The sequence below is a fragment of the Mixophyes fleayi genome, chromosome 4 (assembly GCF_038048845.1).
Source record: "Mixophyes fleayi isolate aMixFle1 chromosome 4, aMixFle1.hap1, whole genome shotgun sequence".
In the NCBI taxonomy this organism is placed as follows: Eukaryota; Metazoa; Chordata; class Amphibia; order Anura; family Limnodynastidae; genus Mixophyes; species Mixophyes fleayi.
In genome coordinates, this window is record NC_134405.1 from 336,411,929 (window position 1) to 336,700,286 (window position 288,358).

Below are 288,358 nucleotides of genomic sequence, written 5' to 3' on the forward strand. Positions count from 1 at the left end.
AATCGCCCTAACGCTCCCCAGATTCCAGCGACCTTTGTGACCGCAATAAAAACATCTGCCCGCCTCTGGGCTTTGAGCTCTCATTCGTCCTTGGGCAAAGAAAACCTCTGCTGTATTAGCTCCTCAAAGCACTATACTGGCACTGCATGGATCATCCGTGACTGGTGAGCTAACGGGAGAGCGTTCTGCAGAAAGTGACTGAATGTGGGTATCATGCCTGATGCAAATGGCGATATATCCGTTCAGGGAGTCTGGATGGTCCCAGTAGGTGAGCTCATCAATAATGAAGTCCACCAATCCTCCCTGAATGGAAGTGTGCAATAATTCTGCATCCGGTCTCTGCTGAGAGAGTCTGGAATTCAATTAACTACTGGGCGTCTGAGCAACCAAGTTCCTTGTTCTGGGAGGTTTGTAGTAGTTTTATGTAAGGTACTATAGAGCGTAACTGTAGTAGTATTATGTAAGGTACTATAGAGCTTAACTGTAGTAGTATCAGGTAGGCACTATAGAGTGCAGATGTAGTATTATGTAAGGTGATATAGAGCACAAATGAAGTAGTATTATGTAAGGTACTGTAGAGCACAGATGTAGTAGTATTATGTAAGGTACTGTAGAGTGCAGATGTAGTAGTATTATTTAGATACTGTAGAGTGTAGATGTAGTAGTATTATGTAAGGTACTGTAGAGTGAGGATGTAGTAGTATTATGTAAGGTGATATAGAGTGCAGATGTAGTAGTATTATGTAAGGTACTGTAGAGTGGAGATTTAGTAGTATTATGTAAGGTACTGTAGAGTGCAGATGTAGTAGTATTATTTAGATACTGTAGAGTGTAGATGTAGTAGTATTATGTAAGGTACTGTAGAGTGCGGATGTAGTAGTATGATGTAAGGTGATATAGAGTACAGATGTAGTAGTATTATGTAAGGTACTGTAGAGTGGAGATGTAGTAGTATTATGTAAGGTACTGTAGATTGCAGATGTAGTAGTATTATGTAAGGTACTGTAGAGCACAGATGTAGTAGTATTATGTAAGGTACTGTAGAGTGCAGATGTAGTATTATGTAAGGTACTGTAGATTGCAGATGTAGTAGTATTATGTAAGGTACTGTAGAGTGGAGATGTAGTAGTATTATGTAAGGTACTGTAGAGTGCAGATGTAGTAGTATTATGTAAGGTACTGTAGAGCACAGATGTAGTAGTATTATGTAAGGTACTGTAGAGTGCAGATGTAGTAGTATTATTTAGATACTGTAGAGTGTAGATGTAGTAGTATTATGTAAGGTACTGTAGAGTGAGGATGTAGTAGTATTATGTAAGGTGATATAGAGTGCAGATGTAGTAGTATTATGTAAGGTACTGTAGAGTGGAGATTTAGTAGTATTATGTAAGGTACTGTAGAGTGCAGATGTAGTAGTATTATTTAGATACTGTAGAGTGTAGATGTAGTAGTATTATGTAAGGTACTGTAGAGTGCGGATGTAGTAGTATGATGTAAGGTGATATAGAGTACAGATGTAGTAGTATTATGTAAGGTACTGTAGAGTGGAGATGTAGTAGTATTATGTAAGGTACTGTAGAGCACAGATGTAGTAGTATTATGTAAGGTACTGTAGAGTGCAGATGTAGTAGTATTATTTAGATACTGTAGAGTGTAGATGTAGTAGTATTATGTAAGGTACTGTAGAGTGAGGATGTAGTAGTATTATGTAAGGTGATATAGAGTGCAGATGTAGTAGTATTATGTAAGGTACTGTAGAGTGGAGATTTAGTAGTATTATGTAAGGTACTGTAGAGTGCAGATGTAGTAGTATTATTTAGATACTGTAGAGTGTAGATGTAGTAGTATTATGTAAGGTACTGTAGAGTGCGGATGTAGTAGTATGATGTAAGGTGATATAGAGTACAGATGTAGTAGTATTATGTAAGGTACTGTAGAGTGGAGATGTAGTAGTATTATGTAAGGTACTGTAGAGCACAGATGTAGTAGTATTATGTAAGGTACTGTAGAGTGCAGATGTAGTAGTATTATTTAGATACTGTAGAGTGTAGATGTAGTAGTATTATGTAAGGTACTGTAGAGTGAGGATGTAGTAGTATTATGTAAGGTGATATAGAGTGCAGATGTAGTAGTATTATGTAAGGTACTGTAGAGTGGAGATTTAGTAGTATTATGTAAGGTACTGTAGAGTGCAGATGTAGTAGTATTATTTAGATACTGTAGAGTGTAGATGTAGTAGTATTATGTAAGGTACTGTAGAGTGCGGATGTAGTAGTATGATGTAAGGTGATATAGAGTACAGATGTAGTAGTATTATGTAAGGTACTGTAGAGTGCAGATGTAGTAGTATTATTTAGATACTGTAGAGTGTAGATGTAGTAGTATTATGTAAGGTACTGTAGAGTGCGGATGTAGTAGTATTATGTAAGGTGATATAGAGTGCAGATGTAGTAGTATTATGTAAGGTACTGTAGAGTGCAGATGTAGTATTATGTAAGGTACTGTAGATTGCAGATGTAGTAGTATTATGTAAGGTACTGTAGAGTGGAGATGTAGTAGTATTATGTAAGGTACTGTAGAGTGCAGATGTAGTAGTATTATGTAAGGTACTGTAGAGTGCAGATGTTCTAGTATTATGTAAGGTACTGTAGAGTGCAGATGTAGTAGTATTATGTAACATACTGTAGAGTGCAGATGTAGTAGTATTATGTAAGGTACTGTAGAGTGCAGATGTAGTAGTATTATGTAACGTACTGTAGAGTGCAGATGTAGTAGTATTATGTAAGGTACTGTAGAGTGCAGATGTAGTAGTATTATGTAAGGTACTATAGAGTGCAGATGTAGTAGTATTATGTAACGTACTGTAGAGTGCAGATGTAGTAGTATTATGTAAGCTACTGTAGAGTGCAGATGTAGTAGTATTATGTAAGGTACTGTAGAGTGCAGATGTAGTATTATGTAAGGTACTGTAGAGTACAGATGTAGTAGTATTATATAAGGTACTGTAGAGTGCAGATGTAGTAGTATTATGTAAGGTACTGTAGAGTGCAGATGTAGTAGTATTATGTAACGTACTGTAGAGTGCAGATGTCGTAGTATTATGTAAGGTACTGTAGAGTGAAGATGTAGTAGTATTATGTAAGGTACTGTAGAGTGCAGATGTAGTAGTATTATGTAACGTACTGTAGAGTGCAGATGTAGTAGTATTATGTAAGGTACTGTAGAGTGCAGATGTAGTAGTATTATGTAAGGTACTGTAGAGTGCAGATGTAGTAGTATTATGTAAGGTGATATAGAGTGCAGATGTAGTAGTATTATGTAGGGTACTGTAGAGTGGAGATGTAGTAGTATTATGTAAGGTACTGTAGAGTGGAGATGTAATAGTATTATGTAAGGTACTGTAGAGTGCAGATGTAGTAGTATTATGTAACATACTGTAGAGTGCAGATGTAGTAGTATTATGTAAGGTACTGTAGAGTGCAGATGTAGTAGTATTATGTAAGGTGATATAGAGTGCAGATGTAGTAGTATTATGTAGGGTACTGTAGAGTGGAGATGTAGTAGTATTATGTAAGGTACTGTAGAGTGGAGATGTAGTAGTATTATGTAAGGTACTGTAGAGTGCAGATGTAGTAGTATTATGTAACATACTGTAGAGTGCAGATGTAGTAGTATTATGTAAGGTACTGTAGAGTGCAGATGTAGTAGTATTATGTAAGGTACTGTAGAGTGCAGATGTAGTAGTATTATGTAACGTACTGTAGAGTGCAGATGTAGTAGTATTATGTAAGGTACTGTAGAGTGCAGATGTAGTAGTATTATGTAAGGTGATATAGAGTGCAGATGTAGTAGTATTATGTAAGGTACTGTAGAGTGGAGATGTAGTAGTATTATGTAAGGTACTGTAGAGTGTAGATGTAGTAGTATTATGTAAGGTACTGTAGAGTGCAGATGTAGTAGTATTATGCAACGTGATTATAGAGTGAAGATGTAGTAATAGAGGTCATGATAATCCCTATACATGCATGTAACACGCCTTATATGAGACTGATCATACACAATGTGCAGCAGACAGTTGTAGCTCTGCCTGCTCATCGCAACCGGCCCTGTTGGACAGCGATCCAGATTTGGAACGTCTCGCTGACTACTGCACAGACAACTACATCCAGCTCTAAAGAAGGTGCAGGAGGGAAGGGGAGGTAACTGCAGGAAGAGGAATCCATGGTGTGGGAATTATAACCACTCTACCAATATTTGTTTTCTGATCATTGTGTGCATACGTTGTATTATACATCACCGATAAGAAATGTAATAAGTCCTTGTGTCCCATACAGCACAGTGCTGCTCCCTGCCCAACCCTTTGTCACCCATAAGGTTAATTGTAGGTCATATACTCCTAATAAAGGGGGCCATTGTGAGAACATTACCGGGTTATCTGGTGTCCCTGCTTACTTAGTATAGATTACGTGTGTTTGCTTAACCAGCCCCTCCATGATGATGCTTATATATATATATATATATATATATATATATATATATATATTGTATATCATGTTCAATTTTACATTATATAAATATACTGGACCTGATTCATGTTTCGGACACTACCTGCAGACATCTTGCGTTTTAAACAAGAGCAGAGAATTTGAGCGTATTTATGACATTGTGATCCAAGCGGATACCAAGTTGCGTTTCCATCTGACCCTGGGGGGAGGTTCGCTCTGCCTGAGCGTTACCTGACGTACGTAGGCTCAGTATACGCACAAACGTTTGAGCAAAATAAGGTCACATCAACAAATTAAAAAATGTTATATTATAAATTAAATGAACAACTCTTAGCAGTTTAATCATCAATAAAATTATGGATTTTTTTAAAAGTATGTGTATATATTTGTTTATTTAACCATTAAATACATACAGGAAGAAGTTTTTAATGTGTACTGTACATACAATATGTTTTTAAAGTCTATCACATGCAGACACATGTCCTGTGCTAGGATACATGTAGTTTTTAAATCAAAGTCTATACTGTGTCAGTCTCTACAATCAGTCGGCACTTACACCCGACCTGTAGCTGGTAAAAAAGATACAAGAACCAGGTGTACTTACCAGAATCCCAGAACTTGTTATATTAGTCCGCCCCTCCCCTCCCCTGTTCCGCCTGTGAAGTCACAGGTGTATTACATGAATTTTGTGCTTAAACTCAGTAGTGAGAGCTGTTTCCATGTTTTCGGAATTTATAAATAACTGCTCTCTTATAATCTCTGAATTGTCACAACATTTTGCGCTACTGAATTTAAGCACTAAGAAGACCCAGTTTTGGGCTATTGTTTATGTATATGATAATTTATTTAGTATGCCATGGCAGTTTATTGTGTTATGAAGCGCCTTTCTACATTGCAATTTGTGACTAGCGGTTGTAGTATAATGTAAGATGGCATAGAGTGTAGCTGTAGTGGTATCATGGTGGTATAGAGTGTAGCTGTAGTGGTATCATGGAAGGTGGTATAGAGTGTAGCCGTAGTGGTATAATGTAAGATGGCATAGAGTGTAGCTGTAATGGTATCATGGTGGTATAGAGTGTAGCTGTAGTGGTATCATGGAAGGTGGTATAGAGTGTAGCCGTAGTGGTATCATGGAAGGTGGTATAGAGTGTAGCTGTAGTAATATCATGGAAGGTGGTATAGAGTGTAGCTGTAGTAATATCATGGAAGGTGGTATAGAGTGTAGCTGTAGTGGTATCATGGAAGGTGGTATAGAGTGTAGCTGTAGTAATATCATGGAAGGTGGTATAGAGTGTAGCTGTAGTAATATCATAGAAGGTAGTATAGAGTGTCGCTGTAGTAATATCATGGAAGGTGGTATAGAGTGTAGCTGTAGTAATATCATGGAAGGTGGTATAGAGTGTAGCTGTAGTAATATCATGGAAGGTGGTATAGAGTGTAGCTGTAGTAATATCATGGAAGGTAGTATAGAGTGTAGCTGTAGTAATATCATGGAAGTTGGTATAGAATGTAGCTGTAGTAATATCATGGAAGGTGGTACAGAGTGTAGCTGTAGTAATATCATGGAAGGTGGTATAGAGTGTAGCTGTAGTAATATCATGGAAGGTAGTATAGAGTAGCTGTAGTAGTATCATGAACAGTGGTATACAGTGTAGCTGTAGTAATATCGTGGAAGGTAGTATAGAGTAGCTGTAGTAATATCATGGAAGGTGGTATAGAGTAGCTGTAGTAGTATCATGAACAGTGGTATACAGTGTAGCTGTAGTAATATCATGGAAGGTGGTATAGAGTGTAGCTGTAGTAATATCATGGAAGGTGGTATAGAGTGTAGTTGTAGTAATATCGTGGAAGGTAGTATAGAGTAGCTGTAGTAGTATCACGGAAGGTGGTATAGAGTGTAGCTGTAGTAATATCATGGAAGGTAGTATAGAGTAGCTGTAGTAGTATCACGGAAGGTGGTATAGAGTGTAGCTGTAGTAATATCATGGAAGGTGGTATAGAGTGTAGCTTTAGTAATATCGTGGAAGGTAGTATAGAGTAGCTGTAGTAGTATCATGAACAGTGGTATACAGTGTAGCTGTAGTAATATCATGGAAGGTGGTATAGAGTGTAGCTGTAGTAATATCATGGAAGGTGGTATAGAGTGTAGCTGTAGTAATATCATGGAAGGTGGTATAGAGTGTAGCTGTAGTAATATCATGGGAGGTGGTATAGAGTGTAGCTGTAATAATATCATGGAAGGTGGTATAGAATGTAGCTGTAGTAATATCATGGGAGGTGGTATAGAGTGTAGCTGTAGTAATATCATGGGAGGTGGTATAGAATGTAGCTGTAGTAATATCATGGAAGGTGGTATAGAGTGTAGCTGTAGTAATATCATGGGAGGTGGTATAGAGTAGCTGTAGTAATATCATGGGAGGTGGTATAGAATGTAGCTGTAGTAAGATCATGAAAGGTAGTATAGAGTAGCTGTAGTAGTATCACGGAAGGTGGTATAGAGTGTCACTGTAGTAGTATCATGGAAGGTGGTATAGAGTGTAGCTGTAGTAATATCATGGAAGGTGGTATAGAGTGTAGCTTTAGTAATATCGTGGAAGGTAGTATAGAGTAGCTGTAGTAGTATCATGAACAGTGGTATACAGTGTAGCTGTAGTAATATCATGGAAGGTGGTATAGAGTGTAGCTGTAGTAATATCATGGAAGGTGGTATAGAGTGTAGCTGTAGTAATATCATGGAAGGTGGTATAGAGTGTAGCTGTAGTAATATCATGGGAGGTGGTATAGAGTGTAGCTGTAGTAATATCATGGGAGGTTGTATAGAATGTAGCTGTAGTAAGATCATGAAAGGTAGTATAGAGTAGCTGTAGTAGTATCACGGAAGGTGGTATAGAATGTAGCTGTAGTAATATCATGGAAGGTAGTATAGAGTAGCTGTAGTAGTATCACGGGAGGTGGTATAGAGTGTAGCTGTAGTAATATCATGGAAGGTGGTATAGAGTGTAGCTTTAGTAATATCGTGAAAGGTAGTATAGAGTAGCTGTAGTAGTATCATGGAAGGTGGTATAGAGTGTAGCTTTAGTAATATCATGGGAGGTGGTATAGAATATAGCTGTAGTAATATCATGGAAGGTGGTATAGAGTGTAGCTGTAGTAATATCATGGGAGGTGGTATAGAGTGTAGCTGTAGTAATATCATGGGAGGTGGTATAGAATGTAGCTGTAGTAAGATCATGAAAGGTAGTATAGAGTAGCTGTAGTAGTATCACGGAAGGTGGTATAGAGTGTCACTGTAGTAGTATCATGGAAGGTGGTATAGAGTGCAGTTGTAGTAATATCATGGAAGGTGGTATAGAGTGTAGCTGTAATAATATCATGGGAGGTGGTATAGAATGTAGCTGTAGTAATATCATGGAAGGTGGTATAGAATGTAGCTGTAGTAATATCATGGAAGGTGGTATAGAGTGTAGTTGTAGTAATATCGTGGAAGGTAGTATAGAGTAGCTGTAGTAGTATCACGGAAGGTGGTATAGAGTGTAGCTGTAGTAATATCATGGAAGGTGGTATAGAGTAGCTGTAGTAGTATCACGGAAGGTGGTATAGAGTGTAGCTGTAGTAATATCATGGAAGGTGGTATAGAGTGTAGCTGTAGTAATATCATGGAAGGTAGTATAGAGTTTAGCTGTAGTAGTATCATGGAAGGTAGTATAGAGTGTAGCTGTAGTAATATCATGGAAGGTAGTATAGAGTGTAGCTATAGTAATATCATGGAAGGTAGTATAGAATGTAGCTGTAGTAATATCATGGAAGGTAGTATAGAGTGTAGCTGTAGTAATATCATGGAAGGTAGTATAGAGTGTCGCTGTAGTAATATCATGGAAGGTAGTATAGAGTGTCGCTGTAGTAATATCATGGAAGGTAGTATAGAGTGTAGCTGTAGTAATATCATGGAAGGTAGTATAGAGTGTAGCTGTAGTAATATCATGGAAGGTAGTATAGAGTGTAGCTGTAGTATTATCATGGAAGGTGGTATAGAGTGTAGCTGTAGTAATATCATGGGAGGTGGTATAGAATGTAGCTGTAGTAATATCATGGAAGGTGGTATAGAATGTAGCTGTAGTAATATCATGGGAGGTGGTATAGAGTGTATCTTTAGTAATATCATGGGAGGTGGTATAGAATGTAGCTATAGTAATATCATGGAAGGTGGTATAGAGTGTAGCTGTAGTAATATCATGGGAGGTGGTATAGAGTGTAGCTGTAGTAATATCATGGGAGGTGGTATAGAATGTAGCTGTAGTAAGATCATGAAAGGTAGTATAGAGTAGCGGTAGTAGTATCACGGAAGGTGGTATAGAGTGTCACTAGTAGTATCATGGAAGGTGGTATAGAGTGCAGTTGTAGTAATATCATGGAAGGTGGTATAGAGTGTAGCTGTAATAATATCATGGGAGGTGGTATAGAATGTAGCTGTAGTAATATCATGGAAGGTGGTATAGAATGTAGCTGTAGTAATATCATGGAAGGTGGTATAGAGTGTAGTTGTAGTAATATCGTGGAAGGTAGTATAGAGTAGCTGTAGTAGTATCACGGAAGGTGGTATAGAGTGTAGCTGTAGTAATATCATGGAAGGTGGTATAGAGTGTAGCTGTAGTAATATCATGGAAGGTAGTATAGAGTTTAGCTGTAGTAGTATCATGGAAGGTAGTATAGAGTGTAGCTGTAGTAATATCATGGAAGGTAATATAGAGTGTAGCTGTAGTAATATCATGGAAGGTAGTATAGAATGTAGCTGTAGTAATATCATGGAAGGTAGTATAGAGTGTAGCTGTAGTAATATCATGGAAGGTAGTATAGAGTGTCGCTGTAGTAATATCATGGAAGGTAGTATAGAGTGTAGCTGTAGTAATATCATGGAAGGTAGTATAGAGTGTAGCTGTAGTAATATCATGGAAGGTAGTATAGAGTGTAGCTGTAGTAGTATCATGGAAGGTAGTATAGAGTGTAGCTGTAGTATTATCATGGAAGGTGGTATAGAGTGTAGCTGTAGTAATATCATGGGAGGTGGTATAGAATGTAGCTGTAGTAATATCATGGAAGGTGGTATAGAGTGTAGCTGTAGTAAGATCATGGGAGGTGGTATAGAGTGTAGCTGTAGTAATATCATGGGAGGTGGTATAGAATGTAGCTGTAGTAAGATCATGAAAGGTAGTATAGAGTAGCTGTAGTAGTATCACGGAAGGTGGTATAGAGTGTCACTGTAGTAGTATCATGAAAGGTGGTATAGAGTGTAGTTGTAGTAATATCATGGAAGGTGGTATAGAGTGTAGCTGTAATAATATCATGGGAGGTGGTATAGAATGTAGCTGTAGTAATATCATGGAAGGTGGTATAGAGTGTAGTTGTAGTAATATCGTGGAAGGTAGTATAGAGTAGCTGTAGTAGTATCACGGAAGGTGGTATAGAGTGTAGCTGTAGTAATATCATGGAAGGTAGTATAGAGTAGCTGTAGTAGTATCACGGAAGGTGGTATAGAGTGTAGCTGTAGTAATATCATGGAAGGTGGTATAGAGTGTAGCTGTAGTAATATCATGGAAGGTAGTATAGAGTTTAGCTGTAGTAGTATCATGGAAGGTAGTATAGAGTGTAGCTGTAGTAATATCATGGAAGGTAGTATAGAATGTAGCTGTAGTAATATCATGGAAGGTAGTATAGAGTGTAGCTGTAGTAATATCATGGAAGGTAGTATAGAGTGTCGCTGTAGTAATATCATGGAAGGTAGTATAGAGTGTAGCTGTAGTAATATCATGGAAGGTAGTATAGAGTGTAGCTGTAGTAATATCATGGAAGGTAGTATAGAGTGTAGCTGTAGTAGTATCATGGAAGGTAGTATAGAGTGTAGCTGTAGTATTATCATGGAAGGTGGTATAGAGTGTAGCTGTAGTAATATCATGGGAGGTGGTATAGAATGTAGCTGTAGTAATATCATGGAAGGTGGTATAGAGTGTAGCTGTAGTAAGATCATGGGAGGTGGTATAGAGTGTAGCTGTAGTAATATCATGGGAGGTGGTATAGAATGTAGCTGTAGTAGTATCATGAAAGGTGGTATAGAGTGTAGTTGTAGTAATATCATGGAAGGTGGTATAGAGTGTAGCTGTAATAATATCATGGGAGGTGGTATAGAATGTAGCTGTAGTAATATCATGGAAGGTGGTATAGAGTGTAGTTGTAGTAATATCGTGGAAGGTAGTATAGAGTAGCTGTAGTAGTATCACGGAAGGTGGTATAGAGTGTAGCTGTAGTAATATCATGGAAGGTAGTATAGAGTAGCTGTAGTAGTATCACGGAAGGTGGTATAGAGTGTAGCTGTAGTAATATCATGGAAGGTGGTATAGAGTGTAGCTGTAGTAATATCATGGAAGGTAGTATAGAGTTTAGCTGTAGTAGTATCATGGAAGGTAGTATAGAGTGTAGCTGTAGTAGTATCATGGAAGGTAGTATAGAGTGTAGCTGTAGTATTATCATGGAAGGTGGTATAGAGTGTAGCTGTAGTAATATCATGGGAGGTGGTATAGAATGTTGCTGTAGTAATATCATGGAAGGTGGTATAGAGTGTAGCTGTAGTAAGATCATGGGAGGTGGTATAGAGTGTAGCTGTAGTAATATCATGGGAGGTGGTATAGAATGTAGCTGTAGTAAGATCATGAAAGGTAGTATAGAGTAGCTGTAGTAGTATCACGGAAGGTGGTATAGAGTGTCACTGTAGTAGTATCATGAAAGGTGGTATAGAGTGTAGTTGTAGTAATATCATGGAAGGTGGTATAGAGTGTAGCTGTAATAATATCATGGGAGGTGGTATAGAATGTAGCTGTAGTAATATCATGGAAGGTGGTATAGAGTGTATTTGTAGTAATATCGTGGAAGGTAGTATAGAGTAGCTGTAGTAGTATCACGGAAGGTGGTATAGAGTGTAGCTGTAGTAATATCATGGAAGGTAGTATAGAGTAGCTGTAGTAGTATCACGGAAGATGGTATAGAGTGTAGCTGTAGTAATATCATGGAAGGTGGTATAGAGTGTAGCTGTAGTAATATCATGGAAGGTAGTATAGAGTTTAGCTGTAGTAGTATCATGGAAGGTAGTATAGAGTGTAGCTGTAGTAATATCATGGAAGGTAGTATAGAGTGTCGCTGTAGTAATATTATGGAAGGTAGTATAGAATGTAGCTGTAGTAATATCATGGAAGGTAGTATAGAGTGTAGCTGTAGTAATATCATGGAAGGTAGTATAGAGTGTCGCTGTAGTAATATCATGGAAGGTAGTATAGAGTGTAGCTGTAGTAATATCATGGAAGGTAGTATAGAGTGTAGCTGTAGTAATATCATGGAAGGTGGTATAGAGTGTAGCTGTAGTAATATCATGGGAGGTGGTATAGAATGTAGCTGTAGTAATATCATGGGAGGTGGTCTAGAGTGTAGCTGTAGTAATATCATGGGAGGTGGTATAGAATGTAGCTGTAGTAATATCATGGGAGGTGGTATAGAGTGTAGCTGTAGTAATATCATGGGAGGTGGTATAGAATGTAGCTGTAGTAAGATCATGAAAGGTAGTATAGAGTAGCTGTAGTAGTATCACGGAAGGTGGTATAGAGTGTCACTGTAGTAGTATCATGGAAGGTGGTATAAAGTGTAGTTGTAGTAATATCATGGAAGGTGGTATAGAGTGTAGCTTTAATAATATCATGGGAGGTGGTATAGAATGTAGCTGTAGTAATATCATGGAAGGTGGTATAGAATGTAGCTGTAGTAATATCATGGAAGGTGGTATAGAGTGCAGTTGTAGTAATATCATGGAAGGTGGTATAGAGTGTAGCTGTAATAATATCATGGGAGGTGGTATAGAATGTAGCTGTAGTAATATCATGGAAGGTGGTATAGAATGTAGCTATAGTAATATCATGGAAGGTGGTATAGAGTGTAGCTGTAGTAATATCATGGAAGGTAGTATAGAGTAGCTGTAGTAGTATCACGGAAGGTGGTATAGAGTGTAGCTGTAGTAATATCATGGAAGGTGGTATAGAGTGTAGCTGTAGTAATATCATGGAAGGTAGTATAGAGTTTAGCTGTAGTAGTATCATGGAAGGTAGTATAGAGTGTAGCTGTAGTAATATCATGGAAGGTAGTATAGAGTGTCGCTGTAGTAATATTATGGAAGGTAGTATAGAATGTAGCTGTAGTAATATCATGGAAGGTAGTATAGAGTGTAGCTGTAGTAATATCATGGAAGGTAGTACAGAGTGTCGCTGTAGTAATATCATGGAAGGTAGTATAGAGTGTAGCTGTAGTAATATCATGGAAGGTAGTATAGAGTGTAGCTGTAGTAATATCATGGAAGGTAGTATAGAGTGTAGCTGTAGTAGTATCATGGAAGGTAGTATAGAGTGTCGCTGTAGTAATATCATGGAAGGTGGTATAGAGTGTAGCTGTAGTAATATCATGGAAGGTAGTATAGAGTGTAGCTGTAGTAATATCATGGAAGGTGGTATAGAGTGTAGCTGTAGTAATATCATGGGAGGTGGTATAGAATGTAGCTGTAGTAATATCATGGAAGGTGGTATAAAGTGTAGCTGTAGTAAGATCATGGGAGGTGGTATAGAGTGTAGCTGTAGTAATATCATGGGAGGTGGTATAGAATGTAGCTGTAGTAAGATCATGAAAGGTGGTATAGAGTAGCTGTAGTAGTATCACGGAAGGTGGTATAGAGTGTCACTGTAGTAGTATCATGAAAGGTGGTATAGAGTGTAGCTGTAATAATATCATGGGAGGTGGTATAGAATGTAGCTGTAGTAATATCATGGAAGGTGGTATAGAATGTAGCTGTAGTAATATCATGGAAGGTGGTATAGAGTGTAGCTGTAGTAATATCATGGAAGGTAGTATAGAGTAGCTGTAGTAGTATCACGGAAGGTGGTATAGAGTGTAGCTGTAGTAATATCATGGAAGGTGGTATAGAGTGTAGCTGTAGTAATATCATGGAAGGTAGTATAGAGTTTAGCTGTAGTAGTATCATGGAAGGTAGTATAGAGTGTAGCTGTAGTAATATCATGGAAGGTAGTATAGAGTGTCGCTGTAGTAATATTATGGAAGGTAGTATAGAATGTAGCTGTAGTAATATCATGGAAGGTAGTATAGAGTGTAGCTGTAGTAATATCATGGAAGGTAGTATAGAGTGTCGCTGTAGTAATATCATGGAAGGTAGTATAGAGTGTAGCTGTAGTAATATCATGGAAGGTAGTATAGAGTGTAGCTGTAGTAATATCATGGAAGGTAGTATAGAGTGTAGCTGTAGTAGTATCATGGAAGGTAGTATAGAGTGTCGCTGTAGTAATATCATGGAAGGTGGTATAGAGTGTAGCTGTAGTAATATCATGGAAGGTAGTATAGAGTGTAGCTGTAGTAATATCATGGAAGGTGGTATAGAGTGTAGCTGTAGTAATATCATGGAAGGTAGTATAGAGTGTAGTTGTAGTAATATCATGGAAGGTAGTATAGAGTGTAGCTGTAGTAATATCATGGAAGGTAGTATAGAGTGTAGCTGTTGTAGTATCATGGAAGGTGGTATAGAGTGTAGCTGTAGTGGTATCATGGAAGGTGGTATAGAGTGTAGCTGTAGTAATATCATGGAAGGTGGTATAGAGTGTAGCTGTAGTAATATCATGGAGGGTGGTATAGAGTGTAGCTGTAGTAATATCATGGAAGGTAGTATAGAGTGTAGCTGTAGTAATATCATGGAAGGTAGTATAGAGTGTAGCTGTAGTAGTATCATGGAAGGTGGTATAGAGTGTAGCTGTAGTAATATCATGGAAGGTGGTATAGAGTGTAGCTGTAGTAATATCATGGAAGGTAGTATAGAGTAGCTGTAGTAGTATCATGGAAGGTGGTATAGAGTGTAGCTGTAGTAATATCATGGAAGGTGGTATAGAGTGTAGCTGTAGTAATATCATGGAAGGTAGTATAGAGTAGCTGTAGTAGTATCATGGAAGGTGGTATAGAGTGTAGCTGTAGTAATATCATGGGAGGTGGTATAGAGTGTAGCTGTAGTAATATCATGGAAGGTGGTATAGAGTGTAGCTGTAGTAATATCATGGAAGGTAGTATAGAGTAGCTGTAGTAGTATCATGGAAGGTGGTATAGAGTGTAGCTGTAGTAATATCATGGAAGGTGGTATAGAGTGTAGCTGTAGTAATATCATGGAAGGTAGTATAGAGTAGCTGTAGTAGTATCATGGAAGGTGGTATAGAGTGTAGCTGTAGTAATATCATGGGAGGTGGTATAGAGTGTAGCTGTAGTAATATCACGGAAGGTGGTATAGAATGTAGCTGTAGTAGTATCATGGAAGGTAGTATAGAGTAGCTGTAGTAATATCATGGAAGGTAGTATAGAGTGTAGCTGTAGTAATATCATGGAAGGTAGTATAGAGTGTAGCTGTAGTAATATCACGGAAGGTGGTATAGAATGTAGCTGTAGTAGTATCATGGAAGGTAGTATAGAGTAGCTGTAGTAATATCATGGAAGGTAGTATAGAGTGTAGCTGTAGTAATATCATGGAAGGTAGTATAGAGTAGCTGTAGTAATATCATGGAAGGTGGTATAGAGTGTAGCTGTAGTAATATCATGGAAGGTGGTATAGAGTGTAGCTGTAGTAATATCATGGAAGGTGGTATAGAGTGTAGCTGTAGTAGTATCATGGAAGCTGCAGCATTTTTTAGCCTGTTTGATTAAAATAGGCAGATAGGTCTCTCCCAGTAATCTCTCTGACAGCGTTACTTCCATTCTTCCTTTACAGGTTAATCAGACATAATTTATACATTACACTATTTGCCATTTATGTCCAGGTGTTGATTGAGCTCTCTCTTCCCTCTGTGGTTCCATAATTATGGCTGTATAGTACATGTTTTATACTCTGTTCCCATTTCAGTCCATAGTGATGGCAGAAAGAGGCAATTAGTCTGATCCCTACTATTTTGCCTCTATATATCAGAAACAGCAGTAATGAATTTCCATTTTGTGGTTGAGAATTCTAGATCTTCGCATATTATATTTACCAATACCATAATTACAGTTACAAGGTTGATTTGATCCTCGGATGATTTTGCTTGTGTTTTATGTTTAAGTTATTATCCTCTGTTATAATATATTTTAGACCCAGACTGGCCAACTGCCTTTGTTCTTCAGCCAGTGTAAGGGCAGCATCTATGGTGTGCACAGGAGAAAAAGCTTTGTGCTTGACAATTACTTCCATTGTATTATTGTCAATGACCTTTACGTTGGGTGAAACTTGAATCTCTTTCAGTTTTCCATCCAGCTCTTTGAAAAGTTGTTTGACTTTCCGAAGTCTGTTAACGTTGTGCCAGTGTGTGGTGAAAGCCAAATTCATCTTAGTGTATCGGATATTGGAGTCATTCCACACTGGAAACAAACCTTGATTCACTGTCCGTGAGAAAGCAGAACATTCTATCTCTGGTCATTCCAGATCAATTCCATTTAGCATTTGGAACATTGATAACATATATTCAATCACCTTGGAAGGAGTGAGCTCCTTGTGTCCTTGACGAAGTGCAGTACGGACAGGAAGATATACAATTAGCAAAACATTGGAGTTGTTGTTCCTTACTGCCTACCCTCAGCTAACTCTTTTGAGACTTCGAAAAACTGGTGTGATTTTCTTTTGTGTGTCTCTTTACAAATAAGATTAGTTTATAAGAAAGCTAAGCAACTTCTTGGCATTTCTGTATTTAGCCATAAATAGAAACATGAGCTAATATCTGTCAGTATACAGTAAACTGAGAGACATTAGATCAGTCACCACATCAGTCCAAAGGGAGACTTCTAGGGAATCCAGCCTACAGAGAGGTGTGTTCAATAGGTGAAGGAGTCTTACATATGGGTCAGTGAGTTACCTATCATCTGCTGTAGCTGGTAATATTACATCTATCGGACATCTGCAACAACATATAAGGTAAGATACAATTGGAAAATGTCCAGAAAACTTACACTATGTTTTTTTCCTGTCCTTTTAGCCTTCAACGCTGTCACAATTGTGTGGCTTTTGTTGTTCGTATGTTGTGCAAAACTTAATGCTTTTTCTTCTAATCTACTGGCTAAAACACAATCTTTTTACAATTGTTTAAATGCAAGTTTATGAAAGCATAACATTTCACTTGTCGGGGAAAACTAACTGTGCAATTGTAGTTTAATTATTGCCTGCAAAAAATATATATATGTATATATATATATATATATATATATATATATATATATTTATTTGAAAATGTGTGTGTTTGTTGGAACCGTAAAAATAATATTAATTTTCATTACAACTGGTAAACAAACACTGAATTACAGTGTTCCCTTCAAAAGAAAATCCTAGCACGTTACCAATGGTGATCTTATTTATTTTAGTAGTTTACAGCTTAAAGTTGTTGTTTGTTTTTTTTTTACAAGTTTCATGTATAGAAAATGTCTTAGAATTTTCACACCCAGTTCAAAGAATTGATTCCAGCAAACAATAAAAATATCTTAAATAGATAAAAAAAAAAAAAAAACGGAATTTTTTCCAAAGCAACGGCAAATTTATTTACCTTCTGGTCGTATAACTGCCAACAAATGATCAGCTAGGATTTCAAAAAGAAATTAATAATACTTGTATAAATAAAAAACAAACAAACTGACAACCACCCACAATACTTCTGCGGATTTATTGATAAAGGATTCCGGCTGTACAATTCACGAGGCTTAATCGCAATTACTAACAGATTTATCAAAGCACCCAGATAACAATATGTACTAAAGTGCCTCATATAAATGTATTAACAGGTTTTCTGCTTATAAATAGCCCCAGTGCAATATGTACTGAAAAAATGATTAGATAAATAAAAAGATTTTAAGGAAGACCTGGCCACATTCACACATTCACCTGTCAGGAAACCTGTCTCTTGCAGGTGTTGGAGAATTGGTGCTACGAGCTGCAATGATGATGATGGTAGCCGCAGCTAATTGCATCTTTATTTCTCGCCCTGATAAACAACCTTATTCAATAGTGTTGCTGCTCTATTATATGAAATCACAGACTTCTATTTTAATTACTTAATTGTTATTTCCATTTGGACTGCGGCAGGAAAGAAGATTTTTATTTTATTTTTAAAGGGGAAAACAATTGATGTTTATCTTTAATATAATTTGTGTTTGTATTTAATTATATTTTATATGGAAAAATGTGACTATCCATACTCTAAATTGTCCATACACATACTCTCTTGTGTATAGGACACTTCAGTACATTATAATATTGTCTAGCACACAAATACTGGACAGCTCTATTTTTACACCAAAGTTTTAGAGTTGAGAAGGATGAGCTCCTGACCCAACTCTAAATCTGAATGCACATTTAATAATCCCCCCCCCACCCCCCCCCCCCCCACACACACACACACACACACACACACACACACACACATACACACATACACATACACACACATACACACACACTGGGAGCTGTGCATAGTTTTGCCAAGGTACAAAATTGCCCCTTCTAATCGAATTCACCCCTAGCTCCCTTAATACACTGGATGTCTGTCTCCGGTATCTATCAATCATGAGTTTGAAAACTGCAGCTGAACTATTATAACATAAATAATATAAATATGTTGCGGTTAATAAATATAAGATACAGAGTGAATATCCTCAAGAAAGGTATGATTAACAAGTGTAAGGAAAGGTAGCAATGAAACAGAGGTCCACGAAATAAAACCATAAGATTATGACCTCCTCGTCTGGGCCGCACACTATGAGGACACCCTTACTTATTACACAATGTAGACCCATGTGAGGGCGATATGTCCGTTCTGGGATGTGAGGGTGATATGTCCGTTCTGGGATGTGAGGGTGATATGTCCGTTCTGGGATGTGAGGGCGATATGTCCGTTCTGGGATGTGAGGGTGATATGTCCGTTCTGGGATGTGAGGGCGATATGTCCGTTCTGGGATGTGAGGGGGATATGTCCGTTCTGGGATGTGAGGGCGATATGTCTGTTCTGGGATGTGAGGGTGATATGTCTGTTCTGGGATGTGAGGGCGATATGTCCGTTCTGGGATGTGAGGGCGATATGTCCGTTCTGGGATGTGAGGGCGATATGTCCGTTCTGGGATGTGAGGGCGATATGTCCGTTCTGGGATGTGAGGGCGATATGTCCGTTCTGGGATGTGAGGGCGATATGTCCGTTCTGGGATGTGAGGGCGATATGTCCGTTCTGGGATGTGAGGGCGATATGTCCGTTCTGGGATGTGAGGGCGATATGTCCGTTCTGGGATGTGAGGGCGATATGTCCGTTCTGGGATGTGAGGGCGATATGTCCGTTCTGGGATGTGAGGGTGATATGTCCGTTCTGGGATGTGAGGGCGATATGTCCGTTCTGGGATGTGAGGGCGATATGTCTGTTCTGGGATGTGAGGGTGATATGTCCGTTCTGGGATGTGAGGCTGATATGTCCGTTCTGGGATGTGAGGGCGATATGTCCGTTCTGGGATGTGAGGGCGATATGTCCGTTCTGGGATGTGAGGGCGATATGTCCGTTCTGGGATGTGAGGCTGATATGTCCGTTCTGGGATGTGAGGGTGATATGTCCGTTCTGGGATGTGAGGGCGATATGTCCGTTCTGGGATGTGAGGGCGATATGTCCGTTCTGGGATGTGAGGGCGATATGTCCGTTCTGGGATGTGAGGGCGATATGTCCGTTCTGGGATGTGAGGGCGATATGTCCGTTCTGGGATGTGAGGGCGATATGTCCGTTCTGGGATGTGAGGGTGATATGTCTGTTCTGGGATGTGAGGGTGATATGTCCGTTCTGGGATGTGAGGGCGATATGTCCGTTCTGGGATGTGAGGGTGATATGTCTGTTCTGGGATGTGAGGGTGATATGTCTGTTCTGGGATGTGAGGGTGATATGTCCGTTCTGGGATGTGAGGGCGATATGTCTGTTCTGGGATGTGAGGGTGATATGTCCGTTCTGGGATGTGAGGGCGATATGTCTGTTCTGGGATGTGAGGGCGATATGTCTGTTCTGGGATGTGAGGGTGATATGTCTGTTCTGGGATGTGAGGGTGATATGTCCGTTCTGGGATGTGAGGGTGATATGTCTGTTCTGGGATGTGAGGGCGATATGTCCGTTCTGGGATGTGAGGGTGATATGTCTGTTCTGGGATGTGAGGGTGATATGTCCGTTCTGGGATGTGAGGGCGATATGTCCGTTCTGGGATGTGAGGGCGATATGTCCGTTCTGGGATGTGAGGGCGATATGTCCGTTCTGGGATGTGAGGGCGATATGTCCGTTCTGGGATGTGAGGGCGATATGTCCGTTCTGGGATGTGAGGGCGATATGTCCGTTCTGGGATGTGAGGGCGATATGTCCGTTCTGGGATGTGAGGGCGATATGTCCGTTCTGGGATGTGACGGTGATATGTCTGTTCTGGGATGTGAGGGCGATATGTCCGTTCTGGGATGTGAGGGTGATATGTCTGTTCTGGGATGTGAGGGCGATATGTCCGTTCTGGGATGTGAGGGTGATATGTCCGTTCTGGGATGTGAGGGCGATATGTCCGTTCTGGGATGTGAGGGTGATATGTCTGTTCTGGGATGTGAGGGTGATATGTCTGTTCTGGGATGTGAGGGTGATATGTCCGTTCTGGGATGTGAGGGCGATATGTCCGTTCTGGGATGTGAGGGCGATATGTCCGTTCTGGGATGTGAGGGCGATATGTCCGTTCTGGGATGTGAGGGTGATATGTCTGTTCTGGGATGTGAGGGCGATATGTCCGTTCTGGGATGTAAGGGTGATATGTCTGTTCTGGGATGTGAGGGTGATATGTCTGTTCTGGGATGTGAGGGCGATATGTCCGTTCTGGGATGTGAGGGCGATATGTCTGTTCTGGGATGTGAGGGTGATATGTCTGTTCTGGGATGTGAGGGTGATATGTCTGTTCTGGGATGTGAGGGCGATATGTCTGTTCTGGGATGTGAGGGTGATATGTCTGTTCTGGGATGTGAGGGCGATATGTCCGTTCTGGGATGTGAGGGTGATATGTCCGTTCTGGGATGTGAGGGTGATATGTCCGTTCTGGGATGTGAGAGTGATATATCTGTTCTAGGATGTGAGGGTGATATGTCCGTTCTGGGATGTGAGGGTGATATGTCCGTTCTGGGATGTGAGGGCGATATGTCTGTTCTGGGATGTGACAGTGATATGTCCTTTCTGGGATGTGAGGGCGATATGTCCGTTCTGGGATGTGAGGGTGATATGTCTGTTCTGGGTTGTGAGGGCGATATTTCCGTTCTGGGATGTGAGGGTGATATGTCTGTTCTGGGTTGTGAGGGCGATATTTCCGTTCTGGGATGTGAGGGTGATATGTCCTTTCTGGGATGTGAGGGTGATATGTCTGTTCTGGGATGTGAGGGTGATATGTCTGTTCTGGGATGTGAGGGTGATATGTCCGTTCTGGGTTGTGACGGTGATATGTCTGTTCTGGGATGTGAGGGCGATATGTCTGTTCTGGGATGTGAGGGCGATATGTCTGTTCTGGGATGTGAGGGTGATATGTCTGTTCTGGGATGTGAGGGCGATATGTCTGTTCTGGGATGTGAGGGCGATATGTCCGTTCTGGGATGTGAGGGTGATATGTCCGTTCTGGGATGTGAGGGGGATATGTCCGTTCTGGGATGTGAGGGTGATATGTCCGTTCTGGATTGTGAGGGCGATATGTCCGTTCTGGGATGTGAGGGCGATATGTCTGTTCTGGGATGTGAGGGCGATATGTCTGTTCTGGGATGTGAGGGTGATATGTCTGTTCTGGGATGTGAGGGCGATATGTCTGTTCTGGGATGTGAGGGCGATATGTCCGTTCTGGGATGTGAGGGTGATATGTCCGTTCTGGGATGTGAGGGTGATATGTCCGTTCTGGGATGTGAGGGTGATATGTCCGTTCTGGATTGTGAGGGCGATATGTCCGTTCTGGGATGTGAGGGCGATATGTCCGTTCTGGGATGTGAGGGCGATATGTCTGTTCTGGGATGTGAGGGCGATATGTCCGTTCTGGGATGTGAGGGCGATATGTCCGTTCTGGGTTGTGAGGGTGATATGTCCGTTCTGGGATGTGAGGGTGATATGTCCTTTCTGGGATGTGAGGGTGATATGTCCGTTCTGGGATGTGAGGGTGATATGTCCGTTCTGGGATGTGAGGCTGATATGTCCGTTCTGGGATGTGAGGGTGATATGTCTGTTCTGGGATGTGAGGGTGATATGTCTGTTCTGGGATGTGAGGGCGATATGTCCGTTCTGGGATGTGAGGGTGATATGTCCGTTCTGGGATGTGAGGGCGATATGTCTGTTCTGGGATGTGAGGGTGATATGTCCGTTCTGGGATGTGAGGCTGATATGTCCTTTCTGGGATGTGAGAGCGATATGTCCGTTCTGGGATGTGAGGGCGATATGTCCGTTCTGGGATGTGAGGGCGATATGTCCGTTCTGGGATGTGAGGGTGATATGTCCTTTCTGGGATGTGAGGGTGATATGTCCGTTCTGGGATGTGAGGGCGATATGTCTGTTCTGGGATGTGACAGCGATATGTCTGTTCTGGGATGTGAGGGCGATATTTCCGTTCTGGGATGTGAGGCCGATATGTCTGTTCTGGGATGTGAGGGTGATATGTCCGTTCTGGGATGTGAGGGCGATATGTCCGTTCTGGGATGTGAGGGCGATATGTCCGTTCTGGGTTGTGAGGGTGATATGTCCATTCTGTGATATGTCCACCCTAGTTTTATTTCTGTTAATATTTAAAATCTTACAACATATATTTGGGATTTTTTTTAGACATCCCACAATTTTGAAATGCATATCTGGAACACCTACATTTGACCTACATTTTGCTTATTCAATACCATCTCACAGGAGAATGCAGGTCCGGTGGTACAATGTTTGGTTCCGTTCTGCTTCAAAATTTGACACAATAACATTACGCACCGAATTTGTAAATACACATTTCACAGAAATGTGCCTAGATCTGGGCACGACAACAGTCCATTCATTCTGCTGTGTTATGTTTGGCGTAGACCTGGGAACACTCAACACCAAATTCCGCCAGCGAAATGCGTGTAGTTTTATAGCCAAATACAGAACAACATAACTTACAAAAATGTCATCAGTTTCTCAATGCAAACATGTGTCTATACTTAAATACCCGTCTGTGGCATTGGAAATATCGTAGGGCCCGTCTTTGGTCCTACGCATTCAAAATGGAATTTTGGTTACAAAGGTTTTTGAATTGATAATATTGATAGATAAACAGATCCCTCACACATAGTTGCTCATTTATTTTTTTTAATGCAGTAACCACTGGTTTATAGTGTAATGTTTATTTGTTTTCTTTCTGTTTATTCTGGCATGATTCAGCTTTTACCAGTTGGGTGCTGAGCTTTTAACACACTGCTTTTATTACATAAACAAATACAGAATAATCAGTGCAAAAACAAGTTTTCTTCGCTGTGTATTCGTTTCATGCTGTAATCAGAGTTCAACGAACCCGTTACAGGTTCATAAAACATTCTAGAAAGTGATAATGTGATTTACTACGTGAATTTCTATTAAAAATTATTTCCCATCAACGTGAGACTGGAAACATGCTAACAAAATCTAAACCAGTATGACATGTAATTCACCTACAGTAAAGGTGTCTACAGCCTTGTCATCTTATAGGTCATTGCTCTATTTATGTTTTCATTTTACAGGCGTAATTTGCCTTCTGTGGTTGGATAAGCAGGATGGGTAAGAATGCAAGCTTATTGCATAGAACGTTGCAGGTTTATGGATAGTTAGTATAGTTCTTTTCAAGGTTTATGGAGAAATATTCTTCATTCTTCTCAAATCATCTTCAGTTCCAATATACTCTTATCGTACAGTGATCTTTGAATTAGAATACAAGAAATAGCTACAGTAGGTGTGGGGTAAAGCTCTGACATACTTGGTCACAACTGAATTAAGTCTATGATAAAGTTCCCACATACGTGAATTTTATGGTAGGGGTTTATGGTTGGATCAAGGAAAGAAATTAAAGTAATAGAACTTATACTGTCAAGCAAATTTATATTTATTTTATCTATATTAATATCATCAGCGCTATTTGTAAGGCACCAGAAAGCTCGTCAGCGCCATATTATTGATGTCTGAAAAAAGTCCAAATTGATGATTTTTGGCTTGCATTGTTGAGCGACCTTTTTATTCAACGCATGGCTTTATTTTCTTACATTAGGAAGTTTCTTTATACTCGTTTGTAATATTGGAGATCACAGAGAACTAGAAGTCATAATACTGTTTATTGAGGTTCCCTAAATAACAATGGAGATTTGTTTCTTAGTAAATCATAATCATGAACTATGGGCAGCATGGTGGCTAAGTGGTTAGCACTTCTGACTCACAGCGCTGGGGTCATGAGTTCAATTCCTGACCATGGCCTTATCTGTGTGGAGTTTGTATGTTCTCCCCGTGTTTGCGTGGGTTTCCTCTGGGTGCTCCGGTTTCCTCCCACACTCCAAAAACAACATACTGGTAGGTTAATTCGCTGTCATCAAAATTGACCCTAATCTCTCTCTCTTTCTCTCTTTCTCTCTGTTTGTCTGTCTGTGTGTGTGTGTCTGTGTGTATATTGTGGGCAGCACAGTGGCGTAGTGGTTAGCACTTCTGCCTCACAGCGCTGGGGTCATGAGTTCAATTCCCGACCATGGCCTTATCTGTGTGGAGTTTGTATGTTCTCCCTGTGTTTGCGTGGGTTTCCTCCGGGTGCTCCGGTTTCCTCCCACACTCCAAAAAAAACAAACATACTGGTAGGTTAATTGGCTGCTATCAAATTGACCCTAGTCGCTCCCTCTGTTTGTCTGTGTATGAGTGTGTGTCTATATTAGGGAATTTAGACTGTAAGCTCCAATGGGGCAGGGACTGATGTGAATGAGTTCTCTGTACAGCGCTGCGGAATTAGTGGCGCTATATAAATAAATGATGATGATGATGATGATGATATATCAGGGAATTTAGACTGTAAGCTCCAATGGGGCAGGGACTGATGTGAATGAGTTCTCTGTACAGCGCTGCGGAATCAGTGGCGCTATATAAATAAATGATGATGATGATGATATACTAAACAGCTGAGAAGTTTAATTCTTTGCTCTGGGTCTGTTAAACTTTGTTTCCATTACACAATTATTATTTTGATGGGTGATTGTTCGGTCAGTTTGTATCATTTGAAAATATAGAAACTAGGCGTATTTAATTTAATCCATTGCTGGCACTAAACCAAGGACTCCATTTGTCCTGTATATTTAAGTATCCCAGACTGCAAGACGACGTGTTTTTACAAGAGGGTTCGTGTTTAATCACATTGTTTATGGATATTTGAGCGCCAAGATTTTTTTTTTAGTTGTTGTTCTACAAAGAATTTATTTAATAATTATCATCTGCCTGCTGATCGGCAGCTTTATCTAGTTATGTTTCTTCTTAATCGTCACAGCTTGCACTACTTATGTTTTAGTTTGCAATCTTTATAATTAAAGTAAGTAAAAAACAAGCATTGTGCAGAGAGATGCAACCAATCAAATCAATGAATGTGCAAAGATATTGACTGATGATGACAAGACATCCATAACACACTTATTAAGTGCATATTCTGTATGTGTAACCAAAGAGGTCTCTCTTAATGTATTACATTCTGTATAGAAATTAATATATAGGAAAGGGGGGGTTATAGGAAAAATTTCTGATCCTCAAGTGGGGGGAGGGATAGGGGAATAATTTGGGTTGGAGGAAAGGGGAATAGGAAAAGTGGTTTGGAAACAGGCAAACATTACATGAGGCTTGCTGGTACCGCAGTTATTCATCAAACCTGTGATGTTTTCCATAAAAACCATAAACCAGATACAATTTGCTGCCTCTTCCATTGCCGGAGCCTCCGTGTTCATCCAATTCTTAGAAATTTGGTAAGGAGATGAGTTACACATGTAAAATAAATCTGTCCTGAGCTTGGTTATATGATTTCCTTAGCAACAGGACTAAGGGGTCGTATGGTATTTCCACACCTATAACGCGTTTCGCTAGATTTTATGCTGATTGGCGTGGGTAGCTTGGCATGCCCGCCCAATGTGTTTTACTGAGCCTACATGTCTGCAAGTCCTCCTGCAACTGTTTGACGGATAAATGCGGAAAATGCATTGTTCGTTATTGCAACACTCAGGGAGCATGTAACTGTCCTCAGTCTTATGTCTGGCCAATCCTCCAAGTCTACAAAGGTATTTAGGCCTGTTTCCCACTGAGATTCGTAAAAGGTTACAAATCTGGTCATCCCGGGGTAAGTAAAGTGTGATCTAGGTAAGAGGTTGGAGCGCTTGAAGATTTATTCAATAGAGATGTAGTTAGAATGTCGAGATGTCAACATTCACAATGTCTACACCATAAGGTCGACAGTCATAACAATGACACAGTTAAAAGGTAGACATTCAGAATGTCGACATGTTCCTATTTGTAGGCTATCATAGTGCTATCTAATATTTGCCTCCAGGTATTAAATCAAATCTGGTTTCCATTGAAATTCAAAATTAATTTCCAGGAGTTTTCTTTCTTTTCTCGGATAGATAAAGCAACAATGCTTCAGATTTATGGCAAGTCACCGTGTGCCCTGGAAGAGCACTAAATTTGTCAAATTCTGATAACAGGCTAGGGATGGAGGTAATGAGTTTTGGAAGCAAAAGGAGTGTGTCGTTGGCAAGGAATGTAGTTTCTTAATGTTAATTTTTAATCTCGATCCCTGATTTATTTTGGATTATGTCTATTGTTAGCTGCTAATGGTTCAATAGAGCAAAAACTAAGGGGGGGAAGAGGAAGTCCTGTCTTGCCCCATTTCCCAGTTTTAACGATTGAAAAATCAGGCCATTCCTCATTATCAAGGTAGCAGGATTAAATATAATGCCCTGATAGTGTAAAAAAAACTCTCCCTGAAATCCAAGCACCTGTAGGGTCTGAGACATAAAATACTTTGATATCCTATCGAATGCATCTGAGAGGCAGGAAGAGAGAGGACAATTTACGCTTATTTATATAATTGATGTCCAATGCCCAATGAATTTTAAATGAAACCCAACCTAATACTTATAAACCATCCCAGGAATCAATGGGATTTTTTTTGACTGTTTGCGTTTGACATTTTTTTTACTTAGAATATAAATAACCTGGAATTCAGCAATGTTCTTCATGATATTCAGTTATAGATGGCTAAGTGTCTGTTAGGGCTTGGCCGAAATCCTTGGTCTCATGTTTAGGCAGAAGCTGGCTCAGGTACCACTGCAAAACTGAGAGGGCAGATGGCTTCCTCTCTCTGCAGATTTGCTTCTCCTAAGCTGTTATAAGCTTAATAGAGAAAATACTGATAATATAGTAGTGGATGTACATGCAGACTGAGGGTAGGTCGCATCCTCGGACTTGCGATTTGGTTTTGTTTTCTGTGTCCCAAGCTGATGTTATTACTTAGACTCCAGCTTCTCTTAGTGTTAATCTGATTGTGATGAGGATCCAGTGTAAGCTTAGTGATGAGCTTCGAGTGACAATGCAAGCTAGATTTCCTGTACCCCAAGAGCTGATCCGGATCTGATTAATGCTGCCTGGGTTGACCGGGAGACTTGCCGCTGCCTTCTCAGTAGAGTAGGACTACACCTGATGTATTTAGGGCCTAAATTGATACTAGATCTTGGGATCCAATGGAGAGCTCACCCGAGAGACATCTGCTCTGCCTGACAGACAAGTCATGCCCTCCTGCTTGTAGCATAATTGGTTGTCTAATGTCATTTCATTTTATGGCTTTGATAAAAATTATTTTGCGTTGAGCAAAACTGACAAATGTTTGACACGTGTTACGTGTTTTTAGATGAGAATGCATCCCCATCACTTTTCTTTACTTCAGTACCACTGACACTAGCATTGCTTCATGTCTTGCTCAATGTCCTTTGCGATGTGTGGTTATCTGCACACATTTACCCCTTATTGCCTGTACCAGATGTAGGCTCATCGCTTGGTGGTGAAAAGTGGTCACATCGTAGTACTATTGTCTCATCATTCTCATCCAACTGCGAATAGCAACTGGCAGCTAAGTTTAAGGTCAAATGCAACTTGTTTTCACCCCTGCTAGGACCGTGTATATAGCCTTTAATGTCCATTAATATGCTATTAAATAATGAAAGCTTTTATGTTGTGATTTTATTCAAGGGGATGACAGATATTGAATTATCATTTGAACTACCAACATGGGCTAAGTCCATAATCTCATGTGTCAACTACAGATAATCAGACATTACAAATTTGCTTATTAATATAATTTGTTTTCCTTGTTTGTTATGATTTAGGCAAAGGTTGTCCAACTAGTGTTCATGCATGACTTCCACTATGTCTAGTAATGTTCCTAAACCCAAATGTATGATATAATTTCTTTAATTGTCACCAATCAGCAAGCATATACTGTATATGGTACTTTTTACATAAGTTCTTGGTCTGCACTGATTTAGGCAATACTAGATATTGCCTGATTCCCCCTGTAAATACAATCCCTTTTCAGAATTATTTCAGTATTGTATATATGTATTTTAAGATGACTGTCAAGGTTTTTCACATTTACATGATATTGTGTGTAGTTGTGGTATATTCGATTATCCTTCTCTCCTACCTTAGGGCAGTATCTTGTTTTTTTGGGGAGTTTTGCCAAATAATACAAGTAAAGTCAAAATAATTTTTGACCTCTTGTTGCCTATGAGAACGAAAAACAAATTTGCTGGTTTATGATCTCCCCTCATTTTGAAATTTCCACTAGGGTTCAACATATAATTAGACTGAGATTCAGAAATACCATATTGATTGTTCAGAAAGTTATAAAGCATAGAGTTAGCTATGATTGCTTCATATGTTTTCTTTTTCTCTTTCAGGAAACTCTTTGAACTTAAGATATCATGACATCATTCAAGTGTTTGGCCCCTTGGTCAACAATGACTATCAAGTCGAGGTCCATCTCCGTAGCTTCCTTTAGTTCACTTTTTTTATTTTTCACTGTGTATTTAAAAACCTCCTCCCTGTCTGAGGAAGAGGCTCCCTTGCACGTTTTGCCTAGAGAGGTGAGCTGTCCTAACTCCATTCCCACTGTAAGAAATGGCTCTCACACGACCAAACTTGGTGGTGGAATCTTCTTCATGGAGACCTCAGACAGGACTAGTCCAAACTTCCAAGCTATGTGCGCAGTAGAATCGGCAGCTCGGGCCAACCCACAGGCAAAGGTAACCATTATGATGAAAGGACTAATGGCACAAAATCAGTCTCTGCCCAAAAACTTTGGCATTTCCTTCCTCCGTTGCTTCTCGAATGTAGAATTTTTGCCGCTGGACTTCAAGAAACTTTTTACCGATACACCACTTAGTGTTTGGTATTCTGGAGTAGAAAGTAATGGGCAATTTGTAGACTATGCAACACTTTCTGATGCCTGCCGGTTGGCCGTCCTTTGGAAGACAGGTGGCATCTACTTAGACACGGATTTCATCATCCTTAAGAATTTAGAAAATATTTCTAACGCAATGTCCATACAATCCTTCTACACAATCAACGGAGCCTTTCTCACCTTCCACCCACAGCACAAATTCATCGAGCTCTGCATGAAAGACTTTGTTGCCAGGTACAATTACTGGTTTTATGGTCATCAAGGACCTCAGCTGCTGACGCGAGTGTTTAAGAGGTGGTGTTCCATCCGTAGACTGAGGGACAAGACGAGCTGCAGAGGGGTGAATGTGCTTCCTCAGGAATCCTTCTATCCAGTGGAATGGCAGAACTGGAAAAAGTATTTTCAGGTTATTGACCCAACAGAGATGAAGACTCTCCTGAAGAACAGCTATGGGGTGCACCTCTGGAATAAGAAAAGTAAAGGGCACCGGCTAGAGGTGGGGACATTTCTGGAAGAGCTTCAGTCCAAGTTCTGTCCTACAACTAATAGTTTAATGAAGCTGTATCTCTAAATAGAGATAAAAGAAAGAAGATAATGTCCGGATGTCCTCCATCATAAAACTGTGACATATTGACATAAAATACAATCTGGCGATGAGTACGAGTGTGCTGTCACCCGTATTTGGGTAGCTTGAGTAGACCAGTAGACATACTCATGGTCTGTAGATCAAACTAGTTAATTTACGGCAGGGAGATAATAAGCAATAGCGCATTACAGGTTTCCTGGTGCATTTGTTTGGTACTACCATAAAATGTATTTATTATCATATATATGACTTATATTGTTACAGGGATATTTATGACAGGGCGGCACATAGCAGTTGTGTACTACTATTTTTGAATCGTTAGCATTTATTTTCTGCATGCTGCACAATGTCGTCCACTGACTAAGCTGCAATGACATTCTCCATCTCCTCACACATTTCTGCAACCTCATTCTGAACTGTGAATTCCCCATTAAGACTTCCTTCATTTCATCCTCGTTTAACTGCAATTTCATTTAGGAGCATTGTCATTATATAAAGTGTCATCTTGTTGGCTTTTCTAATTTTAAATACATTGGGCTAATTTATGAACTATGGTCTCGATGCATCGAGGGAAATATGGGGGCAAGAGCGAGACACTCAGGGCGAGATTTACTAAGCTGCTGGTTTGAAAAAGTGGGGATGTTGCCTATAGCAACCAATCAGATTCTAGCTTTCATTTATTTAGTACCTTCTACAAAATGAAAGCTAGAATCTGATTGGTTGCTATAGGCAACATCCCCACTTTTTCAAACCCGCAGCTTAGTAAATCTAGCCCAAAGTCTTTCCTCCATGTTTTTGACTTCCGCCATCTAGGGCTTGGTCAGAGGAGTTGTTGTATCAGAGCAGGGACCACACCCATGTATTGTGGCCTCCTCTCATCCCTGAGCCGAAATCCTCTGTGACCTTCGCTCTGCTTTGGGGAAGCACTGCAGTATTACATTTGGTGCCTCTCTGCTCCAATGCCGGAGCACTGGGTACATAGAGCCTATTGTATAGCTGAAAATTTGCACTGAACCACAGCAGCAAATCAGGAATTATCTTTTATCTATGAAAGTTAGAGATTGAAAGCAGTTGTCTGATTGGCTACTATGAATTAGTGCAAATGTTGCACTTGAATGCAATGTAAATAAATGAACCTGATTATTTTTTGTTTTGTAACATAGTAAATTGTTCACTTATACCAGCACTTAGAATTAGCAAGCGTAAACCCGATCAAAAAATCAAGGTCTTTTTCAGGGTGAATATGTTCTGAGACCACAAGCAGGGGCGGGCTGGACCGGGGGGCAGGGGGGCAGCGGGCACCCGGGCCGTTCAGTCTAGCGGCTGTTACGGCCGGCCGCCTCCCCCCGTCCCCCGCCGTGGATGCAGTAATTTTTTTTATGTCACCGGCGGCCGCTTCCGATGCGGCCTCGCCAGCGCACAGGAGGCCGCATCACGTGACACGCGATGCGGCCGCCTGTGTGCCCCCCGGGCTGATACCTCCCAGCCCGCGCCTGACCACAAGGATAGGGCAATGACATCACACAATGCATCTTATTTAACTCTCATAATGTATGTGTATAATGGAATCTTATCTGTGTGATTTGGGCATGTACCCAGCACATCATGTCTCTCCTTTGCAAAAGACGCCAACCTGCAGAGCAGCGACAACAAAAGCAACCAGACTATGCCTTAAAAGGAACAAAACAGCTTTTGGCATTTGTATATTGTCATCCTGTTTTTAAATGACCTCTATCATCTTTAAACTGGACAATTAACAAAGTTATTTAGACATTCAGGGCCTGATTCATTAAGGAACTTAAATTAAGATGTTTCTTATTTCAGTCTCCTGGACAAAACCATGTTACAATGCAAGGGGTGAAAATTAGTTTTCTGTTTTGCACATAAGTTAAATACTGACTGTTTTTTCATGTAGCACACAAATATCAACTATAAATGTCAGTGTACAAATAAGCTATCAAGTATTTGTGTGCTACATGAAAAAACAGTCAGTATTTAACTTATGTGCAAAACAGAAAACTAATTTTCACCCCTTGCATTGTAACATGGTTTTGTCCAGGAGACTGAAATAAGAAGTTTCTTAAGTTAAGATCCTTAATGAATCAGGCCCTCAGTGAATATCTCGGTGGAAGGACTGTGATGACAGGATGATTGATTTGTAAATCATGTTCACAATAACTTTGTTCATATATTTAAGCAAAATTTGGGAGAAAAGTAAAGTAGAAATGTACCAGAAGGGGGAAAGCCGTTCAGGTACAGAATTTTGGGAGTGACACCTTGACTGGAGTTATACCCCCCAGTAGTCCAAATGTTTCCCCAGTCCCCAGACTAATTCACTTATGTATACATTTGGGGAATTGTAGTAAGATATAAAGAATGTTTTTTTTAATGCCTATAATTTGGGCCACTTTACCACTGACAATTCACGCAAACCCAATTTCGAGTTGCAAAGTTCCAGCGATGATACCGTCTTCTGGTTACGACCTTTGCACGGTTTGTACATTCACATTTCACAGGATCTATAGTCACGAATACAGCTATGACAATACCAGTCAATTCATTCTGCTGCGCGGTGTGCTTGGGTTTATCTCACGCACTGGAGCCATCTAGTGGTACTAGATCAGGTACTGCAGTTTGTACATAAATGGAATTATCTCTATAATAACAAAGTTCAAACATCATAGGAGCATTCTGTTTAATTTTGGTGCAACAAAATGACTGTGTTATAAATTCTGATACTGATATCTAAATGTTCAAGGTCTGTACATTTCTCTAAATACGAGGTTTCTACTTTGCTGATATAATAATGATTAAAGTCACAGTATTTTTATAAATTGCATAAGCAATATAACCATATTTTTTTCAAAATCTGTGTCCTATAGAAGCTCCTAGCATTTCTACTACGTCACCAGGCACTGCAACTTAGAGCCTGTTGCTGAATTAAGATTTAAGACCCTTTTTGGTAAAAGACCTGTGATCTATCACTAATTCTAGTGAATTAATTGGCTGCATTTTCAGGAATTTTCTCTCTGCCCACAAAATGGCTCCACTGTGTGTCCAGTGTAATACAGTATCATGTGCTTTATTAATTAAAAATGAATACCACTGCTGTTATTATTAATATTAAGCATTTTTGTGAAATTCCATATGTTTGGGATTTAAACTTTACCTGTCGGCTACATCCAGCCTAGGCAGTCATTTTGTGGCCTGAACTGAATATTCATGAGGACGCAGCCAATCCGATCACTAGGAACCAGCGTCATCATTAAGTCCTAAGGTAGATAATGCTTCGGTCTCAGTGGTGGTTCCTGGTGAATGGGCAAACTTGGCTCCACCCACAAAATGTCTGTCTCCACTGTACGTCGGTGATGGTACCCTCTAATTCCTAGTCCTATGTAAATTATATTCATATGAAACATGTCGCATGATTTGATTTTTCTTTGGCTGTTGATAGAATATATGATACATATAAAAATATGTAAAGTTGAATGATGACACAAAATTTCTGTGCATGTACTAAGATCACACCTCTTCTCCACAGTTACCTGTGCACAATTCCATAAATGCCCAAATGTTTATCACAAACTGTTTCATTGTGACTGCATTTACTGACTGTTCCGATAGGTACACAAGTAAGGCAGGGCTATTAAGTACATATAAAGATGATTTTAATACTGCCGATATCTGAAAAGATGTGTCAGCTCAAAATGTGTCATCATCATCTATTGCGCCACTAATTCCGCAGCGCTGTACAGAGAACTCACATCAGTCGCTGCCCCACATGGTCAGGAATCGAACTCGTGACCCCAGTGCTGTGAGGCAGAAGTGCTAACCACTGAGCCACCGTGCTGCCCAACTGAAAAATGTAACGTTGCATTTCATTCATTGGAAAATACAGGCTTAAATCATATTTATTGTTGTGCAACATTTCTTTAGTGTTGCTGATTATCAAGAACTTATAGACAGAAATAGGGCACAACAATAATGACGTTTAAAATTATATTTTCCATAAACCATATTAAAAAGGTGCTCAAAGTAAAGGGGAAAGAGTTCTGCAAAGTATTATTATAACAGAAGTATTAAATATATGCTGTCGTTAATTAGATGCATACATTTATTTAGAACTGACTAATGCATGTGTTTGATGTGTGTGAACAATGGAACTTATTTTGCTTTTGTGTAACATTGCAGACGAAAGGACAATAAAGCGAACAAATTACGCCGTTGCCTTTTTAATGTATATTTATGGAAGGAATACAATGAGCACATTGGTACTTTTCTAGAATGTACTTGATAAATGACAGCTGGAATCTGATAGGCTGCTCTCTTCCTTTTCAGGATTGATAAATCTACCGCTTAAAGGGAAGTTCAGTCGTCGGCGATCAGGTGCGCGCACGCTGACAGCGGTTACGGTAGGAATATACGCTCACTTTTTTCTCACATTTTTTCTATGGGGTGTGAGGATAAATGAGATTCCAGGCATGACATTGGCAAGAGGTGTCTCCGCGGACGTTTCACACTGTACTATGGATGCAGAGAACCTCTGTGCTTACGCAGCTTTATGTAATCCCTTCATCCAATGGGGGATTATAATGAAGGGCAAATGGGGAACTGCTCGGGGGGCCCCAAGAGCAGCAGAATGGCCCATTCATCCTAGGGATGTGTAGAGCCGGACTTTAGGGAGCGCTAGCCTAAAGACCCCCACAAACTAATGCAAAGGGGGCAGGTAAATTGGCGGACAACTAGCAGAAAGCGTGCAGCTACCTATTGGACTGAGCGGTCCCACACACTGAGGCTGTGGACACAGGACCAAGATGTTGAGGTACTGGGGCTTGAAGTCCATTTTGGCAGCCCAGACCCTATGCTAAGTCCAATGAAGTATATGTATAAGATAAGCCAGCAGCCTCAATACAAAGGTGTACATTGAAATGTTATTATTCACAGGGTCAAAGGTAATACGTGTTTTAAAATGAGGTTTAATAGACAATTAGCATCCCTCGAAGTGATCTCTTCATTTAAGGTTCATCATCACCATTTATTTATATAGCGCCACTAATTCCACAGCGCTGTACAGAGACCTCACTCACATCAGTCCCTGCCCCATTGGAGCTTACAGTCTAAATTCCTTAACACACACACACACAGGCAGACTAGGGTCAATTTTGTTAGCAGCCAATTAACCTACCAGTATGTTTTTGGAGTGTGGGAGGAAACTGGAGCACCTGGAGGAAACCCACGCAAACATGGGAAGAACATACAAACTCCACGCAGATAAGGCCATGGTCGGGAACTGAACTAATGACCCCAGTGCTGTCAGGCATAAGTGCTAACCACTGAGCCACCGTGCTGCCCCAGGTTAGTGATCCAACAGAGATGAAGACTCTCCTGAAGAACAGCTATGGGGTTCACCTCTGGACAGGGGAGGACTGGCAAATCTTAGCCCAGGGGGAAAGACTCGACTCAGCAGCCTATTTTAATGGTAAAAAATGCAGGTGGTCCAGTGACTCAGCCCAATGTAGCCCACTATGGGACCGGCCCCGGGGGCAGATGCCCCCCTGCCACCCATCCCAGCCTGCCCCTGCCTCTGGAGCAAGAAAAGTAAAGGGCAACGGCTAGAGATGCGGACATTTCTGGAAGAGCTTCAGTCACAATTCTGTCCTATAACTAATAATTTAATGAAGATTTATCTCTGAGTAGAGATGAAAAAAAAAGAAAATAATATCTGGATGTCCTTCATCATTAAACATACTAATAAAATACAATCTGCCGACGGTCTTTTCTCCATCTTAGACGGCCACCCCTAGGAACTTGGTGGGAGGAGTTGGCGGGTCAGAGAGAGGACGCTCATGTATAGCAATGATATTAATCGATGTGACCTGTTACATTGCTCCCTCCATGAGCCAAAATCTTCTGCCCTCCGTGTTGCTGCATCATATATATTACTGTATTATTACACATGGTGCTTTCCTGCTCGAAAACCGAGCACTGCGGCTCTGTTCATTAGAACATAGAGCATTTTGTGTGTGTGCCAAATTAGCACTGAATTACAGCAACAAATCAGCAATTATCTTTAGGCTGTGTATGAAAGAGACTTCTGATTAGTTTCTATGCTTTGGTGTAAACTTTGTACATAAATGTGGGTCCATTGAAAAATATGCAAAGTGGAGTGAACCACTGCAATGTCCCGACTACCATCTCTGTAGGCCAATCACCTTCATTACATTAAACACTTTCATTTATTCTCCTAATATACAGCTTGGTTTATGCTTCATTTAATTGTGAGAGTGAGAGGACATCTAGACCTACTTTATTAGTGGCCTGTAACCTGGCAGTTCTGTAAGTGAGCACCTTCATTAAATGGTATGATTCCAGCATCCAGGTTACACTTAATCTGAGCTGCGTTCAGTAAATTACCTTGAGCCCCAGAAAGTGCTATTTTGTAGCATTTTATTTTTGCTCTCAAAACCAGATCTGGTGTTCTGTATCCGTACATCTCCGGGGTGTCTCTATATACTGGTCTATCATCATCATCAATTTATATAGCGCCAGCAAATTCCGTAGCGCTTTACAATTGCGAACAAACAGTAATAAACAATGCTGGGTAATACAGACAGACAGAGAGGTAAGAGAACCCTGCTCGCAAGCTTACAACCTATGGGACAATGGGAACTTGATACACAAGGGCACGTGCTACATTATATTGCACATTGGTCCAGCTACAATGCAAAGGTAAAAGTATTTAGTGGGCTGTATGATCAGTCACACAACAATGTTGGTCAGAGGGTTGTTGTCTTGTGTTAGCTGTGTAGAGTGTGGTAATAGGGTAACCTAGGGAGATTGAGATGGTAGTTGAGGAATATTATAAACTTAATATTCCTGCGGGTATGAAGAGGCTTGGAAGAGTTTGACAGCAGGGAGGGTAAAGAACTGTGGGTGAGCGAGTAGTTAATAAAGTGATGATCCGATAGGAGGAAAGGAGTGATAAGATACCCATCTCTTTTTTAGAGGTGACCTTATCGCCGATAACACTATTCACATTAATGCATCCTTACAACTATCCCAATCTCCACTCTGAGCCACACTCGCTCCTCTTGTTTCAGCTGTGCCCTCTTCCACTTACAATGTCAGCTCTCTAATGAGCAGGGTCCTCCATACCCTTTGTTTTCATGTCTGCATTTATTTTGTCATCTTTGTATGTCCTTGTTTTATGTATGTCCTGTTTTCCCTACTGTACAGCGCTGCGGAGCACTGTGGTGCCTTACAAATCTACGATAATAATAATAATAAGAAGAATAATAAAAGTGTGTTAATGAAATCAGAAACTTAGCATAGTCTAAAGAAAACAAAATCAAGGCAATGGCCGTCCTGATGTGTAGAAGAGTCAGTCCACTGGGACAGGCTGAGGTAGGACGTCAGAGAGAGAAGTTTGGCAGCACAGGTGGAATGTGGATTATCAATGGGGATGTTGAAATCACCCATGATGATGATGATGGTGGGGATGTCAGAGGATAAGAAGTGAGGGTTGAGGTTGTTTGAGAGGAAGAGATCGTGTACAGAGGTAAGTTTGTTACAAACAGGACGTGCATTCCAAAGGGCACATTTAAAGGACTTTGGAAGAGAGGGGAGACAGGTGATGCGTTTGAGGTTTGCTGGATTTCTGTAGTGTTCAGATATATGTGTGTGGGAGAAGTGAGGGGGACCTATATATAGTATATCAACTTGTGGTGTCTCTATATACCGCTCCTATATAGCATATCACCCTGTGGTGTCTCTATATACCGCTCTATATAGCATATCGCCCTGTGGTGTCTCTATATACCTATCTATATACCGCTCTATATAGCATATCACCTTGTGGTGTCTCTATATACCGCTCTATATAGCATATCGCCCTGTGGTGTCTCTATATACCGCTCTATATAGCATATCGCCCTGTGGTGTCTCTATATACCGCTCTATATAGCATATCGCCCTGTGGTGTCTCTATATACCGCTCTATATAGCATATCTCCCTGTGGTGTCTCTATATACCTCTCTATATACCGCTCTATATAGCATATCACCTTGTGGTGTCTCTATATACCGCTCTATATAGCATATCGCCCTGTGGTGTCTCTATATACCGCTCTATATAGTATATCGCCCTGTGGTGTCTCTATATACCGCTCTATATAGCATATCGCCCTGTGGTGTCTCTATATACCGCTCTATATAGCATATCGCCCTGTGGTGTCTCTATATACCGCTCTATATAGCATATCTCCCTGTGGTGTCTCTATATACCGCTCTATATAGCATATCGCCCTGTGGTGTCTCTATATACCGCTCTATATAGCATATCGCCCTGTGGTGTCTCTATATACCGCTCTATATAGCATATCGCCCTGTGGTGTCGCTATATAGCGCTCTATATAGCATATCGCCCTGTGGTGTCTCTATATACCGTTCTATATAGCATATCGCCCTGTGGTGTCTCTATATACCGCTCTATATAGCATATCGCCCTGTGGTGTCTCTATATACCGCTCTATATAGCATATCGCCCTGTGGTGTCTCTATATACCGCTCTATATAGCATATCGCCCTGTGGTGTCGCTATATAGCGCTCTATATAGCATATCGCCCTGTGGTGTCTCTATATACCGCTCTATATAGCATATCGCCCTGTGGTGTCTCTATATACCGCTCTATATAGCATATCGCCCTGTGGTGTCTCTATATACCGCTCTATATAGCATATCGCCCTGTGGTGTCTCTATATACCGCTCTATATAGCATATCGCCCTGTGGTGTCTCTATATACCGCTCTATATAGCATATCGCCCTGTGGTGTCTCTATATACCGCTCTATATAGCATATCGCCCTGTGGTGTCTCTATATACCGCTCTATATAGCATATCACCCAGTGGTGTCTCTATATACCGCTCTATATAGCATATCGCCCTGTGGTGTCTCTATATACCGCTCTATATAGCATATCACCCTGTGGTGTCTCTATATACCGCTCTATATAGCATATCGCCCTGTGGTGTCTCTATATACCGCTCTATATAGCATATCGCCCTGTGGTGTCGCTATATAGCGCTCTATATAGCATATCGCCCTGTGGTGTCTCTATATACCACTCTATATAGCATATCGCCCTGTGGTGTCTCTATATACCGCTCTATATAGCATATCGCCCTGTGGTGTCTCTATATACCGCTCTATATAGCATATCACCCAGTGGTGTCTCTATATACCGCTCTATATAGCATATCGCCCTGTGGTGTCTCTATATACCGCTCTATATAGCATATCACCCTGTGGTGTCTCTATATACCGCTCTATATAGCATATCGCCCTGTGGTGTCTCTATATACCGCTCTATATAGCATATCGCCTTGTGGTGTCTCTATATACCGCTCTATATAGCATATTGCCCTGTGGTGTCTCTATATACCGCTCTATATAGTATATCGCCCTGTGGTGTCTCTATATACCACTCTATATAGCATATCGCCCTGTGGTGTCTCTATATACCGCTCTATATAGCACATGACCCTGTGGTGTCTCTATATACCGCTCTATATAGCATATCGCCCTTTGTTGTCTCTATATACCGCTATATATAGCATATCGCCTTGGGTTGTCTCTATATACCGCTCTATATAGCAAATCGCCCTGTGTTGTCTCTATATACCGCTCTATATAGCACATCGCCCTGTGGTGTCTCTATATACCGCTCTATATAGCATATCGCCCTGTGGTGTCTCTATATACCGCTCTATATAGCATATCGCCCTGTGGTGTCTCTATATACCGCTCTATATAGCATATCGCCCTGTGGTGTCTCTATATACCGCTCTATATAGCATATCACCCTGTGGTTCCACTGCTATATGTGCGTTCCACTGACGGAAAGTCCGGCATTTGAATGCCGAACTTCCTGCTTTCGGTGGAACGCACATGCGTTCCACTGCGGGCAGAAGCGCCAAGCTATTCCATGTATTGAAGATATATTGATGCCGGGAATCGATTGTTGCTTGTAGGGGAACTGGATTAGAGCCGCGATTCGTCTGGGCACAGAGGCAGGTTTCAGGCGGCTGCGCCCCCTTGGGCTTGCGCCCAAAGCGGTCGCACCGCCCGCACTGCCGACGTTACGGCTCTGAGTAAGGGTGTTCTCGTACAGTCATGTCCAAGACAAACTCAGGTGCACACAGAAGAACGCTGGTTTTCTGCTGTATCTCTTGCTCCAACTAGGGGGCTAGTTTAAGTTCCGAATACTAGTGCGGACGGCTGAGTACTCCCAGTTCTGAGCTGGTGTAATATTAAAATTCTTTTGCAGAGTGGGAAAGGCCGCACCTGGCAAGGGACGCACCTCATTACAATCATTTCAAATATCGTTCATGCGCTGCTCTGCAAAATGAGGTGCATCGTTGTACCTACTCTGTGACGCGCCAGGAACCGAACGCCCTGACTCCACCAAACGCCTCCCCGTTGTGTGCAGATGTCATTTCCTCTATAACTGTGACCGTTCTGCCCTGCAAACCTATAACATTAACTGAGACTGCAGCTGCAAAAACCACTGCGGTTCCAGAGCTGCATTTGTGCCACCGAACCTCCAATTTGCCCATCGTAAATCAAGAGGTTTTTTAATGGTGATGGCTGGATTCTAAAATATAGTATATTTATCTAACTCACATTTTCACAAACCATCCGACACCCATTTCACCTGCTACAGAGTAGTCTGCCCCCAACTGCGGTTCCCTGTGTTAAATTAATTCATTGATGTTAAGAAAGACATCTACCATAAACATTTATATATGATTTGTGTACATTATAAAAGACAAATATTTTAATTTTAGGCATTATTAGATTATTAGAGCTACCAAAGTAAATACCATTTTTATTTTATATCTGCACCAAGAAAGTTGGCATTTTGAAAATAATAATATTTGTTCTATTGCCTCCTAAATATTGCTGCCTGCGACAGCTGCCCCAGTTTGCCTCCCCCTATGTACCCCCCAATCTTTAATAAATGTCATTATATCAGGACAGGGACCAAGAATTGGAAAACAAATGGGCAAGAAATTGACCAGCGAGAGGATGGGAGTATTTATAAAAATATTCAGAGGAAATTAACTTTTCAGTATATTTTCTACCCAGAAAATAATGTGGATCTTGGAGGGGAAAACACAGTAAGCTGCGTATTACACCTGTAATAATGCAGTTTAGCAAAACATCAATGTTGTAATGCAGTTACATCACAGATTACAGTATACTTGCCTACTTTCGGCAAGTGTAGTCCGGGAGAGGGGTGTGACTAGAGGGCTAGATGGGACCAAACACGTCATTTTGGCCCCGCCCCTGCGACGGAAATGCCGGGGTTAAAATGACGCGATTCACCACGAATCACGTCATTTAGGCTAGGCAGTTGCGGGATGCGGGAGACTTGCCTGTTCTCCCGGGAGTCCGTGAGACCGACCCAAATTTTGAGAGTCTCCCGGACATTCCGGGAGAGTTGGCAAGTATGGATTAAAGGATAATCAGATTATCAGCAGTTGCTGATAAATGAAACCAATATACATGAAGTCTGTACTGATTGCTGTTCTTCTATGCAGGCGCTCCTAATTAGTTACATTAATTTCATGCCATCTAATAGAAACTCATATTCCACAGTGTACCCATCTCTTACACACACTGGACCTCAGTCACATTGTGTGCCGGAGCACACTAAATACCACTTTGGTTTTGCACTTGTCCGATTAGATGGCCTGTTCAGCGCACTACAAGGTGCAATTTGCATGTCTGTTTTACGGTCTTTGAAGACACCTCCGCAAACTAGAAGGGCGAGCGCCGTGCAAAAGTGTACTGTCACGTCCCTACTCCTAACACTTTACAAATATCCCTTTTATTAAATATAACTTTCGTTATCTCTCTAAAATATTACTCGTTTTAGCCTTAAATAAATCATAAAGTCAGGAGATGTTGGGACTGTCTATTTTACATGTGACACCTTTGTGTGTTTTAAGATTTTCATTTACGTTGTTTAACGGGAACCTCATTATAAGGGCAGGAAACTATGGACTACAGCAGCACAGGCTCACCAAAACTGGACATTTGAAGACTGGAAAAACATTGCCTGATCTGCCGAATGTTGATTTCTGCTCCGACATGTAGATGGTATCCATCCCGCCTGTGTCAGTGGTACCCTGGCTGGATATGATTTATATGTTATGCTAAATGTTTTCTATGTTCTTTTTAATTAATATCATTTTTATTACTACTTTTTTTTTTTTTTTTTAAAAAAGAAATGTTCTGTCTCCTGACATATAGGAGCTTCTTGCAGAAACGGACGACTATTATGTGATTCAGCAATACTTCAGCTGTAAGTATAATCTAAATATATAAAACTAAAGCTCAACTAAACAAACTAAAAATAATGCACATTGTCCCATTCTATCCTAGCCCACAAATATATAGGAATTGATGGCCTAAACCATTGAAATTTGAAATGATACTTTTAGTCCATGATGTATACGCGCTGCAGGAGAATGTGGCTGCGATGTGTTTCGGACTGTGTTTCGGACTCAACACACGTTTCACTATGCAGTATATATTTTATCTACTCATCTGAACATGTTGCCCATCATGACTATGAACAACCTGTACTCTGTTGTCATCTATGTAGGATTAATGGAGAAAGAAACACAGAATGTCAATAATGACAATAGAGTCTCATATGGACGAAAGCACTTAGACGCATATATGTGGCAGTAAGTGAGGTTAACCTTACCTGCAAGTAAAATGCCACATCCCAGGCCGACCAATGAGGAAGGAAGGGGAGTGCCTGGAGATCTGTCTATATAAGTCCTAGCATGTCACATGTCCTTTCTCATTCACTGCTCGAGATCCCACCCACCCATGCCCTTTATAGACCACCCTGCTTCCGTGGCGTATGAGTTTTAACCTGGTTCCTCCCCACGTCACAGAGCAGGCACAGTTAGTATGAAGTCACTGTGAGCAGTGGCTGATCGTTACAGCGTTATCGCTGTTTGACCACAGGTGCTATCCCCATCCAGGAACGTGACGCGGTCCTTTTTGATGAGGATCCCTTGGTCCGCATCTGAGGGCGGCCATTGCGTAGTCGGGAGGGGGCTTAGTCACTCTGACGTCAGAATTAGCGCTGGCCAGGCAGTTAAGGATGTGTCCCGGGTACGTGGAGTCAGCCATCCACGCTTGGTTCCAAATATCAGTTTGATTTAGCTGCCTCACGGTTCACTTTCACCGCCATTTACTTAATAATTAATAAACTGTGACCTTCTTTAGCCACTTTCATAAGTCTCAGTGTCTTTATTATTAGATAAGTTAAGTAAGCTTGTATATGTCATTAGGAGGTTATGGTTAAGAAAGTGAAACACATCCAGGTTATGCAGTTTATCATTTTTATATATTTTTTGCAATATGTTGCTGTTATTTCAGCTATCTGTGCCTTATCCCCTCAGGGACCCCGCACCTGTCTCGGTGCCTCCCGAGCTCTGGGGGCTGTAGGAGCAGAGCCAGGTCCTGAGTCCTCTGCTTCCTTAGGCTCAGGCTCACTGGGGTCACATGTGGGGAACCACGGCGAGCAGCCGATTCAGTATGGCTGCAGGGATTGGCCAACCCCATTTATAGCGTTCAAAATGCTCTCCATCAGGCCCTTCTTCTCCGTGTTAATTGGCACTCCTTCCTGGTGCTTCGTCTACCGAAGGCTGCGATTGATGGTTATTAGGAGCTCTTTGGTGATCTGGTCCCATTTATCTATGGCTTCCAGTGACCGCACAGATGGACAATGTGCAGGACCAGCAGGCGGTGAGGAGGGCGGGGTCTCTCACAGCTCCTCCTCCTGCTCCTCTGACTGGTCACTCACACTGGGTGGTGGCTCCGCATCTAAGAAAAAGTGACTAAAATATCTTAAACCAAATTGATTTGGAGTTATCCATTTAATCCTGGAAAAGAAAACAAGGGTAGAGAGTGAACAATGGTACAGGAATATACACAAGTCTAGTGGTGTTATATTCTATATTGTACACAATAAGGGTAATTACCTGATTCTGTTGGTTGTGGTTTTGCAGGGGGGCCTGCGACACTCTCCACTCGCCCGACCCCCTCATCTTCCTGGACAGCTATGCAGGCTAACGCGGTCAGCTTGAGAGACAGAGGTCCAAAGAGACAATGGGACTACCGTGATGGGGCTGCTACCGGAGTTTGTCTGGTCACCTGGAAATAGATGAAAACCTAATTAATTGACAATGTAATGTATTGTCTTCTAAGACTGAAGTAATGTGGAGATGTTGCAATCAGCGGCTAATTCACATGGTGGTATCGCTGATTGGCCGCATGTCAATACCCCTTCGTAGCATCCTGGCACTTGGTCCCTTTGTGTGGGGGACCCCTCGTCCTGATTTATGGGGGCACGTCCTTGTAAGCCGCCACCATACTTTCATTATTAAATAAACTGGGACCTGTTTTTTTACCAAAATCAAGTTGTCAGTGTGATTATATTATAGATAAGGTTTTAGGTGTTAAGTTAAATCAATGGTATGCAGTTTAATACACAGTACAGAGATACATCCCCCAAACACCTATGAGATACTCTTATCTGCATGTGAATGTGACATTCATGAAAATGTAAACTAGGCGGAGTACAGCATTTCCATCCCATTACTGATGTGTTCTGGTAAATAAATGTCCGTAGTGTATCCGATACTTTAAGAGATGGCTGATAGCGGGTCAGCGCGGTGGGTCAGCGCTGGGCTCATGAGTTCAGTTCTCAACCAAGGCCTTATCTGTGTGAAGTTTGTATGTTCTACCCTCTGGGTGCTCCGGTTTCCAGGTATGACCATCGAGAAGGACTCAGAAGTCCATGTTTAGCACATTTACATTAATGGTGAGAACACGTTTTCATGATTATTATCATTAATAAGCACCTGTATTCCCCAGTAAGCTGCCTCTGCCAGAGGGAATGAAATCCAGCATCAAGCTGCCCCCGGGTCTGCCAGAAGCGAGGTAGAAAAAGCAGCAATGTCTGACATTATATAGAAGGATAACAGAGCAGGATATTAGAAGGATGTAAAAGTAGTAGAAATTAATGAGGGGGGGATGTAGTAAAGTGTTACAAGTTTGGATGTTTCTCTCTCCACCTTACACAGGTGAATCTGTATACCTGAAAACAGTGCTTTTATAGGGGCAGTTCCAAAACCCAGAATAAATGGAGCACTGTAGGAGTGTTCTTATGTGAAGGGGGACAAATGGAAATGTATTACACCCCACATAGTCTGCAGTTTGTAAAAGATGTTTATTGTCAGACATCCCCGCTCCCCAATCATTGATAATCATTCCTTCTGCTTTCCTCATCATAAAACTAACTGCGCCCCCCTATCTACCCAGCCACGACTCTGGTGGTGACTGTCCTACATAACCAGGGACTGCCGGGGCATATGGGTAAGGCCATAGTTGTCCTTCCCCTTTGGGAATGGGCCCATATAGAGTTCTCTAATGTGGTGGATTAAACCCTGTGGGCTCTGGGTGGAGATAACGTAACCCCACTCCATATGTCTCACTCTGAATTTCATATGTACTGTGGGCCCTTCCTGAACCTTAATTGTCATCAGGAAATACAGCAACCTCTTCACCTATGATATATATTCCATATATTCAACAATGAACATTCATCATCATCACCATTTATTTATATAGCGCCACTGATTCCGCAGCAATGTACAGAGAACTCATTCACATCAGTCCCTGCCCCATTGGACCCCAGAACTGTGAGGCAGAAGTGCTAACCACTAAGCCACCGTGCTGGCCACATTAAGAACATATCCCCATGTTTATTGGAACATGGGCTGAGCTCCACACTCCAAGGTCATTCTTACACAACTGAGCTTGGATGGGCAGCTCCTAAACACCCCCCATTATAATCTGCCACAGCAGTGTCCTTATTTTATCAGGTCTGCCTCTTTCAACAGGCCCTGGTGACATCACGCACTGTGACATCACGCACTTGACATCATAGTGAGTGACCACACTTCCCAGGGACAGTGCAGAAAAGCAGCTCAGAGAGAGCGAGGAAGTCAAACACACAGCAGTGTTTTTGATAGGTCTGTCATTTGGACGCTGTTTACAGGAGTTATGAGGTGAGGTCTAATTGTGAAGGTGCATGTGATAAGTATGAGAGAACCTGTTAATGTTTAGAGCACAGCACAGAGTATATCAGGAGATGAGTGATGTGTCAGTGAGGACAGGACAACATGTGACAGGGGCAGTAACATGATGTGTGGATGGGTAATGGAGGCAGCAGGAAGCCACAGACTGAGAGTTATATAGTAGAAGGAGCAGATGCCCCAGCAGCACAGAGTATATCAGGAGATGAGTGATGTGTCAGTGAGGACAGGACAGCATGTGACAGGGGCAGTAACATGATGTGTGGATGGGTAATGGAGGCAGCAGGAAGCCACAGACTGAGAGTTATATAGTAGAAGGAGCAGGTGCCCCAGCAGCATAGATTATTTCATGAGATGATTTTGTGGAAGTTGTGGGAGGCAGTGACCTGTCCTCTCCCCGATAATAATATATAGCCCACTGCCCAGTGTAGATTTTCCTTTCCTGTATGTAATTTTAAATATTTGTTTTATTTTATGTTGCACATTTTAAAATGCATTGAATGTGAATAATTAAATGTAAATATTCCATCATTCGCTCTTTACAGAGATGATTTCTATTACGTGCTGTTTCTGAACCCTTTTACTTATTATGGCAAGGGGGAAACATTTGTATTATCAGCAGACATTAAAGGATAACGCCACAAAAAGCTAATATTATATTATAATAAAATAATAAAAGAAAAAAATGAAACGTACCTGCACTCACCCAATCTGGTGCGTCCTGTGACGCCTATAACGGCTGAAACAGAAAATCCCTTATTATGTTCGGGGTGGGATTTATTTTTTCAAAGTTCTAGTGGTGTTGTCAAGGGCCCTCCCCCCGTAGTTGTCACACTCACAACCGGTAACTGATAGTTATTTGTAGCCACGGATCCCTTTTCCTGTTGCTCACAGATCGGACTATGCCTGGCTGTTTGTCTGGCATTGGTGTACATTAATTAAGCAGGTAAATAAGAATGTATTCTCTACTTGTCTATCCAGGTCGAATAATGATGAGCTTGAGACCCTGTGGAAACAACTGGGGGAGAGCAAGCAAGTGGAGGCAGAAGAACAATGGCTTAAGCAGCAGTTGGTATGACAACTATCTATAACCATTTGTATACATACAAACATACACGTACAGCGGTAATCACAACACGGAGTGATCATGCCAGGCTGAGGGGCGTGTGACGGTCTCTGGGGCCGTGCTAAGCGCTTCTGAAGCATTAGGCTGCCTCCAATTCCCCTCCTCTAACAAACTCCTAAAATTGCTGCGTACCTCCCAACTTGTCTGGGGATAAACGTGCCGACTGGTGGAATGGCGGCACAGTGGCGTCAATTCGTGACTGTCCCGCCTAAATCAGGACATCTGGGAGGTATGATTGGAATGTGGCCATTGTGATACTATGAACCATGTGTGTGACATGTCATTGTGCATGATCCCACGCTATATCTTCATGTGTACGTTCACATCAGTTCCTGCTCCGACATCCGCGTGGCAGTGGGACACTAAAAGGTTAATATCCCTCACCATGCGAATGGCTGGAAACTGACTCACGGTACAGATTCAGTTTCCTACTATTCACATTATAGACGGGATTAATAATGTGATGCCCACTGTCTGTACTGAAAAATAAAAGTACAGAAAGTGTGACATACATTTATCTGTCTCTCTCTCCCTCTCTGTCTCTCTCTCTCTCTCTCACCCTCTGTCACTCTCTCACCCTCTGTCACTCTCTCTCTGTCTCTCTTTCTCTCTTATTTCTCTCTCTCACTCTAAAACTGACCTTATACCTGCATTATCCCCTGAACAGGAAAGAAAATGTGATATACTGGAGGCACGGGAGGAGCTGCTATCAAGCCTGGTCAGTCCATCATTATATCACTTAATATTCCAATGTGATGATAGTCACAGCCGTGGTGCACTCTCTCCTCGCAAGTGTCCCATAAGACCAAAACTGAAGCTTTGTCCACACACTTTATTACTGTAATGTAAGATAAGATCTACAAATGAAAGATTCCCAGAAACTTGGACACAGCGGCGCAGCAACATAACCGTACCCTGCAAATAAGCCCCTTTGTGCGAGGAGAGCGCACTACACAATGTGTTACACAAATATACAATATGGTGTGCGCTACGTATTCATATACTCAGATCTAAATGTAATTCTCTCTCTATTGCAGCTCAGCAGCTACATGAGGGTAAATGATCTCCTGAAGAGTAGGCTCACCAGGCTGCGGCTGCTGGCCACCGAGCAGGAGGTACAGTATAACAGTTACTATAAAGAGGTGGCGCTCAGGTGGTGGCTTTGCTTACAGTACCCGTGGTGCCGTCACTTCAGAGCTGAGGGTACATTTTACACGGCACTCAGTTCATAGGTGCAGAGAGAACATGACACAGCTGTGTGACCAGTAAATAACATGGACTCATGTATGTAGTAACTGATAGCCGGGCGGGATGGAGGAGCAGGTGCTTTGCTGCCGGAAATATTTTATTGTGTTTATTACATGTGTGCCCAGTGTAAAGTGTACAGACATGTAAATGTGTAATGTATTTATGTATAAACAGTAGGAGAAGTGGCGATATGGCGATACCCCCATATACACCCCCACATCCACCTCTGTGTATAACACTTATGGATTCCACTCACCCAGTGGCCCAGTAGGGATCTGGGGGGCCCAGTGCTATGAGAAGGCCACTGTCTGGTCCCAAGGCATGGCCAGAAGCCGTCACAAGGGCTTCAGCAGGGCTCTCGGGAACAGGAACTCAGTAGGACCTGGTGGGGTTATGTCATCTATCCACTGGTACCTGAGGCCCTAACAGTGGCCCCGACAGGTTCTCCTCAACCCACAGGGCACACTACCTCCTGGGAGTCCCAGGATGTGCCGCAGCGGAGGTCAGAGAATTTAGTTGGCAGATGGTGCTAGACATCAGGGACATAATAGTGAGAGATATCCTGCTCCATCTATAAGATCCAGCTGTGTCCTGGGACCAACAACTTACCAGTTATTCCATCTGCCGCCTATCCTGTGTTCAGCTACCTGGAAGTACCGATCCAAAGTAAGCGGTCAGATGGTTTTAGCAACCAGCAAAGAGGTGCTGCAGCAGCTACACCCTACAGAGAAGTGTAAGCGGCTCCTGGTAGGCTGGTGACGGAGCTTGGTGGTGACAGTGATTACTCACCTAAAACTTTGGGATACGTTTAGTTAAGTTGGCCAATGGGGAAACTAGGATTAGTCAGTGACAACAAGTTACTGTAAACCAGCGAAACTCATGAAGCGTAAAGGAGGACGGGGCGTCACAGCACAGACAGGGACTTGTCGCTGCTTGAGTTAAAGTTTTTGTGTAATCAATGGCGAAACGCTTTTCATAGTCTGGTTCTCTTGGATTGGTTGTCCCACAATAGGTCCACGTTCAAGTATCTGATATATCTGATATAGAGATCATACTGGATGTCTGACCTGAGTGATATTTATATGGTTGTAATCCTGGTGGGAAACTGCATAATATGAAAGTGGGGTCTTGTTTAATTTTCTATATCAGTTACTGTTAAATGAACTCTTCAAGACAAATTTCTAGACCAAATCAAAATATTTTATTTTAATTAAGACCAATTTGTTAATTCTTCCATTAAATTATTTTCTCTCGTTCTGCTGTAAAATGTATAGTAACCTGGTAATAACCTGCGGGGACAGACTGTGGCCGGCTTATCCGAGTCCCATGGAACTTGTCCTAAAGATTTGTTGTGTATAATTTATTTCACTCTATGTCTCTTTCCCTAGATTATCAACAGGAACCTGCGGGAGTGGCAGCCGCAGCCAGAAGCACCTTCTCTGTTAGTATCTATATGGTTTATTCCATGTACACATACATTCTATACGGTTCTAAAGAGGAACATTTGTGTATATAATCAGTGCTGTCCATACTGCAATAGAAATTTCAGGAAGTCTTTAAGTCCTGTACTGGTGACTCCAGACAGGCTCTGTCTATACTGTTCTATTAATTGCATTCAGACTCTGTCTGTAATTTTCTAAAAACTCCATAAATATCTATTATATACTGTTAAATTGTTGCTCATCCTACATTAAAAAAATCGTATAAGAGAAACCTCCAGATAGGAACTATGACCATGGACTGTATCAGTAACTCTTGTGAATAGAAGACATAAGTTTAAATAATAATATTTTCTGGTCCTTCAGGATGAAACCTGTGGAGGAGGCTGCGGAAGATCCTGCAGAGATTGTGAAGGCTGAACTGGTGAGTCCATGTCGTCAGCCCCTTCCTCTATGTTATATAAAGTGACATCATATTTACTGTCAGCAGTAAGACATTTGTACCTGCCACCTCTGTCACAGGTCATCTTTTGTTACTACTAAACATCTTCTATCAGAAAGAAAGGTTCCCATCCCAGGACAGGGACAGATAGCTAAGACGCTCAGTGTGCTAATAACATACGTGCTCTGACCCTACCTCACCAGGTCTCCTGCACCACACCAGAGCTCTCACTAGTATAGTGCATTGACGTGGAGCAGGAGGCCAGCAATGGCAGTGATTAGCATGATACCTGGTGGTTACAGTCATTACCATGAGGAAGGACTTCTCTTTCTTTTCCCTACAGGCTGTAAGCTCTCTAAGCTGGGCGTACATTGCAGCAAGACCACCATCAACAAAATTGTGGCCAAGATCCAGGCACTCTAGCCAAGCAGCCAGTTTACCTCTGGCTTACTCTAGGGTCTGTTAGTACAGTTGGGTGATGACCAGAAACACCTAACCATGCAGGATATTAAACTAGTTGATTTCAATTGGATTATTAGCAAATAATGTGCTGTTCATTTTGGGGCAACTTGCTGCAATATGGGACCAAATGGTCAATATCGTAGCATGGCCGGCCAATTCTGACTTCCCTAACTTCAGTGGCTGATCTTGTGTCGTACTCCTCATAATCCCACCACTTCTTTGATTTTCCTTTAGGAGCGGCAACTGCAGATGAAAAGTGCTGTAAAACGTAAAGAGCAGAAAAGGAGCAGCATTGCAGGACTGAGGTAAATTATTCTCCTATTATTATTTCAAAATGATTGCAACTGTTCATCGCTATAACATAGTTTCTCTTTCAGATTGCTATTTAACATCATATGCAATCTCATGCGCTGGTCCTGCAAGCTGCTGCTCCTGTCTGGCATTCTGCTCCTGCTCTTCTATGTGCTCCTGCAGACATACGCGCCCGTTACCACCAACTGCAGGAGCTGCACAAGAGGGATGATGGAGACTATGGAGTTAATCCTGAGGCCCTACCTTGCTATCAAGGTTGAGGGCCCAGTTCCCATATAATAGCTTGTCCCATCAGCAGAAAGGGTGCAGGCTCCTCTACCTGGTTGGTCAACTCCTTGTCCCCCAGTCCATACGGTGTAGATGTCCTGCTGCAAGGAGGCAGTGACCAACAGGAGAGGTTGTCGCTCTCTGTAGAGACCCATTCGTTCCAGCTCCAGCTGGGACGTATGGATCTCTACAGAGAGTGACGACCTCTCCTGTTGGTCACTGCTTCCTTGCAGCAGGACATCTACACCGTATCAGATGACTAAGGTAAGAACTGGACCTGTGAGTCAGACCAACCAGGTAGAAGACCCAGCACCCTATACTTTCTGCACCTCCCTCTAAAACATCTGCACCAGCATAGGAGATCCATACAATCTGCAGGAGCTCGCACAGGAGATCCATACCATCTGCAGGAGCTCGAACAGGAGATCCATACCATCTGCAGGAGCTCGCACAGGAGATCCATAACATCTGCAGGAGCTCGCACAGGAGATCCATACCATCTGCAGGAGCTCGCACAGGAGATCCATAACATCTGCAGGAGCTCGCACAGGAGATCCATACCATCTTCAGGAGCTTGCACAGGAGATCCATACCATCTGCAGGAGCTCGCACAGGAGATCCATACCATCTGCAGGAGCTCGCACAGGAGATCCATACCATCTTCAGGAGCTTGCAATAAAGCCATTGAACTAGAGCCTAGTACTGTTTCTTTCATACTGTCATTTATTGTTACAATGTCTAATTAAATATATAGATATAAATATCTTTAAAGAAGTTCCTCTCCCCAATCATTAACCAGCGCTACAGCTAGAAGCAGGCTGCCACTTGAGCACTGTGCTGGGGAATTGGGACTTTGGACCCTTACCAAAAGGGAAAGGGCCCTGTGCCTCCCCATCCTGTAGAAGCCAAAAGGCCCCAGAGAGGGAAAAAAAGGGAGATCTTCAGTCCCTGCTTTACTGAAGCTAGGGAGGGCCCCTTTATATCACCGACATAAAAGGCTCCCTCCAAAAGGAGGGAGCCTCAGATGACTTGGGGAAAGAGGGTCGCCCATAAGATCCTATACCCAAACCCCTACTAAATGTGGCAAAAACAAAGACACATAATCAAAAGAGTGCTTGGTACCAAGTGTAATAAATAAATAAGTGCCATAAGGCCCCAGCCTTTCGGACGGAAATATAAAAATGATGCTTGCACTCGGCCAACAGGCTAGGGCGAAAAAAATGGTGCTGCCTGAAAATTAAAGGTGCAGAGGGCCTTACTCTGTGCACAGGTGCCTCTTTCTCCACAATGCATTTTTGGGCATGTAGCAACTCGGGCTCCAGGCAGCCGGCCTCTTGGCCAGAGGACCAGGTGACGGCCCATCGCCTACAGGGGGTGTCTTTAAGCCCCACTGCATCCATGGGCATGTACACCTACTCTTAGCCAAAAGGCCAAGAAGCACCTGTGTACCTGCTCGTTAATGCAAATATCTAATCAGCCAATCATGTGGCAGCAACACAATCATAAAAGCATGCAGACAGGCTGAAAAGGTTCAGTTGTTGTTCAGACCAAACACCAAAATGGGGAAGAAAAGTGATCCAAGTGAATTTGACCGTGGAATGATTGTTGATGCCAGACCGGGTGGTTTGATCATCTCAGAAAGTGCTGATCCCCTCTGGAGTTTACAGAGAACGGTGCGCAATGGTTCAAGCTGACAGGGAGGCGTCAGTAACTCAAATAACCAATGTGTTATAGCGGTGGTAGGCAGAGGGGCATGTCTGACTGCACAGCGCGTAGAGCCTGGAAATGCATGGGCTGCAACAGCAGAAAACCGCACTGGGTTCAACTCCTGTCAGCTAAAAACCCTTTGATGAACAAGCCCGGTTATAATTATAATAACAAAATAACACATTGCCTAATGGCTAACAGTACAGAGAGAACAGTTTTATATGTAAATTATATGCACAAAAGGGCAATCATGTGAAATCAAACTTCACCAAGACCTCCTAGTGTATGTTTAGCCAGTGCTTTCATTGTAATGTAGATCGCTGTATAACGATGGACTGTACTTAATAACGTGGTTGACCAGACAAGAGGTGTTTTCTTTCATCCATGCTACTTTCCAAAGGGGAACATCAAGCGTCGACCCTTTTTCATATGTTTCCTATTAAACAATACTGAGTAACTTACAAAACCTGGGAGAACCAACCTTCTCTATTTAAGTAGCTTTTACTGTCACATCATTTATACGTTTCCTGCGGCCAGAAATCGATGCGCTATGAGAGTTGAGGTGGAACAAGAACATTTCAAACACGTTTTATTGCTCTTCATTGGGGAGTTATTACAGATGATCGAAATCCCCCCAAATCATGAAACATTGTTCAAAAGATGCAGAGTGAAAATTGTATATTTATTTTATAATGCTATTTGTAAATTATACTAATCAGGATCCATATATACCATCCATGTGTGTCTGTTATATACAGTGTTATATAAAAGTGTTCATATTATGTAATCAAAATGAATTTATATGGTAATTCTTAACACCGATCTAAATACATTTGACAAATATAAAATACATCTCTAAAGCTTTAGTTTAAATAATTGCAAAAAAATGATTGGTTGCATATATATTCACACCCTTATTTTTATACTTGGTAGAATCTCATTTAGCAGGAATTAAAGCCGTGAGTATATTTGGGCAATCTTCTACCTGCTTTGCACACCAAGAAACTGCAATTTTCGCCAATTCTGCTTTGCCATTTTCGGTTACAAGAGGACCCTTGGTGGGAAATTTTCAAACCATTCCACAGATTCGGAATGTGACTTAGCTTTGACCGGGCTACTCTGGAACAATGATTTGCTCGGTATTTAAGCCACTCCAATGTGGCATTTGCTGTACGCTTCGGCTCACTGACCTGCTGTTGACTGCAGCAGGTTTTCCTGCAAGATTTGGCTACATCTTAGTCCACTCATTTTGCCCTTGATTTTATCAAGTTTTCCAGTCCTTGATGCAGAGGAAAAATCCCATAACATTATACCACCAGCATGATTCAATGTAGGGATCGTTCTTTTGGAATTGTGGTACCCCCAAAGCCCTGTTGAACAGCACAGAGGAGTGCATAAACGCTTTTAAAATGCAGGGCTACAAGGGGTTAATTGTGCTCCTGAAAACTTGTGCCCAGGAGTGATTGACAGGAGGAGGATGAAGGCCCTGATTGGCTGGGGGAGTAACAGGAAGAGGATGTGCAGGAAGGAGGAGAAAGGGAGCGCAGCATGGTAGAAGGAACAAGGTGGAGAACGTGCAGCCGAGCAGAGACAAGAGTGAGCTGCTGCCAGAACTGTGACATTACCATCAAAGCGGACGGAGAACAGCTGGGGACACGCAGCGGGGTGCCAAAGACAGTCTCCACTAACTGCAGAACTGTCTCAAGGTTAAACCCTAGCCTGCAGTGTACTGCACACACCCCAGTGTCAGAGGGAAGAGGGATGAGAGAATCTATCCAAAACTGACATTGCATTCTTGTACAAGGAAGGATTGTGAGAGCTTTTCCCCCAGATCATACCTTTACACAGGCTGCAGGGAACAATAAAGACGGTCGTTTCAGCTATATCCTGTGTGTGTGCTGATATCTGGACACTATATCCTGTTGCTTAGCACATTTGCTGATAGAGATTCATTGACTGTTGAGAGAACAGCGCCATCTTGTGGCTGAAATGAGCAACAGCCCTGCTTTCTACTATAATACTTAACCCTTGATGGAAACCTCTGCAGGACATTGGAACACTACCAAATTTCTGTGCACAGGTCAGCCCAGGACTGAGTGGAAAATATGGTAACGTTACCAGGGATAATATTGGTGCACCAAATGTTGAGATGGATGTTAATGTTATGTGATTTACCTAAGAATTGATTTATTGATATTGATGGTGTGACATTCAGTGTTAGTGGTATCGCTGCAATTCAAGTTAACTCAGCAGTAGATGCTAAAAGTGGGGCGCCTGACCCATAGGGAATAGTACGGTACCCCAAACACCTGAATAAGAAGTAGCCCTCTAGTGGGCGCGGTAGTGACCGTAAGAGTCTTGATGGATTATTATTGATGGTTTTTGCATCATCACCAGTCAGATATTGTTAACGTGAAAGTAGTAACTGTGATTACCAGTGTGCCTTATTAGATAATGTGCATTGAAGATGTTATCGTTATTCTGCCTTATACTCACCAGGTGTATGTCATATATTAAATGCTATTGTGCTCTATGCTGATCAGACGCATTATCTTGTCATTACTATTGAGCTGAAGGGGTCAGTGGCGCGGTGTCTTACCGAAACTATCCTTACAGCATTCTCAATAAACCCAAGTTGTTTGACCAATCCTTGTCCCTTTCATTGAAGTATTTATCTCCTGACTACCGGATATCCGAACAGAAAAGAACCTGACTCGTGTCTGGAGGACAAGGTAAGGGAAGGATTCCCATCAGTACTCAACCACCACAGAATCACGTGCTGCGTTCGATTTCTGCCTAGCATCGAAGCCAAACATTCAATCTTGGTCTCATCAGGACAGATAATCTTTCTCCACTTGGTATAAAGATCTTCCCCATGCTTTCAGACAAATTCTAGGCAAGATTTCATGTAGCCAGGCTACTGTTGTCCTATGGATAGTTTCTATTAACTCTGCATGGAAAGCTAAACTGACAGAGCTGCCAGGCTCCTCTTGGTGGGTACCCTGACAAGTACCCTTCCCCTGTGTTTTCCCCTGTGATCATTTTACGACACCATTTACATTTCAAATCCCCCCTCCAAATGCTGCACTTGTCCCTCCACTTCATGCATACTGCAGATACCCCAGACTGTTGAGACAATTACATTGTTTCAATGTGAGCATATGTCTGCGACTCTCTAAAGTTAGTCTAGTCTGTGGATTATGGCAGATTCCAGGGGACTTGGGTTGTGAAAGTGAAGCTTGGGAAAGAAGACTGTTTTCAGTACAGAGGAATGCAGTTGTCCAGGGTATTCCATCTCCTATGGTCAGTAATGTGGATAAAAATGAAGCATCTAAATTGATAGCTGTGATTCAGGTCCAATCAGGTGCCTCATTCAATGCACACCTTAGGTTTGAGTCATTAAGGAACGTATCTCGCAAATGGGTGCTATCGTCAGCAGAAAATACCCTGCGCTTGCCCAGACCCGGATTAGAACGCAGCCACGTCAAAGTCACCCCTGAGTGCAAAGACACTTACTACAGCCACTGATTTAGGGGAGTGAACAGGGTGGGGAATGGGCGAGCACACGTAGGCAATATACAGTAAGGGTGTTCTCGTACAGTCATGTCCAAGACAAACTCAGGTGCACACAGAAGAACGCTGGTTTACTGATGTATTTCTTGCTCCAACTGGGGGGACTAGTTTAAGTTCCAAATACTAGTGCGGACGGCTGAGTACTCCCAGTTCTGAGCTGGTGTAAAATTAAAATTATTTTACAGAGTGGGAAAGGCCGCACCTGGCAAGGGACGCACCTCATTACAATCATTTCAAATCTCGTTCATGCGCTGCTCTGCAAAATGAGGTCCATCGTTGTACCTACTCTGTGATGCGCCAGGAACCGAACGCCCCGACTCCACCAAACGCCTCCCCGTTGTGTGCAGATGTCATTTCCTCTATAACTGTGACCGTCCTGCAAACCTATAACATTAACTGAGACTGCAGCTGCAAAAACCACTGCGGTTCCAGAGCTGCATTTGTGCCGCCGAAACTTCAATTTGCCCATCGTAAATCAAGAGGTGATGGCTGGAAACTAAAATATAGTATATTTATCTAACTCACATTTTCACAAACCATCCGACACCCATTTCACCTGCTACAGAATAGTCTGCTCCCAACTGCAGTTCCCTGTGTTAAATGAATTCATTAATGTTAAGGAAGATGTCTACCATAAACATTTGTATATGATTTGTGTACATTATAAAAGACAAATATTTTCATTTTAGGCATTATTAGATTATTAGAGCTACCAAAGTAAATACCATTTATATTTTATATCTGCACCAAGAAAGTTGGCATTTTGAAAATAATAATATTTGTTCTATTGCCCCCTAAATATTGCTGCCTGCGACAGCTGCCCCAGTTTACATCCCCCTATGTACCCCCAATCTTTAATAAATGTCATTATATCAGGACAGGGACCAAGAATTGGAAATAAATGGGCAAGAAATTGACCAGCGAGAGGATGGGAGTATTTATAAAAATATTCAGAGGACATTAACTTTTCAGTATATTTTCTACCCAGAAAATAATGTGGATCTTGGAGAGGAAAACACAGTAAGCTGCGTATTACACCTGTAATAATGCAGTTTAGCAAAACATCAATGTTGTAATGCAGTTACATCACAGATTACAGCATACTTGCCTACTTTCAGCAAGTGTAGTCCGGGAGAGGGGTGTGACTAGAGGGCTGGATGGGACCAAACACGTCATTTTGGCCCCCCCTGCGACGGAAATGCCGGGGTTAAAATGACGCGATTCACCACGAATCACGTCATTTAGGCTAGGCAGTTGCGGGATGCGGGAGACTTGCCTGTTCTCCCGGGAGTCTGTGAGACCGACCCAAATTTTGAGAGTCTCCCGGACATTCCGGGAGAGTTGGCAAGTATGGATTAAAGGACAATCAGATTATCAGCAGTTGCTGATAAATGACACCAATATACATGAAGTCTGTACTGATTGCTGTTCTTCTATGCAGGCGCTCCTAATTAGTTACATTCATTTCATGCCATCTAATAGAAACTCATATTCCACAGTGTACCCATCTCTTACACACACTGGACCTCAGTCACATTGTGTGCCGGAGCACACTAAATACCACTTTGGTTTTGCACTTGTCCGATAAGATGGCCTGTTCAGCGCTCTACAAGGTGCAATTTGCATGTCTGTTTTACGGTCTTTGAAGACACCTCCGCAAACTAGAAGGGCGAGCGCCGTGCAAAAGTGTACTGTCACGTCCCTACTCCTAACACTTTACAAATATCCCTTTTATTAAATATAACTTTCGTTATCTCTCTAAAATATTACTTGTTTTAGCCTTAAATAAATCATAAAGTCAGGAGATGTTGGGACTGTCTATTTTACATGTGACACCTTTGTGTGTTTTAAGATTTTCATTTACGTTGTTTAACGGGAACCTCATTATAAGGGCAGGAAACTATGGACTACATCGGCACAGGCTCACCAAAACTGGACATTTGAAGACTGGAAAAACATTGCCTGATCTGCCGAATGTCGATTTCTGCTCCGACATGTAGATGGTAGGGTCAGAAATCCACGTATCCATCCTGCATGTGTCAGTGGTACTCTGGCTTGATATGATTTATATATTATGCTAAATATTTTCTATGTTCTTTTTAATTAATATCATTTTTATTACTACTTTTTTTTTTTAAAAAAAAAGAAATGTTCTGTCTCCTGACATATAGGAGCTTCTTGCAGAAACTGAGGATTACTATGTGAATCAGCAACACTTCAGCTGTAAGTATAATCTAAATATATAAAACTAAAGCTCAACTAAACAAACTAAAAATAATGCACATTGTCCCATTCTATCGTTGCCCACAAATATATAGGAATTGATGGCCGGACCATTGAAATTTGGAATGATACTTTTAGTCCATGATGTATACACGCTGCAGGAGAATGTGGCTGCGATGTGTTTCGGACTCAACACACGTTTCACTATGCAGTATATATTTTATCTATTCATCTGAACATGTTGCCCATCATGACTATGAACAACCTGTACTCTGTTGTCATCTTTGTAGGATTAATGGAGAAAGAAACACAGAATGTCAATAATGACAATAGACTCTCATATGGACGAAAGCACTGAGACGCATATATATGTGGCAGTAAGTGAGGTTAACCTTACCTGCAAGTAAGATGCCACATCCCAGGCCGACCAATGAGGAAGGAAGGGGAGTGCCTGGAGATCTGTGTATATAAGTCCTAGCAAGTCACATGCCCTTTATAGACCTCCCTGCTTCCGTGGCGTATGAGTTTTAACCTGGTTCCTCCCCACGCCACAGAGCAGGCACAGTTGGCAGGAAGTCACTGTGGGCAGTGGCTGATCGTTACAGCGTTATCGCTGTTTGACCACAGGTGCTATCCCCATCCAGGAACGCGACGCGGTCCTTTTTGATGAGGATCCCTTGGCCCGCATCTGAGGGCGGCCCATGCGTAGTCGGGAGGGGGCTTAGTCACTCTGACGTCAGAATTAGCGTTTTCCAGGCAGTTAAGGATGTGTCCCAGGTACGTGGAGTCAGCCATCCACGCTTGGTTCCAAATATCAGTTTGATTTAGCTGCCTCACGGTTCACTTTCACCGCCATTTACTTAATAATTAATAAACTGTGACCTTCTTTAGCCACTTTCATAAGTCTCAGTGTCTTTATTGTTAGATAAGTTAAGTAAGCTTGTATATGTCATTAGGAGGTTATGGTTAAGAGAGTGAAACACATCCAGGTTATGCAGTTTATAATTTTTATATATTTTTTGCAATATGTTGCTGTTATTTCTGCTATCTGTGCCTTATCCCCCCAGGGACTCCGCACCTGTCTCGGTGCCTCCTGAGCTCTGGGGCTGTAGGAGCAGAGCCAGGTCCTGAGTCCTCTGCTTCCTTAGGCTCAGGCTCACTGGGGTCACATGTGGGGAGCCACGGCGAGCAGCCGATTCAGTATGGCTGCAGGGATTGGCCAAACCCATTTATAGCGTTCACAATGCTCTCCATCAGGCCCTTCTTCTCCGTGTTAATTGGCACTCCTTCCTGGTGCTACGTCTACCGAAGGCTGCGATTGATGGTTATTAGGAGCTCTTTGGTGATCTGGTCCCATTTATCTATGGCTTCCAGTGACCGCACCGATGGACAATGTGCAGGACCAGCAGGCGGTGAGGAGGGCGGGGTCTCTGACAGCTCCTCCTCCTGCTCCTCTGACTGGTCACTCACACTGGGTGGTGGCTCCGCATTCAAGAAAAAGTGACTAAAATATCTTAAACCAAATTGATTTGGAGTTATCCATTTAATCCTGGAAAAGAAAACAAGGGTAGAGAGTGAACAATGGTACAGGAATATACACAAGTCTAGTGGTGTTATATTCTATATTGTACACAATAAGGGTAATTACCTGATTCTGTTGGTTGTGGTTTTGCAGGGGGGCCTGCGACACTCTCCACTCGCCCGACCCCCTCATCTTCCTGGACAGCTATGCAGGCTAACGCGGTCAGCTTGAGAGACAGAGGTCCAATGAGACAATGGGACTACCGTGATGGGGCTGCTACCGGAGTTTGTCTGGTCACCTGGAAATAGAAGGAAATGTAATTAATTGACAATGTAATGTATTGTCTTCTAAGACTGAAGTAATGTGGAGATGTTACAATCAGCGGCTAATTCACATGGTGGTATCGCTGATTGGCCGCATGTCAATACCCCTTCGAAACACCCTGGCTCTTGGTCCCTTTGTGTGGGGGACCCCTCGTCCTGCTTTATGGGGGCACGTCCTTGTAAGCCCGGGCTGATTGCTCTCGCCGCCACCATACTTTTATTATTTAAAAAACTGGGACCTGTTTTTTTTATCAAAATCAAGTTGTCAGTGTGATTATTTTATAGATATGGTTTTAGGTGTTAAGTTAACAAGTAAAGAGGTTTGGTGCAATTAAAGAGGTCAATCAATGGTATGCAGTTTAATACACAGTACAGAGATACATCCCCCAAACACCTATCAGATACTCTTATCTGCATGTGAATGTGACATTCATGAAAATGTAAACTAGGAGGAGTACAGCATTTCCATCCCATTACTGATGTGTTCTGGTAAATAAATGTCCGTAGTGTATCCGATACTAAGAGATGGCTGATAGCGGGTCAGCGCGGTGGGTCAGCGCTGGGCTCATGAGTTCAGTTCCCATCCAGGGCCTTATCTGTGTGAAGTTTGTATGTTCTACCCTCTGGGTGCTGCGGTTTCCAGGTATGACCATCGAGAAGGACTCACAAGTTCATGTTTAGCACATTTACATTAATGGTGAGAACACGTTTTCATGATTATTATCATTAATAAGCACCTGTTTCCCCCAGTAAGCTGCCTCTGCTAGAGGGAATGAAATCCAGCATCAAGATGCCCCCCCCTGGGTCTGCCAGAAGCGAGGTAGAAAAAGCAGCAATGTCTGACATTATATAGAAGGATAACAGAGCAGGATATTAGAAGGATGTAAAAGTAGTGGAAATTAATAAGGGGGGGATGTAGTAAAGTGTTACAAGTTTGGATGTTTCTCTCTCCGCCATACACAGGTGAATCTGTATACCTGAAAAAGTGCCTTTATTGGGGCAGTTCCAAAACCTGGAATAAATGGCACACTGTAGGAGTGTTCTTATGTGAAGGGGGACAAATGGAAATGTATTACACCCCACATAGTCTGCAGTTTGTAAAAGATGTTTATTGTCAGACATCCCCGCTCCCCAATCATTGATAATCTTTCCTTCTGCTTTCCTCATGATAAAACTAACTGCGCCCCCCTATCTACCCAGCCACGACTCTGGTGGGGACTGTCCTACATAACCAGGGACTGCCGGGGCATATGGGTAAGGCCATAGTTGTCCTTCCCCTTTGGAAATGGGCCCATATAGAGTTCTCTAATGTGGTGGATTAAACCCTGTGGGCTCTGGGTGGAGATAACGTCACCCCACTCCATGTGTCTCACTCTGAATTCCATAATATGTACTGTGGGCCCTTCCTGAACCTTCATTGTCATCAGGAAATACAGCAACCCCTTCACCTATGATATATATTCCATAGGGGTGTGCATCGGCCACTTTTAGTGTTTTGGGTTTTGGGTTCTGATTAGCTTGAGGTTTTGGGTTCTGATTTGTTTTGCCAAAACACCCCACTCAAGGTTTTGGTTCTGATTTTGGGTTTTGGGTTCTGATTTTTTCACTCCTACGCTATTATTAACCTCAATAACATTCAATAACAATCATTTCCACTGCCCATCTAGTAGTGGCACTGCAGTGGCAGACAGGATGGCAGTTTGAAAAACAAGGCCCCAAAGAGCACATAATGCCAAAAAAAGAGGTGCAAGATGGAATTGTGCTTGGGCCCTCCCACCCACCCTTATGTTGTTGAAATAGGACATGCACACTTTAACAAACCAATAATATCAGACACAGGGCCTACAAAACTACTGTGGCTGAAATGATTGGTTTGTTTGGGCCCCCACACAAAAAAAGCTATTCATCTCTCCCTGTACAAACTAAACTGGTTGATAATTCATTTTTATGAACATCATTTTTTCAACGTTCTGCGGAAGCAACCTCCTTCGCCGCTCACTTACCAGGTTCCCCGCTGCACTAAAAACTCTTTCCGAGTACACACTGGAGGGGGGACAACTCAGGTAAAATAGAGCCAGTTTGTACAGGGGCTTCCAAACTGCCTTTTTTTCCTGCCAGTAAAAGTAAGGATTGTCTGACATGTCTACTTGGATGGTGTCAGCAAAGTAATCCTCCACCATTTTTTCAATGGTGACAGCATCCAATGCAGCGACAGTAGACATGTCAGCAATGGTTGGTAGGTTCTTCAGTCCGGACCAGATGTTGTCTGCATCCCCGCCAGCGGGTCATTTCGGAAATCTCAGCTGTTTCCTTGCAGCCACAGGTGTGGAAGAAAATGAAGGAGGAGCTGTTGGTATATCACGGTCCTCTTCAGAGGACAATCTCCTGACCATTAGGTCTTTGCACCCCTGTAGACTTGTGTCCGCCGGAAACAGAGACACAACATATGCTTTAAACCGAGGATCGAGCACGGTGGCCAGAATGTATTCCTCTGACTTTAAAAGAGTGACCACCCTCGGATCCTGGCAAAGCGTACGAAGGGCTTCATCCACAAGAGCTACATGCTTTGTGGAATTGCAATGGTTTACAAACTCCTCCCTCACTTTCTCCAGCTGCTTCTGCAACAGCCTGATCAGGGGAATGACCTGACTCAAGCTGGCAGTGTCGGAACGGACTTCTCGTGTGGCAAGTTCAAACGGCTGGAGAACCTTGCACAACACGGAAATCAGTCTCCACTGCGCTAGACTCAGGCGCATCCCCACTCCTTTGCCTATGTCGTAGGTGGCTGTGTAGGCCTGAATGGCCTTTTGCTGCTCCTCCATCCTCTGCAGCATATAGAGGGTGGAGTTCCAGCGCGTCACAACCTCTTGTTTGAGGTGATGGCAGGGCAGGTTTAGGCTTTTCTGATGTTGCTCGAGTCTGCGGTAGGCAGTGGCAGAATGCCAAAAGTGTCCAGCAATTTTGCGGGCCACCGCAAGCATATTCTGCACACCCCTGTCACTCTTCAGGTAATGCTGCACAACCAAATTTATTGTGTGGGCAAAACATGGCACGTGCTGGAAATTGCCCATATGTAATGCCCGCACAATGTTACTGGCGTTGTCCGACACCACAAATCCCCATGAGAGTGTAAGTGGGGTAAGCCACTGCGAAATGATTTCTCTGAGTCTCTCTAAGAGGTTGTTAGCGTTGTGCCTCTTACTGAATGCAGTGATACACAACGTTGCCTGCCTTGGAACGAGCAGGCGTTTGGGAGATGCTGCTACTGATGCAGCTGCTGCTGTAGCTGCGGAAGTCGATGAATCTACCCAGTGGGCTGTCACAGTCATATAGTCCTTAGTTTGCCCTGAACCACTTGTCCACATGTCCGTGGTTAAGTGGACAGTGGGTACAACCGCATTTTTCAGAGCACTGAGTACACTTTTTCGTACTTCTCTGTACATCCCGGGTATCGCCTGCCTAGTGAAGTGGAATCTTGACCGGATTTGGTACCGGGGACACAATACCTCCATCAACCATCTAAATCCCACTCCCCTGATGGTGGACACCGGACGCACGTCTAACACCAACATAGCTGTTATTGACGCAGTTATCCGCTTTGCCATAGGATGACTACTGTCGTACTTTGTGCTCATGGAAAACGACTGTTGTACGGTCAATTGTTTGGTGAAAGACGTAGCAGTCTTACGACTTTCCCTCTGGGAAGATGACCGACTACCAGCAGCAACAGCAGCAGCGCCAGTAGTAGGCGTAGCGCTGCAGGATCCTCCGGAAGAATCCCGGATTGAAGAGGACTCAGTCATGCCGGTGACATGGGCTGCAGGACTATCTACAATTGAGATTGTGGAGGAAATTGAGGAGGAGGGTGTTGCTGGTGTGGATACAACAGGACCAAGGGATTTAGGTGTCCCTGAACTGCTAACGGTCCTAGCCACAGTTCCTGAACTAAACACTGAACTATGAAGGTTATTCAGGTGACGTATAAGGGAGGATGTCCCTAGGTGGCCAAGATCCTTACCCCTGCTTATTTGAGATTTAGATAAGGTACATATGGCCATACATTTGTTGTCCAGATTGGGATAGAAATAATTTGTCAGGCGCCGTCCGCACGGCCGCCTGACTGCCTGACCGCGCGTCTGGTTGCTATGCAACCAGACGCATCACTTCCGGATTCCCCCTGCCTGACCCCTTGCTGTATGACGCGCCCCGTTGCTAGGCAACGGGACGCTATGTAGGATTCCCGGCGGCAGGTATGACAGCGCTGCAGCGCTGATGCTGATTGGACCTCCTCACTATTTAAACCTCTTCCTGCCTCTAATCAGTGCCAGAGTATCAGGTCTTCCTGCCTCCAGCGTTTGTTTGTTCCAGTTGCTGCATTTGTCCCTGACATTCCTCGTGCTGCTTGTTACCCTTTTGACCCGGACCGTTTGACCACCCCTATCTGGATTCTGCCTTTGTACTGCACTCCTTGAACGTTACCGACCCGGCTTGCCTCACCATTCTTCTGGATCTCCCTTTGTACCTCATCTACCTGAACGTTGCTGAACCGGCCTGTCTGACACCCCCTTGTATCTCGCTGTGGACTCTAGGAAGGACCGCGACCTGCGTGTCCCTGCAGCGGAGTCCATACTTCCTTGCGGGGGTTCCTGGTGAATACCAGGGGCACGTTAGACTCCGCGCCTTTCTCTGAGTTGCGCCAACAACAGCAGGTACCTTCTACCAGTCATACACCCACTATCAGTCGTGACAGTATACTCTGGCCATGACAACGGAGGGGTCTGGTGAACCGTCTGCTCGTGACCTACTCCTGCATTTGGCTCAACGAGTGGAGCAACAAGAAGCAGCCCAAGCGCATCTTCTACAATGTGTCCAAGGGATTGCTTCCCGCTTCGATACATTTCAGAATGCTGTACCCGCTACACCAGCCATAACCTCTGCGGCATCCACAGCATCCAGTGTGGTTACGGTCTCTACAGCGGCCTCCGGTGTACGCATCCCGACACCCGAAAAGTTTGACGGTGATCCCAAGAAGTGCAGGGGCTTTTTGAACCAATGTGCCATTCAATTTGAGTGCAACCCAGGGGCCTTTTCTTCAGAACGCACCAAAGTAGCCTTTCTCATCTCCCTCCTCAGTGGTCAAGCCCTTGCCTGGGCCTCACCTTTATGGGAACAAGGGGGTCCACTTCTTAACAACTCCAACTCTTTCATTGAAGCTTTCAGGAAAGTCTTCGATGATCCCGGAAGAGTTGCTTCTGCAGCTACCAGCTTGTTAAACCTCCGCCAAGGTGACCTGTCCGTGGGGCAATACGCAGTTCAATTTCGAACCCTGGCTTCCGAGTTAAAATGGAATAACGAAGCACTGGTGGCAACCTTTTGGCAAGGTCTGGTGGATCGGATTAAGGATGAGTTAATTTCCAGAGAACTCCCGGCTGAGTTAGATCCTCTCATCTCCATGTGCATCAAGGTGGATTTGCGCTACCAAGAGCGCACGCAAGAACGCTCTCCCGGCAAACGGTTCATACCACGGCTAGCACCCCAGTTCCAAAATCCCATCCTGCCAGTGGACGAGCCAATGCAAGTAGGACGCTCTAAATTATCCCTTGAAGAGAGGGAGAGACGCTTCAAACAACGCCTGTGTCTGTATTGCGGAGATCCGGGACACCTGCTAAGAGTTTGTCCCAAGAAACCGGGAAACTCTTCCTCCTAAACGGTGGCGGGGAGGCCGTTTTAGGAGAATCCACAGTTGCTCCCTATTCTAAAGAAAATTCCCCAGAATTTCAGATGGCTGTCATCCTGAGCACCCCCAAGGGTACCTTTTCCACCACGGCCTTTGTGGACTCCGGCTCCTCCGGGAACTTCATTTCGGCAGATCTAGCTTCGCAGCTCCAAATACCTCTAAACCCATTGCCCCAACCGTTATCTCTGACGGCAGTCGACGGAAGTCGTGTCACTCACAGCTCCATCTCCTCCGTGACGTCTCCTGTTCGGTTGAGGGTAGGAGTACTTCATAGCGAAATGATCCAACTTTTGGTGTTGCCGAGGTCCATTAATCCCCTCATCTTGGGGCTACCGTGGCTGAGAAAACATTCTCCTCAGATGGATTGGGACCACGCTCAAGTCATGTCGTGGGGTTCAAGATGTCGCTTTGAATGTCTGTCTAGAGTCTTGCCTCCAAAATGTCAAGTAATGGCTCATTCCGAGCTAACCCACCTTCCTGAGGCCTATATAGAATTCCAAGATGTATTCAGTAAAGTGGAAGCGGAGATCTTGCCTCCTCATCGTCCCTGGGATTGTGCTATTGTTTTATCTCCTGACCAACCCATCCCCAAAGGAAGGACCTACCCTCTATCTCGTCCAGAGACGTCAGCCATGTCTCAATATATTTCAGAAAACCTGAGACGGGGATTTATCCGCAAATCCACTTCCCCAGCGGGTGCAGGGTTTTTTTTTGTCAAGAAGAAGGATGGGTCTCTTCGGCCTTGTATTGATTATCGTCCTCTCAACCGCATCACTGTCAAGAATCGATATCCACTACCCCTCATCTCCGACCTCTTTGACAAACTCAGTGGATCTCAAATCTTTTCCAAACTAGATCTCCGTGGGGCCTATAATTTGATTCGCATCAAAGAAGGAGACGAATGGAAAACGGCCTTTAACACCAGAGATGGACATTTCGAGTACCTGGTGATGCCCTTCGGCCTCTGCAACGCCCCAGCCATCTTCCAAACCTTTGTTAACGATATCTTCCATGACCTGTTGTACACTTCTGTGGTAGTGTATTTAGACGATATATTAATATTTTCTAAAGATCTGAAGACTCATCGGGAACAAGTAAAGGAGGTCTTACGTAGACTCCGGAAACATCACCTCTACTGCAAGCTGGAGAAATGTGTGTTTGAGATCAGCCAGGTACCTTTTCTTGGTTTCATCGTGTCGGGTCAAGGTCTTTGTATGGATCCCACCAAGGTGTCAGCTATTCTGGACTGGCCTCAGCCACAAGGCCTTAAAGCTATTCAAAGGTTCATCGGCTTTGCAAACTATTATCGCCAATTTATTCAGGGATTCTCCACCATTATAGCCCCCATTACAGCCTTAACCAGGAAGACTGCCAACCCCAGGGTTTGGCCCTCGGAAGCCATGTCTGCCTTCATAATGTTAAAGAAAGCATTTTCTTCAACCCCAGTTCTGTCCCAGCCAGATCAAGAACGACCTTTCTTCCTAGAGGTAGATGCATCCTCTGTAGGCATTGGGGCGGTGCTTTTTCAAGAGTCTCCGGCTGGCTCACACAACCCGTGTGGGTTTTTATCCAGACGATTTCTTCCTAGTGAATGTAATTATGGAATAGGGGACAAGGAGTTACTGGCCATCAAGGCGGCTCTGGAGGAATGGCGACATCTGTTGGAGGGGGCTATATTTCCTGTTACTGTGTTTACCGACCATCGGAACCTAGTGTTCATTCAAGAGGCTCGTTGCCTTAATCCTCGGCAAGCCCGCTGGGCATCCTTCTTCGCTCGATTTAACATGAAGCTCACATTCTGCCCGGGAGCCAAAAACGGACGTGTCGATGCATTATCCCGCTCATTTGACGATTCCGACCGTTTAAGACCGTTGGTTCCTCAGCATATTATTGATCCTGCTAATATCGTAGCCCTTACTAGGACCAAAACGTCCTCTCCTCCTCTAGGCCGGTCATTCGTGGAACCCCATCTCCGGCTCAAGACCCTGCAGTGGGCTCATTCATCCCGCATTGCCGGCCATGCTGGAATAAAGAAGACAACATCGCTGCTTTGCCGACGCTTCTGGTGGCCTAATGTACGTGCCGATATTGGTAAATTTATTGCTTCCTGCACTACTTGTGCTCAACACAAAACTTGTAGAAGAGTTCCGGCAGGCCTTCTTCGTCCACTCCCTATCCCCGATGCTCCTTGGGAAAGTGTGGCCATGGATTTTATTACGGACCTACCCCTCAGTGCAGGGTTTACCACTATCTGGGTGGTTATTGATCGATTTTCGAAGATGGCACATTTTATTCCTCTAACTGGACTGCCCACGGCCAGTCGTTTGGCAGATATCTTCATCAAAGAGATATTCAGACTACATGGTTGCCCGAAGGAGATCATTTCGGACCGTGGAGTCCAATTCACGTCCCATTTCTGGAGAACCTTTTGTAAGAGATTGAACATAGAATTGAAATTCTCTTCGGGATATCATCCACAAACCAACGGACAGACGGAGCGAATCAATCAAGATCTCGAGACATTCTTCCGCTGTTTTACCTCCGACAACCAGAATAAATGGTCTCAATTCCTTCCGTGGGCGGAGTTCTCCCATAATCAACACATTCATGAGTCTACCGGATTCTCCCCTTTCTTTAATGTATATGGAAGTCATCCTGTGTTTCCGGATCCGTTTCCAGTGTCCTCTTCACCGGTTCCAGCCGTAGATACTCTGTATCGGGAGTTTTCTCTCATTTGGGCTAAGACTAAGATGGCTTTACTCAAGGCTACTCAGCATCACAAAATCTTTGCAGATCGTCATCGGAGGGCCACTCCTCTCTTAAAGGTGGGAGACCAAGTATGGCTATCCACCCGGGACCTAAGACTAAAGGTTCCTTCTATGAAGATGGCTCCTCGATTTATTGGCCCATACACCATCATGCAAGTCATTAATCCTGTATGCTTTAAATTGAAACTTCCTCCTTCTCTGAGATGTCATAATACTTTTCATGTCTCACTACTACGACCACTGGTACTCAATAAATTCTATCGACCTCCCTGTCGTCCCCCACCTATACAAACCTCTTCTGGAACTGAATTCGAAGTCAATCGGATCTTGGCCTCTCGCATTCTTCGTGGCAAACAGCAATTTCTTGTCCATTGGAAAGGATTTGGCCCAGAGGAGAGATCATGGGTGGACAAGCAGGACCTTCACGCTCCTAGAATTCTCAAAAAGTTCCTTCAAACAGGAGGAGGAAGAGGAGGGTATACTGTCAGGCGCCGTCCGCACGGCCGCCTGACTGCCTGACCGCGCGTCTGGTTGCTATGCAACCAGACGCATCACTTCCGGATTCCCCCTGCCTGACCCCTTGCTGTATGACGCGCCCCGTTGCTAGGCAACGGGACGCTATGTAGGATTCCCGGCGGCAGGTATGACAGCGCTGCAGCGCTGATGCTGATTGGACCTCCTCACTATTTAAACCTCTTCCTGCCTCTAATCAGTGCCAGAGTATCAGGTCTTCCTGCCTCCAGCGTTTGTTTGTTCCAGTTGCTGCATTTGTCCCTGACATTCCTCGTGCTGCTTGTTACCCTTTTGACCCGGACCGTTTGACCACCCCTATCTGGATTCTGCCTTTGTACTGCACTCCTTGAACGTTACCGACCCGGCTTGCCTCACCATTCTTCTGGATCTCCCTTTGTACCTCATCTACCTGAACGTTGCTGAACCGGCCTGTCTGACAACCCCTTGTATCTCGCTGTGGACTCTAGGAAGGACCGCGACCTGCGTGTCCCTGCAGCGGAGTCCATACTTCCTTGCGGGGGTTCCTGGTGAATACCAGGGGCACGTTAGACTCCGCGCCTTTCTCTGAGTTGCGCCAACAACAGCAGGTACCTTCTACCAGTCATACACCCACTATCAGTCGTGACATAATTCCAGACTGAAGAGGTGGATTTCTTGGTCTTCTGCCCAGGCATGACGATGGGCTTTTTCTTCCCATGGACAACAACTGTTTCCCCCCCTGGTGCCTCATTCAAGATAACCACATCAGCATCCTCCTCGTCAAGTTCTTCCTCAGCGCCAGCTACATCAATATCCTCCTCCCGGTGTACAACATTGACACCTTCATTATCCAAATCTATAACTGGACTGTGGGTGATCCTTCCAGCATATGCAGAGGGCGTGCTGCAAATGGTGGAAGGAGCCACCTCTTCCCGTACAGTGATGGGAAGGTCAGGCTTCGCAACCACCAACACCCTTGGACTCGCCTTGGGGATTTGTGATGTCATCTGTTTAGAAGGCAGAGTTCTTTGCTGTTTTGTTGTTGTTGCTGACAGCATAACTCTTTTAAATTTTTTTGAGGGGGGGGGGGGAGGAGGAGGAGGGCTTAGATCCTTGGGTGAAGCTGAACCACTAGTCATGAACACGGGCCAGGGCCTAAGCCGTTGCTTGCCACTCCGTGTCGTAAATAGAATATTGGCAAGTTTACGTTTCTCCTCAGATGATTTTAATTTTCTTTTTTTGATAATTTTAGTGAACTTTGGCTTTTTGGATTTTACATGCCCTGTACTAGGAGATTGGGCATCGGCCTTGGCAGACGACGTTGATGGCATTTCATCGTGTATGTCATGACTAGTGGCAGCAGCTTCAGCATTAGGAGGAAGTGGTTCTTGATCTTTCCCTACTTTATCCTCCAAATTTTTGTTCTCCATTATATCCAGCACAAGAGAGCGTACCCCTAAACCACACACACTCTGCAAAGGCTTTAAAAATTATATGTGGCACAGGACAGTACCACTGGACTGGAGTTATACAGCAGTACAAATTCCTTTATACTGCAGGAACAGTGAACGTAGTTTAATATTGCAGTACTAATATTTCTGGACTGCAAGAACAGTGAACGTAGGTAAATATTGCAGTACTAATATTTCTGGACTGCAAGAACAGTGAACGTACTTTAAAATTGCAGTACTAATTTTTCTGGACTGCAGTAACAGTGAACGTAGTTAAATATTGCAGTAGAAATTTTTTTATACTTTTTTTTAAAAAAAATATATAATTTTTTTTTATTATTTTAGTATAATTTTTGTATAATTTTTTTATCATTTTTTTTAAAACAATGGACTCAGCAGGACAGAGCACAGGACACAGCACCACTGGACTCAGCAGGACAGAGCACAGGACAAAGCACCACTGGACGCCGACTGAAGATGGCGGCGGCAAGCGGGAAATTTATGGAATACGAGTATCGCGAGATCCGACGGCGGGATTTGGAGTCAGAGCCTCGTTTTCATTGTTTCTCTCCGCCGGAAATACCCGAACAGTGCTCGGATCGCCCTCGGATCCGCACTGTTCGGATGGGCTCGGATTGCGATAATACGAGCCTGCTCATCCTTAATATTCCATATATTCAACAATGAACATTCATCATCATCATTTATTTATATAGCGCCACTGATTCCGCAGCAATGTACAGAGAACTCATTCACATCAGTCCCTGCCCCATTGGACCCCAGAACTGTGAGGCAGAAGTGCTAACCACTAAGCCACTGTCCTGCCCACTTTAAGAACATATCCCCATGCTCATTGGAACACAGGCTGAGCTCCACACTCCAAGGTCATTCTTACACAACTGAGCTTGGATGGGCAGCTCCTAAACACCCCCCATTATAATCTGCCACAGCAGTGTCCTTATTTTATCAGGTCTGCCTCTTTCAACAGGCCCTGGTGACATCACGCACTTGACATCATAGTGAGTGACCACACTGCCCAGGGACAGTGCAGAGAGGCAGCTCATCTCTATATACCGCTCTATATAGCATATCGCCCTGTGGTGTCTCTATATACCGCTCTATATAGCATATCGCCCTGTGGTGTCTCTACATACCGCTCTATATAGCATATCGCCCTGTGGTGTCTCTATATACCGCTCTATATAGCATATCACCCTGTGGTGTCTCTATATACCGCTCTATATAGCATATCGCCTTGTGGTGTCTCCTAATACCGCTCTATATAGCATATTGCCCTGTGGTGTCTCTATATACCGCTCTATATAGCATATCGCCCTTTGTTGTCTCTATATACCGCTATATATAGTATATCGCCCTTTGTTGTCTCTATATACCGCTATATATAGCATATCGCCTTGTGGTGTCTCTATATACCGCTCTACATAGCATATCGCCCTGTGGTGTCTCTATATACCGCTTAATTACCACCCAGGGGCCACATTAATCTTCACCCACCTGAAATGTACACTATCAACTTTATTTGCCCACATTGTTACATTATATTAATAACAGCAAACTAATCATTGGAATGAAAAACTTGACTTAACACCTTTGTCGTAGTGATGGAAGATAATTTAGCAAAATATTATTTTTTATTTATAAATACCTTGTTTCAGTACAATGTGGGTTCTGTGCATAGTAATAAAATAAATTGGTCTCAGGAATAACCTGTTTTTATATCGGTCTACATTTACGACGGTGATACAGCGACCTCTAGTGGCCAATAGTCTAACACATATTTCTGCTGTATTAAGTTTTCTTTCCTGCCCTGGGGCTAGCTTTCCCACCATAGGCAGGGGAGGGCTGGCAAATTTTAGCCCGGGGGAGCAAGACTCGACTCAGCAGCCTGTTAGGAAGATTTTAAAGGAAAAAACAATATAGTCCATTCCGTTAATATCAAAAGAACATTATCATAAAAAAGTGAATTTGCAGGTAGAGAAACAAGCAAAGGACACATTAAATTCAACATAATAACATCATTTTAATGGGTCACAAGGTCATTCAGAACCCAAGCTAATTCCTGCATTGGAAACCGTTAATAAACATCACTTAGTTACGATTAATTAAAAAGGCACAGGGTGAAAATCTTTGGTCTCCTAAACATGGCTCCGAAAATGCCATAAATAATATATTATCTCTTATGGTGCTTTTTATGCATATTATAAAAGATTATGTATTTCTTCAAGCCACATTTTTGTAAACAGACCTGAGAGAGGGACCGTTATTGAGCCCCATAAAAATAAACTGGCCCATGTTCTCCTCTTGTTTGATAAGCTTGTACCCATTCTGTATAGGAGTGAAATGTTAAAGCTAACCTACATACAGCAGAGGCTGTCATTTTTTAGTCCCGTACCATGGATACCTCCACTGCGTGTAGGCCACAGATGAAGATCGATAGCTGCTACATTGATATCATTCTGCCTCTCCCACAAGTAGGCACTAGGGGGCAGTAGTGGTCACATGTGCTCAGTACAAGTCAGGGTTGTTGCTGCTCAGCAGGATGGGGTAGGCTGTCCCGATGTACCGCCCGTGACGATTCACCAAAATCTGCAGCTCGTATTCCTCCACTCGCACAATTTCCTTGGTGGTTTTCTCCTGGGACTTCAGGAAGACAATGGTGTAGACGGCAAATTCAAACTCCGGGCTCACTCCGATGAAGCTGCTGCCCACCGGTTTGACCATGTCCTTCCAGCTAAACTGCAGATTCAACACCTGGTCATCTTCATCGGGCTGGAAGAGATACGAAAACCCAGGTCAGGGGCAAATGCAGGATTTGTAGAGGGGGGCTTCCACACCACGCCACCAGTGGGCGTGACCAGCATGCATGGGGGCGTAGCTATAATATTAGACAGTGCTTGGCTGCTCTCCAACTCTTCCTATCCCCTTAATATACATGGGCAATGCTCCGTGCACTACTGTTAGGTGCACACAGCTCTCCCTTTTCAAGCAGAGCCGTGTGAAGCGGGGGCAGATCCAACCACCTCAAGTATACAGTGCCCCAGGTCTGGAGGGGGGTTTCCAGGCACTAGGAACCCCCCCCCCAGCCTTGGTTTGCCTATGCAGGCGAGTGTGCAGCTCTGTACTGTAATAGTGATAATAAGTTTAGCAGCAATCCCATGGAAAAAAAGCAGGTATGGAAAAATGCTGGTATTTATCATTTACCCTTTTTTCGTTTCTTCAGACTGCTATTAATTATTTCTGCTTTTTGGACTACCATGGCAACCACAGTCACATGGCACATGATGTAGTGAGCAGAGAGGCTTTGGAACACCCATCTGAGCTCTATCTGCACTGCATCCTCCTTCTCCCCCCCCTCTGAGTCACTAGCATCCAGCGAACACATGGATTCGTAACATCGCCCTTACCCTGCTCTTGGACTGGCGGCCCACAAATCCTTTATAGTCTATGTTGTTCCTCTTCTCTTGCAGGTAGAACTGGACCCAGTTGTGGAGTCCCATGATCTCCTGTCCCTTCTTAGACTCTCCTACAAACACGTGCTCAAAGCCACAGGAATCATTTCTGTAGAACAGTTATAAAAAAAAAATGAAAAATAATTTTTCATACTGGAATTATTAATTATTTTATTTTTTTACACAAAAATACCCCCAAACATTGTGATCACTTTTGCTAAATTTTATTGCATTTCCTTTCTACGCACGCGCACCCAAAATGCGTACGGATGATGGCTGTGACTAGCAATTCAGACAATAAAATAAACAGGGAATTAGGAAGTGTCTATTTGGGACAACCCGGTGTCATTTCAGTCTAATGGTCTAAGAAAATATATGATTAAACGGCAGAAAAACAGGGAGCGTGCAAGCTACAAAACCTTTTTTAAAAAATAAATAAACAAAATTCCTATATGGAGCTTTACTGCAGACAATCCCACAACTACAAGTTAGGATGGTCCATCGACTTCAAAATGGATTTTCATCTTCCATAGGAAGCCCCCCAAAGAGTTTAAGGTGTATATTTACTAAACTGCTGGTTTGAAAAAGTGGAGATGTTGCCCATAGCAACCAGATTCTAACTGTCATTTTGTAGAATGTAGAATGTTCTAAATAAATAACTAGAGTCTGATTGGTTGCTATAGGCAACATCTCTACTTTTTCAAACTCGCAGTTTAGTAAATCTAGCCCTAAGTTTGACAACAACAACAAGAAACTTCCATCAGTCATTCAGAAAACCCACCATCAATTCCCTGGGTCCTTTATTTAGAGGTGACAGGAGTATCCCAAATTATCCGACGCTCCCTACGTAGAGCAGCTATGGCCAATCACAGCCTATTCCTGCAGGGAATCTGACAGTAGGGATGGGGAAAGCGGTTACCTGAACCATGCTCAAAAATGGCATAAAAGCTAAGAGATTCAATGCGTGATCATCTGAATAATACATTTTTACTTCTCGTCCCTTAAATAACCCAATTTTGAGAGTAACAACAAAAAAATTGGTTATTTTTTGCAGGAAGATAGTGGATATTGCCATTAAAATATCGCAATAAATACATGAATCAATCACTTGTCAGTTTGAAGGAGTAACTATGGGACTGTAGAGGTAAATCTGGGTATTATTAGGGGTTAATAAGAAGACAATATAGGGTCTGCTCACCCGGCCCCGGACTGTCTGCTGTACAGCTGGAACCAGATGTTGTAGAGTTGGGTCTTAAAATCCTTTAGGTTTGGCTTAGACCAGTTTTTGTTCACCAAATATTCATGTGCGATCTGAAACACCAAGACGAGACAGCATGGAGCGCGCGTCTCCCCAACCTGCTAGCAGAGAAATGAGACAACATGGAGCCTACAGGACCCCGCTCACCTTCATCACTTTGGTTTCTAGAATTGCGTCGAGGAAACGATTTATTTCTGCCACTTCCTCTGCGGTCACGACTTCGGTCACCCCGGTGGCCATCTCGTAATTGTCGAGGAGGGAAATAAAGGCTGTGTGTGGAGGCAATTTGGAGGTTACAGCAGCAGGCGGAGAGAGGGGAGAGTCCTTCTGCTAAAGTATTTAGCGAAAGGTGATTTCTTCTACTCTTGTCTGTGGAGTTTAGTCTAGAAGCGAGAATGGGATCGGGGGAGGGGGTGTCTACCCAGAACCCTTTGGTACAATAATATACTTAAAATTCCTTAAGTATTTATACTTAAATATCCCAATTCAGCAGAGAGTGAGTGACAAGCTTACAGTTGTGATCTGAAATGCACCATTTTGGCTTAGTGCTAATGATGTGAGCAGCCTAACTGACTGAAATTTCAGCTTTTTGACAAGTATCAGAACCATTTATGACACTGTCCACTGAGATGGGATGTGGTTTCAGACATTTGTATGAAAATTTCCTTTCAAACTTAGCTGCAGCAGCACGTCAGAGTAACCATAATTCAGTTTACCAGACGTTACATATCTGAGATCTCACACACTGGGGATATCAGAGTTTTAACCATTGTTTGTTTAGCTGTTAGGAAAACAAAGCTCAAGAAGTTTGTTTAAACAGGTTGGCAGTCTTCCATCCAGTCATACCTCCCACGGGTCTCTCCACGGCTCAGAAATACAATAACAAAAAAACACTCCCGTTTCCTACATCTCCGGATCAGATCCTATCTGGTCTCACAGGATAATGTGGAACAAAATCTGCATTGCAATTTGAGGCTAGATACAGTCTATACAGCACTGTGCAGGCAGATTACTGAGGAACATCAACAGAGCACTCATCGGACGTCAAAGCTGACTCCAAACTCCATCATCCAAGGTCATAGATCTGGTCACAGAATGCAGTCCGGGACCTGATTATTTTTTGCAGCACCTTCAGCTGTGTGGAAACTGTCCACCAATGATTGCTCAAGGAATATCCCTAAAAATTGAATGCTAATTGGGCAAGCTACAAAGAGCTAGCAGGTGATAACGCCAGTGGTTGGTGCTGGTGATAGGAACCTATTCGATTTATTTGGCAATTTGAAAAAAATAATGAAAGATCTGGGAGAACAGCTTCACAGTGGCATGTGACTGTCATGGCAACCACAGTCACATCGCACATGATGTAGTGAGCAGGCTGGGGAACAACCCTCTAAGCTCTGCCTTCACTGTCAAATCCTTCCCCCGCCTTCACCCCTTAGCCATCATATGACATGCTGCAAGTCTGTGCGTGTTACTGGCAGTCATATTTGTCTACCTGCCAGAGAGATTTTGAAAAGGAGATAATGATTTGTAGGAGGACAGCTAAGAAAAACTATTGCATGCTTCAAAAGCTACTTAACTTGCGATTTAAAGAAAAAGAAACCTTCTTGGCAGGATTGCTGCTTTAAAGTAGGCTAAAGCTTTATGAGCCTTGATCAATACACAGAACATGTCAACGGTATATATTTATATATTAAGAGTTTCCTAACAAGAGTTCTGTAAATTGTTTGGATCTATACAGCGGAGTCACTATTACAGGTAGTGGCGGCACCTTTCATCGTACTATATATTATTTACATGCTCAATCTTAAAGGAAACACAGTGTAATGAGGAGAACTCACCTGCAAAGGTCTTTCTGCTTTTCAGCTTCTCCTCATCGACAAATTGGAACAGGGGAAAACGGGCGCTGTCTCTGGCTTTGTTGGTCTTGGCCGGCACATATCCTGCTTGCCCCTGAGGTGGGAGGACTGATATCAATGAGGAGCAAACAGATCTCACTCCCACCAAGAGACACAACCATTCCTGTATCACCAAGTCTTGTTCACCAATATGTTCGCCCTAATCTAACATTCCACCATGACTTCTTCTGAAAGATTTGCAGACTTTAAACGCCCTCTTGTCATTTTCATTAATTGCATTGCTTCCTTCTGTAATTTTCAGCTATTTAGATCAATTATTTGCACTGACCTTGAATACAACACAAAGCTGTTCTACGTATAGAGTTGTACTCAATGCATAGATCACAAGCGAACTATACTATATCAACTATGCCTGATGATATAAACACATGGCTGAAAAGGAGAAAGCCCCATAGATAATGCAATGTATTTAGCAAAGGCCGCATATGTCAGCCAATAGGTTAAAGCCATGTGGTGTAAACCCCATTTAAGTGTGTTTAATTCCCATGTAAAACTAGGGTTGTCTAGTCTATCAGAGGGGTCATAATTATTTCACTGGCACCTGTCATTCATTCACCACCAAATACCTATAGCAAAAATCATTGCATTCATTGAGAAAAGAGAATGGTATTTATACACAGTAGTCTAAGTATAGTAACAGGATACACCCATAATCAGGGATGCATCTGGGGGGGGGGGGGGGGGGGGGGGGGAGTTTTAGTAGAGCTTCTCCCTCACCTATCACTATTGGGGCACTCTGATTGGTCAACAGTTCCAACCATCTACCAATCCGAGAGGAGGGATCTCCTACTACTCCGATTGGTGAATGGCCAGCGCCCTTCCCCAATCATTGAGCTCTGCGGTCATACCCAATAACTGTACGCCCGCACACTGCACGGCTCTGCCCAATGGCTGTTTTAAACACAATCGGAGCAGGAGGACTGGATCCATCACTTCTCTCCCACAAACATCTCTGCAGTGCGTGGCCCGAAAACATTAAACGTGATCCGACACTTGCTAGTGCCCCCTCTGGATCCGCCCCTGTTTCAAATATATTATTTAACAGAATAAACATGGCTGCCTCCGCCGACTGTACCTGGACTGAGATGCGGTAATCCTTGCCAGGCTTCATGCGATTCTCATCCGCGTCCCAGAGTTGATTGAACAGTTTGGAAAGTTCGTGATTCACATTATCCCTGGGGGGTGGGAGAAAAAAATTAATTGTTGAAAGAGCGTTGATGGAGATCTTATTGTCAGCTCTCTCCGACCTTGGTAAAAACACTGATACATGTAAGGACAAGTTTGAAACGGCGACAGAGTGACCGTTTTTGGCGTAAAGGTGTTTTGTGTTGGACTCATAGTCCACCAGTAAATCCAGTTACAAGGACCCATTGTCACACGTAACGCATTATACGTGGCACAAACATTCCAAACCCTTTTATGATAATCAATAATATGAATAATTTTATTTAATGATTTTGTGACAACCTGCCAACAAACTGCGCAAAGAGTCGACTGCGCTAATTCCCATTCCCGCCTGTAAGACATTAGACTGGAAGGGTCTGACCCTGCATCATCTCCAATTGTTATACAGACTTTTCTTAAGCAAACTCATTGCAATGTGATATTTTGTATCAATACTGTTAAAATAATTAACTGAATTTTTATTTCGGGTGATCGTTGTAATTAGCGCAGTCTATTTTGCTGGGCAGTTTATTGCGACCATTCTAAGAACAGAGTACCAAAAATAGGGATTTTTTTTGATAGTTGTCAAAAGCCCTGATTTTCAAAGGGGTGTCGCCAACCAGGAGAGGGGCGGGCCATTGTCTGGAAATGGGTGTGGCTTGGGTGCCTATTTATCCAACAGAATGTAAGTAGACATGCAGCAGGTCAGTTTCCCTTGTATAAAACATGCCATAGGTCCCACAGTTTCTCCCATTCATATTACTTTAATCTATTGGCTTGTCTGTGTCTTCCTGCGACTTTTATTAACTATACCAGTGGTTCCCAAACTGGGTGCCGTGGCGATCTCCCTGGGGTGCCTTGGCCAGGGCTGGTGTTAAGCAAGGCGGGTGACTACTTGGTAATTATTTTGGCTTAGGGGTGCCTTGAAAAAATTATTGAGACCCTAAGGGCGCCTCGAACTAAGAAAGTTTGGGATCCACTGAACTATACAGCTTTCTCTTTCTGTGTTTTTCATCCATGACCACATATCATTCGGCAGAGTTGTTTCTTTTCCTCTGACACAGATCTGCTCTCTGGGTACAGTTACATCCAATGCTGAGAGTACGAGAACTGGCAACAAGCAATGTATGCAGTTAAAGTGGCAGGAGGGCAGGTGCAAGTAATATATTAAAGTCGTTCAAAGGTGGATAATCCTGAACTTGCTATGACTTTGGTCACAATCTGTGAGGGGCCCGGATATATCTGTGGCTGATATAGGACTACTGTTCCTATATTTCCCAGCGTTGCACAATTGATAACAATAGGGGAACCGGCTATGGGACGCGGGATGAACGAGGCCTCTGAATGAATCTATATAACAGCTGTGCTTACGCTGCAGGATATGTACAGTAAAGCTGCTGGATAAGCCCATTGCTGCTATAAAGTACAGCTCAGACATGGACGTCCTTTGTGTAAAATGGCAGATACTGTAACACACAATTAACCCATCAGATCCCTCTGTGGCTGAAATCTAAGGGATTGGGACTTTATGCTGTTTATTGTCAAGGCCTAAAGCCCCCAAGGTGAGCACTCAGAAGTGTAAGGAAGGCCAAGAGCAAAGGGGGCTAGGAGAGAGAGAGACAGAGGGAGGGCGAGAGATGGGACAAGGGAGCGTCTGGGGGGGGGGGGGATCTGACTGGGGCAAGGGAGCGTCTGGGGGGGGGAATCTGACTGGGGCAAGGGAGCATCTGGGGGGGATCTGACTGGGGCAAGGGAGCGCCTGGGGGGGATCTGACTGGGGCAAGGGATCGTCTAGGGGGGGATCAGACTGGGGCAAGGGATCGTCTAGGGGGGGATCAGACTGGGGCAAGGGAGCATCGGGGGGGGATCTGACTGTGGCAAGGGAGCGTCTGGGGGGGGATCTCACTGGGGCAAGGGAGCGTCTGGGGGGGGGGGATCTGACTGGGGCAAGGGAGCGTCTGGGGGGGGGGATCTGACTGGGGCAAGGGAGCGCCTGGGTGTAGGGAAACTGACTGGGGCAAGGGAGCAGGCAATGGAAAGGCCATGGGGGATCTTGGACAACGGAAAGTCCGGGGTTGGGGATCTGGGGCAACGGAAAGGCCAGGAGAACTCATTGCTATTGGGAAGGAAGAGAGGACTGAGGAGAAGTGACAGATCATTATGCCCTTTGCCCTGAGAACTGATGACAGCAGGAGGTGATAATGGAGGAGGCTGCTCTAACATAACAGAACCGGTCACTTCACACCAAACTGCTGATCCAACCTGTACAATAGGTGAAAGCTCTTTTGTAACAAGCTGCTGGGCTGTCAGTCCTGATTGACCTGTCTGCCAGCGAGGACCAGGGGGGGCAGAGGCGCGAGTACAGGAGACCTCTGCGTCTGATGACACAAACAGATTGATACAATGTCACTTCCACAGCTCTGTCTCACTATCCCCACATCTAACGAGGCTTCCTCCACAGCGTATATCACACAGACAGGGCATTGTCTCTCCAGCACACCATCCCTATGTTCTTATATAGAGCTCCTATTGAATATTAATACAACAAAACATACAGAACCATCCAACACACTAAGTTAGTAAAATAACCAACCACATAAAACCACTGAACGCACCAACAATTAGTGATCTTGTGACAGGAACTGAAGGCTGGTGAGAGGTTACCACAAAGACACAACAAGTAGTCCCAGAACCACACAGTGTGAACAGCAGTGTTAGTGTTTATCATACACACATATCCTGTAACACTAAATACAGTCACTCTGCAGCTTCCAAAATTGTCTGGTTTAATCTGATCATGATCCGAGTTAAACTCCTATAATTACATAGAGCAGTTGAGGATTCTCCATTCCAGAAGATACAAAACTTTACAATTGCCACATATCTAGAAACAGAAGCAGAATGATCCTGCCACAAAGTTACTTATACACAGTTATTTCATTGCAGATGCTTAGGGTGTCAGAGTCTGCAGATAGACAATGATTTATTCGGTCACCTTGTCTATAAAGTGCCATAAAACTGAAAGACAAAAGTTTATTTTAAGACTTTAGCATTTATCCTTCTGGGTGTATTTTATTTTGAATTAAATACTGCATACAATCTCAGCACTTGTTGGCTGGGGGGAAGTTTAGACATCTGTGAGATCAAAGAAAAGAGAATAACAGAAACACTTCATTATTAAGAACAGAACAGTTTATTTATTTATTATTTTTAGAATTCTGTATTTTGGTATCAGGGCGGCTGAACAGGAAACAGACAAAGCGCAGACAACAAACATAACAATTCATAACAAAAACATTTATGGAGATCCAGGGAAAGAATTAATATGACCACACAGCAGAATTTAGGGGTGAAGTGGGAGGTGGGGGAAGGGGGTGACAGTACAGGGCTAGCAAGATGAACAGGGCAGTTTATTGACTGATAGGGTAAAAAAAATATGGCAGTATGCAGTCAACAACTTCTGAATAATTTTCTGACTAATCAGAAACTCCAAGCATAAATGTTTGTAATTGGATAATGCTTAAAGGACAATTCCCCCCACAACTATATGTCAATGTTAAGTAAGGCAAAATAAAAAACAATCTAACTTGCCTGGACCCCAATTAGTCAGAATATTCCAGCACAGGAGAGGTACCTGCTACAGAAATCTACAGCATTGCCCTATAATGATCCTATCCAAATGGATAGAACTGTGATTGGGCATATTTTGGGCACAAATGACAGAGGACTGTAAATCACCCTACAGGTGGGAACAAATTTCGCATTAAGCTGGGCACCCGTACAGCCAAGCAGTAAAAGCGATAAAACCTACTTGAACAAACTGCGATCACTCTGCATTGAATATGTGGCATTTTCGTAATAAAGAAATATATTATTACAATTCAGCTAAAGCACTGTTAGTTTTGGCATAAAGTCAGATGGGCGTATTTATTTTGTGTTCAAGTTTATAGATAGCGATGAAAGTGGCAAAGTTAAAGAATTTATGATATCTGACTTCTACCCTTTGATTTCAAGTCTGCATTTATTTTGTCTACCTTGTATGTCCTTATTTTATATATGCTGTTTTCCCCACTGTCTGTAGCTGTGGAGCACTGTGGCACCTTACAAGTCTATAATAATAATAATAATTAGAGCAAGGTCATTTTCCCAAAGAAACAGAACTTAATAATTTTGCACCTGCCTGCAACATGTACAGACTGCAGCGATCGTAGCTCTCTGTAAATAATAGTCCCTTTGATCCTACTGATACCCTCTGTCTACTGGGGGACGTGTCTATCCTGAGGAGGGATTAGAACATGGGAATACCGCCTCAGGGGAGGGAGAGTCGTCTAACCTGCAGGAAAGTTTCACAAAGTCCATATTAATTGCTGCAGTTTTCAGGACTGTGCCACAAACTGAGGTCACTGTGGTGTTTATAGTAACCTGGTCCTAAACTAGCAGCATTGAGTTCATTAAATTACTTTTCACTGCATTCTCCAGTGGTATAAAGGATTTACATGTCTCACATACCACTTAGTCAAGAAACCCTAACGTCAAAGTAAAAACGTATTGAAATAAAATCCTAGAAAATCTACATAGAATGGGCACCCTTCATTACTTAAGCTAGGTACACACGAAACGGTTTTCGTCCAATAATCAGCTCAATCAGCCGACATACGACGCTCATTCAAAAGCCGGGTCAGTGTGTGACACGATGGTCGAAAGTCTGCCCAAATGGACGATTGTCGCCTCATTTGGTTGGTCGTACCGTTTAATATTTTCGTTCCAATCTCGTTTCCGTTGTGTAGTGTGTATAAACTTCCGACCGATCCACAACAGTGAGTACGAAATTACAGTCATTGGCTTTAAAATGTCGCTAAAGGGATGTCCGCTCTTCCCTTTATCTTCCTAAACAAGGCTAGTGTGTATGCAGTCCATGGACCGAGCAATCGGAACATCGATCGCATGTAAAATCGATCGGCATAAAAAGTTGGTGGAAAATTCTGAAGTCTGTACCCAGCTTTATAAGGGCTCAGTTAAAGTAAAAATTCATCCACCCCTTTATGACGTGACGCCCCATCCCCATATTATTCTATTCAGTATTGATAGAGCTTTTCATTTACCTGTAGCTGCCAGTCCTGAAGGAGTCACATTAGGTCAATTGACTGGACAGTCCTCAATTGACTGGACAGTCCTCAATTGACTGAACAGTCCCTGTGTACCACCTTGTGTACCACCACAGCACAGGGGTCTCTAAAATTTGTTTCGCCTGTTAATCAGACTCAGGATTTCTGGTTTTAGACATTTTTTTTATAGTAACTTTACTATTATCATTTAAATATAACACTTTAATAAAAAAAAAAAAAACTAGTCAAGTTTTAATAAAATTAACAAACAAAATTCAGAATTAGTAGTTTTTTTGGTTTGTTCTTTTTTCTTTAAAGGGGGATTCTGGGAATCCATCCAGCTCAGTGGTATGATGGCCCCTTTCCTGGCTCTGCAGCCCACTCACCCACAGAGCTCTGCAGCAGAATCACACTGCTTGTCCCAAGAGCTTGCAGACTGATGCTATTTCAGCCTGAGGTCCCAGGGTTGCCTAGGTCTGGTATAGGACAGTACAGAATGGTCCTCACCTGGTGCTGGTGGCCATGGTGCTCTCCGGTCCTCATCCAGCTGCGCTCTCCGGTGTCTCTGCAGCCAGAACTGTCCCTTATCCGCTAGAGACTCTCTTTGATATTGACAGTTGTCCCATCCAATCACAGCGCTCACACTCGGCACGCCCAGCAACGGTAGCTACAGGGGTGTGGCCGTGATTGACATCTCTCTGGGCTAATCGCTTGGCTGCTAGCGGAAACATCCAGCGGGGCTTCGTTGCCTGGTAACCGGTGTTATTGACAGCTCTGTAGACGAATGAACGAACGCTGTGTGGGCGTGGCTTCATTCTGACAGGCGGGTCGCCTCTCATATGACTGGCAGCGGGCTGGGCCAGTAATCAAGGCGGTGGGCGTGGCGGCTGGTCAGTGTCTCGCGGGCAGCAGTAGAACGTTCAGTTCACTTGTTACTTTGTATCCTTCCTGATTGTTGGTTCTTGTTACCCGGCCACATGGGGGCGCAGATCAGTACGGTAAGTCGGGTGGTAGTTAGCGCTGTGCATGGGGAGTTATGGAGTGTGTGCTTCTAGGGGATGACACAGCATGAGCTGTCACATTCCTGCCGGACTTCCCCCCAAGCTTTTGGGCCTGGGTGGGTGTGACTGCTCTGGGATATATTGCTCAGGAGCTCCAATATGACATCTTAATATTTGTCCCAAGAGCTTGCAGTCTGTCTGACAATCAGCTAAAGATGATTGACAGCTCTGCTCTCTCTGAGGTTCTGCAGTTTCTTCAGTATACCCCTCAGTACATATCCTGCAGGGCAGAACCTTTCATATACCGGCTAATGTCAGGAATCCTAATAATGTCGTTAACCAGGCCGCAAAAAAACACACATGCTCAAACTTTATCATCTGCACAATAGACTCTCAGTCAGTGCCTGTATTGTAGTAATATTAAAGTCATGCAGTGCCCCATGTGGAAATCCTTAGGGGAGTGTAGAGATGTGATGATGGCCTGTTATGTGTGTATAATAATACTGTCATATCATTGCAAGGTCGGTTGCCTGACTCATGGCCACTGCCTATTTTCCAATGAAATTTTGTTTAGAAGGTCCCATCCCTTACAGACACTGGCTGCAGTAGTGGCCACAAATCTCCAGACAATAGTCCACTGTTACTGATGAGACCAGTTGCATAGATACTCTATTAATAATGACTGTGTGGTAAGGTTGAGATCCCTGTAACTGGTTTCTTTCACAGTGATAAGGACCATGGAGGAAGGTATAGAAATTATATATTATGAGAGGGGAGAATGAACAGCAGGTGGAGACATAGAGTAGATGGGTGACACTACAAGTCTGGTGAAGACCCACCCTGACTGGCATGGGCACTGTGCATGGATAGGTGGCAATGCCCCATGCCTGGGAATGCCCTCTTGCCGGCCTTTTGTGACATCCCCAAGAAACTTAGCCTTACAATGAATGCCCACTTTAGGACATCCCTTCTTTTTTTAATCCCCCCCACCCTCGTTCAGTGCATCTCTGGTGATCCTCCTATAGATAACCCCAGTGTTCGCTTATACTACCTGCTTGGTGCTGCTTCCCCAGTGATGGGGTTAGTTATTCCCCTTTGAAGGTCATGTCCTAGGCATTCAGATTCATAGGGCATGAGGTGTTCGGCTCCTAAATGACTCTCCAGGATCACATCCAATCGGGTGTGGCGTTAAACCTTCACCCTATGTACGTTGGCTCTTCTGCACCAATTAAGGTCACGGCTGGTCTTTGTCTCCCTCTGCGCTGAGCAGTGATTGCAGTGACGTGATAGTAGCAGAGTTCCCCCAATATGAATTTACTAATCTCTCTAGTGTTCTGCAGATCATTGCCCCGATGCTGCTGCTTTGCAGATCATCCCTTCCTTATGGGCAGGAGAGCAGATCTGGAGGGGCTCCTGGAATCTTGCCCCATGTTGCTGTTCTGGGTCGCTGATAGGCTGTGAACATGCTCAGTGATGTCACCAGAGAGCTCTGCTCGCAGCCAATCGGACACTGGTCAGCAGCATGGAGGTGTGATACCAGGGACGTCACTTTCTACTCACTGCTTGTGTATGAGATAAGAGACGGGGGAGGGGAGAGAAGGGGGCCCATGTACCATGCAGAACATGTTTTCTTTTTTTATTCTCTTTTTGCTATTATTTTGTGCCCTGGTCCCATCACTGGTTTTTGCATTTTCTATGTATAAATCACTTATTTACGTGTTGTAGAGATTTAGTCACAGGCCCGGTTAATGCTGCTCTAGAACTACGATGATGGGGGGAGGCTCAGTACAGAAAGTTTGTATCCAGCACTGGAGGTAACTGGGACAACACACGGACCTTCCCGTGGAAATCTCCTGTTACAGATGATGCTGCTGATTGTTTCCACATGGGAAGTTCTCCGACTGAGGAACGTGACGTCTCAGAGAGATTCCGGAGTTTAGTGGTGACTAATATCAGTGGAATCATAGACTCGCATAGCGCCTGTCAGATGGGGCCTTGTTACACTTCTGGGAACAGAAAAACACTGCAAAACCAATCAGATCTCCTAGAAGTTATAGTTCATCTGAGCGTCGTAGTAGATGGGGAGAGAGTACGTTACTGACAAAGCTCCGATGTGGCTGCATTTTTATTTAGAAATGTTTAATGTGTGTTTTGTAGACTAGATACAGAGCTGACATTTGCAAACATCACTTTTTTTCCAGTATACATAAACTGTGTATGGCTGGGGGTACTTGCTGTGCAAATATTTATGTGTTTAACTGGTTGTCCAATTTAGGACAAGTACTGCTATTTGATTATTAAGCCGCTACCCCTCCTCTGTGTTACTGTTTGGCAGGGGTCTCTTCAATGTATCTTCATCATCATCATCATCATCATTTATTTATATAGCGCCAACATATTCCGTAGCGCTTTACAATTGGGGACAAACGTAATAAACTAATAAACAAACTGGGTAAAACAGACAAAGAGGTGAGAAGGCCCTGCTCGCAAGCTTACAATCTATGGGACAATGGGAGATTGACACATGAGGTTAAGTATACATTTTGCATCTTGGCCCAGCCAGACTGCAAAGGTAGGGTGACTCATAAGCTAAATGATCCTGTCACACAACAATGTTGGTCCGGGGGTAGTTGTCTTGTGTGAAATTGTGTAACAGGCTAAAGGTAGTGAGGTTAAGATGGTGGTTGAGGAATATTATAAGCTTGTCTGAATAGGTAGGTTTTCAGAGAACGCTTGAAAGTTTGTAGACCAGAGGAGAGTCTTATTGTGCGAGGGAGAGAGTTCCATAGAGTGGGTGCAGCCCGAAAAAAGTCCTGTAACCGGGAATGGGAGCATGTAATGAGGGTGGATGAGAGACGCAGATCTTTTGCAGAACGGAGTTGCCGAGTTGGGAGATATTTTGAGACAAGAGAGGAGATGTATGTTGGTGCAGCTTTGTTGATGGCCTTGTAGGTTAGTAAAAGTATTTTATATTGGATTCGGTAGAAGACAGGCAGCCAGTGTAGAGACATACAGAGTGATTCAACAGAGGAATAGCTATTTGCAAGGAAAATCAGTCTTGCCGAAGCATGCAAAATAGATTTTAGGGGTTTGAGTCTGTTTTTGGGAAGACCAGTAAGGAGGGAATTGCAATAGTCAATGCGGGAGATGATTAGTGCATGAATTAAGGTTTTAGCAGTGTCTTGTGTGAGATATGTGCGGATTCTGGAAATGTTCTTTAGATGTATGTAACATGATTTAGATATAGAGTCAATGTGGGGAACAAAGGATAGGCGTGAATCAAGGATTACACCTAGGCAGCGAGCTTGTGGGGTGGGATTTATGGTCATGTTATCAACAGAGATAGAAATGTCAGGTATGCTCTTGTTGGCGGGTGGGAATATTATTAACTCTGTTTTAGAAAGATTAAGTTTGAGTTGACGAGAGGACATCCAAGATGAAATGGCAGAAAGACAGTCAGTTACACGGGACAACACAGATGTCGAGATATCAGGAGAGGATAGATAGATTTGGGTATCATCCGCATAGAGATGATACTGAAAGCCAAAGGAACTTATTAGATTTCCAAGAGAAGCGGTATAGATAGAGAACAGCAGAGGACCTAGCACCGAGCCTTGTGGTACTCCAACTGATAGGGGAAGCGGAGCAGAGGTGGCTCCAGAGAAATTAACAGTGAAAGAGCGATTAGAGAGGTAAGATGAGAACCAGGATAGAACTGTGTCTTGAAGACCTAGGGATTGCAGCGTTTGTATGAGAAGAGAGTGGTCAACGGTGTCAAATGCAGCCGAGAGATCAAGGAGAATTAGGAGAGAGTAATGGCGTTCAGTCTTAGCAGTGATCAGATCATTAACAACCTTGGTCAGCGCAGTCTCTGTGGAGTGTTGAGAACGAAAGGCAGACTGAAGAGGATCCAACAGGTTGTTTGCGGAAAGAAAGCGTGTGAGGCGAGTGTAGGCAAGTCTCTCTAGAAGCTTGGAGGGGCAAGGGAGCTGAGAGATGGGACGGTAATTTGAGAGAGAGTTTGGGTCGGAGTTTTGTTTTTTTAGAATAGGAGTAATCACTGCATGCTTGTATAGTGATGGAAAGATGCCAGTAGAGAGTGAGAGATTACAGATTTGAGTTAGAGGTGAAATGAGCACAGAAGACAGGGATCTACCAATTTGCGAGGGAATAGGATCAAGAGGACAGGAGGTAGAGTAGGAAGATAAGAAGAGCGTAGAAATTTCCTCTTCATTTGTGGGGTCAAATGAAGAAAGGGTGTCAGAGGGTAGAGGGAAGGAAATGAGCTGATGGCTTGTTGAGGAAGAGGATACCATTTCTAGTCTGATCTTGTCAATCTTGTCCTTGAAGTAGGAAGCAAGGTCCTGAGCACTGATAGTAGATGGAGGGTTCTTAACTTTTATTTGATTGGAACCTTCTTCCGTTCCACCCTCTCGTACCACAGACATTCACTTCCCTCCCAAACTTGACCAGGAATGTCCTGATCTTGGGGTACGTTCCTACTGCTCCCCTTATGCCTCAGTCTGCCCCAAATTATCCTGTTATCTGAGGTATTTCCCCCTAGAACACTTTGCTATAACTGTTATGCCCAATCCGGGACAATGTTTGCCCCAGTCCAGGACTTTCAGCAGCTGGTCGATATGTCTGATTAAAATATAACAATTGTCCGAAAATCCTGGAAACGTGGCTGATAGAAAGGGGAAGCTGGTAAATAGTGGATTCCTGTTTTTTAAACAGAAATGGTTCATTAGATTCGCCAAGAGTTAGATGAGGAGGAAGTCTGAGGTTCTGTTAGTACAAGTTTGTCGTATTGTCGCCTGCAACAATGTAACCGGGCACAACCCTCTCTGGGGATCCAAGCGTGCCACAAAAAATGTCTTTATTTTGGGTTTTCGTGTTTACCCTTTAAACAGAAACCAGAGGAGGGGTTAGTGTTGGGCCAAGTAAACTAGTGACTAAATAAAAAAGAAATATTGTTTGTGTAAACGTATAGATGTGGGTCTGAGGGCACCAGCTGCCGACAGCTTTCTATTTCTGGTGTTTGTTGCTGGGGGTGAGGAGTGATGGTTTCGGTCTCCTAATTTGCTGCCCTTTATACGCCCACACCCTCCGCCTGTGCCCTGGATTCCTCTCTTGTGGAATTGTGGTTGGGAAACAGATGTATATTTAACCCAGTTTTGTCAGTTTTCCCTGATCCCTGTCTGTAGGATTAGTCCTTTCCATCATGTCCACGCTGCACACGTTAGTGGGCATTATGCTGTAAAACAGGGATTGTGAGCAGACCGTTCCTATGCTAGGCAGACGCCTAGGGGCCCCGCGTTCAGTGGGGAGCAGCACATAGATTATTTATTTTTTTATCTTTGCATTGTATGAATTCGCAATGGGTTCACAATTAAACATTTTCGTGATTTTCCCTGTCGTTTTATAAACCACATAGTCTACAGGCCCACGAAGCTTCTTTAGGTATGATGGCACCAACTCTTCTGCAGAGTTACCACCAACTTTACGACCTGCAGAAACACCTGAGTCTAGTTATGTAGGTGGCGTAAAATAATTACACAAAATGAACCATGTAAAGCACATCTGGGGGTATATTTACTAAACTGCGGGTTTGAAAAAGTGGAGATGTTGCCTATAGCAACCAGATTCTAGCTGTCATTTAGTACATTCCACAAAATAACTAGAATCTGGTTGCTATAGACAACATCTCCATCTTTTTCAAACCTGCAGTTTAGTAAATATACCACCTGGAGTCTGCCAAAAAGCACGAGGGAGAGCACTACCCAGACCTCAATAAATATTGTACCTGCCGTTAAGCACGGTGGTGGCTGTATTCTGCTGGGGTCTGGTCATCTTGTTATAAAAGAAGATTAAATGGTGTCAAATACAAGGAAATATTAAGAGATCAGGGTTCTTCTGCTAAATAACTGAAGTTTGGGGGGACTTCATCTTTCTGCAGACAATGATCCCAAACACGAGGCCAAACTAACGTTGAAGAACAATAATGGCCCAGTTAAAGCCCTGATCTCCATTCAATTGAGAATCTTAGGCCCCCCCCCTTAAAAACCGGGGTTCACGAGCATCACCTAAACAACCTGGGACGAATCTTGCTGGTCCAGCGCACAAAGCTGGAACATACCCAAAGACTTGAAGAAAGTGATGAGGTTCTAGAATTAGTGTGATAATGAAATGCAGCATATTTCTATAACGTAAACCGGCGTCGCATTTAAAAATGTAAAAACAGTTTGAGTCAGTGCTTTGACATAAAACTAGGACAGAGAGCAACATTTCTGTGTAGGATTTGTTCGAGGGTCTGAATATTTATGCAAGTTACTTCAAATTTAAAGTCTCCTTAGTCCTGTACCTTGTGTAACGTCCTGTACTAGTGACTGAGTGTAGGTGGTGGATGCAGCTGCAATGAGGATGAACGATGTGACAGCAGATTCTAATACCATAGAGCAGAGCTCTGCAGCCGGTCTATATGTCAGTCCATCGAGTGCTGACCGTGTGTCTAAATATACTCTTTATGTAGGTGGAAAGTTCCCGTCTATATCAGGAGCCCGGTGCCTGTCTCTGGGTGTGGCGGGATTTATTTATCCTCAGACCCTTGTGCTCTAAGCTGGTTTAATGACATGAATGTCATTCCCAATCTGTCTGTCTGACCTTTTCCAGTGTAATTCTCTTTACAGAGAGACCTAAAGGTTGTATGTTGTAGGTAACGGTGGGCTGTACTTTTTGCTTTTATTTGTTTGCAGAATAGTTCTTTCCTCAATCATTCTGACGTTGCTTACTCCATGTTGCCATATTGCTTTATTACTGTGCTTCATTCCAAGACTAGAGCTCTCCAGAGGGACAGTGATCTTGACCTTTCTAAGCTCTCGGTGCATTGTTGAAATAACTCTCAGCACCTTGATGGTGTATAACCCCTCCCCCCCCCAAATCTTGGATTGGAAATTATATTGTTAGTCAATTGATACTTACAGCGCTTTTGTCAAATTTCACCTCTAGCAGACATTGGTGCCGTGAGATCTGCACTGTGTTTTATGTTGTAGGATATGGCACTTTTTTTTTTTTTTTTTTTTTTTAAATTTTAGGGTATCCCTAATATTCTATGTCTGAGCAAATGCAAACGACACTCTGCTGGAGAGTGTATCTAGAGCTGACATTTCCTGTAGAATCTCTGTTTTGGGTGGTCTGGGCATACGCTTTTTGCGTTCAGGCTCCCGTCACCGTCACAGGTTTGAACGGAGTAGTAGCGCAAAAAGGTATCCACACCATTCCTCTCAGAGATGATGTTGTCGTGTTTTTGACTTGTCCATAAGCGACTCACACAGACCTAGAGACGACTCAAACCCCCTTCTAGGTATAACTGGCTGTAACCATGGCACTGATCATCATCACCATTTATTTATATAGCGCCACTAATTCCGCAGCGCTGTACAGAGAACTCGCTCACATCAGTCCCTGCCCCATTGGAGCTTACAGTCTAAATCCCCTAACACACATTAGGGTCAATAATGATAGCAGCCAATTAACCTACCAGTATGTTTTTGGAGTGTGGGAGGAAACCGGAGCACCCGGAGGAAACCCACGCAAACACGGAGAGAACATACAAACTCCTCACAGATAAGGCCATGGTCAGGAATTGAACGCATGACCCCAGTGCTGTGAGGCAGAAGTGCTAACCACTGAGCCACTGATGTTGGTAGACCTGGGGCACTGACCCTCAGCCACACTCCACGCATTCATGTCTCCACATGCCAGCCATGCCCCTGTGCCCTGCATGTGCCATCACTACGGCCTTGTCATTATTCTTATCCCTTTATATACATAGCACCAACATATTCTGCAGCGCTGTACTGTCAGGGAGAACAGTCAGAACATCTCATCAGTAAAAATACAGGAACTATGAAACAAACGTGAGATGGGCAGCTCACTTGTGTTTGGCATCACTGTGCCCACCACCATGGCATCGCTGTCACTGTGCTTCCACATGTCCTTTAGATTGCCACCACATGCCATCATTCTCTGACACACACGCTCGCACTCACTCACTCCAGTCTGCCCCACATGCTATCACTTGCGCTGTGCCATCATTGACCGCACTCACTGGTACTGTGTCGGCTATGTGTATCCTGCAGAGGGCATCACTAGTGGTGGCATCAGGTGACTAGTAGTCTGCTGCTTCCAGGTACGAGTGAGGCGCAGGGGAGGTTTTGACTGGTGGTCTGCGTACCACCCATACTGCTCTGCTAGTTCCCCCCCCCCAATGATTGGGTGCAGAAGTTGAGCAATATACTATTCGGAGTTCATCCACATTTCCACCAGGGAAAATACAATTCTCAGGGCACGTGTCCTGGGGGCCCAGGTCTAGCCATGCTCTCCTCTGGTCACCAGGGGGCACTCTAGTCACTGGGCATCTTTCTAGGGGGTGGCTGCTTGACAATTGTTGGCTATCAGTGGTGTCTTTTTTTGGGGGGATTCATACTACAGCTCTGGAAAGCAGGAAACACATTTACTGCAGATACAGACAGAAGACTGTCCCAATATTTCAGTCCAGGTTTGTCAGCTGATCACATGGTATTAAGATAATGATCCCTTTATCTCTTTGTGGTGTTTATCACAAGTACACGAGGAAGTGAAGCTAATTGTAACTTCCCCATCACAAGTTTAGTTGCTGTTATATTGTAGGAGCAGCTAGTTTGTGTCTGTCGCCCGGTTATGGGGAACCCTGAGACTAAAGGTAACCCCTCCGTTCTCTTACAGATTGCACGGATTGCGGGGTACCCCTTCCTCATCGTCTTCGCGGTGTTCAGAAGACTCTTCGGGAAGTCTGCTCCTGCGATCACCTTGGAGAGTGCAGATATAAAATATCCCCTGAGGCTCATCGACAAAGAGGTAAGTTCTTCACAAGAGGTTTTCACACAACCGAAAAACAGCTATGAAAAGAATATTCCCTATGTCGGAGACATTTTCCCGCTGCATAGTGCAAAAGATGTTTTTCAGTAGCTCTTTTAATCACTAGAGCGACTGGTGCTGAAGAAATGACGTGGGCTTCTTTAAGGCAGGATTTTGCATGAGTTATTTTACTGCTGGCCCCAAACCTGCTCGTGTGACACCCACTCAGTCAAACTCGCTCACTTCTGTAGGACAGGATCTATTTTTATTTTTAATGAAAACTATAAGAAAAACATTTATCCCCCATTTTCTTTCTATAGACCAGAATATGCAAAAAAAGTATATATAGTTTGTTCTCTGATCCTACTACCCTGAATGCTAAGAAAATATTACATATGGCAGCTATTTTGTGACATCGCTGAGGCGTGGGGCAGACTTTAGCGTGTACCTACCACCAATGTTCACGAGAATGCTGCCCATAGACTAGGATCCTCAAATCTTGGCTACTCCCACAAAATGGCTGCTTGCACTGCACACAGAGAAAGGTATGCTTTAAAGTTTCAAGATTAGATATATTATTGTCAGGGCTGCACATGGTAGCTAGAGTAGAAGTTTACCACAAGAATCTTGGATGCCATGTTGTCCCGGTGTGACCGTAGGAACAGACAATGGTTTTCCAGCTGTTGAGAGATTGTAGGAGGCCAGAGCTACGAGAATATCTGTCAGATTTGGTAGTACGCATTCCTGGCCATATCTGCAGGATCTGGTGTTCAGTGCTCGTGCCGGATCCAGTAGGGCACCATGAGCCCCATAGGCAAACCGGGGGGGGGGGGGGGTTGGGTCCTAGTGCCTGGAAACCCCCCTCCGAGCCTGGGGCACTATATAATTGAGGTGGCTGGACTCTGCCCCCACTTCACACCGCTCTGCTTGAAAAGGGAGAGCTGCGTGCACCTAACAGTAGTGTACGCAGCATTGCCCATGTATATTATGGGGATAGGAAGAGTTGGAGAGCAGCCAAGCACTGTCTAATATTATAGCCACGCCCCCATGCATGTTGGTCACGCGCACTGGCGGCGTGGTGTGGAAACCCCTCCTCTACAAATCCTGCGTTTGCCCCTGAGCCCGGTCGTACAATGAACACACAAAGTCGGATTCAGTAATTGTGTAACCAAATCTATCATCCGTCCTGATCGGATATATCTGGGACCCACACGTGCTGCGATTTGCGAGCAGTTAGGGCTAAGACAGCCTAATTAATCGTCTGCCTTTAGCGGCAATATTAACTCTTTACATCGAAACATTACTTAATGTAACCGTTATGTACAGGCAGCGCTTCTGTTGTCACACGAGATCCGCCGTAAGCCCCGACAATCACCGTCGGCCTCTGATCCATAACTAAAGCTACGTAAACGGCAGTGACCACGATTTTATACCATATAAATCTCTTGCCTCAGGTCATCAGCCGCGACACGCGAAGGTTTCGTTTCGCTCTGCCGTCTCCTGATCACATCCTGGGTCTCCCCATCGGTAAGTGACCGAGCTGCGGACTGCAGTGTGTAACTGTGGGTGTGGTGTGGTGTAAAGTTGTATATTACACATTTGTGATGAATGATGCGCTATAGAGACCTAGGGCTAGATTTACTAAGCTGCGGGTTTGAAAAAGTGGAGATGTTGCCTATAGCAACCAATCAGATTCTAGCTGTCATTTATTTAGTACAGTCCACAAAATAACTAGAATCTGATTGGTTGTTATAGGCAACATCTCCACTTTTTTAAACCTGCAGTTTAGTAAATATACCCCCTAGAATTTCATGGCAGAAGAGAACCTATAGGTCCAATACTCTTATTAATAATAATAATAGATATATAATTATTTATTATTATTAAGTGGTAGCATTAGAACTGTTTGCCTCCATGCATTCTAGAATTCTTTTGCTGTTCAAGTCCCCTCTTATCTTCTGGGAGACCTCAAACCTCCCTCCAAATTCATTGTGTCCCCTTGTTCTAGAAATCCTCTTTGTAGCGATCCAGCCTTCCTGAGATGTATTTCTACCTTTTTGATATATTTGATGGTTTATATCCGATCACTCGTTAATGTCTGCTGGACTCTGCCTGCTGGATGTGGTAATTATACAGTTGTTGTTCGCAGGGCAACACATCTACCTGTCCGCCAGGATAGACGGGAACTTGGTGGTCAGACCCTACACACCGGTCTCCAGCGACGATAATAAAGGCTTTGTGGATTTGGTGGTAAAGGTGAGATCTGGACGTAGTCTGTGGAGGGGAGGGGAGGGGCGCGAGTCCTGTACCCTGGGCCTGGTCTACGGCATCTTACAACATACAGAGGAGGCCGCTGTCAGAATTTATCCTAATTATAACCAGTTTACCCCCCACCCAGCTGCACGGTCATGGTGGCTTCACCATGTGCCAATAGTGACCTGAGCCCTGGACCTGTGCCGGGTAGAATTTCACCACATTGTTACCAAACATTATCCGCTGCTCATCAGTGAGATCTTTCTGTGTTTTTTCTTTTGTTCCAGATCTACTTTAAAAACGTCCATCCCAAATTCCCCGATGGCGGTAAAATGTCTCAGTATTTAGAGGAGCTGAAGATTGGGGAGACCATCGATTTCCGAGGACCAAGTGGGTTACTGACCTACGAAGGCAAAGGTGACATAATCTTTGACTTTACTTTTGGCTTCAGTCACAGTATAAATGGGAGCCTGTAAAAATCAAATTTTATTTTGAGTATAGAAAAAAACAACAACTTGTCATTGAAAGTATTTTAAATTACTGTATTGGCGACACTTATATTTTTTGTAAAAGTAAGATTCACTTTCTGCCAGAGCGATCTCTAAACTGATCCTGCATTTCCTGTGCGCTGAATTGTTTCCGCTTCCAGGAGACAATATCTTCTTTTTCAGTTTTGATTTAAAACTAAAGACACAATGTTGGTACTCTCATTCATTAGAGTTGATACAAATTGCTTCTGCTAAATGGATTGTAATTGGACAATGGCTCTCGCATATATTTTCCAATGAATCATATATATATATAATTATTATTTTTTTTCAGGACTTTTCAAAATTCGTCCAGACAAGAAATCTCCCCCAGTTGATAAGAAGGTGAAAAAGTTGGCAATGATTGCTGGTGGGACAGGTATGGACGAGGGAAATTCACCCCTAATACATTGTCTAATAAACATTTACGTTTCAGTGTGTGTGTGTGTGTGTGTGTGTGTGTGTGTATATGTGTGTGATTCGTTGTTATATCTACTACGATGTCTGGGTTGGGGTGTCTTATGAATACATTGCTAAATCTGTCAGTGACTGCTCTGTGCCTCTCTCGCCTTCCCAGGAATTACCCCAATGCTCCAGCTCATCCGAGCCATCATGAAAGACAAAGACGATAAGACCGTCTGCTATCTGCTGTTTGCTAACCAGGTAGGTGGCTGACCCAACGCGTTCTGCTCTCCTACTGCCCAGATCCTGAGGTTTTACTGCGTTGCTAAAGGAAACGGCAGGACTGTGATTTATACCCATAGTATATGCGTCTTGTTGGTTTATATTGTAAGGACGGTATGTACGATGAGGGTACTCCTAAGGCTGGTCATTTGGTGGTTTGTTATGGACCCTGGCTGTTGCTTTCTGTTGCCTATGGAGCTTTGTTGGTGTCCCTCTGACCAATGATCTGTAAACAAATAAAGTTTTATGCTTTAAATGTCCCTGCAATCTGTGTTTAACGTTTGTTCATCCATACTACTACTACTACTCTGATCATTAATCTGTGAAATTTATCCCTGCAATCTGTGTTTAAAGTATGTTCTAGGAAATTGTTATCTGTTTAAACTTGGGTTGGCCCAGTCTTTTATTGATGCCTAATTTATGATGGCTAGAGGAGGCCAGATACCCAATGAAACAAATGTTTTCTGTTCCTTTGATTAGCTGACCAATTAGCACATCTGTAGAGTATTGCTAAATTAGCCTGACTACATCTTAGCCTCAGTTTATGGGGAGACGTATGTGGGGGGTAGACGTGTGTGATTTCTGCACTAAGTGGGATTTTCTCACAAAGTGGACGAAAATGCACAGTTGGACAAACATTTGACTGGATTTTACTTCCAGCAATAAGCTACATCTGCCACAGGCTATTTCTGCATTACGTGTTTTTCTATATGGAACACTGCAGAGGTAATTCTTTAAAATCCCCTAACTTTTTGGCTTGAACTCCTTTTATCACAATTTGGAACAAATTTCTTTTCTTGGTCTCTTTTCATGGCATGATCTTTAGTACTGTCTCATCTTTCACCCCTCCACCAACACAAACATTTGTTCATATTGCACCTGCATTACTCCACTCACCTCTAGTCACCACCCATGAACTGCTGTCCTATTTATTATCTCTAACAAGTACAACCTCCACCTGTCGCCAGAAAATAAAGTCACACATCTTACAATCCCCTTGCCTATCTTTCTCTCACTCTGCTTCTATTAGCTGGTGATATATCACCTAATCCAGGTCCCCCACACTCCTCACACACACATATAACAGAGCACTACCGTTCTATAGCAAACCTCAAACACATCACCTGTCTCCCCTCTCTTCCGAAGTCCTTTAAATGTGCCCTTTGGAATGCACGCTCTGTTTGTAACAAACTTACCTCCGTTCATGATCTCTTCCTCTCAAAAAATGTCAACCTTCTGGCAATAACAGAAACATGGCTCATGCAATCAGACACTGCCTCACCAGCAGCCCTTTCACATGGTGGCCTCCATCTCACCCACACCTCCAGACCTGAAGGCAGACAAGGAGGTGGGGTTGGACTACTCCTCTCCCCACAGTGCACGTTCACAGTTCTACCAAATGTCCCATCACTCACGTTCACATCTTTTGAAGTACATGCTGTTAGGATTTTTAATCCACTCGCTCTACGTGTTGCTGTCATCTATTTCTCTGCATGGCTCCCTCACTTATCTTCAGACATCCCCACCATCATCATGGGTGATTTCAACATCCCCATTGATAACCCACCTTCCAAAGCTGCTTCCAAACTACTTTCTAACCTCCTCACTTGACCTCTCCCAGTGGATTGAATCATCTACTCATAAGGATGGCCACTGCCTTGATCTTGTTTTCTCTAGACTCTGCTCAGTTTCTAATTTTATTAATACACCCTTCCCCCTCTCGGATCATCACCTTATCAGCTACACTCTCACCCCCACTGCTCTAACCTCTCTACTGTCTAACTCAACCAAGCCTCCTCATACCCGCAGAAATCTGAATTCTATTAATCTTCAACAATTTTCCACCTCTCTCCAACACCTTCTCTCCCCTATCTCTACATTCTCGACCCCTGAGATGGCAGTACCTCATTTTCACCTAACCTTAGCAACGGCCCTTGATCAAGTGGCTCCAGCGACACTACATACTACACCTCGACTTCGATGTCAACCGTGGCACACTAAAGCAACACGAAATCTTCAAAAACTGTCCCGTAAAGCAGAACGTTACTGGCGTAAATCTTGCACCTCTAATGACTTCTTCACATATACTTCTGTCTACCGCTCCTATCGAAATGCTCTGGACACGGCAAAACAAGCATACTTCCAATCTCTAATCTATGCTCAGGCTTCTAACCCCAAACGCCTTTTTTAATACATTTAAATATCTTCTCAATCCTCCCACCCCAAACCCTCCATCTACTATCAGTGCTCAGGATCTTGCTTCCTACTTCAAGGACAAGATTGACAAGATCAGACTAGAAATGGTATCCTCTTCCTTGACAAGCAATCAGCTCAATTCCTTCCCACTACCCTCTGACACCCTCTCTTCATTTGACCCCACAAATGAAGAGGAAATTTCTACGCTCTTCTTATCTTCCTACTCTACCTCCTGTCCTCTTGATCCTATTCCCTCGCAAATTGGTAGATCCCTGTCTTCTGTGCTCATTTCACCTCTAACTCAAATCTGTAATCTCTCGCTCTCTACTGGCATCTTTCCATCACTATACAAGCATGCAGTGATTACTCCTATTCTAAAAAAACAAGATTCCGACCCAAACTCTCTCAAATTACCGTCCCATCTCTCGGCTGCCGTGCCCCTCCAAGCTTCTAGAGAGACTTGCCTATAGTCGCCTCACTCGCTTCCTTTCCGCTAACAACCTGTTGGATCCTCTTCAGTCTGGCTTTCGTTCTCAACACTCCACAGAGACTGCGTTGACCAAGGTTGTCAATGATCTGATCACTGCTAAAACTGAACGCCATTACTCTCTCCTAATTCTCCTGGATCTCTCAGCTGCATTTGACACCGTTGACCATTCTCTTCTCATACAAACACTGCAATCCCTAGGTCTTCAAGACACTGTTCTATCCTGGTTCTCATCCTACCTTTCTAATCGCTCTTTCACTGTTAATTTCTCTGGGGCCACCTCTGCTCCGCTTCCCCTATCAGTTGGAGTTCCACAAGGCTCAGTGCTAGGTCCTCTGCTGTTCTCTATCTACACCACTTCTCTTGGAAAACTTATAAGCTCCTTTGTCTTTCAGTATCGTCTCTATGCGGATGATATACAAATCTATCTATCCTCTCCTGATATCTCGACATCTGTGTTGTCCCTAGTAACTTACTGTCTTTCTGCCATTTCATCTTGGATGTCATCTCACCAACTCAAACTTAATCTTTCTAAAACAGAGTTAATAATATTCCCACCCGCCAACAAGAGCATACCTGACATTTCTATCTCTGTTGATAACATGACCATAAATCCCACCCCACAAGCTCGCTGCCTAGGTGTAATCCTTGACTCACACCTATCCTTTGTTCCCCACATTGACTCTATATCTAAATCCTGCTATATGCATCTAAAGAAGATTTCCAGAATTCGCACATATCTCACATAAGACACTGCAAAAACCTTAATTCATGCACTCATCATCTCCCGCATTGACTATTGCAATTCCCTCCTTACTGGTCTTCCCAAAAACAGACTTAAACCCCTACAATCTATTTTGCACGCTGCGGAAAGACTGATTTTCCTTGCAAATTGTTCTTCCTCTGTTGAATCACTCTGTATGTCTCTACACTGTCTGCCTGTTTTGTACCGAATCCAATATAAAATACTTTTACTAACCTACAAGGCCATCAACAAAGCTGCACCAACATACATCTCCTCTCTTGTCTCAAAATATCTCCCAACTTGGCAACTCCGTTCTGCACAAGATCTGCGTCTCTCATCCACCCTCATTACATCCTCCCATTCCCGGTTACAGGACTTTTTTTCGGGCTGCACCCACTCTATGGAATTCTCTCCCTTGCACAGTAAGACTCCTCTGGTCTACAAACTTTCAAGCGTTCTCTGAAAACCCACCTCTTCAGACAAGCTTATAATATTCCTCTGCCACCCTCTTAACCTCGCTACCTTTAGCCTGTTACACAATTTCACACAGGAGAACTACCCCCTGACCAACATTGTTGTGTGACAGGATCATTTAGCTTATGAGTCACTTTTACCTTTGCAGTCTGGCTGAGCCAAGATGCAAAATGTAGACTTAACCTCATGTGTCAATCTCCCATTGTCCCATAGATTGTAAGCTTGCGAGCAGCCTTCTCACCTCTTTGTCTGTTACCCAGTTTGTTTATTTTATTATGTTTGTCTCTAATTGTAAAGCGCTACGGAATATGTTGGCGCTATATAAATAAATGATGATGATTTTCCATCCACATTACTGCACCCTACTGAATAAAATGTGTGCTATTGGTATGGCCTGCAGAGGGAGCTAAAGGCTCACACATAGAAATGGATGGACATTGAACGTCACCGCGGTTGATCCTACGCAATTCTACAGGGCTGTGCGATAGGGGCGAGTGTCCAGGGCAGAACGGTGAAGGAGGGCGTAGTTTATTAATATTCAAGGTTCACTTGGTTAAAATTGAGGACAAGGAGGGGTGGCAGTTTTCCTTCTCGCCCCAGGTGCTCAAATTTTAAGTTATGGCTCTACTTCTATATTGTATCAATACGCACTAACGAGAGACGTGGCCGGACAGATCTGTGCAGCCAGGTAACTAACGTGTCCACGTTTCTGTCTCTCCCTGTTCCTCACTAGACCGAGGAGGACATCCTGTTACGAAACGAGTTGGAGGAGGTGGAGGTGAACAATTCCAGGTTCAAGCTGTGGTACACGCTGGACCGCGCTCCTGAGCGTAAGACTCTTGTTGTTCCTTCGCTGGGTGATCAACCATAACATAGTGTATGGGGGAGGGGGTAATGATCCCCTGGGTAAATTATAAAGTTCTCTTATATCCATATTAAATTTGTAAATTCTATTTAAACTCTTCTAGACAATGCACTTGGTTCCGATTTTTATACAAGGGATTCTAATCTGTGTATATAATATGGGACGATATTCCGTAATAGAGGAAGAATGGAACATTGTCCTTCTCTCGTACTTTATATACGATGACCTCATACTGCCATTCTATTCCCATCCCGCCCTCTTATGCTAATGAATACAAGATGGGCGTGGCTTAGTAAGCACACTATAAAATGTCCCTTTGATAGAGTACAGGTTTGATACTTTTTAAAGAAGGAAAAAAAAATGTGTTTATATTTTAAATATCGTCTTGATAGAATATGATAAAACATTTGTAAAAACATTTTCCTTTTCCTCCATGTTTATAGAATTCCCCCTGTATATAAATGATTTAATTGTGATGTAGTCATTCAGCGTTCTACAAGAACACCTTTTATATTATAAGGAATGACTGTAAATGATGGATATTTGAAGTCGCCTGACATATCTGTGACGTGTAGAATAGGAATCGCTGACCATATAAAGTCAAGCTGCTGCTATCCTCACTGACAGTATTATCCTGTCTATAATCTGAGCAGTTTATCACCATAAAGCAATTTAAATAAGTTTTGTTCCATCTGCATTAGATATTTTTATGTTCTATTATTAAGGACCTTTTTACATCCATAACTTCCTCTCTCGCTCTTCCTCTCTCGCTCTTCCTCTCTCGCTCTTCCTCTCTCGCTCTTCCTCTCTCGCTCTTCCTCTCTCGCTCTTCCTCTCTCGCTCTTCCTCTCTCGCTCTTCTTCCTCTCTCGCTCTTCCTCTCTCGCTCTTCCTCTCTCGCTCTTCCCGATGTAAGGAGATAGCAGTTTACTGAAGTCGCACTAATAAAAGCTGATCTCTGATTGGTTAGTGGGCTACAGCATGAGACCAGACAGAATTTGTAATAAATAAGCCTGTAAGACTATAATGATACAAGTTATTTACTGGAACCTTTACCTATGGTGACCCATGACCTCTGATCCTTTATGTCCTGGCTGCAGAGTGGGATTACAGCCAAGGCTTCGTCAACGAGGATATGATCAAGTCTTTCATGCCGGCCCCTGGGGATGACGTCCTGACCCTGATGTGCGGCCCGCCGCCTATGATCCAGTACGCCATTAACCCCAGTCTGGACAAGCTGGGATACGCCCAGGACAGGAGATTTGCCTATTAGCCGCCTGGCTGTGTTGGAAGATGATCAGGGCGAAGCCATCGTTTCACTGGGAGCAAAGAGAATGTTTCCTGACTCTCCAGCCGTCGCCCTGTAACCGTATCCGTGTATTGTGCAAGTTGTTAATTTGTCTCTTATAACGTTGTTTTTCTCTTCTGTTTATAAAACACATTTGTGACGGACGCAAGGACAATCTCTGCAAATTACTCTCCTCCAGGTCTTCTTCCTTAAATCCTGGTAATCTCGTGTCCTTAAAGGGGAAGTAGTTCTGTTGTATAAAGGGTGTAATAGAGAAGTGATAACTGACTTTAAGGGCAGGTTGGGGGGTGATTCAGCTATAGGGTGTTGGTCACATTGCACTAATAATTCAAATAAGACACCCTGATAGTTGGGAGTACAGGGGTTGTTCTTTTGGGAGGCAGAGGGAGGTTTGAACAGTACCTTTTTATTAGGGCAATATTAAGTATCTAACTTGTGGCGCCCACATGCTCTGCTGGTGCTTGTAGTTCCACAATAGTCTCGGAGCTAGTAATTGGCCGAGCCTGGTTTAGGATGTCACATCTTGCGTTGAACATCACGAGGGAGCTTTTGTTTATTCACTTCATGCGATCTTAAACACTAGTGATTTGTAAAGAGATAAACTTTTTTTTTTTTTTTTATTCTTTTTGGGTAAAATTAAATTTGGACACTTTTTTTTTTTTTTTTTTTTCCTCCACTTTTTTCCTAACCAACATGAATTTAACATTTCCTGAGAAGCCGGTCCCTGCTCTCGTCACAATATGTTGTGTTGGTTTCTGTTTTAAGTGCTTTGTACCCCCCCAAACTATGCATCCCGAGTAATGTCTCTATTTGCACTATATCTCGTCTGACTCTGCCCTGTAATCTGCCTTTCCTCAAACCTATGTACAATGTATTTTTATTTCTTCATAAATACAGGCACTTTTGAGACATCTGAGTGTTATGTGGTCTTTTGTGAGGGAGGAAGGGTCTGGTGAGGTGACTTCTGTTACGTCAGTCTGGGGAACACGTGAACAATGAGTGGGTATTGCCTTAATTCTTTTTGCTCTATCCAAGGTATCTCCTTGTTATCAACCCCACCTTGTCCAGCAAATACTGTAACCCTTGCAGAGCTGAGGGTCAAACCAGCCTCTATTGTGCCTTTCATATTTTAGGGAGCATATTGGTAATGTCTCATACAGGACACTACCACAACGCTCCACTAGAAGCCGCCATCTCACATGTACAATATAATTTTATATATAATATTTCTGTTAGATCCAATGATTTGATGCTCTACTAAAATGACAACACATTGAGGCCGAAGAAGAAAAGCAGCAGAACACTGATACTTGGGGTCTGGGCTGAAACATAACTACCCCTTATTTAGATCAGTGGTCCATTTAAAGGGGAACTTCATTATCTGACATTAATGGTCTTGTAGATAGATGTGTAGACCCAGCTACATCCAATGCACAGACATGAATCAGTCTGTTGTATGAAAGGGCCGTGAACACATAAATCTATATGGCAAACTCCACTGAAGATACATAATGAAAAGCCGCCACACGTTCTACCTACGACTAGTTTTATGCCAGAACAACCGATGTCAACAATATTTTCGCAGCTCCATCAAACTATTTCTATGGACAAATTTGTTTATTGACCTGAGTGGATAACGTTGCCCAGTACACACTAAACATAGTTTTATGTCAGCTCTGTGTTAAGGCGGGGGGTTGATTTATCAGACCTTTGGAAAAGTGGTGTTGCCCATAGCAACTAGACTCCAGCTATCATTTATCCCGAACATTCTAGAACATGATGGTTACAATCTGATAGGTTGCTATGGGCATCACCTCCACTTTTCCAAAGGTCTGATAAATCTAACCCTGGAGTTGTCTGCTGGTCTGTTTATTTTTTTGGCGTTGAGTGCTCTACTTTTTATTTTTATTCTTTCTTATGCCTGATATCATACCGTACTCCCACCAATGTCGCATCTTTTGGCAGTGAGATTTGCACATTCCCCCGCCAAGCTATTGCATTGTGGGTGGATTATCACACTTCCATTGAATTAATAGTGGGCTCTGGGAGAAGATGATGTAATAAATTGTCATATATACAAGAGACAATAGTGTCTGTGACAGTGTTATTACTCAGTCTGGTCTTCCCTCTGCAGATTTGCACTCCTGCAAAGATTGATACCAGACACAGCAACAATTTGCAGCTTCACAAATTACTTTTGAGATTTTATTTTATTTTTTTGTATCCTGAAATTGCAGGTTTCTCTTTTGTACATGAGGGCCGTTGCTTTAATAATAGTGCAAGTAACATGTGCTGTAACCCAAAGCAACCAAGCTACGCTTTCATTATGCTTACACTGGGTTGCTATTGGTTACAGCACACAATCTTTCCATTGTTATTCAATAAACAGAACAGAGAGAGAAAACTATGAGCACCCAGGTCCGGGGTAAGTCGCCAATTTTATGCATCTTATTCTGTCTCAAAATATAGAGATCGATATAAAACAAATGGAAAAAAAAAAAGCGTTTTCAGAGAATCCCGCTGTTGGGAAACACTTCTGGGAAGAAAAGCTTTATCACATCTGAAATACCCTGACCAATGTAATGCCAGCATCGTATCTCTGATTCTGCTGCAAGATCCAGCACAACACATTCAGTGAGACCGAGTATTGTCCTCCAGTGACTATAGACACAGCTACAATGATGTTCAGGCTGCACATACACTGACTACACATACATGACTAGCACTACAACACGTTAAACTATTTATAGCAAACCGACCAGAACGGCCTCTTGGGCGAGGCAGTCGTGCCCCCACCATGAATTCACAGTGCAGAATAGAAGGAATCCAATGTAAGTAACATTATATTACATGTATATGTGATGTATAAGGAGCATTTACTCAGCAATATATATTATACACATTGCTGAGCATTTACTCAGCAATATATATTATACACATTGCTCTACAATACCTGTACACAAGCTAAACACATTTCTTAATGTAGTCACTAGGTGGCACTGTTCTATTGTGGACATGAGTATTCAACAGTGCAGCTCTAAATTACATATCTTGCAGCACATTTCAATTAGGCCACTCATTAAACATAAATAAATAAGGATTCCCCTCAATTGCTAACGTAACTTGATATAAAATCGTTTTCCTTTTAATTGTTCTGCTGCCTTATGGTGTAAATCACTCACGGATGCTGCTTTGACACATTTTCTGCTGAAGAGCTGGTAGTTCAGGCTCATTAATTTCAATAGAGAGTTAGACAATGGGACACAATTAACCCTTTATGTTGTAGAGTTGTCGTATGTCACTAGCTCTCTGTGAATTCATATGCTCCATTCTCATGAATAACCTGCCCACAAAATTACTCCCGTGTGTGTGTGTGTGTGTGTGTGTGTGTGTGTGTGTGTGTGTGTGTGTAACAGAAAGGTGCACTTAAAACACAGGATATCCCCCCCCCCCCCCCCCCCTTCCATTATAAAAAGTTGATGTAGACTTTCCCGATGTTCCGTTGGCCGTTCCTCTTTGACAGACAGGTGTCCAGCATCTCCTTGGTGGGAAGGAAGTTGTCAGTGTGAAGAATGAACTGCTGCAAAGCAGTTTCTCCAGGCAGAGAATTCCTCTTATTCTCCTTGCTGACGCTGTCCAATAGGATTCCTCGAATGTCTTTCGGTTTACCTGGCAAACCAAACACCATGAATAGTCCAAGGCAGTCTGAGCCCACCAGGCGGCAAAACTCTTCAAGCTTCTCATACAGGCTCTTGTTTTTGTAAAAAACATCGGTCAGTTGTATCTCCTTGTAGGGGCCATTGTTGAACGCGTCGGGGTCGTTTCTTCCTTGGCCGTTGAAGTCCGACATCTGTACGGCCTGCACGGCCATTTGGAGCCTCACAGATTTGTCGGGGCCGAAGAGAGTCCAAATCCAGTCCACGCCAAACAGGACGGCCTGCTGCTTGGTCATCGTACTGGTTTCTATTCTCTCTTCGACGCCCTTTTCAACGCAGAAGTTTATAAAGTTGACCAGGAAAATCTCCGTCAAGGTGTCGGTGCTCGGGCGTAGGCTGCCGTGTGGATCTTCAAAACCAAGATAGTCCTTCAGCTTCTGTGAGGCATGAACCACCCCCTGGCTAAATATCTCGCACACAATATCCGACTTTTCTGTTTGAGTGACAATCACGGGAATTGAAGGGGCTTGACCCATGGCAAAAAAACGGCTCAGATCTGAAGAGTCATTGTCGTAAGGATCACACCGGGATAGGATCCAGATTGGGAGCAATCACCTTACTCCTGCTTCTCATGGAGCAGCTGTGAGATGACCTGGAGCTGTGTAGTGTTACAGTGATGTGTTCATGGTTAGAGCCGTGGGTGGGGCCCGTTATTGTATCTCTGGAACGGCTTAAAACTTGCCGGACAAGTTTTACACAGAGGAGCTAAAATTATCCTCATTCATAGGGGTCAAAGTCTGCATGCCAGAGGTGGGGACCTGGGGCGGCGCTGACGGCACTTAGATCTGACCCCCCTGAGCTTTGCACACAAAAATTAATAATAAACAGTATAAATACAAACATGTCCAAACACAATAGTTGCATTTTCACAGTCTAATAAAAGCACTGCAGCACTTGGCATTTACACAGTGAAAACAATGGCTGTCGCTGTCGTTCTGAACGGAATCCCCAGTTCCATCACAAACGGATTTTTTTTTTTTTAAACCGTTTGATGCAGCTTTGCCTTAGGATACTAGTAGTTGTTTAATTATTGCGTAATGGTGGTTAAAGAGAAACGCGTTACTCGATACAATTGATGTAAGTACAGAGGATTTAAGTGGTAGATTTATCAAACCTTCTAAAAAAAAGTAGAGTGGAGGTGTTGGCCATAGTTTATCTGATCCTAGCGATCATTCTTTAGCCCAACGATGGGCAACCTGATACACGTCAGGGGCCACATGGTCCCTCTAACCTTCAAAAGGGCCACAATTAAGTGTAATTAGACTCTACGGGGCATATTTAAGAAAAAAACTGTATTGCACTATCGTGCACTTACCGTGTAATTTGGTCCAGAAAGTGTCCAACGCAAATTTATTAAAGTCCCATCGCACTGATGACTGATGAAAATGACTGCTTTTCACTTCAGAACGTTTTTGCGAACAGAATGGTGACTGCTCCTGGCCGCAATCTAACAAGTCCCGAAAAAACATTTTTTTCGGGAACTTGTCATGTCATGTCTTGTCATGTTAATGTACCAGCTGAAGCTGGCGTACATCATCGGAATTGAAGAAATCTAATGCTGTCAGCTCTGCTCCGGAGAGCAGAGCTGGACAGCGCATGTGTGGAGGGGTCACATGATCCCTCCCTGTCACTCACAGCTCTCTATCGTTGCAGAGACAGAGAGGGGATCTGTGTGCGCATGTCCAGTTCTTGGAACTGGACATGCGCAATTGAAGAGTGAAGAAAAGACCCGGAGACAGCGCTTCCGAAGAGGGGGGATAAGTATGATTTTTTTTTTTATCACTGAAACAGCAGTTTTTCGGAACTGCTGTTTCTGTGCAGGGCTGTACATAAATGTGAGAAATAGTTCAATCCTTATCATTGCGATAAGGATTGAAAACTACTTTTCACTTTATGTGAATATTGATAAATGTGCCCCTAAGCTTGTTAGACTGGGCTCGTGTTAAAACAATTACATTTAATAAAAAACAATCTCACTGTACACTACTTTTTATACAGGAGCGTTGCTCAAAGTGAGACTTCAGAATTGATGGGGTTATTAGTATATTGTTTACAGTGGAACTAAAGTGCGTTACTGACCTTTTCTGAAATGGTCAGAAAGCCGGTTACTCTGTATTTTAAACATGCAAATATTGTGACCCGTCAATGGACAGCGCTGTATTAATGCACCTTACGTGTGTGATCTGGTACTGGTAGGTTACATTTTATGACGGTCATCCTTTCGCTAGATAACCAAAAGCATCATTTACTGTAAGGTTAAGGGCCAAGATGTGCGTTTCCGCAGAGGCTGCTCAGGTGGGAAATTGTGCTGATAATTGAGTGAATATCAGGATAACGGATTCTGGGACCTGGAAGCTCAAACCGTTCACGCAGGAAGCAGAGTAATTTGCAGGTTTAAGTCTGACCTGCAGTTTATTCTGCATCTTATGTGATCATTTTCATCATCATCATCATCATTTATTTATATAGCGCCAACATATTCCGTAGCGCTTAGTTTGGAAACGTAAACGTACATCTGAATGCGCCCTAACAGTCCATGACTCAGCCTATAAACAGCAGTGGACGTGTTTTTTTTCTTCTATGGGTATGAGGTTCATTAAATCAGATTTCTCAGCAGTAGAACTATTAATATAGGGCAGAAGTCAGGTGACTTGGTAAGTTATTTATATTCATATAGTGCATTTTATTTTTGCTTTTATAGAAACTATTCTGAGTCTATTCAAAAATTAAAAGCGTTTCTAATTTTCTTCATACATTTGCCAGACGGAATTTCTGCAGGTGAAATACAGGCGGCTATTTCCGTTCAGACACATTATATCCAGGGCGAGGAGGGCAGGCAAATTCATTTAAATGAAATATGCAAATAAAACTAAAAACAATAAGAAAACATTGTAAACAGAAGCAGAGGAACGAGACAAACGCTTTCCCCGAGAACGGCCTCAGCCTAAATCTGTGTGATCACCCCCCACGTCCATTCTTCTAAGCTGCCGATGCCCCTGAGCCGTGGGTTGTCCCTGGGGCTCCGCTGGCTCTGTACGGTTACAACAAATCTACTTTGTTCACCACTTTATACGTCGGCAGAGGGTTTATAGGAGCAGGACGACCAATCAGAAGCTGTAATCTCTTTACTTACACAGAACCGGTAGGAGACCAGAGAGCAGCCCCAGGGGTCCTGCTGGGGAATCACCAGGTTAGTAGCATTTATATACTAGGTGGCTTTAAATGATTTTTTTTTAAATTAAATGTAAAGTCCTAGGAGGATTGGGGGGGGGGGGGGGGGGGGGGAAACTTTGGCATAATGCGTGTGAGACCTCAATGACTTCCAACGTGGCACCGTTATATGATACCATCTTTCCAACAAGTCAGTTTGTCAAACTTCTGCCCTCCTAGAGCTGCCCGGGGCAAGGGCTGTTGTTGTGAAGTGGAAACGTCTAAAGGGGGGGGGTGGGGGGGGGGGATTCAATTCCCCCGGAAGTATCGCCGCGCTAAAACTATTATTCCGGTAGTTTTTGCCAGTTTTCAGCTCGGGGAGCTGCGAGCAAAGAGCCGGTGTTAGAACTACCGTAATAACGGTAATGACGCGCATTACCGTAATAACAATAATAATGCACAGGCCGCATTACTTTTAAAAGTAAAAAAAAGTAACGCGGCCAATTGAATACCCCCCCCTAAGAGTAACAGGAACTCATTCGCCAGCTCACAGGTAGAGGCAGCGAGTGTTGAAGCACAAGAGTGTCCGACTTTGGTTCTAATTCCAGACCGTCTCCGGCAACAATGGTTGTGGAGAGTTCAACAAGCACATAGGACCATGTTTGGGTGGTCATTTTATCCCCAAATATAATCTAATGGGCAGCACGGTGACGTAGTGGTTAGCACTTCTGCCTTACAGCAACGGGGGGCATGAGTTAAATTCCCAACCATGGCCTTATCAGTAAGCAGTTTGTATGTTCTCCCCGTATTTGCGTGGGTTTCCTCCGGGTGCTCCGGTTTCCTCCCACACTCCAAAAACATACTGGTAGGTTAACTGGCTGCTAACAAATTGGTGTGTGTGTGTGTGTGTGTGTGTATGTATATTAGGGGATTTAGACTGTAAGCCCCAATGGGGCAGAGACTGATGTAAATGAGTTCTCTGTACAGCGCTGCAGAATTGGTGGCGCTATATAAATAAATGATAATAGAGCCGCTTCCATTCCATAGATCTAATATCAGTGCTGCCCTCTGCTGGAGGGAGCAAGTATGACATCCCAGGATTTTCTCAGCATAGAACATGTGCAACACTTGGGAATACCGATATCTCATCATCATCATCTATCAGTGCAGCTCACGGATCATCACGGGGCATATTATGTAGGTCTGGGCCTACACACGGATTCACAATAAAGGATGTTTAATGGTATGAACGTTACTGCAGGAGATACAAAAAAAAAAAAAAAAATCAGACTACTTACCATGTGCCATTAAAGGTACCATCAACGTTTCAGAATATACATTTATTTAACGGAGGAAATAGATGTGACATTTTTATCCTATAACCCTTATGACTCCTGTAAAATATCTCCCATAATTCATTGCTGCAGGCACCGTTTATATGAAGTCAGCCAATCATACTTAAGAATATCTAAATCATGTTACATACATCTAAAGAACATTTCCAGAATACGCACATATCTCACACAAGACACTGTTGTGACCTTAATTCATGCACTCATCATCTCCCGCATCGACTATTACAATTCCCTCCTTACTGGTCTTCCCAAAGTCAGACTTGAACCCCTACAATATATTTTGCACACAGCGGCTAGAATGATTTTCCTTGCAAACCGTTCTTCCTCTGCTGAGCCACTCTGTCAGTCTCCACATTGGCTGCCTGATTTTCAACGAATCTAATATAAAATTCTTCTAACATACAAGATCATCAACAGAATTGCACCGACATACATCTCCTCACTTGTGCAGAATGGAGGTGTCGAGTTGGTAGATATTTTGAGACAAGATCTACGTCTCTCTTCCACTCTCATCACATCCTCCCATTCCCGGTTACAGGACTTTTTCCGGGCTGCACCCATTTAGTGGAATTCCTTCCCTTGCACAGTAAGACTTTCCTCTAGTCTCCAAACCTTCAAGCGTTCTCTGAAAACGCACCTCTTCAGGCAAGCTTATAATATTCCTCAACCACCATATTTATATCCCTAGATTACCCTATTACCACCCTCTACACAGCCAACACAAGACAACGACCCTCTGACCAACACTGGTACACACACAGCCCACTCAGTACTTTTACCTTTGCATTCTAGCTGGTCCATTGTGCAATATGATGTAGCACATGCCCTTGTGATTCTAACTCCCATTGTCCCATAGATTGTAAGCTTGCGAACAGGGTTCTCTTACCTCTCTATCTGTATGTATTACCCAGTATTGTCTAATTAATGTTTGTTCCCAATTGTAAAGCGCTACGGAATTTGCTGGCGCTATATAAATGTTAATGATGATGATGTCACACAAAAGAAGTGTAACACGCGTATTGGTATCGCCAAAACACACAACCCCAAGAGAAACATTGAACACGACCATCTGAGGTCATCGGTGAAACCGGGACCAGAACATTTTATTTTGGGGGAATTATCAGTTTTTCCTCATTTAGCACAAAAAGATGTCGCTCAGATCAAGAATCTTTTTTTTTTTTTCCTTTCCGGTTCACAGATGAACCCCATTTTGTCATAGAATTAAAGAACAATCATCCTCAATATAGTTTTTAATATGTATAACTAATTAACCACCAAATCTGGTCATTTATATTGTTCTAAAAACTATTTTTAGAGATTAATGTTCGACATACTAGGTTAATTGGCCGCTATCAAATTGACATCTGTCTGTCTATTTAGACTGTAAGCTCCTATCATCACCACCATTTATATAGCGCCACTAATTTCGCAGCGCTGTACAGAGAACTCTCACATCAGTCCCTGCCCCATTGTAGCTTACAATCTAAATTTCCTAACATACACGCACACACAGACACACACAGATAGACAGACACACACAGACAGGTCAATTTTGATAGCAGCCAATTAACCTACCAGTATGTTTCTGGAGTGTGGGAGGAAACCGGAGCACCTGGAGGAAACCCACGCAAACACGGGGAAAACATACAAACTTCACTCAGATGAGGCCATGGTCGGGAATTGAACCCAGTGCTGTAGGGCAGAAGTGCTAACCACTGAGCCACCGTGCTGCTCCTATGGGGCAATGACTGATGTGAGCAAGTTCTCTGTACAGCGCTGCGGAATCAGTGGTGCTATATAAATAACTGATATGAGGATATGAACATAACGACACCGCTACATCCGAACACAGATTAACCAAAAAAATCATCAACATTGTCTCTTTTTATAATGAAAGACAAAGTTACTCCTAATTTCACTTAAGAAACTGCATTAAAATAGCATTTTAATAATGATAGATTTAAATAAAAAAAGTTGTTTACAGTTCAGAATAATGTCTGAATAATGCCATTACAGACAGAAGGCGTGTCGGAAATACAGTAAAACTGATTGATGGCAGCAGGTAAACTGTATCTACAAACCTGATCTCTGAGGATTGTCCAAAGCAATGTTTTAATCACACAATACAAACCCGAGAACACCCGCTAGTTAAACAGAGGCTTTTATTAGATCAAATATATAGACGGACACGTTAACATCTGTTGTATATTTTAGTACACGAGAAAGTCATAGTGTTATATTACGTCCTTTAAAAAAAAAAAAAAAAAAAAAAAAAAGTCATAAAACTTTAAACTGCACAAATCTTTAGGATCCCCAACATTGATCGAAAATACCCAAATATCGCGCTATTTCCTTATACAAAGTATATTTGATGTAACGTGGCACACGTCCTCTTGCCCACAAAGACACGTTGTAACATAAAAATTCCCGTAACACCCGCCAGCCGTACTGAGAGTATGAACAGGTATATAAGTAGTCCCGGCCCTCTCAAACACATCAATATCATAAATAAAAGTACAAAACAAAACAAAACAAAAAAAAAAAAAAGACACAAATATAAGCCAGAGAGTCGTACGGCCGTCCTACAAGAATATAAAGACGTTTGGGTGTTGGGTCTGTTCAATACGTATTTTTTTTTTCCATTTTAAAATCTTCATTTTTTTTATTATTTTTATTTTACTTTAAACAATACTGACAGTAAAAAGAAGCGCCTATAGGCACAGCCTGCACCCCCCCCCCCCCCTCCTCCAGAATCCAGCTGGCTGGTCACCTGGAAAACACTGTACAAAACTAGAGCTGGTTTATCTCAATAAAGATCTTTTCTTATTTTTAAATAGAAAACTTTAGAAAAAAAATAAAATAATAAAGGTATCGGCACAATTAGGGAAAGAACTTACAATGGTAACACGGATCTGAGATGGTAAATCTAACGTCGGTGTAGAGAGTGAACGCAAAACAAGGGTCATGTTTACTAAGCAGCAATTATTACGGAGATTCCATGGAGCAACAATAGCAGACTGTAAGTCAAAGTTGCATGAAGCTTAAAGGGGCAGTGCGCCTTCAGACAACTTTATCCGACAAATTATTTCATTTTGTTTGCCTGTAGATAAAACCGTATCCAACGCCCATGTCGGAGTTATCTGCTGTCATTTCCAAGGCCAATAAAACAAGTCAGCCTGGAGTTATCTGAAGGTGGAGTTCAACTAATTATAAAACTGACCCTCCTTTCGAATGGATGCTATTAATGTGATTTTCTTGACCCAACGACAAAGATTTTAAATATTTTGTGTACAACTTCAAGGGACTAAAAGTAGCAACTTATTTCTTTAGAACAGAAACAGGTTTTGATTTTATTGAGCGTTTTATCAATATATGGTCTTATACAGCCACGTCAGGGGCATTTACAAAAATACACATTAATAAATATATTTAATCACATCTTTTTGGCAATTCACTAAATTGCTATTTATCAGTCTTGCATGTTTTTACACTACATATTGAAAAAAAAAAACAATGTTTAGACGGCAGCTTCCAGGGTAAATCTATATGTAACATTGGGTCTAGTACGGTGAAACGCGTTGTGCGTTTGATGAAACTAACACTTCGCCATAGTTGACTAGATGCAGATTTTTACGCACTTGTTGTGTAACGCACAGTAGTCAGCTCGCAGTTACCAAATCTAAAAGATCTAACTTGTTAATATGGGCTGTAATCAACACGTTTACTCTCTTAACCGACAAAACAGAAGAACCAATAAAATACTTAAAGTGTAGCGGCTTTTCTACACACCCCGGAGGCTGTCATATAACGGTCCTGAAGCAATACTCCCGAGAACACGGTCTATCAATTCTGCAGAAGCCAATGACCTTAGTGAGGCATGATGCACCTCTTACCTCAGTGAGGTCATTGGCCTCTAGTGTATGTTCAGGCGTGAGTATTGGCTCCAGGCCACACAATGGCGCCCTCCGCTGTGAGGAGACAGAGGTTACACTTCAAAACATCCACGCTACGATTTACTGAGGTTAATTTTTATTGCCACAGTTAAAGGCACATTTTCCACCTTCCACCCTCACCCGCAGAACACTGAACATAAAAAGAGTGACACAAAAAATAATAATATATATATATATTTTTAAACGCAGGAAAAAAAAATAATAATTAAAGACGTTGGCTTATTCGTCACACGTGAGAGTCTTCGTCTGTAATACTGGTGCTGGGGGATCTGGCAGAGTAATCTTTGAACATGTCGTCTTCTTTCAGCATGTGCTGTGGGCAGAGGAGGATTGTGGGGGAGACCAGAGTGAATTTAAAGGAAAAACTCATCACGAAGCCAAAAATACAATATAAGATCAGCGGCACCTTAAAAAGCATTTGCACAGTTTGAGTGGATTTAAAGAATTCCTTATAAAGAGATATATCCCATCCCATAAGCTCCGCCCTTCATCCGCTCTCCTAACTCGCTGAGGGTGGGGCTGGTGTCTGGCTCCACCCACTGTGGGTTGTACCAATGGATGAGAGACTTGGGTCATGTGTGTCATTCACAAGCCACACGTGGCAGATGGCCTCACCCAATGTTACAGACACCAACTAATTATTTTTTAAGTCCTGTTTCCCTGTTACTAGACGGATACTTACAGTCAGGTTGTTGATGCCTTCAGAAAACGCCCCAATTTGTCTTACAGTTCCTTCTGAATCTTCCATCTAAAATGGGGGAAGAAAATGTAAAAATAATATGTAAAATATTCAGTGACAAATAGTAACACATTTATAAGCAGTTATCACGTAAAACGGATATAAAATTGTCCATTGTCTTATGGCTGAAATACAGCACTTAGAAATGCTGTCTCATGTGCCTGTCTGAAGGAGATTCTAGATGTCCTCAATGAAGTGAAACAATCAGACGAATTCTCACTTGGGATCAATTATCCCTTAAATGATGAGTAAATCTAAAACATGTCGTCATACACAAAGAAGCTACTAATAACATACACAAATATTTATATTTAAAAGTTTTCACACTTATGGAGACAGGTACGTTTAAATGCTTCATTTCAACCATAAGGAAGCGGAAAAATGTAAAATAATAATAATAATAATAATTTGGAATTGATGCTCTCATTTAATCTCTTTTAGTACTAATGGGGTCAACTTCGATCAACAAGCCTAAAACATTTGGTTCCCCTGCACTTTAGTAGGATGACTCACCTGTTCCAGTCTGTCTAAATCTTCATCATCCAACATCCTGAGGTCCAGGCCGGCTCGGAAGGGTTTAATTATACTGTTGGCAGATTGTCCAAGCTCCATCGGACACACATATTCTTCATTCTCCTCGTGCTTCTTCTTGCGCAACGTTCCAAAGTTGCTGAATGCCAATTTCTTTGGCTTGAAAAAACCCAAAAAAACACCAAAATCAACAAAAAATAGGAAGACAAAAACAAAAATAAAAAAAAAGGGTAACCCACATTCTGGTGACCATTTAGCTTCTTTTACATGTCCACCTGCGATACTTACTAAACCCATGGCTGAAAATCACAGGAGGAAGTTAGAAGAATAAAGCAAAGTCCTGATCTAATCAGGCAGAGTGGTTTGCTGCCGTTGCCCTTGGATACATCACAGAACTGCCCTCTAGATACGACTATCTGATGCAGAGAGCGCAGCAAAGAGTCTCACAGTCCAAAACAGTGCAAATAAATAATTATGCCTGCTGATATACATGCAAGGCTGCAAGGCTCAGAAGCAACTGAAAATTGTAAAGTATTGTCGTCATGTACGAGGCAATAAATTACAGTAATCTGAAGGTGGAAAATCATTTTAAAACCTAAGTAGCAAAAGTGGATTGCAGTACTAACTTAGTGCACCTTGTCCTACTGAAAGGGCTTGAACTTCGCGACTTAGTACAGCTGTGAAAGGTTAATGATGCCGCAGACACACAAAACGACCACACACACACACACGTGTGCGCGCCTAATTGCAGAATCGAGAGCGCCCACTCACCTTAACCTTGGCGGTGGCCGTCAGTAGCACGTACTCCGGAGAGGACAGCGCTTCCTGTTTCTGCAGCTGCGCCTGCTGGCCGACCAGAAGGTTGAAATGAGTCGCCAAGTGTCGCCGTAGGAGGGTCTTGTTCGGGGGAATATTCAGAAGCTGCGCCATCGTCTCCACATTGAACCGAGGCTCAAGGACCTGGAAAAAAAAATGTTAAAGTTAATAAGTTCTAGGTCTTAAATTTGTCTTTACCAACTACTCTCTGTATGCCATCGTGGAAAACAATTCCCCCCAATTAGCGCAGCGTTACAACTTGTACAGTTATTACGGTAATTTTAACCCGGCTTTCTGAAGCTGCGAGCAAAACGCCGGTGTTGAAATTACCGTAATAACGGTAATGAAGCACAGGCCGCGTTACTTTTACTAGTAACGCGCCCAATTGAATCCCCCCTAAGGAGGATTCGGTGTGAAAAATACATTTAGTAGATTGTTTCATATGACCTGTGTTTTTCCTGTACAATTTTCATCCTTGTGATGTCATGCAGGGGCGGAGCCTGTTATTTAAGTACACACACACACGTACACACGTACACACGACAGTTTGCAGAAAACTGAACAAGGTTTTTGTATTACATGTACTAACTAGATAATACATCAAACAATGCTGCCCTACTCCACAAACACTACCAGAGCGTTCAGTCCCATGGCCCCAGGCAGACAATGTTCCAGCAAATACAGAGTTGTTTTGTGTTGGTGACCAGATTACCCCCAGGTTAAAATGTACGTTAGGAGAGTATCATAAAAACATGTTTATGTTCATTCGTCAACACTGACACCGGCCTGAACTGACGATTTCATACATTCCCCCCAACAAGCTTCGTACACAGCGGTCTGCGGGAACTGTTCACTAGTTAGACAGCTGCTGCAGTGCATTATGGGTCTAACAATGAACATGTCACAATAACACACACTTATTTATAAGTTAACCATCGTGCTCTCAAATTTAGGGGAAATAGAATTTTTTTTTATGCATTGCTTAATGAAAGCTAATTAGAAACTATGAACACACCTCACTTTTAATCTACATCAATGAACCAATTAGCACTAGTGAAACACAAAAGCATCTACATCTGGGAATATGGAGGATTTAGATGAAACTGGGAAGAAATTTCCAGGTATGGAGAGAAAACAACCAGGAACAATGTTAAAAAAGTTTGATGTGAATAAACGGAATTGGATTGGCTAGAGAAATTCCACTGGCCAATGGGACATTTGCTAATTAGCGCATTGACTAAATTGTCCGCCACGTGGTCAGGTTGTTCGGAGCGGTACAATTTGGCTACCTGGGCTCGTTGCCATATTGGTCTGAGCTCAAAGGGACAGGATTTGCCTACGTGGGTCTTGTTTCGATACAATAGTATTTTTGTTCCATCAGAAATAAGAATATTTGTAGTTGGTTAACCCCATCTAAAATATGCACCTTAAGCTGGGTACACACTACAGGGTTTACGTCCAATAATCGGCTCAACCAGCCGACATACGACCGCTCGTTCAAAAGTCGGGTCAGTGTGTGCAGTGACACGATGGTCGAAAGTCTGCCCAAATGGAAGATTATCGCCTCATTTGGTTGGTCGTACCGTTAAATATTTTCGTTCCAATCTCGTTTCCGCTGTGTAGTGTGTATAAACTTCCGACCGATCCACAACAGTGAGTACGAAATTACAGTCATTGCTCAGGACAACATGGCTGTAAAAAGTCGCTAAAGGGACGTCCGCTCTTCCCTTTATCGTCTAAAACAAGGCTAGTGTGTATGCAGTCCATGGACCGAGCGATCGGACCATCGATCGCATGTAAAATCGATCGGCATAAAAGGTTGGTGGAAAATTCTGAAGTGTGTACCCAGCTTAAGTGATACTTACCATAAGACCCCCGTGTACACCGCTACCCCTCAAGTTAGGAGCATATTCCGCTAGGTCGACAGAGCGCAGCCATTCCATAACCCGGTGATTGGTCCACTGGGCCACTTCAGAGGGAGTAATGTTACTCTATAGGAAAAACCAAAACGACAATTAATTCTGATCCTACAATACTACATCCGCGCACGGAATTTAGAGTAAAATAAAAATATTTTTAAGCTCTGACTGATCACTAAGCAGAAACATCACTAAGTGTTCAGCTTTATAAACTGTTGAAAGAAACACATGGGACAAATTCACAAAAGTGGAAACAGACAAAAACTCGAGTTAAATAAGGTAACTTTTATCCTCAACACCATTGTCTAAAGTCATTCTAATCACAGATACAGTCAAAATGGTAGAACAAGGGATCATTAACCTGGATTAACTCCAAATTTAACTCCACATTATAAACTCTGGATTATTTAACTCTGTACTCGCACACTGTGAACTACATACGACTAATGTTCGGACCACATAACGTTTGGGGACGGGGTTTACTGAATTTTCTCCTTTTGGGTCTAATTATCCTTTAAATATCTCATATATTAAACCAAGATGTATTATTATTTAAATAGAACGAATAATTGGGAAACCTGGTAACTGGTTAACATAAGGTTAAAATATAACGAATAACTTGTTCATAATGGTATAAAATCACTTTACAGAAAGGACGGAAGAAATCTGTGTGAAACTCCGGGTAATTAAGAGGCACAAATTGTCCTTTGAGAGAACTGCGATCCCTACACTATAGTACATGCCCAACACTCTCTGGTTGATTTATTGGTCGATTCGATGTAATAAACAGTCTCACAATTGTTTGGTTGACGTTTTATCCATCGGTTTCATCGAACATGTACTAATCGCTTTGTCTTTTGTTTTCTCTGCTGATTAACGGCCCAGTTACTGGGTCAGGCTGACCGGCTGAGATCCTGCAGCTGTATACGGGATTCTCTGACAGACTTGGTATAACTACATTCTGTGTCTTCATGAAGATTATCTGCCTTAAAGGAGGATTACACAGGGCTAAAATGTAGCTGCAGTTTACACACCGTGGAGGCAGCCATTTTGAACCAATATGATTCCATGTGAGGCGGCAGCAGACATATTGTGGTTGGAAAAATGGAGCAAATCACTAGGAACTGGTGACATCATACAGCAATTTGTTCATTCTAATGACTCGCTAGACTCTACTCTCGCAAATTTTGTTTCCTCCCACAAAATGGCGGCTCCCGCTATGTACAGGTGACTGGTCCGCTGTAGGAAACAACCCTAGGCTAATATCAAAGTAAGAGGAGAACGAGAGATGAGGTCACCTCCTCGGAGGGTCTCCGGCGTAGACAGTTGGACTCGAAGCTGTTGATCCGCAGGACCTGGATGGCTCGTTTTATACTCAGATTGTGCAGGACGCTGACGACCTTCAGGGACAGCAAATCATCCTGGACAAAAGGGAGAGAGACAAATATAAAGACACCAAATAATAACAGGTCATATTCTCACGAACAATGGTTCCAAAAACCTGAAATACATGGACCAAGTTCTCCGGATCACAGCATTATATATAACAGTCCTTTGCGCGTAGATTTTTCTCCCACCGAGTCTTCCTATAATCTAGTGAACTTCACAGATACTTGTACTCGTTGTGTAATTCATTTACCATCTAGATACTCGCAAAATATTGCTTTGCCTCTGAACATTTAGAAGCCGGAGATCTCCTTTAGGCCGGGCACCGCCCTCGGCCTGTTGTTTGTATTTTGACAAAACGTAAATTCAAAACGCATTTGACAGGACTTTGTGTTACTTACTTAGGAAGGTCCCTCCATTGAGCTCATCACCATTTATTTATATAGCGCCACTAATTCCAAAGCGCTGTACAGAGAACTCATTCACATCAGTCCCTGCCCCATTGGGGCTTACAGTCTAAATGCCCTAACATACACACACACACACAGACAGACAGACAAGACAGACTAGGGTCAATTTGATAGCAGCCAATTAACCTACTAGTATGTTTTTGGAGTGTGGGAGGAAACCGGAGCACCCGGAGGAAACCCACGCAAACACGGGGAGAACAAACAAACTTCACACAGATACGGTCATGGTCAGGAATTGAACTCATGACCCAGTGCTGTAAGGCAGAAGTGCTAACCACTGAGCCACAATACATTTAACACGTGTGACTGGAACAGACAGGATTCAGCAAACTGCAATGCACCGGAATGAGTTGGGAGCTACAGGAAATGGTGTTACATACACGTGTACAGTGCATGAAATTGACACCAGTGGGTAGGAGGCCCAAAGTTGTGGACTCACGCACCAATATAGTAATTTTACATGGCTGCAGGACAGACAGACCTGTAGGTAGATGGTCACACACAAGAAGGGTTAACGTGTAGCAACAAAACAGGGTGCGTTTTTGTGGTCGTAAGGGGAGTAGTGATGGGGAGAGTCTCACAGTATGCCGGCCAGTGGCACCGTCAATAAGGGGAACACGATTTCACAGGTGACCTGTCAGAATAAACACAATATATTTACTGCCAGGATTACTGTATTTGTTAGGATTAACACCTAGACAAACACGCCCAGCAGCGGAGTCTCCCACGGGCAGACAGAGACTGGTTACAAGAGACGTTTAGGAGGATACACAGACCGGTGTTTCTACCAAATGTTAGGAGAGGAGATATAATCAATGACTTCAGGTGTTGGGGAACTACAATCCCCAGCATGCTTTGCCAGGTTTATCTGCAAATAGAGGGGGAGGGAGGTTACAAAGGAACATAGGTGGAAGTTTAAGGGAATAACCTCAAGAAAAGCTTCATAACCAGCCCGGGACACCGGTCACTGTATACCACACTTGTCGTCTTCGGATATTTTGCCTGGTTCAATTTATCTTGGAACACACAACGTCTGCAGCTTCCTAACTTATTGTAACAATAAACCGATTAGCTTCCAACAGTGCGATCAGTGAAAAAAAGCTGCGAGTTCCGCAGCCCCCGGTGTCCAAGTAGCTGTATAAATATGTAATGACAATGACGGGGAAGCTTAGAGGTCATTAAATGAAGACGTCACAATGAGACCACGGATAACCACACACAATGGAGATGAAGCTGCGCAGTCGGGTGACTTACCACCGTCATGTAGTGGAGCATTCGGCCGTCAACCTTCGCTTCGTCAAACTGAGTCTTGTACTGTGGGAGTCCGATGTCATCCAACCATCCTGCAGAAAGAATCAACAAACCTCACGTCAGGAGGCAAAAATACAAAACTACATTCAATGCTGACCGGATCTATAGGAGTCCAAATTATCAGTTATCATTCATGCATCCAAATCGAGCAAATCCAAAATATGGAAGAACGTGGTTTTAGTGTAATGAATACACCATCGTACAACGAAATGATGGGGAAATCACATGACCTAGTTATTTTGTATTTATCGGTCACAAATGCTTAGAGGAGCTTCTGTGCTCTTATAAACTATGATCCCCGGCCTGTTTATGTGAAAATACTTCCTAGGTAACCTCTCGGTTAGGGTCTGTAGTAAAATAAAACTAACACTTGTACTCTGCAGCTGTCTGCAGTGTCAGAATAATTTGTGAAATTAGGTTTTAATGAACTTTTGCATCAACAAAATAACTATTATTGTTCTTACTTATTTTTTTGGCTCTAGTGTTTTTTTTTTTTTATATACATTGCACTATTTTAATTCTAGTATTATTGCGGCAAGTGTTTTGTTTTTTTTGTTTGTTCCGAAATCAACTTTCGAAACCCCCTCTAGGAGTCCTGCGCTTGCCGCTGCGGCTGGCTGACAATTTCTTATCTTCCAATGTTTTTTGGTAATATTCACGTCCATATCTTTTCCTTTCAAACCCTCCTGTACCTTAAACCTCTGTCTAAATGTTAATCTGCTTTAAAGGTTTTATAATTTTATTAGTTGCTAATAACCTTTACAAACCACCATTCGTTACCAGTGTATATCATATTGCTGTGCATGACGCATTTTACCATCGCTTTTAGATTTGAGAGCGGAGCTTCTCTATCAAGCATCATTCCGTAACGGAAGGGACTATGAGACAGCATCTAATAATTGGCGACAATTCGCTCTAATCCCGCCCATTTCAAAACTGGGTACATGGACGCGCAGGAGATGAAGAACGATAATACAATGTTCTCAACCTACTGAAACGTAGAAACAAAAGAATGACTTACGTGTAACCCACTTGTAGTCTAACTTCCCATAATTACTGTCGTCCTCAGACCCCAATGACTGCAGCGCCAGCTGGAGTTTCTTACGGTGTAATGGGTGTTTAATGCCCAGCTCCTGGAAAGATAAATGTGGGTTATACCTGAGAAATGTGATTTTTGCCAAACTGACGCCATCTTGTTGCCTTGGAGCCATTTTGCTCTCTTATAGCTTAAAGCCAGATTAGATACTGCTAGTTTGTAGGAGTAACTCATTATTTTCAAGAACCATGCCTATGACCTTGGTTATAGCAGGTGGAGATAAAACCAACCCCCCCTGGGGAGTATTCCTGTGTGAAAATGAGAGAATGTAACAACATCTGTGTAAAGGGAGCATGAGTGGTTAAAACCTTTTGGGGCGTAGTTTTCTGTAATACGTGCTATATAGATAGGGACTTGTAACTAATAAAGCAGAGCTAATTGTACACGCAAACCATGCAGTGTATTTAATTCTCTCCAGCTGATGAGCTCATAACTGATAAACTGACACTTACAGGTGAACAATCTGAATTAGAATTCGACATACCCTACAACAGACGGCTACTACAGTCATACATGATAAGACATGGGAAGAGTTATAATTATTGGGCCCACATTCTGGTGTAAGCAGCACCATATAATATGTTTATATTTTGGAGAATCTGTGTTTATTATACGGTTTTTATTTTTCACATCCAAAAGTTAGAGGGGAAGTATTGGGCTAGAGTATGACTGTGTAAACCCATTATATACACATACATACACACATATAGAATGCTAGACTAATCCCTATACGGCAATAATAATTTTACGCAGTACTGCACTTAGAATATTAAGGCCCTCTATTTATACTAGGATGAGTGAAAATCACGCTGACCCTGGGATTAAATGTCAAACTGTGTTTCTAAAGAGTCTTTGTTTGGCTCTTAACCATCGAGCCACCTCAGCCGCCTATTCAATGGGAATATATTGTTATATATGGTTATGAAGCTGTGGACGTTCCCACCTTCTCCAGGTCCTGCTGGGACGCGTGCAGTAAGGTCTGCCCCGACACGATCCACTGCTTGCAGCTATTCACGTAACTTCCCAGCCCCTGGTCTCGTAGCCAGTTACACACCTGCTCCTTCGTCCACTTGGCAAACGGGGTGTCCAAATCACTGAAGAATCGGGGGAACGAGAAGCTTCATTAGAGCTCATGTGACACTAACTTTACCAAGCTCAAGAAAAACCTTCTTTCATTATCTTGGGGTCCAAATGCAGCAATAGGTCCTAAAAACTTATTTCCACCTTGTTAAAAGGTGTCCCACAACCATATTCCCAAATGATGAAGCATTATTATAAAGCAACTTGTATTTTAGATTTAGCCAGCCTTTAAAATACCCCAAATAACAAAAGATACAAAACAAAGCTTGATTTATTAATATTCGGTTGATGGGATTTGGATTGCTGTGATTAATGTAGTCTAATAAATCACCAAGGCTGGTTCTGTGCGCGGTATAAAGTGTCAGCGAGCGCGGGACCCATACAGACCTCTGTGCTTGACCAAGATCCCGGGACCAGCCGAGCCTCGGCCCAGCGGTAGATCTGGTCCCTCCCCTCTTAAATTCCTCCTCGGGTAAGTCCTCGTCTTGGTTCAACGTGGTGGACTGACTCCTCTTCAGCCTGAGATTGGCACAAACAACATCGTGTCACCTTCTGATACAAACTATAATGGAGTCATAGCTATATGTTGATGGGTATTGACCGGTCTCATAAGAGACAAAAGTATGATTTACCTTTGGCACCAAAAAATGTTGTGTGCCCACATGGACTGTTAACTGCACCGACAGTGCCCCCAACCTTAACGAACACCCGTCCTAACCGCATTCCTCCTGGTGGGGCGGCTAGTCATGGCGGTTGACGACCTCTATTTGTGCGAGGTAATTGGACAGCCTCTAAGTGGCCGGATTGCATGTATGCCCACTTCTGGTGAAATCTGATTGGATGGGATCATTGCAATGCAATCATATCTACGCAATCTGCCCACTTGTGCTGCCAAATTGCGCACAGATTTGCTGGATTTGCAGTTATCTGATTAGATTTCGGCAGGAGTAAATATTGTATTCAAAAATGAAGTCAGACCAAAAGAATCAGACTATGTGTCCATATATGAATGGTCGGATCTGTAAGTTTTGGTAATACACACATCCGACAAGGGCCCCATTAGATGCAGACGGTAAAAGTACTCAGACAGTAACCATATCTATCCGACTAGTGTTTACGGACAACGTCACAAGATGACGGGAGCACAAGCGTTGTCTCCTCACCTCCCAAATAGTTTCTTAATCCCCCTCGGCTTCTTCTTCGAGTCGGGAGAGGATGGAGAACCGTGAGCACTTCCTGCGCCCGGTGAGCGCGGGGAGGAAACCGCCAGGTCCAGGTGGTCAGCTGACCCTTTCTCTGTATCCGCTGAAAGATTTGGTCAATAAAGTGGTTAAAATGCAATATACCATTTGTCAATCTGATCCGTAAGACTATTAATTCTAAGAGCAAAATGACCTAACATGTTACTCTATGGAAAGTGGATGTTTGTAGAATACTGTGCCCGTAACAGGGCAACAGCACTTCATCTAGAACTGCTCATGTATCTCAGAACTAATTTTAGTGCCCAAATCTCCCCTGAATATTGACATGTAGCCAGTAACAATCATCATACTCCCTGGTTCCAGCAGATCACTGTGCGTTTTATAGGATAGTGAAATACAGATAGCAAACGTCACATTAACACAGCCACATATAGACAATGTGCCACTAAACACAGAGAATTGGAAGATTAAAACGTCATAGGTTTTATATATAGAAATACTTGGTGAAATGCACAACACATAGCAGCATCTAAATTGTTCTGCTGATAACACAGTAGTAGGACATTGCTATCTGTAATACCAATGGACCACGACACAGGACTACAAATGTCAGCGCGCCACCAATCCGCCACCCCAAGTGCGTGCTAGCGCGCCCCCCAATCCGCCACCCCAAGTGCGTGCTAGCGCGCCCCCCAATCCGTCACCCCAAGTGCGCGATAGCCCTCCCACATTCCTAGACCCCAAATTCGTGCCAACGCTCCCCCATTCTGGGATCACCAGCACAGTATCAGAATTATTCATAATCCTTTAAAATACTTGATTATCTTATAGATGTGGACATTAAAAGTTAAATGATTTGTATAACTGGCATTAAAAAGCAAGTTTTTTCTCTCTTCAATAAGTGTAATACATTTATAGAACTGCAGCAAATTCCATAGTGCTTTACAATTGGGATATATCGCCTACCCTTAACATCACTACAACAATACTTTAAAACAAAACAAAAAAATCCTCATTTTTCAAATTACAGCAAATTCTCATGGTTAACACAAGATGGCGCTAGATTAGCTGTACAGCTAGATGATTAGAAGCACTGGGAATTACTACTTAGCATCGTATTAGCTGAAGACTACAAAACACACATTAGTAGTGGAGGAACACAGATGAGGTTATTAGAACGTATAATTATGAGTTGATTTCCAAGTTGTTTAGCTAGGCGGCAAAACTGGACTGTTAACAGGACGATGGGAGCACAGCACGGTAGCGATTTGATTGGACATGCAGGTTTACCGTTACCTAACGTGGGGGCGCTCGCACTTCGGCTGCGATCTTCAGATTTCCATAAAATGCACAAAATCAAAATGCAGCCCAGAGAGAGAAAAGAAATTCAATATACTTGAAAAGAACAGCAGGGGGAGCTAGAGACAAAGATAAAGGAGAACCCCAACACAAAAAGTCGGAGGACACACAGCAAAGATTGTGAAAAACTTAATCTTTCATGGGTGCAAAAGGCATCACTTGGTCTATGTAATGTGTATTTTCTAAGACAGAAGCATAGGACACTGCAATCTGTATAGAGCAGCAGTAGGGATCGGGCATTTACGGACGTCCTCTAATCAATTTATTATTTCTTAGTTCAGAGTAAGACCGTGATCACCAACGCCTGCACTCCAGATTATATATTACACGTCTTATAAAATAATTCAACATTTTCTGCTGAATGATCTGATTTCATTGATGGGGTCTAAGGATGATAATTACACGATTGACTACTGGTAATTTAAGGACCGCTCTAAGATTATTTTGTATAGTAGAGAAATTTTTTCCTATGCAGTTCAGAGTTTTTGTCTTTAAGACTATTAAAAAAAAAGCGTATCGGCCATTGTGTCCAAAATGTCTGGTATTAGAGGACCCTATCGAATCATTCAGCTACCCGTGTGCGTATATCGAGAAGCATTTTTAGGATGGAGCATGAGAACTTTAATGTGTATATTTGTGAATGGTATAAGATGCTCTTTCATTTAGGATTACCCTGAATGTTTATCTTACTGGCCTTTTAAAACTTGACAGCTGTTTCTGTAGAATAATTCAGTGCCCCTCTATAATTACATGAATCACGCTCTGAATACACAAACATCCAGTCACATGATGGTCCATTTTTAGAGATCTGTAAAATGAAATTTAACTGAAGATCCCTTATAATTAAATTGTTCCCAGCTGCGTGTAATGGGGGTATCGTATATGATAGCATAATAGATATTGTTTAAAAACTGGAAAGAAGACAAAATTATAGGATATAACTGATGTTTACATACCTAGGTTCGGGGTGCTTGCGGTCTTCTTGTTGTTATTTTTTATTTTGAAAAAACCTCGGCCAAACGATGATCTGGTTTTACGGGTCCCGAAACATTCCTCCTCCCCCGTCACTCCGTGCGCTGGGGGTCGTGGAGGAAGAGTTTCAAACTTGCCGGAGTCCGGGGAAGATGGTTTCTAGTTCATAATAATAAAAAGTGTTCTTAAAAGAGAACCCAAAAATAAAAAACACAGAACAATTGTGCACTGAACATTATATTGCTATAATTGGTGACTTGGAGCAGTGAAATGACATAAGGGGGGGGTGGCTAGCGGATGCCACAGACAGCGTTTTATAGTGGAAGGAGCACGGTCCTCTAATAGCAGAGTGAGATTACTGATGAGGGAAGATTTTCATTACAAATCGACCGCCATATATGAATAGGCTGGATGGGTTAAAATGTACAGATAAATGCAGTAAATAGAGATTACTGAGGCTATTACATTATGGAAGTGCATATCTAAGCTACAACAGTGTTAAAAATGTCTTGGGGAAGAGCGCACATGAAAGTGAAAGAGCGAGGGTGTGAGCGAGCGCAAGAGGGAACGAGCGAGGGTGTGAGCGAGCGCAAGAGGGAACGAGCGAGGGTGAGAGCGAGCGCAAGAGGGAACGAGCGAGGGTGAGAGCGAGCGCAAGAGGGAACGAGCGAGGGTGAGAGCGAGCGCAAGAGGGAACGAGCGAGGGTGAGAGCGAGCGCAAGAGGGAACGAGCGAGGGTGAGAGCGAGCGCAAGAGGGAACGAGCGAGGGTGAGAGCGAGCGCAAGAGGGAACGAGCGAGGGTGAGAGCGAGCGCAAGAGGGAACGAGCGAGGGTGAGAGCGAGCGCAAGAGGGAACGAGCGAGGGTGAGAGCGAGCGCAAGAGGGAACGAGCGAGGGTGAGAGCGAGCGCAAGAGGGAACGAGCGAGGGTGAGAGCGAGCGCAAGAGGGAACGAGCGAGCGTGAGAGCGAGCGCAAGAGGGAACGAGCGAGGGTGGGAGCGAGCGAAAGAGGGAACGAGCGAGGGTGGGAGCGAGCGCAAGAGGGAACGAGCGAGGGTGAGAGCGAGCGCAAGAGGGAACGAGCGAGGGTGATAGCGAGCGCAAGAGGGAACGAGCGAGGGTGATAGCGAGCGCAAGAGGGAACGAGCGAGGGTGAGATCGAGCGCAAGAGGGAACGAGCGAGGGTGAGAGCGAGCGCAAGAGGGAACGAGCGAGGGTGAGAGCGAGCGCAAGAGGGAACGAGAGAGGGTGAGAGCGAGCGCAAGAGGGAACGAGAGAGGGTGAGAGCGAGCGCAAGAGGGAACGAGAGAGGGTGAGAGTGAGCGCAAGAGGGAATGAGAGAGGGTGTGAGCGAGCGCAAGAGGGAACGAGCGAAGGACATCGTATTATTTTCCATTCTGGTTACTATACAACTCCCACAAGAGGATCCTATGTCCTGTTCTACTCCCCAGAGCAGAATTATCCGGCACCACTTACCCGTTCTGGAGGCTTTTTCAAGTTGTCTAAACTGCTTGATTTCTTCACGAGAGATCTAAATACAACACGACATTGGGTTACAAATATCTCTCTATATATCTATCTATATCTAATAGGATTTTTATACTCACAATAAATCAGTTTCTCAGATTCCATCTGGGGTGACATTACTAACATGGGGTTGTATTAGAGGACTCAAGAATTGGCACTTAAACCACTAATTGTTAATGTAATGGTTGACAGAAGCCCTGCCCCTCTGCAGCGCCTCAGTTGAAAAGCACCAAGGAAGGGGACCAATAACAACATGCACCCAGCAAACAGGAGAAGAGCGGAAAGGGAGGGAACGCTGTGTCCTCCAAAGGGAATCAGAAAAACGGATTTAACGCAAGTATAAAAATCCTCTTTTCTCTTTCATCCAATCTGGGGGCACTGCCACCATTGGGAGGTTCTAAAGCAGCTCCATAAGGGAGTGAAAGGTCTGTCAACAAAGCAGGCAAAACCTTGGGGCTAAAACATCAGACAAAAAAAAAAAAAGTGGACAGAGGACCACGTGGTGGCCCAGCAGAGCTGATCTGCCAAGCACCTGTTACGCGCATCCCTTAAGGCTCCTACAGAGCAAGTGGAATGCGATCAAAACCAACATAAGCCTGCCTGATTGTTGACGTTATCCACTTGGCGATGGTCTGTTGTGTAGCTGGCCAGCCCCTTGTAAACTTCGTATAAAACAGTAAGGTAATCCATCCACAAAAATCTGGAGACCACAGACAACATCCAAGAGCGCTAAGGAACCCTGACCTGAAGTGGCAGCCGCCTCCTGGAAAACCAGGACCGCAATCTTCTGATTGAGGTGAAATTCAAAAAAGAACCTTGGGCAAGATGGTGCCCAACACAGCCTTTTCATCATGAAAAACCAGATAAGAATATTGGCAAGAAAGCACACCAAGTTCCGACTGTACGGGAACATTTCGAAAGAATAGACTATCCCCCCCCCATCAGTTCCATACAGCGGAGGACTGAAGGGCGGCTCATTGCCCAGAGACCTTCTCACCATGGCCTGAAGAGAGGGCACCTTGCTGTCCAGAAGAAAGACAGCATACCCCAAGATAACGCAGAGGTACACCATACGCTGACAAGGAATCAACTAGGACTTCTGAAAGTTCAGGATCCAGCCGAGCTGTTCCAGAAGGTTCTGATCAGAGCCCAATGCTAGGAGCAAACTCCCACAGCAGCCCCTGTCCAATCAGAGTATGTGCGCGGCATGGCCCACATACTGGTTAACAGAAATAAAAGAAATTAAAGACTAAAACAATCTTTTTTAAAAAGAAAAGAAAAAAGTAGCCGCAAAACAGCCTAAAGTAAGTCCAACTCTATAGGTACTTAAAAACAAAACCACACTAAGGAGCTACAGGGGTTGCAGAGTGGAAGAGTTCTGTCAAACATTAAATAGTTAATTGTTAATGTAAATGTCAACTCCTGATTCCCCTCATACTACCCAATGTTAGCAGTGTCCCCCAGATTTGATGAAAGATATATATATATTTTATAGACACACGCAACATATATTTATATTATACATAAAATACATCCACTTACAAAGGTTGTTCTTCCAATTTGGCCTCTGTAGATAAATTGCTCGTTCTCCCCTCACTGCGAAACAAGAATACAACAGACTTATTTAATGTTCCGGTAGTGCCCGGCTTCTCGCGGCCGATATTTGCATTAATCTTATGAAGGCTTAAATTATCCTGGTCGCAGCAAAGTAGATTTATATTAGAGAGACCCCAAGTGTCTTACTGAAAGCACTCAGACTGATAGACCAGGGCACACAGAGCAACGAATGAGCGTTTATTGACGGTGTCCTCGTCACCTACATACAGCTAAGGCCGTCATTCTGCGGGCTGGAGTGACATTAATGAGACACGAGGCACAGGATGTCTCCGTGAGGTCACTAGCCTCTAGTGAATTGACGGGTTGTAAGGGGGTCCAGACAAAGTGCTCAGGAGGTAGAAAGGCTGACTAGTAAAATGGCAGATGGGTGCAACGAAGCACGGAATGTAAACTAAAGGAACCAAAAGAAACTACAAGAGGGAGAATACTCCCCGTTTATAAAGAGAGGGATTATATTCACTTTATTCAGTCATTAATACATAGACAGAACCCTTATTTGTCCGCAAACAAGTGACCAGTCTGTATCCAAAGTAAAATTAAATATCAACTATAGGACTTATAATAAATAATATGGGTTAATTAATGTATCAAAAAATCGTGAAAACTGATACTTTGGTTATTTTTAATGAACAATTCTGCTTAGTAACGAGGGCTGGAATTGTGGAAGCTCCAATTTGACTTCAATATTCTACAGAAAGTCATTCCGCATTGTGATGTAAGTTCACAAACCTCATTAGTTACAGTCTACGACTATTCCTGGGACGAGAACAGTCACTAAACTACGTGATGTTATTGGGACAGTATTGGGAACAATTACAGCCAATTTCCACCTGTGGAATTTCTGCGTCAAATGTGGAATGAGGCAAATATTTGGCGGAACAGTTTTGACCACTCATGCGTATCTGACGGTTAAGCGTTACAGATATCACTAAGAATACAACCTCCAGTCCATTCCCTGATGTGGGGAAGTACAGATAAGAGATTTGTTTAGATTAGTGCATTTCCGCTAGATAAAACACAGACGGAACAGGGTGTCCCACGGGACATAGCGGTCAGGTCTGATTACTCCCCCCCCCTCTCTCGGGGTGAACTAAACTTTTCAGAGACTAAAGAAAGAGGCTGTTTACAAGTATGTCCAGTCTTCATCATGTGGAATTCATTAGAATATATTCTACAGCAAAATAAAATCTATTTAACCACAAATACAAATCACATTAGTGACGGCATCCAGCAGGAAACGTTCCAGTACCGCTGGTAAATACAGGGGACATCGCCACAAATAGTAGGAAAACCCATTTTCCACCGCTTATCCGCTTTATTCTTAGTTTGTAAACGACCTCTTCAAACGTTAACAGTAAAGCGCCTCCTGCTGGCTGAATTGGAAATCCTGATGCTTAATTTACAAAGCTATACTCTATACTTTAATATATTAAATCAACGATCACATATGGGGAGTACCTTCCTTCTAGAGAACAAGCTACAGAAATCAATATTTGACAAATTATTCTACCAGAACAGAAGACATTTATGTATTTATGAAAGTTTTACTGAACATTTGTAGGAAAAAAAATGAGAAAATACCGTTTCCTTGTAATCACCAAAATTGATGAATAATAATATTTACCCAGCGCCTGGTGAGGAGGGTTCCTCTTTCGTAGACTTATTTGGCGAGTCCGTTTGTTTTTGAGCCAATGAAAACGAGGGGATGGTCACCTGGAGGACGCTCGTGTGCACCTCTATTGCCGACTGCACCGAGAATTAAAAGAAGGAACAAAAATAAAATATACGCGTTAGCTTTTATCTTTACTTTGCCAGACAAGGTAGAAGCAACAGCGATGGCCTCCTAGGGGTAGGAACGTCACAGTAATTACTAGGGTTACTGCACTGATGGGGTTAATGACGCTCTAGGGCAGAACCTGCGGCCAGGAGTGGCCCACATGGGCGACGTTCCAGCAAGCGGATAAATCTGCCAGAGGATTAGCGCAGCAGAGACCCCTTCCTCTCAGTGACCCCACTGAAGGACATTAGTCGGACCCTTTGTAAAATCTTTTTCAGAGAACAAATTATATTCCAATGTAAACAGAATGTGAAAAATCTCAAGGTATGGAAACTTTTACATATACATATATTAATGACAAAACTAGCTAATTTATAGAAGGGAATGTGTACATTAGATTTAGATACCCTTTAATCAAAGCAGCCTTAGTTACTGCAAATAAAAGCCTGAATGATGACCTAATTCGCCCTTGGATCCGATAATACACTGAATTTAAATCCTTCTTGCTGGGGCTGAGCGCTGTAGCTTGTCCGCACTTGTTTGGATCAATTCTCTGGGACACAATTACACAATAAATATTTCTTCATGTACAAATCATACAATAGATTTCCACACATTTCCCCTTATAAAAGTCTCACCTCTGTAGTAGCAGAAACTTCCTCTGGGCTGGGGGAGAGCGAGAACGGCGGGGGGGAGGGAGACTTGTCAGCATCGCTTAACATGGCGTCAAACACAAAAGAATTGGATCCCGATATCACAGAGTCGTCACTTTCCACATCTTTCCCTGACGAGAGAGAGAGGAGAGAGATTATAAGTAATTTTATTTTATTAACATTTGGTTTAGTCTCCGCTACTTGTCAGCAGAAGATGTTTTCAAAAAAGACAATTGGGGAATATTTAATGATATTTTTAAGAATACCTTAAGATGATTCGTGAAAATGGTTCAACATTAAAGTTCCGTTAGCAAGAAAATACTTACTGTAATTGTAACATGCATATAAACAACCAACAATTTATAGCTGGCACTAATTCTGGCTGTTATATTACCAGTTTATCTTACTGGTCTAGATCAGGGTTACTCTCTGTGCGCTCCTGTGTGATAGCAAATGTTTAACAAATACCACCTGTGTTTGAGTGCACCAAGTACCGCTTAACATGTGTACACGTGATCTAAACACCCCATAATCTAAATGTATAACAAGTCACCACTCTTACAAATATAGGTTTTAAAAATAACCCTTTTAATTCGTTTTATATATGTTTTGTTACTAAAAATAAATCAAAAAATATAATGTTATTATGAGTTATTATTATGAAGGACTCCTTGAATCTGGTCGAGAACCTACGGGCTAGATTAGGAGGACGCATTCTGTGAGAGTCTCTCTTATTGAATAGTGTATTAACCATCACTCAGGACAGTATGGGAATATCCCCATGTTGCCCTGTACCCGCAGAGCACATTCTATCCGTATACCAGCGGACGCAGGGTAGCAGAGCACAGACGGGTCACCAGTTGAAATGACCCGGTCTGCCTACACCCTAAAACATCTACACCTATAAGACTACAGAAACAGAATCCTAAAATGAAGCATTAATGAATCACAGACATATCAAGTGGAGAAATGTTACACGGCCAACGTTGATATAAATCTTTATTAAGGAATCACGGAGCGGCTCAGGTCTGTAAATACACATTGTATTCTCAGATGAAGAATCATATAGCGGGCATTAATCCAATACACAAACTAGCAGTACTGTGAGTGGTATTTTATCACATATGTGAGATGATCGTGTAACATTTGGGCGCGAGGAATTCAATTCGGAACTAGGGGCTCAATGTATCACCGGAACAGTCCGCAGACACATCACGTCGGAGATTTTACTAAAATCTCTGCTCATTTTCGATCACGTCCCATAGAGAAGTGATGGACAATGAGAGGAGATTCTGCACCATATAAGATGGAAACGTGCACAGCGCCACCTTCTGGGCAACTGAATATAGAACAACAGGAACACAGACTTCTCACCGCCGTTACGAATGGTTACGTTACGACTGTGTAAATATAACATGGTCTATAGCTTCTCTGGTTATTCAGTACCGGAAGGGAAGACAAAAAAACAATGTATACCTTTCTTACCATGCGCCGTTACTACCATATCCTGGACCTTCTTGTACCTGTTCAGAGACTGTCTGAGATCTTCGATCTTCCTGTCCTGTAAATATGAAAAACAATTCTCCATGACTCCGAGAGTTCTCCAGAACTTCTACCACTGGGCTATTCCCATGCATGGATGGATAAGATGGATTTTATCCTGCACTACGGGAGTCACCGCTAATATAAAGACAAAGGAGCTTCCCTGCAAAATATAAATTGGGAGATGTTTAGTTGGAAGGAGTGTAACATGGTTGACAGGGGCAACCAATCAGATTGTAACTGTCATTTTCTAGTGCATCCAATCGGTTGCTGTAGATTACACTGTGAAATGTAAACGCTGTGCTACCAGCCGCCAAATCATAGATGGCAAGCTCTTTGGGGGAGATGTCGTTGTGTTGGGCAAACTGACTGGCTGCATTCTGCACAGTTTATTAAAAAAAAAAAAATCTCTGTCTATGACTGTGTACGGTCGATGCCTTTGAAGTACAGTAGGCCGGCGTAGACAGCCTGCGTGAGACACGTTATCAGGACTCCCATCCACTGTTACCCTGCCTGGGAACATTCCACGTCCCCACAAGTATGCAGTTTGGGTTTATCAGTGATCTCCCTCCACCCCCCTCGTTGGAGGGGAGGTTTCTGCAGAAGCTGAACAAAGACACTTTGTGGCTGGGAATGAGCGTGCCAAGAACAAAGGGTTAATTAATTCTCACACATCTCATTAGACCCTCTGTGTAGACGTGTCATTTTCATTGACAGAGACCCCTATCTGTTTCATAAAACAGCTTGGAGGAACCCCTAAAAGGGAAGCAGTGTTTCTATGAACAGCGTACAGCAGAGCCACAGACCTATGCCCTGTGCCGACATTACAATTTGAAATAGATGATATTGATAGACTTTGAGATGGACTTTTGGTATTTTTCCCCCCCAAGTCTGACAAAAGACTTCCTAACCATAAAACAAAATTAATTTTTACAGACGATATGACATCTAGATTCAAACCACGTGGTCAGATCTCAGTTTACATAGGAGGCAACAATTTAGAAGATCAAAAGAAATCTACATACAGCCATAATCCATCTAATATTGTTTCACCTCTGTGGCTGTAGAGTAATTATTAAACAGAGGACTGATCATCCTCCGACCCATCTACGCTGTATATAAATATTAATGTCTGGCCCAGCACCTAACGGAATAGCTACATGGATTGTATGCACAGGGAATAATCAAGTCTGTAGTTACATTGTGCTGCAAAAAATTATTACAGCAGAAGTTGCACGAGGGTGCATGCATGCATACAAATGGATACAAGTTGTGTGAAGGTGGACTAGTAATAATTGTTCAAGAGTCTGGCTTTAGTATTTTTTTTTTTTAGTAACTATTAAGTTATACACAGACTACAGTAGGAGTAAAGACACACGCTGGGCTCCTACCTTCTCTTCATTAGCAGCCATTAGTGATTCCACAGCTTTCTTCATCTTGTACACTTCCATATCTAAGAGTAAATCAAAATACAGCACATACTTCTATATCTCAGATAACCCACATGGTGACAATCATTCTTACCAGTCTACAACACAGTATATTGCTGTAGAAGGAGGGTGATTTATCAATCTGATAATCTAAATTCAGTGGTGAGATCTGCTTGGTTAATTTGGAAAAAATATTCCCAAAAGATGGTAAGATTAATGGGTTCCCATATATAGGCAATGTCATTTTATTGGAGCTATGCGTGTTTGTGAGATGTTCTGACCCATCTAGTCCTCGTATTATTTACAGAGCGACTGGATAGGCAGCATTCTCAGTGATGTCACTGGTTCCTAGTGAAGGGATAGGCTGCATACTCAGTGATGTCACTGGTACCTAGTGACTGGATAGGCTGCACTTTCAGTGATGTCACTGGTTCCTAGTGACTGGATAGGCTGCATTCTCAGTGATGTCATTGGTTCCTAGTGACTGGATAGGCTGCACTCTCAGTGATGTCATTGGTTCCTAGTGACTGGATAGACTGCATTCTCAGTGATGTCATTGGTTCCTAGTGACTGGATAGGCTGCACTCTCAATGATGTCACTGGTTCCTAGTAAAGGGATAGGCTGCATTCTCAGTGATGTCACTGGTTCCTAGTGACTGGATAGGCTGCATTCTCAGTGATGTCACTGGTTCCTAGTGACTGGATAGGCTGCACTCTCAGTGATGTCACTTTCCTAGTGACTGGATAGGCTGCACTCTCAGTGATGTCACTTTCCTAGTGACTGGATAGGCTGCACTCTCAGTGATGTCACTGGTTCCTAGTGACTGGATAGGCTGCACTGTCACTGGTTCCTAGTGACTGGATAGGCTGCATTCTCAGTGATGTCACTGGTTCCTAGTGACTGGATAGGCTGCATCCTCAGTGATGTCACTGGTTCCTAGTGACTGGATAGGCTGCATTCTCAGTGATGTCACTGGTTCCTAGTGACTGGATAGGCTGCACTCTCAGTGATGTCACTGGCTCCCAGTGATTCACAAGTTATATTCTCCTGATGTTATTTTGGCAACTAAAATAGTAGCTACCACTGTGTGTAGCCAAATTGCAAAGGAACACATTTTAGTTAAAAAACAAACCAAAGACAAGCTTTCGCTCAAGGAGAAGAGAACCATGTGCCTGATGAAAACACAGAACATGTTGTTCAAATATTTCACACAAACGCGTGGAGTCTGATAGTGGCCGACACACACTAGCGCATAGATTTTAGTACCATGCAGGAACGACACAATATAGTGGAGTTATGTAATAATTTGGTTAACACTCTGATGGCATCAAACGCAAAATAAAACTAGAGAGACGCAACGGTAAACACCACTGTATTCTGTAAGTATGAGAACTGAATATTGACCGTGTTGTTGCAAACCAACAAGAAACGTGTTATGTAATATCTATAATAAAGAGACGAAAAAAAACGAAGACTCTTATGATTTCTACCTTAACCATGACTATGATGTAGTCACTGACACAATGCTGTCCAAGAACAGAAGTACCAACAGCGACACCTTCAGGATACAAGAAGGTACTGCACAATCCCACATTTGTTTGAGAATGGATGATCTCCCAGCAGGTCAATCGGTGCTGAGTCAAGCTTTTTCTCCCCCACTTAGAAGGTCTTAATAGGACACCTCCCATTTGAAATAAAACAAATTAATCTTGGCTCAGAGTTTATTCCCAGATTTAACTATAAAAAATTTTTTTTTTAAAAAAAAAATAAATAATACACATCTGTGCCAAGCAGTGAGAGCCAGGACTGACAAACGCACACAGCTGGTCTACAAGCGGGTGAGCAGAACATTAACAAGCTGGTGGAACGTGGGCAAAAATCTTACGTTTCTCCTTCAGAGTCTTTCTAAGGGATACATCTATGCAGAAAAATGCACATTTATTACTACTGGAACAATGATAAACATTTAGTCATTTATACCATATGTGCTAAAGATGGATTTCCCGTGCAGCTTTAAGATACGGTTATATACAGAGGGTCCTAGATGCGCCACCAAATGATCTAAGTGTGCAGCTCTCCTGACTGCGCGAGTCAATGGCGTTAAGTAAATTTTACGGCTGGGGTAACAGTTGTGGCTGCAAAGTATCATTAGCGTTGCTTTGTAAAAACTTGCACATGAAACGTCACTCTAATTAACCTCACTAACGTATTTCTTTCCAAGATTTTATTTTATGTGTTGCAACAAGATAAGTGGCTTCCATCGCAGTCAGTGGAGAACATTGGTTACCGGAGACTATTTAGACTCTACTCTCACCATTTTGCATCCACCTTCTACAATGTCACCCACATATAATCCTAGTCTAACAAAACATTGCTTTATTGCCTGTGCAGCCCCACAAAGGTCTCATTAACCACCTCCCCTTGACCAACAGAAGAGTTGGGAGCATAAAGGGGGAATTCTGTAGCAAATGCAGTTTATACAGATAACTATCTATTTAGAACATTGGAAACTGGCAATCAGAGAACAGTTGTATATATGTATTTATTATTTTAGAACATGTATTTATTTTATTTTTATATTTTTAGTCCTTTTTGACAGGTGATAAATTTGCCAAAGAAAACGTTGACTATAGACACAACCCACAGACCGCCTTTCACTTCTCTACAAGACACAGAGACTCACAGACTCCGGCATTGGTCACAAGTCAAAACAACCTATTGTCCTCCAACACATTTACATCCGTGCCTGTGATGCTTGGCCGGGATGAATGGAGGATTTCGTCCAGTACAAACAGGGTCATATTTACTGAAACAAAGGCTGCAGGTATCTCGGGCATTTCAGCCGTACCTCTTTCAACTGAGGTCTAGGTACATGAGCCAACAACAAATTGTGTCCCAGCATTGAACTTCCAATTCTTTCCTGACCTGAATGTTATTTGTCTTGTAGGACCTATTGTTATTTTAGATTTGAGCATTTGCCGCATGGCGCAGCCCCTATGAAATAAAATTGATTAGATTGCACACAAAAACTTTGCCCTTACACAAGCATATAGTAAATTGGTAGGCTGTTTGTCTCTGGGCCACGACAAAATGGCTGCCTCTACAGAGGAGGAAAGGGCTGCAACTTGTGGTGTTCTTTAGTTTTATTTATTTCTCATACTTCTAACATCTGGGCGTGGCCTTAAAATGTGGGCACAGTTCTCTGAACGTACAAGTATAAGCTGGACCCTTGTCATATTAAGAGCTACGTTACCTCTATCTACCGCTCCTTTACTTTCTGTCCCCGGTGGGGAGTCCACGTTCCCTTGCAGTCGTCTTATATCTGTTTCTCTTTGCTCCAATTCCTCTTTCAACATCTCCAGCTCATCCTGCATATGAACATAATAACAATTACACACCTGAAGGAAATGGGATCAAACACGGTGACCGGTCTGTCCCAGGGACGAGGTGGATATTGGGTATGGTTACTAAAAACACTGCATTTACACAAACGGTACTTACGTGGACATTTGTGGGATATTTTATAGTTCTCTGGAAGAAAAGTACAGAAGTGGGCGGAGACAGTAGATAAGCTCCGCCCTATTTACTTTGCAGCTACAAGATGTCTGCTGCCTGAGGTGATACTTGGGAATACAGGATTGTTATGGTCACATTTTATTTTGACCTTAAATGGTTTTGTTTTAATACATGGCCAGTGTTTAATACCAGTAGGAACAAGGTGATAATGTTCTTTATGTCACTAATCTTATTTCACATGTCCACATGAATATACAAGGTCAGGTCACACACGGCATGCACACATGCATCGCTAGACGTAATACACAATTACACCAACGGGGAAACAGGTTCCACAAACTCTGGCCTGTTAAATACAGAAGAGAAATGACACACACAGAAAACAAGAACAATTGTAACACGTTCAATTTGCAGAAAATATCCACTCAGCATTTCCAACTTATACCCCCCCCCGTCACATGTAATGTTCCTTATCTCACCCCTCAGCTCTCTCTGCTCCCCACATTCTTAGTCCATCTCAGCATTAACCCCAGTGTAACCCCTGTGACCTCAGCGATATGTCCTCAGTGCACACTCACATTTCCCCAATTGTCTTTTATACAGTGTCCTCAAATCTTCAATTCAAATTACTCACCGGCACCTACAAAGCCCTCAACACCACCACTCCTTCATACATCTCAAGTCTCATATCACAATACTCCCCCTCCCGCCCTCTTAGATCTACCTCTGACCTGCACCTTGTCTCGTCTCTGGTAACCACCTCTCACTCACGCCTACAAGACTTCTCCCGTGCTGCTCCCCACTCATGGAATTCCCTACCACGCTTAATCAGACTTTCCCACAGCCCTCAAATCTTTAGACGCTGTCTGAAAACCCATCTCTTTATTAGAGGTGACCTTATCCCCGATAACACTACTCACACTAATGCACCCTCACAACTACCCCAATCTCCACTCTGAGCCACACTCGCTCCTCTTGTTTCAGCTGTGCCCTCTTCCACTTACAGTGTCAGCTCTCTAATGAGCAGGGTCCTCCATACCCTTTGTTTTCATGTCTGCATTTATTTTGTCTACCTTGTATGTCCCTGTTTTATGTATGTCCCTGTTTTATGTATGTCCCTGTTTTATGTATGTCCCTGTTTTATGTATGTCCCTGTTTTCCCTACTGTACGGCGCTGTGGTACTGTGATAATGATAATAATCAACAATGTTTCACCTATGTCCACAAGCCAACAATAGCCCCAGCACCCCCATGATAACCCCATTATCCTGCCCTCAATTGACCCAATCTTTCACCTATAACCCTAGGTCAGAGTGAGACAACCTGCAGCTCTCCATGTGTGGTGAAACTACAAGTCACAGCATGCACTGATATCTGCCAGGGAATTCTGGGACCTGTAGTTTCACCACATCTGGAGAGTCACAGGATGTCCTGACCGAGTTCATTCCTACAACAGCACAATGCCCGAAGTTCTCGTATAATCCCACATTAACCTCAATGTTAGACGGTGAAAGCGATAGTCTGTGCACCTCTGCATTGTGTTAGTACATAAGACGCTATTCTCAAATAATAATTTTATTTAGAAAATAATGCTTTATTATAAAACCCAAATGTTGCACACATCACTCAATTGTTACCAATAAAGAAATGAAAAGTAAATTAAAATCACATCAAACGAGCATGCCATCGATAACGATAACACGAGTTCACACAGCGATGGTGCTAGACGGAGGTCATGTCGCTTCCGAAAGGTTTAAATGCAGAAATCCCAGACCCCTTACAATTTTGTATTGCGGCTACCTTGAGTATATTTGAATTTAAATTATACATAAAAAAATAAAAAGCAGCTTGATCTAACCGCAGAGCCGGGAAAAAAAAAATGTTTTTATCAATTGTAAAAATAATTGGAGAAGTTTTTCAAAAGTTATATGCCGCACCCTGTCACATTCCTGTACAAATCCGTCCCATAACCCAACTTAACAAATTACTGCTTGGATAACATAAAATGTCCTACTTGCAGACATTCACTTTCTACACCTCCTTTAAAATATTATGACAACAAAGGATAAGATTTCCTTTGCGCTTAGTATATACAGTACGGTCCCTTCAACCTCCTGTGACGTCATCATGGCCGCTCCTGGTCAGCGAAGGCCGCTGAGACTGCAAAACTGATCTAAGTCATTATAAAGATAATTTATTTACATTACGCAATGCAGGAGCAGCTGCCTGGTGTCTGGAATTTTAAACAAAGTAGTTTCAAATCTTTGCTTTTATTTCCACTAAGAATCTGTCCCCCCCCCTCATATGGACTTGTTCCTCCCGAACGGTCATCTAGCACAACCTCTGGTTGTCAGAACACAATGGATGTATAATGCAGGCAGGGGGATGAGGGGCACGGTCTGTCAGGGGCTGGAGCGGCAACGCTGGCAGAGACAACAAGCAAACATGCCCAGATGTACAAACCGCAAGGCTGTAAAACCATCGGACAGAGATCAGGCTTCAGCCGGCCGTACTGCACCTTTAAACTTTGGCATTTATATTCCTTCCGCTGCTTCTCATACTGCATCTGACCCACTTTGATTTTCATGCTAGAAAGCTTGGCCATTAAGGACTGGTGACAGAGAGAGCAATGAAAGAAAGCTCAGCACAGAAGGGGAGAGCCACGTACATGCACACATCTGATTCTACAGAGATGAGATTAATGTGCTCCTCGGATAATAATATTATAACAGACCAAGACTACAGAGGAGCCACCTACACGGCAGAGGCGACCAAATGGTGTCCTCAACAGTCATAAGCGTGTGCCTATTAACTGAGAGGCAACTGGAACTCTAATGTCACTGGTTCCTAGTGAGTGGATAGGCTGCACTCTCAGTGATGTCACTGGTTCCTAGTGACTGGATAGGCTGCACTCTCAGTGATGTCACTGGTTCCTAGTGAGTGGATAGGCTGCACTCTCAGTGATGTCACTGGTTCCTAGTGAGTGGATAGGCTGCACTCTCAGTGATGTCACTGGTTCCTAGTGAGTGGATAGGCTGCATTCTCAGTGATGTCACTGGTTCCTAGTGAATGGATAGGCTGCATTCTCAGTGATGTCACTGGTTCCTAGTGAATGGATAATCTGCACTCTCAGAGATGTCACTGGTTCCTAGTGACTGGATAGGCTGCATTCTCAGTGATGTCACTGGTTCCTAGTGAGTGGATAGGCTGCATTCTCAGTGATGTCACTGGTTCCTAGTGAGTGGATAGGCTGCACTCTCAGTGATGTCACTGGTTCCTAGTGACTGGATAGGCTGCACTCAGTGATGTCACTGGTTCCTAGTGAATGGATAGGCTGCACTCAGTGATGTCACTGGTTCCTAGTGACTGGATAGGCTGCACTCAGTGATGTTACTGGTTCCTAGTGAATGGATAGGCTGCACTCAGTGATGTCACTGGTTCCTAGTGACTGGATAGGCTGCACTCAGTGATGTTACTGGTTCCTAGTGAATGGATAGGCTGCACTCAGTGATGTCACTGGTTCCTAGTGACTGGATAGGCTGCACTCAGTGATGTTACTGGTTCCTAGTGAATGGATAGGCTGCACTCAGTGATGTCACTGGTTCCTAGTGAATGGATAATCTGCACTCTCAGAGATGTCACTGGTTCCTAGTGACTGGATAGGCTGCATTCTCAGTGATGTCACTGGTTCCTAGTGAGTGGATAGGCTGCACTCTCAGTGATGTCACTGGTTCCTAGTGACTGGATAGGCTGCACTCAGTGATGTCACTGGTTCCTAGTGAATGGATAGGCTGCACTCAGTGATGTCACTGGTTCCTAGTGACTGGATAGGCTGCACTCAGTGATGTCACTGGTTCCTAGTGAATGGATAGGCTGCACTCAGTGATGTTACTGGTTCCTAGTGATTGGATAGGCTGCACTCAGTGATGTCACTGGTTCCTAGTGACTGGATAGGCTGCACTCAGTGATGTCACTGGTTCCTAGTGATTGGATAGGTTGCACTCTGATGTCACTGGTTCCTAGTGACTGGATAGGCTGCACTCAGTGATGTCACTGGTTCCTAGTGATTGGATAGGTTGCACTCTGATGTCACTGGTTCCTAGTGATTGGATAGGCTGCACTCAGTGATGTTACTGGTTCCTAGTGAATGGATAGGCTGCACTCAGTGATGTCACTGGTTCCTAGTGATTGGATAGGTTGCACTCTGATGTCACTGGTTCCTAGTGACTGGATAGGCTGCACTCTTAGTGATGTCACTGGTTCCTAGTGATTGGATAGGTTGCACTCTGATGTCACTGGTTCCTAGTGACTGGATAGGCTGCACTCAGTGATGTCACTGGTTCCTAGTGATTGGATAGGTTGCACTCAGTGATGTCACTGGTTCCTAGTGACTGGATAGGCTGCACTCAGTGATGTCACTGGTTCCTAGTGATTGGATAGGTTGCACTCTGATGTCACTGGTTCCTAGTGATTGGATAGGCTGCACTCAGTGATGTTACTGGTTCCTAGTGAATGGATAGGCTGCACTCAGTGATGTCACTGGTTCCTAGTGATTGGATAGGTTGCACTCTGATGTCACTGGTTCCTAGTGACTGGATAGGCTGACAGAACATATTACATTAACTTACCTTGGTGGATTTGAGTTTCTTCTCATACTGTGTGCGCTCATTCTCCATTTCCACCACTCGGAGCCGCAGCTCATTCATCTCTTGCACTAAACCCTGTGAAGAGAGGAAATTCCAACCATCAGCGCACACTCCAAGGTACCAGTCACCAACTACATTCAGACCTGGGATATAAACACACATTATCTCCTTACAGAAAAACAGCTACATTCCAAAAAGCAAAACAAACTTTGATGGCAAAAAACACATTGTTTGGTGTTATCCTCTTTCCACAGCAAGTAAAAGCACGTCCCATATCACTAAGCCAAAGACAAAAAGATGCTGATATAGGAAAAACATTTCAAATAGCAAAGCACATCATGCCAGTTATTTCTTTCAAACTTGCGGTGACATCACCGCCGTGCCTCTGCATGCAAAGTCATCAATCTACACTGAGAATTTGTTACCTAGGAAACTACAAGTGAGTTACTCACATCCAGGTTTCTGTACTGTACCATTATGAGATAGTATCAGGAGTTTGTAACTAACAGTAAATGGATGGAACAGGCGTGATTGTCATATGAAAGGGTCCCCAGAGAAAATAAATAACCATTCTCCCATCTGCAGACCCTCTGCTTCCATACAGCCCTCCCTCCACCATGATACATTGTAACGTGCCCTGTATGAGAGAATGTTATAGATAAACCCAGCACACACTACATACATGTTACATAGCTATTAAAGGGACCCAATATATTCGCTTTACTCCACATCCCCGTTGACAGAAAGAGAAAAATACTTTCTGTGTTTGATACAGGAGTAATATATAGGATTACAGACTGCACGCCTTAGAGTACAATGTCATTACACATCCCGCTTGGGCTATTTTCAGCACACGGAGGGGAGGGAGCGACAAGTTAATGAAGCGTCAGCCGTGCACTTTGTATGTATCTCCTACAGCTATTTCGGGACAGAGAGCATCACCGAGCCGCGTCTTTATATAAAGACTCCGACACCATATCGCACATTCCTTCCACGCCGACACAGCGCGCACAGCAACCCCGCCAAATCCCTGCCAGGGCCACTAGCAATCAATAAAATGATAAATGTTTAAATAAAGAAAATGGGAAAAAAAGTAAAGAAAAAAAAAAAATTAGACTTTTATAGAATTTTATTTAGAATAATACTTTAACCCTTGTGTTTGAGCTGTCTGTAGTGGACATAACAAGAATGTATCAGTGGACAGTAACTAGCAAGTGTCGGAAATTCTGCAAGACCCTCATCCATGTATTAGACTGATGGAAGGAGGGGGGGGGATTGTATAAACCCCCTACAGAAGGTGCAGAACTTTATACTAACTATACAGGAAATCCTATTTCTCCACTACTTGAAATCCACGTCTTGCTTGTGCCCCTTAGACAGTAAACAGGTTTGGGCAGAACCATCTGTTTCATCACAGCATTGTAGGCAATATAATCCTCTTACTGTACTGCACCTCGGTTTATGTGGGTGCTTTAGAAATAAAAAAATACATGCAGAAAAGCATTTGAACTTCATCCCACTGCGAGGTCACTAGTTCCTAGTCACTGATGGGCGGGACTCTCAGGGATAGTGGTACGGCCCACAAAATGGCCACCTCCACTGAGCGCAACTGAAACATTTTTTAAAAACATTTTTAGGATTTAACACTTTATTTTTATGAAGTCTGCTCGTACAGCTGGCCGTACAGTAATTACTATTGTGTTTCATAACCCCCTCATCTCCGACCAGTCGCCCGTCTCTTGTACACATGCGTCAGTCCTCTCACAATACAAGGGGAACGTGGCCTGGTGGGCCGAGGGTAGCTTGGCATCATTTGGGCAGATCCCAGAGGTAAGAGGAGAGACGGCAGACACCACTACATCCAGCACATAAATCCCCCCCTGATTAGATAGAATTATGCAACAAAAACAGAGCATTGTTAATGTGCTTTTAACGTTAATAAGGACCGGGCACCGGCACGTGGCGCATGCCGTCTACATTCTCCAGAACCATGCCACCACCTGACCTCTTGATCGCCGTACTGTAACCTCTTGTCCTGAAACAATGCCAGCTCCACCTCCAGCTTCTCCATCTGATTCCTTAACTCTGTTATAACCTTATTGAGAGACTGGATCACACAAGGAAGGGGGAGGAGTGGAGAGAGGAAAAGTTTGGAAGAGTCAGGGCGGAAAGACAGAATAGGGAACAGCGCATCCACAAAACCGGGTCACCTCTCATCCCAGCAACAAACCCTAATTATTACCTGGGGTTATAACGCACTAAAAACAAATCAGGACCCTGGCTTTATTTTATTTGCAAGAACGAGTGACTTATAGGTCAACATACGAATCTAGGAGAGTAAATGCTGATTGGTTGGTAACTGTATGTACAAGAGAGTGTCTCAATTTTCACTTCACTTTATTGCAGTTATATGCGAGAGAAATATTAATTCATGATACGGCAGCACGATGGCTCAGTGGGTAGCACTTCTGCCTCACAGCACTGGGGTCATGAGTTCGATTCCTGACCATGGCCTTATCTGTGTGGAGTTTGTATGTTCTCCCTGTGTTTGCGTGGGTTTCCTCCGGGTGCTCCGGTTTCCTCCCACACTCCAAAAACATACTGGTAGATTAATTGGCTGCTATCAAATTGACCCTAGTGTGTGTGTGTGTGTGTGTGTGTGTGTGTGTGTGGGGGGGGGAATTTAGACTGTAAGCTCCAATGGGGCAGGGACTGATGTGAGAGTTCTCTGTACATCGCTGCGGAATTAGTGGCGCTATATAAATAAATGATGATGATGATGATATGGATGTTTAGAGGTAAATAGTCATTTTCCAGACAGAACTTTATATATTTTCTAGAGGTCAGATAACAGGGAATAGGACGTCAATGCTCGATGTGAGCTAAACACACACAGTATAACCTCTGTTCTATGTCTGGCTGCCTTATTGCTCCCCCCGCCACGAAACAGCGTTGGGATCTGTAAAAAGTCAAAGATTTGTATCTTGTGTTATCTATTAGACTTTACTTCCTTCCACCAAAAGCTATAATGGTCATCTTTCTTCCTACACTATCGCAATATCAGATTAGAGAGACTGTCCTCACCCTACCAGGACACCACAACAGAGGGGGAAAAAAAAAAAAAGATTTAAAAAATAAGAGACAGAAATTTTCAACCGTCTCTTACTAAAGAAATATAAAACGTCTTCTTTAAGAAGTACTTTCCTAAATGGACTCATGTCCCAAATACATTCATAATAGTTTGTTGAAGGAAAAATTGTTACTAGTTTTGAGAGATCCACGTGTTAACAGCTAGGATAAAGCCACGTTAGGATACACTAAATGTAACACAGAGCGGTGTATTCTGTAATAGGCTTTGAAAGTCACCTAGGAAAACCATTTTACGTAAACATCTCAGTTTGAATCACATGCTGTTTAATATAGGGATTATTAAGAAGTGTGGACAGGTAACAAGACATGAGCAGTAAAAGTCTGTCAGCTGCTTGCACCCACAGCGGAGGCAGCCATTTTCCTGGCCAAATAAATACTCGGCCTATCAAAACACTAGGAACTTGTGACATCACTGAGACAGGAAGTGATGTCGCAAGTTTGTAGTGAATTGATATCTGGCATTCTCATGTAGATTAGTTCAGCCATTACAAAGGTTTGCTCCACAATCTGAGGGAGACGTTACACCGCTAGTAGGTTGACAGAGCACAATAATCAATAACGGACCCTGAGCGTCCCAAAAAATCCCCCATTGTTCCTCTCACCTCTGTTTCTTTGTATCTGTCCTCGAATTCACTCCGATCCTTCTCTACCGAGGTCAGTTTCAGTTTCAGAGTAGAAACCTCCGCCATTAGGTCTAGCTTCTGCGTTTCGAGGGATGTCCTACTTAATAATTCCTAAGATACGATGAGAAAAATACAAGAGTCAGAATTAGCCGGGATCATATAGGCTGTGGTCTAGGGGCCCATGAAAGTCAAGTGAAACTTTAACACTGGCCACAACCATACAAGATCTATATGCGACACTCCACTCACCAAGGACACACAGAGTCTCTAAGCTCTATCTCATCAGATGTACACACGTGGTCCACAGCTGGGACATCCACAAGAGTTCCAAAATGGAATTCTGAGCTATATGGAAATCATCCATCATTAAGTTACTAGCAACAGGGTTCTTCCGAAAAATAAAGCTGGGGTCTTCTTATGCTGTAAATGCAGCTCTATATTGGGGGGCTATATATCTATATTATATATTGGGGGGCTATAATCCTCTCGGTGAAGGAGTAACTCCCAGGGCTGTACAAGGTGGGAAAGATGAGAAAACACAAATATATCTGTCGCACTCCAGCACCAGGGCTTACAGGATACACAAACACATAGCCGGCTGGAATGAAAGATGGTGCTGGGATTAGTGATGTGACCATCGGTATTTTTAGACTGTGAACTCTCCTGGACAGTAACATGGGGGCTCAGGGGACAAGGGATGCAGTCAATTGCTAATTAAACACATTGTGAGGGCAGTTGTGTGATGCAGAGGTAAAAAGATCATCATTTTATAAGATGTAAAGAAATCAAAGATGTGTATAGCTTTAAGGAGAAGTGAGGACATTCCTACATCTATACAAGGTAGGAAACTGGGGGTCTGATGTAGACCTCATGTGGACACAATGTATGTGTGCCAACGTTTTCTGTGGTCGCTGATAATTGCTGGATTAAACAGCAACAATAGACCCAAGTACTGAAATCTTGATACATGAAGTATGAAGATAATTGTGCTGTTTCGTCTCACCCCGACATTCCATTGCAGGTTGAAGTGAAAGAAGTGGATTATATCCATTAAACGCAAATAAAGATACATAAGTGAAGGATCTTATCCTCAGAGGACAGATAAGGATTCCTCAACAGCAGGGTCTCAGACTGGTACCTCACAGTGTGACTGGCAGATTTGCAGTCCTGCTTTGCAAAAGTGCACTGTGTTGATTGGTGGATTTATACACAGGTGGCAGGACTAGAAATAACAGCAACTCAAATGACTGTAACCTCAGGATCTTAACCTGTATCCAATCCCATTAGGTGGGGTTGGGGGTGCAGGGATTGTTCTTTGGTTCAGCTGTCTGTAATGGAGCAGGGAGGTAATACTGTACACTGTGGAATGACATGTTAACACTAACAATTGGATTTTACGCTCATGTTACATTTTTAAGTCTAGTGGTCCCTTAGCAAAAATTTCCTTGAGCACACTTAGCTTTTCTGCTTTTATGGGGGGTGGGTGTGAAGCCAGGTGCTCTTTCCAGGACCGATCTTTTGAGTTTTCGGTGTCCTTCTGCCAGTGGACCTTCCTAGGATACACTGAGCCAAGTTCAGTGAAAGTTTTCTAGGTCGCTGAGAGCGCTCACTAGATATGAAAGTACCGGCTCTGGGGGCCTCTAGTAACTGTACAGCCAGGAACGGAGAAAACAAAGAACTGTCCCAATTAGGAAGTGCCAAAAACTGTAGGACCAGACAGAGCGGCTCTAAGTAATGTACAATACTTTAGACGGAGATTATAATATAAAAGTGATGTGAAATGACAGAATAGAGGGGCCAGGTGGTTCTGTCTGGTGGTCACATGTTCCCAGCAGTGTACACTGGACTTTATAATTGTATAGAATATAAAAACGGTATAGACCAGGTATGGACAACCTGAGGCTACTCCGCTGTCGTGGAACTACAAGTTCCAGCACCCACGGCATTGACAAATTCTAGAAACATAGGTTGCCCAATCTTTGTCGAAGGGCACAGTGTATCTGGCATAACCTGTCTATAGGTACCGCTGATGTAATACAATCGGCACCATACGCGGCTGCGTTCACAATAAACCGGGAGGACACTATATAATAAACCGGGAGGACACTATATAATAAACCGGGAGGACACTATATAATAAACCGGGAGGACACTATATAATAAACCGGGAGGACACTATATAATAAACCGGGAGGACACTATATAATAAACCTGGAGGACACTATATAATATATAATACACCAGGAGGACACTATATAATAAACCTGGAGGACACTATATAATACACCAGGAGGACACTATATAATAAACCTGGAGGACACTATATAATAAACCGGGAGGACACTATATAATAAACCGGGAGGACACTATATAATAAACCGGGAGGACACTATATAATACACCGGGAGGACACTATATAATATATAATACACCAGGAGGACACTATATAATAAACCGGGAGGACACTATATAATATATAATACACCAGGAGGACACTATATAATAAACCGGGAGGACACTATATAATACACCGGGAGGACACTATATAATACACCGGGAGGACACTATATAATACACCGGGAGGACACTATATAATAAACCGGGAGGACACTATATAATAAACCGGGAGGACACTATATAATATATAATACACCAGGAGGACACTATATAATAAACCGGGAGGACACTATATAATATATAATACACCAGGAGGACACTATATAATATATAATAAACCGGGAGGACACTATATAATATATAATAAACCGGGAGGACACTATATAATATATAATACACCGGGAGGACACTATATAATATATAATACACCGGGAGGACACTATATAATATATAATAAACCGGGAGGACACTATATAATATATAATAAACCGGGAGGACACTATATAATATATAATACACCAGGAGGACACTATATAATATATAATAAACCGGGAGGACACTATATAATAAACCGGGAGGACACTATATAATAAACCGGGAGGACACTATATAATAAACCGGGAGGACACTATATAATAAACCGGGAGGACACTATATAATAAACCGGGAGGACACTATATAATAAACCGGGAGGACACTATATAATAAACCGGGAGGACACTATATAATAAACCGGGAGGACACTATATAATAAACCGGGAGGACACTATATAATAAACCGGGAGGACACTATATAATAAACCGGGAGGACACTATATAATAAACCTGGAGGACACTATATAATATATAATACACCAGGAGGACACTATATAATAAACCTGGAGGACACTATATAATACACCAGGAGGACACTATATAATAAACCTGGAGGACACTATATAATAAACCGGGAGGACACTATATAATAAACCGGGAGGACACTATATAATAAACCGGGAGGACACTATATAATACACCGGGAGGACACTATATAATATATAATACACCAGGAGGACACTATATAATAAACCGGGAGGACACTATATAATATATAATACACCAGGAGGACACTATATAATAAACCGGGAGGACACTATATAATACACCGGGAGGACACTATATAATACACCGGGAGGACACTATATAATACACCGGGAGGACACTATATAATAAACCGGGAGGACACTATATAATAAACCGGGAGGACACTATATAATATATAATACACCAGGAGGACACTATATAATAAACCGGGAGGACACTATATAATATATAATACACCAGGAGGACACTATATAATATATAATAAACCGGGAGGACACTATATAATATATAATAAACCGGGAGGACACTATATAATATATAATACACCGGGAGGACACTATATAATATATAATAAACCGGGAGGACACTATATAATATATAATAAACCGGGAGGACACTATATAATATATAATACACCAGGAGGACACTATATAATATATAATAAACCGGGAGGACACTATATAATAAACCGGGAGGACACTATATAATAAACCGGGAGGACACTATATAATAAACCGGGAGGACACTATATAATAAACCGGGAGGACACTATATAATAAACCGGGAGGACACTATATAATAAACCGGGAGGACACTATATAATAAACCGGGAGGACACTATATAATAAACCGGGAGGACACTATATAATAAACCGGGAGGACACTATATAATAAACCGGGAGGACACTATATAATAAACCGGGAGGACACTATATAATAAACCGGGAGGACACTATATAATAAACCGGGAGGACACTATATAATAAACCGGGAGGACACTATATAATAAACCGGGAGGACACTATATAATAAACCGGGAGGACACTATATCTTACCTGTTGTAACATTTCTTCAGTTGCATTTAGTTTCTCTCTGTGTTCCTCCAGGCAGAATTCAAGGTCCCGGATCTTCTCTCCCTGCGCTTCTACCTGGTCGGTCAGAACGCTCACCTGGATAATATAACAATAATGTTCTTAGCGACACCTATAGATTATGCAAATCAGACTCTTCCAGCCACGAGAAGCCGCTTCTGGGAAACGCCATCTATATAACCGTCCATTGGCAATACGTGGCAAGAGACACGCTCAGATAGGTGACTGTTTCAGCATTATTGGGGATCATCATGGGCAGCACGGTGGCTCAGTGGTCAGCACTTCTGCCTCACAGCACTGGGGTCATGAGTTTGATTCCCGACCATGGCCTTATCTGTGTGGAGTTTGCATGTTCTCCCCGTGTTTGTGTGGGTTTCCTCTGGGTGCTCCGGTTTCCTCCCACACTCCAAAAACATACTGGTAGGTTAGTTGGCTGCTATTAAATTGCCCTTAGTCTCTCTCAGTCTGTGATGTGAACGAGTTCTCTGTACAGCACTGCGAAATTAGTGGTGCTATATATATATATATATATATATATATATATATATATATATATATATATAAATAAATAAATGATGATGAGTGTAGGATAGTGCTACAGCTTAACATGTGACACTCTATACAAACCGTCTCACTGATCAAAAATTTAACCGGTTAAGGACAGTTTTAAATGACTGTATATTGACAGACCAATACACAACTCCTAGCCCCATTCAGGAAAAATCTTACACACATGTACTTAGAGTCCATGTATATCCCAATTGGATATTCAGACTATTCTGTTATACATTTAAGGTACCCGGCTTGCTGTGTGTTATAGTGCACTTGGGTACATGGCTGGCATTGCATACTAATAATCTTGATGAGGATTCGGCAGTATGCGCTATACAGCAAGGTGCAAAATTAACAGAGGGGCCCATCAGAGGTTGGACTGCACTGAACGACCCCCCTCTGATGTTGAACTCAAACAAAACTTATATATAGAAACAGATACCTGCAGTACACACGACTCCTTGTCATTCTCCAGACGAGACAGTCTCTCCTGGTAGATGTCAGCACTGCCAGAGATGTGACCGTTCACCTGCAAGACATGAGCTACATCAGACGACTGGAACAGGATAGGATTCTATAAACCGCAGCTGGATGAGCTAAGAACAGCCCGGCAGTGACGAAAAACAAGAGAGGGGTCCTGGGCAGCTGCAGATGGCTAACCACTCGATCCTTCTGGGTGGAGCTGAAGAACCTGTTCCTCTAGGGAGGGTTCAGCTTATCTAGCAGAGAAAGGAGCCTGCCCGAGCCTTGCAGCAGAGGTGGGCCTGAAGACCCGTGAATCCCAAAGGGCTTTATTTTTCCGGAAGTCGCAGGCTCCCTAGCTTCAGAGAAGGGGGCATGAAGACCCTTCTCCCTCTCTGGGGCCTTTTGGCTCCTGGGGGATGGGGAGGAACAGGGCCACCTTGCCTTTAGAGAAGACCAACAAGATCCAAGTCTTAGCTCAGCTCTGGGTGCTTTGGAGCACTCAACGTGGGCTTCAATAAAAAAATAACAACTGTATGTATTTAATTCGGATAAAGGGCCACTGGCAGCACTTTAGTACAATAACTGGAACGTCAGTGGGCACCAACTTATAGTTTAGTTGTTCTATAACTTTAATCAAGGGGAAAAACAAGTTTTACACATAAGAATTAGAAGAACTTAAAAAAGTAAAAAAAAAAAAAAAAAAATATATAGGAATACAAATTGTTTTAGAGAAGGCTCCAATCCCACCAAACTATTGAAAGTGTCGGTATTCAGTTCCTAGGACCCCCACAAGTCATCACCCAACATCCCGCTTACACTGCCCCCCCCCCCACGCAACAAGAACAGATGTTTAGCAGAGCTCTGGGACTCGTCCAATCAGCTGATCCAACACACCGACTAATTTGTAATTCACCAAGGCTGCTGCTTGGAGAACAGGTGAGATATCAGCTGCCTACGTAGATCTCCTTTAACCATTGCTGGACTTCTTGCAATGCGAGCGAGCATTGAGGCCCTTCATCTCAGGCCATCCTACCTCCAGCTAAATAAACACCTATTAAGCAATGTCTCCGATCTAGGTAAACATTGTAACGTATAGTAAATGGACAGAGTCCGGCGCACAGCGAGATTACACAGACATCAGTGTGGCAGCTGCTCGCGATTAGATAATTCCCAGAGGCAGGTAGTCAATTAGTGACTAACCCATCACTGGTGGGGGCCGTCAGGTAACCAGATGGGTGTAATGTTTAACCACGTGCACGTTGTGGGCACAACATCTGTGAAACACAAACATAACCTCAATACATTGCATCGCTACCTAGCACACCGAAAGAGAGAGAGAGAGAGAGAGAGCGAGCAAGACAGATGGATTCAAAAAAGCTATTGACACTACAGGACTTCATCAGTGAGAACAGGTCTTCAAGAGTTGTATCTGTAACTTAACATCCAACAAAGTCCTCATGCACAGTGCCACTACTCTTGTTCTATAAACCATAATTCTCAATATCTGTTCTTATTCTGTATGTATGGACGATGCCACTGGTCTTGCTCTGGAAGTGTGACTGGATCACCGATAAATAATGTCTGGTATGAATTTATTTAAAGGAAATAGCGCAGGGCGCTTATTTATACAATTGCATATGCACTTATTTTTGATATTGTGTATATTCTGAGATAGGAAATCGTTATTTCTGAGACCAGGGTAGAAACTCCTTTTTCCTGTTTTAACCTTACTGAAGGATGCGCCTTATTTCTGATGCATATATCTGATACAATAGGCCTTTGTGGATGGAGGTCTTAGGTGTATTGGGATGTATTTTGTATGGAAGTGTCATTGTGTGGGATTTGTAAGGTTGTTAGTGGAAACCTCCAATTAGGCATGGGGAGGGAGTCTGATAGCAGGAATTGCTAACGAAGTTTTGCGATGAAGTGTCATGCCTGCTCTGGCCAAAGGTCCGTTACTGTGCGTTTTTTGTCCAGTGTGAATTTCATAGACAAGCGCAAATTTTGTTAGCTTTGCAATGCATGTAAATCCATGTTTGTATAAATAGGGTACATACTGATGCTAAAAATAGCATGTATCTGAACTGTATAAAAGGCACTAGCTTGTATTTGAAACTTGTTCTTCTGATTTACATCTGACCTGACCACTGGTACCTTCAACCAGTGTGAGAGCAAATAAACATCTGCTTCAAAGACTCTTCAATATAGTTGTATTCCTGTGATCTGCAGATTAGACCCGAAATCTAATTTGTTCGCCGGCTGTTTCTGAGATTTGGACCCAAGCTTTCTGCTACCACCGCTCTGCCTGCTACCCAGCAGCCCTGGTCAGTGCGATAGGCCAGGGGGATCCATCCACAGCTTCCCTGATCCATAGTAAGAGGTTAGGAGTACCAGCCCAGGTACACCAGCAAAAAGATATGCCAGCAGTGTCAGTTACCTAGAAGAAACCCGGTTCTGGATGCCGGTAAGGAGTCCAGTGGGGGCAGCTCGTGTAAGCCCCTCCTACTGCGGCAAGAGGGCGCATTTGGGATAAGGAAAGGGAACGGTGGCAAAGTAAGCCCAGCCTGTTCCCAGCAACAACAGACAGGGTGGCATAGGCGGTCCATTGTGTCACAGTAAGCTATTCTTATTATCTGTTTAACTGAAGACTGCCCAGTACCACATCCTATACTGTATACGGAGCACACCATTCAGTATCTGCACCAGGGAGACATGCAATATATGTGCTTAGATGTACGTTGCCCTTTAGAACAGTATTCGGGTGATGAGAGCTATAGGTTAGATAAAAAAAATAAAAATAAAAGGCCTTTGTTATTTTCGTTTCACTGAACTAGAGACACTCGGACCGGACTGATATTGCTTCTTGAACCGGTTCGTCTAATTGGCTCAAAAATTAGAAAGTTTGCCGGAATCCTTTGAATTTATGGGTCATATTCAATTAGCTTCCGGAATCACAGCCGCGCACGTAAAGTGGAATTACAGTATCGCCACATCGGGAAATCTGTGGTGTAGCGGTATCGGGAAGGAGGGGCCGCGCGTCGCCACGATCCCGGAAGCTAATTGAATATGCCCCTTAGAGCGATAAGATTGATTTAAACAAAAAAAATAAAAAATAAAATATATAGCAAGAATGAAGAAAGTCAGACAGATGTGCAGACGTTCCAACTAAAGATAATACATTTTGGCAGTTTCTAATTGTGAACGGCGAATCATAAAACACATTTGTAATAGATCACTTAAAAAAGCAAAAAAAAAATAAAAATAGTATTTAGTGTTTTTTTTTTTTCTTTTTAAAGAACAATTTTCAAACAAACAAAAAGCCCACAACACTCATTTTAATGTAAAACTTGCACATGTGAGCCACAAATTTAGAAACACAAACTGGAATCAAACTTGTGGCCATCTAGCCTGCGAGCTTCTGGAGCATCTCTACTCCTAACACACAAAATGTCCAATATCCAAATATAAAAATAGTGATCACAAGTTCAACTAACTCCCAGCTGTCCAGTCACCGACTGCCCCTGAACTAGGGGTCTACCGCTGGCCTATAGGTGGGGGGCCGATCCGTACTAAGTAAGGAGGCTGCAGAACCTCACAAGACTTCAGCCGTATAATTTAATTTTACAGGAAGCAAACTGATCGCACATCACAGCTTTAAACCTGACGTCCGGGCCGCGGGCGTCACCGGGACACAAAGCCAGTAAACTGGTAGCGATCGCCTTTATTGGAGAAAAGATTAAAGTCCCAACACAAATCCTCTGCTTCAGAGGACATGTCTGTGCTGGTGAAAGTGAACATCACACGGCTGTAAAATCCCTGACACAAGATAAGCCGGGAAGAAGAGATCGTTAGAAACTGAAATATACACTATACAGACATTCACAGGAGTAAACCACAGACCCGAAGATGTTTCCACGCAGCCGGGGGGGGGGGGGGGGTCTGCAGGACGAGGAAGACTATAGAGGATGCAAAACTATATGCAAAGCTGATCTTCAAATATTTCTGCAAAGAAGATTCTTAATCTTAATATATACGTTGGTCGTCTATAAGCTAACTGCATTCGGCTGTATATCCCCGTTAAGATCCTGTTGGCCGACGTTCAATACAGAATCCAATAGACCAATAAATAATCAAAAACAGCATCAACGTAAAAAAATCCAACAGGGGATATGGAGGAGGCAGAGGCCGCTGCCTTAGGTGCATTTATAGAATCAGGTGCAGAGGAAGAGGGTGCAAATGTTCTAGCACAGTTCAGAAAATAAAAGCAAACTTCTATATGCAGTAACTTTCTCCTCTGCAAGACATGCTAAGTAGAGATGAGCAGGCTCGGATATCTGAAATCCGAGTCCATCCGAACGTTGCCGATCCGAGCCGGATCCGAGACATATCCGGGTATTCCCCCCAATTGCAAAACTGAAACCGAGGCTCTGAGTCATAATCCCGCTGTCGGAACTCGCGATACTCAGATCCTATAAATTCCCCGCTAGCCGCCGCCATCTTCACTCTGGCATTGATCAGGGTAGAGGGAGGTTGTGTTAGGTGGTCCTCTGTCCTGCTATATCTCGTGCTGTGCTGGGGAAATAACAATGCCCTTAGAAGGACACAGCCCAACCCAGCCCGAAATTTTTTTAAAAAAGTTATAAAAAAAAATAAATATCCAAAAACAATCCTGCAGTATAAGTCCATTGGTACTGCAATATTACAAAGTTCACTGGTTCTGCAGAATAGATTGGGAATTAGTGGAAATGATTGTTATTGAATGTTATTGAGGTTAATAATAGCGTAGGAGTGAAAATAAACCAAAAAACTTGATTTTAACACTTTATGTTTTTTTCAAAATAAATCCAAATCCAAAACCTTAAATCCGAACCAAAACCTTTCATCAGGTGTTTTGCGAAACAAATCCAAACCCAAAACCTCAAGCAAATCCGAATCCAAAACACAAAACACGAGACACCAAAAGTGTCCGGTGCACATCCCTAATGCTAAGGTCAGGCGTGATTTCTCCTTGCTTACTGCAATAATTGTGTGATCTCAGGCACGCTTACGAGATTCTGTCAAAATGTTTATTAAACTTGTAATATTTAACACAAAATCCAAAGTCCCCGCCACAGCAGGCAGAAATACACCCCCCTTCCCCGAATGCATTATTTCTATGTTCCAGGACATAAGCAGATGTGAGGCGAAGCCAGGCCCTGCTCTGTGTTGTAATATAAACATCTTGTACGGAGACAAAAGCTGTTTAATACCAGCGGAGCTGGGCAGGCAGCCTTACCGCCAGGACAGGGATCATCCACGCGTTTCGTGCTCCAATCACCCCTCACATCAGGCTCGCTGGAATTTGTATTTTTTTTATTTTTGTTTCATCCTTCTTGATTTAAATGCATCTTACAAAACACATCTGTCAGCCACGACGACAACCACAGAACACACAATCAAATTTAAACCATAAGGCAATAAGCTATAGAACTTGCAGCTACAACAGAACCATAAATAGACAATATTGCAATGGTGCAAGTGATATCCCGCCAGCCTATACAATAAGAATCCAAAATATATTACAAAAAAAAGAAAAAAAATGACAATATATTTTCTGTTAAAACTGGCAAGACCACAAAACCAAACATAATTAGCTGCATTTACTAGTTTAGCAATAAAGACATTACCACGATTCTTCCAATGATATTGAACCCAGTTGGGATAGCTGGGGCTTGCAGGTAAACCAGTCCAGGAGTGAAGAGCAGACGATGGACATAAAATATCCAAGTATTCAGGAATTCCAGATGAGTGGAAAACAGAAGGCTCAGCTAGCCGGATCGCTTCCCCTGGACCACCTTACAGGCAAGGACAGAGCCAATTCTTGTCCCAACATTACTTCCTTAAAAATGTTGTTGGCATGGTAACATACATCCTGGTAAGGTGCACAGGTGAGAACAATTGCTGCATGTACAGGTGAGGTGCACAGGTGAGAACCAGGTGCAGCCGACAGGTGAGGTGCACAGGTGAGAACCAGGTGCAGCCTACAGGTGAGGTGTAGCGATATGGTCAATCAATGCAGCGCACAGGGGAGGTCGATAGGTGAGATAGGTTGATGCAGAATACAGGTAAGTTGACCAGGTGGGATAAGCTGATGCAGAATACAGGATCTCGTAGTGTACAGGTGAGATGACAGAAGAATCTAAAGTTATCAAATCCTTCAAAAGTTGACTCTACCGCTTCCCCCAACACCATCAATTAGGCAGCTCTTTGTGACTCACCCCCATCAAACACAAGCACATCATAAAACACTGAGGTGGCCACTTCACTAAAAGCGACATTTAAACAAGTGTTTGTAGTTTCTGAAAATACTTTTACAGTTTACTGCACCATAAGAGAAGACGTGCAATACATATAGTGACATATGAACCTATCCAGTATATTCAGGGGCGTGAAGTTATATAGTGTTTAGCCAACTAGTAAACTGCCCCCACCAGAATATAAGTGCCCCCACCAGATATATAACTGCCTCATCTTTTCATGACATTTTGCCTCTAAATGTAAATACCATCGTTGGACTGCAGTGTGTCCAACACGCACCCTGTAGGGGGCTCTCCCTGTGACTCCTGAATGTCAGTCCTACAGAGACCCCAAGATTTCCCGTCCCTCCAGGATGAAGTACCCGTGGGCGACGTAATTCTGCTGATGTCCACAGACTGTTACCCACTTGGAAAACTATTCACCCTGGGATTTACAAAGCTCATAAAGTCTTTGGGACCAGGTTGAAGCCTCGGTGCTAGCAAGATGGAATTTTAAGAAGTCTTAGGGCTAGATTTACTAAGCTGCGGGTTTGAAAATGTGGGGATGTTGCCTATAGCAACCAATCAGATTCTAGCTTTCATTTATTTAGTACCTTCTACAAAATGATAGCTAGAATCTGATTGGTTGCTATAGGCAACATCCCCACTTTTTCAAACCCGCAGCTTAGTAAATCTAGCCCTTTATGTCTTTCCAGAGCTGGATGGGTTGTGGGGAGGAACCCCACCTTATAGGCACCGGAGTGCAGTGTGGTGGCTACAACTGGGGGATTTATTGTGGATTAAACCCTAGTGCACCTTAATATCATCTGTAAACCTCTCATCTCTGTAAAATGCTTTTAAGAAAAAAAAATATATATATATTGGTTGGGTGTTATTCTATAAAAATTCTCCAGCGACCTAGTAGATGTGTGAAGAGAAGCTTTAAACCTCTGTTTAATTCAGACAGCAGAAAAAATAATAAAATCTAAAACGAACGTTGTGTATTTAGTAATCATTGGGCGAGATAAGTTCCCTTTAAAAGAAACAGTCAGTCTCTGATACACCCTGTGCAGCACGTCGAGCTGTGAGGATAGGAAGGAAATGCTTTATCTTCTGGGAATAAACCAACGGAGCGTAAAAAAATAAAAAAGCTGTTCTGTCACAAGTTACAAAAATAATAAAATGTTATTTATAGAGAACAATTTACAGGAATGGAGTCTAGCTGCCCAGCGTAGCCTCCTAAACCGAAGGGATCACACCCACGACTCAGTGGAACTTGGCACTCTGAACATACCCCCTCCCCAAAAAAAATGCAAAAACAAAATTCCCCCGTAGCCACAGAGAATGAGGCGCTGTGTCAGCACATGGATGTGATAATTAAAATGCCGTTACCAGCAGCTCTGGCTGCTATAAGTTAATTGGGAAAAGGTATCAGATGTGGAATAATGAGAGTGTAAAATGAAGGGGGTGGAGGGAATAACATCAGGTTTCCAGTGTCTTTATTAGTCCGCCCCATAATTAATATTCCTTAATAATCAGAGTGTGGGTGACTTCAGGGAATGACTTGCTGCGGCTTGTCCGCCCCCCACTCACCCAGAAACGTAAACAAGAGGATGATTTCAGGACAACGTACACGTTGGGTCTTGTACAGACAAATGTTTATTCTGTCACGTCTAGAACTGCAGCTGAAAGTACACCCATTGACCCATGCACAGCGGTGGCAGACATCTTGTGGGCGGGGCCAATATTCATGAGAATGCAGCCTATCGACTGTGACATCACTCAGATGAGACAGAATGAGGTCACTGCTTCTCAGTGATTTGATTGGCTGTCTCACAAACATTGGCCCAGCCCACAAAATGGCAGCCTCCACTGTGTAAAGGCAATGGCTAGGCTTTAAAATCCCCTATGTATCTATATATATAAAAAAAAAAAAACATACAACATTTAAAGTGCCTGGAGATAAAGTATTCAGACCCCAATAAAAATTCTTTCCACCCACATTTCACAGACTGAAATTTTTTTATTTTATTTTAAAACGAGAATTTGTGTTTCCTAATCACACATTATTCTCCACAAAATTACCCACAAAGAATGAGGAAAGTAAAACAAAAACCTAAAAGAAAGAAAATAAAAAACACTAAAATAAGTATTCATACCATGGGGCAATACCAAGTTGAGCTACCACTGGTAGCTATTACAGCCAGTAGGTTTTTTGGGGGGACAAGTCCCTATTAACTTTAATCACTGAGAAGGAATAATAACATTCGCCCGTTCCGCCGCATAAAACGGCTTCGGCCGGGTCAGGCTGGTCGGGGAACAGGGAGACAGTCCAAGGTCTTGGAACAAAAATGTCAACGGAGCCACTCAAGTTTCTATTCCATTGTCTTCCTGTTAACCCACGTGTGTGTGTAATATATATTACACACACACACGTATACACACATACATGTATACACACATACATGTATACACACATACACACACGTGGTTTAACGGGAAGACAATGGAATAGAAACTTGAGTGGCTCCGTTGAAATTCTGCAGGAAGACTTTCACACTTGCTCCCTGCTCGATAGACAGAACATATTGTGACATCTGAGGTCAGTTATTGCACCTGTATATTATAATTATAACAGACGTGAATACTTGTAACGTAATCATTTGCTTCTCATTGTAAGCACTTTGCAGAAAAGTTTTTCTAAGATTTATTTTAATATGACTCCATAGTCGGTACCAGTGCCAAAAAACCCCACTTGAAGTCATCACAAAGAAACAGCAGCCACAAAACACGAACGCGTAGGGGGTTTAATGCTTTTTCACGTGGCTCTGAGTGATCATATTGGTGACATGAGAGCTTCAGCTGTCATCAACAGGAATAAATAACCCGGATGATTCACAGTAGGAGGTAGAAAGGGGAGAACCAGAGACTTATAGCTGATATTTCCAAGAATTATGTGTGTTAATAACTGTACAATACAATTAGACTTTCTCTCAGCTCGTATTATTGATGCCAAAGTTTTTAAAAACAGCAGGACAGACACCATTTAACCATGTTCCTATACTGAATGGTCACTATTAGGGGCATTCACATTATATCCCAATGTGAGAAGACTTGAATTCTACACTTTAGGCTAGATTTACTAAACTGCAGGTTTGAAAAGGTGGAGATGTTGCCTATAGCAACCAATCAGATTATAGCTGTCATTTATTTAGTACAATCTACAAAATGACAGCTGGAATCTGATTGGTTGCTATAGGCAACAGCTCCACTTTTTCAAACCCGCAGTTTAGTAAATATAGCCCTTAGTGTTTGATGTCACTTTCTGAATGGGGAATAGAATGCGGTCCCCAATAAAATAAAAAACCCCAGACCAGTAAGACGATCACAAGTTATTAATCTCAATCCAGAATGAACTGTGATTTTTAAATAATTTTGAGTAGCGTTCTTCAAATAAACCCTTTGAAGGACTAGGAATATTTTTCATTCAATTGTTATCCTATGTTTTAGCAACGGTTTGCTGGGGGCTTTGGAGACGAAAATACGAGCCGCCACGTGATTACAATACAAACTTGACTGCTCGTAAACCCCAGAGCTTGTTTATACAGAGTTACGATTCTTGCCAGAGTTGATCTATCGTTTAAATAAAGCCGTACATAAACTTTCTCCGCAGCTATTTTCTAGGCTGGAGGAATGTCTGGATCATAACACCCGGGGACTGTGAATCGTCAGCCTTGTGGCCCCGCTTCGTATGGACTGAAGAGAAGGAGCCGGCAGAGATCTTACCACCATCTCGTTCTGCAGCCACTCTACCAGGTCGTGGGCGGTGGAATCTGGCACTTGACATCTCAGACCTTCTCGCTCGTCAGTGTCCATCATTTCCAGCATTCCTCGCAGGTCTTCGATAAGGTGGAGGACACGTAAGCTTCCCATGAAAGGCGAGGTGGGGGACTGACAATCAAATATTCCATTCGAATACTCCAGCGCCTTGGAGCCTACAGAAGGAAGAGAAGGATTTGTTGACTATCAAGGAACATAAAAATACAAATCAAGACAGCATTACTGAATAAAACTCTTGATGAGCCCAAATTGACAGTATAAAGCATAATAGGTTCCTTAAGTATCGAGACCATTTTAAAATAGGGATCAAAGCTCCCTTTTAACATTAAGGTAGTATGTGCAAACATATACATACAAAGGGCAAGTAGTATTGCAAACATTACATGGGAAATATTGGGATGCATTCAGTTTAATACATATCTGTCAACAGTACAGATCTGACAGCCAAAGGGGGAGTGGATTGCTGATAAGTGGGTGGGCCCCAGGTGGAATCAGCTTGACATAGGCTGTGCGGTGGATGTGGCCTCATTTTCCAATGCTGGAATGTATATGAATACCAAAGGCTTTTAAGCAAGATTATATGCCGCCTATGCGTCATTCTAAGTGCACAGGATGCAGAATTTAAACACCAAAAGATGGTGCGGCTTTAGTATTTATATAGAATCTTTAGTAATAGGACAGCATTTGGAATAACAGAGCAGTGTGCATCCCACTTCTAACACCAGCATAGTATGATCATAACATTACACTCAAAATTCTCTACGCAATGTAAACTTGGGGTATAGTGGATGAGGAGGAGCCCCAGTATTCTTTCGGGGGAGAGGTTTGTTACCTTAAAAGCCCTACTCGCCCCAAAAAATACACAACAGAAATAAGCAAAATAATTACCCGTAGGGTTAAAATTAAGAGAAAAATCTTCTCATTATGAAATATAACTATCTGTATTTTTTGGATTAAATGATATATTTGCTGCAGCGGTCTTCTCTCAACAGCTTCGGGCCCTCTGTTTACATGTCAGTGTGTTATTAACTATACATATCATCTGCTCCCCATTGTATCCCAAGCACTGCGATACACACCCCCCCAGCCGCTCTCCCCATCAGAAGGGATTAGTGCAATGCTACAGTAACCAATGTGGCGCACGGTTACATTTATATAATTAAATCTGCTGTAATAAAACAAGATGCGCTGGCACTTTTGAGGTGAAGGAAGGTAATTATACTATAAAAGGACATGAAATCGGTGCCAGACTCACCCGCTATGATCCCGTCCATCTGCTCCAAGGCCGCGGCTAACATGTCACTTGCGTCGTTCATCATTCTGCTACTTCCCAATGGTGGCTCCTGAAAACCAATGAAATAAATAATTAATAACGGTGCAAATATAAATATATTACTACTCTATGGGGGGGGGGGGGGGGGGATTCAAGTCCTCACTACGTGCCGCGGGACACTACAGCGTACTGCGGTACCTGAACATCACAGATGTCCTTGCAAACCCCAATGTGGGGCAAGGGAAAATAAATCAGTGACGTTACAGCGCCACGTAGTGCACTCACACTCATTCCGGAGGCACTCCGTGGCACATTGCCGGGAATTGAATTACCCCTCTATAATGGTTTTCCTTGCTTCCCATCTTTTTGGCTACTGAGTGATGAGCAGCATCAATGACGGGTAACAGGGTTACATATACATACAGACAAGCATGTCTAGTTCCTACAGAGAAGCTCGCTTATATATTGGGGCAGCACGGTGGCTCCGTGGTTAGCACTTCTGCCTCACAGCACTGGGGTCATAAGTTCAATTCCTGACCATGGCCTTATCTGTGAGGAGTTTGTATGTTCTCCCCATGTCTGCGTGGGTTTCCTCCGGGTGCTCCGGTTTCCTCCCACACTCCAAAAGCATACTGGTAGGTTAATTGGCTACTATCAAATTGACCCTAGTATCTCTCTGTCTGTGTGTGTGTGTATGTTAGGGAATTTAGACTGTAAGCTCCAATGGTGCAGGGACTGATGTGAGTGAGTTCTCTGTACAGCGCTGCGGAATTAGTGGCGCTATATAAATAAATGGTGATAATAATGATCACCAGGCAGAGTGATTTGATTTCATTCCCCAGGGATAAGACCCCGCTCTGCTGTACTCCTGTGTTGGGTGCAGTTGTATCCAGGGGGTCGTATCCCAGATGATATAAATGTATGGGCATAGAGCACAGAAAGAAGCTTTCAGTACAAAGCGATACGTTAAAGTTATCGAAAGGAGAACGTATCCTGCATTTAGAGGCAATCATATCGCTGATGATCAGCGTCTGATACAGGCAGGGACCAGGCTGTGATAATTTCTCAGATAAGAACACGCCTAGATGTTATATTCAGTGCGCTAAGCTTCTCGTAAAGACGTGTTTGGATTATGTTAGCGTGAAATACAAATACAGCCATGTAGGGAGACGTGTGGATCTAATCAGCATGGAGACTGGGAGAGCAGAGATCTGAAGCACTGACCTGTTTTGGGGGAAGGGTGTTGCAGTGAGGAGCACTGATCAGGCACTACCAGAGTTCAGTTACTTTACTAGAACACAGAACAGACTCACTGAACATACAAGACACCGGATATTCCATCACAAACTACACACCGGGTTAGAACTATCCAGTGCAGAATTTTTTCTTTATGCCACAACTGATTGAGACTTATTTAGGATTTATTAATAGGTTTTTATACAGCGCCTACACATTACGCAGCGCTGTACTGAGAACGTTTAATCATTGACTTCAGTCCCTACACCAATGGAGCTTACTATCTATATTCCCTATCACACACTAGGGTTAATTTCATCAGAAGCCAATTAAACTACCAACATGTGTGGGAGGAAACCAGAGCCCCCACAGGAAACCCAGGCAAACACAAGGATAACATACAAACTCCACATAGATAGGACCTTGGTCAGAATCAAACCCGTGACCCCCACATGGCTCTGAGACAGCAATGCTAACCACTGTGCCATCATGATGTTTCAGGAATGCAGAACGGGGCAAGGGACAGATTCCATTAGTTAGTTATGTGCCACCATGATTATTTTATTTTTAAGCTCTTAGAAAGACTATTTATTCATTATAGTAACATACCACATATGTTTGGAATGGAGTATACTTCCTGTACATACATTTTTTTTAATTTCTTAATTCTCTATTATCTTTTAAACCTTTCAGTTGAGATATCTATTATTTAAATATTTTGTAGGAACTAAATGTTTATTATACACCCCGTGGTGCAAATTGATGCTATAGACAAACCATTAGCCAATTACACGTGTAGGGGTTCGCTAAAAACGCACATTGTTCTAAAAGGACAAGCGGAAGGAGGTGAAGTATTCTTGAGAAAGTCAGGTGTACATTGGCGAAACGCGTCGATCACCCCACATCTCATATTGATGAATATACTAATGGACTTGCCGAGCTACTTACACCGTTTATCAGCTAATATTTTAGAGAGATTACCTGCTCCATATCCTGTACAACAATCACAACACGTGTTGTGGATTTCCTCCTAGGCTGCACAGATTCAAAGAGAGGGGAGAGGTATAATATCTATCTATGTGTATATAATATAAAAAAATATATATATATATATATATATATATATATATATATATATATATATATATATATATGTTTTCCATCTGAATAGATATCTGAGTTTTACATACATTTATATATTGTTTTAATTCTTTTCACAATAAATAGTTTTTAATCCATATATGCTGCAAAATATATATTTATTTATTTTGCTAGTTTTATTATTGGCGCACCTGTCTATTTTTCAAGCGACAGATTCCAGCCAATGCAGCGTGCACAGGGAGGGGGGTATTATATAGAAGGCTGCATTAATACAGAATAAGACGCGGTTATCCTGGGCATCTCCTCCAGGGGCCCTGATCATAATATATCATAATCTGGGCAGCAACTTGCCACCAACGGTCCCTAATTTCCAGGGACCGACAGCTTTGTCCTGTAAAATTTCTAATCCTAGTTTTCCGATACTGAACAACCGCACAGCACAGATCCCCTTATTCTGTGCATATGATGCAATGCTCACTAATAGTCTTCTCTTGGATCTATAAGTGTATATTTGTTACAGAACATAATGGGGGCTGTACCAAGGTCCACTTACACCAGTCGGGGGCAACACGAAATTTCTCAGGAGCTCCAAGACCCACAGAGGGCCACACATCTATGGGGAAACTTTGTCAAGTGACAAAGTCGAAACCATAAGTTAATTGCGAGAACAAAATACTGAGAAATTCATCTGTCATACAGGGGAAGCGGCACTGCGCGCCTGCCCGTGGAAGCGGCACCGTGCAAATAGTATTTCTGTATTTTTTGTGATACAGAGCACGGTGCTTGTACAATAATCACCAACAGCTAAGCGTTTGGAAACATTTCTATAAGTTTGTCGTAAGGCGGGAGAATGAACGGTGGGTCAGAACGCAACACCCGTCATACCAGAGTGTTTACGGGCAAGATACGCAGTCACACTAATCACTCCTGGCAGTTTAATACCGTCTCATTCTGTGTGTTTTGGATTGTCATAACGGTTTGTGATAAATCCCGTCACAGGGACACGACTAATGTTTATGTTCCTACTCGTAGAATTCCATTAGGAAAGATTGGAAGAGATTTATACAAACAGCGCCCGGCGCTATGACACTTGGAGCTGCGAGTTTTACGCTGTTTTGGGGGGAGGAACACGTGTAAGTCTCAATATAAATCGTACACAAACACACTAAAAACACACATTGCTGCATTTAATTATTTTAATACACCGGATGACTACTGCACGCTAGTCATGGGCTGGTGGTAGTTATACCTGTAGTTTTCGGTTTACTGTGCAGACAATAATTTGAAATAAAGCGCTATTTGATCGCTACTATAACCAAGACCACTTTTAACGCCGCAGTATAAAATCCAGCGCAAACCTATTTTTGCCTGATTTTGAGTAACCCTTAGTTCCCCTAAATACTTTCTATGGAATGCTTGGCTACTCTCCAAGAATGTCCAGGAGGATCCTAAATATCAGACCCGGCAAAGGCGGGCCTTAACATCACGACTCACGCCATCAGCTCCCCCCTCCCCCCAGTGTGCGATGAGGTGAATCCCGAAGTTATTAGCAGGGGGTGGGGCCATGAAGACGCGACCACACCCCCCTCGCGCACTTGCCACAAACTTTCCGGATACGACAAGCCCCTCTTTTAATAAATGAATGTACAACAATGCTGAAAGGCACAGCAACCAATCAGGAGTTTGCTTTCATTTTCTAAGCAGCAATAGAAAAATTAAAGCTGAAATGTGATTGGCTGTAATAGATTTGACACAAATTCACTAAGAACCATGGCTGAGGCCCCAGACAGACACTTGGTCCTGAGTAAACTGACTAACTTTTGGCTCAGCCCACGTTTGTACAGTAGTTAAAAATGAACTTCATATTGTCTGTGGGCAGTATATGGTGCAATTATAGTGTACTCTTCCTGCGGCCTCTCCCTGCAGAGCTGCTGGTACCACAAGGGGCACCGAGGTATAATGCATCGCTCGGCCCTTCTATACATTACTGGGAGAATACTGGCAGCGATGGGTAGGTCCATCACCCTGGGCACCTAACTCTGGTGGGTATAAAGTGAACAGATGCCCCCAGCACACACAGGTGTAGGAACACATTCGTTTACGATCAGCTGCCACAGGTGTAGTAGCGCAGTACACTCACAGAATTTACAGAGAGTGGGCGTCAGGCCACGACTCAGGATGAAATAAACGCACAGCTTTATCAATTACATCACATCTAAAAAGACAGTGGCTCACACAGGCGGCCTCAAGAGCTGACACACACTCTGCTCCGCTACACTGCCGGCTTCTGCATGTTCTCCATGGCTCTCACTCAGCACCAGGACCCTCTCTCTCACTCTACTAGGGACATGGTACACGTGGCTTTGCCAGCTTTTTCCTGCATCAGGGTTCGCAGCCCTCACTACTCCATACTCCGACAGGTCACGTTAACTACACCCTGAACCGGAGTCTTATATGGAGGTCTCCTGCGTTCAGCATGTCTAAGACTTAAACCTCACTCACTGGGTCCCAGAGCCTCTCTGGGACCACAGACTCACTTTACACACAGTCAGTTCACTCCGCAGTCCAATAGGATTTCGCAGGATCTCTATATCAGAGGACAGTCATGGTCGTGGCTGAGCCAGAGTGACCTGAACTGGACTGGATCTCAGCAAGGCCACATGCATTGTACCAGACAGGGTTTATGGAGAACAAACAAGGTCTTTTATTACATGTTCAATGGTATAACTGTAACTCTATCCACACAAGAGCCGGAATTACCCAGAGGCACCAGGTCTGATTGGACGATGCAGGGGTTATATATATATAATTAGATATAATTGCAATGGTCACATTATAACTATAGGTGGAGAAACGCCATGAACAAGACTTCTCTCAGACACAGCAGAACGAACACACAATATTTTCCAAGGAATCATTTAGTAGCTGGGATTAGGCAATCTGCAAAATGCACAATGTAGAAAGTCATCCTTCAAGCCAGTTTTCCATATTAAAAAATATATATATATATATATATATATATATATCATTGAGAAAATAAGTAAATTTTCCATATTTTTTTCAGCATGTCTAACGGTTCATCCGTCTGAAAATCACAACGGATTCACCCGAGAGAACAACTAACACAAACAGACAATGCCAACTATCCTGAAATCCGATATATAACAGCAGCCAGGTTTACGCACACACCCATGGGAATTACTAATGGGTGCGACACACTAGCAACATATAAAGAGCCGACGTAGGCAAGAAAAATACTTGTTTTTAGGCATCAAAGTTAGAGATGACTCCGTGATCATTCTGAACCACACTTGAAAGAGTTAATCACTAAATATAAAAGTCCAAGTTGAGCCGAAAGGGCTTATTCTTCCGGAAATTTCCACAGGCCACAGAATGGCGTAGACTTTATTTAAATAAACCTATCACAAAATTAAATAAAATCCCGGGAAATCAATGTTGAAATCCATAGACCCATCCTTACATGAAGATAAAACCCTCACAAAGACAATTTTTTGACTGCACTTTTACAGGTTTTTCAATGCTTTCTGATGTTTTTTTTTTTGTTTTTTTTCTTTTTAAAGCAAGCGGCCATTTTGGCTGACCACCGACCTCAGCTGAGGTATCCGCTCGCATACAACCAAACATCCAAAATTTCCCGACAAGTGGCACCTGAAGTCTCCGCAGCAATTAAGGGCCATATAGCTTTATTAGTGCCGATTACATGTCATCACAAAACCCCTGTTTACCGAGAGTCCCAATGTGCTTTAATTTGCCCCGTTGGAAACCAGCCGAGCCATCTCCATGCCCCCAGGCATCGGGACCCGGCAAATTGCAATCACTAGACTTCACATTAACGCTGCATTACACAATTTGGAAAACTTCCAACCAAGAGGACCGGCGCTCGGCCAAACATTAAGAGCACTCTGGACAGACGCTAGCATTAGATTACTTCTCTACGCCCAGGGACAGATATTACATTAAAATTTACAGTACAGGGAAACCAGAAAAACCAGTCAGAAGAGCGAAGTAATTAAATAAAAAAAAAGAAAAAAGAATGAGAGATCTAACATCTGCTGGCGAGGCCCTGGAGCGCCGGAGGGCAGCCGGTGCCTATTGAGGAGTGAAACCTTCTCCCAGTCTCCCACCACAGAGGTTAAAAATACAGTCTGATCGAAGGCTACTGTCTATGTTTTCCTACCACCGGCTTAACTGCACGGCCTTTAAATAACAATGATGTAAGAGGTAGCAAGACTGAGCATGACTACACGCTGCTAACAGCCAGGAACTGCCAACCTTAGATGTTTTTATGGCTATTTAAAAATTCGGTTTTGCTGTAGTTAGCAGAAGTGTGTGATAGAAAGGCATTTTTTTGGGGAAGAGGGCAGTCAATCTGCATATCTACTGCTCTTACCGGATAGGTCCATCTCCCTAATGTTTTATACATAGACCAGTCTGTTACTACACTAGCTGGGAAAATGTTTGAGGACGGCCTAAAGCTGGGTACACACCACACAGTTTTCATCCAATAATCGGCTAAATCAGCCGACATACGACCGCTCGTTCAAAAGTCGGGTCAGTGTGTGCAGTGACACGATGGTCGAAAGTCTGCCCAAATGGACGATTGTCGCCTCATTTGGTTGGTCGTACCGTTTAATATTTTCGTTCCAATCTCGTTTCTGCTGTGTAGTGTGTATAAACTTCTGACCGATCCACAACAGTGAGTACGAAATTACAGTCATTGCTCACGACAACATGGCTGTAAAAAGTCGCTAAAGGAACGTCCGCCCTTTCCTTTATCGTCCTAAACAAGCCTAGTGTGTATGCAGTCCATAGACCGAGCGATCGGACCATCGATTGCATGTAATATCGCTCGGCATAAAAAGTTGGTTGAAATTTCTGTAGTGTGTACCCAGCTTAACAATCGTACTTTACTGATAGACAAAATGGATGCAAATGGGCAGAGAAAAAAAGCTGCTTTCAGGTGGATAAATATCAAACTTCAGAATCTATATCCCCGACAATTCAGTTTCTTTGAATGGACAAAGTGTTCACATTACACCCCCCCCGTCCGTGCAAAGGGCCATAAGAATATCTATCCGGGAGGAACCATATAAATGTTTTCTTTGCATTTTGGAAACTGAGTTGCATGTGATCAGGTACCTCAACGGGGGTCAGTGTTTAGCCAAAGTGGACGCTTGCTTTCAAAAGCCAAATGTCTCATCAGAAAAACCTGAATTTAATAATTAAAAAAAAAAGAAATGCAAAAGACACTCCTAGCTTTTATATGTTTTTGTTTTGTTCTTCCAAACTATAATTGAGGATATTATGCAATGTTGCAAAGCAAATAAAATAAATAAACACGAATATCTATTCTTTAAGCCATCCATGCTTTAAAAAAAGTGACATATTTGCAATATCTGCAAAACGCTCCACGGCCGGTGACAAGATCACAACGGTGTCCGACTTGTGTGCAGGAAACTATCACAGTTGTGAGGAAGGAACTAACTGCACTAAGCAGACACATTCTGGTCCAGCTGATTAACCCCCGCTCTCCTGCAGACACCTCTCCCACACAGACGTGGGAGAAGTGGGGTGTAGATCCGGTATTGGGGGAGATGGAAGCAATCGCGGAGAACAACAACAATCCATAATGCAGCCTACTCAATACTATGAATATATTCACCAGCAGACACAGCCTGGGCTGCCCTATTAGTGTTAATACAATTAAGAGGAGAGTCGTCCAAGATTAGTATAAATCAATTTAGAGAGATCAGTGACAAGCAATCAGCCGCCATTTAATTTGTGTATAGGAATTAATTACATGAAACAAAATATTTATTAGAATTAGTATTCCAATTCCCTGCCCCTAACTAAACTGTTGAGCTGAGCACCCCCCACCCGTATACAATCTATATTCTTCACCTGGAATCGCAGTCAGCAAGTGAGAGACACTTTTAGACCATTATACAGCTGCTGCTCAGCATTAGAAGAGTTTTGCAGAATTAAAGTCCAGCTCCACTCAGCCTACTCTACATTTTATCAAATAAACATCATCCCATTCCCGGTTAAAGGACTTTTTTCGGGATGCACCCACTCTATGGAATTCTCTCCCTCGCACAATAAGACTTCCTCTGGTCTACAAACTTTCAAGCATTCTCTGAAAACCCACCTCTTCAGACAAGCTTATAATATTCCTCAACCACCCTCTTAACCTCACTACATTACTCTATTACCACCCGTTACACAATTTCACAGAAGACAACAACCCCCTGACCAACATTGCTGTGTGATGGGATCATTTAGCTTATGAATCACTTTTACCTTTGCAGTCTGGCTAGACCGAAATGCAAAATGTAGACTTAACCTCATCTATCAAACTCCCATTGTCCCATAGAGTGTAAGCTTGTGAGCAGGGCCTTCTCATCTCTGTCTGTTTTACCCAGTTTGTTTATTAGATTACTGTGTTTGTCCCCAATTGTAAAGCGCTACGGAATATGTTGGTGCTATATAAATAAATGATGGAGTTCATATTCAGTAAGTGGAAACACAATCTCCCAGACAAGGCTTTTTAGGCTCTACCCAGTCATCAGATAAACATGGTCTCGGACTCAGCGAGGGGAAACAGCGTCTCCCAGGCTAGGCTTTATAGGCTCCCATCCCATTAGCTAAACACGGCCTCAGGTTCAGCAAGGGGAAACAGTGTCTCCCAGGCAGTGCTTCATGGGGGACACTGCACAGTGATTGAAGGATATGGAGGGTTGAATAATTTATGACAGAGGGAAGTTAAACAAGATTATTTTATTTTTGTTCAATGGTTCTTTAAGTCAAGTATGGGCAAACGTTGGTACTCCCTCTGTTGCTTATGGGAACTGAACATTACTGGATACATTGTAAAATGAGGCGACTGAGTAGCTTTACAATACGAAGTGTTATGTGCACAGAGGATTAATAGCTGCTATTAATTCACTGTAAATCCTAGAACACAAACAGCAGAAAGAGTGAAAACCATGGACTCTATAGGTCCCCAAATACCCCAATATTCATAGTGAGACCCGGTCGGTATCCAGCTAAACACAGATTATTCGGCTCAGCAAAGCTGCGGAGACAACAGCCTCCTAAACCTTCTGATCACACAATTTCTGAAGAGAACATCAAACAGGATCTTGTTCGTGTGACAACCTATGAAGTTTGGATCCAGGGTGTGTTTATGGCCCCATAACGCCTCAAACAACATAATTAACCAACCCCACACTCGCTAGTAACTTATAGCAGCTGAGGTCGGAGATCAAACGGCTTTCATCAGACAGATGACAATAGAAATCCTCAGATTCATTTAACTCCTAACAGCTCATTAACCCAACATGAGCACGCAATAACCAACATTAGTGAGGAAGAAAACTGCTCGTCTGCCGGCTTATTTCCTAGGGCAGTGATGGACCTAGAATTAAATCTTCTGGTCTTTACAGGTGTCTAGAGAAAGCTCAGGAAAATGCATTTTTTGCAGTTTTTTCTTTTTAACAAGATTCCTGACGAGTCAGGATATTGGCCCAGAATATTATCAATGTATAAGTAAAGTTTAGAAAATAGAGCTAACAAGATCCGCCAATTGATCGAGCTAAGGAATCCGTTGAGATCAGAATGTCAGAGTGTGTGTGTGTGGGGGGGGGGGGGGGGGGGTTATATAACTGTCAAACCGTAAAGCAGGGGGTCCCAAGGCGAGCTCAGGGGGAGGGGGGGGGGGGCAGAAATCTCCTGTGATGAAGAGAGCACGGATGTTGAATTATATATTGTTAGTTTGTTGTTTTATCTTTATACACAGTTACAATAGAAAACGTTCATTAAAGGAAGTGGCATCAGATACTGTAACATAAAAAAAAACCAAAAACGTGAATCATCATTTTATTTTATATAGCGCCGCAGCGCTGTACAGAGAACTCACCCACATCAGTCCCCATTGGAGCTTACAGTCTAAATTCCCTATCATCATCATCACCTTACAGCACTGGGGTCATAAATTCAATTCCCGACCATTATCTTATCTGTGTGGAGTTTGTATGTTCTCTCCGTGTTTGAGTGGGTTTCCTCCGGGTGCTCCGGTTTCCTCCCACACTCCAACAACATACTGGTAGGTTAATTGGCTGCTAACAAATTGACCCTAGTCTCTGTCTGTATGTTAGGGAATTTAGACTGTAAGCCCCAAGGGGGCAGGGACTGATGTGAGCGAGTTCTCTGTACAGCGCTGCGGAATTAGTGGCGCTATATAAATGGTGATAATAATAATCCATCACCCTTTCTGTAAAGAAACGTTTCCTTCTTAGCCCTCATTCTCTCTTCCAGATTCCTGTAATCCCCTTGTACGAAGTATGCAGTCTTCCTGATTCCATTCTCTCCCCTCCTACACAGCTTACCCGCCTTAATTCTATCCAAATACGCTTCTTTTTTTTTTAGCCTTTGCTACGGACAACGTACCGCATGTGGTCTCTCACCCACCTCTCTTCCTATACAGCCTTTAAGGGGTGATAACACTGTACAAAATCCAGAAGTGGGGCTCAGACTCTGTCCCAGCTGTGATTTAGAATTAAAGGAAGGGAACCCAAAGGAAGATTCCCCACCCTCCAAACTTCAAACCTGGGGGGGGGGGGGGAGGTTTACTTACTAGTAAGAGAAATACTTCTTCAAAGTCTGCACATTATTAAACTTGGTCGACCAAGAAGTGACCCTGCAACTAAAACTTGTAGAAATTTGATTTTAGAAACCATTGCTTCTTACAGGACAGTTTATTCACGGATCAAAGTCAGTGACTTAACAGGCGAGGTGGACTTGCACAGAAATATGGCAGCATGCACCAGGCAACTTTTGAATGTTTTTTATCACTAAATTGTGCTCTTTCGGCGCTTACAGAAACGGTTAAAACCCTAAAGTTTACTTGTCCTATGCTGCACACACAGTCAAATCAATCTCAACCATTTCCCCAAATATCAGAGCACAGATGTTACCAAATATATACTGTGTTCGTTCCATTTAAAGAACTTCATCAGAATACAGAGATTACTTTTCCACAGCGCAGCTAATACTCCAAGCGACAGCCCCTGACATCATGTCTAGAAATCTTCCATACAGTAACAGGAGCTAACTTAAAGTAAAAGGAAAAGCAGGGAATCAGTAGGCACGCCAGCCCCTCTACCATATGGTGCCAATCTGCGAACCTATGCCAGGGACCGGCAGGGACATCTATGTGGGAGAAAACACAAGCTGCGCGGAGCTTAACGTACAATTTAGAAAATGACAGAGCTGGGTGGACAGGCATTTCTTTATAAATAAACACAGGGCACTTAATGTTACACTGCAGAGCCTGATTGTAAGCTTCAGCAAGGCGTGGCTCTGTGTGCTGCTGAACTACAAGTCTCAGCATGTCATGCCAAAAGAACCACAGGGTGACCCATTTTATTTGCAGGCATAGTGTCATATTTTTAGGGGTACGAGAGGTGAAATGTTTAAAAGTCACCGCAAGTTATAGCAATTCTGCCAAATTCAGGATGATTTGGCAACAAGAGCCCCATTACCTTCAAGTATCTGGATAAGCTTACAGTGGCTCAGTGGTTAGCACTTCTGCCTCACAGCACTGGGGTCATGATTGCAATTCCCGACCACGGCCTTATTTGTGTGGAGTTTGTATGTTCTCCCTGTGTTTGCGTGAGTTTCCTCCCACACTCCAAACATACTGGTAGGTTAATTGTGTGTGTGTGTGTGTTAGGGAATTTAGACTGTAAGCTCCAATGGGGCAGGGACTGATGTGAGTTCTCTCTAAAGCGCTGCGGAATTAGTGGCGCTATATAAATAAATGGTGATAAGCTTAGGGACGTCCCCATCACCTCGTACATTTAAAGGGAGGGTACCTTTTTGGGCTTCCTCAATGCAGCAGGGGCATGTGCACGAGGCGATAGACAAATTAGTCAATCTCATCATTATAATGACGTTAACAGATTTCAAAGATGTTCTATTCACACAGACAAGTTGGTGATGTTGTCAGAACACCACATTGGGGAAGGGAGTGGGTCTGTCCCTTGATTTCTGTCCCCAGAGGCTCACAGATCCTTCAGTCCTCCAGCCTGTAGGACCAGAGCCAGCAACTAGATGAACCCAACCTTAATTCTAATCACCAAGCTGGCACTACCCCTGTATGCCCAATGAGACAAATCAGTCATTGAGGTGGTTCATCCCCCTATTTCTACCCCATAGGAAGCCAGCAAATCCATCATTCCTCCACTCTGGAGGACCTATTGCATGATGGACTGCCGTAGCTTGCAGCGAGGGTGTGAGGTGTCCCACTACTGCCTCTGGGTGGAGGACCCAGAATTCAGTGGGTCCGAAGGTGACAGATGTCAAGACAGAGGTACATACAGGATCAGCTATGCCCCAATATTTTAAGAACATCAACAGAACAATAACGTGAAAGCAGATAAATAGGATACAATATATTATCATTACATTAAAAATAAAAGGAAAAATAAAAATAAAATCAGTGCCTGGACGGGCCACGCAATGAGCAATGCAACAGCAGTCGCCCATCTGTCCTGAATGCCCAGATATTGGGAAGAAACGGCTAGAATGTGCACTTACCAGATCTGTTCTGTAAAGTCTTACTAAGCCTCGATGTGCAGCATCCACAGGAGATGTCTCTGTGCGTTACATTGTGTCACCTCCCAGAGAGCAGGAAGAATGAGGAATCGTAGCTCTGAAGGGGTGTCAGGGGGCAGAAGGCACGATCCCCCCACTAAGACACGGGGAGCGACGGCTGATCTTCATGCTCTCCTGGCAGAATGCTGATGCGATGGGGCTGCAGAGCTGACAACCACAGCCTGGTGTCTGCAGGAAGCCAGCCCGCTCTCTGATGTCAAAACAAGGCAGCGATTATAGGGAGAACTAAATGATAGAGCCAGGCTTACACACAGCTAAATTTGGACCTAAGCGAGGATTCTAAAACAACGTACAATGATGGTGTCACTAGACCAGCTGCCTTAAAGACACATTGCAGTGGATTGTTAGAGTATTGCAGAGTACAACAGAGGTACTCCCAGCCTACACAAATACTACTACTAATAAGTAATTTATTGGAAAAGCTTTTCCACGAAAAACAAAGGGCGACATCCCAATATTTCATTTTAACTTGGCCTAGCGTCCGCAGTATGTCTGCTCCCATATATCTTCATAGGTTATGCTAAATATTTAAAGAAGAACAAATCTTACGTATAAGCAACATAAAATGTTGCCCGTCACTACCCAGAATGCTCTAGTGCGGGACCATATAAAGCAATTTAAACGAGTTTGAGTAACCACGCGAGGTATGTACAAAGTCCACTGAAACTCTTATAACTGGATGAAACAAGTTATGTGGAAGAAAATTCAACTAAATTCATGTTACATACTATAGTCTGACTTCACAGAAGGCCCTACACACACTTTTCTACATTTTTGTTATTTTGTCTAAATATTTATTTATATATATATATATATATATATATATATATATATATATATATATATATATATATATGTTGCAATGTTCAAATTCTCCCTCAGCCTACACAGCTATTGGTAGGTGAAATTTTAGCACGTACATATAGTTATTTTCAACATGTGCCACTAGCACTAAAAATCAGCAAAAGGCATCAAAACAACGTACTGCGGCAAAAGACAAGTCCTATAAAAACAACTTTGGAAATTTCCAACCCAAGACATGGCTGAAAGGGCGCAGGTTGTATCCCTTTAACGGGGGAAAGGGGGGGGGGTTGGACATGTCGCAGTGGGCAGGGCCATGCACGCAGGGTCGTGCCTGGCGTTTTCGAAGTGCTAAGCCGCCCCCAAACCACTTCCTAGAAGCGCCCCTGAATTGCTGCAGCCATCAGAGATACCCGTCTCTGCTGTACACGGAAGACGCTCAACATGGGTTCCGTGTACGGCGGGGACCTAACCAACTTTCTGCAAGTTTGGAACGTGGAACAGACCCCCTCAAATTGTAACCGTCCTGCCAAAATCAGGACATTTGGGAGGTATGGTCTCATTTGGGAGTATGAGTTTTATTTTCTTCATCCATTCACATGAACTTAACTTAGTGTATTCCTACACAGGGGCGGGGCCAGTGATGTCACAGCAGCTCAGATGACTGCATGCTATTTTTTTTATCTATATCAGACCCCCATCAAGGGCCAGTCCTATAGATATGGGAGGCGCTTCAGCTGTCTGTAACGGAGTCAGGGGATAATACTGATATCTGAACATTTCAACTTTAATATTTAGTGGTCCTTTAAAGACCCATAACATGGCTGCCTAGACTGTGAGCGTCAGCTACGGGGTACTCCAAGATGACAGACTGTGAATCCATGAACGGGACCATCCACAGCAGGACCACCTAAACCTCACACATGGTGGAGGGGGGGGCTGGAAACATCAGATCTACAGGACGAGTCTCCTTTGAAAGCCTGAATGCGCACATGATCATGTAACAAGCGGGCACAAAGAGGTCACAATAATAAACAAGAAAACGGAACAGAAAGCACGAGAAGAATGGCTTTCCTGGGGCAACGTGACATCATTTGGGAAGTGGCTGCTGACAGCAGTCACCGAAAAGGTCAGGAAAAGTAAACTCTCCAAGGAAGAGAGGTCCGGACCGTCCCCTGACTCTGCTACATTTATAGAAGGCCGGAAAAATAACGTTTTCCGACCAAAAGTGACTAAATATCTGGTTACATAGAAAGGTAACCGACTGAGGAACCAGGAACCAATAAAAAGGCATTGAAAAATATGTTGCTCATTAGCAAATTAAAACTGAATTATTAGATCATAATTATGAAGGTAACAGGTTGGGAATTAAGCTCATCCAGGGAAGTGTTCTGATGGGGTCAGATACAGACCAAAAAGCTAATACTGAGGTCATCGCCCCCCACCCCCGTATATGAATACACCAATGCACACAGAACATTTGTGTAAAGCAAGTTGGCAAAGCAGTCAGTCACTCTGTGTCTGCTCAGTCACGGAAGCTCATATCTCCTAACATGGCAGCCTACTGCAGAGGAGTGACACAGCGCAAGAGACATATTTAGTCAAGTATAAATATACAGAATATATATTCATGTATGTTATTCAGCTCAATAGACAGAATATACATACATATGTGAGAGAGACAGAGAGGCAAATATATATATCTATCTCTATATATATCTCTATATCTATCTATCTCAAGTGGTGGATATACTTGCTCATTTAAAATGTGAATTTTAAATTACGTTAAATTAAGTTGTGTGACCGGTTAGATTTTTTTTTCTCTCTCCTTTATATATTTTAATTCCTCCCATGTATTTTTTAGCATAATGACGATTTGGTTGATTATAAACACATATGATAAATACAATCTGTTGCACATTTGCCTGTTGTTTACTAACAAATGAACTTGTAAGTCACTGTTTACTATTTACATCTAAAAATATCTCAAAACATCAACATTTACAAACATGAATGCAGCAGATATCACTACACGGACTCTGGGATAAATGTAAACTCTTTATGGAATACAAAATATTCTGGGCTAGCGCCAACTGATAAATATTATCCAGGAAAATGCATTCAAATTAAAAATATAGTAATAAACTCAAAAATATTAAACCAATGAAAAGGCAAGAAAGACGCTGCTAAGATACAAAGTTTCTTCTTCCAGTTGATTGGTCATTAAACAGACAACCTGACACAAATGGATAGATCATAAAAGGTGAGGACGTGTCTACAGATCTCTTCGTTCATGTAGTGAAATCAATACTTTGCATCAGTGAAAAGTTAAGAACCCAAGAAATACATTGAAGAGAAAACCTAGAGATCACTGCGGTAAGAGGGAAATATTTGCAAATAAAATCACATTATTTGTACTCACCTATGACAAGGTGAGAAATATGTTGTATTTCACGTAAAAATATTATTGCAATATGCAGCTTCTTATTTCAGAATAAAAAAACAAAAACGGTTTGAAAACCTGTTTGGCATTTGGTGGATTTCACAGTATATTTATTAAGGTTCCTCTATCACCTGTATATTAGGGGAGTGCTGATTCATTTAACTGTGCAGATAAAATATTCTCGCACAGAAAACCAGACTTGTATCTTCCTTTGCTTCCAATACCCCATGGGGAGGAAGTGTGGATTTTGCAGTAAAGAATTTCTCACCTTTAATGAGCGAGTGCAATATCCAGATATAAATGTATAAATAGATACTATGTTAATTGACTTAACCTATTTTGGGTAAATCTGCTTATAAAGAGCACAATTTGCTACAATTCCATTGTTTGCCTTCTCTTTCAACATCATTTTACCTCTCCCCAGAGCTCCCCTGTCAATCTTAGGAAGGGTGATGACAGTACAAGAGCTTGGGGACATGGTCTAGTGTCCAGGGATAGGTGAAATGCCACCTACTGATCAAATGTGGTAATACGGAATTTTTTTTTCTTTAACACGCGTTTCACCCCAGTCAAAAAAAAAAAAAAAGCCAATAAAACGCACTTGGTTTGTCTATATTAAAGACACAGGCCTTGCTCCTTTGCTGCATAACATCTCTCAATTTCTAAATTGTCCACATTGAGATTGCTTAGTTTGCCAGTGAATTGTATCTATAATAGAGATTTGCAGCTTATGGAACTAGAAATATTTAGCGTCTGCATTATTTTGTTGTGATTTTTGGACAATCCGCTGTATAATTTACAGGTGTCACCAACTACTGTAGTTCTACAACGGCTATTTAGAAATCACAAGATGAACACACCGACTATATATGTTTATGAACGCCAATATGTCCACAGAAATGTATGATGGTTATTTACAAGAATAATAAACCTCTATGAAAGTCCCGAAAGTTATTTAGATTAATATATTACATCCTCACGCACTCTACAACGTTACATAATAGAACTAACTGCTTTAACTACGTAAATAACAATTTCACACAGATCAACAATCACGTTACAAGTTACTTGCACGGCAGAAATACGGCCACGACTGTAGCTGCATTAAACCCATTTTTTTCTTTGGTTTCAACAGGGAAACAGTAAAAACCTTTATAGAAAATCCACAATCCTTGGCCTGATTATTCAGTGGCTCCACCGAGCCACAAGCTTCAATCACAGAAGTATTCTTGTACAAAAACATTGGCACGGTGGAGAGCAGACACTGCCTAGGATTCCCTGGCTGCATAGATGGAGAAATAACAGGTTATCTGGCTTTACGGCTAAATATGGACATAAATTGGCCGCATACACAGGTCAGGGATATGTTAAGGTTCAGTAATACAGAATACGTTTCCCCTCAGCAGACTGAAATCAACCACTATAATTGTAACTGTGGCTTCACCTCCAGGACTGATGATCCGAAGCTGATCCCTTATGAATCCCACCGAGATTTATACAGTCAGATCTTAACCGAGAGCTTCCGACACATCACACACACAGATGCCTTAAAGGAAAATGCATTCAATATAATATTAATATACGTCTGAATAATGGGCATTTGAAGGAGTCAAATATTACTTGCCCTTAACTTCTGCACAAGTGGAAGAGCCAGAACCGGCGCTGGTACCAGGTGGCTTCTGAACCTCCAGGAATTCTAATTTTACATTGGAACGTAGACTTGGTTCCCAGACACCTTGTCCCGGGAATACGGTTTGAACGCTCTGTGTTGACTGGGGAAGGGGATAAGCAAGAGGAATGCTGGGAAAGATAGGGTGTTGTTTTCTCCCAGACTCCTCTCGGATTGTTTTTAGAGCCTCAGGATAACAGATTTTTGGCAGCACTGTAAGGATGTATTGTTAGTTGTAGCCATCACCGGACAAAGTCCTGGAGTGAGTGGCTGTGTGTTAGGTAGGACTGACGCTCTGTAGAACATTCCAAGTGATGGGCGTATGAAGTTTGTAAACTGCCTTCAGCTATCACCAGTCACATCACATCACTCTTAGCCGAAGTTACGCTGACTGACATAAGAGCGTCCTGGCACAACTACTGAGAGTGAAAGGGACATTTGTTTGTACAGATTTCTCTTTGGTGAACGGAGCACAAGGTCCACCCACCGTTAATTGGGAAACTGTTTGGTTAGTAACACAGGGGAGGATTTTGTGCTAGGTTTTGTTTATCCCATTTGAGAGACTCTGCCCCTATTCCTGCCATCACCTAATAATAAAACTAGCTGTAAGGTAATTAAACTTGAATGCTGGACTGATTTCATGTGCTAATTGAGGAGCTTATAAGACGTCCTATGTCGGTGAACGCCAACAGGCCACTGCTAGCTGCCAGCAATCGAACGCCAATCAGAAATATGTCAAGATTAAGTTCATGCCCTGTGTCTATTGTAAGCAGGAGATTTGCATGTCGTACTAAAGATCTAAGAAGCAAAATGTCCTTTAAATAAAAAATTGTAATACATTGTAATACAGAGGACTTATGTTCGTTACTGCACAGACAAGACTCCCTTCCCCCCTAAACTCACTATCTCATCTCTACAGAATTAAACCACTGAGTGTCCATCATTAGCTCACAAGACTCAGCCTGATAACAAGTCACTTTGTGCTTGAACAAATCTTCCTTTCAGTTCTCAGACATATTCAGAGCGGCCCCTTGGCTCACGTGACAACATCAATAAAACCACAAATGCTGAAAGTGAAGCATTTTCTCAATGATATTCGGCTGGAATAGAAAAGAACAATTCCTGCTCCTCTGCCGTGGGGCGTACAACAACCGAAGCACCTCCACATATTTAGTGCAGTGCCCGGATAGGATCTCATACTGGACAGAAGTCGGGACAGAGGTCATTTGAATTACTGTGACATCAATGGCCCTGCCCCTGAAAATTTAAACACCAATCCTCACATTGCATTCCTGCACAGCAAGTCTGCAAGACTGTCACTCAAACTCTGCCTGCTTAGTGGCAGAAAATATATTAAGACAAAACACATGGGTATGAGTGGGTGCTTATATTTTGTGCTTCATCAAATCTATCACTAATAAGAAATGCCAACCACAGATGCCAAGGGAAAATTGCCTTCTACGGCCTATGTGTCATGGGAAGTGGAAGACTATCGAGAAAGAAAATACCAAAAAATAGATAAGAAATACAATTCTATACACTTTTAAATGATAAAAACAAACATAACAAATTATTACCAATTCTTGTATGTGCCCACAATTTTTCAATTTTGTCACAATAACATCAATTAAAAGTGTTAAGTAATCGTTAATTAATTTTGCAAGAATTAACTTGTATGATAATAATACAGAGCAGGAAAAGCCATTGTTCTAATAGGGAACTTCCGGCCTCTTAAGAGTTTGGACCACTTTAAATTCTTGCTCGGTTTTACAATGGTCACAGTAATTTCACTACACAGACGACTCCAAACTTTATATTACATACAAGAAGCACAAGCGAAGAAGCAAAGCCCATTACCTAGAAACATTTCAGAATACTTTCCATACTGTTGATACAATATAACTTTACACCATCAAGGCACATACACTCTCCCCAGTGTCTGTATACTTTTCCAATATACCATTTAGATTGTAAGCTCTTTGGGGGCAAGGAACCCCCATTTCCTCATTACTGCTGCATGAATACTCTTTATATTTCTCTTTTATTTGTAATTTTGTAAAACGCTGCATCCACTGGCAGCGATATATAAAAACTTTAGTTAAAGTGGCCGTAAGGTCACTTAAACGTTGTTGCCACAGTAACCAAACCTCTATATACGATATCCTCTTTGCCAATGTTCGAGGGTCCTAAGGACCCCTCAGTAACAGCGAATAAGGCACATTTATTCCAAACACCGCCCCTGGTGGACGTGAAGTGAGAGACGCCTGAAAGAAAATACAGAGGTCGAAATCGAAAAATTTTGCAATCTAATTCAACTGAAGTCAACTATAGGTATAAGATAAATCTGCTCTGCATATACTTTTATTATTTATTAAGTTATTTATTTAGCGCCTACATAACAAACGTTTTGTTTTTTTTACAGAGAATACTGAACACATCTGTTTAATATCCGCGCTCGTGTTTTAAGTTAATCTCAATATATTATCAAAACAGCAGAATTGTAAAAAAGCATTTCCGTCCTACTTATAATAACAAACAAGATCTACAGGCAGGAATCGGACTGTGAGCGAGATAATCTTATATTCCCACGCGCGGTGACATCTGCGAATTATCCGAGAATCCCACCAAGTCCGGCCCCAAACAAATCAGATAATAATCTGATCCTTATCGGGAAAATGAGTAAATGAAGATGAAAGAGACTATTAGCTTGTGTGGGGCCATATTAACAGGTCCTGGGAACACCAAAAGAGACCCTAGACTAGTTGCTCGGTGTTTAAGTGGAGAGTCAAAATCAGTCCGCCTGTTGCCCGAACTAGCAACGACTATAAAGGTTACTTTAAGACTTTTAAGCACACTATCAAAGCCTATTACAACCATAGATACAGTGTTGGCAGGCCAAACAATAATGTCAGTGAACAGACCTGTACATGCCCCTCCTAACAAGCGCTCATTTTGCTTTGTGTCAATGTCAACGCTGCTGCGTTCAGAGGCTTTTATAGCTTGGTAAAAGTAAACGGCAGTAAACTAATATTGTTTGTCCAAAACCCGTGTACGAATCCCAAAGAGTAAATTCTCTTTTTTCAGTCATCCTCGGATATAATGATATTAATACATTTCTAAACAAAACGAAAACATAACCTTCGTAATCATCTTTTCATTCCTGGCTCTAAAAGCTACAGCGGTGGGAGCCATTTTTCTTTCTAAACTGATAGGAGTCAGACAGTGGGCAGTCTACTTCATTTACATTGAGCTGCACTGGTAAAGAGAGGAGAGAGGATAGAGTAAAATAATGTTTTGGGAGTCAGAAACGCGTCGGGCACCACGTAATTCAGTGGCAGTATGCCACAAGCCGTTTACAACCAAGATAAGCCTTCCCTCGTCACCACAAACAGTTCTCATATCCTCCCGTACCAGGAGTTTATCAGTGATTTCACAATGAATCAGTCCTGTGACTAATTACCAAGTGCTTTGTCTTCTGACCAGTGGACAATGTAAAAATAAAGCTCAAAATGCAGATTATTTTACCTCTGGATCTCAGCACAAACAGGATATTATATACAAATACTTTATTAGTTTAGATATCCGGCAAAATGTAAAAAAAAAAAATATAGAACTTGTATTTTATTGTGCAATTTATTTCTCTGCTGTGAGACCCATTCTTGTGAATGTTGGTTAGTTCCACGTTCACTAATTAGCAATAAAAAAAAAGCAACTGTTTACACACAGTTAACACACAGGGGGGAATTCAATTCCCCTCAGAATAGCGCCGCGCTAATTGTATTACCGTTAATACGCTCAGGGAGCCGCAAGCAAAAAGCCGGCGTTGAAATTACTGTATTAACGGTAATTATGTGAATGAGTTCTCTGTACAGCGCTGCGGAATTAGTGGCGCTATATAAATATGATGATGATGAATTATGCGCACTGTTACCGTAATATTGGTAATAGTGAGCAGGCTGCACTACTTTTTACAGTATAGCGGCCAATTGAATCCCCCCACCTTCCATAGTCTACTCTCCCAGAATGTTTGGGAGACTTGAGAATTAGGGGAGACCTCCCAAGAGAGGGAGCAATTCCCCCAAAGAGCGCTTAGCTGCCATAAAGTGGAGAGGAGACAACTATGTGTTTAACACGGCGTAAATTGTGAAATCAATCTCCAGCCACTTCTTTTACTACCTCACCAGCGCATCTCACTTAAGCGATGGAGGAGAAAGTAGGCAGGAACCTATTTTGGGCCGCAGAATAAATCACCGATTCTGCATAGTCCTGAAAATTGGCCCAGACCACAAAACGTCAGTCTCCTCTGTGCGCGACGGAAACACAAACGAGGGCAATTACCAACAAACTTCACTGAAATTCTTATTTATTTAACAATGTAACAGTGACTGCTTGATGTATAGCTGGAAGAATGTTAGTGTTCAGTTTGATAACGCACCGAACTACAACAGCCCCCATTAAAGCACTATAGAATCGTCTGGTACACCACACTGTGCACTAGAGGGGTTAAGACTTCAAAGAAAGCAGAATACACACTTCCAAAAAACAAAAAAGAATTACAACGCAGATTGTGAACTCAACCCGGCTAATGCCTTAGCCTAATTAAAGGTTTCATATCCAATGCGGCCAGACCTCCAGAGACAGATTTTCTGTCCATTTCCCCCAAATTCTCCTATTACATGATATGTGTATTTGTTGTCCGCTGGTGGGGGGGGGGGGGGGAATATTCCAGAATTCTGTGAGCTGCTTTACAAAAGGGAATTCTTCATCTCTCTGAAGAAAAGCTGGTACGTAGCGGACGTGGGAAATAAAGAGGTCATGTATGATTCTAATAAAAGGTTTGTTGGAATAAGTACGGAGCACCTTTGACATTTGACACATTCAGCATGCCAGATATTGGTATTTAAGGGGTGGAAAAAAAGCAAACAAACTTGTAAGCAGTCAGCTCATCAGAATTGTCTCAGCAGCACAGAGTTTTTGAGAAAATACAGGTTTCATCTTGTCTGAGACAGTGATCTGTCCAATTCTGTGATTATAGAGATGGCAGGGGCAGTGACATGATGTAATGAGGGGAATGGAGGCAGCAGGAAGCCACAGATGGAGAGTTATATAGTGGATGGAGCAGGTTCCTCCAGCAGCACAGAGTATATCAGGAGATTAGAGATTGTGTGAGGACAAGGCTGCATGTGACAGGGGCAGTGACATGATGTGAGGAGCGGAATGGAGGCAGCAGTCTGAGTTACAATTTTATTATAATGGTGTATTTATGGCATACTGAAGGCAGGAATGTCTGCGGCTTTTATGTGTATCTGGTATGTACAGAAATATTTTGTGCTCCTATATATGGATCAGGACTATTTATAGAGTATAGTAAAAGTAAATGATGTATTATATACCGTTTTTAAGACATGATAAAGGGTTTGCGCAAATAGGTGTTAAAACCGGAGAACTGTTGTAGTATTCTTTTCATTCCTCTGAAGCTGCAGGAAGGATCTTTCTTTTACTACTACTAGAATGTTGCTGAATCTGTCTCCTGGACCATGTGCAGAGCTCCCTTATGCCATCAGGGAGGGACGGATGCAAATGTTAAGTAGTTAATAATATAAGTATATATGTGCAACACAGCTGGATACCTAATTCTAGTATGGTCTCAGCCTTAATAAAGCAGATGGTATTTGCATGCACCCAGTTATAAAAATAACAGATATGTAAAGTCACACAGGCAGCTGCTGCCATCTTCCAGTCACGGAATATAAGGATCTCGCTGTGTAAATCTATAACTGAAGATTCATAGGTGGCCGGAATGACAAATGACTATCCAGTGAATGAGAAACTGGAAATCCAAAGCAACTGGTTCACTTTAAAATGAGGTTTATCAACAGATTTTCTAATACTCAGAACCAGAACTTGGTCACAGAGGAGGCAGCCATTTTATTAGCTGAACCAATTACTCTGCCTTTCGGATCCCAAGAACCTATGTCGTCACTGGATCCTAGTGACTAGATAGGCTGCACTCTCAGTGATGTCACTGGTTCCTAGTGAATGGATAGGCTGCAGTCTCAGGGATGTCACTGGTTCCTAGTGACTGGATAGGCTGCACTCTCAGTGATGTCACTGGTTCCTAGTGACTGGATAGGCTGCAGTCTCAGAAATGTCACTGGTTCCTAGTGAATGGATAGGCTGCACTCTCAGTGATGTCACTGGTTCCTAGTGAGTGGATAGGCTGCACTCTCAGTGATGTCACTGGTTTATAGTGAATGGATAGGCTGCACTCAGTGATGTCACTGGTTCCTAGTGAATGGATAGGCTGCACTCTCAGTGATGTCACTGGTTCCTAGTGACTGGATAGGCTGCACTCTCAGTGATGTCACTGGTTCCTAGTGAGTGGATAGGCTGCACTCTCAGTGATGTCACTGGTTTATAGTGAATGGATAGGCTGCACTCAGTGATGTCACTGGTTCCTAGTGAATGGATAGGCTGCACTCTCAGTGATGTCACTGGTTCCTAGTGACTGGATAGGCTGCACTCTCAGTGATGTCACTGGTTCCTAGTGACTGGATAGGCTGCATTCTCAGTGATGTCACTGGTTCATAGTGACTGGATAGGCTGCAGTCTCAGTGATGTCACTGGTTCCTAGTGACTGGATAGGCTGCAGTCTCAGTGATGTCACTGGTTCCTAGTGATTGGATAGGCTGCGTCCTCATTGGCCAATCCCACAAAATGGCTGCCTCCACTTCCAGTAGTTCAACTTTAATGTGCAGATTATAAAGGACTAGCACAGCCCAGCTACCAATTCAGTGGAAGTCACACCTGCTGGTAAAAACCTATTTATTATTTACAAAGGAATACAGTTTATGACAATAGATGTGGTGGATGTTTTATTCTGAATATCAGGCGTATTTCATATTATCTGACCCGAGTTCACCCCACTGAGATCAACAACCTCTTTCTGACAGATCTACTCCCAGACCACAGAGTTTAAAGGACAACGTAACACAAGAAAAATGACATTTTCACATATTGTCCAACATTAGAGGTTTAAAAAAAAATAAAAAAAAAATTTAGGCAACTTAATTAAATTTATAGTATAAAAAACCAAACCCACAATCCACCTAAACACGGCCGCAATCTCCCAAGTTCCTAGTGAACCGATGCTTTGACTCAGGACTTCAGGGAGGGGGTATGTTTTATATAGTATGGAGGTAAAATACTTTGCTCCATCTTACCCTGGATCTCTCACAGCCCTTATACGGTAACTTTTATAGAACAAAAATGTAATTTGTAGATCAAAGCACTTTTATCTGCAATGAAATCTATGTCTACGTCCCTTTGTGTCAATTAATTCATCTTTACATCAAGCAGTTTGCAAGCTGGTGGATTCAGACTTCGGCTTCTGTATTGCCCGAGTGATGTAAGAGAGGAGCACAACTTTCCCGAACAGATATAGAACCTGACCGCGCAAATCTAAACCGCTGTCACAAGAATCGTTGCAGCGCTCATAGGCAAACTGAGGAGGGGTTTCCTAGTGCCTGGAAATCCCCCTCCAAGCCTGGGGCACCATATTATTGAGGTGGCTGGACCCTGACCCCGCTTCACACGGCTCTTCTTGAAAACGGAGAGCTGTGTGCACCTAACAGTAGTGCACGCAGCATTGCCCATGTATATTATGGGGATAGGAAGAGTTGGAGAGCAGCCAAGCACTGTCTAATATAGCCACGCCCCCATGCATGCTGGTCACGCCCACTGGCGGCGTGGTGTGGAAACCCCCCTCTACAAATCCTGCGTTTACCCATGGCTGCGGGCGGGCACCAGTTCAACCAAACTGGCAGGGAAGCACGGCTATTCTTCTAGAGATACGTTGAGGAAAAATGACATTTTATCCGGTGGCTTTATTACACGTGAACTACGAAATCATGGCGGGATCCGGGAGGGAGGACTACTCTGTCGGGAGATTCCCCGAACTTCTAGTGTCCCGGACATAGGTAGCTACGACTAAAACACACTTACAAACACGTGGTATAAATTTATCCTTTAAGGGGTTAATGTCCATTATACATTTGCCATCGATTCAACTAAATTCCGACATCCCAAAAGGAGGTATCAATTTAATTAATATTTATGAGACTGCAGCCTGTTGATTCTCTGTGCCTCGTGCCTCAGGGAGGTCACTACTTCCTAGTATATTAATAAAACTCAAAAACTAGCAGGGTAACAGAGGGCTTATCATTAAATATTCCACAGCTATTACATCACCAGGGAGCGGATTCCAAGAAACTCTGATTAATGTCTCTTAACAGAATGAGTCTTATGCAACGTGTTGGCCTATGGCAGTAACCCCACCATACAAACCCTCACATAATGTGCTGGGGCTGGTACCTAAGGGCTTGAAAAACACTAGTACTCGGCCCACAGTTTTAAAACAGTGTATTCTGAAGCTCCCATGAGTATAGTGTACTACATACTTAATAAGCGTTTCCTTAGAACTCCTGTGTATTGTACCAAGAGCTGTCGCTTCAAAACGCTGCAGATTAAATTGAGCTAATTTACAGAAATGTTTATTTTTTTGTCTATTTGCATGCCAGGGATACAAATAATAACCAACGTCTTTACAACACACACCGGGTCATTCATTCGTACATCTGCCCTTGCCAATCACCGCCCGTTGTCTCAATGCAACTGTCATTGTGTAAGAAGCTCAATGTGACCAATATATTAGTAAATTAGAGAGGAACCTCCGTTACACAACACCCAGCACCTGAAAAACAGGATGGGACATAGAAATTGATATCCAAAAGCTGTTGGCTTGAGGGGATGTGTCCTTTACAAATGCCCTTACTATAATGAGTTATTTGTATATTAAGACACTGTACATATTGTGCTGCAAAATTACTACACACAAAAAAAAAATGCATCTGTCTCACACACAGAGACATATTTGCAAAACACTAACATGGAAATAGGTTAAAAACTCAAAACTGTACATACTGCAATTATATTATGAATTTGATGTTCACAGACAAACATTTTACTACAAAGTTTTGATTTGTACTTTTAGCCTGAATTTTTAAACATTAAAACTTTGAAGGTAACTTTTTTTGACAACAGTCATATTAAAATGATGTTAGACATTTGTGAATTTGGGGTTAAGTATTTTCTAGGATAAGCAGAGCTGCAACTCGAAGAGCGTCTCAAATGCGCTCTTCACAGGGGCGGAGCTACATTTTTTTTTTTTAAGCAGAGGATGGCCCCCTCCTGCTCTGATTGACAGTTCCAGCGTCATCCACCAATAAGTGTACTACTGGTTGTGACGCAGTCATATCCTATAACGTGGCTACGCCTGGTGGCTGAGAATCAGGCAGAGGATGCAGTGTTTACAATACAATCGGAACGGCCGGGTAAGAAGCTCTGCCTGCCTCTCGGCCACCAGGCACCTCTGTGTAGTGTGTGTGACCACAGACTCTGCGCCACTTCCCGGGATCCCCTCTAGATCCGCCATTACTTTATCAGCGCATGTGCAAAACAAGAACTGCACATCCCCTCTACATCAGTGATGGGCAACCTCACATGGCTCGGTGCGGCCTCGGACGTACAAAGTAGCAACACCTCAGCCTTAATCTCCATAATAAGTTAAAATACCTTTATCATCATTTATTTATATAGCGCCACCGATTCCGCAGCGCTGTACAGAGAACTCATTCACATCAGTCCCTGCCCCATTGGAGCTTACAGTCTAAATTCCCTGAGAGGAGAGAGAGGGAGAGAGAGACGGAGAGACTAACTAGGGTCAATTTTGATAGCAGCCCATTAACCTACCAGTATGTTTTTGGAGAGTGGGAGGAAACCGGAGCACCCGGAGGAAACCCACGCAAACACGGGGAGAACATACAAACTCCTGATAAGGCCATGGTTGGGAATTGAACTCATGACCCCAGTGCTGTGAGGCAGAAGTGCTAACCACTGAGCCACCATGCTGCCTTTAATAAAAAAAAAAAAAAAAAAAAAAAGACACCTATCTGTAAGGAACACATAAATCTGACAAAGCAGGAAGGAGATGGAGGCCGCACACGTTCCTACTTGTCTTCAGAAGTTCATGCGAGATTGAATAGGCTTCTCCAATGAGTTCACGTGAGGTAAATGTAAGTAAATGGAGCCAGTAGTGTTAAAAAAAACAAAACCCACATCGTAGAAGTGACGTCATGAGTGGGTATGGGGTCATTGGAAACAAGATTGTCCATATTCAGACCCAGTTACCACTTAACCTACCAGTATGTTTTTGGAGAGTGGGAGGAAACTGGAGCACCCGAAGGAAACCCACACAAACACTATTGCTCTTAACGCGAGTACAACACAGAAGCACAACGCCAATCGGCCACACTTCACATGAAACCAGACAACAGCAAAGGGTGGAAGTGGTTTATGTCAATGACTCCTATCCAGACTTTATAACCAAGGCAAACTCTTGTGTGGAGCATTAAATCCTTATCAGACTGTAAATAACACCAGCAAATCGCACGCTCTGGTGAAAACACTCAACTGAATTCCTGGGGATTGGGGGTTTTTTTTCTGCAAAGTTATTCAATCTTATGCAAGAATGAAGAGTATTTTGCTGGTATGCAGAGGCAGAAAACTAGGATACACTTAACCGTTTCAGGAACAAATGGTGGACGGGAGCCAAACATTGCTAAGAGTCTGTGACCCCAGACTCGACGGTATAATGTCACATTAACACCAGAGCGGAGAGTGTTGCATTAGGCACTTGTGTTTAATCAAGCCTGCGGAAACCCAAAGCTTGTTAAAACACTGAGAAAAGAAAATTCACCAGAATACTTTTCCCAAGAATTCTTAGAAAGCAAAATCTGAGAGGGAAATAAAAGGAGAATAATGTGTATAATACAAACACAAAGCCACAATACAACAGGCAGGATGTCTAACACACCCTGGAACAATCTGTGTTGAATATATACTGTGTATCTACGCTTTAGCTGGGTACACACCACCGAAAACTTCTCCCGATATCGTAAACAATTTTACCAACGACAAAGTCCCAATCAGCAGCCGATTCCTGTTCACACACTATACACGTTTTATCGTCAGATCTGTGCTCTTCATCCGTCATAACCATCGGCTGAAAAGATCCTGACTCTGCGCACTCCATAAAGATCTATGGACACTTCCGGTTTATAAAGTCAAACAATACGATGAGCTTCGGTACAACAAAACGCGATCGCTGGAGCGTACACACTGATGCGATATCGGACCGAACAGTCAATTATCAAGTAACTGGCACGGTAATCGTGTGAAAAACCTGTAGTGTGTACCCAGCTGTAGTTTTGGCAAACTATGGCTCCCCAGGCATTGCAGAACTAATGTCCCAGCAAGCCTGGGCAGTTAAACATGTAAAGCTGGTCAAGAGCCAAGTACAGACACAAGACACCATTTACAGACACTCATATGATAGCAAAATATGCAAACCAAACACTAAGTGATATATATATCTATAGGAAAAAAAATTATAATATATATATATATATATATATATATATATATATATATATACACACACACACACACACTTAAATGGAAGCACTGCACCAATAGTCAATCAGACCAGCTACCGACATGTGTAATTGTGTAATAAAGAGCTATATAGTATTTGCAATTAATTAAAATTTCCAGCATGCATGCATGCCATACCAACAACCCTTGCAATAATAATGTATTAGCAATTTGCTGTTGTACAGTACCAGCCTTTACGTTTGTGATCAACAGAGCATTCATCTGAAGTCAGTTTAACCTGCAACCTTCCCATAGGCAGATGTAGTCATTTATAAGCACATCCTGTAACGGCTTCATAAAGGTTACATATAATTTATATATAAAATCATATTATAAAAAAAATATGGTTAGCTATTTTCAACGGGGGAAAAAAAAAAGGGATGATTACAGTTTTATTATTGGGTTAAATATTACTATATGGTGGAGCTGCATTATCTATCGGTTTTCTTCTCAATGACTTGCCACTCGTCAGAGTGCTGCACGCAACAAGCATCTGTATCATCCAAATTACTTAAATGTGTTGCCAGCAACGCATGTGCATTTATGAACTGCAAAGCGCGAGGATTAGTACAGCTTCTTTACATGTGCAGCTTCATCTATTGTCTGCAAAGCATGTTTTGGGGAGCTATAGAAGTATGGGCACAGTTCAGCCTTTTTGCCTCAGGTGCCAAAATGCTTGGTTCCACCGCTGCCTCAAAGTCCACCCTCCGACCACTTGAGGACCGCCGCCTTCATTAAATTAAACTTCTAAGATTTTGTCCTAATATACCGGGCATCCTTGATTCGCACACCCTTGCTTAATGCCGAGAAAGTATCTTATTACACTGAATGAAAAGTTCGCCACTGGGGCAACTGATAATTCTGCGACACCCTTATTTTTAAGTAGGCTACGTTTAACCCTTCAGGCGCCGGATGGCCCCACGGGTCCAGCCACTGCATAAACAGGGGCCCTTCTGTCTGCAGCTCAGGCGGTCTCCAGGGAAATAGAACAAGAATCACCCATTAAATGAAAGTATTTTCCTTCCAGTGACTCACGAGTGCAGAAACAGATGCATTTTATGTTAAATTTAGAAGTCATAACATTTTTTGGGGTAGATTATCCGAGACAAATATGAACAGCTGTTCTCTACCTAGAGCAGTAAAACAAAGTTGTAAACTCATTGTAAGTAGAGGGATCCTCTCCCAAACTGTACCCTCTCTGCTCTGTGCCGGATTACACTCATAAAACACCCTGTAATTGGATTTTGCCAACGACTCGGCCATAAAAGAGTCTATAGGAATCTGTACATTCCTGCAGTCTCCGTATAATGCTGCAACCGTAGAAACTGCCGTCCAGTGAACACAGCTGGTGCCTACTCTCCTGTCAAGAAGTAACTTTAATTCATGAAAATGCAGAGTAGTTACTGGACGTCCTAGCAGAGCGGAGGATCCCAATCAGCTGGACTTGTTTCTAAGGAAGCCTCTTTCCAGGGACGGCAGAGACCAAGGTCTCCCCTTCTGGCCCTTAACCTGCTTCTCACCTGCCGTGCTCTGCAATAACGTATTGTAGCCGTGGCCCAAATACGCGAACTACAGGAAGGTCAGCAGGCGACTCGTGTCACAATCCGCTATTGCATGGTCAAATAAAAAATATACAATGAAAATTCTATGCAAAAAGTATTTTAAGTGAAAGTAAAAAGAATACTGATTTTGGTTATTAGATGGAACCATATTGTTTTATCAATTGCAATTCTAATTAATACATTATTTTGGGGTCTGTGTGGCACAAAGCAAATAATGGCGCATTAGGCAGATGTGTCGCAAAACCAAAAAGATGGTGAACAACCGCGCTAAAGTTACCAGCCACCACCACGGAGCTTCTTGTAGCTCAACTGTCACCCAGTACCAGAGCCAGGCTACAGCCAGATCAGAAGATGCGCAAGGTAGTCTTGTATATACGCTATACAGGGCCGGAATAACCCTAGGGCTAACTGGGCTACAGCACAGGGGCCTCGGGCATCCAGGGGGCCCTTGGAAGTGCTCAATAGCATTATTGATCGGGCGGGGCGCCCCCGGCGCGATCAGTGCTGCTGAGCACTTTCACTGTGGTCCTTCCCCGGCGCGCTGTAGTCTCCTTACTGAGATCTCGTGAGTCTCACTCTCACGAGATCTCCTTAGTAAAGAGCGTACAGAGCGCCGTGGAAGGACTGCAATATCAGGAGAAGGAGGTAAGTGGCGTGGGGGCGGCTCGGATCACGGGGGAGGGGCTCTCACGGGGGAATGGAGGCCCCTTAGCCCAGGGGCCTCCATTCCCTTAATCCGGCCCTGATGCTATAGCAGAAGCAACGCGTTGACCTGCAGTTGTAGTGGAACTACAAGTCCCAGCAGGACTGCCATCCTGGTGTGTGGCAGAGATGTAACACAGGGTATGTACGCTCACCCCTATGTAGATGTACTCGGATATGAAAAGGGATAGACGTGTAGAGCCAGTGGGTGGATGGTACGGGAACGGGTTACTGCAAGACCGGACGAATCCTGGTCACCAGGTCAACTAAAAAATGCATCCTGCTGACTGGAGCATATCCCCCTCTATGTGCTATAAACCACAGAGAACTATTACAGCTAGTTCCCAGTGTGTAGATCTTCCAGGAACAATGTACTATAAACATCTGCTATTACAGCGATCATAGATGCACTGGAACATGTATAACTGGGGTACCGGTATACACTCCTTGCACAGTGTAATAGGAAAACTTTATAGTGCTCTGTTCCTGAAACTAATACATCATAAGATCTAGCTGTATAAGACACCGACAGATCATCATTTATTCATGCGGCGCCAGAATCCGCTGCGCCGTGCAAGAATGAAGGAAATGAAATACGAACAAAGCTAGGGCAGGGAACTTTTTTTTACTTTTTACTCCCAAATATATTTAGATACGCCAACGTTACCCCCTTGATTTGAAAGGATGGAAATCGTATATTATTAATTATTGGAATTCAAGATTCTATTGAATCTCTTCAAAATTTCTTTGAAGTCTTCAACTTCAAAACTTCAGGATTTGGAGAAATGATGTTGCATTTTTGATATGAGAGCATCAATATTGGGGCATTTTGATGTCAGAGCACTTTGGATACACTCTTCAGCGTCCAATCGATTTCTCTGCTTTGTTTTTATGTTCGTTAGAGTGGAAAATATTTGTTCGCAAAGGTAGGTTGTTGCAAAAGGCAGCAACTTTTTGACTGTCTCCTCATGTGCAATTTTGATGCCTTTACAGCTGTTGACATCCCAAAAATATGACTAACCTGCTTTGTTTTCAAATGCAATACGAGCTTCATTATTGCATCAAAGCTCAAGAAGTGCCTCTGCCAACCCTTGAGGCTCTTCTGGTACAACAGCAATTTCACATGTAAAGGGGTCTACAATCCAACTGACAGCATGTGAATCGGCAGCATTACCCCCAGGAATTTCATTTTTACCCCATTTGGGGTAATTTACCCCTGTTCCATGACCACTGAGCTAGGGTAACATTAACAGGAATAATTCATTATCACAAGATTAGTAAAAAAGCAAGGCAAAAGACATAGGGTAGAGAGGACCTTGCGCGTAAGAGCTTACACTCTAGAGGGAGGTGATGCAATGGGCACTCAAACTGGTACAACAGTATTTGTGGATGATCGGTACACTTGGGGTAGATTGTGTACGGGTGCCGCAGGCTGGTGCCAACGTTCAGGGGCACAGGCTGATGTGAGTGAGGGAGAACAAATATGTAGGTTGGCAAGGTTAGTATTATATAGATTTGCCCCAAAATAAATGCTGGGTGTAGCCAAGGCCGATTTAACATGTTCGTATGCTGTGCCAATTCCTAATGTATGGCTCACAACTAAGAAATGTACTAGTCCTGGATTAAAAATAAATAAATATATATATATATATATATATATCAGATGTACAAAAATGGTTTATTTGAGATCAATTCTTTACTTATACAACTGTACTGTATGACAAAGGGGCGCAAATTATTTTTGCCATCACGTCCTTGTTTCTACCATGAGGGCAGCCACTGTAGTTGAAACTGAAAGGATAGCTAGAATCTGATTGGTTAATATGGGCAACACCTCCACTTTTTCTTTTTAGAATTTTTAGTAAATCTACAATTTTATAGATTGTTTTTTTTTTTTTTAAATAAAACCTTCTACTGTTAACATAGGAAAGTCCTTGAAACGAGGTCTGCACCCGACAGGCATATTCTTATATTATTCTCTACCAATAAGCCTCATAATATCAGTATTACCAAATCCTGGTACAGATACAGCCTCCTCCCCAAGGACAGATATTGTCAATAAACATTTAACCACTCAAAACTTCCTCATTCACAACCCAGCGGGAAAAACATTTCATTATCTCCAAATACAATGCAGAAAGCAGCAAATTACCAGACACCAGACTAAGAATTCAGCCACCAGACCGTACAGACACGGACACCCTGACAATTATATAAAGGTTTTCAGTCCATAGAGAGAATGGAGGGAGCTATAACCAGGCAGACGAGGTAAATCTGTACTGAGAGAGGGCTATATATACCCCAGGTCCCACCAACACGACAAATTATTCTGGTTTACAGACAGCAAAGTGTGATCCAAGCTCCTTTGTAAACTCATCAGCAATAAATCAAAGTGTCTTTGAAAGGAAGATCTCAAGTTCTCCATTGAGTTGGGCTCTGTAAAGCCTGGGAGATAGGAAGCGCTCACCCAGCGTGGCACAGGAATAAGTGGGCATCTTATTCTACCATCTTGTACAGGAATCTGCCCAGCTGTGCCCCACTGACAGGGGGTTCTGTCCTGGTCTTCCAGACTGCTCTAGTACAGTGTGTCAGTACAACATGGAACAAAATAGCACTCAAGAAATACCAGCCATCCTGGCCACGCCGAGACACCCCCCAGTACCAGCCTCCACCTGGCCACGCCGAGACACCCCCCAGTGCCAGCCTCCACCTGGCCACGCCGAGACACCCCCCAGTGCCAGCCTCCACCTGGCCACGCCGAGACACCCCCCAGTGCCAGCCTCCACCTGGCCACGCCGAGACACCCCCCAGTGCCAGCCTCCACCTGGCCACGCCGAGACACCCCCCAGTGCCAGCCTCCACCTGGCCACGCCGAGACCCCCCAGAGCCAGCCTCCACCTGGCCACGCCGAGACCCCCCAGAGCCAGCCTCCACCTGGCCACGCCGAGACCCCCCAGAGCCAGCCTCCACCTGGCCACGCCGAGACACCCCCCCAGAGCCAGCCTCCACCTGGCCACGCCGAGACACCCCCCCAGAGCCAGCCTCCACCTGGCCACGCCGAGACACCCCCCCAGAGCCAGCCTCCACCTGGCCACGCCGAGACACCCCCCAGAGCCAGCCTCCACCTGGCCACGCCGAGACACCCCCCAGAGCCAGCCTCCACCTGGCCACGCCGAGACACCCCCCAGTGCCAGCCTCCACCTGGCCACGCCGAGACACCCCCCAGAGCCAGCCTCCACCTGGCCACGCCGAGACACCCCCCCAGAGCCAGCCTCCACCTGGCCACGCCGAGACACCCCCCCAGAGCCAGCCTCCACCTGGCCACGCCGAGACACCCCCCAGAGCCAGCCTCCACCTGGCCACGCCGAGACACCCCCCCAGAGCCAGCCTCCACCTGGCCACGCCGAGACACCCCCCAGAGCCAGCCTCCACCTGGCCACGCCGAGACACCCCCCAGAGCCAGCCTCCACCTGGCCACGCCGAGACACCCCCCAGAGCCAGCCTCCACCTGGCCATGCCGAGACACCCCCCAGAGCCAGCCTCCACCTGGCCACGCCGAGACACCCCCCAGTGCCAGCCTCCACCTGGCCACGCCGAGACACCCCCCAGAGCCAGCCTCCACCTGGCCACGCCGAGACACCCCCCCAGGTGCCTGCCTCCACCTGGCCACGCCGAGACACCCCCTCAGAGCCAGCCTCCACCTGGCCACGCCGAGACACCCCCCAGAGCCAGCCTCCACCTGGCCACGCCGAGACACCCCCTCAGAGCCAGCCTCCACCTGGCCACGCCGAGACCCCCAGTGCCATTCTGCCGGGCACTGAATCAAGGACCTCTAATCTGCATTAGCAATAGACACCAAACCTCATTGGCTCTGTACCCACGCTGCCACCAGCCTGCACTAGCTGCCACTCTGTCATCCCAGGTGTTTTTATTAGTTAGCACCAAACAAGGAGTTAATTGTTCCCACGCAGCAGCACGGGGAATACTCTGTTCCCTCACCCCCCCCCTCTTCCCTTACTTTTAGGATCCTGTCAGACTCTCCTGTATCCCTCAGCTTCACAGGCCAGGAGGGGGCCACAGATAGTTTAGAAGAGTCACAGTCACTTGGCCCCCACTATATATACAGTCAGAGGGGAGGGGGCTCCTGGGAGCAGAGGTAGGAAACGTGGAGCAGCCTCCAGGCTGCAGACTAACCCAGGGGCAGATCCTGCATGTGACACTTATCGGAACTACAAGTCACAGCATGCTCTGGCTGGCAGGACCTGCTGGGACTTGTAGTGCCTCAGCAGATGGAGGGAGGTAGAGCTCGTCTGACCCCGATTTATAACTTTGATCAATCACATAAGTATCCAGGGAATAGTTCTTACAGATCCCTCTCACTGCCAAGAGCCTGCGGGAGCCATATAACTCAGAGCCGGGGTGAGTGGCCCCGGGAGCCCCCGGCACCCACACAGCTGGGAGCACATGGCTGAAACTCACAGGACAACCCGCCGCCCGGATCCCCCAGCACTTACCTGCCTGCTGGTGTCCTGTGTCCGGGTACAAAGCACCAGTCTCCCACCGGTGCCTCCGCTCCCCTCCCTGATCCCTGCGCTCCCCCCCCACGGCCTGGACTCCCCCCTACGTCACTGGCCCCGCCCCGCAGCGCTCACTGAGCTACATGAGGGGGCGGGGACAGCGCCGCCGCGGCCGAGGATTGGATGCGGGACACGTCCGTCACAAACTCAACATTCCAAATTTTCCAGGGCTGGATGAGCTGATTATCCTGATGGTAGAGCTGGGAAACAGGAAGAGAGGAGGACAGAGGGATGAGCCCTGAGGATGGGGATAATACTGACTGCAGGGACAGAGGGATGAGCCCTGGGGCTGGGGGTAATACTGACTGCAGGGGCAGAGGGATGAGCCCTGGTGCTGGGGGTAATACTGACTGCAGGGACAGAGGGATGAGCCCTGAGGCTGGGGGTAATACTGTGCAGGGACAGAGGGATGAGCCCTGAGGCTGGGGGTAATACTGACTGCAGGGGCAGAGGGATGAGCCCTGGTGCTGGAGGTAATACTGACTGCAGGGGCAGAGGGATGAGCCCTGAGGCTGGGGGTAATACTGACTGCAGGGGCAGAGGGATGAGCCCTGGGGCTGGGGGTAATACTGACTGCAGGGACAGAGGGATGAGCCCTGGTGCTGGGGGTAATACTGACTGCAGGGACAGAGGGATGAGCCCTGAGGCTGGGGGTTATACTGACTGCAGGGACAGAGGGATGAGCCCTGAGGCTGGGGGTAATACTGACTGCAGGGGCAGAGGGATGAGCCCTAGTGCTGGGGGTAATACTGACTGCAGGGGCAGAGGGATGAGCCCTGGTGCTGGGGGTAATACTGACTGCAGGGACAGGGATGAGCCCTGGTGCTGGGGGTAATACTGACTGCAGGGACAGAGGGATGAGCCCTGGGGCTGGGGATAATACTGACTGCAGGGACAGAGAGATGAGCTCTGGGGCTGGGGGTAATACTGACTGCAGGGGCAGAGGGATGAGCCCTGAGGCTGGGGGTAATACTGACTGCAGGGGCAGAGGGATGAGCCCTGAGGCTGGGGGTAATACTGACTGCAGGGGCAGAGGGATGAGCCCTGGTGCTGGGGGTAATACTGACTGCAGGGGCAGAGGGATGAGCCCTGGGGCTGGGGGTAATACTGACTGCAGGGACAGAGGGATGAGCCCTGAGGCTGGGGGTAATACTGACTGCAGGGGCAGAGGGATGAGCCCTGAGGCTGGGGGTAATACTGACTGCAGGGACAGAGGGATGAGCCCTGGGGCTGCGGATAATACTGACTGCAGGGACAGAGGGATGAGCCCTGGGGCTGGGGGTAATACTGACTGCAGGGGCAGAGGGATTAGCCCTGAGGCTGGGGGTAATACTGAGTGCAGGGGCAGAGGGATGAGCCCTGAGGCTGGGGGTAATACTGACTGCAGGGACAGAGGGATGAGCCCTGAGGCTGGGGGTAATACTGACTGCAGGGACAGAGGGATGAGCCCTGGTGCTGGGGGTAATACTGACTGCAGGGACAGAGGGATGAGCCCTGAGGCTGGGGGTAATACTGACTGCAGGGACAGAGGGATGAGCCCTGAGGCTGGGGGTAATACTGACTGCAGGGGCAGAGGGATTAGCCCTGAGGCTGGGGGTAATACTGACTGCAGGGACAGAGGGATGAGCCCTGAGGCTGGGGGTAATACTGACTGCAGGGGCAGAGGGATGAGCCCTGAGGCTGGGGGTAATACTGAGTGCAGGGGCAGAGGGATGAGCCCTGAGGCTGGGGGTAATACTGACTGCAGGGGCAGAGGGATGAGCCCTGAGGCTGGGGGTAATACTGACTGCAGGGACAGAGGGATGAGCCCTGGGGCTGGGGGTAATACTGACTGCAGGGGCAGAGGGATGAGCCCTGGGGCTGGGGGGTAATACTGACTGCAGGGACAGAGGGATGAGCCCTGAGGCTGGGGGTAATACTGACTGCAGGGGCAGAGGGATGAGCCCTGAGGCTGGGGGTAATACTGACTGCAGGGACAGAGGGATGAGCGCTGGGGCTGGGGGTAATACTGACTGCAGGGGCAGAGGGATGAGCCCTGGGGCTGGGGGTAATACTGACTGCAGGGACAGAGGGATGAGCCCTGGTGCTGGGGGTAATACTGACTGCAGGGACAGAGGGATGAGCCCTGGTGCTGGGGGTAATACTGACTGCAGGGGCAGAGGGATGAGCCCTGGTGCTGGGGGTAATACTGACTGCAGGGACAGAGGGATGAGCCCTGGTGCTGGGGGTAATACTGACTGCAGGGGCAGAGGGATGAGCCCTGGGGCTGGGGGTAATACTGACTGCAGGGGCAGAGGGATGAGCCCTGAGGCTGGGGGTAATACTGACTGCAGGGGCAGAGGGATGAGCCCTGAGGCTGGGGGTAATACTGACTGCAGGGGCAGAGGGATGAGCCCTGGTGCTGGGGGTAATACTGACTGCAGGGGCAGAGGGATGAGCCCTGGGGCTGGGGGTAATACTGACTGCAGGGACAGAGGGATGAGCCCTGAGGCTGGGGGTAATACTGACTGCAGGGGCAGAGGGATGAGCCCTGAGGCTGGGGGTAATACTGACTGCAGGGACAGAGGGATGAGCCCTGGGGCTGCGGATAATACTGACTGCAGGGACAGAGGGATGAGCCCTGGGGCTGGGGGTAATACTGACTGCAGGGGCAGAGGGATTAGCCCTGAGGCTGGGGGTAATACTGAGTGCAGGGGCAGAGGGATGAGCCCTGAGGCTGGGGGTAATACTGACTGCAGGGACAGAGGGATGAGCCCTGAGGCTGGGGGTAATACTGACTGCAGGGACAGAGGGATGAGCCCTGGTGCTGGGGGTAATACTGACTGCAGGGACAGAGGGATGAGCCCTGAGGCTGGGGGTAATACTGACTGCAGGGACAGAGGGATGAGCCCTGAGGCTGGGGGTAATACTGACTGCAGGGGCAGAGGGATTAGCCCTGAGGCTGGGGGTAATACTGACTGCAGGGACAGAGGGATGAGCCCTGAGGCTGGGGGTAATACTGACTGCAGGGGCAGAGGGATGAGCCCTGAGGCTGGGGGTAATACTGAGTGCAGGGGCAGAGGGATGAGCCCTGAGGCTGGGGGTAATACTGACTGCAGGGGCAGAGGGATGAGCCCTGAGGCTGGGGGTAATACTGACTGCAGGGACAGAGGGATGAGCCCTGGGGCTGGGGGTAATACTGACTGCAGGGGCAGAGGGATGAGCCCTGGGGCTGGGGGGTAATACTGACTGCAGGGACAGAGGGATGAGCCCTGAGGCTGGGGGTAATACTGACTGCAGGGGCAGAGGGATGAGCCCTGAGGCTGGGGGTAATACTGACTGCAGGGACAGAGGGATGAGCGCTGGGGCTGGGGGTAATACTGACTGCAGGGGCAGAGGGATGAGCCCTGGGGCTGGGGGTAATACTGACTGCAGGGACAGAGGGATGAGCCCTGGTGCTGGGGGTAATACTGACTGCAGGGACAGAGGGATGAGCCCTGGTGCTGGGGGTAATACTGACTGCAGGGGCAGAGGGATGAGCCCTGGTGCTGGGGGTAATACTGACTGCAGGGACAGAGGGATGAGCCCTGGTGCTGGGGGTAATACTGACTGCAGGGGCAGAGGGATGAGCCCTGGGGCTGGGGGTAATACTGACTGCAGGGACAGAGGGATGAGCCCTGAGGCTGGGGGTAATACTGACTGCAGGGACAGAGGGATGAGCCCTGGGGCTGGGGGTAATACTGACTGCAGGGACAGAGGGATGAGCCCTGGGGCTGGGGGTAATACTGACTGCAGGGACAGAGGGATGAGCCCTGGTGCTGGGGGTAATACTGACTGCAGGGGCAGAGGGATGAGCCCTGGGGCTGGGGGTAATACTGACTGCAGGGACAGAGGGATGAGCGCTGGGGCTGGGGGTAATACTGACTGCAGGGACAGAGGGATGAGCCCTGGGGCTGGGGGTAATACTGACTGCAGGGACAGAGGGATGAGCCCTGGTGCTGGGGGTAATACTGACTGCAGGGACAGAGGGATGAGCCCTGAGGCTGGGGGTAATACTGACTGCAGGGGCAGAGGGATGAGCCCTGGGACTGGGGGTAATACTGACTGCAGGGACAGAGGGATGAGCCCTGGTGCTGGGGGTAATACTGACTGCAGGGACAGAGGGATGAGCCCTGAGGCTGGGGCTGGGGGTAATACTGACTGCAGGGACAGAGGGATGAGCCCTGGGGCTGGGGTTAATACTGACTGCAGGGACACAGGGATGAGCTCTGGGGCTGGGGGTAATACTGACTGCAGGGACAGAGGGATGAGCCCTGAGGCTGGGGGTAATACTGACTGCAGGGGCAGAGGGATGAGCCCTGGGGCTGGGGGTAATACTGACTGCAGGGACAGAGGGATGAGCCCTGGTGCTGGGGGTAATACTGACTGCAGGGACAGAGGGATGAGCCCTGAGGCTGGGGGTAATACTGACTGCAGGGACAGAGGGATGAGCCCTGGGGCTGGGGGTAATACTGACTGCAGGGGCAGAGGGATGAGCCCTGGTGCTGGGGGTAATACTGACTGCAGGGACAGGGATGAGCCCTGGTGCTGGGGGTAATACTGACTGCAGGGACAGAGGGATGAGCCCTGGGGCTGGGGATAATACTGACTGCAGGGACAGAGAGATGAGCTCTGGGGCTGGGGGTAATACTGACTGCAGGGGCAGAGGGATGAGCCCTGGTGCTGGGGGTAATACTGACTGCAGGGACAGAGGGATGAGCCCTGAGGCTGGGGGTAATACTGACTGCAGGGGCAGAGGGATGAGCCCTGGGGCTGGGGGTAATACTGACTGCAGGGACAGAGGGATGAGCCCTGAGGCTGGGGGTAATACTGACTGCAGGGACAGAGGGATGAGCCCTGGTGCTGGGGGTAATACTGACTGCAGGGGCAGAGGGATGAGCCCTGAGGCTGGGGGTAATACTGACTGCAGGGACAGAGGGATGAGCCCTGGGGCTGGGGGTAATACTGACTGTAGGGGCAGAGGGATGAGCCCTGGGGCTGGGGGTAATACTGACTGCAGGGACAGAGGGATGAGCCCTGAGGCTGGGGGTAATACTGAGTGCAGGGGCAGAGGGATGAGCCCTGAGGCTGGGGGTAATACTGACTGCAGGGGCAGAGGGATGAGCCCTGAGGCTGGGGGTAATACTGACTGCAGGGGCAGAGGGATGAGCCCTGAGGCTGGGGGTAATACTGACTGCAGGGACAGAGGGATGAGGCTGGGGGTAATACTGACTGCAGGGACAGAGGGATGAGCCCTAGGGCTGGGGGTAATACTGCAGGGACAGAGGGATGATCCCTGAGGCTGGGGGTAATACTGACTGCAGGGACAGAGGGATGAGCCCTGAGGCTGGGGGTAATACTGACTGCAGGGACAGAGGGATGAGCCCTGAGGCTGGGGGTAATACTGACTGCAGGGACAGAGGGGTGAGCCCTGAGGCTGGGGGTAATACTGACTGCAGGGACAGAGGGATGAGCCCTGAGGCTGGGGCTGGGGGTAATACTGACTGCAGGGACAGAGGGATGAGCCCTGAGGCTGGGGGTAATACTGACTGCAGGGACAGAGGGATGAGCCCTGGTGCTGGGGGTAATACTGACTGCAGGGACAGAGGGATGAGCCCTGAGGCTGGGGGTAATACTGACTGCAGGGGCAGAGGGATGAGCCCTGGGGCTGGGGGTAATACTGACTGCAGGGACAGAGGGATGAGCCCTGGGGCTGGGGGTAATACTGACTGCAGGGACAGAGGGATGAGCCCTGAGGCTGGGGGTAATACTGACTGCAGGGACAGAGGGATGAGCCCTGAGGCTGGGGGTAATACTGACTGCAGGGACAGAGGGATGAGCCCTGAGGCTGGGGGTAATACTGACTGCAGGGACAGAGGGATGAGCACTGAGGCTGGGGGTAATACTGAGTGTAGGGACAGAGGGATGAGCCCTGGGGCTGGGGGTAATACTGACTGCAGGGGCAGAGGGATGAGCCCTGGTGCTGGGGGTAATACTGACTGCAGGGACAGAGGGATGAGCCCTGAGGCTGGGGGTAATACTGACTGCAGGGACAGAGGGATGAGCCCTGGGGCTGGGGGTAATACTGACTGCAGGGACAGAGGGATGAGCCCTGGTGCTGGGGGTAATACTGACTGCAGGGACAGAGGGATGAGCCCTGAGGCTGGGGGTAATACTGACTGCAGGGGCAGAGGGATGAGCCCTGAGGCTGGGGGTAATACTGACTGCAGGGGCAGAGGGATGAGCCCTGGTGCTGGGGGTAATACTGACTGCAGGGGCAGAGGGATGAGCCCTGGGGCTGGGGGTAATACTGACTGCAGGGACAGAGGGATGAGCCCTGAGGCTGGGGGTAATACTGACTGCAGGGGCAGAGGGATGAGCCCTGAGGCTGGGGGTAATACTGACTGCAGGGACAGAGGGATGAGCCCTGGGGCTGCGGATAATACTGACTGCAGGGACAGAGGGATGAGCCCTGGGGCTGGGGGTAATACTGACTGCAGGGGCAGAGGGATTAGCCCTGAGGCTGGGGGTAATACTGAGTGCAGGGGCAGAGGGATGAGCCCTGAGGCTGGGGGTAATACTGACTGCAGGGACAGAGGGATGAGCCCTGAGGCTGGGGGTAATACTGACTGCAGGGACAGAGGGATGAGCCCTGGTGCTGGGGGTAATACTGACTGCAGGGACAGAGGGATGAGCCCTGAGGCTGGGGGTAATACTGACTGCAGGGACAGAGGGATGAGCCCTGAGGCTGGGGGTAATACTGACTGCAGGGGCAGAGGGATTAGCCCTGAGGCTGGGGGTAATACTGACTGCAGGGACAGAGGGATGAGCCCTGAGGCTGGGGGTAATACTGACTGCAGGGGCAGAGGGATGAGCCCTGAGGCTGGGGGTAATACTGAGTGCAGGGGCAGAGGGATGAGCCCTGAGGCTGGGGGTAATACTGACTGCAGGGGCAGAGGGATGAGCCCTGAGGCTGGGGGTAATACTGACTGCAGGGACAGAGGGATGAGCCCTGGGGCTGGGGGTAATACTGACTGCAGGGGCAGAGGGATGAGCCCTGGGGCTGGGGGGTAATACTGACTGCAGGGACAGAGGGATGAGCCCTGAGGCTGGGGGTAATACTGACTGCAGGGGCAGAGGGATGAGCCCTGAGGCTGGGGGTAATACTGACTGCAGGGACAGAGGGATGAGCGCTGGGGCTGGGGGTAATACTGACTGCAGGGGCAGAGGGATGAGCCCTGGGGCTGGGGGTAATACTGACTGCAGGGACAGAGGGATGAGCCCTGGTGCTGGGGGTAATACTGACTGCAGGGACAGAGGGATGAGCCCTGGTGCTGGGGGTAATACTGACTGCAGGGGCAGAGGGATGAGCCCTGGTGCTGGGGGTAATACTGACTGCAGGGACAGAGGGATGAGCCCTGGTGCTGGGGGTAATACTGACTGCAGGGGCAGAGGGATGAGCCCTGGGGCTGGGGGTAATACTGACTGCAGGGGCAGAGGGATGAGCCCTGAGGCTGGGGGTAATACTGACTGCAGGGGCAGAGGGATGAGCCCTGAGGCTGGGGGTAATACTGACTGCAGGGGCAGAGGGATGAGCCCTGGTGCTGGGGGTAATACTGACTGCAGGGGCAGAGGGATGAGCCCTGGGGCTGGGGGTAATACTGACTGCAGGGACAGAGGGATGAGCCCTGAGGCTGGGGGTAATACTGACTGCAGGGGCAGAGGGATGAGCCCTGAGGCTGGGGGTAATACTGACTGCAGGGACAGAGGGATGAGCCCTGGGGCTGCGGATAATACTGACTGCAGGGACAGAGGGATGAGCCCTGGGGCTGGGGGTAATACTGACTGCAGGGGCAGAGGGATTAGCCCTGAGGCTGGGGGTAATACTGAGTGCAGGGGCAGAGGGATGAGCCCTGAGGCTGGGGGTAATACTGACTGCAGGGACAGAGGGATGAGCCCTGAGGCTGGGGGTAATACTGACTGCAGGGACAGAGGGATGAGCCCTGGTGCTGGGGGTAATACTGACTGCAGGGACAGAGGGATGAGCCCTGAGGCTGGGGGTAATACTGACTGCAGGGACAGAGGGATGAGCCCTGAGGCTGGGGGTAATACTGACTGCAGGGGCAGAGGGATTAGCCCTGAGGCTGGGGGTAATACTGACTGCAGGGACAGAGGGATGAGCCCTGAGGCTGGGGGTAATACTGACTGCAGGGGCAGAGGGATGAGCCCTGAGGCTGGGGGTAATACTGAGTGCAGGGGCAGAGGGATGAGCCCTGAGGCTGGGGGTAATACTGACTGCAGGGGCAGAGGGATGAGCCCTGAGGCTGGGGGTAATACTGACTGCAGGGACAGAGGGATGAGCCCTGGGGCTGGGGGTAATACTGACTGCAGGGGCAGAGGGATGAGCCCTGGGGCTGGGGGGTAATACTGACTGCAGGGACAGAGGGATGAGCCCTGAGGCTGGGGGTAATACTGACTGCAGGGGCAGAGGGATGAGCCCTGAGGCTGGGGGTAATACTGACTGCAGGGACAGAGGGATGAGCGCTGGGGCTGGGGGTAATACTGACTGCAGGGGCAGAGGGATGAGCCCTGGGGCTGGGGGTAATACTGACTGCAGGGACAGAGGGATGAGCCCTGGTGCTGGGGGTAATACTGACTGCAGGGACAGAGGGATGAGCCCTGGTGCTGGGGGTAATACTGACTGCAGGGGCAGAGGGATGAGCCCTGGTGCTGGGGGTAATACTGACTGCAGGGACAGAGGGATGAGCCCTGGTGCTGGGGGTAATACTGACTGCAGGGGCAGAGGGATGAGCCCTGGGGCTGGGGGTAATACTGACTGCAGGGACAGAGGGATGAGCCCTGAGGCTGGGGGTAATACTGACTGCAGGGACAGAGGGATGAGCCCTGGGGCTGGGGGTAATACTGACTGCAGGGACAGAGGGATGAGCCCTGGGGCTGGGGGTAATACTGACTGCAGGGACAGAGGGATGAGCCCTGGTGCTGGGGGTAATACTGACTGCAGGGGCAGAGGGATGAGCCCTGGGGCTGGGGGTAATACTGACTGCAGGGACAGAGGGATGAGCGCTGGGGCTGGGGGTAATACTGACTGCAGGGACAGAGGGATGAGCCCTGGGGCTGGGGGTAATACTGACTGCAGGGACAGAGGGATGAGCCCTGGTGCTGGGGGTAATACTGACTGCAGGGACAGAGGGATGAGCCCTGAGGCTGGGGGTAATACTGACTGCAGGGGCAGAGGGATGAGCCCTGGGACTGGGGGTAATACTGACTGCAGGGACAGAGGGATGAGCCCTGGTGCTGGGGGTAATACTGACTGCAGGGACAGAGGGATGAGCCCTGAGGCTGGGGCTGGGGGTAATACTGACTGCAGGGACAGAGGGATGAGCCCTGGGGCTGGGGTTAATACTGACTGCAGGGACACAGGGATGAGCTCTGGGGCTGGGGGTAATACTGACTGCAGGGACAGAGGGATGAGCCCTGAGGCTGGGGGTAATACTGACTGCAGGGGCAGAGGGATGAGCCCTGGGGCTGGGGGTAATACTGACTGCAGGGACAGAGGGATGAGCCCTGGTGCTGGGGGTAATACTGACTGCAGGGACAGAGGGATGAGCCCTGAGGCTGGGGGTAATACTGACTGCAGGGACAGAGGGATGAGCCCTGGGGCTGGGGGTAATACTGACTGCAGGGGCAGAGGGATGAGCCCTGGTGCTGGGGGTAATACTGACTGCAGGGACAGGGATGAGCCCTGGTGCTGGGGGTAATACTGACTGCAGGGACAGAGGGATGAGCCCTGGGGCTGGGGATAATACTGACTGCAGGGACAGAGAGATGAGCTCTGGGGCTGGGGGTAATACTGACTGCAGGGGCAGAGGGATGAGCCCTGGTGCTGGGGGTAATACTGACTGCAGGGACAGAGGGATGAGCCCTGAGGCTGGGGGTAATACTGACTGCAGGGGCAGAGGGATGAGCCCTGGGGCTGGGGGTAATACTGACTGCAGGGACAGAGGGATGAGCCCTGAGGCTGGGGGTAATACTGACTGCAGGGACAGAGGGATGAGCCCTGGTGCTGGGGGTAATACTGACTGCAGGGGCAGAGGGATGAGCCCTGAGGCTGGGGGTAATACTGACTGCAGGGACAGAGGGATGAGCCCTGGGGCTGGGGGTAATACTGACTGTAGGGGCAGAGGGATGAGCCCTGGGGCTGGGGGTAATACTGACTGCAGGGACAGAGGGATGAGCCCTGAGGCTGGGGGTAATACTGAGTGCAGGGGCAGAGGGATGAGCCCTGAGGCTGGGGGTAATACTGACTGCAGGGGCAGAGGGATGAGCCCTGAGGCTGGGGGTAATACTGACTGCAGGGGCAGAGGGATGAGCCCTGAGGCTGGGGGTAATACTGACTGCAGGGACAGAGGGATGAGGCTGGGGGTAATACTGACTGCAGGGACAGAGGGATGAGCCCTAGGGCTGGGGGTAATACTGCAGGGACAGAGGGATGATCCCTGAGGCTGGGGGTAATACTGACTGCAGGGACAGAGGGATGAGCCCTGAGGCTGGGGGTAATACTGACTGCAGGGACAGAGGGATGAGCCCTGAGGCTGGGGGTAATACTGACTGCAGGGACAGAGGGGTGAGCCCTGAGGCTGGGGGTAATACTGACTGCAGGGACAGAGGGATGAGCCCTGAGGCTGGGGCTGGGGGTAATACTGACTGCAGGGACAGAGGGATGAGCCCTGAGGCTGGGGGTAATACTGACTGCAGGGACAGAGGGATGAGCCCTGGTGCTGGGGGTAATACTGACTGCAGGGACAGAGGGATGAGCCCTGAGGCTGGGGGTAATACTGACTGCAGGGGCAGAGGGATGAGCCCTGGGGCTGGGGGTAATACTGACTGCAGGGACAGAGGGATGAGCCCTGGGGCTGGGGGTAATACTGACTGCAGGGACAGAGGGATGAGCCCTGAGGCTGGGGGTAATACTGACTGCAGGGACAGAGGGATGAGCCCTGAGGCTGGGGGTAATACTGACTGCAGGGACAGAGGGATGAGCCCTGAGGCTGGGGGTAATACTGACTGCAGGGACAGAGGGATGAGCACTGAGGCTGGGGGTAATACTGAGTGTAGGGACAGAGGGATGAGCCCTGGGGCTGGGGGTAATACTGACTGCAGGGGCAGAGGGATGAGCCCTGGTGCTGGGGGTAATACTGACTGCAGGGACAGAGGGATGAGCCCTGAGGCTGGGGGTAATACTGACTGCAGGGACAGAGGGATGAGCCCTGGGGCTGGGGGTAATACTGACTGCAGGGACAGAGGGATGAGCCCTGGTGCTGGGGGTAATACTGACTGCAGGGACAGAGGGATGAGCCCTGAGGCTGGGGGTAATACTGACTGCAGGGGCAGAGGGATGAGCCCTGGGACTGGGGGTAATACTGACTGCAGGGACAGAGGGATGAGCCCTGGTGCTGGGGGTAATACTGACTGCAGGGACAGAGGGATGAGCCCTGAGGCTGGGGCTGGGGGTAATACTGACTGCAGGGACAGAGGGATGAGCCCTGGGGCTGGGGTTAATACTGACTGCAGGGACACAGGGATGAGCTCTGGGGCTGGGGGTAATACTGACTGCAGGGACAGAGGGATGAGCCCTGAGGCTGGGGGTAATACTGACTGCAGGGGCAGAGGGATGAGCCCTGGGGCTGGGGGTAATACTGACTGCAGGGACAGAGGGATGAGCCCTGGGGCTGGGGGTAATACTGACTGCAGGGACAGAGGGATGAGCCCTGGTGCTGGGGGTAATACTGACTGCAGGGACAGAGGGATGAGCCCTGAGGCTGGGGGTAATACTGACTGCAGGGACAGAGGGATGAGCCCTGGGGCTGGGGGTAATACTGACTGCAGGGGCAGAGGGATGAGCCCTGGTGCTGGGGGTAATACTGACTGCAGGGACAGGGATGAGCCCTGGTGCTGGGGGTAATACTGACTGCAGGGACAGAGGGATGAGCCCTGGGGCTGGGGATAATACTGACTGCAGGGACAGAGAGATGAGCTCTGGGGCTGGGGGTAATACTGACTGCAGGGGCAGAGGGATGAGCCCTGGTGCTGGGGGTAATACTGACTGCAGGGACAGAGGGATGAGCCCTGAGGCTGGGGGTAATACTGACTGCAGGGGCAGAGGGATGAGCCCTGGGGCTGGGGGTAATACTGACTGCAGGGACAGAGTGATGAGCCCTGAGGCTGGGGGTAATACTGACTGCAGGGACAGAGGGATGAGCCCTGGTGCTGGGGGTAATACTGACTGCAGGGGCAGAGGGATGAGCCCTGAGGCTGGGGGTAATACTGACTGCAGGGACAGAGTGATGAGCCCTGAGGCTGGGGGTAATACTGACTGCAGGGGCAGAGGGATGAGCCCTGGGGCTGGGGGTAATACTGACTGTAGGGGCAGAGGGATGAGCCCTGGGGCTGGGGGTAATACTGACTGCAGGGACAGAGGGATGAGCCCTGAGGCTGGGGGTAATACTGAGTGCAGGGGCAGAGGGATGAGCCCTGAGGCTGGGGGTAATACTGACTGCAGGGGCAGAGGGATGAGCCCTGAGGCTGGGGGTAATACTGACTGCAGGGGCAGAGGGATGAGCCCTGAGGCTGGGGGTAATACTGACTGCAGGGACAGAGGGATGAGGCTGGGGGTAATACTGACTGCAGGGACAGAGGGATGAGCCCTAGGGCTGGGGGTAATACTGCAGGGACAGAGGGATGATCCCTGAGGCTGGGGGTAATACTGACTGCAGGGACAGAGGGATGAGCCCTGAGGCTGGGGGTAATACTGACTGCAGGGACAGAGGGATGAGCCCTGAGGCTGGGGGTAATACTGACTGCAGGGACAGAGGGGTGAGCCCTGAGGCTGGGGGTAATACTGACTGCAGGGACAGAGGGATGAGCCCTGAGGCTGGGGCTGGGGGTAATACTGACTGCAGGGACAGAGGGATGAGCCCTGAGGCTGGGGGTAATACTGACTGCAGGGACAGAGGGATGAGCCCTGGTGCTGGGGGTAATACTGACTGCAGGGACAGAGGGATGAGCCCTGAGGCTGGGGGTAATACTGACTGCAGGGGCAGAGGGATGAGCCCTGGGGCTGGGGGTAATACTGACTGCAGGGACAGAGGGATGAGCCCTGGGGCTGGGGGTAATACTGACTGCAGGGACAGAGGGATGAGCCCTGAGGCTGGGGGTAATACTGACTGCAGGGACAGAGGGATGAGCCCTGAGGCTGGGGGTAATACTGACTGCAGGGACAGAGGGATGAGCCCTGAGGCTGGGGGTAATACTGACTGCAGGGACAGAGGGATGAGCACTGAGGCTGGGGGTAATACTGAGTGTAGGGACAGAGGGATGAGCCCTGGGGCTGGGGGTAATACTGACTGCAGGGGCAGAGGGATGAGCCCTGGTGCTGGGGGTAATACTGACTGCAGGGGCAGAGGGATGAGCCCTGAGGCTGGGGGTAATACTGACTGCAGGGACAGAGGGATGAGCCCTGAGGCTGGGGGTAATACTGACTGCAGGGGCAGAGGGATGAGCCCTGAGGCTGGGGGTAATACTGAGTGCAGGGGCAGAGGGATGAGCCCTGAGGCTGGGGGTAATACTGACTGCAGGGGCAGAGGGATGAGCCCTGAGGCTGGGGGTAATACTGACTGCAGGGGCAGAGGGATGAGCCCTGAGGCTGGGGGTAATACTGACTGCAGGGACAGAGGGATGAGCCCTGAGGCTGGGGGTAATACTGACTGCAGGGGCAGAGGGATGAGCCCTGAGGCTGGGGGTAATACTGACTGCAGGGACAGAGGGATGAGCGCTGGGGCTGGGGGTAATACTGACTGCAGGGACAGAGGGATGAGCCCTGGGGCTGGGGGTAATACTGACTGCAGGGACAGAGGGATGAGCCCTGGGACTGGGGGTAATACTGACTGCAGGGACAGAGGGATGAGCCCTGGTGCTGGGGGTAATACTGACTGCAGGGGCAGAGGGATGAGCCCTGGTGCTGGGGGTAATACTGACTGCAGGGGCAGAGGGATGAGCCCTGGGGCTGGGGGTAATACTGACTGCAGGGACAGAGGGATGAGCCCTGAGGCTGGGGGTAATACTGACTGCAGGGACAGAGGGATGAGCCCTGAGGCTGGGGGTAATACTGACTGCAGGGACAGAGGGATGAGCGCTGGGGCTGGGGGTAATACTGACTGCAGGGACAGAGGGATGAGCCCTGAGGCTGGGGGTAATACTGACTGCAGGGACAGAGGGATGAGCCCTGAGGCTGGGGGTAATACTGACTGCAGGGACAGAGGGATGAGCGCTGGGGCTGGGGGTAATACTGCAGGGACAGAGGGATGAGCCCTGAGGCTGGGGGTAGTACTGACTGCAGGGACAGAGGGATGAGCCCTGAGGCTGGGGGTAATACTGACTGCAGGGGCAGAGGGATGAGCCCTGGGACTGGGGGTAATACTGACTGCAGGGACAGAGGGATGAGCCCTGGTGCTGGGGGTAATACTGACTGCAGGGACAGAGGGATGAGCCCTGAGGCTGGGGCTGGGGGTAATACTGACTGCAGGGACAGAGGGATGAGCCCTGGGGCTGGGGTTAATACTGACTGCAGGGACACAGGGATGAGCTCTGGGGCTGGGGGTAATACTGACTGCAGGGACAGAGGGATGAGCCCTGAGGCTGGGGGTAATACTGACTGCAGGGACAGAGGGATGAGCCCTGGTGCTGGGGGTAATACTGACTGCAGGGACAGAGGGATGAGCCCTGGGGCTGGGGGTAATACTGACTGCAGGGACAGAGGGATGAGCCCTGAGGCTGGGGGTAATACTGACTGCAGGGACAGAGGGATGAGCCCTGAGGCTGGGGGTAATACTGACTGCAGGGGCAGAGGGATGAGCCCTGAGGCTGGGGGTAATACTGACTGCAGGGGCAGAGGGATGAGCCCTGGGACTGGGGGTAATACTGACTGCAGGGACAGAGGGATGAGCCCTGGTGCTGGGGGTAATACTGACTGCAGGGACAGAGGGATGAGCCCTGAGGCTGGGGGTAATACTGACTGCAGGGGCAGAGGGATGAGCCCTGAGGCTGGAGGTAATACTGACTGCAGGGACAGAGGGATGAGCCCTGGTGCTGGGGGTAATACTGACTGCAGGGACAGAGGGATGAGCCCTGGTGCTGGGGGTAATACTGACTGCAGGGACAGAGGGATGAGCCCTGAGGCTGGGGGTAATACTGACTGCAGGGGCAGAGGGATGAGCCCTGGGGCTGGGGGTAATACTGACTGCAGGGACAGAGGGATGAGCCCTGGGGCTGGGGGTAATACTGACTGCAGGGACAGAGGGATGAGCACTGAGGCTGGGGGTAATACTGACTGCAGGGACAGAGGGATGAGCCCTGAGGCTGGGGGTAATACTGACTGCAGGGACAGAGGGATGAGCCCTGAGGCTGGGGGTAATACTGACTGCAGGGACAGAGGGATGAGCACTGAGGCTGGGGGTAATACTGAGTGTAGGGACAGAGGGATGAGCCCTGGGGCTGGGGGTAATACTGACTGCAGGGGCAGAGGGATGAGCCCTGGTGCTGGGGGTAATACTGACTGCAGGGGCAGAGGGATGAGCCCTGAGGCTGGGGGTAATACTGTGTCACGGGCACTAGGAGTCTTTACCCAGGGATCACCAGGTGATAGGCTTACCAGAGCAGTATAGGTGGTAATATGGTACTCTGGTAGCAGGGTGATCACGGAACAGGAAATAGCAGATGATGAGATGCTCAGGAAAGTCTATGACTAGCAGCACTGGCAATATGGAGGTAGTAATACACGAGGAACTGTATGGACAAAGGACACGTGAAGGTAGTCAGTGGTCTGCGGTAGCAAGTTGTACCACTGCTATAGTGAGGAGGAATGTCCAACAGAAACGAGGAGGTGATGAGAGTCAGCGGTCTGCGGATAGCAAGTTGTACCGCTGTCTGAGTGAAGGAATGGAATCCAAGTGGAGGTATCCGGGGAGTCAGTGGTCTGCGTTAGCAAGTTGTACCACTGCTATGTGAGAGGATACTGGAACAGGTGAAACTGTAAACAGGAGTCAGTGGTCTGCCACTAGCAAGTTGTACTACTGAATATATATGTGAGGAGGTGCACGGGGAGAGACTGCAACACAATATATACACGGGCACCTTGACTTTGATCCACAGTAATATGCACAATATAAATGTATAAATGACTGAACAACACTGCCAATATAGAAAGTCTCTTGAAGTAATCCGGCATGAGATAACACAGTCAATGATGGCAATAGACTCAGCGGATAGTACACTCCAGAGGAGAACCAACACAGTCCAGCAAGGTATGCAATACACAGCACAGTCAATGGGAAGTATGCATACCGTGGTTCAGGAGAAGGCAGTCAGACAGGAGTGCAGAGATACCTGAAGGGCAGGAGGCCAGCAGGATACAAGTCCCTGGATGGATGAAGCAGGGGTCTAGCAGGTGCAGCGCACAGGTAGGTAGACCAGCAGGGAACACTGGAAGGCGTGGAGAGCGGATCAGCAGTAGATGGATGAGTAGCGCTGAGAAGTAACAGCAGCGGGTCTCTGCGGGAACACGGAGGTAACCAATAGCAACCAGCAGGTGCAGTAACGATGGGACACCGGAGCAGAGTTGAATTGGAACAGATGATCACGGAGAGTAGCGGGTAACAATAGTGGCAGCAGACTCAAGGAAACACGGTAGAGTAGACAAGGACTGAAGACTGAAGCGCACAGAGGCAGCGGATAGGAATCAGCTAAACAGTCACGATGAAACACAGACGGGTTGCAGGTTGAAGACTGTAGTGCACGGAGGCAGCGGGTAGGAATCAGCTAGCAGTCACGATGATGAAACACAGACGAGTTGCAGGTTGAAGACTGTAGTGCACGGAGGCAGCGGATAGGAATCAGCCAAACAGTCACGATGATGAAACACAGACGAGTTGCAGGTTGAAGCCTGTAGTGCACGGAGGCAGCGGATAGGAATCAGCTGGCAGTCACAATCATGAACAGGTGAGTGGATGTGGTTGAAGCCTGTAATGCACGGAGGCAGCGGATAGGCATCAGCTAACAGTCCCAATGATACATGGTAGAGTTGAAGTGATTAGAAGACTGTAGTGCACGGAGGCAGCGGATAGGAATCAGCTCACAGTCCCAATGATACATGGTAGAGTTGAAGTGATTAGAAGACTGTAGTGCACGGAGGCAGCGGATAGGAATCAGCTCACAGTCACGATGATACAGTAGATGGTAGAAGTGGTATGGGAACCACAGTAGCAGAAGTGGTTTGGAAACCACAGAGGTAGAAGTGGTTTGGAAACCACAGGAATCAGCAGGGCTGAATAAACAAGGAAACACAGAAACACCTTCAGAGACTCATGGGGAATGAGACTCCAAGATCAGGCAACGTGGTGTTGACCACAGGTGCTTAATATAGGGAGGTTGCCTGATCTGCCAATTAAGTTAAAGGAACATACACTGGAGGTATAGAAAGGGCTGCGCATGCGCAGTCCCTCAGGATGGAGGACGGCCACGGTTCCTAAATGTCCGGGAAGAAGCACTCACAGTCCGGTGAGTGACAGTACCCCCCCTTTTAAAGGTGGGCACAGAACGCCTGGAACCGGGCTTGTCCGGATTTTTGGAATAAAACTTCTTCAGAAGGGCAGGAGCATTAAGATCTTCAGCTTTGATCCATGAACGCTCTTCAGGACCAAAGCCCTTCCAATGAACGAGGAAACGGAGGACTCCTCGCGAAATTTTTGCATCCAATACCTCAGTAATCTCGAAATCCTCCTCCTGATGAACTTGAACTGGCTGCGGTGCTGAGGAAGGAGTCGAGAAACGGTTGATGATGAGAGGTTTGAGCAAGGACACATGGAAGGCATTGGAGATCCGAAGATTCTTAGGAAGAAGAAGTTTAACACATACTGGATTGATAACTTGAATGATCCTATATGGACCAATAAAACGAGGGGCGAATTTCATAGATGGAACCTTCAAACGAATATTTTTGGTGGATAACCAGACACGATCTCCAATTTTTAGTGGTGGAATAGCCCGCCTCTTCTTATCTGCGAAAGACTTATATTTGTTAGATGTCTTCTTTAAACAGGTTTTGACCTGAGACCAGATATTTTTGAAGGTCTGACAAGCAGTCTCCACAGCAGGAACTTGGGTGGGCGGGAGGGCAGGAAATTCCGGAAAAGACGGATGGTGACCGTAGACCACAAAGAATGGAGTTTTGGATGATGACTCATGGTACATGTTGTTATGGGCGAATTCAGCCCAAGGGAGCAATTCTACCCAGTTGTCTTGGTTGGCTGAAGAGAACATCCTAATAAAAGTCTCAAGATCTTGATTGACTCGTTCCGTTTGTCCGTTAGATTGCGGATGGTAAGACGATGAGAGTGCTAATCGTATGCCCAAGGTTTTACAAAGGGCCCGCCAGAATCTGGAAACGAATTGTACTCCTCTATCTGACACAATCTCAGACGGACATCCATGGATGCGGAAGATTTCTTTAATGAAATGTTCAGCCAGAGTAGACGAGGAAGGTAAACCGGACAGAGGGACGAAATGAGCCATCTTCGAAAATCTGTCTACCACTACCCAAATAGTATTGTGATTCTTACTTGGTGGCAAATCAGTAACGAAATCCATACTAATATGGGTCCAAGGCTTGGACGGAATGGGTAGTGGTCGCAGCAACCCTGCTGGAGTTCTGCGGGAGGATTTGAACTGAGAACATAAATCACAGGAAGCAATAAACTCTTTGACGTCTCTCCTCATTGAAGGCCACCAGTAACTACGAGAGAGAATCTCAAAGGTCTTATGTTCACCGGCGTGTCCAGAAAAACGAGAGGCATGGAACCACGAAAGGATTTTCCTCCTCAGAGTAGGAGGCACGAGGGTCTTCCCAAATGGTAGCATTTTGGTGGATGAAGCAGCCAGAGAAATACATTTGGGGTCTAGAATAGCATGGTTGGGAACCTCTTCTACATCAGAGGACGTCACAAAAGCTCGAGATAGAGCGTCAGCTTTCTTGTTCTTAGCAGCTGGTTTGAAGGTTATAATTAATTCAAAACGAGAAAAGAAAAGAGACCATCTTGCTTGACGAGGGTTCAAGCATTGAGCAGATTGCAAATATGACAAGTTCTTATGATCCGTGAAGATCGTCACCGGATGGCGAGCTCCTTCCAACAAGTATCTCCATTCCTCTAATGCAGCTTTGATGGCCAGCAACTCCTTGTCCCCGATAGTATAGTTTTTCTCTGCGGGCAGAAGACCCCGAGAGTAGAAGGCACAAGGATGTAATTTTTGTTGCTCCGAGCGTTGGGAGAGAATAGCTCCTAAGCCCACATTAGAGGCATCTACTTCTAGGAAGAAGGGGAGTGTCACATCAGGTTGTCGCAGAATGGGAGCAGACGAGAAGGACTCTTTGAGGATTTGAAAGGCTTGGAGAGCCTCAGATGACCATTGCTTAGTATTAGCCCCTTTCCGAGTTAAGGCCACAATGGGAGATGCAATGGATGAGAAGTCTTGAATGAAGCGTCTATAGTAATTGGCAAAACCTAAAAAACGCTGGATGGCACGAAGAGTAGTTGGCTGAGGCCAATGTAGTACAGCATTTACTTTGTCTGGATCCATCTTCAGACCAACTCCGGAAACTATATACCCCAAGAATGGAATCTGGGGTAACTCGAATGAACATTTTTCCAATTTACAGAACAACGAGTTTTTCCGTAGTCTGGAGAGGACCTCTGCCACATGTTGGTGATGAGAAGGCAGGTCCTGTGAGAAGATCAATATGTCGTCCAGGTAGACAACGACACATACATATAATAAGTCCCGAAAGATCTCATTGATGAAACCCTGGAAAACCGCGGGGGCATTACACAGCCCGAAGGGCATTACTAAATATTCGTAATGCCCATCTCTGGTGTTAAACGCGGTCTTCCATTCGTCACCGGAACGGATTCTAATTAAATTGTAGGCACCACGAAGATCCAACTTAGTAAATATCCGAGCTCCCTTGATGCGATCAAATAGCTCAGTGATCAGCGGAATGGGATACCGATTCTTGATAGTAATGGCGTTGAGTCCACGAAAATCTATACAAGGGCGTAATGATCCATCCTTCTTTTTGACGAAGAAGAACCCAGCTCCAGCGGGAGAGGTGGAAGGTCGAATGAACCCACGCTGGAGATTCTCCTGTATGTACTCAGATGTGGCTTGAGTTTCAGGTAACGAGAGAGGATAGACCCGACCCCTGGGAGGAGTCTTGCCAGGTAGAAGGTCGATCGGACAATCCCAAGAACGATGAGGAGGAAGACGTTCAGACTGAGCTTTATCAAACACATCGGCAAATGAAGCATACTGAGGAGGGAGTCCCGGGGAGGAAGATGAGATGGAAGATTGCTGTAATTTAAGAGGAATAACTTGAGAGAGACAACGATGGTGACATTCAGGCCCCCAAGACGTAACTTGAGGGGTGCGCCAGTCAATCTGGGGAGAGTGACATTGAAGCCATGGAAGGCCTAAGACAATCGGACTTGTCGTAACAGGAAGAATTAAAAAACGAAATTTCTTCATGGTGTAGTACACCAATCTGAAGGGTTTACTGGAGACGTACTCTGGGTGATGAGACCATTGATGAGACGTGATCCCATCCTATAGCCGTCACAGTAATGGGTGTTTTTAAAGTGATCACTGGTAGGGGACCATTGATTCACTAGTGATTTAGAAATGAAATTTCCTGCTGCTCCGGAATCAATCAATGCCTGTGACTCAAAGGATTTGGTAGCAAAGGAAAATCGTAACATCGAAAGCGCAGACTTTAGATTTCATAGACAATGGAGAGGACTCCAGGGGACCCTAACTTCACCTCTCCAGAACTAGTTAGGGGGCCTGGCATTTCCCGATTTCTTAGGGGCAAGAACTGAGGCATATGTGTGGAATCAGCACAATAGATACAGAGGTCTATTCTTTTACTCTTCGTTTCCTCTCTTCTAAAGATAAATTTGGAACGTCCTATCTCCATGGGAATCACAGAAGGTGAAACTGGGACGAAAATTGAGGGTTTAAACGAAGAGGTGCTTTAGCAGAAGTTGTTTTTCTCAGATTCTCTTTCACGAAATCTCATGTCTACACGATGGCAAAGAGAGATCAAATCTTCTAGTGGACGAAGGAAGCTCTTGGGTAGTCAGTGCATCTTTAATTTTATCGGAGAGCCCCCTGCCAGAAGGCGGCAACTAATGCTTCAGTGTTCCACTGAAGTTCAGAGGCTAAGATCCTAAATTGAATGACATACTGTCCTACTGTATGGGAGCCTTGTCGCAAACGAAGAATGCTGGAAGCAGCGGAGGTCACACGACCTGGTTCATCGAACACACTTCGGAACGTGGAAATGAATTTGGCACTATCTTGTAGAATTGGATCGTTTTCTTTCCCACAGAGGGGAGGCCCAAGCCAGGGCTTGTCCAGAAAACAATGAGATAAGATAGGCCACTCTGGAACGATGGGTAGAAAAATTTTGAGGTTGGAGTTCAAAATGGACTGAACATTGGTTAAGGAAACCTCTACAAGTTTTGGGGTCCCCGTCATATTTTGACGGAGTAGGCAGGTGAAGCGTAGGAGCTGTAGGACACCTGGGATGGGCACTGGGGAAACGGAGGAAAGCACAGGAGCTTCAATACTAGCTGTAACAGTCTGTCCAGATGTTCCTTGGGAGGTTAACGATTGGTAACATTGAAGTAAACAGCTGTTGGCGAGCATCCTGTTGCTCCCACACGGCTGACCAGATGCTGCAGCATCTCTTTAGCAGTAGGTTCCGTATCTGGGTCTGTCATGGCCTGATCTTACTGTCACGGGCACTAGGAGTCTTTACCCAGGGATCACCAGGTGATAGGCTTACCAGAGCAGTATAGGTGGTAATATGGTACTCTGGTAGCAGGGTGATCACGGAACAGGAAAATAGCAGATGATGAGATGCTCAGGAAAGTCTATGACTAGCAGCACTGGCAATATGGAGGTAGTAATACACGAGGAACTGTATGGACAAAGGACACGTGAAGGTAGTCAGTGGTCTGCGGTAGCAAGTTGTACCACTGCTATAGTGAGGAGGAATGTCCAACAGAAACGAGGAGGTGATGAGAGTCAGCGGTCTGCGGATAGCAAGTTGTACCGCTGTCTGAGTGAAGGAATGGAATCCAAGTGGAGGTATCCGGGGAGTCAGTGGTCTGCGTTAGCAAGTTGTACCACTGCTATGTGAGAGGATACTGGAACAGGTGAAACTGTAAAACAGGAGTCAGTGGTCTGCCACTAGCAAGTTGTACTACTGAATATATATGTGAGGAGGTGCACGGGGAGAGACTGCAACACAATATATACACGGGGCACCTGACTTTGATCCACAGTAATATGCACAATATAAATGTATAAATGACTGAACAACACTGCCAATATAGAAAGTCCTCTTGAAGTAATCCGGCATGAGATAACACAGTCAATGATGGCAATAGACTCAGCGGATAGTACACTCCAGAGGAGAAACCAACACAGTCCAGCAAGGTATGCAATACACAGCACAGTCAATGGGAAGTATGCATACCGTGGTTCAGGAGAAGGCAGTCAGACAGGAGTGCAGAGATACCTGAAGGGCAGGAGGCCAGCAGGATACAAAGTCCCTGGATGGATGAAGCAGGGGTCTAGCAGGTGCAGCGCACAGGTAGGTAGACCAGCAGGGAACACTGGAAGGCGTGGAGAGCGGATCAGCAGTAGATGGATGAGTAGCGCTGAGAAGTAACAGCAGCGGGTCTCTGCGGGAACACGGAGGTAACCAATAGCAACCAGCAGGTGCAGTAACGATGGGACACCGGAGGCAGAGTTGAATTGGAACAGATGATCACGGAGAGTAGCGGGGTAACAATAGTGGCAGCAGACTCAAGGAAACACGGTAGAGTAGACAAGGACTGAAGACTGAAGCGCACAGAGGCAGCGGATAGGAATCAGCTTAAACAGTCACGATGAAACACAGACGGGTTGCAGGTTGAAGACTGTAGTGCACGGAGGCAGCGGGTAGGAATCAGCTAGCAGTCACGATGATGAAACACAGACGAGTTGCAGGTTGAAGACTGTAGTGCACGGAGGCAGCGGATAGGAATCAGCCAAACAGTCACGATGATGAAACACAGACGAGTTGCAGGTTGAAGCCTGTAGTGCACGGAGGCAGCGGATAGGAATCAGCTGGCAGTCACAATCATGAACAGGTGAGTGGATGTGGTTGAAGCCTGTAATGCACGGAGGCAGCGGATAGGCATCAGCTAACAGTCCCAATGATACATGGTAGAGTTGAAGTGATTAGAAGACTGTAGTGCACGGAGGGCAGCGGATAGGAATCAGCTCACAGTCCCAATGATACATGGTAGAGTTGAAGTGATTAGAAGACTGTAAGTGCACGGAGGCAGCGGATAGGAATCAGCTCACAGTCACGATGATACAGTAGATGGTAGAAGTGGTATGGGAACCACAGTAGCAGAAGTGGTTTGGAAACCACAGAGGTAGAAGTGGTTTGGAAACCACAGGAATCAGCAGGGCTGAATAAACAAGGAAACACAGAAACACACCTTCAGAGACCTCATGGGGAATGAGACTCCAAGATCAGGCAACGTGGTGTTGACCACAGGTGCTTAATATAGGGAGGTTGCCTGATCTGCCAATTAAGTTAAAGGAACATACACTGGAGGTATAGAAAGGGCTGCGCATGCGCAGTCCCTCAGGATGGAGGACGGCCACGGTTCCTAAATGTCCGGGAAAGAAGCACTCACAGTCCGGTGAGTGACATACTGACTGCAGGGGACAGAGGGATGAGCCCTGAGGCTGGGGGTTAATACTGACTGCAGGGGCAGAGGGATGAGCCCTGAGGCTGGGGGTAATACTGAGTGCAGGGCAGAGGGATGAGCCCTGAGGCTGGGGGTAATACTGACTGCAGGGGCAGAGGGATGAGCCCTGAGGCTGGGGGTAATACTGACTGCAGGGGCAGAGGGATGAGCCCTGAGGCTGGGGGTAATACTGACTGCAGGGGACAGAGGGATGAGCCCTGAGGCTGGGGGTAATACTGACTGCAGGGGCAGAGGGATGAAATGAGCGCTGGGGCTGGGGGTAATACTGACTGCAGGGACAGAGGGATGAGCCCTGGGGCTGGGGGTAATACTGACTGCAGGGACAGAGGGATGAGCCCTGGGACTGGGGGTAATACTGACTGCAGGGACAGAGGGATGAGCCCTGGTGCTGGGGGTAATACTGACTGCAGGGGCAGAGGGATGAGCCCTGGTGCTGGGGGTAATACTGACTGCAGGGGCAGAGGGATGAGCCCTGGGGCTGGGGGTAATACTGACTGCAGGGACAGAGGGATGAGCCCTGAGGCTGGGGGTAATACTGACTGCAGGGACAGAGGGATGAGCCCTGAGGCTGGGGGTAATACTGACTGCAGGGACAGAGGGATGAGCGCTGGGGCTGGGGGTAATACTGACTGCAGGGACAGAGGGATGAGCCCTGAGGCTGGGGGTAATACTGACTGCAGGGACAGAGGATTGAGCCCTGAGGCTGGGGGTAATACTGACTGCAGGGACAGAGGGATGAGCGCTGGGGCTGGGGGTAATACTGCAGGGACAGAGGGATGAGCCCTGAGGCTGGGGGTAATACTGACTGCAGGGACAGAGGGATGAGCCCTGAGGCTGGGGGTTATACTGACTGCAGGGACAGAGGGATGAGCCCTGGTGCTGGGGGTAATACTGACTGCAGGGGCAGAGGGATGAGCCCTGAGGCTGGGGGTAATACTGACTGCAGGGACAGAGGGATGAGCCCTGAGGCTGGGGGTAATACTGACTGCAGGGACAGAGGGATGAGCCCTGGTGCTGGGGGTAATACTGACTGCAGGGGCAGAGGGATGAGCCCTGAGGCTGGGGGTAATACTGACTGCAGGGACAGAGGGATGAGCCCTGAGGCTGGGGGTAATACTGACTGCAGGGACAGAGGGATGAGCCCTGAGGCTGGGGGTAATACTGACTGCAGGGACAGAGGGATGAGCGCTGGGGCTGGGGGTAATACTGACTGCAGGGACAGAGGGATGAGCGCTGGTGCTGGGGGTAATAATGACTGCAGGGACAAAGGGATGAGCCCTGGGGCTGGGGGTAATACTGACTGCAGGGGCAGAGGGATGAGCCCTGAGGCTGGGGGTAATACTGACTGCAGGGGCAGAGGGATGAGCCCTGAGGCTGGGGGTAATACTGACTGCAGGGACAGAGGGATGAGCCCTGAGGCTGGGGGTAATACTGAGTGCAGGGGCAGAGGGATGAGCCCTGAGGCTGGGGGTAATACTGACTGCAGGGGCAGAGGGATGAGCCCTGGGGCTGGGGGTAATACTGAGTGCAGGGGCAGAGGGATGAGCCCTGAGGCTGGGGGTAATACTGACTGCAGGGGCAGAGGGATGAGCCCTGAGGCTGGGGGTAGTACTGACTGCAGGGACAGAGGGATGAGCCCTGAGGCTGGGGGTAATACTGACTGCAGGGGCAGAGGGATGAGCCCTGGGACTGGGGGTAATACTGACTGCAGGGACAGAGGGATGAGCCCTGGTGCTGGGGGTAATACTGACTGCAGGGACAGAGGGATGAGCCCTGAGGCTGGGGCTGGGGGTAATACTGACTGCAGGGACAGAGGGATGAGCCCTGGGGCTGGGGTTAATACTGACTGCAGGGACACAGGGATGAGCTCTGGGGCTGGGGGTAATACTGACTGCAGGGACAGAGGGATGAGCCCTGAGGCTGGGGGTAATACTGACTGCAGGGACAGAGGGATGAGCCCTGGTGCTGGGGGTAATACTGACTGCAGGGACAGAGGGATGAGCCCTGGGGCTGGGGGTAATACTGACTGCAGGGACAGAGGGATGAGCCCTGAGGCTGGGGGTAATACTGACTGCAGGGACAGAGGGATGAGCCCTGAGGCTGGGGGTAATACTGACTGCAGGGGCAGAGGGATGAGCCCTGAGGCTGGGGGTAATACTGACTGCAGGGGCAGAGGGATGAGCCCTGGGACTGGGGGTAATACTGACTGCAGGGACAGAGGGATGAGCCCTGGTGCTGGGGGTAATACTGACTGCAGGGACAGAGGGATGAGCCCTGAGGCTGGGGGTAATACTGACTGCAGGGGCAGAGGGATGAGCCCTGAGGCTGGAGGTAATACTGACTGCAGGGACAGAGGGATGAGCCCTGGTGCTGGGGGTAATACTGACTGCAGGGACAGAGGGATGAGCGCTGGGGCTGGGGGTAATACTGACTGCAGGGGCAGAGGGATGAGCCCTGAGGCTGGGGGTAATACTGACTGCAGGGGCAGAGGGATGAGCCCTGGGACTGGGGGTAATACTGACTGCAGGGACAGAGGGATGAGCCCTGGTGCTGGGGGTAATACTGACTGCAGGGACAGAGGGATGAGCCCTGAGGCTGGGGGTAATACTGACTGCAGGGGCAGAGGGATGAGCCCTGAGGCTGGAGGTAATACTGACTGCAGGGACAGAGGGATGAGCCCTGGTGCTGGGGGTAATACTGACTGCAGGGACAGAGGGATGAGCGCTGGGGGTAATACTGACTGCAGGGACAGAGGGATGAGCCCTGAGGCTGGGGGTAATACTGACTGCAGGGGCAGAGGGATGAGCCCTGGGACTGGGGGTAATACTGACTGCAGGTGTAGAGGACTTACCTGTCCGGGGCCGTCGTCATCCCTCGGGCGGCGGTCCACTCCGTTCAGCCGGGACGGTGAGCCAATCAGGGCTCACCTCCCGGCCATTTCAAAAAGAAGCATGGCGACGGACCAATCCGGGCCCGCCATGTCATCACGTGGCGTCGCGTCGACGCTACGTGATGACGCTAGCGCGGCGCCGACTATTTAAGTCGGCGCGCGCGCCGCCATGTTCAGTTCGACGGCGGAGAGAGTCAGAAGAGGACGTGTGGCGGAGAGCTGCGGGATCAAGACCAGAAGACAAGCCAGCGGAGACCAGCAGTGGCGGCAGAGAGCCCTTGTTAGGGCTAAGAGCGCCTCTGCTGCCTGAAGACCGGCGGGATCAAGAACCGAAGACAGCGGAGACCAGCAGTGGCGGCAGAGAGCCCTTGTTAGGGCTAAGAGCGCCTCTGCTGCCTGAAGACCGGCGGGATCAAAAGCAGAAGCCGGCGGCAGAGCAGAGAAGCAGCGGCAGGCGGGGAAGGAGTCCAGGAGAAGCTCCCCGAAGACAGCCCCAGGTAAGGCCTTGCCAGGCAACTCCTCTCCCGGGCCACGCCCGCAGTACATATAATAAAGTCGGGCACAAGGCCCGTTGGCACTCTATAGTAGGGGCACAAGGCCCAGGGACCTGGGCACTAGGCCCCAACGAAGTAGTGGGCCAGTAGGCCATTAGTATACTGATATAAAGGGGACAAGCCCCTGTTAGTTAGAAAGGGGGAGTCAGAGCCCCAGAGGTACAAGGGCACAAGGCCCTTAGGTAGTTAGGGGCCTAGAGGCCATAGGAAGGCCAGAGGGCCTGGTTAGGGGCTGGTAGCCCATCTGCTATTAAGGGCACAAGGCCCTCAGCTAGTTAGGAAGGCCACAGGCCTCAGGCAGGGGCTAGGACCCCCTAGGTAGTAGGGCATAAGGCCCTAGTGAGTGGGCTCAGAGCCCTGGGTTAGAGAGGGGGCTGAGGCCCATTAGTCAGAGCAGAAGGCTCTGTGTGTAGCTGGGCAGAGACCCATGGTGTGTAGGGCATAAGGCCCTGGTGGCGTGAGGTAGAGGCGTGAGAGCCTTGTGAGAGTAGGCGCGGTCCTGTGTGAGGTGAGCACACGTGGTTAGGAGGTACGGTCGAGCGTAGGCTCCCGTGGTGCTGTAGCAACCTGCTGGTTGGCTAGCAGCGGTGTGTTCGGGTAAGTAGCGGCAAAGTACTGTAGACTGTATTTATTCTGTCTGTGTGGCGAGTGTAGTTTACATTACAGTATTTTGGTGTGCTTTCTAGCTGTGTCCAGGGGCAAGACGTCAGGCCCCCATTAAAGGTAGGCTCTTGTTTCCTGTGGTTTTCCTGTGCTAACCCGTGCTGTGTGGGGACAAGTGTAAGTAACAGCATACACATAGTCAGGGGAGAACACACGTAGTGTCCCTGTCCCTTAGGTCCCCGGGGTCACACTGGTACCCAAGGGGGGTGGCTGAGTGATTTGGTGGCAGTGCAGCACACCTTGAGGCAGTTCCAGGGGCGGCCGTGGTTCTGATCAAGGGTCCTCAAGGCCGGTTCCGTGCAGGTGGACCTGTGGTTCCGGACGAAGGGACACGTGTGAGATACCCGAGTACAGGCAGTCGGGCGGTTCAGTTCGATCGGCTGTTCCGTGCGGCAGTCGGCCCGCGGGTTAGTGTGCTGTTTTACTGAGCCTCAGCCGGGCTTAAAGAACCCGTACTTAGGGCCTGTGTGTGACTCCATAGCAAGAAGGCAGCTTCTTGGTAAGACCTGGGTGAGGGGGTTAGGAACCGCCCTCCGGTTTAGGCTGTGAACACCGGCTGGTGTTCCCCGTAGCGTGTAACTAGTAGCTCCGTTAGTGCACCACATTTAGTTAGTCCTAGTGTTTGACGTAGTTGCGTTGCCGACCATTAGAACGTTGTTAGGGTCGGGTCGCCGTTTGTAGTGTGTCCAGTTGTGGGTGCCATCTTAGTTCACGGAGAGCGTAGAGGGAGGCTGTGTGTCTTGTCATCCGCAGGAGTCGGGAAGGTGCAGGAGAACCGGATCGGAAGTGGGAGTGTCCCGGTGAGTATCACGCTCGATTCCTCCTTTCGGTTAGGCCCTCACCGGCAGGTGTGTGAGGCACTTGAGGCGGGATTAGTCCTCGGATTAGTCTTGGCCTTCAGTGCCTGAAGTCCCCCGCGTCTTGGCAAGAACAAAGTGAGGAGGCGGCAAGGAGCTTGGACTGACCGTGTCTTCGTCCCTTGCCGTAGTCTCGGACAGCCCTTACTTGGTAGACTCGGTTTAACTGTGTGTTTCCCTCTTAGGCGTTACTTGCGGGCGTCCGGAGAAAACCCAAACCGGGACCGAGGTGGGATCCAGTCATCCACGCGGATCGTGGTAAATTCGGAGGTATTAGGAGGTAGTCGCCCTGTGAGGCACATCTCCTTTAGGGACCTTACATTTTGGCGTAGTCGGCAGGATCCGCGTTCGTGATGACGGATTCACGACCAACCACGCCTTCCCCCGAGCGCAACCCGCCTAATGTGATGGCTGTGGGTGCCGCGTTGTCCCACCTGCCGAAGTTCGATGGAAAGAATCTTGCTTTCGCCGACTGGCAGGAACGGCTGCATGGCACTGCCCGGTTGTATCATATCACCGGTGCCATGAAGGTGGAGCTGGCTCTGAACGCCCTGGAAGGGGATGCCAGGAAGACGGTTCTTCTTCGACCCAAAGCAGATAGGGACACCCTGGACGCCATCTTCAAAATCTTGGGAGGATTGTACGGTGACACCTCCTCTGCGGCAGTTCTGAGGAAGAGGTTCTTCGGGCGTGTGCAGAGAGAAGACGAGAGTCTAACCCAGTTTGGCAACGCTCTCCTAGAATTGGCGGGAGAACTCTGGCAGAGAGACCCACGGGGGTCGGCCGCCATGGGAGACTCGGATGTGCTACTGCGAGACCAATTTGCCCTGGGGCTCTGGAACGTGCCACTCCGGCACATTCTACTGGACAAGGTGCGGGACCAACCTCACCTGGTGTTCCAGGAAATACAAGCGGAGGCTGTGTCCCGGGACAGAGATGATCACTACGGGCCTTATGCGGTAGCGCCCCAGCAAGTCCTGCTCACCAGTAGCCCGTCCGAAGCAGAGGCCCAACCGTTGGAGAGTTGTGTGAAAGATCTAAAGGAAGCTCTCTTAGCCATAAAGGAAGAAGTCGCCCAACTGCGGCAGGAAGTCCGTCGGCCGAGGGATCGCCGAAGTGAAGGGGGACCTATGGAGGAACGGCGAAGCGCCCCAGGTCCCAGCAGGGCCCAAGACCGGGCGTTCGCTGCTGGAGATGCCAACGCGTGGGACATTATGCCCGAAACTGTCCCGAACCTCCAAACCAGGCACCGTTAAACTAGAGTCCCTCGCGGTGAAAGGGCCACCCGCGGGGGAGATGGGGGCAAACCCCAACTTCACCAACTCTGCTGATTTGGTGGGGGAGTGCCCTACCGTAGTAGCCACGTTAGGGGGTAAACCACAACAGTGTCTGCTGGATACGGGGTCTCAGGTGACCACTATGTCGGAGCGGTGTTTCCTGGAAAACTACGCTCACCTGCAGAAGAGCCGGGCCCAAACGTGGATTAAGCTGACCGCCGCCAACAATTTGCCCATCCCTGTCGTGGGAGTAGTCTGGTTGGAAATTGAAGTATGCGGACAGACCTTGGGAAAGAAGGGCATTCTGGTGGTTGGTGGAAAAGAGCTTCGTCATGGCCCGGTGATCCTGGGGATGAACGCCCTACAAAATTTGGATCAGGCCTTATTCCACGCCAAAGGGGCTCGATACTGGAGAGAGTTGGACGTACCCCGGCCCGTGCAGCAGGTTTTCCAGAGAATGGTACGACGGTGTGATGAAAGAACCGACTGAGTCGGGACTGGAGCTCCTTGGCTACCTACGGACCAACTATCGACAGACGGTCGAAGTACCCCCTGGTCAGGAGGTGCTGCAATATATGGAAGTGAGGACAAACCGGAGATTAGAGGGAAGAGTGGTGTTGGTGGAACCGGTCAGTCCGGAACGAACGGCGGAAGGACCTCTTGTAGCCCGTGCGTTGGCCAGGGTACATCGAGGAAGGGTACCCGTGCGGTTATGTAATGTGCAGGACCATACTCAGACGATGGGGCCTGGTACGACTGTCGCTCGAGTTATCGCAGTAGAAGCAGAACAGATTGGAGATGACCGGCAGATACGTCTCAAACCCGCGTCAGGACAACAAGGGGGCCTGGCGGTCCAGGTGGAGGGTGACGATAGCCTGTCCCGCGAGTGGAACGGCAACACCATTTTGGAACAAATGGATGTTTCCTTGGAAGGGATCGAGCCTCGAGATGTTACCCGTTTACAGCAGATATTGTGGGCCAGACAGAAAGTGTTCTCCCGAAGTGAAGAGGATTTTGGGTACACGGAGGAACTGGAACATAATATCCGTACCGGAGACAGTCTGCCCATTAGGGAGAGATATCGGCCAATCCCGCCCAAGTTGTACCAAGAGGTCAAGCTGATGATTAGGCAGATGTTGGATAGCCACGTGATTACCGAAAGTAAGAGCCCGTGGGCAGCTCCTATCGTCTTAGTACGAAAAAAAGATGGCGCTATCAGGTTCTGTGTGGACTATCGGCGGTTGAATAGTTGTACTGTCCGCGACGCGTATCCATTGCCCAGGATTGAGGAGTCGCTAGCTGCGCTAGGAAAGGCGAGATATTTCTCCACTCTGGATCTTGCCAGCGGATACTGGCAAGTACCAGTGGCGGCAGAGGACCGGCCGAAGACGGCCTTCATCACACCAATGGGTCTGTTTGAGTTCTGTAGGATGCCGTTTGGGCTCACTAATGCTCCCGCCACCTTCCAACGGTTAATGGAGAGATGTCTGGGAAACCTGAACTTCGACGCTCTCCTGATCTATTTGGATGATATCATCATCTTCGCTCCCACGGTCAAGGAACATCTGGATCGTCTCGACGTCGTCCTACAGCGCTTGGAGAAGTTCGGCCTGAAGTTGAAGCCGCGAAAGTGTCATCTTCTGAAATCTCGGTTGGAATACCTGGGACATATTGTGTCCCGGGATGGGGTGAGCCCCACTCCGGATAAGGTTTCTGCGGTGTTGGACTGGAAGATCCCTCGAACGGTGACGGAACTGAGAGCATTTCTGGGGTTAGTGGGCTACTATCGGAGATTCATCAAAGACTTCGCGAAGGTGGCTGGCCCGCTACACGAATTATTGAGGGGCGTTGCCACTACGGCTAAGAATCAAGCCATAGCCTGGGGAGACGCTCAGGAAAAGGCTTTCATGACGCTCAAAGAAGACCTGACGACGGCTCCAGTGCTGGCGTACGCTGACTTCGAAAAGCCCTTCGTTCTGTATACTGATGGAAGTCTCAAGGGCCTGGGGGCCGTGCTAGCACAAGTCCAAGACGGCAAAGAACGGGTCATTGCCTACGGAAGCCGGAGCCTGCGGGATTCAGAAAGAAACCCCGATAATTACAGTGCCTTTAAGCTGGAGTTGTTAGCAGTGGTTTGGGCAGTAACCGAAAAGTTCACGGAATACTTGACCGGCGCTGAGTTCGACATAGTGACCGATCACAATCCCTTGGCCTACTTGGGCACGGCCAAGTTAGGGGCGCTGGAACAGCGCTGGATGGCTCGGTTGGCCAAGTTCGGATATAAGATCCGGTATCGACCCGGAAAGGCTAATGGAAATGCGGATGCGTTGTCCCGTTATCCCCTGCAAGGGCTGGAGGGGCCTAGTGATGAGGACAGAGAAGGGGAGGAGATCCCGGATCTGACCCAGTTGACATCTCCTGTTTGTGCTCTGAGTGTGCCCAAGACGACCGTAGATTGGGCCGAACGGCAGGCTCAGGATGCTCCATTGCGGTGTGTCCGCCGATGGAAGCAACAGGGACATTGGCCCTCTAGTGAAGAACGGCGTCGACTGTCCATAGCCGGACGACGGCTATTGCACAGATGGGATCAACTGGCAGTGAGGGAAGGGGTGCTAGTTCGCCGAGCCTACCTGGAGCAAGAGCTCCGTCCTGTATGGCAGGTGGTGGTGCCTGAGTCCATGGCGCGGGACTTGGTACTGGAAGCCCATGAAAAAGGCGCTCATCTCGGGGCGGCCAAGACCCATCAATGGCTACGCAGACAGTACTGCGTACCTGGCGCCAAGGCGTTGGCGGAAGAGGTCTGCCGAGCCTGTCCACGATGTGGGGTAAGTAAGGCTGGAGAGCAGCATGCGCCCGTGCAAACCATTCAGACGGGGCGACCCTTGGAGCTGCTTATGATTGATTACGTCCTGGTTGGGGAGTCAAGTAGTGGTCATAGCTACGCGTTGGTCATGACCGACCACTTTACAAAGTTCACCGTCGTTGTGCCCACACGAAATCAGACGGCGGAAGCAGCTACGCGCGCCATTGTGGAGCACTTCATTCGGAGGTATGGGTGCCCGGAGCGAATTCACTCGGATCAGGGAGCCTGTTTTCAGGGACGCCTCATGGAGGGTCTGTGTGACACTTATGGGGTACAGAAGTCCCGGACCACTCCTTATCACCCTCAAGGTAATGGCGCCTGTGAAAGGTTCAATCGGACCTTGCTGCAAATGCTCAGGGCTCTGGAGGCTGGGCAAAAGAACCGCTGGCCGGAGTACGTGCAGGACTTGGTGTGGGTATACAATAACCGGGTACATAGTACCACCGGTTATACCCCATACTTCCTTTTGTTTGGGCGGCCTGGAAGGGAGTGGCGTGATTTGGACTTGTCCGTCCCCGAAGAAGCGGACAGATGGACTCCCAGCGGCTGGGTGACCGAGCAGAAGAGGAAGCTGAAGATTGCCGGGGACGTGGTGAGGGGGCAGCTACGGTCCAAAGTCCATCACGGGCCAACCAACAGCACGGCTTCCCCCTCCGTAGTGGGTCAGCGGGTACTGGTAAGAGTTAAGAGGTTGGGAAATAAACTCAGCGATCGGTGGGAAGTGTTGCCACATGTAGTGCAACGGCGCATGGCTCCTGACCTTCCTTTGTATGAGGTGGTTCCTGCGGAAGGGACTGGAAGACCGCGGGTGCTACATCGGAATATGTTACGTCCCTGTGGTTTTCTGGATTTGCCTTCCGACGTCCAGGAGAGAAGTGAGCCAGATCCTATACCCGCCCCGACGGGGGTGGATTGGTGGGCACCAATGACTGCCGACGACGTTGTTACTCCAGATGCTACTCCAGTGGACCTGGACCTTCCGACACCGCCGCTTCAACCCAGAAGATTGCAGCGGCCAAACTTGGGCCAGCCTGGAGGACGTTATACTGACCCGGATTTCGTGTGGACCAGGGTTTTGTCGGCAGGGACTGCCGACATTAAAAACGGGGGAAATGTAGAGGACTTACCTGTCCGGGGCCGTCGTCATCCCTCGGGCGGCGGTCCACTCCGTTCAGCCGGGACGGTGAGCCAATCAGGGCTCACCTCCCGGCCATTTCAAAAAGAAGCATGGCGACGGACCAATCCGGGCCCGCCATGTCATCACGTGGCGTCGCGTCGACGCTACGTGATGACGCTAGCGCGGCGCCGACTATTTAAGTCGGCGCGCGCGCCGCCATGTTCAGTTCGACGGCGGAGAGAGTCAGAAGAGGACGTGTCGCGGAGAGCTGCGGGATCAAGACCAGAAGACAAGCCAGCGGAGACCAGCAGTGGCGGCAGAGAGCCCTTGTTAGGGCTAAGAGCGCCTCTGCTGCCTGAAGACCGGCGGGATCAAGAACCGAAGACAGCGGAGACCAGCAGTGGCGGCAGAGAGCCCTTGTTAGGGCTAAGAGCGCCTCTGCTGCCTGAAGACCGGCGGGATCAAAAGCAGAAGCCGGCGGCAGAGCAGAGAAGCAGCGGCAGGCGGGGAAGGAGTCCAGGAGAAGCTCCCCGAAGACAGCCCCAGGTAAGGCCTTGCCAGGCAACTCCTCTCCCGGGCCCACGCCCGCAGTACATATAATAAAGTCGGGCACAAGGCCCGTTGGCACTCTATAGTAGGGGCACAAGGCCCAGGGACCTGGGCACTAGGCCCCAACGAAGTAGTGGGCCAGTAGGCCATTAGTATACTGATATAAAGGGGACAAGCCCCTGTTAGTTAGAAAGGGGGAGTCAGAGCCCCAGAGGTACAAGGGCACAAGGCCCTTAGGTAGTTAGGGGCCTAGAGGCCATAGGAAGGCCAGAGGGCCTGGTTAGGGGCTGGTAGCCCATCTGCTATTAAGGGCACAAGGCCCTCAGCTAGTTAGGAAGGCCACAGGCCTCAGGCAGGGGCTAGGACCCCCTAGGTAGTAGGGCATAAGGCCCTAGTGAGTGGGCTCAGAGCCCTGGGTTAGAGAGGGGGCTGAGGCCCATTAGTCAGAGCAGAAGGCTCTGTGTGTAGCTGGGCAGAGACCCATGGTGTGTAGGGCATAAGGCCCTGGTGGCGTGAGGTAGAGGCGTGAGAGCCTTGTGAGAGTAGGCGCGGTCCTGTGTGAGGTGAGCACACGTGGTTAGGAGGTACGGTCGAGCGTAGGCTCCCGTGGTGCTGTAGCAACCTGCTGGTTGGCTAGCAGCGGTGTGTTCGGGTAAGTAGCGGCAAAGTACTGTAGACTGTATTTATTCTGTCTGTGTGGCGAGTGTAGTTTACATTACAGTATTTTGGTGTGCTTTCTAGCTGTGTCCAGGGGCAAGACGTCAGGCCCCCATTAAAGGTAGGCTCTTGTTTCCTGTGGTTTTCCTGTGCTAACCCGTGCTGTGTGGGGACAAGTGTAAGTAACAGCATACACATAGTCAGGGGAGAACACACGTAGTGTCCCTGTCCCTTAGGTCCCCGGGGTCACACTGGTACCCAAGGGGGGTGGCTGAGTGATTTGGTGGCAGTGCAGCACACCTTGAGGCAGTTCCAGGGGCGGCCGTGGTTCTGATCAAGGGTCCTCAAGGCCGGTTCCGTGCAGGTGGACCTGTGGTTCCGGACGAAGGGACACGTGTGAGATACCCGAGTACAGGCAGTCGGGCGGTTCAGTTCGATCGGCTGTTCCGTGCGGCAGTCGGCCCGCGGGTTAGTGTGCTGTTTTACTGAGCCTCAGCCGGGCTTAAAGAACCCGTACTTAGGGCCTGTGTGTGACTCCATAGCAAGAAGGCAGCTTCTTGGTAAGACCTGGGTGAGGGGGTTAGGAACCGCCCTCCGGTTTAGGCTGTGAACACCGGCTGGTGTTCCCCGTAGCGTGTAACTAGTAGCTCCGTTAGTGCACCACATTTAGTTAGTCCTAGTGTTTGACGTAGTTGCGTTGCCGACCATTAGAACGTTGTTAGGGTCGGGTCGCCGTTTGTAGTGTGTCCAGTTGTGGGTGCCATCTTAGTTCACGGAGAGCGTAGAGGGAGGCTGTGTGTCTTGTCATCCGCAGGAGTCGGGAAGGTGCAGGAGAACCGGATCGGAAGTGGGAGTGTCCCGGTGAGTATCACGCTCGATTCCTCCTTTCGGTTAGGCCCTCACCGGCAGGTGTGTGAGGCACTTGAGGCGGGATTAGTCCTCGGATTAGTCTTGGCCTTCAGTGCCTGAAGTCCCCCGCGTCTTGGCAAGAACAAAGTGAGGAGGCGGCAAGGAGCTTGGACTGACCGTGTCTTCGTCCCTTGCCGTAGTCTCGGACAGCCCTTACTTGGTAGACTCGGTTTAACTGTGTGTTTCCCTCTTAGGCGTTACTTGCGGGCGTCCGGAGAAAACCCAAACCGGGACCGAGGTGGGATCCAGTCATCCACGCGGATCGTGGTAAATTCGGAGGTATTAGGAGGTAGTCGCCCTGTGAGGCACATCTCCTTTAGGGACCTTACACAGGGACAGAGGGATGAGCCCTGGTGCTGGGGGTAATACTGACTGCAGGGACAGAGGGATGAGCCCTGAGGCTGGGGCTGGGGGTAATACTGACTGCAGGGACAGAGGGATGAGCCCTGGTGCTGGGGGTAATACTGACTGCAGGGACAGAGGGATGAGCCCTGAGGCTGAGGCTGGGGGTAATACTGACTGCAGGGGCAGAGGGATGAGCCCTGAGGCTGGGGGTAATACTGACTGCAGGGACAGAGGGATGAGCCCTGAGGCTGGGGGTAATACTGACTGCAGGGACAGAGGGATGAGCCCTGGTGCTGGGGGTAATACTGACTGCAGGGACAGAGGGATGAGCCCTGGGGCTGGGGGTAATACTGACTGCAGGGACAGGGATGAGCCCTGGTGCTGGGGGTAATACTGACTGCAGGGACAGAGGGATGAGCCCTGGGGCTGGGGGTAATACTGACTGCAGGGGCAGAGGGATTAGCCCTGAGGCTGGGGGTAATACTGAGTGCAGGGGCAGAGGGATGAGCCCTGAGGCTGGGGGTAATACTGACTGCAGGGACAGAGGGATGAGCCCTGAGGCTGGGGGTAATACTGACTGCAGGGACAGAGGGATGAGCCCTGAGGCTGGGGGTAATACTGACTGCAGGGACAGAGGGATGAGCCCTGAGGCTGGGGATAATACTGACTGCAGGGACAGAGGGATGAGCCCTGGTGCTGGGGGTAATACTGACTGCAGGGACAGAGGGATGAGCCCTAAGGCTGGGGGTAATACTGACTGCAGGGGCAGAGGGATGAGCCCTGAGGCTGGGGGTAATACTGACTGCAGGGACAGAGGGATGAGCCCTGGGGCTGGGGGTAATACTGACTGCAGGGGCAGAGGGATTAGCCCTGAGGCTGGGGGTAATACTGAGTGCAGGGGCAGAGGGATGAGCCCTGAGGCTGGGGGTAATACTGACTGCAGGGACAGAGGGATGAGCCCTGAGGCTGGGGGTAATACTGACTGCAGGGACAGAGGGATGAGCCCTGAGGCTGGGGGTAATACTGACTGCAGGGACAGAGGGATGAGCCCTGAGGCTGGGGATAATACTGACTGCAGGGACAGAGGGATGAGCCCTGGTGCTGGGGGTAATACTGACTGCAGGGACAGAGGGATGAGCCCTAAGGCTGGGGGTAATACTGACTGCAGGGGCAGAGGGATGAGCCCTGAGGCTGGGGGTAATACTGACTGCAGGGACAGAGGGATGAGCCCTGGGGCTGGGGGTAATACTGACTGCAGGGACAGAGGGATGAGCCCTGGTGCTGGGGGTAATACTGACTGCAGGGACAGAGGGATGAGCCCTGAGGCTGGGGGTAATACTGACTGCAGGGGCAGAGGGATTAGCCCTGAGGCTGGGGGTAATACTGAGTGCAGGGGCAGAGGGATTAGCCCTGAGGCTGGGGGTAATACTGACTGCAGGGGCAGAGGGATGAGCCCTGGTGCTGGGGGTAATACTGACTGCAGGGACAGAGGGATGAGCCCTGGGGCTGGGGGTAATACTGACTGCAGGGGCAGAGGGATGAGCCCTGGGGCTGGGGGTAATACTGACTGCAGGGACAGAGGGATGAGCCCTGGTGCTGGGGGTAATACTGACTGCAGGGGCAGAGGGATGAGCCCTGGTGCTGGGGGTAATACTGACTGCAGGGACAGGGATGAGCCCTGGTGCTGGGGGTAATACTGACTGCAGGGACAGAGGGATGAGCCCTGGGGCTGGGGATAATACTGACTGCAGGGACAGAGAGATGAGCTCTGGGGCTGGGGGTAATACTGACTGCAGGGGCAGAGGGATGAGCTCTGAGGCTGGGGGTAATACTGAGTGCAGGGGCAGAGGGATGAGCCCTGAGGCTGGGGGTAATACTGCAGGGACAGAGGGATGAGCCCTGGGGCTGGGGGTAATACTGACTGTAGGGGCAGAGGGATGAGCCCTGGGGCTGGGGGTAATACTGACTGCAGGGACAGAGGGATGAGCCCTGAGGCTGGGGGTAATACTGACTGCAGGGACAGAGGGATGAGCCCTGGGGCTGGGGGTAATACTGAGTGCAGGGGCAGAGGGATGAGCCCTGAGGCTGGGGGTAATACTGACTGCAGGGACAGAGGGATGAGCCCTGGGGCTGGGGGTAATTCTGACTGCAGGGACAGAGGGATGAGCACTGAGGCTGGGGGTAATACTGACTGCAGGGGCAGAGGGATGAGCCCTGAGGCTGGGGGTAATACTGACTGCAGGGACAGAGGGATGAGCCCTGAGGCTGGGGGTAATACTGACTGCAGGGACAGAGGGATGAGCCCTGAGGCTGGGGGTAATACTGACTGCAGGGACAGAGGGATGAGCCCTGGGGCTGGGGGTAATACTGACTGCAGGGACAGAGGGATGAGCCCTGGGGCTGGGGGTAATACTGACTGCAGAGACAGAGGGATGAGCCCTGGTGCTGGGGGTAATACTGACTGCAGGGACAGAGGGATGAGCCCTGAGGCTGGGGGTAATACTGACTGCAGGGGCAGAGGGATGAGCCCTGGGGCTGGGGGTAATACTGACTGCAGGGGCAGAGGGATAAGCCCTGGGGCTGGGGGTAATACTGACTGCAGGGACAGAGGGATGAGCCCTGGGGCTGGGGGTAATACTGACTGCAGGGGCAGAGGGATGAGCCCTGGGGCTGGGGGTAATACTGACTGCAGGGACAGAGGGATGAGCCCTGGGGCTGGGGGTAATACTGACTGCAGGGACAGAGGGATGAGCCCTGGGGCTGGGGGTAATACTGACTGCAGGGACAGGGATGAGCCCTGGGGCTGGGGGTAATACTGACTGCAGGGACAGAGGGATGAGCCCTGGTGCTGGGGGTAATACTGACTGCAGGGACAGAGGGATGAGCCCTGGGGCTGGGGGTAATACTGACTGCAGGGGCAGAGGGATGAGCCCTGGGGCTGGGGGTAATACTGACTGCAGGGGCAGAGGGATGAGCCCTGAGGCTGGGGGTAATACTGACTGCAGGGGCAGAGGGATGAGCCCTGAGGCTGGGGGTAATACTGACTGCAGGGACAGAGGGATGAGCCCTAAGGCTGAGGGTAATACTGACTGCAGGGACAGAGGGATGATCCCTGAGGCTGGGGGTAATACTGACTGCAGGGACAGAGGGATGAGCCCTGAGGCTGGGGGTAATACTGACTGCAGGGACAGAGGAATGAGCCCTGAGGCTGGGGGTAATACTGACTGCAGGGACAGAGGGATGAGCCCTGGTGCTGGGGGTAATACTGACTGCAGGGGCAGAGGGATGAGCCCTGGGGCTGGGGGTAATACTGACTGCAGGGGCAGAGGGATGAGCCCTGGTGCTGGGGGTAATACTGACTGCAGGGACAGAGGGATGAGCCCTGGGGCTGGGGGTAATACTGACTGCAGGGACAGAGGGATGAGCCCTGAGGCTGGGGGTAATACTGACTGCAGGGACAGAGGGATGAGCCCTGAGGCTGGGGGTAATACTGACTGCAGGGACAGAGGGATGAGCCCTAAGGCTGAGGGTAATACTGACTGCAGGGACAGAGGGATGAGCCCTGGGGCTGGGGGTAATACTGACTGTAGGGACAGGGATGAGCCCTGGGGCTGGGGGTAATACTGACTGCAGGGAGACAGAGGGGGGATAACACTGAATGTAGAGAGAGAGAGGGGATAACACTGAATGCAGGGACAGAGAGAGGGGATAACACTGAATGTAGGGACGGAGAGGGAATAACACTGAATGCAGGGGCAGAGAGGGGATAACACTGAATGTAGGGACAGAGAAAGGGAATAACACTGACTGTAGGGACAGAGAGAGGGGATAACACTGAATGCAGGGGCAGAGAGGGGATAACACTGAATGTAGGGACAGAGAGAGTGGATAACACTGACTGTAGGGATAGAGAAAGGGGATAACACTGACTGTAGGGGCAGAGAGAGGGGATAACACTGAATGCAGGGACAGTGATGAGCACTAGATCCAGGAGGAGAGCACTGTAGGAAAGATAAAGAAGACTTCTCTAGATCCAGGGGGAAAGAGGAGATTACTGGACCCAGCAGTGGAAAGAGAATATCAGTATATGCAGGAGGAGAGGAAGATGACAGCACTAATCCTGGAGGGGAGAAAATAGCACTATGTCAAGGGAATGGGAGATTGGATCCAGGTGAGAGAGAAATGAGCACTGGATCAAGTGGCAGAGTGATGGCATTATTAGATCCAGGAGAAATGAAAGCACTGGATCTAGAAGGATATCTATATATATATTTATATTTCTGTGATGAAAGAGCGTTTGAATAGGAATTTTCAGCGGGGACATAGAGAGGGAGGAACATGTGGAGATCCAGAGTTTGAGATAGAGACCCACAACATCAGCCATGTGTAATGGCAGAGCAGGTGTTGACTACGAAATAAAGATAGCACCGTGGGTTTGAAAAAGTGGAGATGTTGCCTATAGCAACCAATCAGATTCTACTTCTCATTTATTTAGTACATTCTACAAAATGACAGCTAGAATTGGTTGCTGTAGGCAACATCTCCACTTTTTCAAACCCGCAGTTTAGTAAATATACCCCCGGGAGACAGACATCCTGAGGAAGCCTCTTAGATGTCTGAGTGAGACCACATAGAGGGAGAAACAAAGAAAGAGTGAATAAGGCTTCTCAGTGAGGTGTGAAAGTGCTTACTGCAGAGCGGAGCCATCTTGGCCCTAAAGCTGGAGACCAGTGGGATAAGTAACCCATGTTTAAATTGCTGCTGATTTACTTGGACTGAGTATTTTTGGTGTTCATAAGGTAGAGAACAGGTGGGGAGACCTTAAGACCTTTGTAAGACCCCTTCGCAGGACTTTAATTTAGTGACAAGGGTGAAGTGTAGGGAAAGAACTCTACTTTTTCAAACCTGCAGTTTAGTGAATATACCCCCCGGAGTGCATCTCAGAATCTCCAACTTCCGTTTGTAACATCTCCTTCACAAGCTCCCCCTCTCCACTGCACGCTAGGAGTTGTAGTTCTCTTCCGCCAGGAGAGGTATCTAAAGCGCATGTGTAGCATACCCGGGTCAAGAAAAATCTAAAAAAAGAAATTAACACACAAAAAAGACAGACACGATTGACTGATTACTTTCTGCCATCAATCAAATTCCGTGTTTGTTAAGACATGATGGTGATTGTAGTCCTCCAAGGGGGTAAATTTAATTAAACTTCTAAAAAGGAAAAGTAGAGGTGTTGCCCATAGCAACCAATCAGATTACAGCTATCATTTTCTACAATGTACTAGAAAAATAATAGCTAGAATCTGATTGGTTGTTATAGGCAACACCTCCACTTTCCCGTTTTAAAAGTTTTAGTAAATCTACCCCCAAGACCCACATGATACTGTCTAGAACTAAAAGAGAGTAATCTGTATAATAAACACACAAATCCACAATACAGCAGGCAAAACCCATGCGCAATCTGTGTATCGCTCTCTCAGAATGTTTTGGGAGGCTCCCGGAATTGTCAGAGACCTCCTATATTCCCCCTGTGCCTCCTGAACCGCCGGTTTGCGCATGTGCGCACGTGATGACTCACGCAGTGTCCGGGCTAGCATAGGCTCAGTAGCCAGTATGTGCCAGTATCAGGGAACTTTTATATATTTATTTATAATAATAATTAGAAATCCATAATCAATTTATTAAAGTTTGATATAAACTAAAAATAATCTTCCCATCAGCCCTGCTGCACTATACAGCGATTCTAGATGTCAAAATGTCACCTTTTTTTATTTCATTTTCTTTTAAAGCGGGGTCATCACTTGCAAAGAGTGGGGGCAGCTGTGTTGTGGGTTGAACCAACATTCGGCTTATTGATCCAATAGAAGCTGATAGTTTGCAGAGACGTCTTCTGAGACTGAAGAGTATCGGATGTTGCAAAGCACTGAGCAAACTACCTGGGTACTGTCATGGTCTAGGGTCTGGAACAACCCGTATGGTCTGCTTGAGTGGATGTTACCCTTCAAGAGGCGCAGAGTCTAACGGAGAGGGAGGTGTTTACCTGGAAGCAGGTAAAGGTGGTAATACTTTGCAGCAGAACAATGCTGTAACACGGGAGAGCTGAGAACAGGTAATGGTGGTAACGCTCTGCAGCAGGATAGCGCTGATACACTGGAGAGCTGGGAGCAGGTAAAGGTGGTAATAGTCTGCAGCAGAATAACACTGAAACACCGGATAGCTGAACTCAGGTGTTGGTGATAGTACTCAGCAGCAGCAGGAGAACAGGAGTCAGACTGGAACACATCTAGACAGGAGAGGAGACCTAAAGATCTGGCACTCCGGTAAGGAGACAGGTGCTTTATATAGACGGGGCTGACAGGCAATCAGTCAATCAGGTGAATGGAAGGCGTTTTGAAAAGGGCTGGTTTTGCACATGCGCAGCTCATACAGGCAAGATGGCGCCCGCCAGCGCAAGCCACGGGGACCCGCTGAGAGAGGAGAGTAGCGGTCAGGGGTGGGAGCGCCTGACCCCAACCATGTGGTCAGCGGGTCCAGTGCCTGACAGGTACATTGGTGCAAAACCAAGGAGTTTTGTGGTGCATATATAGATGATGGGTTTAAATAGACATCTATTAAAAATAAAGTTATACAGCAGACAGAGTGTGACTGTGTGCAGCTGTGAAAACATATAAGAAATAGAATTTAAAAATATACTTACACCACACTTGCTTGCTGTTGGACCTTCTCTAAGGAAGATCCCAAAGAGGAGCTCCATGGGGTAAGTGCAGGGGGCGTGATGACGCAATTCATGTCATGGCCGTCCCAGCTGATCAATGCTGTAATCTGCAACATCGCTCAATGAACAGTGGGACCACAATAACGAGATTCACCTCAATTCGTGTAATGAAGTCTGACCAATGCCCACTTGTGGGCTGGATCTGGGAGGAAGTCTTGTCCCCCGAAGTTCAGGAGTCTTCCTGATATTCCGGGAGAGTAGACAAGTATAACTTACAGCCAACAAACCCAAAACAAGGAAAAATTATTGTAGCTGAATCAGTAATATTGTTGCATGCTGGGACATATTTGTTCAGAAAGTCATATAACTGCACATACCCTACTTTGATTGCTGAGTGTGCAGTACGAGTTTGGATAACGCAGATCTGGGTAATTGTAAATAGTATTAAGCATAATTCCTGATGTTTGAAATGCCCAGAAAACCATTTAAGATTTGTGGCTACAAATATAGCATCACAGGACCATCTACTGGACAAGTTGTATATTGTACCAATTGCAGTCATTCTATAAGTTTTATAGCACAATCCAGCCTCCCACAGTGCTGATATGTCTGGACACAGTAAACCAGGATTGTCCCATTAAAATTAGGGATGTGCACCGGCGACTTTTGAGGTCTCGTGTTTTGTGTTTTGGATCCGGATTTTCGTTATTTTTGAGGTTCGGATTTGTCTCGCAAAACACTTGACGAAAGGTCTCGGTTCGGATTTAAGGTATTGGATTCGGATTTTTTTTGAAAAAAACATAAAAAGTTTAAAAATCAAGTTTTTGGGCTTATTTTCACTCCTAGGCTATTATTAACCTCAATAACATTCAATAACAAGCATTTCCACTAATTTACAGTGTATTGTGAACACCTCACAATATAGTTATTAGTCCAAAACGTTGCAACAAGGTATCTTTCTGGACTGCGTAGAGGAGTGGGTCACCACAATATATATTAAAAACCCTGAACTTTTATGATTCGCACCAATAATTGTACCTGGACTGCGTAGAGGAGTGGGTCACCACAATATCTTAAAAACCCTGAACTTTTATGATTCGCACCAATAATTGTACCTGGACTGCGTAGAGGAGTGGGTCACCACAATATATATTAAAAACCCTGAACTTTTATGATTCGCACCAATAAATGTATCTGGACTGCGTAGAGGAGTGGGCACTGGGCACCACAATAAAATATATAAAAAACCTTCAACAGATCTGCATTACACTACACATACGGCTGCTCCTCCATCCTCTCCATCATATACATGTTGGAGTTTTAGCGTGTGACAACCTCTTGTTTTTGATAATGTCAGTGCATTTGGAATATTTTTCAATTTGCCCCACACCACTGAATGTACTTTATCTATGATACGCAATATGCATCTATCTATCTTGACTGCGTAGTGTGGTGGCCCCGGTACACAATTTGGTACCGAGGCCACAATATAATTTAAAAACCCTCCACGTGTCGGAATTCCACCAAACAAGTATCTGGACTGCATAGTGGGGTGGCCCCGGTACCCAATTTGATACCGGGGCCACAATACCTCCTCCAAACATGCTCCAGACAATTCGTCATTGACAGACCCCAGACAGACAGGGTCGTAGTGTTATTGTTTGACTTTGTAAACCCAAAAAAATGTCCCTGTTGCACATAGTCGTGCAATGAAGACTGACTTTTTCATTTAAAGGCATGATCTTTAAAGTGTAGTGTTTGTAAGTCTAAGTCATATTATACTTTTGGTAAAATTGGTTTTTTTTGTTCCTCTTTATGGTAATTAATTAGTAATAGAATTAAATAGAATTAAAGTAGGAAATAGAGTGGTATAGAGTTGTAGTGTGGTATAGATAGAGTGGTCCACACAATATAATAATAAAACCCTCAACTGGTCTGAATTCCACCAAACAAGTATCTTGACTGCGTAGTGTGGTGGCCCCGGTACACAATTTGGTACCGAGGCCACAATATAATTTAAAAACCCTCCACGTGTCGGAATTCCACCAAACAAGTATCTGGACTGCATAGTGGGGTGGCCCCGGTACCCAATTTGATACCGGGGCCACAATACCTCCTCCAAACATGCTCCAGACAATTCGTCATTGACAGACCCCAGACAGACAGGGTCGTAGTGTTATTGTTTGACTTTGTAAACCCAAAAAAATGTCCCTGTTGCACTTGCACATAGTCGTGCAATGAAGACTGACTTTTTCATTTAAAGGCACGATCTTTAAAGTGTCAGAAAGAGAGAGAAGACACAGGAGAGGAGAGTTGTAGCTGGGGACCTGGGGTGGAAGCTCCCAGGCTCCCCCAGCATTGCCTGGAAGTCTGAGCGTGGTGACTGAGCCAGGGCAAGGAATGTGTGCCCTGGATGAGGGGGAGAACTCCATGCCACTATAGTGAACCCAAGAGAGAGGGGGACACTGCACATGGAAGAGGCCCTGGAGTGAGGGCTGCTACAAGAGGCATGGTAGCTGTAGTGTCAGATCCTGAGGCTGAGAGTACACAGAGTGACGTGTCAGAGCACAGGAGACATTATCCCCGCAGAGGAGGGATGAGCTGCAGTTGAGAGGTCTGCTGTTGAAATAGGACATGCACACTTTAACACACAAATCATTTCAGCGACAGGGCCTACCAAACAACTTTGACTGAAATGATTGGTTTGTTTGGGCCCCCACACCAAAAAAGCTATTCATCTCTCCCTGTACAGACTAAACAGGCTCTACTGAGGCAAGATGTCGTCCTCATCCTCAACCTCTGATTCCTCTCCCCCTACAGTGTGTACTTCCTCCTCATCACACATTATCAATTCGTCCCCGCTGGACTCCACAACCACAGGTCCCTCTGTAGTATCTGGAGGGCAGTGCTGTACTTCATTGAGGAATTGATTATTCATTTTTATAAACATCATTTTTTCAACGTTGTGAGGAAGCAACCTCCTTCGCCGCTCACTGACCAGGTTCCCCGCTGCACTAAAAACTCTTTCCGAGTACACACTGGAGGGGGGACAACTCAGGTAAAATAGAGCCAGTTTGTACAGGGGCTTCCAAACTGCCTTTTTTTCCTGCCAGTAACAATATGGACTGTCTGACATGTCTACTTGGATGGTGTCAGCAAAGTAATCATCCACAATTTTTTCTATTGTCACAGCATCCAATGCAGCGAGAGTAGACATGTCTGCAATGGTTGGCAGGTCCTTCAGTCCGGACCAGATGTTATCAGCATCCCCGCCAGTGCCTCTTTTGGGAAAACTGAGCTTTTTCCTCGCAGCCATAGATGTGGAAGAAAATGAGGGTGGAGCTGTTGGCATGTCACGGTCCTCTTCAGAGGACAATCTCCTGACCAGCAGGTCTTTGCACCGCTGTAGACTTGTGTCCGCCGGAAACAGAGACACAACATACGCTTTAAACCGAGGATCGAGCACGGTGGCCAGAATGTATTCCTCTGACTTTAAAAGAGTGACCACCCTCGGATCCTGGCAAAGCGTACGAAGGGCTACATCCACAAGAGCTACATGCTTGCTGTAATCGCAATGGCTTACCAGCTCCTCCCTCACTTTCTCCAGCTGCTTCTGCAACAGCCTGATCAGGGGAATGACCTGACTCAAGCTGGCAGTGTCGGAACTGACTTCTCGTGTGGCAAGTTCAAATGGCTGCAGAACCTTGCACAACACGGAAATCAGTCTCCACTGCGCTTGACTCAGGCGCATCCCCACTCCTTTGCCTATGTCGTAGGTGGCTGTGTAGGCCTGAATGGCCTTTTGCTGCTCCTCCATCCTCTGCAGCATATAGAGGGTGGAGTTCCAGCGCGTCACAACCTCTTGTTTGAGGTGATGGCAGGGCAGGTTCAAGCTTTTTTGATGTGCCTCTAGTCTGCGGTAGGCACTGGCTGAATGCCGAAAGTGTCCAGCAATTTTGCGGGCCACCGCAAGCATCTCCTGCACACCCCTGTCACTCTTGAGGTAATGCTGCACCACCAAATTAATGGTGTGGGCAAAACATGGGACGTGCTGGAAATTGCCCATATTTAATGCCCGCACAATGTTACTGGCATTGTCTGACACCACAAATCCCCATGAGAGTCTAAGTGGGGTAAGCCACTGGGAGATAATTTCCCTCATTTTCTCTAATATGTTGTCAGCGTTGTGCCTCTTATTAAAGCCTGTAATGCACAATGTTGCCTGCCTTTGCATGAGCAGCCATTTTGTAGATGCTGCTACTGATGCAGCTGTTGCTGTTGCTGCGGAAGGGGATGCATCAACCCAGTGGGCTGTCACAGTCATATAGTCCTTCGTTTGCCCAGAACCACTTGTCCACATGTCCGTGGTTAAGTGGACAGTGGGTACAACCGCATTTTTAAGAGCACTGAGGACACTTGATCGTACTTCTCTGTACATTTTTGGTATCGCCTGCCTAGTGAAGTGGAATCTCGAGGGGATTTGGTACCGGGGACACAATACCTCCATCAACCCTCTAAATCCCACTCCACTGATGGCGGACACCGGGCGCACGTCTAACACCAACATTGCAGTTACAGCCGCAGTTATACGCTTTGCAATAGGGTGACTACTATCGTATTTGGTGGTCATGGCAAACGACTGTTGGACGGTCAATTGTTTGGTGAAAGACTTAGCGGTCTTACGACTTCCCCTCTGGGAAGATGACCGACTAACAGCAGCAACAGCAGCAGTGGCAGTAGTAGGCGTACCGCTGCAGGATTCCTCGGATGAATCCCGTATTGAGGAGGACTCAGTCTGGCTGCTGACTTGGGCTGCAGGACTGAATCTGATGGAGATTGTGGAGGAAGTTGACGAGGAGGGTGTTGCTGGTGTGTATCCAACTGGACCACGGGATTTAGGTGTCCCTGTACCGATGAGGGTCCTAGCCCCAGTTCCTGAACTAACCACTGAACTATGAAGGTTATTCAGGTGACGTATAAGGGAGGATGTTCCTAGGTGGGCAAGATCCTTACCCCTGCTTATTTGAGCTTTACATAAGCTACATATTGCCATACATTGGTTGTCTGGATTTGGATAAAAATAACTCCAGACCGAAGAGGTGCATTTTTTGGTCTTCTGACCAGGCATGACGATGGGCTTTTTCATCCCATGGACATCAGCTGTTTCCCCCCCTGGTGCCTCATTTACAATAACCACATCACCATCCTCATCATCAAGTTCCTCCACAGCGCCAGCTACATCATCAATAGCCTCCTCCCGAGCCACCTCTTCCCGTACAGTGATGGGAAGGTCAGGCTTGACAACCACCAACACGCTTGGACTCGCCTTGGGGATTTGTGATAATTTCTCTTTAGAAGGCAGAGTTGTTTGCTGTTTTGTTGCTGACAGCATAACTCTCTTCAATTTTTTGTAGGGGGGGGGAGGAGGAGGAGGGCTAAGATCCGTGGGTGAAGCTGAACCACTAGTCATGAACACGGGCCAGGGCCTAAGCCGTTCCTTGCCACTCCGTGTCGTAAATGGTATATTGGCAACTTTACGTTTCTCCTCAGATGATTTTAAGTTTCTCTTTTTGCTACTTTTTCTTAACTTGGGCTTTTTGGATTTTACATGCCCGGTACTACGAGATTGGGCATCGGGCTTGGAAGACGACGTTGATGGCATTTCATCGTCTATGTCATGACTAGTGGCAGCAGCTTCAGCATTAGGAGGAAGTGGGTCTTGATCTTTCCCTACTTTATCCTCCAAATTTTTGGTCTCCATTATATGTAGCACAAGATACTGCAGAATGTGTGAACTTGGTAATATTGCAGTACCAATGGACTTATACTGCTGGATTGGTTTTGCAAATTTGGTTATAATTATTATATATTTTTTTATTTTTTTATTTTTTTTATTTTTTTACTTTTTTCTTATTTTTAAAAAACTTGGGAATAGTGGGGAAATAACTATGCCCTTAGAAGCACAGAGCACAGGACACAGCACCACTGGACTGAACAGGACACGGCACAGGACCCAGCAGCACTACGGAACTCAGCAGGACAGAGCACAGGACACAGCACCACTGGACTGATACTGCAGAATGTGTGAACTTGGTAATATTGCAGTACCAATGGACTTATAATGCTGGATTGGTTTTGCAAATTTGGTTATAATTATTATATATTTTTTTTTTTTTAAATTTTTTATTATTTTTTACTTTTTTATTTTTTAAAAACTTGGGAATAATGGGGAAAAACTATGCCCTTAGAAGCACAGAGCACAGGACACAGCACCACTGGACTGAACAGGACACGGCACAGGATCCAGCAGCACTACGGAACTCAGCAGGACAGAGCACAGGACACAGCACCACTGGACTGATACTGCAGAATGTGTAAACTTTGTAATATTGCAGTACCACTGGACTTTTACTGCTGAATGTGTGAACTTGGTAATATTGCAGTACCAATGGGCTTATACTGCAGGATTGGTTGTGAAAATTTTGTGGTAATTAAAAAATATTAAAGTAGTTTTTGGTATTTTTTAAAATAACTTTTTTTTATTTTTTTAAACACAGGGGAATATTGGGGAAATAACTATGCCCTTAGAAGCACAGAGCACAGGACACAGCACCACTGGACTGAACAGGACACAGCACAGGACCCAGCAGCACCACTGACCTCAGAAGGACAGAGCACAGCACACAGCACCACTGGACTGATACTGCAGAACACAGCACAGCACAGCACAGCACAGCACAGCACAGCACAGCACAGCACAGCACAGCACTAAACAGCACAGAACTAAACAGCACAGAACTAAACAGCACAGAACTAAACAGCACAGAACTAAACAGCACAGAACTAAACAGCACAGAACTAAACAGCACAGAGGACCACCTAACACACCCTCCCTCTACCCTGATCAATGCCCGAGTGAAGATGGCGGCGACTAGCGGGGAATTTATAGGATCCGAGTATCGCGAGATCCGACAACGGGATTATGAGTCAGAGCCTCAGTTTCACTTTTGAATTTGGCGCCAATACCCGGATCTGTCTCGGATCCGACTCGGATCCGCAACGTTCGGGTGGGCTCGGATTTCAAAAATCCGAGTGCGCTCATCCCTAATTAAAATCGACTATTTTAAATCTACTGTGTATTATTATATATAAAAAGTTGAAAAAATTGAATTTCGCAATGTGGCCAATCACTATGCCAACATTAAAAGACCAATGCTGGTGGGTTCGGGGTATAGCCGCCGAATTCGGCGGCATTGGTCTTTTAATGTCGGCATAGTGATTGGCGACACAATCACACTGACTACATTGTCCACCTGGCCCCACACGCACACTATAGGAACAGGGCCCCACACGCACACTATAGGAACAGGGCCCCACACGCACACTATATGAACATGGCCCCACACGCACACTATATGAACATGGCCCCACACGCACACTATAGGAACATGGCCCCACACGCACACTATGAACATGGCCCCACACGCACACTATAGGAACATGGCCCCACACGCACACTATGAACATGGCCCCACACGCACACTATAGGAACATGGCCCCACACGCACACTATATGAACATGGCCCCACACGCACACTATATGAACACGGCCCCACACGCACACTATATGAACACGGCCTCACACGCACACTATAGGAACACGGCCCCACACGCACACTATATGAACACGGCCCCACACGCACACTATATGAACACGGCCCCACACGCTCACTATATGAACACGGCCCCACACGCACACTATATGAACACGGCCTCACACGCACACTATAGGAACACGGCCCCACACGCACACTATATGAACACGGCCCCACACGCACACTATATGAACACGGCCCCACACGCACACTATATGAACACAGCCCCACACGCACACTATATGAACACGGCCCCACACGCACACTATAGGAACACGGCCCCACACGCACACTATAGGAACACGGCCCCACACGCACACTATATGAACACGGCCCCACACGCACACTATATGAACACAGCCCCACACGCACACTATATGAACACGTCCCCACACGCACACTATATGAACTATGCCAACATTAAAAGACCAATGCTGGTGGGTTCGGGGTATAGCCGCCGAATTCGGCGGCATTGGTCTTTTAATGTCGGCATAGTGATTGGCGACACAATCACACTGACTACATTGTCCACCTGGCCCCACACGCACACTATAGGAACAGGGCCCCACACGCACACTATAGGAACAGGGCCCCACACGCACACTATATGAACATGGCCCCACACGCACACTATATGAACATGGCCCCACACGCACACTATGAACATGGCCCCACACGCACACTATAGGAACATGGCCCCACACGCACACTATGAACATGGCCCCACACGCACACTATAGGAACATGGCCCCACACGCACACTATATGAACATGGCCCCACACGCACACTATATGAACACGGCCCCACACGCACACTATATGAACACGGCCTCACACGCACACTATAGGAACACGGCCCCACACGCACACTATAGGAACACGGCCCCACACGCACACTATATGAACACGGCCCCACACGCTCACTATATGAACACGGCCCCACACGCACACTATATGAACACGGCCCCACACGCACACTATATGAACACAGCCCCACACGCACACTATATGAACACGGCCCCACACGCACACTATAGGAACACGGCCCCACACGCACACTATAGGAACACGGCCCCACACGCACACTATATGAACACGTCCCCACACGCACACTATATGAACTATGCCAACATTAAAAGACCAATGCTGGTGGGTTCGGGGTATAGCCGCCGAATTCGGCGGCATTGGTCTTTTAATGTCGGCATAGTGATTGGCGACACAATCACACTGACTACATTGTCCACCTGGCCCCACACGCACACTATATGAACATGGCCCCACACGCACACTATATGAACATGGCCCCACACGCACACTATAGGAACAGGGCCCCACACGCACACTATATGAACATGGCCCCACACTCACACTATATGAACATGGCCCCACACGTACACTATAGGAACATGGCCCCACACGCACACTATGAACATGGCCCCACACGCACACTATATGAACATGGCCCCACAGGCACACTATATGAACACGGCCCCACACGCACACTATATGAACACGGCCTCACACGCACACTATAGGAACACGGCCCCACACGCACACTATAGGAACATGGACCCACACGCACACTATATGAACACGGCCCCACACGCACACTATATGAACACGGCCCCACACGCACACTATAGGAACACGGCCCCACACGCTCACTATATGAACACGGCCCCACACGCACACTATATGAACACGGCCCCACACGCACACTATATGAACACAGCCCCACACGCACACTATATGAACACGGCCCCACACGCACACTATAGGAACAGGGCCCCACACGCCCACTATAGGAACATGGCCCCACACACACAGACTGACACACAGAGACACACACTTACCTTGTTACCCCCCCCCCCCGTGCACACTGGTCGGCAAACAGAGTTTCAGTGAGGCCAATGCAAGTAATCACATGGGACACACACCACGTGACAGATGCCGTCCCATGTGATTAAAACCACATGGCCGCACATCACTGAAACTCCGTCCGCCGAGCAGCAGCCGCTGCTCGGGCAGGTGGGCGGGCATACTGCCCCGCTGGATCGGCCCTACTGGAGAGACGAGTCACATCCTTCTCAGTAGAGATGGTCACTGACCCCCGTGTTTTGGTTTTGGATTCGGTTTTGGATCTGGATTACCGTTGTGTTTTGGTTTTGGTTTTGGTTTTGCAAAACCGCCATTGCGTGTTTTGGTTTTGGTTTTGGTTTTGTTTGGTTTTGTTTTGCTATTTTGTTGGAAAATACATGTTTTTGTGCCTAAAATAACCCAATTTAGTGCTCCAACTGTTTTAGAGATAAGTAATCTAATTGTTGAGGTAATAAATCATCCAAAAAAACTGTTTAATTCTTCGTTGGTAGGCCTTTGTTTATTCTACACACAAAACAGATTGTCTTCCTCTCCATCTATGCATATTGGCAATGCAGCCATCGTCTTTGAATCTATATTACACCCTACACTTATAGTTAAATATGTAAAGAAATGGAAAAAGACAGTTTGCTTTCTGTCTCTATAAGCCCCCTCCACTTTTTTAAAAAAACAAAAAATTCAGCCATTATAGACTGTACAATATTAATTGACATGGAGAAAGCCAGTTTGGTTTCTGTCTCTCTAGGCCCCCCTCCACTTGTATAAAATACCAAAAAATCCAGCCGTTATAGACTGTACAATATTAATTGACATGGAGAAAGCCAGTTTGGTTTCTGTCTCTCTAGGCCCCCCTCCACTTGTATAAAATACTAATAAATTCAGGCGTTATATACTGTACAATATAAATTGAAATGGACAAAGGCAGTTTGGTATCTGTCTGCATCAGATCCTCTCTCCACTAGGAGTAAAATAGAAAACTATTCAGCCGTAATATATTCTAGAATATAAATAGAAATTGAGAAAGGCAATTTGGTATCTGTCTGCACCATAATCATCAACATCATCATTAGCGCCCTCGTCGCCTACACAAATCTCCCCCTCATCCTCTTCTAATTCCAAAGTGGCATCCTCAATTTGGGTATCACCGGCTACACTCGGGCTATTAAGGCACACATCAGCAGAATGCTCACGATTAGACATCCCACTGTTGGATGGACTCTCCACAGGGATTGTTGTCATTTGTGAATTAGAGCAAATATTCTCCTGTAATGCCTCACTGTTATCTTGCAGCTCGGCTTTGACGCGTAACAGTAGTTGTGCACCAATTGTAGGCTGGGTACCTTTTTGGGATCTGCCACTAATAGCCAAAGGTGAAGGCCTCATTCTCTCTTTGCCACTGCGTGTGTAGAATGGCATGCTTGCAATTTTTTTTTTATCGTCACTTAACTTTTGCTCAGTTACACTTCTTTTTCGCTTCAATACAGTAAATTTTTTTTTGGTTTTTGTTTTTTGCACTAATTTGAAAACACTCTGTTGTTTGACATCGCCTTGGCCAGATGACGTACTGGGAACACTAACATCAGGACTGGTGACAGAACCTGGTTGCTCATTCAGATCATATGTGGACTGCTTTGAATCCATTCTGAGCGCAAACCACTGGGGAGTGCTAAAAATTATTTAGTAGATTCTGCTGACAGTTATGACTTTTGACAGCCAGAAATATTAATGCACAATTAGGGAGGACACCCCAAAAGCACTGAGGAGTGCTAAAAATTATTTAGTAGATACTGCTGACAGAAATGACTTTTGACAGCCAGAAATATTAATGCACAATTAGGGAGGACACCCCAAAAGCACTGAGGAGTGCTACAAATTATTTAGTAGATACTGCTGACAGAAATGACTTTTGACAGCCAGAAATATTAATGCACAATTAGGGAGGACACCCCAAAAGCACTGAGGAGTGCTAAAAATTATTTAGTAGATACTGCTGACAGATATGACTTTTGACAGCCAGAAATATTAATGCACAATTAGGGAGGACACCCCAAAAACACTGAGGAGTGCTAAAAATTATTTAGTAGATTCTGCTGACAGTTATGACTTTTGACAGCCAGAAATATTAATGCACAATTAGGGAGGACACCCCAAAAGCACTGAGGAGTGCTAAAAATTATTTAGTAGATACTGCTGACAGATATGACTTTTGACAGCCAGAAATATTAATGCACAATTAGGGAGGACACCCCAAAAACACTGAGGAGTGCTAAAAATTATTTAGTAGATACTGCTGACAGATATGACTTTTGACAGCCAGAAATATTAATGCACAATTAGGGAGGACACCCCAAAAACACTGAGGAGTGCTAAAAATTATTTAGTAGATACTGCTGACAGATATGACTTTTGACAGCCAGAAATATTAATGCACAATTAGGGAGGACACCCCAAAAACACTGAGGAGTGCTAAAAATTATTTAGTAGATTCTGCTGACAGTTATGACTTTTGACAGCCAGAAATATTAATGCACAATTAGGGAGGACACCCCAAAAGCCCTGAGGAGTGCTAAAAATTATTTAGTAGATACTGCTGACAGATATGACTTTTGACAGCCAGAAATATTAATGCACAATTAGGGAGGACACCCCAAAAACACTGAGGAGTGCTAAAAATTATTTAGTAGATTCTGCTGACAGTTATGACTTTTGACAGCCAGAAATATTAATGCACAATTAGGGAGGACACCCCAAAAGCACTGAGGAGTGCTAAAAATTATTTAGTAGATACTGCTGACAGATATGACTTTTGACAGCCAGAAATATTAATGCACAATTAGGGAGGACACCCCAAAAGCACTGAGGAGTGCTAAAAATTATTTAGTAGATACTGCTGACAGAAATGACTTTTGACAGCCAGAAATATTAATGCACAATTAGGGAGGACACCCCAAAAGCACTGAGGAGTGCTACAAATTATTTAGTAGATACTGCTGACAGAAATGACTTTTGACAGCCAGAAATATTAATGCACAATTAGGGAGGACACCCCAAAAGCACTGAGGAGTGCTACAAATTATTTAGTAGATACTGCTGACAGATATGACTTTTGACAGCCAGAAATATTAATGCACAATTAGGGGGGACACCCCAAAAGCACTGAGGAGTGCTAAAAATTATTTAGTAGATACTGCTGACAGATATGACTTTTGACAGCCAGAAATATTAATGCACAATTAGGGAGGACACCCCAAAAACACTGAGGAGTGCTAAAAATTATTTAGTAGATTCTGCTGACAGTTATGACTTTTGACAGCCAGAAATATTAATGCACAATTAGGGAGGACACCCCAAAAGCACTGAGGAGTGCTAAAAATTATTTAGTAGATACTGCTGACAGATATGACTTTTGACAGCCAGAAATATTAATGCACAATTAGGGAGGACACCCCAAAAACACTGAGGAGTGCTAAAAATTATTTAGTAGATACTGCTGACAGATATGACTTTTGACAGCCAGAAATATTAATGCACAATTAGGGAGGACACCCCAAAAACACTGAGGAGTGCTAAAAATTATTTAGTAGATACTGCTGACAGATATGACTTTTGACAGCCAGAAATATTAATGCACAATTAGGGAGGACACCCCAAAAACACTGAGGAGTGCTAAAAATTATTTAGTAGATTCTGCTGACAGTTATGACTTTTGACAGCCAGAAATATTAATGCACAATTAGGGAGGACACCCCAAAAGCCCTGAGGAGTGCTAAAAATTATTTAGTAGATACTGCTGACAGATATGAATTTTGACAGCCAGAAATATTAATGCACAATTAGGGAGGACACCCCAAAAACACTGAGGAGTGCTAAAAATTATTTAGTAGATTCTGCTGACAGTTATGACTTTTGACAGCCAGAAATATTAATGCACAATTAGGGAGGACACCCCAAAAGCACTGAGGAGTGCTAAAAATTATTTAGTAGATACTGCTGACAGATATGACTTTTGACAGCCAGAAATATTAATGCACAATTAGGGAGGACACCCCAAAAGCACTGAGGAGTGCTAAAAATTATTTAGTAGATACTGCTGACAGAAATGACTTTTGACAGCCAGAAATATTAATGCACAATTAGGGAGGACACCCCAAAAGCACTGAGGAGTGCTAAAAATTATTTAGTAGATACTGCTGACAGATATGACTTTTGACAGCCAGAAATATTAATGCACAATTAGGGAGGACACCCCAAAAACACTGAGGAGTGCTAAAAATTATTTAGTAGATACTGCTGACAGATATGACTTTTGACAGCCAGAAATATTAATGCACAATTAGGGAGGACACCCCAAAAACACTGAGGAGTGCTAAAAATTATTTAGTAGATACTGCTGACAGATATGACTTTTGACAGCCAGAAATATTAATGCACAATTAGGGAGGACACCCCAAAAACACTGAGGAGTGCTAAAAATTATTTAGTAGATTCTGCTGACAGTTATGACTTTTGACAGCCAGAAATATTAATGCACAATTAGGGAGGACACCCCAAAAGCCCTGAGGAGTGCTAAAAATTATTTAGTAGATACTGCTGACAGATATGACTTTTGACAGCCAGAAATATTAATGCACAATTAGGGAGGACACCCCAAAAACACTGAGGAGTGCTAAAAATTATTTAGTAGATTCTGCTGACAGTTATGACTTTTGACAGCCAGAAATATTAATGCACAATTAGGGAGGACACCCCAAAAGCACTGAGGAGTGCTAAAAATTATTTAGTAGATACTGCTGACAGATATGACTTTTGACAGCCAGAAATATTAATGCACAATTAGGGAGGACACCCCAAAAGCACTGAGGAGTGCTAAAAATTATTTAGTAGATACTGCTGACAGAAATGACTTTTGACAGCCAGAAATATTAATGCACAATTAGGGAGGACACCCCAAAAGCACTGAGGAGTGCTACAAATTATTTAGTAGATACTGCTGACAGAAATGACTTTTGACAGCCAGAAATATTAATGCACAATTAGGGAGGACACCCCAAAAGCACTGAGGAGTGCTACAAATTATTTAGTAGATACTGCTGACAGATATGACTTTTGACAGCCAGAAATATTAATGCACAATTAGGGGGGACACCCCAAAAGCACTGAGGAGTGCTAAAAATTATTTAGTAGATACTGCTGACAGATATGACTTTTGACAGCCAGAAATATTAATGCACAATTAGGGAGGACACCCCAAAAACACTGAGGAGTGCTAAAAATTATTTAGTAGATTCTGCTGACAGTTATGACTTTTGACAGCCAGAAATATTAATGCACAATTAGGGAGGACACCCCAAAAGCACTGAGGAGTGCTAAAAATTATTTAGTAGATACTGCTGACAGATATGACTTTTGACAGCCAGAAATATTAATGCACAATTAGGGAGGACACCCCAAAAACACTGAGGAGTGCTAAAAATTATTTAGTAGATACTGCTGACAGATATGACTTTTGACAGCCAGAAATATTAATGCACAATTAGGGAGGACACCCCAAAAACACTGAGGAGTGCTAAAAATTATTTAGTAGATACTGCTGACAGATATGACTTTTGACAGCCAGAAATATTAATGCACAATTAGGGAGGACACCCCAAAAACACTGAGGAGTGCTAAAAATTATTTAGTAGATTCTGCTGACAGTTATGACTTTTGACAGCCAGAAATATTAATGCACAATTAGGGAGGACACCCCAAAAGCCCTGAGGAGTGCTAAAAATTATTTAGTAGATACTGCTGACAGATATGACTTTTGACAGCCAGAAATATTAATGCACAATTAGGGAGGACACCCCAAAAACACTGAGGAGTGCTAAAAATTATTTAGTAGATTCTGCTGACAGTTATGACTTTTGACAGCCAGAAATATTAATGCACAATTAGGGAGGACACCCCAAAAGCACTGAGGAGTGCTAAAAATTATTTAGTAGATACTGCTGACAGATATGACTTTTGACAGCCAGAAATATTAATGCACAATTAGGGAGGACACCCCAAAAGCACTGAGGAGTGCTAAAAATTATTTAGTAGATACTGCTGACAGAAATGACTTTTGACAGCCAGAAATATTAATGCACAATTAGGGAGGACACCCCAAAAGCACTGAGGAGTGCTACAAATTATTTAGTAGATACTGCTGACAGAAATGACTTTTGACAGCCAGAAATATTAATGCACAATTAGGGAGGACACCCCAAAAGCACTGAGGAGTGCTACAAATTATTTAGTAGATACTGCTGACAGATATGACTTTTGACAGCCAGAAATATTAATGCACAATTAGGGGGGACACCCCAAAAGCACTGAGGAGTGCTAAAAATTATTTAGTAGATACTGCTGACAGATATGACTTTTGACAGCCAGAAATATTAATGCACAATTAGGGAGGACACCCCAAAAACACTGAGGAGTGCTAAAAATTATTTAGTAGATTCTGCTGACAGTTATGACTTTTGACAGCCAGAAATATTAATGCACAATTAGGGAGGACACCCCAAAAGCACTGAGGAGTGCTAAAAATTATTTAGTAGATACTGCTGACAGATATGACTTTTGACAGCCAGAAATATTAATGCACAATTAGGGAGGACACCCCAAAAACACTGAGGAGTGCTAAAAATTATTTAGTAGATACTGCTGACAGATATGACTTTTGACAGCCAGAAATATTAATGCACAATTAGGGAGGACACCCCAAAAACACTGAGGAGTGCTAAAAATTATTTAGTAGATACTGCTGACAGATATGACTTTTGACAGCCAGAAATATTAATGCACAATTAGGGAGGACACCCCAAAAACACTGAGGAGTGCTAAAAATTATTTAGTAGATTCTGCTGACAGTTATGACTTTTGACAGCCAGAAATATTAATGCACAATTAGGGAGGACACCCCAAAAGCACTGAGGACTGCTACAAATTATTTAGTAGATACTGCTGACAGATATGACTTTTGACAGCCAGAAATATTAATGCACAATTATGGGGGACACCCCAAAAGCGCTGGGGAGTGCCAAATATGAAGAAAAAATAATAAACCTCTATCCTCCTCTCTGCACTAGCGATTTTGGTTAGAGCAATTGCAAGAACAATATTGTATTCTCTGTGCCTGCTCTAATTAGCCTATGACTACACCCTGCTCTCTCCCTCTGTCAAATGGCGATGGATTGCTGTGGAGGCGTGTATTTATAAAGTTGAAGTATCGCGAGAACCGAGTCCCGAGATCCGACGACGTCACAATGACGTTCGGCCTCGATTTGGATTCGGAATGGGCGGGAGAGTACCGAGCTGCTCAGCTCGGTACTCGGATACCCAAAGTTCGGGTGGGTTCGGTTCTCGGAGAACCGGACTCGCCCATCTCTACTTCTCAGGGATGTTTATATCTAATTTTCCATATTTATGTTTACAATTTATGTACCAGTTAGTATGAACCTCGTCCCCATTAAATTCTAAGTAAGTCATCTCTCTATGTTAAGTATCATCAGGACAACAGGAGCCGCACAGGAACTACACATTCTATCCCGTGAGACCTACTATAAATACGGTTATTTTCCTTTCTCATTTTCTCCGTTCCCCTAATGATTGTCCTGTCCTGTTACCTGGATCATGTGAGAATCTGTATCCAACCTGAACCACAACATAATAATCTCAGTCTATGTACAGATGTCACTGTTTGAATGTATTTTTTCACAATCTATATTCCCCAATCTCCCCTTGTTTAACTTTATGTACACTTTTAATTGAGTTCAATTAAAATTATTTGGAAAAACATTTGAATATCTTATATGGGCCACATAAATTATTTCTGGAGTATATTACTACATTCATATGTAAAAAGGCAAAAACTACAATTTTGTAAATCTACTGTACTTTGATTATTCAACAATTATACATTATTAATTTATTTAATACTGTATATTTAACAAATAGTTCTTCTAATCCTGAATTACTTTAGGCAACCTGTGTGTCTGTTCCTGTTGTGGTACTACAAGTCCCAGCATGCTGAGGCTTTTCTTTATTTAACAAATATATGACACATTCAATAATATGATGCAGTGTAGCCGATAAATGTTATATATTTATAATGTAAAACACCAGATTCTAAGGGGCAGATTCAGTTGTGATAATATCCGTGCGAGGAGTCTCCGGAATGGCCGCAAGACACTTTGCGCTGATTTTTGTTACAGAAATCTCACTCATGTTTTCTCGCACCCCACAGAGTTCCAAACAAAAACGTGCGTTAATATTTACCGTAGTAATGGTAAAAAACGCGCAGCTGCGGTGATCTGTGGAACATCACAGTCAATTGAATTCTCCCCCTAAGAATGGTAGATAGTTGGACATATTACGTAATATTGACACCAAGCAATTTAATATTGTTTATTATGGGATCAGGAAATAAACAAATAAACTGTTATTGATTCCTTTGTCGATATTGTTTATTCACAAAATAATAACAACCTCAATAACTGTTTTTTATAAAGTAAGTTTTGTGTAATTCCTGAAAAATGAATATTTTTCATTTTAATAAATGGCTTATTTACTGTTTAAAAATAAACCATTGTTTCTGCATGATGTCCCTTTATGTATTAGCTGTGTCCAGGGCCGCCGAGAGGGGGGGGGGAGCGGGTACAGTTTACCCGGGCCCGGCCATGCCAGGGGGCCCGGGCCGGGCCCTCGCTGCTAATTAATTTTTATTTTATTTTTTCCTGTCTTGCGCTTTTTTTTTTAACTTTTAATAATTTTTTTGCCCGCGGGGGGGGGGGAGGGGGGGGGTCTTGGGTTTCTTGGGAGCTGGGAGGAAGAATAAATGTAAAAAAAAAAAAAAATACTCACGTGATCGCGCGGCGCCGTGTCCCTCCTCTCCTCCATTCACACTGACTGCCGGGCGTGACGTCATCAAGTCACGCCTGTCAGTCAGTGAGGAGCGCCGCAGCCAGCATGAAGAAAGAAGACAGAAGAGGAGACAGAAGAGCAGAAAAGAAAAGAAAGAAGTTGACAAAAGGTAAGTAAAGAAACGGAGAGGCAAGGGGAGGAAAACAGAGAGGGACAGTACTATAAAGAAAGGGGACAGAGAAACAGAGGAGGAAAAAAAGGAGAGAGCCACAGAGGAATAAAAAAAAATTGGGGAGAGAGGAACAGAGGAGGGGAAAAAAAGTGGGAGAGAGGAACAGAGGAGGGAAAAAAAGGAGAGAGCCACAGGGGAATAAAAAAAAAAAGTGGGAGAGAGGAACAGAGGAGGAAAAAAAGGAGAGAGCCACAGGGGAATAAAAAAAAAAGTGGGAGAGAGGAACAGAGGAGGAAAAAAAAGAGAGAGCCACAGAGGAATAAAAAAAAAAGTGGGAGAGAGGAACAGAGGAGGAAAAAAAGGAGAGAGCCACAGGGGAATAAAAAAAAAAGTGGGAGAGAGGAACAGAGGAGGAAAAAAAGGAGAGAGCCACAGGGGAATAAAAAAAAAAGTGGGAGAGAGGAACAGAGGAGGAAAAAAAGAAGAGAGCCACAGAGGAATAAAAAAAAATTGGGGAGAGAGGAACAGAGGAGGAAAAAAAGGAGAGAGCCACAGGGGAATAAAAAAAAAAGTGGGAGAGAGGAACAGAGGAGGAAAAAAAGGAGAGAGCCACAGAGGAATAAAAAAAAATTGGGGAGAGAGGAACAGAGGAGGAAAAAAAGGAGAGAGCCACAGAGGAATAAAAGTGGGAGAGAGGAACAGAGGAGGAAAAAAAGTGGGAGAGAGTAAAAAAGAAGGGGGAAAAGCAGCATGGAGGTCGCAGTGTGAGCATAAGGGGGTACAGTGTAGTTGTGATGAAGGGGCACAGTATTGTGTGTGTAATGGCACAGGGGGCTTGTTGCAATGTAGTGTGTGTGAGGTAGGTGGCAGCTAATTAATGGGCGCTATTTTGTTTGTAGGGTGATGGTGAGGCAATTTAATAGTAGGGACTATTAATTTAAGATGGGGTGGTTTGGGGGCTATTGAATCTTGGGGTGAGTTTAGGGAGAATGAGGTCTATTTATTAAATGTGACTATGAATTATTTAATGGCAGTGATGGTTGCGGGAAATAGGTATTGCTGGGGCTGTTTGCAGGAAGGGAAATAGGTTTATTTATTAAATGTGAATAGTATTATTTTAATGTTGGGGCTGGAGGAAGGCCTAATTATTAATCGTGGGTGCTATTGATTTAACGCTGGGGCTGGCTGTAATTTTCTAAATGTAGCCATTTTTTTTTCAAAATAGGTCCTACAACATTTCTGGATCCGGACAAGCCACAACTAAAGAAAGCAGCAGCCACAGGTGGAGAAAGTGAGAAGAACAGGTAGGAGAGAGCAGCACAGTGTGTGAAATGTTGTGATTCTAGTAGGGACAATACCAATTTTTGGTGAATGTTGTGTCCAATGTAAGGTGTAGGCCAAGACTGAACTGTTTGTGTACACACTGCATTGTTTGTATACTACCCTGTGGTGGTAGATGTCCTGAAAGTCAGGAGTGCTTGAACATATGTGACGCTCCGGCGAATTGAGAGCCTAGTGGTTTTTATGTTAGCCACGCCCCAATGGCACGTTTGCCACGCCCCAAATGCATGACCACACCTCCCAAAATTTTTGCACCGCCGTTTGGCTAGCCACGCGCCTGAATATATGACCATACACCTAATTTTATTTTGCGCCGCCGTAAGGGGCTTACTTCACTATGAGGGGGGCCCAATGAATTTGTTGTACCCGGGCCCTGAATTCTTCTTGGCAGCCCTGGCTGTGTCCCTTAGTATAACTGAGCCTATAGATATAATATGAGTGACAAGCTCAGCCTCGCCCTGTGTGGAGAATGTGAAACACACCCACTGGTGTCTGAGTGTCAAAGTTCACTTTCATTTCTCTCTTCTGCTGTCAGCGATGGCGTCTGCTGATCTGAGACAGGAGCTGGACTGTTCCATCTGCCTGAACATTTATACAGATCCTGTAACACTGAGATGTGGACACAACTTCTGCCGGGTCTGTATTGATTGTGTGCTGGATACACAGGAGGGGTCTGGAGTTTATATCTGTCCTGAATGCAGAGCAGAGTGTCAGGAGCGTCCTGCACTGATAAGGAACATAACTCTGTGTAACATAGTGGGGAGTTTCCTGTCTACTCAGCCAGATCAGGAGGAGACTGGGATCTTCTGCACTTACTGTATTCACTCTCCTGTACCTGCTGCTAAATCCTGTCTGCATTGTGAGGCTTCTCTGTGTGATAATCACCTGAGAGTACACAGCAAGTCAGCAGAACACGTCTTATCTGATCCCACCACTTCCCTGGGGAGCAGGAAATGCTCCGTCCATAAGAAGATCCTGGAGTATTACTGCACAGAGGATGCTGCCTGTATCTGTGTGTCCTGCAGTTTGGCCGGAGAACATCGGGGACACAAGGTGGAGATGCTGGATGAGGCCTCTGAGAAGAAGAAGGAGAAACTGAGAAATGTTCTGCAGAAACTGACCACAAAGAGAGAGGAGACTGAGAAAAGAGTCCAGAGACTGCAGGAGCGCAGGAGAGAAGATCAGGAAAAAGCAGCTGGTGTAACAGAGAGAGTCACTGCCCTGTTTAGAGACATCAGGAGACAGCTGGAAGACCTAGAGAAGAGAGTCCTGAGTGAGATCTCCAGGCAGGAAGAGAGCGTTTCACTCTCAGTCTCTGATCTGATCCAGCAGCTGGAGATAAAGAAGGACGAGCTGTCCATGAAGATGTGTCACATTGAGGAGCTGTGTAACATGTCTGATCCAGTGACTGTCTTACAGGAACCAGACACAGGTGACTTGTGTGATACTGAAGACAGAGAGAGACATGATGACCAGGTCCATGGTGTAGGAGATTTGGATATGGGTCTCATCTCAGGGAAATTACACACATTATCTGATATAATAACAGGTATAAATATAGGGATCTATGTGCAGGAAACTACAGACATATTACTGGATGTAAACACAGCTGCTAATAATATACTTATATCCGGTGACAGGAAAACTGCATCCTGTTCACAGATAAACCAGAATCGTCCAGAAACACCAGAGAGATTTCAGTGTCCTCAGGTAATAAGCACCAGGAGATTTTCCTCAGGGCGACATTACTGGGAGGTGGATGTCAGTAAATCAGTGAGCTGGAGGGTAGGGATGTGTTATCCCAGTATAGACAGGAGAGGAGATCAGTCGTTTATTGGAGATAATAACAAGTCCTGGTGTTTGTGTGGGGGGATGTTTTATCAGTTTTCAGTGACACATGACAGTAAAGTGATCCGGTTACCTGACAATATTCCCTATGATAGACTGAGGATATGTCTGGATTATGAGGCTGGACAGATGTCCTTTTATGCTCTGTGTGAGCCGATCAGACACTTACACACCGTCACTGCCACCATCACTGAGCCCCTTCATGCTGCATTATGTGTACAGGGAGGTTGTATAAAGATATCTGGGGGAGTCCGGAAATGGGAGAGATCATCATAAGAAATCTGCCCAGAGACCTATGATGTCACCGTCACCAGGGGAATCTGATTGGTGGTACACTTATCTAATCGAAGCAGTGGGTGGAGCTTCAGCTGAGCCCCTCCTCCTGTGTAACCAGGTGACCAGTATGTCTGGATTTGTTCCCTTGTTGGTGTGTTAGAAACTTTCTGTGATTGGCTGCAATAACTGTCTGTCAATCACTGTATACCCTATTACTGCAGTCAGTGCTATGCTTGCTCCTATTGGCTGTGATGTATGGAGGGAGTGAATGGGGTGTTGTCTCTGCATAGCTCCACCCACTGGAAATTGCAGTTTAAGACTGTTTCTAACATAATACAGTAGTGAAAGGACTACAACTCCCAGCATGCATCATTGTTAATCTTTAGTATTAGTAGCTTGATATTTGTCAGAATCAATAAGCATAATTACTATTATTATTTTAATTATACACTTGCCTGTTATACAGTCCTCTCTCTTTATACCACTCCCCGTATAACACCACCTTCACTCACTAGATATCAGCATAAGAAAGATTTAAATGTATGTATGTAACCAACAATTACTGACAAGTAGCACAATGTTCTATATACAGTAAATGATCCATAGGGTCTGAGCTTTTTTTATATAAAAAAGAGGCATATTCAATTAAGCGTGAAGTGGCCCCGGAACAGATATGAAAGCACACAGCGTTCCCGCAACATTGCGGATTTCCGTTCGCACCTCATAGGGTTGTGAATTGAAATCTGCGATGTTGCGGTACCAAAGTAACATAAAATATGTGCAGTCGCGATCTTATGCGCTAATTGAATATGCTCTAAAATGTTGTTTTGCTTTTTAAAGTCAAATTATCTTTTCAAGCACACAAATGAGGGTTCCTTATTTTTTTTTTAGCAAGTATCCACTAACGTGTGTAAATGTATCAATAAATAATCTTCTGTTTATTAACCTGAAGTTCCCCTTTATTTTGAGTCGTCCCTTGCTATTGCGGTTGGAGAATAATGTATGGATATGATTTAGAACTGTAGACGGGGTGTACCCGGGTTAGGGGAACAGATCTCCTGGGGTAGATGGTAGCATACAGCAGCACAGAAGTCACACTCAAACACCACGTAATCACTGACCAAAATATGTGATCTTTCATCATCATCACCATTTATTTATATAGCGCCACTGATTCCGCAGCGCTGTACAGAGAACTCACATCAGTCCCTGCCCTATTTTAGCTTACAATTTAAATTCCCTAACACACAGACACACAGACACGGGACACTTTTTGAAAGCAGCCAATTAACCTACCAGTATGTTTTTGGAGTGTGGTAGGAAACCGGAGTACCCGGAGGAAACCCACGCAAACACGGGGATACAAACTCCACACAGATAAGGCCATGGTCGGGAATTGAACTCATGAACCCAGCGCTGTGAGGCAGAAGTGCTAACCACTTAGCCCTCTTTAGATAAATGCTACCTGCTATATAAAGTGGGGGAGGGAATTGTCCAAGGAAAACAGTTCCTTTTTGATAATGGCTAAATCTCTGGATGGAAAATGATTTATTATATATAATCATTTTCACTAACTGCTGCACAGTTTAATCCACTGATGATAAAAGAAGGAGAAATATAATATAGTTTACAACTGCCCTAAATATTTAAGTTCAAAGTGTTATATAGGCTCCAGTGGAATTATCAAACACACTTTAACACTATTAAAATACTTATATGGAAACATTGTCATACTGAATTCTACAGAGTGATACATTGAACTACGTAACATTGTTAGTGCATCTGTTTAGTCCATCACCACTGAGTCCTGTCCAACTAGATTCCTTCATTTTAGAGCTTTGGAGTCTTTATTTCAATTTATGCCCCATGAACAGGGGCAAACGCAGGACTTATAGAGGGGGGGTTTCCACACCACGCCGCCAGTGAGTGTGACCAGCATGCATGGGGGTGTGGCTATAATATTAGACAGTGCTTGGCTGCTCTCCAACTCTTCCTATTCCCATAATATACACGGGCAATGCTGCGTGCACTACTGTTAGGTGCATGCAGCTCTCTCTTTTCGAGCAGAGCCATGTGAGGCGGGGGCAGGGTCCAGCCACTTTAATTACACAGTGCCCCAGGCTTGGTGGGGGTTTCCAGGCATTAGGAAACCCCCCTCGGTTTGCCTATGATGAACACTCACTTATTTTAATATTACAATATTTCGCTTTTTAATAATATTTTATGGGCAAAGAATAAAGTTTATATTTTATTTATGTTTTGTCCTCTATGGCAATACAGAAAAATCCATGACTGTCCATGAAGTAGGGATCTTAATCTGGAACCATCTATAGATTTATGTAGTTTAAGTTATGCAGATGGCAGTGCCCCTTATATGGGGTATTTCCTTCTACTTTTCTTTAACACTTGAATATAAAACATATACTGCTGAATGAGCACCCGAAACACTTCATCAACTGCTACCAGAGGGACCACATACAATGTTTGTGAATTAACTGGTATTAGACTAGTGCAGACGATTGTTCTGTATCCTTTTAAACACACATCACAGGTGCAGCCATTAATCAGTCTGGTGTCAGACTGGAAAATAAGAAGACCTAGGGCTGGATTTACTAAGGGGCGGTTTGCTCAAACCGTCGCTTTTTGGCTACTTTTACTTTTTGCGGGATTTACTAAACCCGGAACCGCTGTTACATCGACCAGATATGACATTTTTCAAACCACCACTTTACAAGCCGCCATCCCGATTTTATTAATGGTGAACATACAAACAGACGGATTTACTAAGCTGGGGTTTGCAAAACTGCCGCAAAACAGCCAAAATAAAAGAGGTGGTTGTGAATCACGAGATTGATCAAACTGCTGCTGTTTAAGCTAATTTGCCATTAAGAACATAAGAGAAAGCACTATTGACATTGAAAATTATTTTGGAAATCATTATTTATTGATGCGCACGGTATGATTTGCGCAGTGTCACTAGCCAGTATGTGCCAGTATCAGGGAACAGCAAAAATTATTTTGCATTGTTCTTTTATATATTTATTTATTAACAATTAGAAATCCACAATCAATTTATTAAAGTTTGATATAAAATAAAAATAATCTTCCCATCAGCCCTGCTGCACTATACAGCGATTCTAGATATGTCAAAATGTCACCTTTTTTTATTTAATTTTCTTTTAAAGCGGGGTCATCACTTGCAAAGAGTGGGGGCAGCTGTGTTGTGGGTTGAACCAACATTCGGCTTATTGATCCAATAGAAGCTGATAGTTTGCAGAGACGTCTCCTGAGACTGAAGAGTATCGGATCTTACAAAGCGCTGAGCAAACTACCAAGGTACAGTCATGGTCTAGGGTGTGGAAGAACCCGTATGGTCTGCTTGAGTGGATGTTACCCTTCAAGAGGCGCAGAGTCTAACGGAGAGGGAGGTGTTCCCCCGGGACCCCTCGCAAGAGAGTCTGGACTTTGCGGCTCTCTAACCGCAGGTCGCGGTTCTCACCGAGAGGAGAACCGAGTCACAGGAGTAAGATGGTTGCTGATAGGAGTAATAATGAGGAGTATATTCTGCAGGCAGATGAGGTACAGAGGTCCTGTGGAGCTAGGAGGCCCCTAGGGTCAGGATCATGAGGAGGTGCGATAGTCTGCAGGTAGATAGTGAACAGAAGCACCGATGTGCAGGAGATGGAGACTGGTAGTAACACTCTGCAGCCGGATGACGCTGTAACACCGGAGAGCTGAGAACAGTTATTAGTGGTAACGCTCTGCAGCAGGATAGCGCTGATACACTGGAGAGCTGGGAGCAGGTAAAGGTGGTAATAGTCTGCAGCAGGATAGCGCTGATACACCGGATAGCTGGGGGCAGGTAAAGGTGGTAACGCTCTGCAGCAGGATAACGCTGAAACAGCGCATAGCTGAAAGCAGGTGTTGGTGATAGTTCTCAGCAGCAGCAGGAGAACAGGAGCCAGACTGGGTGTTCCAGGAGAGGAGACCTGAAGATCTGGCACTCCGGTAAGGAGACAGGTGCTTTATATAGACGGGGCTGACAGGCAATCAGTGAGTCAGGTGAACGGAAGGAGTTTTGAAAAGGGCTGGTTTTGCACATGTGCAGTTCATACAGGCAAGATGGCGCCGGCCAGCGCAAGCCACGGGGACCCGCTGAGAGAGGAGAGTAGCAGTCAGAGATGGGAGCGCCTGATCCCAACCAGATGGTCAGCGGGGCCGGTGCCTGACAGGTACATTGGTGCAAAACCAAGGAGTTTTGCGGTGCATATATAGATGATGGGTTTAAATAGACATCTATTAAAAACAAAGTTATACAGCAGACAGAGTGTGACTGTGTGCAGCTGTGAAAACATATAAGAAATATAATTAAAAAATATACTTACACCACACTTGCCTGCTGTTGGACCTTCTCTAAGGAAAATCCCACAGCGGAGCTTCATGGAGCAAGTGCAGGGGGCGTGATGGCGCAATTCATGTCATGGGCCGCCCCAGCTGATCAATGCTGTAATCTGTGACATCGTGCAATGGACAGTGGGACCACAATAACGAGATTCACCGCAATTCGTGTAATGAAGTCCGACCAATGCACACTTGTGGGCCGGATCTGGGAGGATGTCTTGTCCCCCGAAGTTCAGGAGTCTTCTTGACATTCCGGGAGAGTAGACAAGTATAACTTGCAGGCAACAAACCCAATACAAGGAAAATGTATTGTAGCTGAATCAGTAATATTGTTGCATGCTGGGACATATTTGTTCAGAAAATCATATAACTGCACATTGTGAATGTCGCCAATCACACTGACTACATTGTCCACCTGTCTACACAATGCAAGTGTCGGCATTTAGCCGGCCGACATTTTCATTTCGACATTTACACTGTTGGAATAATGACCGCTACCGGTCTCTTGCCTGCTAAACTGACTCTTGGCTCCTGTTCCAATGTGTTCCTGGTAATAATCTCCTGTTCCAGTGTATTCATGGTAATTCTATCTGTTCCAATGTGCTCCTGGTCTTTTTTTATCTGCACCAGTGATATAGCTGGTACTATGGTCCTCTGGTAGCAGGGTGACAACGGAACAGGAGAATCAGCAGATGGTGAGAGAATGCTCAATGAAAGTCTATGACTAGCAGCAACTGGTAATGACTTAGATGTATGAACACGAGGAACCAGATGGACATGTAAACATGAGGAGAGTCAGTGGTCTGCGTACAGCAAGTTGTAACACTGCTATAGTGAGGAGGAATGTCTAGGAGTAGAGAGGAGGTAGTGAAAGTCAGTGGTCTGCGTATAGCAAGTTGTACCACTGTCTATAGTGAAGGAATGGGTTCCAGGTGCAAGTAGGTAACGGGGAAGTCAGTGGTCTGCGTACAGCAAGTTGTACCACTGTCTATAGTGAAGGAATGGGTTCCAGGTGCAAGTAGGTAACGGGGAAGTCAGTGGTCTGCGTACAGCAAGTTGTACCACTGCTTATGTGAGAGGATACTTGAAACTGGTGTCAATGGGAAACAGGAGTCAGTGGTCTGCGTTCAGCAAGTTGTACCACTGCTATATATATGTGAGGAGGGGCACGAGGAGATGAATGGAATACAGAGGATACACGGGCGGCACACGGAACTTGATCCCACGATGATAACCACAATACAATAATAACTGACAAGCGCTGCTTGAAGTATACAAAGTCACTATAGAGATCCAGGTAATAGGAAACAAAGTCTATAGTAACAATAGCTTCAGTAGATGGAAGACTCCGGAGATGAACACAACACAGTCCAGACGGATATGCAATACAATACCAAAGTCAATGGAAAGTATGCATACCGCGGTTCAGGAGAGCAGGCTGTCAAGGAGACGTGCAGGGATACCTGAACGGCTGAACGCCGGCAGGAGGAGAGACCACTGGAGGATGGAAGCGGTAATCAGGTTGGTGCAGCGCACGGAAGGTAACCGATAATCAACGGAGCAATACTCAGGAAGCAGTAGTAAGTAAAACTGGAAACATGATGAACACAGGAGAGTTGAGGCTGTCTGGTATCCGGCAGTAGCAGCGGAGGCAGCGGAGGGAAGGCACGCTGAACACAGGAAAGTAGAGGCGGTCTGGAATCCGGCAGTAGTAGCGAAGGCAGCGGGGGGGAGACACGCTGAACACAGGAGAGTAGAGACGGTCTGGAATCCGGCAGCAGTCGCAGATAGGAATCCGTGGAGAGCTGACACGATGAACACAGGAGAGTTGAGGCGGACTGGAATCCGGCAGCAATAGCAGATAGGAATCAGCTGAGTGCAGACACGATGAACACAGTAGAGTTGAAGTGGTCTGGAAACCACAATCGTAGTAGACAGGAATCAGCTGGAGCTGAATACACGAGGGAACACAGGAACACCTTCAGAGGCTCATGGGGAATGAGACTCCAAGATCAGGCAACCAGGTAATGATCACAGGTGGTTTAAATAGGGAGGGTTGCCTGATCATCCAATCAATTAAAAGCAACAGGAACTGAAGGTTTCATAAGGGCTGCACATGCGCAGACCCTCAGGATGGCGGACGGCCACGGTTCTTGAACACAGGAGAAATGGCACTCACAGTCCGGTGAGTGACAGTACCCCCCCTTTTAAAGGTGGGCACAGAACACCTGGAACCGGGTTTGTCCGGAAACTTGGAATAAAACTTCTTAAGAAGAGCTGGGGCGTTGAGATCTTCTGCTTTAATCCATGAACGCTCTTCAGGACCAAAGCCCTTCCAATGAACGAGGAAACAAAGAACTCCTCGCGAAATTTTTGCATCTAATATGTGAGTAATCTCAAAGTCCTCTTCTTGATGAGCTTGAATTGGCCGAGGTGTTGAAGGAGGAACCGAGAAATGGTTGATGATAAGAGGTTTGAGCAAAGGCACATGGAAGGCATTGGAAATACGAAGGTTCTTAGGTAGTAGAAGTTTGAAACAAACTGGATTTATCACTTGAATGATCCTATATGGACCAATAAAACGAGGAGCGAATTTCATAGATGGGACCTTCAAACTAATATTTTTGGTTGATAACCATACACGATCTCCGATTTTAAGTGGTGGAATAGCCCTTCTCTTTTTATCTGCAAAAGACTTATATCTGGCAGATGTCTTCTTTAAACAGGTTTTGACCTGAGACCAAATATTTTTGAAGGTCTGACAAACAGTCTCTACAGCAGGAACTTGGGTGGGAGGGAGGGCAGGAAATTCCGGAAAAGACGGATGGTGACCGTAAACCACAAAGAATGGAGTTTTAGAAGATGATTCATGATACATGTTGTTATGAGCGAATTCAGCCCATGGAAGCAAATCTACCCAGTTGTCTTGGTTGGCTGAAGAGAACATCCTTATAAAAGTCTCAAGATCTTAATTGACCCTTTCGGTTTGTCCGTTTGATTGAGGATGGTAGGAGGATGAGAGTGATAATCGGATACCCAAGGTCTTACAGAGGGCCCGCCAGAATCTGGAAACGAATTGCACTCCTCTATCTGAAACAATCTCGGACGGACATCCATGAATACGGAAGATTTCTTTGATGAAATAATCAGCCAGAGTAGATGAAGAAGGTAAACCGGTCAAAGGAACGAAATGTGCCATCTTCGAAAATCTATCCACCACTACCCAAATAGTATTGCAATTTTTACTAGGAGGAAGATCAGTAACAAAGTCCATACTAATATGAGTCCATGGCTTGGAAGGAATGGGTAGTGGTTGAAGCAAACCCGCTGGAGTTCTGCGGGGAGTCTTAAACTGGGAACACAATTCACAAGCAGCCACAAAATCTTTGACATCTCTCCTCATAGAAGGCCACCAGTAACTTCGAGAAAGAATTTCAAAAGTCTTGCGTTCACCAGAATGTCCAGAAAAACGAGAAGAGTGAAACCACGAAAGGATTTTCTTCCTAAGAGCAGGGGGCACGAGGGTTCTCCCAAATGGTAGCACCTTAGTGGAAGAAGCAGCCAGAGAAACACATTTGGGGTCTAATATAGAGTGGTTAGGACCATCTTCAACGTCTTAGGACGTCACAAAAGCTCGAGATAGGGCGTCTGCTTTTTTATTTTTCGCAGCTGGTTTGAAGGTTATGATTAGTTCAAAACGAGAAAAGAAAAGAGACCATCTTGCTTGACGAGGATTCAAACATTGAGCAGACTGTAAATATGACAAATTTTTATGATCAGTAAAAATTGTCACAGGATGATGAGCTCCTTCCAACAAATATCTCCATTTCTCTAATGCTACTTTTATAGCCAGCAACTCCTTGTCCCCGATGGTATAATTCTTCTCTGCAGGCAGAAGGCCCCGAGAGTAAAAGGCACAAGGATGGAATTTTTGTTGCTCCGATCTTTGGGAGAGAATGGCTCCTAAGCCAAAATTAGAGGCATCTACCTCTAGGAAGAAGGGAAGCGTCACATCAGGCTGTCGAAGAACAGGAGCGGAGAAGGACTCTTTGAGAAACTGGAAGGCTTGAAGGGCCTCAGAGGACCATTGTTTAGTATTGGCCCCTTTACGAGTTAGGGCCACAATAGGAGATGCAATCGAGGAAAAATCTTGAATGAAGCGTCTATAGTAATTGGCAAACCCTAAAAAACGCTGAATTGCACGAAGAGTAGTTGGCTGAGGCCAATGTAATACAGCATTCACCTTTTCTGGATCCATCTGAAGACCAACTCCGGAGATAATATATCCCAGAAATGGAATCTGGGGCAACTCGAATGAACATTTTTCTAACTTGCAGAATAATGAATTTTTCCGGAGTCTGGAAAGGACCTCTGCCACATGTTGATGATGAGAAGGCAGGTCCTGAGAAAAGATTAATATGTCGTCCAGATAGACGACGACACAAACATATAACAACTCCCGGAAGATCTCATTAATGAAACCCTGGAAAACTGCGGGGGCATTACATAACCCGAAGGGCATTACTAAATATTCATAATGCCCGTCTCTGGTGTTGAAAGCTGTCTTCCATTCGTCACCGGACCTGATTCGAATTAAATTGTAGGCACCACGAAGATCCAACTTGGTAAAGATCCGGGCTCCCTTGATACGATCAAATAACTCAGTAATTAATGGAATGGGATACCGATTTTTGATAGTTATGGCGTTAAGTCCACGGAAATCTATGCAAGGACGTAATGACCCATCCTTCTTTTTTACGAAGAAAAATCTCGCTCCAGCAGGAGAGGTAGAAGGTCGAATAAATCCTCGCTGGAGATTCTCTTTGATGTACTCAGATGTGGCTTGAGTTTCAGGTAACGAAAGTGGGTACACACGACCCCTGGGAGGAGTCTTGCCAGGTTGAAGATCAATCGGACAGTCCCACGAACGATGAGGAGGAAGACGTTCAGACTGAATTTTATCAAATACATCGGCAAAAGAAGCATACTGAGGAGGAAGTCCCGGTGAACAAGGTGAAATGGAGGATTGCTGTATTTTGAGAGGAACGACTTGAGAGAGGCAACGATGATGACATTCAGGCCCCCAAGACGTAACTTGAGGAGTGTGCCAGTCAATCTGGGGAGAATGACGTTGAAGCCATGGAAGGCCTAATACAATCGGACTGGTAGTAACAGGAAGAATTAAAAATGAAATTTCTTCTTGGTGTAATACACCAATTTGAAGGGTTACTGGAGACGTACTCTGGGTGATGAGACCATTAATAATGCGTGATCCATCGATAGCAGTCACAGTAATAGGTATTTTCAAAGTAATCACTGGTAGGGACCATTGATTCACGAGGGATTTTGAAATAAAGTTTCCTGCAGCTCCAGAGTCAATAAGTGCTTGGGACATGAAAGATTTGGTAGCAAAGGAAACCGTAACATGAAAAGCACAAACTTTTAATTTCATAGAACATGGAGAGGACTCCAGGGACCCTAACTTCACCTCTCCAGAACTGGTTAGGGCCTGGCATTTCCCGATTTTTTAGGGCATGAATTGAGCATATGAGTAGAATCAGCACAATAGATACAAAGTCTATTTTTTACTTTTCGGTCCCTCTCCTCTGAAGTTAATTTGGAGCGACCTATCTCCATAGGTATCACCGGAGATGAAACTTGGCGAACTTGAGGACTTGAGCGAAGAGGTGCTTTAAATGAAGTTGTTTTTTCAGACTCTCTTTCACGAAATCTCATGTCTACACGATGGCAAAGAGAAATCAAATCTTCTAGAGAAGTAGGTAATTCTTGAGTAGTCAGTGCATCTTTAATTTTATCAGAAAGCCCCTGCCAGAAGGCGGCAATTAAAGCTTCAGTGTTCCACTGAAGTTCAGAGGCTAATATCCGAAATTGAATGACGTACTGGGCTACAGTACGAGAACCCTGACGTAGACGGAGGATGCTGGATGCAGTGGAAATAACACGACCAGGTTCATCAAATACACTTCGAAACGTGGAAATAAATTTGGCACTATCTTGTAATAATGGATCATTTCTTTCCCACAGGGAAATGAGATAGGCCACTCTGGAACGATGAGTAGAGAAATTGTGAGGTTGAAGCTCAAAATGAACTGAGCATTGATTTAGAAAACCCCTGCATGTTTTGGGGTCTCCATCATATTTTGAAGGAGTAGGCAGGTGTAGCGTGGAAGCAGTAGACACCTGGGATGGCACTGGGGAAACAGAGAAAGGCACAGGAGCATCAACAGTAGCTGTGATATTTTACGCAGACGTTCTTTGGGAGGCTAACGCCTGGCAACATTGCAGCAATTGTTGTTGGCGAAAATCCTGTTGTTCAATACGGGTAACCAGATACTGCAGCATCTCTTTAGCTGTAGGTTCCGCTCCTGGGTCTGTCATGGCCTGATCTTACTGTCACGGGCACTAGGAGTCTTTGCCCAGGATATCACCAGATGATGTTCTTACCAGAGTAATATAGCTGGTACTATGGTCCTCTGGTAGCAGGGTGACAACGGAATAGGAGAATCAGCAAATGGTGAGAGAATGCTCAAGGAAAGTCTATGACTAGCAGCAACTGGTAATGACTTAGATGTATGTACACGAGGAACCAGATGGACAAGTAAACGTGAGGAGAGTCAGTGGTCTGCGTACAGCAAGTTGTACCACTGCTATAGTGAGGAGGAATGTCCAGGAGTAGAGAGGAGGTAGTGAAAGTCAGTGGTCTGCGTATAGCAAGTTGTACCACTGTCTATAGTGAAGGAATGGGTTCCAGGTGCAAGTAGGTAACGGGGAAGTCAGTGGTCTGCGTACAGCAAGTTGTACCACTGCTTATGTGAGAGGATACTTGAAACTGGTGTCAATGGGAAACAGGAGTCAGTGGTCTGCGTTCAGCAAGTTGTACCACTGCTATATATATGTGAGGAGGGGCACGAGGAGATAAATGGAATGCAGAGGATACAGGGGGCACACGGAACTTGATCCCACGATGATAACCACAATATAATAATAACTGACAAGCGCTGCTTGAAGTATACAAAGTCACTATAGAGATCCAGGTAATAGGAAACAAAGTCAATGGTAATAATAGCTTTAGTAGATGGAAGACTCCGGAGATGAACACAACACAGTCCAGACGGATATGCAATACAATAGCAAAGTCAAGGGAAAGTATGCATACCGCGGTTCAGGAGAGCAGGCTGTCAAGGAGACGTGCAGGGATACCTGAATGGCTGAACGCCGGCAGGAGGAGAGACCACTGGAGGATGGAAGCGGTAATCAGGTTGGTGCAGCGCACGGAAGGTAACCGATAATCAACGGAGCAATACTCAGGAAGCAGTAGTAAGTAAAACTGGAAACATGATGAACGCGGGAGAGTTGAGGCTGTCTGGTATCCGGCAGTAGCAGCGGAGGCAGCGGAGGGAAGGCACGCTGAACACAGGAGAGTAGAGGCGGTCTGGAATCCGGCAGTAGTAGCGAAGGCAGCGGGGGGGAGACATGCTGAACACAGGAGAGTAGAGACGGTCTGGAATCCGGCAGCAGTCGCAGATAGGAATCCGTGGAGAGCTGACATGATGAACACAGGAGAGTTGAGACGGTCTGGAAACCGGCAGGAGTAACGGAGGCAGCGGAGAGCAGACACGCTGAACACAGGAGAGTTGAGGCGGACTGGAAACCACAATCGTAGTAGACAGGAATCAGCTGGAGCTGAATACACGAGGGAACACAGAACCACCTTCACAGGCTCATGGGGAATGAGACTCCAAGATCAGGCAACCAGGTAATGATCACAGGTGGTTTAAATAGGGAGGGTTGCCTGATCATCCAATCAATTAAAAGCAACAGGAACTGAAGGTTTCATAAGGGCTGCACATGCGCAGACCCTCAGGATGGCGGACGGCCACGGTTCCTGAACACAGGAGAAATGGCACTCACAGTCCGGTGAGCAACACATCCACTGTATTCCTGGTATCTTCAGCCATCCACTGTGTTCCTGGTATCTTCAGCCATCCGCTATATTCCTGGCATCTTCAGCCATCCGCTGTATTCCTGATATCTTCAGCCATCCACTGTATTCCTGGTATCTTCAGCCATCCACTATATTCCTGGTATCCTCAGTCATCCACTGTTTTCTTGGTATCATAATCCAGTATATACCTTGCATCTCTATTCATTATATACAGTACCTCTTATAATCAATCTTGATTCCATTTACCTGCTGTTACGTGTGGTAGCTGTATGGAGGCATTGACCAGTCCAAGGATAGTAGCAAAGCTCAGCAAAGCAGGTGTTTTGGTGAATACCGACCTTACGTTAGATTCTGCGCCTCCTCTGTGGGCTGTGTCAAACCAGACTGACTGATCCTGTGTATTCCTGACATAGAGGAATTGTGGAATGGAAATAATACATTAGGAAAAGAGACTGCTCCTATTTTTTATTCCAATAATGAAGAGAATACGGATATAATGAGGAGACCGTTCAGATGTAAATCAGAGTTTTTTCCCTTTACAATGAAAAGTACACAAATTGAATGTTTCTATAAAACTACGTCTGACCATTTTAAGAAGCTTTGTCAATACCAAAAATACAGGAATTCAAATTTAACTCACCAGGATAGAGTGGCCCTTAAAGAATTGTAGTCTGATCCCGCATTAATTATAAAAACGGCAGATAAAGGAGGAGATGTGGTTCATAATGTAAGTGACTATAGACAAGAAGCCCTTAGACAATTGGGGAACACAACATTTTATAAGCAATTAAGTGAACACCACTTTGCTTTATAAGAATTAATGTAAATATTTGTTAAATGAGGCCATGGTTGATGTAGTTAACCAGAGAACAATGGAGGAGAATCTTTCTATTCCAGTCACTCCAATATATTATCATTTGCCAAAGATTCATAAGTGGTTAGACACTCGCCTAGGGCGCCCTACTTTATAGGGTTTGGGTTTTCTCACTTCTAATTTTTCATATTATTTAGATTCTTTTTTACAACCGAAAGTTCCCTCTCTTAGATCCTACATCAGAGATTCAAGCCCTTTCAAAAATTTGCTTAGATCTGTAACTTGAAAAGAGAAACAATGGTCTTCTGACTCTAGGGGCTAGATTTACTAAACTGCGGGTTTGGAAAATTGGAGATGTTGCCTATAGCAACCAATCAGATTCTAGCTGTCATTTATTTAGTGCATTCTACAAAATAACAGCTAGAATCTGAATGGTTGCTGTAGGCAACATCTCCACTTTTTCAAACCCACAGTTTAGTAAATATACCCCTAGATGTATAATCATTGTACAACATTCCCCATGACAAAGGTGTAAATGGTATTAAAAATGTCTTAAAAGATGATGGTAAGATCTCAGAGGAGCATCATAAGTTTCTCACAGTTTCTCCATTATGTTCATTTTAGCACATAATTATTTTCTGTTTGATGACACATACTAGTTACAGGTGATGGGAACGGCCATGGGGACTAGGTTTGTCCCAAGTTAAGCCAACATCTATGTGGGAGATTTTGAATTTACCTACATTTGGGGTGGCGCATCTGGGATGGTTCTATTCCTCTGTGATCATTATATAGATGATCTTTTTATTATTTGGGGAGGTGTGGCAAGTAAATCACAGGACTGTTCATTTTCTGAACATTAATGATTATAATTTAAACATTTCTCATAAGCATCACCAAACTTCCATGGATTTCCTGTATTTGTCCCTGTCGAACGTGTTCTCATCTATAACTTTGTCTACTTATAAAAAGCCAGTTGATACAAATAATTATTCACACATCACATTTGAAAAGACAATGTCCCTAAGAGACAGTCCATGTGATTGAAACACCACTGTTCCTTCCAAGCCATTTTCCTTGATCAGGCAAATTAGATGCATTAAAACTTTCTAGATAGGGGCTATCCAGATAATTTGTTGCATAGAGCTTTAGAAGTCATTGGGATGGAAAATCTCTTCACCTTTAAATAGCAGAGCCTTTTATGTTAAGGACCAAGAAGCAAATTTAAATGATAATTTAAACTGGGCTTTTATGTTGAGGTTTAATCTTATATGTATAAGCCTAGCGGCGTGTGTTAGTCTGTGTGTGGAAAAAAACAAAACAAGCTGCAGCGCCACCTGCTGGGCGGAGTTATACACTGACCTACTAAATTCTTAGCATTATCTAATATATAAAAGTAAAAGCCTAGCGGCGTGTGTGTGTGTGGAAAAAAACTATTTTCTCAGAAAGGGCTCATCCAATTGACCTGAAATTTGGTATACTGACATTATTTGACAAAAAAATTAGAATAGTGAAGTCAGTTAACTTCCATCATGCCCCCTTCCCCCCGTGGGAGGGGTAGTAAAGGCTAAATTTACGAGTTGAGGGGTCAAACTCATTTTCGTGAGGTAATTTTACCTCATGATCACACATTAAAAAGGGCGCTTGCGTCGGGAAGTAACGCTCTTCCCCTGAGGAGGCCTGGGCTAGGCCCAAAACTTGTAAATCATCTTATGTGATCAAAACTTATTTTAAAAAATTATCCAATCCTAAAATAAGAGAACTCCTACAAGTAGACCATGTGGTCATTTTGAAAGAAGGAACCAATTTAAAGAATCTTGAATATTAAACATGATAAGTTGAGACCTGGGGGGGGGGGGGGGCATAGATTTAAACAAGGAGTCATCTGGATTTATGAACTGAAATCCTCATTTCCGGATGGACACAATGAGACCAGGGAGTTCAATGAATTTTTATATCATTATCCATCCTGTTACTTATATGCATGTCTTTTTATATATACGAGACAGAGACTGGTGTGATTGACAAATATTCTCTGTATAGCGCTGTTGGTGGCGCTATATAACTAAACAATGATGATGATGATGATGAAGGTAATATACATTCTTTATATTAAACATCAAAAAGTAAGATTGAAAACAACTTAATATTATATTTAGCAGAATTTTATCATAAAGATTGAAAATAATAATAGAAAGCTGAATAAAAAACTAAATAAATATAAGAAAAATACTGGAAAATAGAAATATACAATTGTGAAGATATCAGGTTTTCTGTCCCAATGCTACACACTTCACGCTGGCTGGCCACCCACGGGTGCCTTACTGTGCCAGGGAAGTCTACCCAGTACCTTCCAGGGTTCTCAGTCACTCAGGCAAATGCAGTTAGAAAAGTACAACAATACATTTATTGTAACAAAAACAATCACTAGATTATTATATACACACAGTAAATAAATGCCGGGCAGGTTTACCACATTATCTGTCCCTTACCCCACAGTCACCTGGCTGTCCGGACTTGACGACCCATGGATCTGCCGATGTATTTCACTGGTAGAGAACAGCAACTCTAAAAACTAGCCACCCTACAGCTTCCAGTCCCAGAATGAATGTATCCCCCCCCCCTGGAGTGGCTCCTTATACCTAGATTCTAATTTCCACAGAGTTTTCCCTCCCTGGGCAAACCCCTGGATCTATCCTTCTTAACTATTGGTGGGTACTATATCAGGGGAGTGGAGATGAGCTGTACTTCCATCATCATCACCATTTATTTATATAGCACCACCAATTCCGCAGCGCTGTACAGAGAATATTTGCCATTCACATCAATCCCCACTGAAGCTTACAGTCTAAATTCCCTAACACATACTAGGGTTAATTTTGTCAGCAACTAATTAACCTACCAGAATGACTTTGGAGTGTGGGAGGAAACCGGAGCACCCGGAGGAAACCCACGCAAACACAGGGAGAACTTACAAACTCCACAAAGATAAGGCCCTGTTTAGAACTCATGACCCTAGCGCTGTGAGGCAGAAATGCTAATCACTGAGCCACCGTACCCATACCTTTGAGTGACTACATCATCCACTGCTGTTGTATCCTGTACACGTCTCTACCACCAGGGGGCAGGAGATAGATATTACTCAGGACCTGCGCCCCCCAGTGGTAGCACTACACTATCCCATAGATTGTAAGCTTGCGAGCAGGGCCCAGTTAAAATGATTTGGAAAAACATTTGAATAACTGACATGGGCAACATAAATTATTTCTGGAGTATATTACTCATACTTGCCAAATCTACCGGAATGTCCGGAAGACACCCGAAATCTGGGTAGGTCTCCAGACTCCCGGGAGAGCAAGCAAGTATCACGCATACTGCAATTTATTTGCGACAAAATTATGGTTTTTTTTGCAGGGGTGGGGCCAAAATGACGCAATTGGCTGTGTCCCGCTCCCTCCCACCCTCCAACCACGCCCCCTGCCCGGGATCTCGCTATTCAAAGGTTGGCAAGTATGATATTACTACATTCATATGTAAAAAGGAAAGAACAACAGTTTTATAAATCTACTGTAATTTTATTATTCAACAATTATACATTAATAATGTATTTAATACTGTATATTTAACAAATAGTTCTTCTAATCCTGAATTACTTTAGGCAACCTGTGTGTCTGTTCCTGTTGTGGTACCACAAGACCCAGCATGCTGCGACTTTTCTTTATTTAACAAATATATTACACATTCAACAAAATGATGCAGCGTAGCCGATAAATGTTATATATTTATAATGTAAAACACCAGATTCTAAGGGACAGATTCAGTTGTGATAATATCCGGGCGAGGAGTCTCCGGAACATCCGCAAGACACTTTGCGCTGATTTTTGTTACAGAAATCTCACTCATGTTTTCTCGCACCCCACAGAGTTCCAAACAAAAACGTGCGTTAATATTTACCGTAGTAATGGTAAAAAACGTGCAGCTGCGGTGATCTGTGGAATATCACGGTCAATTGAATTCTCCCCCTAAGAATGGTAGATAGTTGGACATATTACGTAATATTGGCACCAAGCAATTTAATACTGTTTATTATGGGATCAGGAAATAAACAAATAAACTGTTATTGATTCCTTTGTCAATATTTTTGAATCACAAAATAATAACAACCTCAATAACTGTTTTTATAAAGTAAGTTTTGTGTAATTCCTGAAAAATTTATATTTTTCATTTTAATAAATGGCTTATTTACTGTTTAAAAATAAACCATTGTTTCTGCATGATGTCCCTTTATGTATTAGATGTGTCCCTTAGTATAACTGAGCCTATAGATATAATGTGAGTGACAAGCTCAGCCTCGCCCTGTGTGGGGAATGTGAAACACACCCACTGGTGTCTGAGTGTCAGAGACTTTCACTTTCATTTCTCTCTTCTGCTGTCAGCGATGGCGTCTGCTGATCTGAGACAGGAGCTGGACTGTTCCATCTGCCTGAACATTTATACAGATCCTGTAACACTGAGATGTGGACACAACTTCTGCCGGGTCTGTATTGATCGTGTGCTGGATACACAGGAGGGGTCTGGAGTTTATACCTGTCCTGAATGCAGAGCAGAGTGTCAGGAGCGTCCTGCACTGCAGAGGAACATAACTCTGTGTAACATAGTGGGGAGTTTCCTGTCTACTCGGCCAGATCAGGAGGAGACTGGGATCTTCTGCACTTACTGTATTCACTCTCCTGTACCTGCTGCTAAATCCTGTCTGTTGTGTGAGGCTTCTTTGTGTGATAATCACTTGAGAGTACACAGCAAGTCAGCAGAACATGTCTTATCTGATCCCACCACTTCCCTGGGGAGCAGGAAATGCTCCGTCCATAAGAAGATCCTGGAGTATTACTGCACTGAGGACGCTGCCTGTATCTGTGTGTCCTGCGGTTTGGCAGGAGAACATCGGGGACACAAGGTGGAGATGCTGGATGAGGCCTCTGAGAAGAAGAAGGAGAAGCTGAGAAATGTTCTGCAGAAACTGACCACAAAGAGAGAGGAGACTGAGAAAAGAGTCCAGAGACTGCAGGAGCGCAGGAGAGAAGATCAGGAAAAAGCAGCCGGTGTAACAGAGACAGTCACTGCCCTGTTTAGAGACATCAGGAGACAGCTGAAAGACCTAGAGAAGAGAGTCCTGAGTGAGATCTCCATGCAGGGAGAGAGCGTTTCACTCCCAGTCTCTGATCTGATCCAGCAGCTGGAAATAAAGAAGGACGAGCTGTCCAGGACGATGCGTCACATTGAGGAGCTGTGTAACATGTCTGATCCAGTGACTGTCTTACAGGAACCAGACACAGGTGACTTGTGTGATACTGAGGACAGAGAGAGACATGATAACCAGGTCCATGGTGTAGGAGATCTGGATGTGGGTCTCATCTCAGAGAAATTACAGACAGGATTATCTGATATAATAACAGGTATAAATGTATGGGTATATGTGCAGGAAGCTACAGACATATTACTGGATGTAAACACAGCTGGTAATAATATACATATATCAGGTGACAGGAAAACTGCATCCTGTTCACAGATAAACCAGAAACGTCCAGAAACACCAGAGAGATTTCAGTATCCTCAGGTAATAAGCACCAGGGGATTTTCCTCAGGGCGACATTACTGGGAAGTGGATGTCAGTAAATCGAAGTGGTGGAGGGTAGGGATGTGTTATCCCTGTATAGACAGGAGAGGAGATCAGTCAGTCATTGGAGATAATAACAAGTCCTGGTGTTTATGGAGGTATAATAATCAGTATTCAGTGATACATGACAGGAAAGTGATCTCTATATCTGACAATATTCCCTATGATAGACTGAGGATATATCTGGATTATGAGGCTGGACAGATGTCCTTTTATTCTCTCTGTGACCGGATCAGACACTTACACACCGTCACTGCCACCTTCACTGAGCCCCTTCATGCTGCATTATGGGTAGTGGGAGGTTGTATAAAGATATCTGGGGGAGTCAGGAAAGGGGAGAAATAATCATAAGAAATCTGCCCAGAGACCTAAGATGTCACCGTCACCAGGGTAATCTGATTGGTGGTACACTTATCCAATCGAAAGTAGCAGTGGGTGGAGGTACAGCTGAGTCCCTCCTTCTGTGTAACCAGGTGACCAGTGTGTCTGGATTTGTTTCCTTGTTGGTGTGTTAGAAACTTTCTGTGATTGGCTGCAATAACTGTCTGTCGATCAGTGTATACCCTATTACTGCAGTCAGTGCTATGCTTGCTCCTATTGGCTGTGATGTATGCAGGGGGTGAATGCGATGTTGTCTCTGTATAGCTCCACCCACTGGAAATTGCAGTTTAAGACTGTTTCTTACATAAAACAGTAGTGAAAGGACTACAACTCCCAGCATGCATCATTGTTAATCTTTAGTATTAGTAGCTTGATATTTGTCAGAATCAATAATCATAATTACTATTATTATTTTAATTATACACTTGCCTGATATACAGTCCTCTCTCTTTATACCACTCCCCGTATAACACCACCTTCACTCACTAGATATCAGCATAAGAAAGATTTAAATGTATGTATGTAACCAACAATTACTGACAAGTAGCACAATGTTCTATATACAGTAAATGATCCATAGGGTCTGAGCTTTTTTTTATATAAAAAAGAGGCATATTCAATTGAGCGTGAAGTGCCCCCGGAACGGATACAAAAGCACACCGCGTTCCCGCAACATTGCGGATTTCCGTTCGCACCTCATAGGTTTGCAAAGGGAAATCCGCGATGTTGCGGTACCGTATTAACATAATCTATGCGCAGTCGCGATCTTATGCGCTAATTGTATATGCCCAAAATGTTGTTTTGTTTTTTAGAGTCAAATTATCTTTTCAAGCACACAAATGAGGGTTCCTCTATTATTATTTTTTTTTTAGCAAGTATTCCCTAACGTGTGTAAATGTATCAATAAATAATCTTCTGTTTATTAACCTGAAGTTCCCCTTTATTCTGAGTCGTCCCTTGCTGTTGCGGTTGGAGAATAATGTATGGATATGATTTAGAACTGTAGAGGGGTGTACCCGGGTTAGGGGAACAGATCTCCTGGGGTAGATGGTAGCGTACAGCAGCACAGAAGTCACACTCAAACACCACGTAATCACTGACCAAATTATGTGATCTTTCATCATCATCACCATTTATTTATATAGCGCCACTGATTCCGCAGCGCTGTACAGAGAACTCACATCAGTCCCTGCCCTATTTTAGCTTACAATTTAAATTCCCTAACATACACACACACAGACACCGGACACTTTTTGATAGCAGCCAATTAACCTACCAGTATGTTTTTGGAGTGTGGTAGGAAACCGGAGTACCCAGAGGAAACCCACGCAAACACGGGTATACAAACTCCACACAGATAAGGCCATGGTCGGGAATTGAACTCATGACCCCAGCGCTGTGAGGCAGAAGTGCTAACCATTTAGCCCTCTTTAGATAAATGCTACCTGCTATATAAAGTGGGGGAGGGAATTGTCCAAGGAAAACAGTTCCTTTTTGATAATGGCTAAATCTCTGGATGGAAAATGATTTATTATATATAATCATTTTCACCAACTGCTGCACAGTTTAATCCACTGATGATAAAAAAAGGAGAAATATAATATAGTTTACAACTCCCCTAAATATTTAAGTTCAAAGTGTTGTATAGGCTCCAGTGGAATTATCAAACACACTTTAACACTATTAAAATACTTATATGAAAACATTGTCATACTGAATTCTACAGAGTGATACATTGAACTACATAACATTGTTAGTGCATCTGTTTAGTC

General features: G+C 45.1%; 7 protein-coding genes and 1 long non-coding RNA gene across 20 annotated transcripts; 5 read left to right on the forward strand and 3 right to left on the reverse strand.

The window, feature by feature from the left end:
* The first annotated feature begins 28,537 nt into the window (after window positions 1–28,537).
* Window positions 28,538–30,282, forward strand: A4GALT (alpha 1,4-galactosyltransferase (P1PK blood group)). The gene has a single exon (XM_075205515.1). It carries the CDS (start codon window positions 28,585–28,587, stop codon window positions 29,632–29,634), a length of 1,050 nt encoding a protein of 349 aa, XP_075061616.1. The 5' UTR covers window positions 28,538–28,584; the 3' UTR covers window positions 29,635–30,282.
* Window positions 30,283–48,024: 17,742 nt separating this feature from the next.
* Window positions 48,025–50,067, forward strand: LOC142150306 (uncharacterized). Its single transcript, XR_012691073.1, has 3 exons — window positions 48,025–48,078; window positions 49,600–49,652; window positions 50,017–50,067. It is a non-coding gene; the product is annotated as an uncharacterized LOC142150306 (long non-coding RNA).
* A 22,883-nt stretch (window positions 50,068–72,950) lies between these two features.
* LOC142153182 (poly(U)-specific endoribonuclease-A-like) lies at window positions 72,951–84,461 on the reverse strand. Its single transcript, XM_075210519.1, has 7 exons — window positions 84,353–84,461; window positions 78,652–78,751; window positions 77,499–77,610; window positions 75,805–75,926; window positions 75,598–75,710; window positions 74,355–74,508; window positions 72,951–73,719 (listed from the first exon to the last, which is right to left on the reverse strand). Exons 1-7 carry the CDS (start codon window positions 84,367–84,369, stop codon window positions 73,456–73,458), a joined length of 882 nt encoding a protein of 293 aa, XP_075066620.1. The 5' UTR covers window positions 84,370–84,461; the 3' UTR covers window positions 72,951–73,455.
* Window positions 84,462–84,707: 246 nt separating this feature from the next.
* CYB5R3 (cytochrome b5 reductase 3) lies at window positions 84,708–104,194 on the forward strand. Its single transcript, XM_075210520.1, has 9 exons — window positions 84,708–84,843; window positions 93,613–93,744; window positions 95,199–95,271; window positions 95,894–96,000; window positions 96,285–96,414; window positions 96,820–96,903; window positions 97,102–97,187; window positions 101,844–101,940; window positions 103,075–104,194. Exons 1-9 carry the CDS (start codon window positions 84,823–84,825, stop codon window positions 103,245–103,247), a joined length of 903 nt encoding a protein of 300 aa, XP_075066621.1. The 5' UTR covers window positions 84,708–84,822; the 3' UTR covers window positions 103,248–104,194.
* A 2,494-nt stretch (window positions 104,195–106,688) lies between these two features.
* REP15 (RAB15 effector protein) lies at window positions 106,689–107,729 on the reverse strand. The gene has a single exon (XM_075205516.1). The coding sequence runs from the start codon at window positions 107,473–107,475 to the stop codon at window positions 106,750–106,752; it is 726 nt and encodes a 241-aa protein (XP_075061617.1). The 5' UTR covers window positions 107,476–107,729; the 3' UTR covers window positions 106,689–106,749.
* Window positions 107,730–113,648: 5,919 nt separating this feature from the next.
* On the reverse strand, window positions 113,649–201,940 carry PPFIBP1 (PPFIB scaffold protein 1). 13 transcript variants are annotated; one of them, XM_075210525.1, is made up of 30 exons: window positions 201,862–201,940; window positions 165,561–165,648; window positions 164,252–164,460; window positions 154,168–154,254; window positions 153,138–153,251; window positions 148,801–148,932; window positions 147,054–147,155; window positions 145,031–145,123; window positions 142,921–143,013; window positions 140,140–140,254; window positions 138,772–138,804; window positions 136,847–136,908; window positions 135,390–135,474; window positions 133,899–134,044; window positions 133,108–133,229; window positions 131,409–131,462; window positions 129,816–129,870; window positions 128,323–128,497; window positions 127,304–127,336; window positions 125,969–126,110; window positions 125,193–125,324; window positions 124,669–124,819; window positions 123,651–123,762; window positions 122,573–122,661; window positions 120,761–120,883; window positions 119,409–119,534; window positions 117,499–117,687; window positions 116,710–116,886; window positions 116,140–116,205; window positions 113,649–115,770 (listed from the first exon to the last, which is right to left on the reverse strand). In XM_075210525.1, the coding sequence occupies exons 2-30, from the start codon at window positions 165,622–165,624 to the stop codon at window positions 115,684–115,686; spliced, it is 3,168 nt and encodes a 1,055-aa protein (XP_075066626.1). In that variant the 5' UTR covers window positions 165,625–165,648; window positions 201,862–201,940; the 3' UTR covers window positions 113,649–115,683. The 13 variants fall into 13 exon arrangements, with proteins under 13 accessions (XP_075066626.1, XP_075066625.1, XP_075066627.1 ...); XM_075210524.1 differs by having other exon boundaries at window positions 201,858–201,940; XM_075210526.1 differs by lacking the exon at window positions 201,862–201,940 and adding an exon at window positions 178,536–178,814.
* Window positions 201,941–265,754: 63,814 nt separating this feature from the next.
* LOC142153187 (E3 ubiquitin/ISG15 ligase TRIM25-like) lies at window positions 265,755–268,291 on the forward strand. The gene has a single exon (XM_075210537.1). The coding sequence runs from the start codon at window positions 265,764–265,766 to the stop codon at window positions 267,348–267,350; it is 1,587 nt and encodes a 528-aa protein (XP_075066638.1). The 5' UTR covers window positions 265,755–265,763; the 3' UTR covers window positions 267,351–268,291.
* Window positions 268,292–284,923: 16,632 nt separating this feature from the next.
* On the forward strand, window positions 284,924–287,512 carry LOC142153186 (E3 ubiquitin-protein ligase TRIM39-like). Its single transcript, XM_075210535.1, has one exon. The coding sequence runs from the start codon at window positions 284,970–284,972 to the stop codon at window positions 286,548–286,550; it is 1,581 nt and encodes a 526-aa protein (XP_075066636.1). The 5' UTR covers window positions 284,924–284,969; the 3' UTR covers window positions 286,551–287,512.
* Window positions 287,513–288,358: the final 846 nt, after the last annotated feature.

Bases quoted from the DNA above. Each gene is read 5' to 3' on its own strand.
- A4GALT (XM_075205515.1), top strand. From the start codon at position 28,585: ATGACATCATTCAAGTGTTTGGCCCCTTGGTCAACAATGACTATCAAG.
- LOC142153182 (XM_075210519.1), bottom strand. The intron at 77,611-78,651 runs GTACAGTCGGCG...CTCCCACCTCAG, and splicing joins ATTACCGCATCTCAGTCCAG to GGGCAAGCAGGATATGTGCC. The intron at 74,509-75,597 runs GTGAGCAGACCC...ACTGTTCTACAG, and splicing joins AGCAGACAGTCCGGGGCCGG to AAATGATTCCTGTGGCTTTG.
- CYB5R3 (XM_075210520.1), top strand. From the start codon at position 84,823: ATGGGGGCGCAGATCAGTACG. The intron at 95,272-95,893 runs GTAAGTGACCGA...TGTTGTTCGCAG, and splicing joins CATCCTGGGTCTCCCCATCG to GGCAACACATCTACCTGTCC. The intron at 101,941-103,074 runs GTAAGACTCTTG...TCCTGGCTGCAG, and splicing joins GCTGGACCGCGCTCCTGAGC to AGTGGGATTACAGCCAAGGC.
- REP15 (XM_075205516.1), bottom strand. From the start codon at position 107,475: ATGGGTCAAGCCCCTTCAATTCCCGTGATTGTCACTCAAACAGAAAAG.
- PPFIBP1 (XM_075210525.1), bottom strand. From the start codon at position 165,624: ATGATGAACGACGCAAGTGACATGTTAGCCGCGGCCTTGGAGCAGATG. The intron at 123,763-124,668 runs GTGGGAACGTCC...TTATCTTTCCAG, and splicing joins CCCAGCAGGACCTGGAGAAG to GAGCTGGGCATTAAACACCC. The intron at 117,688-119,408 runs GTAAGTATCACT...TTTTTTTTCCAG, and splicing joins GTGTACACGGGGGTCTTATG to GTCCTTGAGCCTCGGTTCAA.
- LOC142153187 (XM_075210537.1), top strand. From the start codon at position 265,764: ATGGCGTCTGCTGATCTGAGACAGGAGCTGGACTGTTCCATCTGCCTG.
- LOC142153186 (XM_075210535.1), top strand. From the start codon at position 284,970: ATGGCGTCTGCTGATCTGAGACAGGAGCTGGACTGTTCCATCTGCCTG.